This window comes from Mauremys mutica, chromosome 21 (assembly GCF_020497125.1).
Source record: "Mauremys mutica isolate MM-2020 ecotype Southern chromosome 21, ASM2049712v1, whole genome shotgun sequence".
NCBI classification, from domain to species: Eukaryota; Metazoa; Chordata; order Testudines; family Geoemydidae; genus Mauremys; species Mauremys mutica.
In genome coordinates this window covers 12370839-12634439 of record NC_059092.1, presented here as the reverse complement: position 1 = coordinate 12634439, position 263601 = coordinate 12370839, and the positions used below count along the sequence as shown (strand labels likewise).

Below are 263601 nucleotides of genomic sequence, written 5' to 3'. Positions count from 1 at the left end.
CTGCCCTCCTCCTCCTCTCCCCGTCTAATCCTGTGTGTTTTCTCATTAGCCATGATCAGGCATGCCAGCCTTGCAGCTGTAAGAACAAACAGAATTGGTGGTAGGGGGCTTCCCTGCTGGGTGTCTACCCTTAAATTAAAACTTTGTTTTGAGGGTCCATTCATTAGTAACATGCCCATTCAAAGATGAGGTAAAAGAGGCATTCCCACAGACTATACCGAACCCCCCATCCCTGCCAGTCCATGGACCTGCTCCTTCCCTGCACACTCAGTGCTGTCTGTTTCTTTCTAATGGCTATGAACAAGTCAAATGCCACCCGAGACTCACCCTTCCCCTCCCCGCACACACACCCACACACCCCTCCCCTCAGGGTCTCTGAGCGGACAGCAGGTCAAATAGCAGTCACAGTGGGGGAGAGGTATGCAGCAAACAGAACATAACAAGGAAAACATTGGCGCTTCGCTTTAGAATTCGAGTTGGACAAGATCCCTCCCTCTGGTGCTAAGAGAAGGAATGTTTTGCGCCTTTATGAACTCGTTTCTTGTTTGGCTGGATACATTCTGAAGACTTTGTTTCACTGAGAGACGCCTCTGGAATGCTTGGTGAGGTCTGTCCCCTCAGACATAAGGTTGACATCGGGTACGCTGGAGGCACGGCTCATGCAGGCATGCTTTGTAGAAGCCTTAAGGCTTTTGCAAAAGAATTTCCGCCCTTCCACTTATTTTAATTTTGGTTTTCCCTGCTCTCTCCACCCTTTTTTTTTTTTTAATCCCTATATCATTATTACACATTTCAGTGCCACCATCTTGTAGCCAGATGTCAAACAGAGGGTCTGGAATAAATCTAAGACAGAGGTATATATTTATTAGCCTGTCGGAGAAGGAGTCGAGATGAGGCTGCGGGAACAGGCCGTCGAGGTCTCCTGTGACATTAGCAAAGCTTTTCAGGTTTTTCTCTGCTTGGTCCAACTTGTGACCCAATAGAAAAGTACCCAGAGTGCATTTTTTTTTGCCCTGTGCAGGAGGCGGCTGCTGCCCCTGTTAGAACTAGATTGGTAGGAAAACTTTACAGGTTGTCGGACTTGTTCTGTCCTGCCTTAAAGCCTGCAGAGTGCCTGGGGTTTAAGTGGGGGCACATGGCAATGCTGTGTGTTGTCAGAGGCTGGTATTTGCACGGGATGATTTGCAGGGCGGGTGGATGGGGGATGGGTCCCCCCCACTTCACATTGTTTAATGAAAAGCCATGCCACTTAGTGCAACCTGGGGCACTTAGAAGCAAAAACAATAAAAATAAAAATTGCCCTCTTCAGCTGTATCCTTTATGCTGAGTTGGTTTAGAAGAATCCAGAGAAGCGAACGAGCTCCCCTCGATGCACTGACGTCCTGCACCCCCATTTCTTTCTTCAAGTTAAGCATTGATGGAGACTATCCACATCGGCCTCCTGGGACTGTAGCGTCTGCCTGGGAGAGTGACTGCAGCATTTGCAAAGAAAATCTTTTACACATTTCTGTCCTGTGTTAATCCGTGTGGGTGGGAGTGATTAGATCTAGGTTTACAAGCCTTTCGGACTGCTCCCACTACCCCCCTGCGTTCAGATACTAACAGCTGGTGCTACACTTGCTAAATCTCAAAAAGCAACAGGCCAAATTCAGACTCAGCATAGGCGGGTGCTTCGTCTTTAGTGGGGCCACACCTGTGGGCATTTGGGCCAAGGTTATTTTTCTTTCATTGAAATCAAGCTGCTTTTCTGCCTGAAAAAAGGATAACAGGGCAGCCGTGGATCAGCCACTTTGTATTTTCTGGTTTCCTTGCACGCCAGCACTGGCTTTAATAAACTGATTCAAGGTCATAAATATTGTCGCTCTTTGGCTGAGCCTGTCGTAAGCTTTTGGCGTCTGGCAAGATGCCGATGAGGGTAACCTCCTGCACTTTCGGCTGCCAGCGTCACCACGCAAACAGCAGTGTCGAAAGTGGTCTCTTTACAGCCACGATCTCCATTGTGCTAAGACCCACAGATGTGGATATTTCACGTTCGAGCCAGCACTGTAAGTCACTGGCTGCAGGAAATGCTCTGCCCCCCTGAATTTCCCCCCAGTTTTATCTGCCTCCCCAGCGTTGAGCTGTTCCCCAGGCCCTCCCTGCTGCAGGGACGCTCTCTCCACTTTATCAAATTCCTGACTCATAATTCAGCGCTATAATGTGTCCGTCTAACTCCCAGCTGTGTCCCAGAGCTGCCTGTGCCTTTTGAGGCGATTGTCCCCTCAGCGCCACATAGGGTTGTCACCTCTGAGGTACAAAATCCCAGGACAGCTGAACCGTTTCATCTGGGAGAGCTACTTCAAGAAAGGGATGATCCTGGGAAAACCTGGACAGGTGGCAACCCGAGCTCTGCTTCCCCTTTGACTGGTGCCCCTGTAGGCTTCAGGGAGCGAGGTAGGCCAAGAAAGGCACAAGGAAAGATCTGTGTCTCCTGTCTAGACACGGCCCAGATGCCGTCAATACCAGACAGTGCAGGAAGGGGCCTTCGGGCTCTGCTCCCGCCTCCTGCTTCCCCCTCTATAACAAGCCCCTCCCAACACAATCCCTATTCATAGCCCGGCCTGCGACCTCCAGGTAGGGTGACCAGATGTCCCGATTTTATAGGGACAGTCCTGATAATGGGGTCTTTTTCTTATATAGGCTCCTATTCCCCCCCCCCCCTCCTGATTTTTCACATTTGCTGTCTGGTCACCCTTCCTCCAGGGAAAACACAGCTCCATCTGCCCCATGTGGATACAATACAATACAATAGAAAGGGATAGAGCCTGAGGCACAGCCTTTCTTGAACCTCACAGTCGTTCCGAGAGATGAAGACAGGGCCCCTCTTGGGAAGACAAGTCAGTAAGCCCAGCCTCTTCTGAGGCCAAAGAGCTCCCTAGCCGGTTGGCAGTATCTTTGGAGCAATGGCTGAGTTCCCAATGAGCCCCCAGCATGGAAGCAGGATCAGAGGGACAAACTCCCAAAGGAGAGTTAAATAAAGAAAATCATCGCTGGTTTCCCCTATTCCCCTTCACTGAGTGCAGCATGATCTGTGCTGATTTCTCTCACACACACAAAGGGAATCCCACCTCCGGGGAGGAAGGCCAGCTGTCCGAATTAGAGTTAGGGGATCACATAATATGTATAATTTAAAAAACAGACCTAACCGATGATGTACTCTTTCAGGCAGATTAGTCAGTACTGTAAAACTAGGCTTACACGGTCTGCTGCAGCCCTAGATAAGCTATAATTATTTATCCGCCTTCACGTTCCCTGGGATGACATCAGGAGAAAAGATCTCCCACCACACCTAAAGACCAGGAAAGTCTTCGCTGTCATCCTCGTCCACTGCTGTGGTCACCTTCCCCTAAAGAGCAGCCTGTTACCTCCGACGACCACTGTGGGCCACCATGTTCTAATGGTCAGTTTACTGTTCCCAGCTGCAGGTTGCTCCACCTCCTTCCTGCATCAGATGCCTGTGGTGTGATGTGGAAGAACAAACAGGAAGTAGGGGGCTTCTTGATCTACCGTCTACTTTACTAGCCTCCCTGGTCTCCATTTCATAAGGCCGTAGGGTGCCTCAGTAAACTAGTCCAAATTCAACCTGGCATCACTCCCAAAGATGAACCTGGCTATCTTCCGTGATCATCAGGGACTCCACATTTCTAACTGGGAGAACTACTTTACCTGAAAGATTGTCCTCCTCACTGTACAGACCCTTTTCAGGCAGCCAGGGCAGGAAAGCTCTCAATCAGCATAGCCTAACACCAGAAATTAATAAAAATAAAAGCATTACATGTCACTGGACACCCTCCATATGCTTTCACATGCACTGCTCATATAGATGGATGGTATTGCCAGTAGGATCCTCTCAGTCTAAAAAACCCACATAGACTAGTTTTCCCTGAAAAAGCTATTGGGACACAAATTTGTTTCATGCAGGTACATGGAGCCTTTGTTATTGAGACCAGATGCTCAGGCAAATGTGTTCCCAGTTCTTTTAGTGCTACAGTGGGAAACTTTATGGAAAGCTGAGGCTATTCAGAGGCTCATTGGAAAAGTAGATTTACAATCTTGGCTCCTGCCAGACACTGCAGAAAAGAATAAAGATCACATCACAAGTCCCTGAAGTACAACAAGAGAGATTACCACTTCGCAAGTGGTAGCTGGAACAAATCCAGAATGCTGAGGCAAGGTGAGTAGTTGCCCTCAGATGCCCCAGAGCTTTCTGTATGACTCCCAACCAGCCCTATGCGGAGCTCGACCCCCCAGTTAGTTCCAGGTTCTTTCAGCCTGGGGGAAAACGGCTACCAACCGCTCTGGCCATTGTCCAGAAGAGAGTACCCTACGGAGCCGTGCAAAGACTCACAGACACAATTTTGTCCCATTGCCAAATTCAAGAAGCCCATGGAAATGCCAAGACATGAATGAAACCATATCTCATCTCCTTCAGATCAGCATGATCTTGCCCATTCCTCATCAAGGACTCTTCAGTCTTATTTCTAGCCTCAGATAATCAGAAACAAAGATAGTAGTGCTGTCTGAAACATATGAACAAGTTCCTAGAGGCAGCTCATCTTCATGTCCCCATTCTCACACTTTCTGTATGGATGGTAGGTGGGGTTTTTTCTTCAACTTCGATCATTACCATTTGACCTGACCAGTGCCCCCAGGGTCTCTTCCGGGATCATGGAGGTATTAATATTGGCTTTACAAAAGAGGGAAATTCAATTCTCTGTCTTGAAATGTTCTGTGGCTCAGGGCTCTGTACAGAGAGCGAGCTGAAGCAAACACACTGGAGTATCTTGGATTCATGATAAACACAGACATATGGCACCAGGGAAGACACTCATAAGCCATGTCTGAGGTTAAATCAAGGTCTCAAGGTACCAAGCTCAGAAGAATGTTAATAGCGCATGAAGATGTGCATAATGGAAAACAAGCAATGTCACAGACACAAAACTCCAATTCTTATTGCAGCCTGTTGGGAATGCTGCTCTCATGCACAGACATGCATTCCTACTAGATTTCATGTAAACCCAACATAGTAATTTCTGTTAGCCCCTCCACATCCCAGCCTAGCACATCTGTTGGGAGCAGTCAAAATCCCGTTGCCTATTCTCTGCTCCCACAACTGTTGAATGCAGAGAATCAGATTTTTCTAAGACCAATCTTTATGTCACATGCTAGATGAGGCAAATGGAGAGGTTGCAAAAAGGAGTACAGCATTCCCTCACTGGAGCACAGTGCTTTACTGAGGTCTCGGAGCACTCTTGCTTCCATGGATAATAGACTTGGTCTGGTAATGACAGTCAAGGATAAGCTGAACACCAAGACTCATATGGCAGAAGCTGGGTTGAGCAGAGTGGAACCTACACCCAGACGTATCCTCACTCATTGTAAGTCAATATGATGGACTGGTGATTATCTCTTTGCATCTGGAAACAGCAGCCCATGTCTCGGGACCTGGGATGTGAGGTGATAGATAATTCTCAGAAATCTGGGCAGGGTCCCTGCTGTATCCCTTCCTACCTTTTTCCCTGCTCCCCAAGACCATACAAAATCTAGGAAGGAGAAAGTGGCAGTGATACTTTTTATGATTTTCTGGCTGAAGAGGCTATGGTTATCAGGCACAATTAGCCTAGCCCTGGCCCATGACTCAACCTCAGGAGACTGCTATTGCAAAAAACAATCATCCCTCCAACAGCAGACATTCAAAATGGCTGCTTGGACAAAATAATTGTTACTCACATGAAGCCTAGAAAGAAGTCAACCTAGCATTGATTCTATTGGCTGAAAGAAAGTCCATGGTTTATCAACCACATCAAAGAAGTGACACAGCCTTGAATGCCTCTAATGTGGGTTTGTGAGAGCATCCAAGTCTTTGTACTACAATGTTTTTGGTATGTTCAAGAACACGACATTTTGTGCAGACCCCCAACATTAAAGGCTTCTTTAGACCAACGGCCAACCGTGTGGTGGAGCACAACCCTGACCCCTCATTCTGGTCTGTATAGCACTACCAGAGATTGGCAGGTCTGGTTCTGCCCCCAAGCTGCAAGCAGCCTGAAGTACTTCCTGTCATGGCTCTGTGGGCCACGTTCCTCGAAGAAAGGAAATCGTTCAGGTAAGCAGGGTAAACTTCCCTAGAGTTAAAGCCCCTAAAACACCTTGCCATTTAGAGCGACGTGGTCTGTTAATTTTATTTTTTGCTTAGGCCTGAGAATATTCAAAACACTGAACTCAAGGTTCTGCTCCTATCTCGCTCCCAGTCTGGCTGTGTGAGTGAGGCTGGATTCCCTTCCCCGCTTTGTACGTCAGTTTCCCTCTCCACACACAATACCTACCTACGCCACGTGGGCAGAGTGCAACTTTGCCTAGGCACCAGCATGGCACTAACTTTTTGGCCGACTCCCTATCGGCTACCAGAATGCGCCCGCGCTGTGTATTTCTCCTGCAGTGGCTTGATCTATAGACAAGTGAAGCCAAACAGGAACCTTGCTTTGACTAAGCTGATAAGAGCCAGGTTGAGTTTATATTAGCTGGGCCTCCAGCTTTGCAGGTTTGGCAGCAGCACCGTAGGATTTTGTGAAGCCCTGGGTATTTCCCCGCCACGCCTATTTTCATAATTTTTCCCCCTTCCATTTTTTTTGCCTTGAGAAGGGCTGTAATTTGAGTGCCTCTGAATCAGTGTGCAGTGTAAGCAGATTATCCTTCACCTCACCTTCCCCAGAGGCGGTCTCTCACCTGTGCACACACCTTAGCATGTGCTAATTTTGCTTAATTTAAATATCTTTGAGTTTAGGCTCCTTTAAAGCACAGAGCGCAAGGAACCAGGCACAAAAGCATGAAGAGCTAGTGCTGGGTGCCACCCAGTGGTCAGGCGCTACTGTTCTCTGCCACCAGCCATAGGACTTGGACCTGGCCCTGGAAAGATTGTTACTCAGAAGAACATGAACTAAACTGGCAAAAGGAAAACATTCAAAGGGAAATCATGCCGCTGGAAGAGATCGAGCCAGTGGCAGTGATGGAGCGAGAGTGGGCTCAGCAGCCACGGCCCTTCATAGCTCAGCTCAGCACTGAAGACGTGGAGAGGTACAAGCAGTCAACATACAAATCCTCTCAACACCATTGGAAATGTGGTGATAGGACATGCCTTGCAGAATAACCAGGGGTATTACGTGATTTACTGACCACACCCTGATGTGAGAGCTCTTTTGCTAATTTTGTAATAAGAGACTTAGGGCAGGTCTACACTAGGGGGGTAATCGATCTAAGATACGTAACTTCAGCTACGTGAATAGTGTAGCTGAAGTCAAAGTATCTTAGATCGATTTACCTCAGGTCCTCACGGCGGGGGATCTACGTCCGTGGCTCCCCCTGTCGACTCCGCTACCGCCGCTCGCTCCGGTGGAGTTCCGGAGTCAACGGGAGCACGCTCGGGGATTGATATATCGCGTCTAGATGAGACATGATATATCGAGCCCTGAAAAATCGATCGCTAACCGCCGATACGGCGGGTTGTCTGGACATACCCTCGGGCATGAAAATTAATTACCTGATGCCTGAAAGTGGGTAGAGCAAACTGGAACATAAAAGACCCCTTTCCCAGCAAAAGATGCTGCTGCTGCTGTGTCTAACCCAAAGCTGGTGGACAAAGCCTGCCCTGGAGAACCTCACTAGAGCTGGGGGAACTGTTGGAAGTAGGGTGACCAGACAGCAAGTGTGAAAAATCGGGATGGAGGTGAGGGGGTAATAGGAGCCTATATAAGAAAAAGACCCCAAAATCAGGACTGTCCCTATAAAATTGGGCCATCTGGTCACCCTAGTTGGAAGTGAGCAATTCAAGTTACACAGTTAGCCCCTGTCTCGCTTTATTAATTATCCTTAAACAGATGTCAGGGTTTTTTTTTAAATTTGTTTGACACTTTCTGTAGTGCATGTGTTTCAGGAAATGAGTTGTTTTTGAACTGTTCACCATGACTATTGGTATTGGTAATGGTTTGGGTGTCTGTGATCCAGGAATTAATATTCATCCTGTCGGACTGGCCCTCTAAGTCACATGGGGGTGTTTCTGTTCCCTGGTGCTGATTGTGGAACAGAATTCAGTTTTGTTGAGGCTCTCTCTCTCTCTCACACACACACACACACACACACACACACACACACACACACACACACACACACACACACACACACACACACACACACACACACACACACACACACACACACACACACACACACACACACACACACACACACACCCTCCCTTCCTTCCTTCCTTCTGTGGCCAAGCTGCAATCATAACAATGCTTTCACATATATTTCACTGTCCAGCCTCAGATCAGAAAGCACTCTACAAAGAGAATCGAGTGTTTATAGATGGGGAAACTGAGGCACGGAACCCTTTAGAGACTTGCCCATTGTGGGAGCAGCACCTTGGCTTTCTTGACTCCCAGCCCTGTGTTCAATCCCCTAAACTACAGTCGCCAGCTCAATGCCATAATGCAGCAGATCCACACTTTTTATTTTTGTTAGTTAACACAGAGAAGAGACTTTAGAAATCCTGGCCCTATTACATGTCCCTTCTAGCTCATTGATATGGAGCGCTTTGTGCAGGGGGGAGGAGAGAGAGAGAGACTAGCTGCTGTGCTAAGCTGACCCAGAAATGCAAAGACTCAGGATTTTGGTATGGAAATGTTTGCTTTGGCGCTCAGGATGCTTCTCTTGTGAACTTTTGTTTTGCATTTTTCCTTAGTATGTGTTTGCTGTTCATTTGTGCTGCACTTGCTGTGAGAAATTAAGCCATCACGTTGGTATTTTCTTTTTCTTTAAAATCCTTACAATTCCTTTCAGTATTGCATGTTAACAGGGCAAAGGAAATGAACGAAGTTACAAGCTGTGTTTCTGTTTTACTTGGGTGCTGCTGTGGTAACTGAACACCAGTCGGCAAGGTCAAAATAAGAACCTGCCAGAAAATCCCAGCTCTCAAACCAGAGGTCGGGTTGCCTATCATTAAGCAATTTTCAGCCTACCTGCCTAAAGATCGTAACAGTTACTCTGTAAATCTCTGAGTGTTTCATATAGTTGCCTTGTCATGAGGTCATTAAGTTTTATAACCTTTATATTTCAAATGAAACAATGAATGTGAATTCCTTCTAAATGTCTTAATAGATTCCACATGTTAACGATTTTTAATATTTTGGTTGCTCAGTAGGTAGCAAACTTGCCTGCGGGACGGTTAGTGTTGGCCAAGAACCTGCGGTGGGATCCCTCAAGGACCGTAGGGATTGCAACACTGAGCATCACAGCAGCCAACTTTTAGGCCTGTAGATTATCACAGGCCCACCCTGCCATCCACAGAGCAGCGTTAGGTGTCACCAATGGGGTGAGAAGGGCACCTTAGCGTGTGATGCACATAAGCCAGCGAGCTAGGTGGTGTGCCATGGAAGCTAGCCAGTGGGAGAAACTGATGATGGGATGTGTGCTAAGACCTGCCCCTCTCTGAGATAGGCACCTAAGTCCAGCCTGCAGGGAGGCACCTAGGTCTGCTTAGTGATGCACGAATTAGCACTTGCCACCCGGATTCAAACCTTCTAAGACGCCTAGAACTATTTCTTGAGGGACATGAGCTAGGCACCTTTCTTGCTTCATCCAGAATGTATGGAAGGGGAGGTGCTGGTGCCTCACCTTGTAACTTTTAGCCCAGGGATGTGGGAAATTTGGGTTCACTTGCCCCCTCTCTGCCAGAGGCAAGAGAAGGAATTTAAACTAAGGCTCCTACTTCTCAGGCGCAGGCTCGAACCACTGAAGTATGGGATAGTCTGCTGTGGACCGCCCGCAATCTCTCATATTGAAGCTGTTGCATAAATAATGACAGTGTGTGGCGCATGGGTCTCTCTCTCTACGTGTCTATCCACAGGGAAACAGTCCCACCCTATCGACAGTCCCCTTACTAAACCACCACCCACACGCTGTCCAGTGCTATCCTGGGCAGCTGCCTGGTGGGGTCTGTCCATCTCCAACAGATGCCTGAGCTTGCTGTCAAATAAACTTTGGCACAATTTGTTAAGCCAATCAAATATTTCTGAGTGGATCTGAACCTGTAGAGGATAAGGCTTAAGGGTGTGAAGCTCCCTGCAGTGATTCAAGAGCAAATCCAAGAGTGATCCTACCTCAGGGCAAACGGTTCACAACCAGAGCACAAACCCCAATCTAAACTTAGATTTCACCAACCCATTGCACCAAGTGCAAACTTCTCAGGCACATTAGCAGCCTTAATACAGCGCCACAGTCCCCTGGGGTACTCTGGGCTGTCCCAGGTGAGTGACTCTCTGTGGTAGATGTTCCCTTACATCAAGAATCACAACACAAAGTGGGTATTCACCCACAAAAGCTCATGCTCCAATACATCTGTTAGTCTATAAGGTGCCATAGGACTTTTTTGTTGCTTTTAACAATATTCAGTTTACTCCTAATCCCAAGGGACCAGTCACTTATCCCACGCAAGGAGCACTTTAGGTCTCACACCAAAGACAAGGCTTGTAGCCAATCTGATGGTTAAACTATATGAAGATTTATTGAATAAAAAGGGAAATGAGACAGTTATTTACAAGGTAAAAGCAAGCAAACATATACACACAAATGAGTTACAGTGTTAGGTTTCAAAAGGTATTACAGGGCTCTATAATCAGAAAGTGCTGTGTCTCCTTGTTAAGGCTGAAGCCACACTCTGGCACTTCGAGTGCAGAAGGTGGGGGCCTGCAAGGATTCCAAAAATTAATACTGGCCACTCCAGGCTGGTATTAAACTCCCAAGGTTACAGCTTTTCTCTGACCTTGGCTAGGTAAATGCTGCCACTGCCCAAATGCATAAAAACCCAACCCTTGGACCGAGGAAGGCGCACTTGGGAATTCCTCCCTGTGGGGTACCCTCAAGCCCTTTCACACACACCCCCTCTGGGGAAGAGCTGAGAAGAAAACAAAGGAAATTAGTGGTTGCCACCAGCTAATTAAAGAACATATGCATAAACCTCTTAGGACACAAAAAAGCCAACCCTGTTCTTAAAAAAAAGTAAATTTTATTAAGCACAAAAAAGAAAGAAAATACTGTTGTATGAGCACTAGTGATCTGTATGCTATGTATAATCTGTATGCTGAAAAGGTCTGTTTTTCTCTCTCTCTCTCACACACACACACACACTCTCGCTCTCTCTCCTCGCCCTCTTCGAATATCTGTGACGTGACTTTCCCCCCACCCCCTCCCTCCTGGAATGCTTGAGGGATGAATGGGCTGCTTGAACAGCTGGCAGATCAGAAGCGCTCCCAGGTAGACAAGGAGTCTGGGACTCTCATTAGGCAGCACCCACACACCCAGTGCATGGACACTGCATAGACACTGCCCGAGGTGCAATGTGACCAACCAGGCGTGGACACCTCATCGCTAGTTGCAGGCCATGAGGAGGCAGGGCCTTACAAGGGGAAGGGGCCATGAGCTCAGGAGTGCACTCACAAGATTGTACCTCCCATGAAGTCCCTTCTTGGGGTTCAGTTTAAAGGTTACAAGCAAACAAAAGCATCTGGGCTTAGCACAGAGGAGATCCACAAGCCAAAATAAAGACATAACCTGATCGCATCTACCTAAACATTCCCTATTCCAGTGAGTCCTGCTAGGCACAGAAAACCATTTTTCATACCTGGTTCAACCCTTACACAGCATTGCTGCTCCGTGTCCCTGCAGCCCAGCGAGCCCAACAGACAAAGGGAACGGTTCTTTCCCCCATTTTAAAATGTTCCAGCCTTCCCCGTGGCTCTTTTGGTCAGGTGCCCACTTTTTTTTCTTTACCTGGGGGACTTTTTAACCCTTTACAGGCAAAGCATGTCAAGAACAGCTATCAAGAGGGATTTTACAGCTAACTGGCTGGCTGGGTGTCCATCAAAGGGAGCTGCCCCTCTCCCTTTATTTATCACAGTCCTGTAGGGCTAATCCAGGCTAAGCAGCTGGGGATCTCTTGCTTATGCCCAGGCACATCGTTCTCTCTCCCCCCACCTCCCCACCACAGGGTCCAGGCAGCGCAGAGATCCTTAGCTCCTTTGGTATGGAGTTTTTAATTCACCCTCCTGCTATGCGCTCTGAGCTGCAAACTCAGCTGATGGGAGGTGTCCACTTGACAGATTCTGCTTCATGGGGAGAGAGCAGAACAAGAGGGCATAGTCTTTTGGGCCATATTCATCTGTTAGTTGACTGAAATGACACTTTCCCCTAATATCTGGGGGGGCGGGGTGAGTCTGTTTCAACAGACTATGTGTGAGAGAGTTATGCAGAGCTCATCATCCCATCACTTTTGTATTGCTGCAAAAGTGAAATCCCCTAACTTGGCCGGGCCGTGAATGAGCTGTCTGGCTCGTTTAGAGCCTGACCTATCTGTGACCTTCCTCCATGCTGCCTTTGCTAGCTCGCTGAAAGTGCAGGCAGGGGCGTCTGGCATGCGCCAGGCAGGGAGCCTTCTCCTCTGAGCATTAGCCCTCTAGAAACTATTTCCTGTCAGTGCCTCGTGCTGGAGCGATGGTGTGGTGGAGCAGGTTTACGTCACAGCTAAAGCGCTTTGGGGTGGGGGTGGGGCATTTTTAAAGCCCGCTCTGTCAGTTGGTACCTTGCATTCCCGTTCAACCTGCTTTTAATTTTTCAAGGGGTATCTTCCAAGGCAACACTTGCTATTGCAGAAGTCGTGGTGTAGTCGTTGACGCAGAGAACTGCGCAGCAAGACTCGGGTTCTGCCATTGGTTTGATCACTATCCTTGACAGGCCCTTAAGCTTCCCCAGGCCTCACTTGACAACCCCCCCATCTGTAAAATGGCTCTAATAATGCCCAGTTCAAAGAGGTGTTAGCAAGATTAACTAATATGCATTGAGCTACTGGATACGAGCTACAGTAAGTAGAAATTATAACTATTATTAAAGTACCCTGACAGGATGGAGCCATCAGCTGCTGCCCACATGCTACGTGGTACTGATATGTGGGAAAAATGTATCTTGATATATATAGAGAGAGAGTGAGAGAGGCTACAATTTTTAGTCAGTGTCCTCTGATCTCATTGTAATCTTGCATTGTTAACTTTTGCCTTTCGGCGCAACCATACTCAACTCATCGTTGCCGTTTCCCTGCCCTGAAGCTATGCAACGGGTTAGGTGGGAGGTGCACAGGCTTGTTCGCTGATATTTGCCCAGGCTTCCATGAATAGAGGGGAATCTGTTATTATAAAACAGGCCTGTTGTGGCTTCTGTGCGTAGGTGGCGTGATGGGGCTTGAAATGGATGGTGTCACCAACACGAGTGACCACATCAGAGCTACTTCAGTCTGCCCTTGCAGACACGCTCAGCCCTGTGAGATGGCCAGGGCATGGGGTGATCCTGAGAAGCCAGTTAAACAGTCTTCTTAGCCCACAAGGAATTTCCATTTACTGTAAAGCTGTCACCCCTAGGTCTGACTTTTCTTTCTTTCAAGAAAATTGATTGTAAAGACCCTGCAGTCGCTCTCCTTCGGTGTCTGTTAGTTGCCATTGGCGCTAAAGCCGCCAGCGTGAATCAAGAAGCGGTGAAGAACTTAGAAAGCCCTTTGTCAGGAGAGCAGACTGTAGTGTGCTGGAACGCTGACAGCTGAGTTCGGCCTATGTGAATCATCTGCATTCCCCCAGACCAGTGTTTCTCAATGACCGGTCCGTGGACCAGCGCCAGTCCCTGACACCATTGAGGAAGGCAGCAAGCCAGTCCCTAGTATCAAAAAAAAAAAAGATTGAGAAACACTGCCCCAGGCTGCCTGAATATGTGGATTTGGGATAACAATCACTTTTAATTTGGGGCCAGGGCTAATGCCGAGGCAGTGAGCGCAATACTTTCAAAACCCACACAATCGCAGCAGGATTGCCTTCTGCTGGCACTACGCTAGGGCTGGCTTCTGGCCACAGATGCACATTTAGGTCAGGGGGTGAGAGGACGTGTCAGATTGCTACCAGGTGGCAGTAAAAACAAGAAATATGTTGACTCTAACAGGAAGGACTATAACAGGGTTTAAAAGAGAGATGGATAAATTCATGGAGGTTAAGTCCATTAATGGCTATTAGCCAGGCTGGGTAAGGAAGGGTGTCCCTAGCCTCTGTTTGTCAGAGGGTGGAGATGGACGGCAGGAGAGAGAGATCACTTGATCATTGCCTGTTAGGTTCACTCCCTCTGGGGCACCTGGCATTGGCCACTGTCGGCAGACAGGATACTGGGCTGGATGGACCTTTGCTTTGACCCAGTATGGCCGTTCTTATGAATCCTTTAAAATCCAAGTTCCAGTGTAGCCCAGACCATCTGTCCTCAGCAGAGCAGTGTGAACAGGGCAGTTCTGTGCTTGTACCTTTTCCACCCGTGTGTCTGGTGCCCAGGCAGGCTCCCAGGAACATGCTCTCTTGCACAAAGGGAGCTGGTGGCAGTGCTGAGCGCAGTACGGAGCTTACTGATGATAACAAAGCTGAATGGTCTTGGACAGTGTTTCTGATGGCTTGTGCCAGTTGGCTGGAAAGGCTCCGACTTGGGCGGGGGGGAAGGGAGCATCACTTGTGTTTGCCCAGAAAGCGAGAGTCACGCTCTGTGGCTGCGTCCAGGGTGGGTGGCGATATTGGGATGTCACCTACATGTTGCAAGGGACCAGCCACTCCCCTTTGAAGGGGAACTGCTCAGCCTACAGAGATGAGCAAATTCTTTCCCTGATGTTCCCTGCTCAGCGCCTGCCCAGCCCAGCCACAAGGTGTGGGCGCTGGTTTGCTGCGGCGCGAACCGCAGTGACCCCAGGGAGCCCCCCCCCAATGCATGATGCGCTGCTGCTGCCAGGGCCGGCTCTACGCTTTTGCCACTGGAATCAAAAAAAGAAAAGAAAAAAAGGCCGGAATGCCGCCCCTGAAAATGTGCCACCCCAAGCACGTGCTCGGTTTGCTGGTGCCTAGAGCCGGCCCTGGCAGAGTGACACCTTCCTGGAAGAGGGACAGGGCAGAGAGAGGACAGGACGGGGGATGGGTGCCGTCCAGCCTAGGGCAGGCTGTTTCTTGACCATGGTAACAAGGCAAGTGTGGCTGACGGTGGAGCTTTTATTTTTGTTCCTGAGGATGAGGCTGTCAAAGTGCAGCCCATAAATAATTCTCTCTCCCGTGCAACAAGGTCTTCCTCCAATGCCTGGCCTTCTGTCCCAAGCCCCGCTCTCTTCAGCAGGGCCAGAGAGAAGGGGAGGAGGGGGTCTTTGGCTGACATGAGCCTGATAGGGAAGGGGAGGGGAAGGGGGTCTCGGGGGCTGGGTTCAGAGCGAGGTTAGCCAAATATCAGCTAAATTAAGCAAGGGAAACAGACAGCTCAGCTCGCAGTGAACTTTTCACCCAGCTAACCTGTTCCTCACCCGACCCCGCACAGGTGGAGAGCAACTCCAGTGGAGCAGAGGGCTCACTCCCCCTGCCTTCCGCTACCCGAGCATCAGGCATGGGCCTGGGACGAGGCCAGCGGAGCCAGCGCTGAAAGGGGCTTGAGCTGCTCTTTGAAATATAGGAAACATTACAGGCACACGGCGAGGCGAGCCCCACTAATTTCAAAGGAGGAACTGCTGCGTCTCACCAGTGCATGGCCAGAGAGGAGAACGAGGTTGTGTTGCTTCTGGCCATATCTCACTAGAACTTGGAAGACATTCCATGCTGGAGAGGGCAACGAAATGGGGGGACAGTGATTAAACAAGGGCTATTGGGGATCCCTTCTGGGAAGAGTCCAGGCTCTGATGGGAATCCAATGAATTCTGATGTTTCTTCTTCACTGACCTTTATTTGCCATTGTCAGGGCTAATATACAAATAATTGCTGACAGATGCGGAGAGAACATTACATGTATGTTAGCCATTAAATTTAATTTTCTTTTAGTTTAAACTATATATATAGGGCCTACCTCTGATCTCATTTAAATCAGTGTAAATTGTCTTGATGAAAGCTTAGAACGAGAGAGCCCGCTTAGAGATGTGATGCTCCCCACTTCGTATCCGACACCCGATTATGCAGTTGCCATCCTTCCCTCTGAGCACGGGTCCATTCCTAAAATGTTACTCCCTTGCCTGCCTGAGAAACCAGGACCGTAGGCTGGACACGGAAACCTGGCGTTTCTAGTGACTGCAACCTGAAAAGAAACATGCTTCAGCATTCAAAGAGCGGGTGAACTGCAGACACCCCCTAGTAACTTGGTAGGCGAGCGAATAAGAATCTGGCTGCAGCTCAGTTTCCCAGCCTGCTGGCACAGCTACTAATAACAGCAACTGCTTATTGGAATAGCACTTCTTACTTAGGCTTGTCCAAAGACGAAATTTGTTTGGCAAATTGACCAATTAGGACCTGTGGCCTACATAAGAATTCCTCCATCTTGGACACTTCAGTGAGAGTACCCAGGCTCTAGGAGTAAGGGCTGGAGAAGCCCTATTGGGTTATCTGCCTGCACAGGACTGTTCTCGATATCCTATTCCCCTCTAGCTCCTTGAGGTTGCTGTTAAGTGACTCGCTCAAATAATGGGATTTTGGGAGATGATTCACACTGGAGAAGAGCTAATACTTACTGGGATGCAGCTCAATTTGTACTGATTTCCAGCTTCCTTCCACTGATACCCCTAGACTCTGCCATGCACTTCCAGCCACAGACACAGTCCATGCCTCCTGGTTGCACACTTGCTAGCTCCTGCCGTTTTGCTGCAGGCAAGTTGTCTATATGTAGCACTCTCAAGAGTGAGATTTATGCCTTTCGGCACGGCGCCTGTGTAACCGGCCTCTCTAAGGGGGACGCTGAATTTATCCTGTACCCACCAGCAAAGCCGTGGGGCACTAGAGAACCCTGGGCGGCCACGATGCCAGCTTGTAGGAACAACAGTTGCTGTCCCTTCACAAATACTGTTGGTCTATTTTTCTAGCACCACATGGCTCCTGGGGCCCATACTGAAAAGATGAAAACAGGTGCTGCTGAGGGCAGCCACTTCTTTTTAAAGCCACTTCTCCCGCTTCCTTTGGGACCATCTGCCTTTTCTCCAGCGTGCATCTTCTTGCTCTGCCGCCTTCCTATGCTCCCTCAAGATCCTCTCCTGTCTCCATCATCCCCATTGCCTTCTCCACACTCTTGTCCTCTTCTCCTCTATCTCCCCTTTCCAGGACTCCTGCCCTGTCTCCGGCCTCTCTCCCTCATAGCACTTTACTGCACAGGCTTGGAGCACGGCTTGAGGTCAGCCATGACTAGACAGAGCTGGATACCCCCACATGTAGGTCTGGCTCAGTTCAGGAGTTCTGGTTCATGCCCCTGACAGGGTATTTTACAGCAAGTTAAGTATCAATACCCTTGCTTAGATCTTGCACAAGCTAGGATTAAGGAGGTAGGAAACCATATAAACAGCTACTTAGGTGTCAGAAGAGTGATGAGGTTGGGTCTCATTGCAGAGAAGGGAGATCTCCACACCCGTTGGTTGTTACAGAGCCCGGGGTTTGGGTTGTTTTTCTGGTTTTATATAAAATCATTTTGTTCCAGTTTCTCTTGTTGAAATCTTTGCTCTCCAGAATTCTCATCCTTGGGGAGGAAACCGGCTCTCTGAAAGCTCTCCCTTTGATTGTGGAGCCAGCTGATTCACCCCACCAGCTTGCAGGTCCCACCCTGGAATTATGCTGGTGATGGCAAAAGCTGAACATCAGCAATTGCCTCGAGTGCTCAGGGTCAGGGCTCGGTTTCACATGGAAAGAATGCTTTCACTTTCGGGAGCCGCTAAGACTTGCCGGGAACGCCAGCAAGGCCTTGGCTCGCAGAGGGGATGGAGAACCTGGTCAGATGACTAATAAAAAAATACCAGTTCTTCCCCTTCACGCTGAACTTTCAGCCCAAACCTTTTTTAGGCAATGACCAGCCCCTTTTTTGGCTCTCAGGATATTTGATGGAGGGAGGGCATGTGGCGTAATGTTTAGGAAAGGAATCTGAGGCCAGATCAGTCCCTGGTGTAACACCACTTATTTATCCCAATCAGACTTGGGTTCTATTCCTACTCTTGCCAGTGACTCACCGATTGGAGGCAGGTCACGTAACTTCACAGGGCCTGTTTTCCCCACCAGGGATGCGCTTACTGGTGGGGCAGAGGGAGGAACAGTGATACCTTAGAGAGGTTGTGATTCTCCGCGACCCTTCGCTGAAACACAGCGCCGAGTAGTTTTACTTTAAGCCGTGCAGATATGTGGCGTAGCCGCACGGGATAGAGTTTGCTCACTGCATGACTTCACTTTATAAACTCTAGCTGAGGTTAACAGCGCAGCGAGTCTATATTCTCACATTTTAAATAGACCAGAGCAACCCAGCTGCTTAGGTCTGCACCGGCTGATAACACTTATTTCGGGGTGAAGAGCCATACGTTGGCCCAGCAGAATGCGCACACAGGAAAAGCGCTGGCGTGGCTGCCTCCTTTAGTCTTTGAACTTTAAGCAGCGCTGGAAAAGCAGGCAACAGGAATTTATGGCGCCTTTTGTGTGGGGAGTGAAGTTGGCACCGCAACACCTACTTCATCAGCCGCAGGGCAGTTGAGGCGAAGAAAAGCCTGAGGTAACCTTTGGAACATTTTTTTTTTTAAATCACATTGCAGCCCCCTGGAAAATGAACGTTAGCAACTCCTGAGCCGACGGCAACAGAGAATGCCGAGAAAACCCGGGACTCAGCAAATCCATTGTGTTGTGCTGACAGAAAGATACTGTTACAACACACTTCAGCTGCCAACTTGCCGCAGTCACTCAATCCATCATGGTGGGCTGTTGGATCACAAGGCAGTGAAACGCAGCCTGGCGTGTTATTTTAGTCTTACATGGACTGTGAGATAAACGGGGCATGAACCAGCCCCCTGGCAGGGGGTCGACCCCTAGCGCCCTCATTAAAGTGCCAATCAAAAAGAGTAATGGAACAGGGGGATGGAAAGCTGGCTTTTCCAGCGTGTTATTGCTCGCAGCCTGAGCAAGGTTCACAAGCCAAGGGAAACAGGTCGCGTCTGGGGACGTCCCAGATTTTCCAAAACCACCTTCCCTCGCCTTGTCTCCCCAAAAACAAGGGTCACGTCGCGTCCGTGTACCTTGCTTGTGCTGGAAACCTCTTTGCTTGCCACTAGCTGCTGCAGTATGTGAAAGTATTCAGTTTGCGAAGAGACACTGCTGAATGACGTCCAAACAAGGGCTCAAACAGGCAGGCCTTGGCTCCTTGGAAGATACAGACACTGCATTGCACAGCCTGGAACACGTAGAATTTATCGAGAGCAAAAATCAGGGCAGGCAATGTTTTCCCAGTGCTTTTTGCCCTGGCTCCAGGGCCTTAGTACAGTTCTGGAATGACTGCTCTGTGAAAAGCAGGTCCAGTACGCTCGGCCTGGCCGCTTTCGACTTCCACTAAACCCTGCAGCAAATGCCAGACCTTTCCGATATTACTGCATTCTGTAACCAGTGGTATGTCTACAGCCCTGCCCCGCTCCCAGGCCTGAACTTCTCGCTGGTAGCTGCAGCCGTAACCGCCCCCATAACCGGACAGCCGCCACCTGAGACGTGCCTGGCTGGCTGTGAACGGACACTGCTGAAAAATTACATCTGCTGCTCGCTGAGACTGTGGATGGAGAACCTAGTGGGACCCCATCATCTGTGGTGCCTCACAGGGCTCCAGTGAGCTGGGCATAGCTCAACTTTACCGCCTTGTGCTCAGGGGAAGGGCTCTAAGAGGCTGTTTGAGACACAAGAGAGGGAAAATGCCTTTGGGTTGCTTAGGGTCAGTACTCACGGGCCACACCATCCCAAGCAGGGGAGTTTTCTGTTTAACCTCTTAGTTATAAGCATTCACCCTTGAGAATGAGCCCTTGCTCACTGCAAATGTGAGTTGTGGCTTTTCCCGCTGTGTCATTATGGACAATTCATGGCTCCCTACCACCACAGGTTTACGTGTCAAAAAGGGATTTGATGGTTTGAGGACTAAGATTAGTGCCTGCAGGGGGCAAAACGGTACAAGGGGTAACAATCTCCATTCCTCAGGACATAAACTGATCAGCAATTGCAGTGAGCAATGGCTTCCTCCCTCTCGCCCGAGGGGTAGCAGTGAGGTGGCCAAATTTGAAGTGTGCTGCTGAGCTTGGAGGCATTCTGCTCTTCCCCAGCTTCACGTATAGAGGCCTGGGGTACTAGCCTGGTGCTAGTGTCTTTTAACTCTAACCAGTTAAGCTGCTTCCTGGGCAAGCCCAAACCTGGCAAGGCCTCGGAAACCTGAGGTTGGCCAAAAGAATGGAAGTGCTGAGTGATAAAACTCAGAATAGAAGCGCCCACAGACTTTTGCGGCCAGATGACGTTCTTTGACTCTCTTATCGTATGGCAAGGAAGAGCAGCAGCTTGTAGAGCTCAGTCTGAAGGATGTGATTTCAGGGAATATGGGGTGAAAATGGGAACACGCCTTCTTTGTATGAATTTGGCCTGCTTGACCCAGAGAGTAAGACCGAGTCTACACTATGGGTGCCTTGCCACCCACTTCCTTCTACCTTTTTTCCTCCAGTGGCCCCCTGATCTCCAACACTCTGATCTTCACTTGTGCAGGAGGAACCTGGCTGACTTTCCGCTGGAGTGTCTGAGCCCATGAGGCAAAGTCAGGAAGTTCTCAGCCCTTTGTAGGACAGTGTCTTGTATTGCCAATGCTGTCAGTCCTCTGTGCCCGTGAGGCTTTTTATTCATCTCCTCCGCTAGGGACATTTGAAGAGGGGAGAGAATAAACCTTTGATCAGGTTTGCCTGGGGCATGTCAGCAATCCGAGGTGGGACCTGAGAGAGGAAATTCGGAAACTTGGTTTTATTGTAACTTTTTCTAGAATACCACCCTGAATTTTGTATAATTTGAAGTGAATTAATATAAGGGGGTGAGGGGGAAAGGAATAGGAAAAGGTTGTTACGTCAAATGCTCCACAATCTGGAAGACTGAAGTCAAAAGTAAGGACCAGACGGCTATGAAATATCACCACCCAACCAAGTGGAAGTGGCCTGGTTTTAAGTCCGTGTTCAAGTGTTTAGCTAAGATCCTGTTCCCTGTAGAGGGGGAGGGATAGCTCAGTAGCTTGCACATTGGCCTGCTAAACCCAGCGTTGTGAGCTCAATCCTTGAGGGGGCCACTGAGGGATCTGGGGCAAAAATCAGTACTTGGTCCTGCTAGTGAAGGCAGGGGGCTGGACTCAATGACCTTTCAAGGCCCCTTCCAGTTCTAGGAGATAGGTATATCTCCTATTATTATAGTTTGCAAGCCATATAATGAGCCACAAGCCTCAGCAGGAGACTGAGAAGAGATTCCATGAATACAAATTTGGGCTATGAAGCAAGCTAGTGATAAGGGCGGAATGATTTCTTTATCACCAGCTCTCAAGAACAAAACACCATCTCGTATGGCTTCCCAAGAAACTGCTCAACGAGCCGAGGTTCCTATATTGGAACTACAAACCAAACCAGGTCTTACAGGGAAAAATTGTGGAGAACAGCTTTAAAAAAAAAACAGTTTCCAGGGACTAAGTGAATGAGAGGTTTTTATAGCTCATGGGAAGGCTGGGGGGAGGGGGTGTCTGAATAAATGATGCAGGGAATTAAATTAAGACCTATATAATGGCTGAGATAACACAGGCCAGAGGAGTTGAGTATGTGGGAGATCAGACTAGACGATCACGTCTGGCTTTATAATCTGTGACTAAGAAAAATAAAAGAAATCTGGACAATTGGAAAGAGAGAGAGACACAAACTGATGAAAAAAATTGAGCAAGGGAATGAAAATTTGAACATACTCCAGGCAGATCAGGCAGCCTGGATGGTGGGTATCGTAGGATGTTAAGAGCACTAGCAAATGTAGCTCATTAAGAATTTTTTTGAGTCATGGGGCAATCAAAAGGTACTAGAAGATTAGAGACAAGCAAACTAGGTATTAATCTTAAAAAAAAATAAACAAACAGGAGTGATCCTGACAACTATGTCCAGTAAGGCTCTCTTGTAGCCCAAGAAAACAAACTGAACAAATAGGAGAATTACTAGACAGTCAGAGGATTTTGTAACCATTCACACACCTAAGGAATAAATCTTGCAAGAGACTCGATTGTTTTCTAGATTAGCGGATGAAGGGGAAGCGAGAGACCTAAATTTTCATAAAACAGTTCATGGTCAATCACACAAACATACTGTGGAAACTAGTTCAAATTGGCTTGAACAGGTGACTGCAAAGTGAAGAACCTTAAACGAAGAGGAGTAATTTGGGTCATCCCCATCATAGGTAGCCAGTTGAGAAATTTGGATCAAGGTTCACATTTTTGTAGCTCATCCAACCCTACTCTAAAGTTCAGGGTTGTTTTTTTTTCTTAAATCAATGTACTTCAAACTTCTGTTTTTCTTTGTTAATAAAGATTATGTGGTCCTTGTATAATAAAACTCAGCTGAGTCCTTTTCCTACCTCAGTCTATTGATTCTACCAGCTTTAGTTCTGAAATGCCGCATCTCTCTTCCCTATCAATCATCAAGGATGGGTTTCAGTTGCAAAACACTCAGAATGAAACTATTTCTTTAGCAACAAATGCAGCTTGTGCTGATTCAGCAAAGCCATTGAAAAATGCACTCGCTTTCAGAAAAAGCTTTTTTTCCCCTTCCTTTTCAAGAAGAACTCCGTAAATTTAAAGCATTTGTCTTTCCCCCTATTTCCTTAGAAAAGTAAGAGGAGCGGATAACATTATTTCAGGAGGAAAACACTGCAGCCAGTGTATTCTGTTCCTTCATCCTCTTTCGTGGAAGAGGGAGTGAGGGAGGGGGTGAGTGTTGTGGGCAGCAGAAGTTGGCAAAAACTAAACTTTCTAGTGAATACACTGACTTGTGATCCCAGAGGAAAGACAGAAACCCTCTTGTTCTAACTCTAGCTGCCAATACACATACATCACACACTGGGTCATCCCGGCTGCTTTCACTTCGTCCTCCCTCGCTGCTGCTGTTTAAGGCTCTGTAGATAAAACTGAGGAAGTCTAGTGGCCAGAAACAGAAAAGGGAGAAGGAGCCTGGTTTCTGGTGCTGCCCTTGATTCTATAAGCTCTTGACCAAGACACTGAACCATCTTCTGTTTCTCAGTTTACCCATCTGAAAATGGGCATAATGATACTGGTTTACGCGGAAGGGATGTTACGGTGCTTTCTTAATGTTTAGAAATTGCTCCTACTGCACATATTCTAGAGATACAATAATGGATTTGTCAGAGCTGGGCTGGGCAGCCAGGATATTTACAGCTATGCCTCCATAGGTTCATAGCCATGCAGACGGGTGTCTGCCCACATAGCTGCATTAAAAAGTGTGATTTCTGGGCTGAAGGAAATTGACTATTTTAATGTGGCTGGTTACAAATGCTCCTGGAAGGCACAAGCCCTTTGATTGCTAAATAAACTAGAAGTGCATTGCATGCTGGAAGCCATAGTCACCAGCTGGGGATAGACAGTCAGCCACAGCCAGGTTAGGTTTCTGCCCCTTTCGTCGGGGCTCTATTCGCTTCGCAAAGAAAGAAAACTCTTCAGGAAGTAATACAAACAACAGTCTGGTTAGGGAAATCAGTCTGGGGTCCTCTGGCCTCCAGGAGCTACTGGGAAGGGCCCTTTCCGGCCCCAGGGGGCTCCACAGCATCTGCTCTCTGGTGAGCAGAAAGTATCTCCCCTCTCCCCCACCCATCATGGGGGTGAGTTCTCCTGTATATTGTCCAGCTGAGAGCGCAGGCCAATCATGAGGTGCTGAGCGGCTGCTTCCCAGCAGCCGTCTGCTGGATTTTCTCCAGGGCAGGGTTGGCTGCTGCCTCTCCACCCACCAAGCCTATAAAAAGGGGCAGATCGCCTTGGTACACCCGTCTATTCCCCTGGCAAGTATGAGAGCCCATAGGAATGAATAAGTCACCCATAGCTTGCTCTCCAAGGCCTCTTTAAAAGTGTCAGTGGGGCCTCACTGCTCAGGAGCAAAGTCTAAGCCTGTTTGGTTAGGGTTGGTAGGCGAAGCAAACAGAACTGTGGGTTTTCTGCCCCCCACCCCCTCAGGACTCCAGGGCCAGGGCAGTGCCCGCAATGTCATTAACCTACCACCTGTAGCTTGGAACCACTGGGAAACGAGCGTTCAGGGAGAGCCTGGACATAACCGACGGTCTCTGGTGCGTGACTCTCCATGGTCAAAGCAAACGTTTGTGCCTGAGCTTTTTGGGAGAGGCTTGCACAGCAGCTGCCAGCCATGTGCATAAAAGGGATCAATTAAAGATCCGACATTAGACTCCGGTAGCCTCCGCCTTCCAGGGACAGCAGGGAAGGGGTTTTCCACAAATAGTTGTCTTGGTTTTCTTTTTGGGGGGGCTAAAAAGCATTCAGGGGGCCATTTTTGCTGCGTGCTCAGCCTCTGGAAACAATCCTTGTCCTTTGGGTGACCCATCCATTTACCCAAAGGATAAACGCACATGAAAGCTGTTTACTTCTCTCATGGCCTTTTAGTGCTTTTGAATCAGACCAGAAAAAGCACGAGGTGCAAGGTTATTCTTATCCTCTCTGAGAACTATTTGTGCTGGGCACACGGCTTGGGCCGTAGTGTGTGAGTTTCCAAAAGGGGCCATCTGATACCAGAGTCATAGCGCACTAGGTAAGGACACAACTGTATAACAGGCCATTAATAGAATTTATATAATGGAATAGGCATTTCTTATGTAAGCACAGCTAGTTCCAAGATTATTTTTACTTCTATACTAATGAGTGGGCTGTAATTCCACCGAGGAAAATGGCTACATTATTATTCAGTGCTCGGCCATTGTTAATGAGTTACTTACTCAAATGTTTTTGCCAAGCCTCCTCTCTGATAACTAATGGCTACACTGTGTCGCTATCCACCAGAATGCAAAGCCAGTCGTGGTGCAGAGAACAACCATGGTTCATTACAGATCTGCTGTTTGTTTGTTTTTTTAATTTTATCGTAAGCTGTGTCTACACTACCAAGTTTGGTTGCTGTAAATTACATTGGCTTAAGTTGCTGATTTTGTCAACCGCTAGGGCACATACACCCTGGACTGCTCATCACAAGTGGCTGGGGCGATGGAAAGACGTGATGCACCATGGTAGGTATCCCAAACTGCCCTGCACTGCCATTCAGTGCAATCCCTTGTGGGACGTTTTCATGATGCTTTGTGGGATGCCGGCAATTCACCCAAGGATTTCTGGGAACTAGGGGAGGGGTCAAATTATCACAATGCCATTTTCTCCATTCCATTACACTTAGGCCATCGCACAGTTTTCATGCTGTTTAAAAAATTCCCACCATCCTATGCGCTGCTTCTTGGTCTCTGCCTTCTCGCTGGCAGAAGCATGGACCCTACAGAGCTCAGTGCAATTCTGATGACCATTGCTAAAACAGAGTATAGGATTCTCCTGTAGGTGCAGAACTTCAATGAGAACTGCTGCAACCAGTGGTGTGCTGTGGAAGAGGAAATGTTCGAGGACAATGACTGGATGATGATGGATACAGTGAATAAAAATGCCAGGTTGCTGCTGACATTTATTGAGCAACCACATGTTCAGGCTCAGCACTGCCAAGCCAGTGAATTGAGCGCTGACTTGTGGAATCACATTGTAATGTGAGTTTGGGACAATGAGCAGCGGCTTCAGAACTTCCAGATGTGAAAGGCCATGTTCCTGGATCTTTGTACAGAGCTTAAAAAAATTAATTGTGATTAATCGCACTGTTAAACAATAATAGAATACCATTTATTTAAATATTTTTGTGTTTTTTACATTTTCAAATATATTGTTTTCAATTACAACCCCAAATACTAAATGTACTCTGTTCATTTTATATTTTTATTACAAATATTTGCACTGTAAAAAAGAAAAAAAATAGTATTTTTCAATTCACCTAATACAAGTACTGTAGTGCAATCTCTTTATCATGAAAGTTGAACTTACAAATGCAGAATTATGTACAAAAAATAACTAAATTCAAAATAAAACAATGTAAAATTTACAGCCTACAAGTCCACTCAGTCCTACTTCTTGTTCAGCCAATCGCTCAGACAAACAAGTTTGTTTACATTTGCAGGAGATAATGCTGACTCTTTTTTTTATATCACCTGAAAGTGAGAACAGGAGTTCACATGGCACTCTTGTAGCCGACATTGCAAGATATTTATGTGCCAGATGTACTAAAGATTTATATGTTCCTTCATGCTTCAAATACCATTCCAGAAGACATGTGCCCAAGCTGATAACGGGTTCTACTCGATAACCATCCAAAGCAGAGCAGACTGAAGCAAGTTCATTTTCATCATCTGAGTCAGATGCCACCAGCAGAAGGTTGATTTTCTTTTGTGGTGGTTCGGGTTCTGTAGTTTCCGCAACAGAGTGTTACTCTTTTAAGACTTCTGGAGGCACGCTCCACACCTCGCCCCTCTCAGATTCTGTAAGGCAGATAACATTTCTAATCCATAGGCGGGAGGAATAGTTCAATAGGAGTAAAATAATAAAGGGCAAGATAGTGCCTTAAAAGGTTTAGGATCACATTGTTTACAGCGTAGAACCAAATATTTTAGATCCTCAGAATCATTTTGAAATAACTTTAGTCTTTCCCAGTTGGTATTATAAATGTTCTCCGACTGCTGAAGCATTAGCTGCTCAAACTAGAATGAAAACGAAGCAGTTCTAGATGGGCAGAGAACATGCTGTACGATTTTCAACTGAAGAGAAAATAGAAACACCAAGAACCAGAGCATCTTTAGTGGTATAAAAGCAACTTTCCTTCTCTTGGTATTGACACCTCCTCATCAGTTATTGGGAGCGGACTACATCCACCCTGATTGAATTGGCCCTGTCAACACTTGGTTCTCCACTTGTAAGGTAATTCCCTTCTCTTCATGTATAATAACGCCTGCATCTGTAATTTTCACTCCAGCATCTGAAGAAGTGGGTTTTTTTACCCACGAAAGCTTATGCCCAAATAAATCTTAGTCTTTAAGGTGCCACCAGGCTCCTCGTTGTTTTTGTGGATACAGACTAACATGGCTACCCCGATACCTGTTGGCTTATTGTTTTTATACAACTGTTAAAGCCAACATGGCGTTTGCATCTTTGTTAAATGTGCTATTTTTATTTTCAAATAAAGGTGGATGGATTCTCAAGGCAGTTATAAACAATTTCATGTTAACCATGAAGCAATTGTTAGTTTGCTCATCAAACTTGTATGTATCATGTTTTCTGAGGATAATAGAGTGAACGGAAGAAAAACCCAGTGTCACCCTTACTGTATTCTTCACAAGCTAATTTTAGAGTTTCTCACAGGTTAGAGTCTCTAGCGATTAGATTTATTTACAATAGTAAGGGTCTGGGGTGGGGGAGGTGGGCGTTAAACTACATTTATTGGCAAAGCCCATCATTTAAAGCCTGAACCTGCTCTCACTGTCGTAGGCTGCAGTACCCCTACTGCCATCACTAGCAGCAGGATGGGGCTGCTAAGCTATTTGCTCTGTAGTTGATAAATATTCATATTCAATTGTCATAAGGTGGAATGCAAGATTTTCCTCTTGGTGCTCAAGCTCTGGTGATAGCATTTACTAACTGTATCATTAAAGGAATGCAGCAACTGGTCCTCCTTGTTTGCTTACAGCTTGTTTGAATTGTTATGAACCTTCTCAGGAGGGCGAAGAAGAAAACGCCACTTATTCTCCTCCTCTGCAGAACATTATTTTTGAATATGGCTCTTGGAATTTGAAAGCTATGTTAGCAATAGGTTAGGAGTGCCGGTAACAATAGGAAGCACACAGCAAGAGTTCTCACTGAAATAATACAAAAATGGTTGGGTTCTGGTAACAAAACTTCCTGTCACTCACACACTGTCTTTTAAAGCCATCTAAGATACATATTTAACGTTCAAATCCACTGAGCACAAGATTGGTAAGTGAGGTAAATTACTGCCTTCAGTTATGCGTGGGTCACTCCCTTTGCAAACAGTAGGGTGGATGCTCCCATAAGGACACAATTTGACCTAGTAAAGAACTTTCTTCACTGTTTCAAGGGCGTGGGGCTACAGGTGTTAGAATTGTTTAAAGCCACATACAATGCACTGTATTCATGTCCAGTTGGTGGGTTACAGTTTCCTGAGATCTAAACGATGGACATTGCTTACTGGATGGTCATTACCACGTAAACAGGGAAATACTTTCCGAAACTAAAACAGAAACTGTTATTTGAGCCTAGGGACCCACTATGGCTAACATGTATATGCAGGGTACATAACCAACCTTTTTAGCTGTCGGTGTCTCTTGCTTTTTAAATTACCAATACATATCTGCTCAACAATATACGACTCCTCAGGTAACAACTTGATTCTTGCCACTGGATTGGCAAGACGATGGGCACTGTCTCAACATTTATTTCTCATTTTAGACGGTGTCTGATCCAATATGATTAGATGCTTCCCCCCAAAAAACCTTCCAGCTTGAATAGCTAGATGTTTACTGCAACAAGTATGAATTTTATATGGGACAGCTGCAGCGAGCCTAAGGCAATATTGAGCCAATGCACAGGCTGAACTGCTAAAACTTACTTTAAAAATACAATAGGCAGAGACATGTATTCCAAAAGTGAAGCATTCAATTAAGTTTGTGTCATGGACCTTTATGGATTTTAAATTGTAACCACTTAGATCACACACATCATCACAGCTTGTCCGTACACACGGAACCTCTGCATTTCACATACTACAAATTGTTTTACTCTAGCCTTAAATTTAAAAATATTCTTACCATGTGCCTTTATTTCAGAACTTGACAAATAAGTGAATTCAAGAGTAAAACTTTAATGGACTGCTTATTTCTAATCAAAAGTTTACAAAAAGTATGCATGTTGGGAAAACCTGCTGAAATCAGCAACATGTTACTCGGTAATTTTGTGGCAATAGCATATCCCATGATGAAACTTGCACAGCAGATGCCATGTTGCAGGCAGGAATTCATTGCAATTGTAAACCACGTTCAGAGAGACAAAGAGCGGACACCATTAAAAAAAAAGGAAACAGCAAGATATTCCTTATATATTTTTTAATTGAAAAAACTTACAAAATAAGACTTAACTCCATTACAGATAAAGTCAATTTTCCTAGTTTCTTTGAGTTACGGGACAAGCCACCATCTTTCCTCCAAGTCTATGTCTATGAGATCACACTCTGCTTTTGGTAAGGGAACACTGTCAAGGTTAATGAGTCCAATATTTGATGTAAGGTACCTCTGTCTCTCAATACTGTATTTATTCAAAAAGTTTAATTAGGAGGTGCATTTTTTAAGATTCCCAAACAAATGATGCAGTGATTTTTCAAATCAACCCAAATCTGTGCCAGCAGCCTAACACTTATCAGCAACCCTACAATAATAAACAAACTTATTAAATCACACTTATTAAATCAAAGGGTGGTGGAGGAAGCGTGTGTGAAACCCGAAAATTAAGATTTCAAGTTTTGTCCTTTTAAAATATCTTGCCAATGTCCCCGGCAACTGGATTATATCTGTCTACAATACAGCTTTGAACAGGGTGTGGTTATTTTTCTGAAAACTAAGCAATCATTTTGCAAAATGTTTTTAATACTGAAGAGTGCCGTTAAACTACGTGAATCAGTAAGCCCCATCACTCTATTCCAGTAAACAGATTCACAAAAGCATTATGAATCTGGTGTAAAAAATGAAGTGAACTTCTGGCAGAGCAGAAGGGTCCTGAAATTCAAAAAAAAAAAAAAGTGCACCCTTATGATAAGATTCTTTAACCACTCCACTTTCTACAATTCCACAGAAGACAAATGAATGTCTTTATATTACAGCTACATTCCTTAACTCTTAAGAATAGCTTTCTAGAGAGAATGTACAGTTTCAATTAGTGCAATATGACTCAATAGAACTTTTCTTAAATGTTTTTTGTTTTTTTACAGTAAACAGACCTTTATACAGACCCACAAACTATTTTGTACTTCCTTATTTACATCAAACACAGTTGTACATATATACATGTTATCAAAATACGGAACTTCCCCCATAACATTTCAAACATCTTATTTAATAAACACTATAAAAAAATTGTTCTTTCATAAACTAAATAATTCCATACAGCACATACTCTAATTGCATTCATTTGTTTCCAGTGCACTGTGTTCTCCAATTACAGAATATACTTTCCACCAATCAATTTTTGTTCTTTCATTTTAATTTTGGAGAAAGAATACCCTTATCCCCTGGATTAGTACTTGTGATGGTGTTAGGGAAATTCGGTCTGGCAGTAAGTTGGATGGTTTCAGGAGTCCAGCTCCAATTCTTCTTGGTTTTCACTGAGTTTTAGCATAAGTTGTTGCTCATAATAAAGGCTCTTTGCATAGTTTATTTCTTGAGATAACTTTACTGCTAAAACTTCAGACTTCACATGGACCTGCACAAATAAAAGTTTATTATACATACAGCAGTGTTTAAAGTAGTGAGAAATTTTATTACCCCTGTGAAGATAAAAAAAAATCCACTTAAAGTAACTATCTGCAGTTATCAAATCGGTCATCTAACTGCAATGACCAGGCTGGTTACTTTAAGAGGTAGTCCTATCTAGTGTTAAACTAGAAACTGGGACTCCGTTTCTGTTGCCAGGTGAACCACTTACTCATCATTTTCCTTATCTCTAAAGTAGAGATGTCCTTACCTAGCTCAGTGTTGAAGTTGAGTGAATTAATGTTTGTAAAAGGGTTTGAGATACTCTGATCAACAGTATTTTAATTATTTACATGGAACTTGGCTCAAAGAGACAGCTAACTAGAGACATTAGGTATGCTATTTGCACTGGAGGGAGAGAGATGGGCCGTACAAGTACTTTGGGGCCAGTCATTTTACCCCTCCTATCTTTACTGTCTCTTTTCTATTTAGAATGTAAGTGCTTTGGGGCAGGGTCAATCTCTTACGGGGCACTGATCTCTGCTCACCTCTCTAGGTGCTACCGTAATACTTACATCAGTAAATGTACAAACTCTAGTTAGATTAGAACTGCGAGTTCTGCTATTTTTGATCTGTCTACATTACAAAGATTAATTTTTACTATACACATGGAATAAATATCATGAGATTGGAGAGAATATTTTGCTACTACAAGGTGAGGAAGAGCAGACACTGTAAAACAGCCTGATGGATATTCCATTAAACAAAGGAATTCTGGGTCAGGCTTCTGAATTGGTTTTTGTTTTTTTTTTTAAATTAGATTCCGCCCCTAGTAATATCATTCTGGGCAATGCCTCGCCTATCATTCTGATTGGATTTCTTGTCCTCAGGAAGCGGAACAGTCTCCATATCTGTCAGTGATACCTTCTCTTATTCAGGGAGCTGCTGGATTTGCCTTGATCTTAAAGAGCAAAACTACCACGATCACTTCTGCACCCAGGTATCCCTCACAGAAACAACATAAAAAAAAAAAAAGAGACGTCAGTGTCTACTTTCACTGACGGTTGAATGACGTTTCATAATTCCATGGCATAGAAGATGATATACCAATGATGACAAAGTATTTGACTATTGCAATATAGAAAGCAAAAAAACGTAATATGGACAGAAGAGTAAGTGTTGGGTCCTCACCATCGGTTTCTGTTGTGATGGGCCTGGTATTGCTACACCGCTACTTGTATTCCCAGCTTTCTTTGTCAGCTGTACATAGACCTTCCCGTGGTCCTTTGAAATGAGGCAGTGGTAGAGATGATCGTATTTGACTTCCAAGAAGATGGCCTCTCTGTCTACATAATCCCCACTCTTCAGGAAATAAACAGCTTTGGATGAAATAAGAACACAATAGCTGTCTGTGTTCTCCACGGCTATGAAACTGCAAAAACCAGAAAGATAAGTCAGTGTTGTTTTACCTCACTGAGCTGGGAGGGAGACTATTCTGTTCTTGTACTTGCTACTCCCTGGGTGACCTCTGAAAACCTACCAAGAAAATGAACCGCAGCAGAGATAGTGCTGTGACCTTAGGATTCAAATGTTTTTTATTAGTTCATCAAAAAGAAACATGCCCCAAAGGGTCACCCTGGCACAATAAGCGTAATATTAATATTAAAGTGCCTGTTTTGTAGTCTTTCTAGCTTTGGAGACGAGGGCTACAAAATAGGCAGAGTTACAGCATTAACTCTAGATCAAACAAAATATCAGGTATACGACAGTCTCACTCAAAAACCAAAGAAAGCAGAGTTAGAAGTGATAGGGAACAGAAGGATAAGAAAGCCAGGCAGTGAGACTGGGTGAGCACATAGCATTCCAAGTTTTATTGCCGTCACTTTGTCGGTTAGGGGTGTGATTTTTTTTATATTTATGTCAATAGGAAAGGAATCAGAGAAGAGACGAAAGGGTAGAGATGCAATCACCCCATGACATAGGTGGCTGGGAGCATTCTGTTAATAAATATCGTTCAATGTGGGGTTCGACTGAGTCAAACCACACAAGAAATTTCCCCAGCATAGAGAGGTGGTGGTTTGTTTGTTTAAAGCCAATTTTATTGCTGACAAATTCTTTAAATTGAAACTGTTTGTAAATCTACTCTGATGAAAGGTGTGTTGGAATGTATTAATGAAACCGCACGACTGTCTCTCATGATACATTACAAACTATAGTGCTTCACTTTCCTTTCTTCAAAAAAAACAAACAAAAAAACAAAAACAATGTTAACCTGCTGCCTGACCAGTAGCTAGAGAAGAGAAATTAGCTGTTTAACATTGGGGGTGAAAGGTTAAGCAGCAAGCAGGAGGGTTTCCCAGAGAGATTAGTTAGTCTGAGTGATGAATATGGGAGGGAGTATAGGGGGAATGAAGGAGATTTAGAGAATTATACTGTCTGGAAAGATCAATGTAAAAACAATGACAATTCAAAAGTGAAATATTTTATATATACACAACATTTTGAGTCACCAAACAAGCCTGAACACTAATGGGATATTTTACAAATTTAAATATGTATTGCGTTTCTCTATTCACACTATTAAATGAGAGTGCTAAACGGAATTTTTAGTGTTATTCCTGCACTGTCGGTAATTCACTAGTGTATGAAACATGCCTGCAGGAAGGAGATTCTACTCCCTTAGATCAATTATTAGGCAGTTTTAAACTTATTGTGCATAGCAACAATTAACATTCTCACTCCCTTATTTTTAAATCTCCCTCTTCCAAATGGTTACAGCTTGAGAGGCCTATTGCAATTTTTCAGAGATGATGTTGCTATTCAAATGAAACTGACAACTTTCTGTTACCTGTCCTATTCTCCTTACCAACTAAGTGTTCTCTGCAGGCACTGTTTCTGCAGATCCACACTGTGTGCGCCAACATGTGACAACCACAGCATAAGCCTGCTGATGTGATGTCTCAAAGATGAGCAGATAAGAACATAAGAACGGCCATACTAAAGGTCTATCCAGACCCGTATCCTGTCTGCCGACAGTGGCCAATGCCAGGTGCCCCAGAGGGAGTGAAACTAACAGGTAATGATCAAGTGATCTCTCTCCTGCCATCCATCTCCACCCTCTGACAAACAGAGGCTAGGAACACCATTCCTTACCCATCCTGGCTAGTAGCCATTAATGGACTTAACATCCACAATTTTATCTAGTTCTCTTTTAAATTCTGTTCTAGTCCTAGCCTTCACAACCTCCTCAGGCAAGGAGTTCCACAGGTTGACTGTGCGCTGTGTGAAGAACTTCTTCCTTTTATTTGTTTTAAACCTGCTGCCCGTTAATTTCATTTGGTGTCCCCTAGTTCTTATATTATGGGAACAAGTAAATAACTTCTCCTTATTCACTTTCTCCACACCATTCATGATTTTATATACCTCTATCCTATCCCCCCTTAGTCTTCTCTTTTCCAAGCTAAAAAGTCCTAGCCTCTTTAATCTCTCCTCATATGGGATCCATTCCAAACCCCTAATAATTTTCGTTGCCCTTCTCTGAACCTTTTCTAATGCCAGTACATCTTTTTTGAGACAAGGAGACCTCATCTGTATGCAGTATTCAAGATGTGGGCGTACCATGGATTTATATAAGGGCAATAAGATATTCCCTGTCTTATTCTCTATCCCTTTTTGAATGATTCCTAACATCCTGTTTGCTTTTCTGACTGCTGCTGCACACTGCGTGGACCTCTTCAGAGAACTATCCACGATGACTCAGAGCTCTTTCCTGATTAGTTGTAGCTAAATTATCTACCATCATATTGTATGTATAGTTGGAGTTATTTTTTCCAATGTGTGTTACTTTACATTTATCCACATTAAATTTCATTTGCCATTTTGTTGCCCAATCAATCACTTAGTTTTGTGAGATCTTTTTGAAGTTCTTCACAGTCTGCTTTGGTCTTAACTATCTTAAGCAGTTTACTATCGTCTGCAAACTTTGCTACCTCACTGTTTACCCCTTTCTCCAGATCATTTAGGAATAAGTTGAATAGGATTGGTCCTAGGACTGGCCACTGGGGAACACCACTAGTTACCCCTCTCCATTCTGAAAATTCACCATTTATTCCTACCCTTTGTTCCCTGTCTTTTAACCAGGTCTCAATTCATTGCAGGACAGTATCCAGCAAATAAGCACCTCTTGCCATTACTGGCAGCGGCAGGAAGATGCAGAGAAACTCACTGTCACATATTCTTGGAAGTTTTTCTTTTACAGATTGTTCAGTGTAAGGAGAGAAATACCAAAGGGGTTGTAGGGCACAGCCAGTGGAAGGAGTTCCTGAATTTCTGATAAATGTTATCGGTAGAACTGGGTGGAAATTTTTGTACGGAAAATGCCAATTCACTGGAATTGAAGCGTTCTGCAGGAACATGTCGATTTTGATGACATTCCAGTAGAAACCAGACAAGTTTCTCATGGAACCCCGCCTGCTACTCAGGTTTTGAAACCTGGTTGCTGGTACCTCAGCAGCCTGCTGGGGAACCAGAACTCCCAGTTCCTTGTCAACTTGGACTGACAAGGAGCTAAGAGCCTGGAAGTCCTTGGCACTCAAGCTTGCTGGCAGCCCGAGCTCCCAGGGCTTCCATGGTCCCTGGCTCTGGGATAGGCTGCTGGGCAAACTCTGGCTCCTTAGCTGCCACAGACAGCCAGGTGGCTGATTCCCAGCCTGGCTGCTCCCCCAGCAATGCCCTCCTGGTGTCCAAGGAGTCAGGCAGCTGTTCCGGAAAAAATTTTGAGAATTTTTTTTCCCCTACTATGAAGTGAAAAACATTTCAAAATTTCAAAATCTTTCATGGAACAGAAAATCCAGTTACTAATCAGCTTTAGTCATTGGCTGAGAAACTTTCATCAGCTCCACCATTTGAGAAGCATTTTGCACAATATACCAATCTATATCTGACTGAACCACTGGTTATCAAAGAAGATTTTAATACCAAAACATCCAGCAGGGTCAGTTAATCAGATTTCTCCTCGCCCCTCAATAAAATGGCTAGGGCTCCAAACACAAATACCACCACTATTGGTTTCTGACTGAAAGAATCATGCCAATAATCTTCAACAAATCCTTTCTATTACTAGCTTACTCCAGGAGGGTTCTTCTGTATTGCACACTCATGCCTTTGTGTCTCCTAGTCATGACAATTCATAGAGCCTCTTGTCATTGTAAACCCAGATGATATGATTAAGGAGAAGTGTCACCACACCTTGTCTTTAGGGTTTTTTTTTTTTTTTTTTTATGATTTAAAAGCTGTTAATGTTTCAAACACTAAGTGCATTAATCATCATATGTATCTATTCTACTCTTTAGACTACAGGCGTGCCATTTAGCAGATAGGTAAAGACCTTTGAAGTTAGTCTGATTAATAAAAGATTGTCACATTAAATCCATCTTGTTTTAGTTCTATGTAATATATACACAGGCCACTGTATTCCCAACACTCTTTGTCTGACAAACTTTTTTTTTTTTTAAATTCAACCAGCTCCCTTGTTCTAGTGCCTCTCAATTCAGTTATGAAATAAAATGAACAAACAATTAAGTTATATGTTGCTGTTCCCAATTATATGTTGCTTGTTTAACTTACAATTTCTAGTTAACAATCCCAATTTTCATTTATCTGCTATACTACTATACCAGTGGTGGGTGCCTGCGGATGGTCAATGTAAACAAACTGTCTCACGGTCCGCCAGCAGATTACGCTCGTGGGCCTATACTGTTCAACAGCAGTAGCTCTCACAGCCTTAGATGTTTAAATCTTTACCATATATCATTTTTAAGAAGACATCACAGCTAAGACAGTAGAGTTGTTACATAATTTTCTGAGGAGTGTGATGGGAATTTTAATTTTAAATTGATACTAGAGACTGGCAGAATACTAATTTCTCCTCACAACACACCACTGTGACAAATCAGGCACTGTGTTTTATACCCATTTTAGAGATAGGCAAACTGAGGCACTGTGAGGTGTTCTGGCTTCAGTCAGACATTTCCAAAATGTGGTTCATAGACCAATGGTGGTCCACACAGAATTTACTAGCCAAATGGTTCTGGTTTTCCTTGTTCCCAGCTGCTAAACTGCATTAAAAGAAGCTAATAAACACAAAAAATCATACTATTATTATTCTATGTAAGAAATTGCCACAGGGAAGTTATGAAATTTCAGATGGGAAAGGAGGTGGTCTGTGTAATCGCAAAGGCATGGGGAGATAATCATGAGACAACCTCTGTTAAAATGCGGCCCATCCAATGAGAAACTATTATATCATTGTTTCTACTATATAAAGAAAGCTACACAATTACACAGAATGCTAATACCATATTCTGACTGACATGGATTTACTTCATTTTTCTCTTGATCAATTAAAGTCACATTCCATAAATCAAATTATTTTAAAGAGGGAAAAAAATCCCACCAAATGGCAAGATTATTGTCTAAACTAAAGCAAACAGACAATAAAAGGAAATTATTTTTTCTTACTCTAGGTTACTGAATATTTAAGCCCCGATCTTCAGATGTGCTCAGCATAAGGCGCTCCCTTGAGTTCACTGATGTTCTCAGGCCCAGCACTTTAGAAAATCGGACGATTAATTTCTATGATGCTTTTTAGAACAGGCCAGATTTAATCTTTATAGACTTTTCTACAAGGTGTCAGGGATGTATTTTGAGGAACAGAGGTATGAAAACCCAGGGCAGTGATTTCCTAGTGAAGCACTGACATTTTAGCAAATTGGTAGTTAAACCTTACATTTCATTCTAAGTTTGAGTCACACATCATTACTCATTTTTCTTTTGCCAACAACATACATCCTCTCCTCTGTGCTTAAAGTTTCGACAGAAGAGCTGAACACTAAGACATTAGTTTTGTTTTTTTTCTATCTTCCTACATTTCTGTGATTTAAAAAAATCAAATTAATAAAAGAAAATGAAAAATTAAATGAAACATGATCCAGTAGAACAAAGTAGAAGCAACCAGATCTCTGGAGAATTTGTGGGGCTTTAAGTACATCAGGAAGTAATTACACAATATTTTCCAGAAGTGAAACAGTGAGCCTAACTGGAAAAAAATGTGGAAACATTTAGTTAGAACAGTAGAGCAAGGTATTATACCCCCCTCCTTTTATGGATTAAACTTCGAAGGAAAATATGCAAATAATCAGGTCTTTAAATCTGTTTTTAATTACAACACTAGAATAAAAGTCAGAGGCACAATTTTGTTCTGGTTTTCCATGACAAGAGATACCATTTTCTTGTTGAGTGATATTCCTGTTGGTGAAAGTCACAGTGAATGAACAATACAACAGCTGAAATTGTGTTAGACATTTTTGTTAATTTCACTAATGTACTTACTCATTTAGTAGCAAGTGCGGCCCCCCCCCAGTCCCCCTTACTCATCCAAGTCTTATTTGGAAAATCTAAATCTATCTCAATTTTCCCCCAGCAGAAGCCAGATTATGGCCCGACAGTGAAAAATCTGTCCACGCACTCCGTGTGTGTTTCAGAGCCACTGAAACAACAGAACTTCCCACGAGAGACAAAGTGATCACTAGTGCACAACCGACAAGAAAACCCTGGTGTGCGCACAGCTGCTGGAGAGCAGCTGTCAAATCTCTTAGACCACCAACTTGAATAGTAGTAGGGAGAATGCAAAAATGGAGAGGGCAGGGAAAGTCATGGTGCCACCAAATTAGATCCACTGAGGCACAAGGCTAGATGTCAGGTGATATAATTTCTCTGTAACCTCGCCTTCTTGGAAAATGTTACTGTTTTATTCTTTCCAAGCAAAATGAGAGTAATGAGACTGATAACATGCAGTTAAAGAAGACTGCTACATCATTTAGAAACCTAACTGCTCAGATTCCTTCTTTCGTAAATGTGGGGAGAGAGACTGACCATGTAATTCAGACTGGGCATCAAGAGACATGGGTTCTAATCTTGGCTCTGCAATAGCCTGTGAGACACACCTTGGACTAATTACTTAATATCTTATTGCCTCAATTTTTCTTATCTGTGAATCAGAGATGATGACAATGAGCTAACTTATAAGGGTTTTGTGAGGCTAAATCAAATTATATTTGTAAAACCTGTGAACACACTTGGAAGGGAGGGGATGATGGAAGTTCTCAAGCACCAAAAATATCCTCCAGTACATCAAAAACAAGAGAAAGAGATGACATGGATAAGAAAAGCTTTTAGTGGCTATCACAATCATTATCTTGCAACACAGCAGTTGCTGGGTTAATACTTACAACTCATCTTGGATGTTGTCTGTCAGCTTGAATAGCTGCTCCTGTCCTTCTGCCTGGCTTTCTGAATACCGGGGCAATAGTCCTTGAGGGCCTCTACAACAGCGTGGCTTCCTCACTCTCTCTGCCTGCGTCCTACATACAAAACACACATTAACTGATTTAATGCGACTTTTAAGTTTCCCTTGGAAACTTTACTCAATATAAGAAGTCATATTATAAGCAAGGTTTGGCATGAAAAAGCCATTAAGTTTTTAGATCTCTGTTGGTATCTGCTTCATAGAAATACAATAATATTTTATCTGGGGGTCTCGCAAGTTGACACAGATCTTTATGCTTCTTTTTTGCTATTTTCCATTGAAATCTGGTCTGAAATTGAAAAGAAAGCAGGTGAAATTGATGTGGAAAAGCACTGTGAAGCACAATGGCCTGCAAATTTTTAATAAAAAGATGTATTAATACATAAAGGTTTTTAACCCCTTTTTCCAGAAACAGGAATCCATAGGTGGTGTATCCAGACAGTTATTGTATTTGTTGGAGAAGGCTGCATGTTGATGGACAAGATGGCAATAGGCTGAAAAGTAACATACCCACAAGTACTCTGCACATGTTAATGCTCTACCCACTGGTATCTGCATCAGCACTATAGTGTATCTTTACTTTAAAAAAAATCCTGAATGCTTTTAAAACTTGGGACACTACCAACATGTGCAGAATTGTGCTGCAGGATACCCACCCCTGCCTCAGTCTTTGCCTCGTCCCAATCCCAGCACTTTGAGATTCCTGCCTGCTGTTGAGATCTCTCTTTCAAGTTAGTACTATTAATTTTTCAAGAGGGTACTTATAGCTGAATGCAATATTTTTGATTATTGAACCCTACTTCCCCTCTTAATGTTCTCTACAGACACTGCAGAATGAACTGCTGTTGTCCTTTTGATCTAACGAGGGGGAAAATCTCACATAACAATTAGTTTACTTCTTAAGCTGCTTGGCAACAGCACACAAGAGTCCTTGCCCTCTACGTTTTGCTTGTTGCAGATGTTTTCTCTGGAGTCTTGTTACTTCTTTAGTGCTTTTTCTTTTCATCAACCCTATCCCTATATACACATACACAAACACACTTTTCAACTCTGCTTTCCTCTGAGTTTTTGGCATCCCTGCCTACTAACTCTAATCATGGCAAACTATATTTTTACCGCCTCTACTCTTCTTGGCTACAGCTACTAGTAAAAGTCACCTTCTATATGTCCCTCATGTGCTGCCTTTAACTTGAGTCACGGATTTATTTGCCATAACTGTTTACTTATTGAGTCACTTATTGTGACTAAAGTCACTTTAAGCACTTTGACTATTGCTGTTTCCTGGGGCTTTATTTTCTTATAGCCTCTGTGGCGTGGTATCATGCAGCTGGCTCAGTGGAAGAAAGAAATGGAAACCTCCCTTTCCCAATCCCTTGGAAAGCAGAGAACAGGCTACTATCATAAATGCCATTGGCTCTTTTAGAAGGCTTTGTTTATATATTTTTACCTCTGATCTATTCATTTAAGTTTACACCTGAAATGCAGGAATAAGATAAATAAAGAGAGGATAGATGTCAGATTTGTAGGATGTACTATTCCAGGGGTCGGCAACCTTTCAGAAGTGGTGTGCCGAGTCTTCATTTATTCACTCTCATTTAAGGTTTCGCGTGCCAGTAATACATTTTAACATTTTTAGAAGGTCTCTTTCTATAAGTCTATAATAACATACAACAATAGCTTAGTTATGTAAGTAAATAAGGTTTTAAAAATGTTTAAGAAGCTTCATTTAAAATTAAATTAAAATGCAGAGCCCCCCGGACCAGTGGTCTGGACCCAGGCAGTGTGAGTGCCACTGAAAATCAGCTTGCGTGCCGCCTTCGGCACCCGTGCCATAGGTTGCCTACCCCTGTACTAATCTAACATCTGAATTAGTATACAAAATGGCAACCTGAAATGCCTCAAATGTGTAATGTAACCACAACCATCATTCTTAAAAATTTCCAGTGTTGCCTCTACAGCTAGCTGACATTTCCACAGTTTTGTTATTAGTAGCTGCCTAAAAACATTGCTATATCTATCTAATTTACCTAGGAACTGCTGAGCTGTATGTGGTTTAGAAACCTGTAGATAACTATTGCCCAGCAGTGGTCTTTCTTGCACTGGAGAAAAAAATAAAATATCTCCGCTTGTGCAGCTGTTGGAGGTGGTGCAGGGATGAATTACAAAGGTGTAAAGTAATAAAACAGCATTTCATAAGGGATAGACAGGTATTTAGAAGTAAAACTGGACAGCACTTTAATCCATTTATCAAAATTCTTGCATGCTCCTATTTCCAGGCAGCTGGAATATACTGTGAAGAAGGCTAGTTTGTAACCAAAGAACTTAAATAAATAAAAGGTTAAAGCAGAAATTACGACATATCCATCGTTTCTCAGAACATTTTACTGGTGAACCTTCCTTCTCTCCATGCACTACGTTCTCGACAGCTTTAAAGGCCCAACTCGTCCACCCTGCAGCCACACACTTACAGCAGTTTTCACAACTTTACAAAACAAAATGAATTGCTGAATATGAAAGAAGGGATTCAAGATTACAAAACAGGTACAAACTGGTTATTGTCTTCTTATTTTATCTGATTCCCAAGTTTGTGCAACCTCTCTCATCCTTCCAGGGACTTACAACTGCAAAAATTCAGATCAAAAAAAGAATCCACAGCCCTAAAAGAAGTAGTTAAGCCAACCTAAGCCAGACAGCACTAAGCAGACAGCACTAGGTTGAGAGAAGAATTCTTCCATTGCTGTCGTAAGGGCTTGGTCTACACTTGAAACGGTACAGCTGCATTGCTGTAGCACTTCAGTGTAGAGACACGACCAACACTGATGGGGGGAGTTCTCCTGTTAGCGAAGGTAATCTACCTCCCTAAGAGTTTGGTTGCTAGGTTGACAGGAGAATTCTTCCATCGCCTAGCACTGTCTATATTGGGGGGGGGGGGGTTGATCAGTGTAACTACACTGCTCAGCGGAGAGGATTTTTCACACCCTTGAGTGATGTAGCTAGGTCAACCTAACTTTTTAGTGTAGACCAGGCAGAAGTCTACACTGAACTGCTGCCATTGTGCTGCTGTAGCGTTTCTAGTGTAGACATACCCTCTACCAACAACATTTGATTTTTCAGCCTCTCCTGCCATGTTGCCACACAGCTTTTGATTTTGGCGAATGAAAAATCACTTGTCTAGATAAAAAAAACTAAGAAGCAGTATCACCAAGTGGACTGAGTAGGGACCTAGGAGACAACACCTAAGATTTAATCTTGGCTCTGCCACAAACTCACTGTGTGATCTTGGACCAAGCACACTGTAGACACTCTTCCATGTCTTAGGGACGTCTACACTACCTGCCAGATTGGCGGGCAGCGATCGATCTATCAGGGATCGATTTTTCACATGTAGTGTAGACGCGATAAATTGATCCCCGATCGCTCTCCCGTTGACTGCTGAACTCCAGCTCGATGAGAGGCAGAAGCAAAGTCGACGGGGGGAGCTGTGACGCGCTGCGAGGATACGAAGTAAGTAATTTAAATTCAATCTAAGATACAGCGACTTCAGCTACGCTATTCTCGTAGCTGAAGTTGCATATCTTAGATTGATTCCTCCCTGCCCCCCGTGTAGACCAGGCCTTAGTTTCCCCATCTGAGAACACGCGATACTTCTACCTGTACATACTTATCTTACATAACTTTCAGAGGGCTGATTGTAGAGCATTTTTAAGATGTAAATGCTATATAAGAGCTAATTATTCCAACCATCCCTCTGTTTGCCAGAAACTGGGAATTAATGACAGGGGATGGATCACTTGATGATTCCCTGTTCTGTTCATTTCCTCTGGGGCACCTGGCACTGGCCACTGTCGGAAGAGAGGACACTGGGCTAGATGGACCCTGGGTCTGATCCAGTAGGGCCGTTCTTATGTTCTTCTGAATTTGAAAAGTAGTATATGACAGAGTGACGACCTTTATTTCACCCTGAACCTATAGAAAAAACCTTTTTGCCAGTTTAAGTTCATATAGATCTCCACTAAAAATGATATTAATATGCACATTTCAATCAGAAATGGTCTGTGAGGATTTAGGGCTGCACGGCACAAGATATTTACTGCAGGTCTGACCACGTATTTATTTATATAAATTTACAGAAAACTAAGAGGAGTGAAATAAAATGTTTGAAGCAAACAGTAATTTTTCATCAATAGCATCTGTCTGAGTTGGAGTAGCCTGAGTATTAAATGATCATATTGAATTCACAACCTAAACTGCTTAAACAAAGATTTTAATTTACTGAAGAATTACTTAAAAAGCCTAGTATGAGAGGGTGGAGAATTTCAAAAGTGTCTCATATGTGGACAGTTAAGACAATGTAGAAGGAAGTGAAAGGGGAAGAACTGTCATCAAGTGGTTAGAACAGAAGTCTAGGAATCCTGGGTTCTATTCCCACCTCTGCTACTGACTCTGTGATCTTGGCCATGTCACTTAACTTCTGTCCCTCAGTTTTCCCATAGGTAGAACAGAAATAATAAAACTTCATAGGGGTATAGTTGGCTTAATTGTTAAGTACTTCTAGTTCTGTGGATGAAGTCTGTGAGAGAGATGTGCAAATCACTACCAATTTCTACAATTACAATGCAATACTAAATAAAATGTGTGTTTTTCTTAATGAAAATGCAAAATGTTTGAAGGCTATAGAACATACTTCCACAATAGGAAGCAGAGTCCCACCCTCACTATCTTTCCATCTTGCTGTTTGTCCCACCTCTCTGTCACACACACTCCGCAAAGAAAAAGCAGGGTGCCTGAATATCCCACATTTAAAAGAGCAGAACAACAGAGAAATTATTGTTTCTTGGCAGCCCTCACTGGCTCTTAAATCTTTCTGTAGCACCTAGAGACTGAAGCGACAAGTGATTCAGAAATGCTTATGTAGTGACAGATTTAAGGAGTGACTGGGCTTACTCTTAACAAAAGGTTTAAACTTAAGTTACAGGTCAATAATTAACTTTTCAATGAAAGACTGTTCCATTATGCATTCAGGAAAGTGAAATGAATAATGGATCATTAATCCACCTGCCCTGGAATGAGCAACAAAGTGTCCAATAATTTTCAATATAAAATATTCTTCCAGCAACACTCGATCGTGTCATTTTTACTCATATTTTGTCAACTCCTCTTCTGCAGCACAGCGTTTGGAGGCATCTGAAAGGTAGCATGTGAGAATGCTATGGGAAGTGGAAAGAATAGGGCCTTCTAATCATAACTATTCTGCAGAAATCAGGACATCAGAGAGTGCTGGCTTCCAATAGCTGGCCTAGGAGCAGGTCGGAGAAACAGAAGAAAACTGCTAGGCATTGCAATGTGTTTCTGAAAGACTCTTGGCAATTTATGAGTTAGTCTGGAAGAAATTAGGAGTACAGTGTGTCTACTAAGCTGATTTATTTACTGTTCCTCATTGCTTTTTTGGTGCTAAGATGTTCAACCTGGTGATAAAAGGTAATTCTCCTCTTGGTGATAAGAAGGTCAGCTGCCTTTTAATTAAGTGCCACTAATATTAACACCAATTGTGTTGACTGTCTTAGTCCATCAGCCCTGGGCAAACTAGTTTGCTTGGTCTGGACAGCTAAAAACATTCCTCACTACTTGAGTTGGGTTTTTTTTAAATCTACAATTTGTTCTGCTGTCTCAAGTTACGTTCCGTAAATAAAAAGCACCAATGATGAAATACAAAAAACTGAAAATCTATAGAGCAGAATGAACAGTGGTGTGCCCACATCTGTGTTACATTAAACATGCACTCAACAGATTTGCTGATTCTTTTTTAATAAGCACACAAAGGCAATACAAGAGAGAAATGCCCTTATGTCTACTAGTCACAGCAGGAAAGAGCGCTGCTCAATGGAGACACAAAGAGATTGTGAATGGTGTCAGAAGGTTGAGGCACACAGTACAGTGCTTCACTGTTCAGACAAAGCACGACACTTGAGATTCTTATTTCAATTTGTTCTACGCATGTTTAAAAACCGTAAGGCTTGTATTATTGTAGCTGTGTTAACTGGTTGTCTTCTGCTATACAATCTGCATTGTTTTTGTGAGTCAGCCAAAATGGCTTCACTTTTTAAAAAAGGGTTTAGTGAGCAAATAGATCAGTGACTGTAGCAAGGCACTCACATATCTCACTCCGGAGGGCTATTTAAGAACTTGGTGATAAACAGCATAGCTTGGTTTACAGCATATCTAATGGGTTGCACCTTTCCATTTCCTCATCACCCAATCAAGAGTTGTTATTCAAAGTATCATAGTAGTTGTAAGAAAATCAAATCCCAATCTCTTTCCATTGTAAGAAGGAAACAGAACACTGCATTGTAAATTGTGGTCTTGCTAAGAAACAAAAGCTCGTGAGATTTTCTAAAACTGTCTTCCTGGTAAGAAAGCCGCCACTCTTGTCACGTATTGTCCCATTTAAAAGCAGTTAAACACATTTTTAAATCAACAGATCATAAGCTTTTCCTTGGTATACAGAAATATCTTGATCTGTTCAATAGTTTGTTTGTTTTAAAGGATTTCAGTGAACAACCCAGGAACTAAGTTTATTTGCAGGATTTAAAGAGATCCAAAAAATGTTCTCAGATTACTAGTTTCACTGATCTTAACATTTGTGACTTAGTGTCTGCAATGACACAAATTCTGCATATTTAAGCACCGTGTACAGTACTTAAGATGCTATTGCATCAAGTCCTTTGCAAGAAGACAAATCTTCTTTTCAAGACAACAGTTCCTCTTGGAGGACATATCAGTTTTGCACATTTCCAGAGGACTTCACTGCAATTCTCAAATGAATGCATTAAAATCGTTAAGGTGAAAATCAGTTAGCTCAACAGATAAATGGATAAACCAATATGGTTGCTTACAAAGACTATATGTTTCAGAGTAGCAGCCGTGTGAAGATTAAATTCGCTAGGATTGTTTCTGTTTTGGGAGGTTGCCTCCACCAATTTATATCGGAAAGGGATAAGATAAGAGGCAGATTATCTTGTTTTCAATCTTACCAGTCAGATTTCCAGACACACTTTCTCTTTCTCTTCATCATAAAGCGGCTTGAAGCTCAGATACCTCTGTGCTGGGCTCTACTTGTGCCTTACCTGCCAGGCCCTTGATGGAATTGTGCACGCAATAGTACGTAATGCAGCTTGGAGCCCTCCAAATCCCAAACATGATCTGAGACACTCTAGGACTTGGAACATGCTGCTGTATGCAGAATTTGATCCACAGTCAGAAGAGGATGGCACACCACCAAACCCAGCACATAGGGGCAGTTAGCCATAAACTCATCTAGATAAATTGCTCTCCAAGTTACAGAAAGTTAGGAATGGACATACCACTAAACCTATTCAGCCCTACCCATCCTCCCTATTACCAAACCCTTCCCCTCAACACCTAGAACAAGACCCTGGCTCCCTTCCATCTGACAAACAGTCCTACATAAATCAGAGACAAACACCGAAAAACACATCTCTTTGAAGCCATCAAGTTCTTCAACGCTCCCACCAGTAATAAATTTCCTCAGCCAGATCTATTCCTTGCTGCCAAAACACAACTGCAAGCAACTGTCACCAATGTCAGTGTTAAGAAAGGTGTTTCAGGTTTCCAATTTAACAGCCTAGTCACCGTACCCTATTAAAACAGTAACTTACTGGTGCTGGTAGAGTTAAAGCCCTGTCAATGTTTCCATTGTAAATCCTGTTTTCCACATTTGTATAAAATTCATCTGTAAGAAGTCTGCTCCAGGCTGTAACTTGGCATGAAAAGTTTCAGCCTGGGAACAATTCTTTTTTCCCTTTAAATAATTATGAAACAACATCAGTTTAAACAAAGGAAATTTGGCAGGTAATCTGTCCATGAAACAATTCAATCACTGCTGGTATTTTGAAGAAAGAGAACACTAAATTTGTTGATCTACTTAACTGTGGAAAGAGTTTGGTTCACGTAACATATTAAGTACTTTTTCTAAAGATGTTTTACTGTGTTTAAAAAACAGAGGAGGCAGAATCTCTGAGGATAAGAGGAGGAAGACTATTGCAACTTTTCTCTTAAAATATGCAGTGATTAGAGGCACACTACACAGTGGTCTGAGCACCAGGGTTGGCTTTACGCCAATTCCCCCGAATTGGGCCCCGCTCCGGGGGTCTTCGATGGCATTTCGGCAGCGGGGGGTCTGCTCCGGGGATCTTTGGCAGCATTTTGGCGGCGAGGGGTCCTTCGGTGCCGCAGAAGACACGGAGCGGACCCCCCTGCCGCCGAAGTGCTGCCGAAGCCCTGGATCTCCGCCGAGTATTCCAATCGGGCCCGGCCCTGCTGAGCACCAGACTGAAAGCTGTGATGCTAACGCCATCAGTAGCCTTGGGCAAGTCACTTTACCGCCATGTCTCTTATTTTCACGATACATAAAATGGGGATAATTTCTTACTTACATCACAGATGGGTGTTGGATGAATGAAGTGTATAAAACACCCTGAAAAGTGCTGAACTGATGGAGGCTAGAATTGTTTGGCTGCTAAAAAAAAAAAACTTATATAGGCAGTAACAACTTGTTAAAATGTTCGTCAGGGCTTAATTCAGATGTGAGGTGATGAGAAGTTGGACAAGAGTTTTAGCTGTGTGGATGGATAAGAAAAGCTGTATTTTAGGGCACATCTAAATGACAAGTTAGCGCATGGCAAGCTGGGGTGTAAATCTACTGTGCTCCAACATGCCACACACACACGGCTGCTGTGCACCCAAAGTTCCCTAGTGTGCGCTGACCTACTGCAGTTTGAAACAGCAGTACGCAAAGTGCACTAGGAATCTTTTGCTGTGCAGCAATAGGGTCTACATGGGCTGGCAGCGTGCAGCACGCTGGAGTGCTGTAGATTGACACTCGCGCGCACACACACACACACACAGCTTGCTGTGCACTAACTTATCATCTAGACAAGAACTGGCAACATTTAGACGTAGCCTGGATGTGCGGGCCTAGAGAGACGTTCCAGCTAAAGGTAACACCCAGGTTACAGGTCGGAGTGACAGGCAGGATGGTGGTGTTACCCACAGTGAATAAGAAAGGAGGTATTGCGGAGGGCTTGGGCTTGATTAGGAGCACTGAATTTGTGTCTGTGAATGAGATTACTCAGAAACGAGGGACGGAGGGAGAAGAGAAAGGGACCAAGGACAAAGCCCTGTGGCACCCTCCCAGAAAGTTTGAAAAGGATTCCCTGAAGGACATACTGAAGAAGGGATTAGAGAGGTAGGAAAAGAACCAGGAGAGGGCAGAGTCATGGAAGCCAAGGAAGAGCATGGTTGATGGTATCGCAGACGGCTGACTGGTTAATGAGATTGAAGATGGTATACAGGTTCTGAGCTTTTAGCTAGTAAAAGGTCATTAAAGACCTTTGCAAGCGAGGTTCCAGTGAAGTGCAATAGGTGCATGTTGGACTGGAGGGGGTCTGGAGAAGAGAAACTCAGAGAGAGAGAGAAAGAATCAATATCTTGTCAACTGTGGCCAATTTCACGCAGGCCTACTCTACTTTAACGCTCCTGGCTGGATGCGACTGTTCTGATGAAGTTTGTGTTAAATGTTTAAAGGTCGGTTACAGCTGCCTCCTGTCCAATTTTGGCATCAGCAGGTGCAAACCTCAAACAAGGAGGACGGAAGATGATTATATGAACTCCTGCAAACAAACTGATGAGTTGTCACAGCTCTACAATGTAACTCATTCACCAGTTCAGGGTCACAGATGCCTTCAAAGTGTGTTACAAATGCACATAAAATCCAATGTTGGATTTGGCATTAGAATATGTGAGTGAACTGAAAAAACGTGTAAAATCACATGCAGTCAGACAGCTCTCTACTGACTACACAGTGAAGGAGATTCATGTGTGTTGTTTATTCCAGCAAATGCATGGAATGCATTGCACTTGTGAAATGTGCTCCCAATGTGCTAGTTTAAGGCAAAAACATGCCAGGTAAACAGCACCTAGGACTAAAACCTCCCACTTACTGTCAAATCACTTCTCCTCTGGGGACTCTACTAGCTCAGATGAGGAAGACCTTTATCTGATTCAATATGTCCTGGGGAAGCACCTGTTTATTATGGAGGCTGCTCTTGCCAGCTCCTCAAAGATGTTGCCATTCCACCACTTATTTTTTATGTGAGATCAGATCAGAAACGAGCCCTGTGTGTTTTAATACAGGGACCAGGTAAAACCTCCTGACTTTGATCATCAAAATAGACTGAATAAGGGTCAGGTGAATGCGCTTAAATTTTGCCTTTATAAATTTAAGGCAGAGCCTGAGGGCCAAATTTTCAAAATAGGAAAGCAACAGGTCTGCCCACTGGAATGGAGGTACCTGTGGCACCCACACCAGAACTGATATTTGTACAGTCGAACTAAAACTTGCATTTGCAAATTGGATAACTGTGTGCCTAACCGCCTGGATGCAGTTGCAATTACCTAATTCATACACTATTCATGTACGTGCATACACACCCTGTTTGAATATTTAGTTCCATCGTATTAGTATAATAATGTCATTTTAAACCGATCTGAAATTTTAAAAAATGTAATAAATGGAAAATATACTATAGCCTTTATTAGCTTCCAGTTTCAGCCTGGATAGCTGATGTCACAGTAGTTGTTTCATTAGGATATTTTTTAAGATGCTGAAAAACTCTTTCACTCACCCCCATTTAAAAAAAGTCAGATAGACTTTGACAATTACCTCGTTCAAATACATCACTGATTTCTGCTGCCCGAGAAAAATACTCCTCTCCCACCTTTGACTGCAAAGAGTTGCAGTCTCACTCTTAAATGTTGTTTAAAGCAAATCACACATAGCCCTAATTCTTAATAGGATGAGTCACTAATGTCAGATAACTCATTGCTATCTTGTATGCAAGTATAAGGCTTTACCTTTAACTCCAAACATTCAAAAAAGGATTAAAACTTATTTGAATAAAATGTGCTGCAGCTGCCTTAGCTAAGATAAATATCACAAGGCCTGTGCTTCAGGGCACAAGCTGATAACCTGAAGCCAGAGAAATCCCACTCCATAGCATAGTATTGCACAATTAGGTACAATGTGGGAATACTGCACCTTACTCCTGAAGCTTCTAGAATTGACTGCTTCAGAGGTGGGATGCAGGACTAGATGGAGAATTAGTCTTCTGTAGTATGACAATTGTTACCGTGCTCCTCATTAAAAAGTTAGCATATACCAAGAATTGCCACTTTGTAATGACAGCTACCCTGTGATCACTCAATGACATTAAATAAGAAAACGATTTTGTTGTACAGCTTCATACTTTGGGCAAGCAGAACCTGTTGAGAAAGTAAGCTAACCACCAGGCATAGAACCAGAACACAGGGCTAAATACTAAATTGTATAGAACTAAAAGGCCATACAAAATGGATTTCCTCGATAAAGCTGTAACGGTATTTTTCTCCAGACCCTGGTGTACATATTTTTAAATCTGCTACAGATGATACAGCAATGAGTGCTATACAAAACTCTAAGATACACAAACAGAAAAGGGCAAAGATGTTAAATAGGTTGATTGGGACTTTTAAAATTTACAGTTGCAAGGAACACTTTAAATCAACTGGCAGAACATGCAATACAGTAAGGGGCCTTCTACGTGTTAACAGCAGTATCAGGTGGAAAAATTACCTATAAAATATACCAACACTTATACTAGACGAGGTTAGATCAGGGTAAGAAATAGCTCTGTCTGTACAAAATAGCCTGCATGGCAACCTAGAAAACAGGAAATATCTCTAAACAAAAACTCTCAAAGTTACTTTGGATGAAGAATGACTGAAAAAGGAGAGTAGGTTGGGAATTTTTTGAAGGATCAGTTTTACATATATTTTTTCAAATCACTTTATAAATCTGCTGCGTATTAGAGATCAGACACCTTTTTTTTAAAAAAAGAAAAAATTGAGGGTTTACATTTTTAATAGCAATATGACTACTTTGAATGGCAGCAGTATATATTACAAGCAGTGTGAGAGGGTTAAATAGGACAGCCTCAACTCTTTATAAACTTTTGCCCTCTGGATATGTACTCATTGGCTGCCGTACAAGACTTGAGCTGTATTACACGCCTTAACGATATGGTTCAACTGTCGGTCAGGCTCGGGGCCTGGCAATGGGCCAGACCGCAATCAATGGGACACAAAACTCCCCCTTTCAGATCATCACGAAGGCTCATATTATCTCCTTTTTGTCGTGCTGGTTAAATTTATGGAGCAGAACCCCAAAGCCGCATTCCTTGGCTTGGGCCGGCCCACGCGGGCCTCCCTTTGTTTGGTACTGTAAGCAAGGCGTGCTTTGGAGGATTGCAGGGTTGTTAGTTCAGGCACTGACTGTTTGCTCATGACTGAAATGAAAAGAGTTCAATGGAAGGGCAAAAGGACAGCACAAGTGTAAAACCCTATCCCAGCAGGCTCTGGGATCCCATATACAGACTCTGGACTAGTATTGAGCATAAAAACGTGCTGTTAATGACAAAAGGAAAAAAAATCTCATTCTAGTAACTGCTAAACAGACTAACCAGTAAGTTAGCACACTATCTTGCCAAACTGTCACTTAACTTTAACCAAAGCTATATCACTGCACACAAATGAATTTGAATAATTCAGCATAATGTACTAATTAGCATGAAAATGATCTTTGAAGCATGGCTCTCATTTCTTTTTTTAAGCATGAACATGAAACCTATGAAGTGCAAATATTGTCACCTGGCTAACACCACATGTAATAGTTTTTAAATGGCCAGTTTTAAAGCTATGGAAGAGCTCCAGAGAACCTGATGTGATGATCTTTATGCCTATCTCTGCAGAGATAATACTATTTCACATGCCTGGCAAATAGAGGGCACCTACTCTCTTTATTCATTTGAAATAATAAAATAAATATGAAATTGCCACATGGCACAGGGGAGTTACTTGGGAATTTTTTCCTAATGTGGGGAACTCGGGCTCTGTTCAGTTGCATTTACTCCATTTATCTTAATTTCATGATCAATACAAAAAACTAAGAGTTTTATCAAGAGTTAAACTTGAAAGATTGTTTTAGAGGACTCCAGCTAACACCTCAAAACCAATAATACATCTTCTTTAAAAAAAACCTAACCCATAAACTGCCCCAAGCTGGTACAATATCTGCAAATGAACAGTTTAAAGGATCCAACAAGGTCTCCACTGCCATAAAATCCTTTGTTATTTATATTATGTTAGAATGCCAAGTTTCCAAGCAAGATCTGTGTCCCTTTGTGCTAGGGGCTGTACATACATTGGCAGAGACGGTTCCCGGTCTGCATGTTCCCTAACCCCATCCCTGTCCTCTTTCTGCTCCGTAGTGCTGTGCACCTCCTTCCATGCTCCCCCAGGTACACTCCACTTCTGATTCCCTGCGCACACACCCATTACACGCCACACACTAGTTCCCTGGACCTGCTCTATGTCCATGCTCCCATACATGTGCCCTGGCACCTCTTTCATTCCCCTCCATACCCTGCCATTGTCTTGCTCACCTGACATGTGCTTCCTCCTCTTACCACCTCATTCGGAGACCAGGGAGCATTGCTGCATGCCATCCTTCCACATACTCCAGTCCTGCACTTCCCAAACTCCATGTCCCTTCCCGGTCCTATTCCCCTCTCCATGTATCATATTGGACTCTTGCTCATCACATTTCCCTTGGGTTCTTAGCCCTCAATCTCTGGCCCAGGCCAGGAGCTGCTGCAGCAAAGCCTGGAGTTGGATGATGGTCAGTTTGTATTATGAAAGTCCATGTACACCTATTGTAGTATTGGCTTAAACACTGCTCTTTATACACAAACACAACTCTGCCTTCCTTCTCTTCACCCCCAAAGAAAAACAAAGTGAAGACACACCTCCTTTCAGCAAGTCCAATTAAACACACACACACACACACACACACACACACGGAAATTCTGGGCCAAGACATTTTGGAGATATGTGCAGCTACAGAAATACCAGGAAAACTTTCAAATCAACATAACATTAAAACCTTTTCTGATTTTTGCAAACCTTACCAGAGAAATCTCTGCCCAGTGCTTAAAGTCAATTTTAAAATACCCTTTTATATATTTTCAAGCTTCATGTTGAAAATAGCAGAGCTAAAACAACAGCAAAACACTATAAAATAAAATCAGGTTATACAAAACATATGCCACTCAGTTCTATGGACAGTGTATCTAAATCGATAGCTATAATCTTTCTACGTACACTGAACATGAAGGCTAAAAAGTAAACATAAGGGCTTACTATACTGATTACAAGAGGATAATGGGGCTTGGCTTTGCTGTATGCTAAATATTTCCAGAGCTCCAACAGATTTATAGTGGTCTTCTGGTCACTGAGCAGGGGAGAACAAAAAAGAAAGGAAAAGCGTGCCTGGATACTCTCAGATGCTTTTTCAAGTAAAAGCTTTATTATTGCTGGAGTTAAAAGCTGATAAGGGACATGAGGTGGAGGGTATGTAGAAGCCTCTAAGATGCTCACAACTAACCTCAAGCAAAATAATTCACGTGGAAGTAAATGGAAAAGAAAAGTGGAAGCTGTAGCTCCAAATACTCACACAGAAGCAAAAATGTAAAAGAAAGAAAAACAGAAGGACTAAAAACTATTAGACATCTGACTATCCCTTTTTATGGCTTATGGAGACACTTACAGTTCAAAGTGGCTTGTGTCCCCCCCACATACTTTACCTATCTCTATCAGAGTCTATAATCTACATAGTTAAGTTATATGCAATAAATCTGAAAGCTACTCGCATATTTTCTACAATTTTTTTAAACATTTATTGGTACAAGATTAGTAAAGCTAACTTCAAGAAGTTACCCTAGACATACTGTACCAGACTTGAACCCCTTGGCACAGAAAGACGATATTTCTGGATATTACGTCATAAAGCCACTGCATTGGCAAGTGGTTGATTGCCTTTATGCTTTCTTTTACCTTTTTTTTTTTAATTGTTTTCCTGTTGCATTAAACACTAGTTTAATCTTTTCAACTATTTTTATAAACTGAAAATACTATATAGGGGGGCAAAAGTTATAAAAACCGCTGGATATGCAGTAAATGTTTTCACTTCTGGAGATCCAGTCCGACTGGTTTAATGCAGTCCGATGATTTTTCCTGGTACATTCCAACAGATGTCTGTTTTGAATAAAGCTTTTGTTCATTCCTGGGGTGTAGACGCTTTAAGTTATTCAGTCTAATTCTAAGTACGGTAATAAATAGATTTGTGAATGGAAATTGTGAATACTTTATTCCATGATCCTTGTTGACTTTTCAGTTTATTCTGCTGATGTTAATGTATGAGCTAACATAGCTTCCATTCCAAACTATCTACAGTACCTTTCTGAGAAAAATTCTCCCTCCTTATTTGTATCCCCTTGGACTACTTAAATCTATATCCTTTTGTAAATATTTTTGTAACAAGATTATTATTTTGATACACAATAAGAGTGACATCATGAAGCTAAAGGACTTCCATGGGAAAACGGATAAAAAAGGAATTGTAATGTTTAGATAAACACCAGGAGAGAGATGCATAAGGTATTAGTTTTCTAAGACTTTCTAGTGTCTAAAAACATTTGATAAAAAATGAGGACAAAACATGCAAGATTTTGGAAATGTGCAAACCTATCTTTAGTCTCTTGTAACTGTATTTCATTCAGTAACTTTAGGGTAACTAATACATATCTAAATGAATAAAATAAAAAGGGGATTCAGTTCACAGAATACACTGAACTGGGCAGCCCATATATGGGTTTCATTTGGGGAATGAACTTGGTTCTTCTTGTGGTAGGCCTGCCACTTAGGAATGTAATGTGTGTCAGATGGAATAAAGCCACGTGTCAAAGCCTTGCTACGTGTACGTCCCATGTAATGTTGCATAGATAAGAACAGTTCTGTGAAGATTTTTAAACAGTGTATATACAGTTCTGTGAAGACTGATTTTTGACCAATTATGGTCCAAGACCATGAGAAATTTTAAATGGCAAAACCCAGCTTTGGTTATAATGCTCTCTGCCCCCAAATGCTCACTCTCTCAATCAAATTGGGGAACAAACAAGAGAATTTTTGGATACTTTATACATGTCCACCTAAACAACCGCAACGCTGCCCTATACTGACACCATGAGGAGGGAAAACAATCAAGTTTGTGTCTTTAAAAAACATTTTAAGTTCATCCAATACCACATATACCAAAACATCTAGTCACAATCATATAATTATTACATGGCATCACTACAGGGCAGAGTTAAGGTTGCTTGGATACCCTAACTCTGCATTTCCATAGCTTAACAAATTTGGAATTCTGTTAAATTAAACCTTAACTCTGAGTTAAAGACTTGTGGGGGTTTTGTGGATAATTACAACAACCTGTAATCTTTTCTTACCCTAAATTATTGATATATATTCTTAGCAGTAGCTCCACAGTTTTTATCTGAGACTATAGACAGAGATAGCAATGCATAGAACTTTATTCTGTAACAGTGACCCTGCAGTTTTTCATTGGCTAGATGAACTCTAACATCAATGTCATATGAGGTATGTCTAAAAGGAATAAATTTTTCTGTTATGAGGCATAGTGTATTATCCACTTCCCTAGGCATTATGTATATATCCATATGTCTTCCAAGGGTTTTAAAATGTACGTCATGTCCACCTAATTGCGGAAATAAGTTTTCTAGCACTCTGTTGGCAATGCCTTGATTCTACCAGTTTGAAACTGCAGTTAATTATGTGTCATGCTAAAACTTGCCTTAGAATTATCTCCACCATGTTAACATTAATTTCACATTAAACATTACAGAATTTCAGGGGTACTGGTTACAGTACCAAATAGTGAGATTAGCCATCCTTTATACTGAACGCAAAAGTCATCTGTGAGAGGCCTGGTCTACACATAAAGTTGTAGTGGTTTAAATAAAGGTGTAATTTTATACCAAATTAGTTAAACCAGCACAACTTTGTGTGTGGACACTTATCAGTTTAAACCTGGTTTATAGCTGTTGGTAAATTTACAGATATCAACTAAACCAATATAACCAGTTTCAAATCAATATGACTCCACACATAAAAGTTGCACCAGTTTAACTAAACTGAAACAAATTAAACTGGTGCAACTTATATGTAGACAAGTCCTTAGTTACAGAGTGATGCAAAAGATTCAGCACGTAAAGTGAAGCCATTGTTTTTAGGTCCACATTAAATACTTTTTGTCAATTGTGAACTATTTTTGTTAATTTCACCATAAAAAATAATTGCAAGGAAAAGCAGAAACTTTGCTCAGGCCTAATCATTAGTTCCCTCTTCTTATTAAGAGAACTTGTTTGGCATAGTGATATTAAATGTATATATTCTATATAAAATCGGTTTATTGTGTTAATACATTGAGAGCTAATGAGCTCAGATCCTGATATAGGTTAAACACAAATAGGACTCTACTATATACACTGGGCATCTGAACTGTAGTTGAGACAATTAATTATGCATACCATTTCTAAATTTGAAAGTTCAATTAATTATTTTTTATTAACAGTTCATTTGGTGATCTTAAATTACACAGTTTGAATTATGAAGAATTCACACAACAACAACTGGTTGAGTTGATGAGGTAATGGGCTGCATAAAAACTGATAAGGGATGTGCTGACTCTTTTTCAAAACTGTTTAGGTAATTGGTTAACTTTTTCTGATAGACAGTATCAGGCCTATGAGATAGTATTACTAATAATGTATTAATATGAATGGATTAAAATTTTGGTTACTATGTCTCAATGAATCTTGTTCCACTATTCCCAATTCTTGCATGTCAAAAGAACAATTAACGGTCACGCTTCTTGAAAATATAACAATTTTTAATAAACGTTTTCAGCAAAGATGCTGCCTCTAAAAGCTGTTTATTCAGAGACAGATGGTTTAGCTACAGAACTAGGGCAGCTCCAGTCACTGAATGGTCGTTTGTTTAATCCCCACTGCCCCTGCATACTGTAGATGCTGACCCCTAAAGGCATTTGCCACATAACTTTTACCAGCAAACCTTGGTTCAAGGGCAGGTTTCAATATGATGCGGGACCCCTGGCTGAACTCTGCTTGAACCCAGAGGCATATCACTTACAACAGACACTAACAATAATGCTCTGATCACCTGCTTAAGACAAGAGAGTTCAAAGTGAGTTCATGTCCCCACACACCTTTTTCAATTCAGTTCTTGTACACAATGATATTAAGCTTAATCTAGTTCCTGTTCAGAACCCAGGAGTGGCCTGGGTACCTTCTTGTGTAACGTGGGAATTTTAGGAGTTTTGTTTGATGTCATTTCATCCAGTCAATGATACTTTAAATTAAACCTTGAGATATCAACATTTTACTTTTGCAGGGACAATCATAGTAAGAATTATATATTGTATTGCTTAATCTTTTCCAAACTAATTGCAGCTATACTAAAAATAGGGGGAACTGAATTATAGAGAATGACTGCAAATTTCACATCCCAAACCCCTTCCAGTGTTTTTAATTTTTTCTATTTATATTCAACCATTCTCGTTTCTTATTTTTTTCCAGGACTGGTAAAGGATCTAAGATTATCAGTACTAAGAATTTCAAGGCTCCCTTGAAATCTCTTTTACTCATAAACAAGTGGTAGTAGCGACGGCACCTCGTCATTAATGGTTTGTATGCTCCCTTTTCATGTTGCAGTCTTGGATTGACAAGAGCCATCTACAAAAAGCTTCTTTAAACTATACAAAGAGGTGAGATCAGAGGTGACATATGGGTGGTTTACTGGTGGAACTGAAACTAATTTTTTAAACAAAACAAAAACAAAAACAAAAATCTGGCTTCACTGTGAATTTCCCCTCAGAATTTTTAACTGTTCTCCATAAATAAATGTTTCCATCTTCACTGCTATTTGAAACTTTCTAATGGTGAGTTCTATCCGAATATGGAATAGTCTTTCCAGGGTAAGTGCTGGAAGCCCTGACTTGTTATGTAAAATTAGACTGGACAAGCAGTAGAAAACAAGACCACAAGGAACAAACTTGCATTGATGGAAGGAGGTAGAAGAACTACATGATTTCTGTTTTCAAAACAAATATATTTTCCATACAAAGCATAAGAGATGCTTATTGGCATTTTGATGTTTCTCAAGTACAGAAGTGAAATTCCAACAACAATGGATGTGGCCTAAAAACTGAGGCCTCTAAAAAAGCAAGTTCCTAAGCCATACAGGATTCAAATTCTGGTTAGTACCGATAAGTTTCCTATTCTACACTCCCGGAAGGTAAACAGAGCATGAACAATAGGATTTTATTAGCAGTATGTTGCCAGGGAAGGAAACTAACTACAGAAAAATTATCTACTTGATAAGAGGAAACAACTTGCAGCATTCTTATTCAGAAGAAAATCTCCACTGGTGTTTGCACATACACATCAGAAGATCAAAGAATCCAGGGTCATATCCACTGAAAAGACACAAGTGCTATTTCACGTGCTACCAAAGCTGCCTTGAGTACTTAATGCTCTGCAAAAATGTATAGGCGCAAATTGCAGTTATGGGCTCTAGATGCCCCTTAAACCTCACTCTGGTCTCTCTGAGCACGCTGCCCACAGATATGGGGACTTGTGCCTTTACCTTTCCTGGAGTGGAATCCTGGGAATCTCCCGCTGAGAAGAGGCTGAAGTACACTGTCTACTGACCATGCTTATCTAGCAATTCTTCCTGGGTTTGTTCCAGCAGTTCTTCCCTTTGAAACGCTATGGCATGCGGTGAATACAGTGCCCAAACAGCCTTCTTAAACCAATAGGAACAAAGCACAACAGAAGAGAAAGAGGGTTTTAGAAGAACAAAGGGACTACATGAATGTCTGTCTTACCACTCCCCTGATGAAGCGTAGGAAAGCCAAACTTTAGACACATCGGTGGGTGTCTGTCAGTCTGCTTCCCCGAACTGTCTCCCCACTGCTTGAGGCACCGTCCTTTTAAATTAGCTGGGGTCTTTGTTCTCCTCAGCCTCCTCAGCTTGTTGAGTTCCACAAGGGGTTGGAGGCAGTACGTCAAAGCAAAAGGCTCTTGCATCACCCCCTAAGTTCTGTCCGATAGAGGGGATCTCAAGTCATTCCTAGGTAATAGATTAACATTTTCTTGCTTCCCTCCCATAGCCTGCTATTAAACAGCTAAACCAACATATTAATACCATATACTCCCTAATAACCAGATTACCATACAGCATTCAGAGCTTATCACAGAGCAGCATCAGGTCCATCACAAAGCAAAACACAATCCCCCCTTCTTCCTCCACATGATTAAAACTGACATCAGTCACCAAATGAAAGTAAATTCCCAATGAAATCACAAAGCCACCATCAATTGTAATGGTTATTGTGACTTTTCACAACTATTCCCTTTAGAGTGCATTCAAATAGCTAGTAAACACCCTCTTGGGCATACATTACTGGCAGCACTGGAGAAATGCATAAAAAGATAGTGGTTTAGATTTTGCTAATTCACGAGTCGTCCGAATTAATGAGCCTCTTCATTCACACCTTCAAAGTGGAAAATAAGATGGATACCTTATATAGGTTTTAGTCCATCTCTGAACTGTTTAGGCTTTGTTTAGTGTCCAATCAGGGAACGGGACAATATCAGTATGAATGATACTTTTTTTTTAAATTGCATTTTTCTTCTCTGGACATGAAGTGGATCTACACATGGGGCTGCAAAATTTTAGACATCACAATCAAATAAAATAGAAGCGACTGGCATTTTTACAAGCTTCATCTTTTTACTGTCTACTGTATCCTAGGGAAGAAAGACAAGTCAGAGAAACTGCATGTGTCAAGCTTTTCCTCTGCAACCAGAAATAGCCAACGCTGTTTTATTGTAAGGACTTACACAGATTGAGCTTTTGAGTAATCATGCCACAGCTGTTTGTCTTAAAAAAGAAGAAACTGTGGGATGTCCAGTCTGTCACAGCTGGCATGAAAAAAGTAGAACTTAGTGTAATTTGCCTCTCTTCCAGTTGCTAATAATAAATAATAATAATAATAATAATAATAATAATTGGAGATATACCAATCTCCTAGAACTGGAAGGGACCTCGAAAGGTCATCGAGTCCAGCCCCCTGCCTTCACTAGCAGGCCCAAGTACTGATTTTTGCCCCAGATCCCTAAGTGGCCTCCTCAAGGATTGAACTCACAACCCTGGGATTAGAAGGCCAATGCTCAAACCACTGAGCTATCCCTCCCCTGTGTGTTAATGCTGTGTTATAGCCAATGTGTTTCATGAAGAAAACATTCTATAGCTAAAATCCATCCACATCTATTATCTGCTGCAGGATCTCAAAGGGAACAAAATCCCAGGAGAGGATCCAGTTACTTCTATACAATATTCAATTTGCATTTCACATGCAAGTCATGAAATACGAAGGTTACTGCTGAGTAACTGAATTTCTTTGAAATGCGTCTCTGCACATTCACACACCTGGAAGATGTGCCCAGGGATCAGGAGTACGGCAAAACCTTCTGGAAGCAGTGTCCAGTGGGGCTACTGTGCAGCCCTGTCATGGCGCTGGGCATGCCAGTGGTGAAAGTCTCAAAGGAATGCTGGCGTAGAGCCGGGCATGAAACGTGAGAGATGCCTCAACTGCCTCAGTCCTACCGACCAGAGCCTCGGAGATCTGCTGGACAACAGTTCTCTGAGCTAGCGAGGAAGGTGTGCGTGGCGGGGTTCTTCAGGGAGTGCAACTGAACTCTGGCTTACTTAACTTCATTTTAAGGATCTGGTCAAAAAGGCACAGAAAGTACACTGGTAGATGACATTCAACTATGAGGTGTTTAAAACACCAGTGAGAAGAGGAAACACTAAGGAACCTAAAGAGGTTAGAAATATGGCAGGAAATGAAATGAGAATCAACCTGGAAAATTGCAACCCAATATATCTAGGGAAAAATAACGCACAACACAGATATTTATTGACAAGGAGACATTTGTAAAGCAGTCAAGCCAATCTCCCACCCCAACCCTCGGGATAAGAGTGAACAGAAAATTGGATACGAGTTTGCAATGAAATATGGTAGCAAAACTAGACAATACAATTTTGGATTGCTTGCATAGACAATGCATGATGTCACAGAACAGGGAGATGATGGTCCGTTTTCACACAGTACTGATGCTCCTTACAATTCAGGGAGAGGTTATTCAGGAAGAGGAAATTCAAAGATAAGCACTAAAAATGATGAGGGAGTTTGGATAGCTGAGCGCAGGAGAGGAGTTTAAACCTGCAAAATCTGGCCTAACAATGACGGAAGGCAGGGGAGACATGAACATGAGTGAGGAACAGCAATTGTTTTGAGCAGCCCAACAGGGTTTCACAAGAAGTAACAGGAACAAACTTGCACAAAGGAAAAGTTGGCTGACTGGGCAAAGGCCCTACACTGAACTTGATGACATTTCTGTGTTTGTCTGTCTGTCTCTAACGGATTAACTTTTGAATGATGTCTCTGATCAAGCACGTCAACTCTCTGCAACTATCAATTTGGTTATGGCACCCATTAATGCAGTGGTCCCCACACATTTTTGGTCACGCACCCCTGAGCCGTGGTCAGGAGCCGGGACTGGAAGAGGGGCCATGGTCAGGGCCCCGGCCAGAAGTGGAGCTGGAAGCTGAGGCCAGGGCCAGAGCGGTGGCTGGGTGGCACTCCCCTCTTCCACCAGGGGGGAGGGAAGGGGCTAGCCTGGGCCCCACTGTGCCCCCTTGAATACTCCTCTGTGGTCCCCCAGACATGCCCCATAGTTTGGGGACCACTGCATTAATGCATTCCAGCATAACAAGATACTTGACCATCCTCCCAACAGAGTTTAACATGTTAATACCCTGAATGATTTACTTCCCACATAGATAATGCGGGGGGGGGGGGGGGGGAATATGGAGGCATGGGAAGAAGGGACACTGGAGGCATGCACACAGCCCCTAACAATGGGGGTGTGGGGGGAGAATGGCAGATCCTGATATGGGGAGGAGGACCCATAATGCCCTTGACACAGGGGAAGAGGGGAATGATGGTGCACACGGAGCCTCTGCCACGTGCAGGAAGAGTGGAAGATTGTGAAGCGGGGGGGGGGGGGAAAGAAGGAGGATTGGGCTGGGGGCAGAACCCTAGTAGGTGAGAGACTGGAGGAATCTGGTATTGGGGCAGGAGGGCACACAGGGCCCTTGCCATGAGGGGAATGCGACTGGTGAGCACACAGAATCCCTGGCAGTGGGGCGATTGGGGGAAGATATACAAAGTCCCTAAACTATAGTGAGATGGGAGGGTGCCACAGATTGGGGCTTGTGGGGGATGGAATGTGGGAATGCCCAGAGACCCGGTGTGTGCAATGTGCTTGGCCTACAGAAGCGATGAAGTGTGTGTCCCTCTAGTTAGATTGATTATGAGAAAATATATCATAACAAAGGCCTATTAACCTGAAGGGAACGCAAAGGAAGGAAACCCCATTGCCCATCACACTGATAAAGCAGTCAGGAATACACTGTAAGCAACTGTTCCTCATTGGCACGAGACTGGGTAGTAGCTGATAAATCTGTTTCACCTCTAGTTTCTAGGTGAATTTTTGGGAGGGGGTTAAAAGAGCTGAGGACAGATAAAGTCTCATAAAGGGACCTGATCCAAAGCCCACTGAAATCAATGGAAAAACTGTTGTTGATTTCAATGGGCTTTGAATCAGGCAGGCCGCCCGGGTTAGGGAAGGATTTCCAAGCATAAAAGGTCAACATAAAAGAAATCATGAAGAGGGAGCGAGTTAGATAGGTGTATCGGTAAACAAGTTTATCCCCTGCTCAGTCAGGACACAGGCAGAATGCCAGACAAAATGACTTGTTTCAGGGACAAGTGCCCTGGTAAGGGAGTACTCTGAATATTAATTATTAACTTGCAAGATGGGTAAATGGTGAAAACAAGCATTACAACTTTAGATTAAAACAAGGGGCACGTAGGGACACTCCTGATAGAATCTTAAATGAGCTCTCCCCTTCCCACAGACTTTATACACTATGTGGTGGTATGTGCCTACTCTTCCTCTTTCCTTCTATTTCTACTCCCAGGCACTCTTAGTTCTGCTGCTGTTGCATTATGAAGAATTCCAGGGCTGAACAATGAAATTGACGCCTCGGAGAGAATTACTCCCTCTTCTCTTCCTATGCCTCTTTAGCCTCAGTTTGAATGCGACAATCCTATTCGCTGATACGAAAAGGGGAAGCAGAGGAGGCAGAGACATACAATTTTTTTTTTATTTTAAAAGCCATTTGGTCACTCACTGACACTGTCCAAGAACCAAGATCTTACTGCACAGCTACAGGGCCTCTCTTCTGGGACAGAAGTACATTTTTAAGAACCCAATACATATGCATAGGAGAATTTTCTACTACACATTAAGGCTAGCCCTAAATAAAGTGCTCCTAACTGAACACGGTCCAACAAACCCGTTAGAACTGGGTAACCCCATGAAGTAATCCTTTGCTTCTACTGACATTTCAGAGAGTGAATTCTTGATTTTCAGTCTCATGCTGCTGATATTAAAAAACCAACATAAGTTCAATAATAACTAAGGAAACGTTTCTGGTCAGAGTGAAGCTGCTTTGGCAGAAGTCTGAGTGAAAGCCATAATGGCAATTTCCTGTATTGAATGTGATTGTGGTATAAAAAGGGATTTCAAATAAGGCTCTCCAAAAGCCCACAGGCATGTATCCAAGATTACTAAAGGGTAATATCAGAAAATTCCTTTTACTACCTTGTGAATTACAGGAAAAAGTTTTAATGCGTGTTTTCTTAACAAAAGTACTGTAGCATGCATTAAAGCAGATTTTTAGAAGACAGCTTTCTGAATATATCTATTCAATGACAGGATAGTTTTCTGGTTTTGGACTGAGCTTTTTGGCAGTATGCAACACAAATGTGGAAATAATCAGAACCGCTGTATGTGACACTGCAGTACTTAGAAGAAAATATAAAACTCACTCAAAATAAAATATCAAATCATACACATTAGTTGCTAATAAATTAAATGTATGCTGCACTGTCAAGATAGATTTTCTTTTAATATCTTACCAGTGCCCTGACATTTAAAAAAATTAAGCCAGCTGTCCTTTCTTGTTTCATAAAGAACAGAATTAATGTTAAGTTTATCTCCAACAAAACAATATTAAGTTTGTTTTTCTTCACAAATTAAATGAGTTTATGCTTCAGAAGTTCAGACAGCTTATGCAATTATAGGATTTCTTTCTTCTGAAGAAGTTCATCAGGAGGTCAGGCTTTTTAAATACAACCTGCTAAAAGTACATGAAACGTTTTTAAACTGGCACCATATGCTATAAAACCACCACTTATCCCAGCCTCCATGGTTTGGCTCCATGCTCCAACCACAGTTTGTGCTAGCTGGGTGTGTCGCAACATAGATTAATGGATTTTAAAGCCAGAAGGGACCCATTATGATCAGTTAAGTCTGACCACCTGCATAACACAACCATAGAAATTTATCCAGTAATTTCTGCTTGGAACTCAGTAACTTGTGCTGGAACTAGAGTTTGTGTTTTTGAGAGGCCTGCAATTTTGATTAAAGACTTTGAGTGATGAATCTACCACATCCAGTGGTAAACTGTTCTAATGGCTAATTATCTACTCTATTAAAAATGTGCACCTTATTTCCAGTTTGAATATTTTAGCTTCAACTTCTAGCTATTGGATTTTATATGCTAGATTAAAGAGCCCTTCTAGTACATCATCCCTCTATGGTGCATGCTATGGTGTCAGAGAGGAACAGAAAAAGCCAGCATTACTTTAGGGCAGTGATCCTCAGACCTCAGTGATTCAGGAGTCAAATTAGCAATCAGCATAACTCAAAAGAGCCACAGTAGTGTGAATTCATTGTTTTATTTACTATATAATTCTCACAGCAAAAATGACTGACCAAGTATTATTATTTTTATCAACTACAATTGGTGATAACATAGCAAAAGCATCCCGACTGCTTAATAATTAAATCACACAGTGTTTTAATATTGTGTGCTGCAAAGAGGCACACATTAAAGAGTCTGAGTATCACTGCTTAGGGATTCTGAAATGGAATGTCTTCCCATCCTTAATATTTGGTAGATTTAACACTTAACTTTACAGTTCTCATTTTGCACAGATCTTTTGCAAGGGAACTTTTAGTGATTTATTGTAATGTATCATGTGTCACTTTTAAGAGAAGAGGAAATGTAATGCCTGACCCACTCAACTCACTCCCAACACCCAACTGACTTAGAGGTATGTTGGGATGACATTAAGATCACTCCAGGAAATTCCAGCCTTAAAAGTGATACTTCTCGCAACTGATGTACTGTGACCGTGCAGGCCAATAAATATGTTGTTCAAAACTACACTTCTTAAAGTTAATTCATTCATTACACTTGTCTCCATCCAGATTAGCTAGCATTGCTATACTTTGTTAGCATCCATGATTTTATGATTCTCCCAAAGACACTTGCAACTAGTAAAAAAACGGACTCCCGTAGCTTCCAAGTTTTGTATAGCTCCGTGTGTGATATTTTATGCAAAAATATTTAATGAGCTAATTGGCATATAACCTTAATAAACGGTAGGGATTTAGTGTTGGTGAAGGTGGTCTATTTGACAGCACTGGTGAATGGAACAATGTGTTTTTCTATAGGCCAGCAGCAGGGCAAACTTGGTGCACATACTGCTCTCCCAACATGGCACCCCTGACCTTGGGATGGGGAGAAAGGAGGCAACTTCTAGGCACAGAGGGGTAGTGGGAGCCTGGGAGTTAATGAGGATTTGAAATGAGACAACATCCCCCGTTTTCTCCTACACTCCCCATCAGCCATCCCCATTCTACCCTCATCCCTTTCCAGCCTCCATTCCTGCCCCATCCTCTTCAGCCAATCCAAAGATTCACTTTCCTCAGATACCCTGCAGCCTTGGGAACTAAATTTCTTTATTACTCCTCCTCTCTGGGGCTCTGGTGCCACATTCTTTAGTGGCTATAAGGTAAACTGCAACTCCTGCCCACAGTTCTGCCAAATATGTGAGATTCAGGCTGGCCTATGAAGCAGGCATGACAGGGCTTCTAAATGTGTCTGCATGACACTTGTCAGCCCCAGGCTATAATGAGTGTATTTATTATTCTTAATGCTGACAAAAAGAAAAATAGTAATTAAAGCATGCAACAGCCGCCTATGCAACTGGAAATCTAAAAGAATAGATCAGATGCGCCCCAGGACAGGAACCTAGTTCTTTTGAGAAAAGTGTAAATACTTAACCACAAAATAATGATTAAAAAAACCTCAAAGTTCCAACTTGTGGTTGCACTCAACAATCTAAAAGTCTATAAATACTACACTGCTTTCCATTTTCTAATCCTCACCACATCTAGGTATTGTACTCCAATTCTGCATATGAGGAAACCGAGACAGTAGTTTAAGTAACATGCCCAAGACCACAGGGGTGTGAAAGGTCAGAACTCCAGATTTCTGGGTCTGCATGTGCTCGGAACAGCTCAAACAGCATAAAAATTACTTACGACATGAAAAGGAACATTAAAATGTTATAGAAATTTCTGACCACAGAAGTTTATAATAAAGCAGTAAGTTTTGGTGAATTCAGCTATGCAAGTACGCTTCTCGGCTCTCTAATCTACTAGAGTCTTGCATCATTAAATTGTACTGAAAAGGGTAGAAATTTCCAACCCTGGGGCAAGGTGAGTAATTTTTTAGAAGAAAATATTTTATACTAGAGTATAATGCAGACCTAAAAATGTTAAATATATTCCCTAATACAACCATCTAAACATTTAAATGCATCCATATGGAAAAAGAATTGGCTCCTTATTCTCTAACAAGTGGAATAAACATTCTGCTTTTGACCAAAATGTGGAATGTTTCACGTAACGTGGAACTTGAAAAATAAGCATACAACTCAGTTGGAAGCGTGACTGTCCGACAAAATTGAATCAGGCCCTGTTTACCTAGGGGTCTTTTATATCACTGTGTTTGAGGATGAATGAATTCTAAGGCTATTAATTTTGATCTCTACTTTTATTTTTAAAACTTATATTAAGCACACAAATGTACACATTTAAAAAAGTCAGATTTGCAATAGTTCTATCCAAAAATGGCAGAACTGGAAATGTAAAATAAGTGCCTTCAAAATACTCGGTTCGTTTCCAAGCCTTCTATTTTTCCCAAGGTATGCACCTGATATCTAGCAGTTTCCATTAAACCAGTCATGGTAACTTAGAACCAAAATGGTAAAAGGAAAAAGTATGTCTCATTTCTAGCAATGATATTAAACTACCATGACCAAGAAATGAATATTTTGTTCCATCAGTCTAACAGAAAACGAATCTTGCACTTTCACAACTTTATTCAAAGAATTTTTTTTTAAAAACAATTTCTCAGGAACTGGTAAGAGCCTTACATAAGCTGCATTATAATGAGCAATGTTTTGTTTTAGGCTGCTGAGTATTAGGGACTATTTAGAGTTCAGCCAAACAGAAGGAAAAAAGACATCACTTGGAAGACAATTTTGGTGCTTTGGTGGAGACAGCTATACTTAAGAGGGAGGCAGTGATGTTTCAGTTGCTTTTCAGAATATTTTGTGACCATACGCAGCAATCATAAACCAGCCATTTAGTACCCACTTTGTGTAGGAGGTGACTGAATTTTCATTATAAGTTTTATTTTGGCTCCTTCTCTTAAATCTGCAGACAAAGGAACATCTACCTTGAAACTGGGGGGGTTAAGTTTGTAGCTTAGTTAGATTTTTCTGCCAAATTGGAGTTCAGTTGGACAAAGCGTTGATGAATGACACCCAAAGAAGAGAGGCATGAAGAGTCTCTTGTGGCCTCAAATGTGTCTGGGGTGGAAGGCAGTTGCACCTCCTCCTCCACCACCTGACATGGTGAGTCCAATTGCACCGGACTCAACGGACCCCCTTGCAGGACCAAAGTCAACGGTGCAGGCTCCAAAGTTTTCGGCACTGGGGACTCCTCCCTGGGACGCACCCATTGGGCTGTTCTGAGGAGGTGGGCCCCAAAGTCGGGGAACAACTCCTCTTGTTTCCAGTGCCACTTCTGCCCCGAGGAATGGGACTGGTGCCCAGTTATCTCTGACTGTTTCCGCACGGCAAAGTCATCTCCGTTACCACTGCCGGGGCACTAAGCACCAATGCACTCCTGCCAATGCTGTTTGTGGTCTAAGTGCTGGCTCCATAAGGAGCTGCTTCTGTCTAAAGTCCCGCTCATTTTTCGTTATTGGGCTAAACCCTTCACAAATCTGCATGTATCCACCTGATGCGTTTCCCCCAGACACTTTAAGCAAGCGTCATGGGGGTTGCCCATTGGCATAGGCTTGTTGCAGGATTTGCAGGGTTCGAACCCCTGGGACTTAGGCAGTCCCCAGGGAGAGTGCAGTCAGGTTGGAGAGGAACTCCCCATTCCCAACAGTGAATTAACAACACTACACTAATTAATAACTAACTAAGGAAGACAAACACTAAAGCAGATAGAAGCTAGGGAAACTTGGAGAGCTTGCTGAGCAAGACACCACTGTTCCAATGACTGTCACTGGTGGTAAGAAGGAACTGAGGAGGCGCCGGGTCAGCAGGATCATATATAGAGCACTATGGAGGCGCCACTCCAGGGGGACTCCACGGTCAACCCGACGGGTGCTGCTAGGGGAAAAACTTTCTGATGACTGTGCACGGGGCATGCACACACCTAATTGGAATCGATATGAGCAATCACTTGAAGAAGAGCAAACAATTCCAACTTTGCTGGGACCGGGACCTGCTGCGTGACGGCATTCAACGCCTTGAACGGGAGTGCTGGCAGGAGAAATGCTTGAGAATGCTTGATTCTGGATCACGCACGGCTTGTACCAACTACAACCTCATTTACTGTCCGAGATACTTGACAGAAAATTCCCCATTGCACTAATAGCATACTGAAGACATAACTCCCCACTCCTACATTATAAAAACTACAACAGATGGAGGGTCTAAAAAATGTTTCTTTACCCATAACAACATTTTGCCTTATATACTTAAAATCAGCTATTGAAATTCTACAGCGGATTTTTCTAGGTATCTGGCCATGTGTGCCCCCCTGCATCTGAGATCAGAATGGGATCTCAGCACTGGAATAGTGTCAACCACAGGCTTTGAGTCCATCCATGACAGTAAACTTACTTTACTTCATACTTTGCAAGGTTATGCAACACTAATCAGATCAGCTTGAGCATTTTTATTTCTGTATACTACTTAACTCGGAACAGTCATGGCCCAGCACACGTAGAGCAGAAAGTGCAACCTGAGCCAGTGATTCAGTTTGGAACAGCATTTTATTTTGATTCCAAACCACACATAGCTGAACAGTTAACAAATGCAACAGGGGGCTATTGGTACACAACAGTCAAAACAAGTCCAAATCCTTTGTTGTTGTTCTCCCTGTCGTCCAAAGAACAATTTAGTGGCTTGATTATATAAGAGAATCAGAGAGAAAAGAGGGCATGGGATTGTTTTATGAACTTTTGCAACATATAAGTGTAGTTGAGTGTATTTTAATTTATAAGGTCTATACATCTGCGATTAAAATCTTTTTGTGAAAAACAAATGCAGTCACACCTGTGTAAAGAGGCTTCCTAAATTAATTACTAGAATTCTTTTTCTTTAAGAAAGGTTTATGGGTCAATGGATTTTCAAAGAACAGTTGCAACAATACAAGATTTCTGTGTACTGGACATTTTTGTCCTCCACTCATTATATTTAGATGTCTTGTATGGTTTCTGATATTCATTTACCATCCAACTAAATTGGGAATTTTTTAATTTGCAAAGGATTGAAAATTGCATGATGATGAACTTCACCTCATGCTGCTGTAGGTCCATGACAAACAAAAGTTATTCCAAATTCAGTGGAAGCTCAGCTCTGGTTCAACTCATAGAAATTTCCTAATCTGTACTCAGTCAGCCGCCATCAGGCGGGCACTATGCTACAAAGGCAGATGGCAGGTGGACAAAGCTAGCTCTTGCCTGCAGTCTAGTTTCTCATCTGTCATGCAACCTCATCACTAGTAATATTGCAAATAGGTTGGAAATTCATGAATGCAGATATTTCCATGTAATACACACATTGTATGCATGTGCACATCATGATATACGCATTGTAATAGAACATAGTGCAACCTTCATAATCATTTATTTTAAAAAAAAGAGTATAACTGTTTTTTTTAAATGAACTCTGAGACTGCTTAGGTTAACACATTAGTTATTTTGTTTGAATGTGTCCCAACCTTCTACTTGTCTGAGATATAACATTTCTAATCATACTCTATATGGGTTTTTTCTTTAAATCCCTATTTACTTATCCAAACTATGATCCCTGGCATTTCAATTCTACAAATTAAACTAAGTCCCAAGTGCATATAATTATATGCTAGCTGCTCCTATTCCCTTCTCAGCCCCCAACATGCTCATTTAGTCGTTGCTCAAATTTACTCTCACGTTTGATGCAGGTAAAGTGTGGGGCCCTATTATACAAAAATTCATCATTACCAACAGCAGATGGGCTAATTGAACCTTATGAATCTTAACATTCATTCTTTTTACATGTATTACATTCATCGGCAGTTAAAAAGGCTGGTGCATTTGGAACACTTCCTACTTCCACAACAAAGCATGTCTAGGTTTGCATTCTTATGAGTTTCCTGCACCTCACTCACACTTCATCAAGCTTATTGTTCCTTACTGAAATAGTGATGGCAGACACATCAGGATTCTGAGTGTGGCATAATAAAATGCAGGAAATGGAAAAACCAAATGGAAAGACTTAAAAAAAAAATACCACCATTCTGAAAATCACAAAATAAATATACCTGGATTTTTTAACCCCCCTGTTGTGCAGGATCTTGTACAACAGACAGAGTTCCTAAGGCATGCAGTAACACAGCACAGCATCAACATACAGGAACTGAATGCCACTTAACCACTGGAAATACAACGTTTATTCTCGTAGATCCAACTCTCTGGAACTCTCCCCTTTTCCTCATTTACTTTGCCATTATTATTTGTATCAGTTTTGTACAATATTTATCTTAAACATGTTTAATATAATTAAATATTATTTATTTCTGGTAGTGCCCACAACATGCAAGCCACTGAACACACAGAGAATGGCATAGTGTCTGCCCAACAGAAGGCATACAGAGCCCCTGCCAAAGGAGTAAAAGGTGGATCCTGGGGGGGGGGGGGGAAAGAGAGGGGGCACACAGAAACATAGAGCCCTTGCTATGGCAGGAAGGTAAAAAGGAGGGGGGACAGAGAACTCTTGGTTTGGGGGGAGGTGGGAATCAGGGAGCACACTGAGTCCCTGGCTTAGGGAGCAAGGGAGGAATGGAGGGCATGAGGAAGGGCAGACAGAACTGCTGGCACATGGGGAGAATGGAGGATCCTGATATGGGAAGAGAAATAAATGGGGGGTACATGCAGCTGGGTTAGAGTATCTGGGCTGGGGGTTGCCCCACAGCTGGGCTCTGGGGTTAGGGGCTGTGGGTGTCTGGGCTGGTGGGATGCCCCATGGCTGGGCTCAGGGGTGAAGGGCAGGTGTCTGAGACCAGAGGGGCAGAGTTTTCCCCACTGTATGCCCAGCCGGCACGTGTAACATACCTAAACTGAGGCGCCCAGTAAAAGCATAACAGAAAAACAGGAACTGGCTTGTCGTAGAGGTTTCTTTAACTCTCTACTCCTGGGGGAATCTTTATTGCCGTCTGTATTGCTACAGACATACTTGCTGACAGGTATTTTGGAATAAATTACCAAAATAACTGAAATTAGCTTGATTATATTGTGTTATTTTAACAAATAAAATATACATAATTTTGCAGAACAGTAAAATATTGTGCACAGAATTTTTAATTTTTTTGGCACAGAATTCCCCCAGGAGTAATGTGTGCACATGCACAATCACACATATAGACATATTCTTAGTAAAAACTGATTTTGCAAAAGAAAAATAGAAGGGATGTCGCTACTACATTATCTTCAGAACTCTTCAACTTCTTTAAAACAACTGTTTTCCTATGAATTCTTAATGGAAGCCTAAAGAAGAACATTTTTAGTTCAATTCTGCATCAGGATGCCAAGATGGCAATTTCTTTATTATATTTAAGCTCTTCAGACTTTTTCCTGATTTATTATAATATGATGTAGTAATACTGCGTGCAGATGTGGTCGCCCCATCTCAAAAAAGATATATTGGAATTGGAAAAGGTTTAGAAAAGGGCCACAAAAATTATTAGGGGTATGGTACAACTTCCTTTTGGGAGAGATTAATAAGACTGGGACTTTTCAGCTTGGAAAAGAGACGACTAAAGGGGGATATGATAGAGGTCTATAAAATCATGAGTGGTGTGCAGAAAATAAATAAGGAAGTGTTATTTACTCCTTCTCATAACACAAGAAGTAGGGGTCTCCAAATGAAATTAATAGGCAGCAGGTTAAAAACAAACAAAAGGAAGTATTTTTTCACAAAACGCAGTCAGTCAGTCTGTGGAACTCCTTGTCAGAGGATGTTGTGAAGGTCAAGACTATAGCAGGGTTCAAAAAAGAACTAGATAAGTTCATGGAGGATAGGTCTATCAGTGGCTATTAACCAGGATGGACAGGGATGGTGTCTCTAGCCTTTGTCTGCCAGAAGTTGGGAATGGACGACGGGGGATGGATCACTTGATGATTTCCTGTTCTGTTCATTCCCTCTGAGGCACCTGGGATTGGCCACTGTCGGAAGACAGGATACTGGGCTAGATGGACCTTTGGTCTGACCCCGTATGGCCGTTCTTATGTTCTTAGTAATGAGAATCTCCTATATTACACTGTAGCTTTTCTGTACCAATTTTACTAGTACACAAGGCCATATTAGTAAGTCTACAAATGCAGTATTTTAAAAAGGAGGTCATTAAATAAACTAGAGGCAAAACTAATAATACAAAATAAGAATTACAAAATTACAGTTCCTTTGGGCTAGGAAACAAAACCCATTACAAAATTGCAGAAGGTATTGCAATATGGTTTTGTAGACACTTTATTATGATTAGAAATGATAAGTGTTCACTGACCTGGGGCCACTAAGAGTTGCAGTGTCTCTCACTGCCTGCGCTGTTTCAGAGGCAAAATCCAGGGCACCAGCCATCGGTTTGGTTACTGTGCCAACCAGCCCTTTCCCAAGGCCTGATATGAAACCACTGACTCCTCCTTCGGTTTTGACACCTTCTACTGTTGAGGTTATTACACTTGTTAATCCACCAATGATACCTAGCAAAGACAACAAAAACTGTAAGTAGACCAACTGCTTTGCCACTAAAAATAAAAAAACAGGATGTTATTACAGCTGACAATGTTAAATGATTTACTTTTTTGAAAGTTCTTGGTAGTGGAAAAGCATGCTACCCACTTAATGCAGCACATGAAAAGTTTGAATTATGAATGGATTTTTTAAATTAATCTAACAACATAGTCTTATATTTGTATAGGGCATTTTATCCTGAAGCTATACATACATAAAAGTATTTTGTCTACTGCTGAAGTGAAGCCACCTCCAATAGTGTGACAAGGATTTAACAGAACACAAAATATTACACAACAGCTTAGGACAGGAAATAAAAAATATGGTGCTCAGTTGGAAATACAAAGAGAAATTTAAGCAGGTGAAGTGGAATTTTGACCAAGACACTGGGGATCATTCTTGCAAAATGTTAATGTCCATGAGAACTTGAGGGCTCACAAGGGATTAGGAACTTAAAAGGCAGATCCTCAGCTGGTATCAACTGACCTAGCTTCACTGACTTCTTTGACTGCACTAAAGATTTTACATCACAGCCAAAAGACAGTAAACACTGTGATGCTGGCGGTACGAACAGTACTGTTGGTAAACAAGTTCTGGAGTTGAGAAGCATATAGCATATGCTATGTTTAATTGTTTCATTTGGGTAACTTTGCCATACAGTGGAGTATTTGGGAAAACTACAGTTCAACAGACAGAATTTAACAGTCAACTACTTCTTTGAAGAAATGGAAATCGGAAACATTAAAAAAAACAAAAAAAAACCAAAAATTCAAGTCAAAGAAGCTAATCGGCTAATGACTGTTTCTAATTGACTCTTCATTAAACAATCATATTTCAGATTTCACATGTTGCTAGCAACATAATTTATACCTGATTTTAGAATACACCTAATGTTCTGTAACTGGAACAACCAAAATGCTTTGAATTCAAAGGGAAGTCTAATGTGATCCATTTAGAACTTCACTGCTATCTTTTTCATAGAAAATTTTTTATCCCTGCACTTAAGTGAACTACAAGAGTTAGATATGGAAACAACTTACAGAAATGAATCTTTTCCATTTTTGGGCCATCACCTATCTCAAGTGATGAGAATTCAACTACCTAGAAAACTATTTCAGTCTAATACCGGAGACTGAATAAACAAAATTTCCCCTAATTTTACATTTCTTAAGTACAAGACTTTTTGATAATCATACAGACTGCATTTGAAATTTCACCAGTTTAACTAAAGGCGCAATTTTAAACAAATTTAATGAAACTGATACAAAATACAGTGTGAACATTCAAATGATTTAAATCTGGCTTATATTGATTTAGCTTAATTCAGCAGAGGATCAACTCAAGCTAAATTGACATAAGCCTGTCTTCAATCAAATTAAGAGTGTCCACACTGTCTTTTGCACCAGTTTAAATAAACTTTTGGTTTTTTTTTAAGACAGCTGAAAGTTAAACAGGTGCAACTTGGAATACAGACAGGCTAAGGGCCGGGTTGTGCAAGAAAACTGGAATCTGTGGTAACTGAGTGAAAGCAGGGGAAGCTAAGCACAATACACTTATTCATTCATTTGTACCACTGGCTGAATATTACCGGTATCTTATTATTGTCACTTACAAAGAGATTGTATGCATATTTATGAACCTATACGGAAATTAGAAATTTTGGCTGATCTCTTTCCTAAATTTAGTTTTGATATCCAACAGTACACTTAAATAGGACCTATTCTCAAATCTAGGTGCCTTTGCCAAAATTAAAAACACAATTAAATTAAAAGGAAAGCCAGCAACAGCTCCATTACCTTAAGCCACATGTAACCAACCAGTGTGGAATAGTTTAAATTGAACTGCATTGTTTTTCTGAATCCTATCACTTTGAAACCACAGTGACAGAGATAAAGCAACTGATATTACAATAGTATAATCTATTGATGCACAAATTACCATGAGCAAGTCCATGGATCCCAGCTATGAGATGTTCTCCACTGGTTGCCCCATGGTATCGAATGTACTCTCGTTCAGTTTGATGTCGGTTATCCATCGTCTTTCCCAAACCATCTGATAAAGTCCCAGCAAACTACAGTAAGAGAAACAATGGGAAAATTTAAAAAAAAAAAGACTTCTAAATTATCAAGATTTGTTGAAATAAGCTCTGTGTTTAATTTTTAAACACTGATTTATGCAATTCTCCTTTTTATTGCTTTACTTTAAATATTACTATAGTGCTAAAGACCAGAATTTGTGCAGTTCTCAATATCTGCATGTCACACTTACATGGCAGCATGAAAAGAGAATTTTTCGTCATTTGAAGGTATGCATCTACAGTCTAATCCCATAATCACTATGTCTTATATTCAGAAAGGCCTTGTCTGCATTGGTATTTTCCTTAAGATTGCCCCACAGCTATCATTCTACTGGAAGCAGCATCAGTATTCGGCCAGCCACTTGTATCTTAACAGTGTAATTTAGCCCACGTTGGTTAAAACATCATTGGCTAGTCTACACCAGAGTTTCACTCATTGCAACCATCTGTGGATCTGCACCAATGGCAGCATAATGGTGGGAAGTTTTAAGAAAAGTGTCTGGTCCGGAATTAGAGGACATTTTTTAAGTAGAACAATGATAACTTGCATCAACTATACACATTTCTACAAATATTTGATTTTGTTAAGTGTTTCAGTGTCTAGGCACTTTTAAAAAATAAATATTTGCAGAAGTCATGCAGTTTTTCTCCTTTGGAATGCTAAATGATTTAGGGTCCAATCTTGCTCGTGTCAAAGTCAACACAGTTTTGCCACTGACTTCAGCAGGAGCAGGGTTGAATCCAATGGCTATGTTTACACTACTTTTTTACATAGGCAGCAAAATAGGTCAACCTATTTTTCCCTGCCAAAGATACTAACTCAACTTGGCTTTATATATACCAAACTGAGCTGTATAGCACATAAAGTAAATTAATCATTTCAATCAAAAAAACATTCAACAATACATAGCCAATTTATATTCTGATCAAATGAAGTTAAAGTATGTTTAATGGCACAAATCAGGAGAGGATCTTATTGATAAGCATGAACTCTCTCTGTAGATGTTTTATCAGAAAAGGATTGAGAAAAAACATTTACCTGCGTTCTATCATTATACAAAGTTCAAGAGTGACAGTAAATAAGAAATCACATCTATGCCGAACTATAGTAGTCAAGTGAACAAATGAAACAAATGAAAACTGCTAAATATAATTAACTTTCTAGTGAAACCTCTCCCAAAACAAGTAGGTAAATGCCAGTGACCCTAGTTTAACCTTTCAGAAAACTCACTGGAATGTTATTTAGACATACAGCTATCCTTTTGCAGAGATATGTGAAAACCTACAAGGCAAAGACTCCCAGAAACATGCTTGTGCTAGTGTACTTTACATTTTGTAGCAAGTTAAGAAGCTATTTAAATACATTTCAGTAACGGGGTTTTAAAGTGGATGTATTTTACAGCTGGCGGTGTAGCAACGCCGTGTTTAGGGAAAGGTGCAGGATGATCCAGAGGTAAATGGCTATGTTGACAGACACGTGTGCTGCAGCACAAGACAAAGATTTGAATTAGTGTAAGGGAAATCTCAATGACCGTAATGAAGGCATGTGCAGAACCATTATAAAAGTATTGACCTCTTTCCTAATTGTGTACCTTTTATGATATAGGGGAAAGATTAAGACATATATAATCTGAGCAGGAGTTATGAGAACACTGGCCATTACTGAATGAAGATACTGAAAAAACACCAGCTAGAGCGAAGGGTAGGTCAGTCCCGGTGCTCCATTAATTCTTTAGCCACTTAGGTGAGATCACATCCCAAAGTTAAGACAAACACAAAACAACCCAACCCAGCACCCTTACCTCTAATTGAGCACAGTTATCAGTACTGAAAAGGATGCCTAATAAGACCCTGGCATTCATAGAGCAGCTGCAGATGGTGTAGCGCCACTCTGGGCCAGAGAAATGAGCACTGGCTGGTGGGACTGCATCCTAATGCAGGTGTGGGATAACTAGCAGTGCCGGCAGAACTTTCAGATGAGCAAGGCCATATTCCTGGATCTGTGCACAGAGCAAACCCCTGCCTTCCAGTGCAGGGACCCCAAAATGAGAGCTGCACCGACAGTGGAGAAGAGCATGGTGATCGCTGCGTGGAAGTGCGTAATGCCGGACTACCACCAGTCAATGGGAAATCATTTTGGAAATTCAGCATGGGGACCATTGTCATGCAGGTGTGCAGGGCCTTTAATCATGTCCTGCAATGCAGGACTGACTCTGGGCACTGTACAGGACATGGTGGATGGATTTGCAGCAATGGGTTCCTGAACTGCAGTGGCGTGATAGCACACATATCCTTATTTTGGCACCAGATCACCTGGCCACAGAGTACATCAACAGAAAGGGTGACTTTTCTATGGTTATGCAAGCATTGGTGAATCACCAAAATCAGTGCCGGCTGGTCAGTGAAGGTGGTGCATGACGCATGCATCTGTAAGAACACAAGAGTGTTCAAAAAGCTACCAGCTGGGACTTTCCCTTCCGACCGGCAGATTACCACTGGTGATGTTGGAATGCCAGTAATGATTGTGGGGGACCCAGCTTACCCCTTGCTCATGAAGCCACACACTGGCCACCTCGAAAGCACCAAGGCAAGATTCAATTATCAGAGCGGCAGATGCAGAATGACAGTTGTTTGCGTTTTTGGTCTGTAGTTGTGCTTGCACAGCCTCTTCTCCCCACAGGCCCAGGAGATCCAATATCTCCCATCCACTCCAAGCTGGAGTGAAACTGGAGCCGGCACGGTCAGCTGGGCAGTTGCACACAACAGTGCAGAGCCGTTAGGTGTGCTTGACGAACTGGACAATCAGGAAAAGGCATTTCAAAAATTTGCGGGGCTTTAAAGAGGAAGGAGGTCTTGTAGTTTCCGTGATCCCTGGGCACTGGAGTTCACAATTGTGACCAGAGCTGTCAGCGTCAGGCACTGTGGGACAGCAGCTGGACAACTGTTAAGGTGGACATAAGTAAGGCAGTGCCTGCATTTGTGCTGCACCGACCTCAGTACACCCACCATGGCTCAACCCCATTCAGGAAGGCGGCGTTACTGCATCACTGTAATGGGGCACTTACATCAGTGGGAGACAAATTTAAGAGTAGACACTTGTACAACTAGGTTGCCACAAGGCAGGTAGTCATCTTTACTTTGTAGTGTAGACTAGGCCTTTGTAAAACGCCTAGAGATGCTTCATGAAACCTTGCACTGATGAGGAGAAACAAGAGAGCCTAAAAATTCTCTTTCTTGAATAGTTTAGAATTCTCATCTGTCCTGCATGTGCCATGAATGGTGCCCTGCCAGTGTAACAAGATTCTAGGTTTGAATTCCCTCTTGGTAATTCCTTCATTGGTAATTCTTCCATGGAAATTTCCTTTGATGCCTTTGCTCCATCCTATAACTCAGAAAGGTAGTAACTTCAACACCCTGTTGTGCCTTAGACACAGAAAACTGATGTGGAGCAAAGTGTGTACGTATTAGAAAGAATAATCGTACATATCCTTAATTTATAAAGTCAGGCTCTAGTCTATGTGCCCTTGCCACAAAAGCCATCTATACAAGGATAAACCTAATGTAAGGATTATTCATTGTAACGGATTGGGCCTTTGCACAGATGCAAATACGGTACAACAATCCTCATTTAGATGAACATTTTCATGTTATAACCAGATCATTCAGAATAGCCAGATATTCCAAAATTATCCACTGACTATATTAAAAAGGAAATCTGTACCAAGTTTAGCAGAGAAGTGAAAGTATAACAATATTAAATCACGCTGATGGATGACAAAGATGTCAAAAGTTTATTCTTTTTCAAAAATGACCTTTCCTCAAGGTGTTTGGATCAGCAGCCATCAATGGGGGAAAGCATCAATTCCATGTCTCCCTCAGCCCCCCAATTCTAGTAATTAAATAGCATCTATGTATACATAATTTGCATCAATATAAATAGTGACCAAAGAGCATGTCAATATTTTGTAAATTGTAGCTTGGAAATATGCCTGAGATTCTTGTTATAATAAGGTAAAAACTCAAAAGAAGAAACAAAACTTAGTTATATGATGTGTCTGACGCAATTTTTTCTTTTACTTACATCTGCAATGTTTTTAAAGGCTGTGCAATTTTTTGCTAGCTGTATGATTACTGGGCCGTAGCTCCTCCTTTCTTGCTGAGAAATGCAAACTATTCAAAGCATGTTCCATTATCTTAACAAGCAGATTTTAATCATATGAATGAAAATTAAATCCCATGACTGTTCTTGTGACTTAATCATATGGACACAAAACAGAGCACACAGTTCATTGGCTGAATTATTTTTAACCCCTTTCTGAACTTAATGTAGATGCTATTTTTGATTAGTCTAGAAATACAAATTGAATTGAAATTATCCCATAACCGGGTGTTGTTCTCGCTAAAGGGTAATAACTCGTTTTTACAGGGATTAGAAGCGGTACCATAAGGATTAAATGCTCACACATTAAATATGTATATAGGTAAGAGTAGGCAGATTTTCTGCTGGCTCTAGATTTTTAGCCCACACCGAAAAAAATGCCATGTCCTGAAACAGTTGTCAAGAACTGACCTCGAATACCAAATTAGTTAACTTGGTTGTGATGGTTGGTGCCAGCCAGTGTGAATAGGACAAATTATAAATTATTATTAATGAAATGACTGGGCTTTCATAACAGCTGTCTGGAGAAAGGTTTTTGCCCAGTCCAGACTGGCCAGCACATCAAATTTTCCTGAATAAATAAGGCTTGTGTGTTCTCTCCTCACATTTTCCTCCTCTGATAAAAGGAGTCCACCATCTGTGTTAGTCAATCGCAATTCCTGTTTTAATGCCTCGATATGAGAATTGTTTTCTTAGTAAAGCCGAAAGAGGAGAAATTCATAAATGTACCGGTTAAAAGTTCATCTTGTCATCACATGGCAATTTTAATAGTCTGTCCATGAAGAAGAAAAAAACCAAGGTTAAACAGGGACACTTTGGTTTGCATGTTGTTGCAAAGAGCACCAAGTGCCCAAAGACAGACATTTGTTTCATAGTTAGACCATAAGGATTTTAATGCACTAAGAAATGTTTTTTCCCTGATGTCCTACCTCAAGTGACGTAATCCAAATTCTTCACCAGATTTTTAACCACAAAGCACTAAATTTTAATGCTGAATGTCTTTACCAGTATTTGCTTTATTGTATTATTTAACCATGTTACAATCCACAAGAGGTTACTGGAAAAGAATAGGTTATCACAGAAAAGATGTGGTAGGCATCCATTTTTCCTAGTGAAGAAATAAATGGCACCTTCCTATTTTTGGTAACATATCTGTCTTTTTGGGCTTTTATACAGCATCCATCACCATGTTATTTGAGCACTTAGGTGGATGGGCCACCAAAAATGGTTGCAAGCTGACAGCTGATCTATGTAAACTGAGTTGACAATGTCAGTCCAGTTCCCAGTGTCTCTAGGCCACAATGATTCAGAGGTGCCCTGGACTAGCTGAGTATGGAAGCTGAATGCCCGTTATCACTAGAACAGATTAGAGTTGAGGGCACATGAGTAGTGCAGTACTGTTACTCAAAGATGTAGTCAGTTTTCCAGATACATAGAGGAATTTGATTTTCATGTCTGCCAATCCAACACCTCTCTTATGACTACATTCCCCAATGCCTTTTGGCAGACAGATGCTAAAATGATCTGCAACAGCAGCGTCACCACTTACACAAACACCAGCATATATTATTTGTGGTATGCATTTCCAGTCACCTGTTTTTTTCCCACTGGTATGTAAATTTCCTTGATATGTTTTGTAAAAACAAATGTATGGGAAAACAAAGTGAATATTTAGATAAGGCACAAAATGTATTTCTCTTCTGAAGATCTCTTAGGGCATGTCTACACCAACAGTTCATTGCAAGATGGGGTGTAAATCTACCCCATGCTAACCTGCTGCACACTTACTGTGGACTCTGCTGCCAAGCACTAATGATTCCCTAGTGTGCTGTGATCTACTTCTGTTTCAAAGCACACTAAGGAAGTGTTAGTGTATGTCTGCAGGGCTCACACAGCTAGTGTGCAGCAGGCTAGTGCAGGGTGAATTCCAACTCGCACTTGCCACAAGCTAAGTGCTTGTGTAGAAAAAACCTAAAGCTTTGAAAACTATTTCAGTTTATGGGGAGTAGGGAAAAGTCTTCAAATAAGGTTCTGCTTGTGGGTGGGAATGGTGGGGTGTAACAGACTGGGTGTGGCAAATATTAATCTGAGTGAAGAAGAGCAGACCAGAGAACTGTACTCCTTTATTTTGAAGCATACCAATCTTAAACTGTTCTTATGATGACAGTATTCTTAATATGAACTGAAACATTTCATAGTGAAATTGGTGCACATCTTTTCAACCTGCACATCACAATAGCCATATACTACAGTATAACTGTAACCAAACCAGGAGATTCAGTGACAGCATAGTCAAACCCAAACTTATCTGTTGCCTTCACTAGGAAAAAAAGTGTGTTGTTCACTGGAGTTAGCTAACTTGAGGTAAAATCCTAGTGAAGACAAGGCAGTTTGTCATTTTCACATGAGTTGGCAGTTTGAGTTAAAGCCTAAACTCCCTCATAGGCTTTTTACAGGACCAGCTAACTTGTGTGAAACCTACAAACTGCCTTGTCTTCACTAGGATTTTACCTCAAGTTAGCAACACTCCTCTTTTTTTGCAACAAAGATAAGGCCTTAATTACAAAATGCTTAGAAGGTGTAGTATAGACCTAACCGTGTCCATAACCTGATTAATATCTTGAACAGTCCAGCTGATTAATTTGGTTATATGGACACCATGAGCCAATGAGATCCCCTGGTTCTCAGGGATGTAGGGTAGATAAGGCCTAATAACAAAATGAAATAAGGTCAGGATCACAGGTACTTTAACTCCTTTTCCCTCCAACCTTCTTCCATACAACCGCCAAATAACCAACTCTGAAATGGTTTTCAATTGTTTCAGGTAACACGGTGTGCCTGCCCCATGAGCAAAAAACAACAGAAAACAAAATAAAAAGGCTTCCACTAAACCACACTATGCCCCATCCACTCAGACCAGTACAACCATGTTACCTGAAATGGTTTTTTGAGAACAGATCTTTAAAATCATTTCAGCACCAGAGAGACCATGTCCTGGTCTGCACCCTCACTTGAAACTGGGGGGTTTCAAAGTGAGGACCAGCATGTATTCCCCCACCCTAAAATCCTAGGGTAGGTCTCCTTCGCTGCCACCAGTCAGGTTAAAGTGTCTGACACACTGCCTGTCCCCCAAGCTTCCCCTGGGGAACCCAGATTCAAACCCCTTGAATCTCTACACACAGGGAAGCAGCCCACTTCCCCCCTCTCTCTCTCCTAGCCACTTTGGAGAGATATACACCGAGTCAAATCCTTGATTCAACACAAAGAGGGACTCACTTCCCCCCTCCCCTTCCCTAGTCCTGGAAAGAGATACCTGATTCAAACTGCTTGAATCAAACCCAGGAGGAACTGTCTCTTCCCCCCTCCCCTTCCCCTGAATTTCCACAAGAGAAGGAATTAACCAAGTCCAAAGAAAAGAAAAGAATTTATTAAGAGAACAAAAAGAAAATACAGAATCTCTATGAGCCCAAGCTGGACACTCATAGGGGATAACCTTAATCACAGAGGGAGAAAGATTCCTTTCACTTCCCTCTCCCTTTTTCTGAGTAGACAGGAGCCCACAAGAAATTCACCCACATTTGTGCGTGGCTTAAGAAGAGTATGGCAAAGGGAATGCCAAGGAAATCACACAAAGAGAAAACTTGGGTGTCTCACTTTTTAAAGTGACGGTATCTGGCCCTTTCGCTGTGAAACAGCAGTCACAACATAATCGATGGCTTATTGCACTGTTTATCTAGTCATGCAGAAAACAGCCTACAGCTAAACAACAATGGCAACAAAAGCATGATCCCCTTATTTTCCTCAATGAGGTGTTAACTTCAAAGCGTAGTTAGGACCATTTAAATGCTAATGTTGCTAAGTACGGAAATCTACGGAATAAACAAACATGCAGCTTGAATCAAGGCACTTCTTAGAACAAAACCTGATCCCTTCCATCCTTAAATTTTCCAGAATAGTTCTTTGCCTACACCTGACCAAAAAGGAAGTATTACTCCGTCCTTTTATCCTTGATATGTTCTTTACATTTCCCAAACTTCCCTTTTGCTACAGTGACTTGTAACATGGCACCTCAACTCAAGCTCAGAGTGCTCACATGCCTTCTTTAGCAACTAATAATTAATGAGTATCAGAGGGGCAGCTGTGTTAGTCTGGATCTGTAAAAAGCAACAAAGAGTCCTGCGGCACCTTATCCACGAATACGTCTGTTAGTCTATACGGTGCCACAGGACTCTGTTGCTTGATAATTAACAGGCATGCTGTTGAATGAAGAAGGCTGCACCTTACCGTACAGACTCAAAATGCCTAGCTTCGCATAGATCTAAGAACTGGAAGCCCAAATCCAGATAAAGCTTGGATCTCCCAGATTGCTAATTAGATGTCATAGAATCATAGGACTGGAAGGGGCCTCGAGAGGTCATCTAGTCCAGTCCCCTGCACTCAAGACAGGACTAAGTATTATCTAGACCATTCCTGACGGGTAATTGTCTAACCTGATCTTAAAAATCTCCAGTGACAGAGATTCTACAACCTCTGTAGGCAATTTAGGGCTAGTCTACACTGGCAATGCTAAAGCGCTGCGGCGGCAGTTCTTTAACGTGCCTTGAATGGTTGCGGCCAGTGCTGGGAGAGAGCTCTCCCAGGGCTCTAAGAAACCCACCTCCACGAGGGGCGTAGCTCCCAGCGCCGGGGCAGTGTTTACACACTGACACTTTACAGTGCTGCAACTTGCTGCGTTCAGGGGGGTGTTTTTTCGCATCCCCTGAGCGAGAATGTTGCAGTGCTGTTAATTGCCAGTGTGGAGAAGCCCTTATTCCAGTGCATATCCTGACAGTTAGAAAGTTTTTCCTAATGTCCAATCTAAACCTCCCTTGCTGCAATTTAAGCCCATTGCTTTTTGTCAGATCCTCAGAGGTTAATGAGAATAATTTTTCTCCCTCCTCCTTGTAACAACCTTTTATGCACTAAAAACTTATGTCCCCTCCACAGTCTTCTCTTCTCCAGACTAAACAAAACAAATTTTCCAATCTTTCCTCATAGGTCATGTTTTCTAGATCTTTAATAATTTTTGTTGCTCTCCTCTGGACTTGCTCCAATTTGTCCACATCTTTCCTGAAATGTGGTGCCCAGAACTGGACACAATACGCCAGCGGCGTATAGCGCGGAGTACAGCAGAAGAATTACTTTTCATGTCTTGGTTACAACACTCCTGCTAATACATCCCAAAATGATGTCTGGATTTTTTTGTAACAGTGTTACACTGTTAACTCATATTTAACTTGCAAAATCCACTATAACCTCTGGATCCCTTTCTGCAATACTCCTTCCTAGGTAGTCATTTCCCATTTTATATATGTGTGTAACTGATTATTCCTTCCAAAGTGGAGTACTTTGCCTTTGTCCTTTTTTATTTTAATCCTATTTACTTCAGACCATTTCTCCAGTTTGTCCAGATCATTTTGAATTTTAAACTCTGTCCTCCAAAGCACTTGCAACCTCTCCCAGCTTGGTATTGTCTGCATACTTTATAAGTAGACTCTATATGCCATTATCTAAATCACTGATGAAGATACTGAACAGAAATGGATCCACGGACATCATTCAAATGACTGAAAAAAATGTTCAAGCATATTTGAGAATATAACATCTGATTCTTTGCCTTATCCCCATGCCTGGACAGAAGAAGCATGAATTAAATATTTTGGAAGCTCTGGGGAAAAAAAAACAACAACAAAAAAACGTCCTTCACATTCTTCCTCCCAATTGTCACCTATGTTCTTTGATCTTCCTTCCAAATGGACTATACCTTCCAATTCCCTTCTCCGTGAATGGGCAATGAACTTCTCTCTGATCCTCCACTCCAGAGCCCAGATTCTGACCTCATATACACCGTCATAAACAAATGAAGTGATTCACTGAAATCAATGGAGTTACATTGGTAAAGTGGTGTGAAAACAAAATCTGGCCCATGATTCCTCACCAGCTCTCTGACATGAGGCCTCCTCCCTGAGGCAAGCAGAAAAATAGGGTGCGTTCTTAACATACATTTTTTTCCTAGTGAAGACACAGCCTAGGTCGGTATCCCATGAATCACGTCTTAAAACCTCCTTTGAGTTTAGCAATCAGTTAATTAATATCTCTAAAAACTAAACTGTTCTGCATTTTCCTTTATCAGCTGAAATCAGCATCTAACTTGCTGTACTCTGACTGTCCACTTTGGAGATTTTAAATCAGTGGCTTGCACACTTCCCTTTGAATCGGATTCAATGTTAATGAGCACTGTGTTGCCAGAGATGCCATCTTTTAGATGAGATGTAAAAGTACTCTGAGCACTTGTGATCCTTAAAGATTTCATGGCAATTTTTTTTGCAAGACTAGGTGTGTGTTGGCTGCTGTGTCATAGCCGAACTCCCATTTGGGTAATTACACTATCTACATTTTCTAGAGTTTCATGTAGAGTATTAGTACTTTTCCATCTTAAATGTATGCATTGTTGCCGTGCATTGTTAAATATAAACCGTTTACATTGCAGAAGTGACTGATACAACAGCTGTATAATTTGTGAGAGGTTTCAGAGTGGTACCCATGTTAGTCTGTATCAGCACACACAAGGAGTCCTTGTGGCACCTTGCATCTCATGAAGTGGGTTTTAGCCCATGAAAGCTTATGCCCAAATAAATTTGTTAGTCTCTAAGGTGCCACAAGGACTCCTCATTGTTTTTGTATAATTTGTAAATTTCTTCAGGATTTTTTGGGAAGGCACTATGCTTATTTAAGACATTAACTTGGTTATCCCACAGAAACTATGCATTCAGAGCAACTCCAGTCCTGTAAAAATCAAAATCAAACACAGTTTCTTTGTAAATCAAAGCTCATGCCAAATAATAAGCTTATCTGACACGGAAGGAACTGCAAAGCAAATGAAAATGGAGTTAAGCCCAAATTTCTGTACTGAATGTTCCCACTAATCAGACTATGTGAGGCATTCAGCATAGGAATCAGTTTTAACTAACTTTTAAAAATATGTCTTTTTATCCTCTGTAAATCCTTTTGGCACTTCCTGGTTCACTGAAGATGTCACAGACAGACATCACATACCTAAAACTCATTGTAATCCACCCACTGCATGGAATGTTACAGAATATTACATTCAGGAGTATCCTTTAGGAAACCAAGACATGACAAGATGGATTTTGGAGGGGGGGTGGGGGTCAGTTATAACTTATTCTTTGTGAATGCTCCCTCACCTTCAACACGTACATAGATCCCAGCTGGTGAGAATGTTTCATATGGCTACACGACGGTGCTTTTAGTGACACGGCTGTGCTGCTACAACCGTGCCGCTAAAAGCTGCGCAGTGTAGCTGCTGTTTGTCGGCAGGAGAGAGTTCTCCTGCTGACAAAAAAATTCCACCCTCCACGGGCGGCAGCAGCTTTGTCAGCAAGAAAGTGCTCCTGACGACAAAGCGCTGTTCCCACCAGCGCTTGTTGTCGATAAAACTTCTGCCATTCGGAGGCGTTTTTTTCTTTTTTTAACACCCCTGAACGACAAAAGTTTTGCTGATGAAGTGCCAGTGTAGACAAAGCCTCAGTGTAACTCACTTTTTAAATTTGTTTTGCGGTGCACCTTTGAAAGACATTAGGTTCTCCCATCATGTTTGGCAACAAACACCGTTATATAAACCAAAATTAAACCCGAGATCTGGAAAAATTTTGTTTTTCACTAATCTAGGCTTTATCCACTGCTTTGGTAGAAGCGAGCCTGGGCAGGGATTTCTTTCCCAAAAAATACAATACAGAATATCTGATACTGACAAGCTTCCCAGCCAATCTATATCAATATTTAATTTTTTTTTAAATTAATCTCTATCCACACTGGCTACAGACACTATGTTAGAAACAACTGTGTTTAAGCTGGGTGCTATTATTATAAACATGATGTTTCAAGCCTAGTGAGGATACTGCAAACCCAAAGCAGTCTTGCAACCAAGAGGATTTACAGGCTCCCCAACACTGTATGTTGTTGGTCATGCATAGTGCTCTAAATTGCTGCCCTTGCAACTTTTTCTTCTCAAACTCTTATCACCACCTCTGTGATGTTCAGAATTTTGTCTCAGATTTAAAAAGTAGGGTCTTAAGGACTAGAAGGGAGAGAACTTATAAGCATGCAAATTCAATGACATAGCCAGGAATAATTTAAGTGCCAACTGAACAAAGTTAAGAGTTGGACAAATCTAGTGTGAACTAAGTCTCTCATGTTATCTCCGACTCCCTCATACTTCTGGATTTTGCAACAGGAAAATCCCAGGTCACGATGTCTAGAGAGTCATTCTGACATCACAACAGCAAATCCTAAACAGAATCCTTCGTATCTCGACGCAGAAGGACAGCTGTTCATTACAGGAAGCAAGGCCTCCATGAGCAGCAAACAGAGGGATAGGAAAGCCATGCACAGGCACAGTTAGTGTTAAGATTTCCAGAGCTTTTGTCAAATGCACCCGTTCCTTATCATAGAAGCAAAGAAGGCTGTCCTAAGCAGGAATGCAGGGTTTGAAAACTCTCTTTTTTTCTGCTACTATCTTAACGTTTACTTCCTCCTTTAAGTGTTATTGACAAAGTTAAATCTCTCATCCACACAAAGCTTGGGCTTGAAATGACCTAGTACCTCAGCTGTGTTTGTCATGGGAACCAAAGGGTGTGTGTGTGTGTGTGTGTGTGTATAAAAATAATTTGAGAAACTTAGAAAAATGTTACTGAGAACATTCTTTTAGCCTGTGTAGTACAAAATCTGATCAAGTTATCCTTTATCATAGCCCAAATGTATCTTAAACTTCTTCATACAAATGAGAAAAGTTTCTTTACCACTTTCATGAAAGCTACAGAAGACTAAAGAATTAGAAAAAAAGTACTATGAGTCATAGGTGCCGACTTCGTGACTGGGAGCACCCACTGGGGGAAAATGGTAGGTGCTGAGCACCCACCAGCAGGCCCCCATCCACTCTCCCTATCCTCCCCCGCGTGGATCAGTGCTTCTCGCCTGACACGAACAGCTGTTTCGCTGCATGCAGGAGGCTGGGGGGAAGGGCGGAGGGGCGAGGACGTGGCGTGCTTGGGGAAGGGGGCGGAACAGGGCAGGAAGTGGGGGTTGGGGGTGGAAAGAGGCAGGGCGGGGACTTGGAGGAAAAAGGGGAAGTGGGGGTGGGGCCTGGGGTGGAGCCGGAGTCGGGCACCCCCCAGCACTTTGAAAAGTCAGCACCTGTGCTATGAGTTCCTGTTTGTAAGAACCATGTCCATAAGATTTGTATTTATAATATATACTGTACTAAAAGAGTCACATTAATAACACTTTGAATCAGTTTTTACAAGTTTACCATTGAATATATACGTTGTAACAATATTGTTTGGACAAGTCTCTAATAGTGATTAATGTAATGGATAATGCGATAGGTTTCCATTAGCAGAAGTCAATATGTTTTAGTCCTCTCAAGTTATTTGCCTTGTTTTTATCAAGCTATTTCCACAGTCAGTTCGTTGAGCCTTTTCACTGGTCAGTTATAGGATTCACTACAAAAGAAAATCTACAGTTTAGTTGGTTAAAAAAAGGACTTTACACTAATTAAACCTCTCGCATCAAAATGCAAAGTAAAAGCATCATTCATTTATTTTGCTGTGTGTAGCTGTTCCCTAAACTTCAACACACTCCATGATCTTGCTTAATGAACATGCTGCTATAGCTAAGCACAATGACATGCATCAAGGACAGACTGTCAGTGAAAAGCAAGGAAACTCGGAGTTAACACTGGCAATCTATCCTCAACTCATGCTCTTGTACTAAGCTATTACAAGCACATACAACAAGGAAGATCATGCAGAGTTATGAGATATCTACATAAGACCTAGGCACAATGAGCGAATTAAGAATGCGTGGCCAACCCTTTACTATAGATTTCCTTGCTTTTGTTGTGGTGTCACCGGTTAATGTTTAATGTATTTCTGTGTCTCTTGTTAAAGAATAAAAACTCTCTAATGGAAATGTACTAGAAATTACTCACACAACAGACCAACTTCTTTACTGTGGAAATGTCCATTTACCTTGCTTTTTAAAAAAATATGCATTGTTGTTAGATGGATTGTATAAATACTACATATTTCAAGAATTTTAAAAAAACATACATTATTTAACAGAAAGGCAAGAAGCCATTTCCCCCACTTATAAATACACATTTGTCAACCGCGTATTATCCTGGGCCTGAAATATGAATAATAAAAATACATGTGGTCTTTGAAAACTTATTGTGCACATGTGGCAGGAGCTCCTTCTCCAAATTAAAAGCCGTAGTCATTTAAAATTGATTCGCCAAGTATCTGAAGTGACAAGATCATATCACTGGTCATTAACCCCCCCCAAAAAAACCCACTATAGCTCCCTTGTTCAAGCATAAGAGAGTTTCTAACAATCTGTTCATATATATTCTCTTAGAAAGCATAAAATATAAGACGTTGGTTTTTTAAAAAAATCAACAAGTGGGCCCAGCAGAGAAAACGTATGAGACAGTTTAAGCCAAGAACAAAATGTTTATGACCAAGTTACAATCCTCTGAAGACAGCGATTTATAATGGAAATACTGACAGAACATTAAATATAGTGACCGAATTGATTTAAGCTTGAATTAGGTAGGACTATACTGAATTTCTACAAATGCGGACATCATGGTGGTGTCATATACAAAATGCATATGGACTCTGACTCCTTTCTGCCCTTAGTTATCGATCAACAGAAGAACAAAAAAGAAGCCAGCTGCACTCAACACTGAACGCACATGATACCTTTTTGGAGATTCCGGAGACATTTCCCCCACCCCCACTTATATCGCAGAATCAAAGTAAAGGACCTTTAATTAGCTCACATCCCATCCTTAACTAAGCTTCGTAATACATTCTGACAACGGCATGTTGGCTGGGTAATCTGTGAAGCCCCCTGATGAGTTGTCTGTATGGATGCCTGATTAGCTGGGTATCCCAGGGGAGCCCCCGCTGTTTTTATCTCCACAGATGCCTGATGAGTTGGGTAGCTTCCCCCAAGGACCTCCTGTGAAGCTGCACCAGCAGGTGCCCATTGGCAATAGTTTTGTGTTACAGGGCTGAATGAGTGATCCCTGCAGGAACTGCCAGCTGTTTTCACATACACAGAAGGCAGTCAAAAGTCCACAGCATGAACTTGGAATGACCCCAACTGCAGAGTCACTGGCGGGTTCATCTGGAGGGCAGCTATGCTTTATTAAACAACTAATACTCTTAACAGATAACTTTCAGAAGGAAAAATTATTAACTCTTTCAAATCTTCTCTACTTTTTTTTACATAGTGTAATGGCATGTATTATAGACTCTATAGTCCTTTTAAAGACCCTTTCTAGTTCTTTGAGTTAACATGTAATAAAAATATCTTGGTACAATTAGATTTTTTTTTTTAAAATAATCTGACAGCTCTATTTTAAAACATTTTTCAGTGTTCATTGATTTACTTTTTCACAATTGAAGGAATTAAAGGGAGGGGGTCAGACAATTATTGTATGACAGTAGACTCAGATTCAAAAAGTGAAAGCTTTATAACCATTAAAATCCAAATTGTCAACACCTCATGTTAAAATACACAAAGTAAATATCCTTAAATCAAACTAAGAAGTTCTCAAGCAGCATTTTTCCTACTTTGACTATCTGTAAATATCTATTACTATCCATAGATTTTTTTTGTTGTGGATTTGTGTGTGTATGGTGAAATTTACGCTTACCGACATTTAGTGATCGAAAGCTAATCCTGCCAAGCCTAAATTTACTTAAATAACTTTGTCAGCTTAAAAGTCTTCTTAAAAATAAAATGTCTTTATCGTATGTTAATACCTTAGATGAGCAAAACAATTATTATTTCATTTGACCATTTGGGCTATTTGTTTACATTCTGAACTTCATTCTGCTTGGGAAAACAGACTAGTCACTTTCACTTTCCGTTTCCAGTCAGTTTCACCTTCTGTGGCTGATACCCTGCTATCAAGTTCATTTTGTAATAAAGTGCTGGAGAATGTTTAAAATAAAGAATTTTCTTTTTCATTCTTGTTTTTGTTTTAATGAACGAAGACACTTGTACTTTCTGTAGTGCTTTAAAGTTTAAAATGAAACCTAAATGTGTGGCCAAAACTATCTTGTAGTGTTTCTTTAAAAACAAATAAATCCGTGTATTCACCTTATCTTCAAAAATAAAACACATTTTATTAGCCAACAGATTTCATTCTCATTAATGCTTTGTATATATCTATTTTAAATTTTCCACAAAGCTTTCTATATTGTCTGTATCCAAATTATAGTTGGGAGGCCTGTTTAGGCTGACACGAAATCACTAAAAACTGACTAATCCCAATTCACAAACAATTGAGACTCTACCCTTTTCACCTATCAAAGACTAAAAATGAGAACTCTGAACACAGATCACTGTTTGCTTAAAAAGAACACCAGCAACTGACACATCATACTTTTGCCTACCACATAATTTTGCTTGGAAAAAGCTGCCAAATACATGTCAGTTTGCTTCTGAATGCGTACTTATTAAAAGAGACACCAAGTCCAGATCAAACAGTTCTTTCAACGGAGCACATCAATTTCATTTGGACTCACAGGCAAGGTAAAACAGGATACCGTTTTTTATGTAGCTGTTTAACAAAACACACACTCTTGTGTAATGCTATTTCCCCTCAGCTATGATTGTGGCCACAACAGAATCATAGGGACTGCAAGGGACTATTTATTTATCTATTAATTTTCTTTAATAAAAACATGAGATTACGGTGGTGCGGGTAGGGAATATGGGAAGAAACAAAGATTCAATGATCCTTTAAAACTCATAGACTTGCCTTATCTTTGCACAGATTAATACCAATCTCTCTCAAGATACAGTGGTCATGGATGCCAGATCTTTCTGAACATATGAAGGAGGGGTGACATTTTTCATGGCTTGTGATTATCACCCCATTAGTCAGTGGATCACTGTCTGCTAAAAGGAGGCACTTCCCTTTAACGCTGCCCCCAAGGATCTGAGTGGTCTGCTTCTATAGCCTTTCCCCACCCAGCTGGGGGAGCAAGAGATTGAAAACTAAACCCAGGTTTCCTGCATATTCTGTATCTCTGTCTCTCTAGATTCGTATACTGCATTCATCACCATTGTATCTGACCGCCTTTCCTAGCGCATAAAGCAACCTGACTATACATCTTGTTTGTCTGCACAGTACTAAACAGTACTACATCACCAATTCTGATTAATAATTTGGCCAGACAGTTGGTCTATAATTTTCAATTTGTCCTTACAGTAAGTGGAATATCTCCTATCATTGTCCTCAGTTCCAACTTCTGTTGATTTCTGATGCAGCAAAAGCAGATGTGCTGTCACATCCCTTTTATGCTAAAATGCAAACTCAACTGACAAGAGGCAGCCACGGTCAGCTGGATCTACTATTTAATCCAGTTTAACAGATGTCATAAACCATGTTTATATGGAAAACCTTCAAAAGCTCAATCACTGAAACTAAGAGGAGATTACTACTTAAAGGCAGAGAATGATTACAGCACAGAAGGCCACATTGGCTCCATTGTGGGCACACAGTTAAGAATACAGAAGGCTTCTTGCATATAAGCCTGTACCAACATAATGTTAAAATTGTGGAAATGAAAAAACCCACTCGAGGTAATGAATGTTGAAACCTGCACTTCCATATTCAGCTCACTATCTAAAAGGACACCTAACAATTTGCCTGGCCAAAACTCAAACTCAATCAATCAATTAGGTGTCCGCAGCCTTTTCTCATTTTGCCTAGTTCGAACCTAAACCAGCTGTCACATCCACTCATCAGTCTTGGTCAGACAACAGAGTGGTTCCAAGATGAAAGTACCACAACCTAGACACAACAATATAATGAACTGATGACAATGAAGATCATACCACATCATCAGTTGTCTAGTTGGCTTCACATATACACAAAAGACGACTGGTGAGAAAAGTTACCTCTTCTAAACTTCATGTGTGAAGATCCTTGATGACGAGCAACTTCCCAGCACTACTGAATGAAATTTACCGGAGGATGACTCATTTCAGCTATTTACAATTCCATTCTGTCAAAATGATCCTGGAGTTGCTCAGACAAAACATTTCCAATGATGGACGTGCATTACCTGTCTTAGCTTCTGAATAGAAGTATCTTAAATGAGAATGGCTGACTGTATAAGTCAAGGGATGCAAAAATTTAACTTGCTGTTTATTTTACAGACAGCTAACCACACCTTGGTAGTAATTTGCTTAGATTATGGCAACCACCTTCTTTCTGGAGTACATGACTCCCTTCTTACATCCCTCCAGCCTGACTAAAATGGCACTGACAAACTCATCTTCCTCTGCCAATACTTGTCCACATTACACCCTTTCTGCAGCCTCCATTACTCCCAATCATTTTCCACTTCAAATTTATATCCCTTTATAGCACTGCCACTGCCTACCATCTCATCTCTTGTTTCCTGTTAGTCTCCTATTAGGATCGTGTGCTCTGCAAATTCTACTGCCTTTGTTGTCTTTGCTTCCCCTTCCCACAAATGCCTGCATGTCCTCCAAATTCCTGGAATATCCTTCCCATACCTGTATTATAATGCAGCCTCCTTACCTGGGTTCAAAATCCCACCTCTTTCCACATCTGTAACAATGACTCACACTCCTACAGCAACATTTAAGTTTTAAAAGTTGGAACTAACATTATGCATACCTTATGAAAACTAGAAACACACTATCCTTATTTGAATTAACCTCCTTCCATCTGCCTTGCCTGATGTCAATTTTCTTTGCATGCTATTGTATCGTATCTAACACAGCTAGTAATATCCTCAAGACAGTATTTATTCTCTCTAAAAAGGTCCATGCAAACCTCTGGTGCTCTAAAACTTTATGTACAATTATGATGAGCTCTGAAACATTGGGCTGAGCCTCTGGCTCAATGAAGGTATCTTGTGCAGTATGAATATATCCCACTGAATGTTTCCAGACATCTGCCCCAAAAGAATGATTTAAAGCATCAGAAACAACAAAGGAAGTTCTAATATATACATGGAAAAAACACGTCTTGCCTTTGTTGGCTGTGCAGCCAGTGTTCTTCTGTAATACCATCAAACAAGATTCATGGAGTGGCACAAGACTAACAAAACTGTCAACCAACTAGCAGTATTGCTCAACCACAATGGGGATGAGAAACATCAAGGATCAGAGAAGCTAGTTTCTTCCATGGTGGAAAACCACAAGTCAAAACAATGGATATATATAGAGATATAGATATAGATATATAAAATAAAAAAGAGGATCCTCTCTTCAACAATGCAGACTTACTATATTAGTGAAGTAGGAATGTCAGAAAATTTGAAAACTAAAAAAAACAGTACACTGAAAATAAAATACTTATTCATGCACTGAAATGCCATATTAAAGATTCTTTTAAATGTTTATTTAAATCAGTAATACTCAGACCTCCGTGGTTCAGGAGCCAAATTAGCAATCAACATTACCCAAAAGAGCCATAGCAGTGTGAAATCATTGTTTCATTTACTATATATATATATAGTAAAGAGCATCCTGACTGGTTAATAATTAATCACAGTGGTTTAATATCTTGTGCTGCAAAGAGCTGCAGAACACATTAAAGAGCCACTTGCAGCTCTGGAGCTTCAGTCTAAGGATCACTGATTTAAACCCTACCAAGACCTATTTGACAAATCTAAAAATGTTGCATTGACAATTCAGTAAGAAAAGCAAATCCGGTAAAAATGTAGAGATAAGAACTCTCTTGCGCAGAACAAAGGACGGGTGACGCGTCATAAGGGATCAAAGATATATGACAGAATCCATCCTAATGTTATGTTAATGTGTTTTTTAAAATATGCATCTCCCAGCTGTGCTCTGTGCTGAAAACCAAATATTATTTAAAAAGTGACATCCTGATTGGTTATAGATTCTTTAAGTAGCAAAGTTCAGGAAGTAAATTGCCTTTTTATATATACATTTAAAGGAAGAAAGCTATTAGCAAATAGTTCATAAGTAATCACTGTCAACTGTTCACACAATGAAATGTTCTACAGCTTTAATCTGCTTCATAGACATTGCATAAATGATAGGTCGAATGCCACTAATCAAATTTTGTTTATATTTAGTTTGCACAGGAAACAACTAAAAGTCTGTCAATTTATAAACTGCTTTGTCACACCTCTGAAATCTCCCTGATTTTATATGAAACAGATTCTCCTTTACCTGGATTTTGTGTTTCTCTTTTACTCCAGCATTGGGAAACTAAGAGCCAGTGCAAAAAGTTCACCTACAAAAAGCCAGCCACCAGCTGGCAACTGCTTAAGGAAGCAAAATAAAACCTTCAGAAAACATCAAACTTTACTAGAAAAATCTGAGCTCTCTTACAATGAGGGTTATCCCTTTATGTCACTTATATTTATAGCTTTCAGAATCTTTATTATCCCTTTGCAAAAACTTACAATTTTCTTTTTTTGATTTAAATATTTTTAGTATTATATTGACAGATAGTTACAAAAAAAGAGACTTTTTTCTGCTACAAAAGGAATCGTGTCAACGGACCTAGTTCTCATTTGAAGTAAAGCTAAGATCTTAACCTCATGCCATAAGCGGACTAAAGCCTGCGACATGACCAGGTCTTTAGGCAGGTTACAGAACACATTAAAACTTTGTCTGTTCTACAGATTTGTAGTTGGCTAAGGAGCAGTCCTGTTATAATTGGGACCCATCATGGTTGTATTTGTAATGCAGACAGTCCCGGACAGGCCTTTTTTTGGTTTGGCTGAATGTAAGGCACAGTAGACTCAGGACTCAAGCCTTTCACCTCCTTATTTAACTGAAGTAAAAATGGCTATAATGGATTCATACTAGTTCCTGTCTGTTCATGTCCGCAAGTAATTTGTTACAATTGGCATTCATGGTTCAAGAGAGACCTAGAATTTGAAAACCAGGGAAATTGCAAGTCAGGACTGAGGAGCGCTGGCAAAGCTATCTGGTGGAATTTTCAAGGTCAGAAAGCTTTATAATATTGTTTTGTTTCCAGTGTTGCTTTTATTTAAAAAAAAAAACATTTTTCCATCAAAAATTTATATGCAGAAATGGAGTGTAGCTTTTCCATCACATACTAATGATTTAGGATACATTACACTGAAGCCAGGCATATAAATGGATGAATGGCAGCCCGGGTAGATGTACTGGCACTAGCTGTACTGTAGCTAGCTTGCCATAAAGAAAAGTAAGGAGAGGGGTACGGACTTCAGCATCGGCTGCACAAGCGAGAAAGTATATAGGGTGATCAGGGCTCGTGCTGCTCACATCTACATGAGCTGCTATTCACACCAGTGGCTGTAATGTATATATACCCATAGGATGGATTCCTATAGGGACTGCAAATCTTAGACAAATCACGTACAGTATCTGAAAAGTTGATTCTCACATAACACAGCACAAAGCAATTATAAAGTATATTAAACTTTTAAATCATTCTGTACCAGGAGTTGCATTATCTCGGCACAATATCTATTTACTAGTACTGGGTACAATGAAACAAAGACTTCAAGTCAGAAGAGAGTAAAGAGTCAATACAGGGCTTTAATTTATTTTGGTATTTAGCTAAGCATCTAACATGCATTTCTGACTGAGAAGTCTCTGAAAGAGCAATAATTTTAGGTTTTAGTGATATCATGCCTAAGGCGGAAAACAAAAAAGAAAAAAGTTTGCCTGCCAAGAATGAGAGTCATTTCTGTACATATGGCCACTGTAGGAGCCTCCACGCAGAGGGAATCAAATTCCCTCAGGTGCCTATATTTAGGATCAAAGTACTTTTAAAAATACAAAACTTGTAGCCTCCAAGGGATAAAAACTACAAAACTGTCTGAAATGAACTTTATTTAACCTAAGGTTTTGTGCCAACTTAAATACACTGACGTTCTCCCACTTGAAAGAAGGCATATACCCACTGCGTGTTCTGAGATGCATGGAGAAGTCATTACAGGAATAATCAACAGCACTGTAAAGCAGAAAAGCCATAAAATGACAAAAACAGATACAACTTATAAACAACTTACTTTTCAGTTCGTGCAGGCACTCTGTATATATTTCTTCTAAAGTGATGATTAAAGTTTAGCCTGACACGGTTGTATGAACAGAACAGAACAGATCTAGTCCTATTTACAGCTCCAACTCACCTTAAAATCTAATATAAATTTTATTAAAGGATCTTATAAGACACCAGGAAACTGAAAAACAAATAAGATTTGTGAAAGATTTTCCAGCCTGTGGCTGGTAATTACTAGATATGGAGAACAGTTCAAGTTTTGGCTGCATTGCCAGCTCCACAGAATTGGTTACATTGATGAAAAGGGACAATTTCTGGCACCGCTGAATCAGGTGAAACCCTTTGTAGCAAGAGCAGACACTAATTAATCATACTGTCTCTATGGACAGCACCAGTGGAGCAACATGAACATGATCTATTGGCCAGGTTATGTTTTCTGTTGCAGTTATGGTCAGATTTGAGTTTTTCCTTCTTATACTTCAAAAATTAAAATGGTACCTATGCGACATACAGTTTTATATATATATAAAAAATAAAAGAGAAAGCAGGTTTTAATTAATTTTACTCACTGCAGCAGTTATTTCAAATATAACTTGTGAAATGCCATATCAGTTTTGAGTTATATTGGCATTCCAGCGTTAAATCTAGTTGTCCAAAAGCAGTACGATTAGTTGGGAAGGAGCCTTCACCTCCATCACAAGTGTCTTGCTCACCCCCGCCCCATAAGCAGGGGGATTATCACTCTGCTGAGAGAAGCCCTTTTTGAGAAGGAGACTGGTGGTTGCTCAACTTGCATTCAGTTTCAATGGGAGTTTGGCATCTAACTGGCCTCTGTGTCTCTAAAAATCTCACGAACAGAAACCTTAGTTACAAATGACTCTGAAGTTCAAAGAATGACCTTGCCCGTGTGGAAAATGCAGTAAGGCTTGTGCCTTTAAAGGCAGAGATTTATGAGAGACTTACTGCAGATGTGATTGCAACCAAGAAACAAATCTGTATGGAAAGGAAATACAAAAGAAATAGATCTCAATGGTTGGAACAGATGGATCATGAGAGCATGCAGCACTGTAATCCCCATGTTCTGGGCTAAGTGTTCGTTTGGACAAATGTACAGATCTAAGGAAGCTCCATATCATTAAGTGATCTACCACCACCACCAATGTCACAAATACAGGGATATCCTGTATTAGGCCTGTATTTGTGACATTGGTAGTGCTTAGACATAGATGATAAGATGGGAGATCTCAGTTGCAGGTTTAGATTGCCTGTAAGAAATCTAAAGGAGATGGAACACTGCGTATACTGGTGCTAATACTCCCATCTTGACGCCAGTATGAGATCTGGCTCGTACTTTTGCATAGGCCCAAATGGTGGAAAGCTTGCTGGGAGCAAGTGGGGTATTTATGACTTTTGAGAAGCATCATGTGATCTTGGTTAAGACTTGCTGCTGCTCGGCAGACAAGGTGTTTAAGACTCCAATAACTTGGGTTAGGATATAGCTGCGAACTTTGAAGATTCTGTTTACTGGGGAGACTATTGAAGAACTTTGTGGCAGATCTGCTAGGTATGAAAACCCTGGTTTTGGCTTATCTGGGGTTATGAGAATGCTCAATACTACTAAATTTCTGACCTTTTGAATTGCTCTTCCTATTAGTGGGAGAAAGGGAAAAGTGTCTAAAAGTAGATTTGGCTATGTTTGGGTCACAGCCTCCACTCCTATTGACCTCGTCTGTTTCCCTAGTGAAGAACAGCCTTCTTTTAAATTTTCTTCTGGATGGGAACATCTGCACCTGGGGATAACATAGATCCTGGATAGCAGCTGCAATATTCCTTGGTTCAGAGATAGCACAGCATTGTCTATCTGCTTTTGCATTCAGTGTGCTTCCTTTTACATGGAGCACCCTGATTGAAACTAAGTGATTTTCTGTCCAGAACAGCAGCCATAATGCTCCTGTATTTAGATCAACTTTTTGAGTTTCATTTTCTGGTTTATATGCTGCACTTGTCTGGTTGCCCAACTGGCTCAGGAGGTGTTCTGTGAAGTTTTGAAGGGCCAACCTGACCACTTATCTCTAGCAAAAGTTGACACCGTGAAGCCTTTCATACCTTGACCATGTTCCCTGTGAATCCTGAATGTGCTTCCCATATATAAAGGTGGGTGTCTGTGGCCAGGGGTTTGTGGACCAGATTGTGAAAGGAGAATCCTTACATAAGACAGTGGATCCCTCTTGAATGATATTTTCACTTTCCTTTACATTTCCTGTTGGGAATTACTCTATGCCAGTTTAACCATCTCTGAAACTCTCACATGTGTTGTCTTACCATTGGAGTAATCTCCATGCAGGAGACTAGAAGAGACAGAAGCTGCAGGCAAAGGATTGATATCACCCAGTTCCATGACACTTTGGAAATTAGAAACTGGATCATGTTGACTCCTTTCCTGTATCAGAAAGAATATTGCCCTTCTCTTGTCTACCCCAATTCTAGGTGAATGATCTTCCAGAACGGAATTCGGTTTATTAGAAATCTTTGTGCTTGAAACATGGACTGTGTCCTCATATCAACTGACACTGGACATTTGACGTGCCTTATAACTAACCCTGATCTGTTTGATCTCATACACATTGTGACTGAGAAGTTGACAACCAGTTAGTTTTTGTACTTCACATAGGTCATTTTTATAAGGAAGATATCTATATAGCCTTATTGCCCTGGTGATCGCTCTCCTTACGTCTTTGCTGCCACTCTAAGTTATCCTCCTATCACAGAAGGCCCATGTTTGGGATTTTCCCAAGGAAAAAAACAATTCTGGGAGTATAGTCCCCTCAGGAAGATGCTCTGTCCATATATGCTCCATGAAGCTGGGCTGTGACAGTAACCACAGCCTCTCCAGCAGGGGGAGTCCATTTTTTTTTTTGGTCAAGTCAAGTCCAAATTTCTTGCTCAAGGTATAGTCAAGGTCCAGACTCCAGAGGAAATAATAGAAATAATAACAATCATGATAATAAGTAAATACAAATATTTCAGGGTCTGTTCAAAAGCAGCTGGTAGTCCAGATTTGACCTGCAGTCCGCCTATTGACTACCCTTGCTCTCCAGTGTAAACCGATTGCCTAACTTCTGCATGCCTCCAATCAAGAAAGCAAGCTTCCAGAACCAGAGGACAAGGTGCAAGCCCCAATCTACCAGAGATTACCAATATGAGAATACTTTCTTTCCCACAAACAGAAGCGTATTACTTGTCTAATCTCTCTCTCGCCTCACCTCCCCAACGCAAAAACAATCTGTTCCAGAAATCTTAAACCTTGAACAAATAACTGCTCTTCACCATGGGCTTTACGACTCTTTTACGACTGGGTTTTGTTCATCTGTAGATACCTTAACTGCATTCACCCACAAGGATGAAAGAGCAACATTATGGAACTCCCAAAAGCACTGATATTCAGACTGTTAAAACCATTATGTATATTACTTTATCATCTAAATTCCCATGTAACTATCATGGACTTTCAGTTCTATTTCAGCCTCTCTTGTTCCAAAGTTGATATAACACATCTTTAGGATCCACCATGATCTAGGATGGAAATATGTTTTCATAATAATATACTAAGTTCTTAAATAGAGCTCCCCTTCTCCATCAAAAAGTCCTCATGTGAGGAAGGTATTATTCCAACTTTACATATAAAGAACCTGAGGAAGAGAGGTTAAGTAATTTGCCCAAGACCTCAAAGGGAGTCAGTGCCAAAACCAAGATGTGTTTGTACAGTGCTTAGTACAACGGGCTATTGGTTTATGATTGGGGTTCTGAGGAGCTACCGCAATACAAATAATAAATAAAATAATTCAAGGAGTTCCTAGCTCTAAGTCCTGTGCTCAAACCAGGCCTTTTTCTCAGGCAGAAAATAATTAATGAGATTTTAGAAACAGTTACAGTACTAGTGCACTTACCTTCGCTTTCCTCAGAAGGACAAAAGCGTTTTCACCATAGCATAGAATAATTTATTAGCTGAATTCAAATCAAACACTCTTGTTTTGTAAGTGTATCAAAAAGGCACAAAACTGGAAAGCTGTACACAGATAGTATCAAAGACTTTTTTTTTGAATAAATGACATTTTCAAAACAAGCAAAACAACTTTAAAACCTGGTAAAATAAAACTTGCTACTATGTGGCACAGAAAAGGTAGCATCCAGGGCAGTGCTGGCAAATCCTTCAACTCCAGGATCACAATAATCTTTACAGTCACATCATATTAACTGATTAAATTCCAAGTGAAGAATTAAACCTGAACAGCCAAAAGCCTTAGGATTTCAGCAGGATTCAATAACAGAGTTAATATACAGTTCTGTTCATGTACACAGGAAGACTCATGTTTTAACCATGGAGAATTATTACTTTACTAACCGGGGCCCTGAACCTGCAAACACTTATGCAAATGACTAACTCTAAGCACTTGAGTAATTCCATTGACTTTGGTGGGGGTTCTCACATACCTAAAGTTAACTGTGCATAAGTGTTTGGTAGGCCTGCACCCCAAACACAGTTTTTATTCCGCAAGCAAGACCTATAGAAATTAAATTCAAGGACAATCTGTTTATAATTATATCTTAGTTATTAACTAATTAGTTCTAATGTATCTATAAATATGCAACTTGTCTTTTTAATGGCTTAACTTGCACGTTATCTACAGATTATTTCATGTAACAATTACCTTTGCAGCAGAGTTTGATACTCCATGTGTGACATTTCTTATAAGGCCACCAACATTTCCATATTTTATTAGCCCTGACACACCTTCTGAAACATCATTCAGGAGACCCATAGGGTTGCCCAGGAAATCCACCGAGCCCAAAATCCTTGCTGCCTGACTAAGCAGCTCCTATAAAACACAGTTAAATGAAAAACATTATCTACACATCAGATTTCATGGTCAGCAGGGCTAATAGTATTTTAAAAACTACAACATGTTAACATTTGACTCCTGGAAAGAACAAAAAGATGTGAAAGTCAAAACATTATCGTAAGAGCAGAGACATGGTATGTTCTGATTGGTAAAACTATCTAATATGATATCTGCCTACCAGTCTGTCTCTGTTGATCAATTTGAAAAATGGGAACATAGTTTAACTATTTAGCTCTGGAGAAACTAATTCCCGTCAAAGTAAAAAGTATACCAGAACATTAAAGATGGAGGAGCCAGAAGTTAATGATTTCAGCAGAGCTACATTGATAGACTCCAGCTGATTATCTGGCCCCTAACATTCAGTATGATTAAAGAGTATTTATCTTTAAAATGATTAAGCGTTACATATTTATTCATTAAAACAAGGAAAGGAATTTAATATTTGATAAAGAGCTACTAAAACAGAAAAGTTTTAGACTTTTAGTGGATGTCACAATATGATTTATCTGACACTCACCTCTTGAAAGTGCTTAAGGATGTCATTAATGATAAACTCCTTTGTCTCATATGGGTGGACCCTAGTGAATGGATCCAGGTTAATCACTGCATCTTCAAATCGGATTAGAGGAAATCCCAGTGTGCTTTTCAGTGCCTAATTAAATAAAAACTGGAATTACGACTTTTAAGTTCATCTGTACTTCTCCATGATATCTGAATTAACTGATTTCTAAGTAGGCAACAAACAAAATTTATCTAGCAGCTATAACAACTTTTTCCTGATACAGTATATTCGCATTTATCCAAAACCCTATTATCTGAACCTCCGCATTATCTGAATCCCTTTGTTGCTGGGGGACCAAGAAGGGACTTGGATAATGAGAAGGTTTGGATAATAAAGCAGAGATCCCCAATCACAGCTGTGAGAAAGAGGATGACGACAAGTCCCCTACCGGGGAGGCCACCCTGCTACTGAATGGCTCATGCAGCAGTGCAGGGAGCCCTCCGCAGCCCTGCTGTCAAAGGAGTCAGCGAGCTAGTGGGGCATGACAGGGGAGCTGCAGAGGGCTGGTGACACCAGATCTCTGCAGGAATCCCGGCAGGGCAGAGTAGAGCACTGGCCAGGAGTCCCTGCTCTGCCCCACCAGGACTGCAGCCTCACTCCAGCACCTTGCATTTGCAGGGATCGGGTGTCTGCGACCCTAGGGGCAGTGCAAGGAGCCCTCTGCAACCCTGGAGTTAACAGGGCAGAGCAGAGACTTCCTCCTCTTTGCAGTCCGGGGTAGGGAAGGATGAGCCCCCCGGTGTGCGGGTGGGGACTTGGGGAGGCACCCTGCTGTTGAATGACTCCTGCACTCTCAGCTATCCAAATTCCTGATTATTCAGATAAAATCTGAATCCCCCACCTTATTTGGATAATTGGGAGCATACATTAATCACTCTGTAATTATGGCAATAATTTTAGACATCGCCAATATACCGACAACCGATAAATTGTTTGAACCCTATTTGTCCACTGGATAGAGAGTAATTAAGTACACCTCCTGAAATAACAAATCTTCCAACAACTTGACAGGATTTTAGTTTTAAAATAACACGTTTTATAAACTTATTTCTAAGATCCTGTGCTTAATTTTGTATCAGTTGCTTAATTATTCTGATACTTGTTCAAATACACAGAATTAAACAGAACCCGAAGTTTGGGAATTTTCCCTCCATACATATTGGACGGCAGATTAGAGGTTTTCCACTCTTCTGGATGTGTTTGGATGAAGTGATATTTTACCTACACAAACAATTTCCTGGAGGCCACAGGCATTAATATACCTCAGTCTCATCTCTCAACATTATCTGTGTTCAGTGTGATTCACTTACAACTGCCTTCAAATTAACACTGTGAAGGAAATGAGGTGGGTGAGGTAATCTCTTTTATTGGCCCAACTTCTGTTGGAGGAAGAGACAAGCTTTTGAGCTTCAAAGCTCTTCTTCAGGTCCAGAAAAGGTAACCAGAGTGTCATAGTTAAATACCAGGTGGGGCAGATTGTTAAGTGTAAGACATTAACACATGTTGCAAGAAACCACTTAAAATTAAGTAGGCAATTATCACCTTTACAGTCATATGATAAAGGAGGCTTAGATGATTATAAATTGTTGTAATGAGCCATAAAATCAGCATCTCTGTTGAGACCATGATTTCTAGCGTCTAGCAGAGTTATTAATTTAAGTTCCCAAGCTCCTCTTTTGAAGGTGGTTAGCCGGTTCCCTTGAGGAAGAGGACTCATAGGTCAGATATGGGACAATTGCTTTGTGGAAAGTGTTTGCCCATAGGAGACAGGGTGTTTTTTGTCTCTTATTTTTCTGTGTGAGTTCATTCAACAATAGAGAGAGTGTCTGGTTTTACCCAGACAACTATTATTGGGACACTGCAATCAACATTGTGAAGGAAAGGAATTGTGCCAGCAATGAGAATACAGGCCCCATCTTGGTATGTATGTTAAAAGGATATTTAAGGTAGACATGCTGTATCTAAGGCTAAATCTACACTAGAGACTTTACCGCGACACAGCTGTACCGATGCAGCTGTGCCACTGTAAGATCTCTCATGGAGTTGCTCTATGCTGATGGGAGAAGCACTCCTGCCGACACAGTGTGCACACTACTGCTTATGCTGGTGAAATTTAGTGTTTTTTTCACACCCGAGTGGCATACATTTTGCACACATAAGTGATAGTGTAGACATGGCCTAAGCTCATATTTAAAAAATAAAATATAGTCTAATGGTCTATCCATTCACAGGTTGGCTGGGAAGCTGAGGAGCCCTCAGACTAACTAGATGTTTTTATTTGCTGCAAGTTTTTTTTTTTTAATTTGTAGTTCTAGCATTACAAAATTATGCCTAAAACCAATTACAACTCTAATAAAACATTTTAGTCAGAGTTTGCCTTTGCCTTCCTCCAGTAGTTTTAATACATTTTTGATCCTACAACAGCCTGCCCCATATAACTCATCTTCCATAAACTCATTTTCAGAGCTTGTTTTAAGGATACAATAAAAGTAAGGATGTTTGTGTTTTCCCCTCTGCAACCAAACTGATGGGGGTGGGAGCAGTAGAAGCAAGTTTTTATTTTTTAAATAGGATGAAGATAGAAGAGGTCTAAATGGAGGGAGCTTTATGGGGGAAGTCTGAGCACTGGAAGGAAGATGACTGAAGACAGTATTAAAATATATCGGAAAAGTGATATACCTGAAATATTTTTCTCACCTTCGAACTAACACCAAATTTCTGTTTGATTCATAGCACTGATTCTGAAACTTACTCTTAGATGAAGACAAGCTGTAGCAGAACCTTTCCTACCTGTGAACAGAAACCATCTTTGGCAGAACTTTTTCTATTCATGAACTGCAACTCTAGATGATTTATGACTGAAATGAGCGATGGTATCCGTGATGTTACTGCTATCAGTGTCACTACATCTTATATCTAGAAAAGAGTGGGGTTCCATGAAGCCAGTGTCACTTGTCTCCAAAAGTGAATGCTGCCCAAGAGACAAGCATGTTATGGTCTCCTGTCTTACCTTATTTAATGTAAGCACAATAATTTTGGACAAGTGAATTCAGGAAAAGAAATGAAAAGAAAAAAAATGAAGAAACGGCGATGATAACATTGAGATTGAAAAACCTTAGTTGTATATTTGAAAACTTAGTATTTTCGATCTTTTGGAGGTGGGGATTTTTTAAATTAAAAAATCACAGAACTGAGGTATGATGTCAAATACAACAGAAAATGAGATGAAAAGCATCTGAGGAACTGTTTACCTTTTATTTCCTTTTAACAAGAAATTGTAGAAAGGAAATGAAGATTAAAATTAACTTTCATTTCAGTTCCTAGGTGGCATTAGCTGTTGAAACATTTACTAACTTCAAAATTCACACCAAAAACCTAATCCATTGAGACTCTAAGGTATCAAGAAATCTTTGGCATTTGTGTTATATTTTTCTACATTAATCATTGTTACACCCATGTTAAAATGTAAAGTTAAATTAGGTAAAGTGAGTTATTCTGCCATCTGCAGGCCACTAAATTATGTTACACAGCTGGCATAGGTGTGTGTGTTGGGGGCAGGATAAACTAGGAACTAGTCATGTAGCAACTGAATAACTAAACAAATGCAATAGTGTACAAATCTGTCACTTATTTGCACAAGTAGCAAGCAGTTTCCTGCCCATGATCGTTAGATGGTCCATAAAGCAGGTCTGTTGATACAGGTAACTAATAAAAATAATAATCCGTCTGCATTGACTTTGACAAAAATTAGTGCCCAAGGCTTAAAAACATTTGAGGAGGTAGGGAAAATATCTATCAATAGTTTAAAAAATAACTTAGATATAAACCTGTACAGTAAATTCTCTCATTTTCTCCCAAACTATTCTGTACCACACAGGACTGGAACTCCCTTCTCTGAAAATTTCATACATGTTACATAGCCACTGACTGTTTTTATAAGAAAAAAAGTTTATATGCCCAGTTTTCTCTTGAGACAATGCTGGCAGCTGCTGGGACGTATCTTTTTTCACAGTTAACAATACCAGTTTCTTTCTTTAAAGGAAAAGAAAAAAAGGCAAGAGAGACTGTAGTAGGGTCAAAAAAATTCCAGCAAAAGTATTTAAGATCTGTGAAAATACCTTTAGTGTTCTTGCTAAATGCTGCCATTGTTTGATAAGTGCATGTCTCTAAAACAACTTGTCTTACAAAACTGCCTGGCCGGCCAGGCAGTCCTACACACACTACCACTTCCCTCCTCTTCCTCACCCTCAAGAAGATCTGGATGAAGAGCATTCTCTTGTGCCAATACAAAATAAAACAAAACCATCTTACACATTTTACATCCCGTGTTAAACCACAAAGAGTGCCGATAACCTGTTCTTGACTTGCCATTGTTCACAGAACCACTGTTAAAAACAGCCCGTGTGTGGGGATGAATCTCATTTTATTTCCCATGGCTGAGTTTTCCACAGGATTCCAGAGTAACACCTCACATGCCACATTTTTAAAATGTGTCGTTTTTAGCAGTGTTTGTATTAGTGGGGAGAAAACAGTAAATGATCTAAACAGGTTTTCCCATCTTTTATTTTTATTATTTAATTTTACTTTGTGTCCATTTAAAAACAAAGTCAATTTTGACTTCATTTGTTATTGATATTATTTTCAAAGCACTATTAATTTATTTTCTGCACACTGTTGGCATTTCTACCAGAAATGGTGTCAGGTTTTTTTGGTTTAATCAGATGGTCTGAACTCCCTTCCCCTTGCTTTAATTTTATGGTGATGTACACAAAAAGGGTTAACGGTGGAAAGGTCAGCCTTCCCCATCATTTCAGGTGGCCAGTAAAGCTGGTCAGGGAACGACACTTCTATTTCATGACAATTTTCAAGGTTTGGAAATTTGTTTTCATTGTGCACTGGTTTTTGCAAAATGAAACTGTGATAAAATGTCTGTTTTCAGAGCAAAAAGTTGGGTTTTCAATCTCTCTCATCCATCCTGAACCTGTGAAATCTTCCCATCAACATCTTTTTTTTGACAAAATGGCAGTTTTTGACACACACACACACACACGGCAAAAAGTGTATGACCAGCACTAGCAACCAGTTCTCTAACATCTCTCTGAATTCTCATATTACAGTCACTCTTCTGTGGTCCCCTCCTCTTCTTATCCACGTGCTGCTCCCTACAGTTGAGGAGCTTGCCTTGTTCATTCTATATTCCTCATTCCCTCCAGACACAGACTATTCCTTTCTTGCCATCTCTTTAGAGTCTGACATTAGCTTGACATTCTCTATACATCATTAAGAGGCCATTCTGAATTAAAGAAGCCTTCAGTTAGTTAGATGCTATGTTACCACATTTAACTCTGATTCTATAATTAAAGACAATGGGGTCCCTCCCATCAGTGTAACAGAGCAGAATTCAGCTGAGAATCAAGCAGCTCAGAGACACGGTTGAGCTCCTGCGGGTTTACTTTCCCTTCTGCTGGAAATTTTCTGCTTTCTGTGCTAGCAAAAGTTATACAAGTCTCTTGAAGCAGACACTGCAAAATATGTAGCAGGAAAAAGGCACAACTGGTGGTAACTTTTTTTTTTTTCTTCCAGTTCAAGATACCTCCAGAGCAATATGAGCCAGATGACCCTGGGGCCTGCCTCATACTGGGGCTGCTACCTGACTCTGAATTAAAGAAGCTCACAGATCTAATCACTGCAGTAAGCAAAAGATGAGCTACAAGAAACTATTGCAGAGCTTCTTACAACTCTCAGTTTTAGGTACAGACATTTTATATAGACGGTAAAATGGAAGCACTAATAGCTACCCAAAGATCCACTGCTCATTTAATGATTTTCCTCAGGCCTTTAAAGAATTTAAGGGCAGACTGTATGGCAAGAACTTCAGAGTGGTGAGATTACTATGTAAGTGGATTCCTAAAACTCTGACACTACAACTTCTCTTGAATTCAATTAGCTGGATTTGGTAAGTTCTATGCTAATGAAGAACTGCATGAAAAGAAAACCTGAGCAAAATCCATCACTTGTTCTCCTTTATACCTGCGTAAAGTGTGTGGGGGAAGAGCCTGAAAGAGAAGAGAACTATCTGAAATCCCATTCATTGGTGAATTCTTATTCCTATTGGTGAACTGGCATTTCCTAGTGACATTCCAAAAACGTATTAAAGCATCGTGACTCATACAGATGTTAAACTAGTTAGTACTAAAATCTTTTTGTGTCGGACTGCATATTACTTGCATTGGTTGTACATCTTATCTCTAGAAGAATCCAATGGTTTTATGGACCAGCATGTCAGAGGCATCCAGGAAAGACAGAGGAAACTGCTTCAAAATCCTCTGAGATGCGATTGTGCTATTTATTGCAATTGAATGTACTTTTATAAATCAACTTCTGTGAAATAAAGGCACTAGCTTTAAATTACAGCGTATGCTGGTCTTACTTGTGTTAGTGTTCAATCTAAGGCTAGGATTTATCCATTTTTAGTTACCCTGTATTATTGCTTTTTAGTTTTTGAGCGTGTGTGTGTGAGAGAGAGTGTGAGTGTGAAAGAATTTCATGGATAACACACGCTCCTGCTGATATTAATATTACAAAGCATTTCACTAAGCAGACGTTATTCATTCAACCCCAGTTGCATCAGTTGCTACCACTTGATCCCTATGTACATATATCTTGTTTTAACTACTGATGACAACAACGCATTTAAATTTGTGCAATAGGTATTTTTCTATTGATAATATAGTGAAGGCACGCCTATGCTCCTTACTATAACCAGTGAGCTTTAAACCTCCAGGCTTTAGGCTGTTGCATCAAGAAGTTAATATGCGGTGTTGGAACAATGAGCCTCTGAGTCTACTGCTCTAAGAAAGCTTGTACAAGATGTTCCAATCTAGGAAGATGCTGCATAAGCAGAAACAGAGAGCAGCAAGTTAAAATGTACACATTTTTCTCCCAAAGTAAATCTATCTAGTTAGAAAGATAGTAGATCTAATGAGGTGGTGTGTGCACTGGCTTACCTTGAGGTCTAGAGGTAGTTTGTTGGAAGTGAAGACACTCAACTTTATCTGTGGCACGTTGATTTTAAGATTTTCAAAGTAGTATCGCTTCTGAGCCCCACCTTGATCAGCGGTCTTTTCGTGGAGGTTTTCGTCATACTTTTCAACCTCTGCTATCAAAGCATAACATAGGAATAAAAATCAGGTAATTATGAAAGTATACAAAACTATGAATGTGTATTTTATAAATAGTTATGAGCTTTCTTAGCTGAAGATTACAAACGGATTCAGCTTGTAATGTATGAATCAAGACTTCCCCATGCTTGTTGGCATTTCAGCCTAGAGCTTTCATTTGGACTCATCTCTACTCAATACATCTGCCTCTGATGTGAGAGAAACCTCACAGTTTAGTGCTTTCACCTCAAACCTTGACTCCTCACTTGTAGCTAGTTAATACAAATGATGGCACCCAGACACCTAACTTGTGTTAGGTCTTCAGACCTTAGTCTTCAGACTAAGGTCTTAAGACCTTAGTCTTCAATCAGTAGTTTGCTTTCACTTCTGGTTTGTGTGTACTGAGGCAGACAGACAAAGTAGTACACAAATATTTTATAACTACACAACCTTCCCTGGTTTTGAGAGACAGTCTCTTAAGGGAGCTACATTTAGGAAAGTAAATATGAAGTTTGGCAAATAAATCTGTTCTCTTTTTGCTTCCTTCAGACTTTCTTATATATCGAGGTTTTGAAATAATGTATTAAGTACTTGACATTGATATTGACTTTAGACTTCTTGCCCCAACTAGAATGGAAATTGAGAAAATCTCTATGAAAAGAATTAAAACCTGTTACAAATAGCATCTTGTGTGGTTCTGTCAAAAGAACAGCTATTACCAGAGTATGGTGAGGGGGCAAAGAAATAGTTTGCTATTTAAAAAGCCCTTTATGTGAAAATACTGGGGAATAGACAGTGGTAGCTACAGGCTGAGGGGGGGACCCTGACATCAGCCCCCGCCTCCCTCCCTGGGCTCTCTGCACAGCAGTCACACACACACACACACACCTGCCTCTGTGTTCAACAGCACAAGCATTCCACATTAATGGTTTGCACTGTGTCCCAGAGCAGATCAACCCAGCACGCAAAGGCTGTCAGAAACACCGCTTTGAAAGGGGAGGGGCGTGTGTCTTCAGGGCAGCCGAGTTCAAAACAATAAGCAGAGCAGTCACTTGAGGCATTATGGGACAGCTCCGGAGGCTAATTACAGCACAGAAAGCAATCAAGTGCCTACACCGGCAATAAAGTCCTGGAGCCTCTGCACAAACAGCCTTACGACTCTTGTCAAGGTGGGTTTTTTTTTTTGCAGCTCTGCAACTGAGGAGTTTCTGCGCTCAAAGTGGCTTGGCAGTACGTACACATCTGCAGTTTAAGCACAAAAAGCTGCTTTACCGCGCAGAAACTTGCCCGTGTAGATAAGCCCTCAGGCAGAGATGTGTTAAATGGATCATGTGGGAAAATGAAAATGAATCAAAACCCCGGAGAATATATGCCAACTAATTCAAATGATTAGTAAAGTCAGTGAGACTCATTGAGCTTCCACAAATATTACACACCTTGTTTAAAGCATCATATAAGAAAAAGATTCCCAAAATAACAAAAGACAGACTACTAGAACTAAAGATAAATTATTAGTCTGCCAACCAACAAAAATAATTTAACTAATCTCCAGCAAGAAATAGATTTCTTTGCCATAGTTGAGAATCTTGCTCCTGATCTCAGTTACACTGATTGTCTAAATGGGGAATTCTGGGACAGATTGCTGTGAAATTTTGTTACTTTGGAAAGAGAATCTCCTTTTTGCTCTGGAAGAAATTTCTACAGCACGTTGACAAATGCAATATGTAAATACCAAGCAGGCTGAAAAACGAAGTGTTCCCCTTTATGGATTCCTTACAATGAATCAAGATGACCTCAAAGATTTTTGTTTTTACCAACAGAAATAGTACTTCACCTCTGGAGTAAAAGGTTCTCTTTTCCCTCTTATTTCTGAAGAGCACAAACAAGCTGTGGTATAAAATGAGGCAGTAACCTTAGCTTCAATCCTCTTTTTCCTACCCTCAAACTGAAGAGGGAAAGGATACAATATCCTCCTTCGCCTCCCTCACTTCAGTTTGGGGAAGACAAGAGGTGAAAAACAGCTCAGGTTACCGCCTCATGTGACTATTAAACTTCTAAAGATCTTGTTGGGGCCTCCAGAAAAGAGAACAATTTCCAGTATTTCAAATACAAATGATACAAGCTGCTTCTTTCTTTCTAGAGTTAATGAGACCATCTTTATAAATCATAAAGCATTTCTAATTGTTTTGTCATATACATTTAAGCACTTACTAAGTTTAGCCATATTTTTGTCTGCACTGTTGATGACATGTGAGAGTCTTTTAAGCAAGGTCTAGTTTGTACACACAGTGTGATCTCTTTACAGCAAAGAACCAATGAGAACAAAGAAACAAGAGAGCAAAAGCAATGCAGTAAACTGAGAGGAAGGATAGTCCGATTGCAAGGGTACTAGCTTGAGAGCTAGTAGACCAAGTTTTAAAACTCTGCTCTACCAGAGGCTTCCCATATGACAAGGCAAATTCACTCACTCTTTTTGTGCCTCAGTTCCCCATCTTTAAACAGGGGATAACAGCACTGCCCTACCTCACAGGTAGAACTACATTCAAGATTGTGAGGCACTTAGCTACTAGAATGGGCTTGTCTACACTTGGAAATTTACAGAAATAGCTACTCAGGAATAGTTGTTTTGATATGTTTGTATAAGAGTATCCACACAGGGATTTATGCCAAATTAATTATTTCAGAATAATTACACCAAAATAAGTATTCCAGAACTGCTATTTCAGCAAATTTCCAAATGTTGATAAGCCTCCAAATAGATAGATGCCTCTCTAATCCTCCTATGAGATTAAAACATTCCAAGGTCTGTTTTGCTTCAACTAAGAGCAAGAAACCTTTTTATTACACTTAAAGCCAAGGGTATGGATGTCACAAGTTAAGAGGTCAGGGACAGCCAAAAAGTCTTCTGAATTAACCAAGAGGAAGTGTCCCAGCAACAAATGAATAAAGATCCAATCTCTAGCCTTGAGTTTGTTTAATAAACAAAATTGCTGAACAAAGTGGTTGGCTAAATAACAACATTTCTTTCATCCTAGTTCAGCTGAATCCAGATACAGGAACTGAAGAGGAATATTAAACTTCTTCCCCTAGGGACTCAGCTCAACTGTGCACTGGACAATAAAATGTTCTATGAGTCATTCCCCAAATCTTGGAACGAACACTGTACAGTATGTAAGCTGCTATTGACACATCTTAGCTTTCCAGCTTTTTACAATGGAAGTTTCCAGGCTGTCAAAGGCTTTCAAGTTAACAGTGGAAATTGCCAGGCATTTTGAACTAATTCTGTATGCAGACAGCAGGGATACAATAAAATCTGCATACTGTGGAACTGACCTTGTAACTTTATACTGTACCTGATTCTGACTGATCATAGCCAAAGAAACTCAATAGTTTCAGGAGTAGTTTCTCCTCAATTTGGATTGTGAACCTCCGAGCTGTGACCATCAGATGCTACAGAGACAAATATATCTCAATTGACATTGTGAACAACAAATATTCTCCATCTACCCTCATTAACAATGAAAATCTATTGTAACTTGACACAGTTCTTTTATTCATAGGGTTTCATAATAAGATTCCCACTTTTTCCCTCTACAGTTACAAGAAATCTGCAGTGAACTGTATTTGGTTAGTTCTTATAACTATCTGTGCTTAATTACTAAATGTTAAAATTGCAAAGTTATTACCGTCCAAGGGACTCTGACATTGCAATCAGCTATTTTTGAAATATGTCAAAATTAATGCAGGCTTACTTTGAAGGTTTAAGTTTCATAGTAGGCCTTAAGAACCAACCTAGTTTTGTTACTGCTGTGTAGGCTAGGATTAGTAAATAATGTTATATATAAACTATTAACATTTGTAATTATGCTTTTAAATGAGGGCTGATGCTACAAGGTGGCACCTGTTCATCGCAAGGACCAGGGAAAAAAATTTCCCATTATATACATTATGTAAAGAATAGCACAGTTGATCCTGCCCATTCATTATGGTAGGTGTGTGTGTGGGGGGGGGGGGGGGGTGTCTCAGTTCTCTGGGGCATCAGCTAGTGGCTTGAAGGCTAGATTCTAGACTTGAAGCACTAAAGGTCTGGTCTAATTTGGCAACTTCTGCAATTCCATGTACTGTTATATGTAATAGTCTTCAGATGACTAATTAAACTCAGGACCTTATTGTCATTCTTGATGGTGCTGGGGTGGAATTTAAAGATATTAACTTTTTTTTTTGGAGAAGAGCAGAAGATGACCCTAGGGTCCTGGCCAATATTCTCTCCCTTAATAAACCAGGTTCTAAAATTTAAGGGAGAGCTATTAAAGAAAGTTAAATGGCTCCCACATTTGCCCACAAAGTCACTGCACTGTTATCAACTCATCAACCGCAATGTACTTTAGGATACTTAGAGCATTAAAGGTATGAATGAGAAAGGTCCTTTCAGCCACAAAAAACTAGTACATCTGCACATTTGATTGAATTTAGACTACTTACAGTTTAAAAACTAGGAATAGGTAAACACACTCTTAATAAACACGATGTCACTTGAAGGCTACAATCAAACTGGATTACCTTGTATATATCAGTTAGTGCATTCTTACTGGGAAATTTCATTGCATTTAATTGCACTGCGGGGCCTGTCTCAATTGCTTCATTTTCATTGATTTGGGGTGTCAGAAAGAGCATGAAAGGCTGCGTGGTGCCAATGAGCTGATTATCCACCTGCAGAAGTAACAAGAAAGCAGAAGACTGTGACAGCTCCTCAGCATACACAATGAAATCTAAGCTCTCTTTTTAAATTGAAAGATAAACGTTTGCAAAAGGGGTGGGGTTGTTTGTCTCGCGAACAGCAGACACACAGAACACACTATGCACATTTCATTTTTCTTATTCATCATTAAAATCCTTCCGCAAGTGTTCAGAAAATACCTCTCCTTTGCCAATGTTGTTACAACTAGCAACATATACAAATGTGCATGAGTATCTTGAAATGCTAGACACCATTAGGTAGTAGAAAATAGATCCTTAATAAGCTCAGCAGGTTGGATCTGAATTTTTAAAGGCATAAATCATAAAGCATTTTTTGACAAAAGATACACAGAATTAAACTGCTTCCCAGTTTTAAGTCTGCTTATGATACCCACCCTTTTTCAATTTACACACGGTATTCTATAAACACACACAGCTGTCATTAACAGAACTTAAATATTACAAATGGGCTTAGAAATACTTGGAAGTGTTTTATTTTCTCAAAAATGAGGCCAAATTGGACAAATTGGTTCCTGAGCCGTGAATATGAAACACTACAATGGAAGAAGAGTAAAGTGGCACCCCCTAAAGGCCAAGACCTAAATTCTCCCCTCTCAGACAAAACACCATCTGAATAAAAACTGCAAGAATGTCTCTTAAGCTTCTGTCCTACTTTGACCTATGTATGGTACTATACGTACCACTGCTACCACCTTCAGTGGTTGAGTTCTCATTTTTTAGCTATAGCACCTGATGATTTTTGTATAATAGAGAACAGAATGGGGAGAAAGTTTTTTGCAAAGTTTATGCACGTTACAAAGATTCTGACTCATACAACAACTACAAATAAAAAGGAATGGAAAGACTAAAGCAATAACTAGATTAGTGTCTCAACTACTAGTATATGACAGAGGACAATGAAAAAGCACAGGTGCAAAACATTACCACTGGATCTGTGAGCAAACAAAAAGAGGAAAGAATAGACTGAATCCTAATGTTTTACCTGATTGATTTAGGGTAGTGAACAGACATTTTGACCAGGATAGTAGAGCAAAATTCTGCTCTTATAAGAAGGTGACTATGACACCTTTAATGTTGATATGCTGCAGACCAGACCTGGGTTTTTATTGTTTCATCTGAAACACATCACCTGTCCCTAAGCATTGTAAACTGCACAACAAATCACTACTTTATTACATATGGACACACAAACATCCATTGCATCCTTACATAAATTATGAAAATAAATGCACAAATTTGTTCCAAAAATAAGTTACCTGTACATCCTGTATACTGAGCTCAAGCACCTGACTGGTTGATAACTGTGTGTAGTGAACATTAATTCCAGTGAGGCTTGCAAACACCAGCTCTTCAGGGACTTTGTTAACTAAAGATAATCCTATTCCACCTTCTAATTTCACTAGCACCTGAAAACACAAAAACAATTAAAAAAAATTCTAGATGTCATGCGCGCGCACACACACGCACACACACGGCCAGTGCATTTATTTAACTGTTTTAAAAATATACTCATTGCTAGCCAAGTCTTCAAATACATATAGAGGTCCTAAACTATACAACAAGCTTGTGTGACAAGCTGAATGACCTGCTACTTTCACTGCTGAAATTCAGTTTAGAGTTTGGGGTTGTGACATGGAAAAACAACAGAGTAAGAGGTCTGAATAGTGATGAAGATTTATAAAGGACAATATTGTACACACCCCTCCTTCGTGGTAAAAAATAAAGCCCTATCAGTTTTATCATCTTACTTCTAATTCCTGATCTGTGTCTGGATTTTTTAACTTGCGCAGATCTTGTTCCGTAACTGGAAGTTCACCTCCTTCACACGATAAACGATCATTTCTACGTTGGTTAAAATCTGTTATCTAAAACAAAATGAACTACTAAGAACTTTTCCTTATTTATGACAAGAAGAGAAATCAAGTATATGCTATCTATATATGGTAGGACATAAGCTTTACACTAAAAAATACAATGGCAACATTTCTGATCAAATCTGAAACAAATTTTATATTACATGAGATTTTTCCCCTTCATGTTATTACAAATTAATACTATGCTCTTCTACCTTTCTTTGCATAAGAATTTACAGCTGCATTGTTATATCATCAAAAATATTCCATACATTAGTGAAACAGCAGAATAAAAATTAATGACGACACTGTGTCCAGAATTTATGAATAACTTTCACCTGAAGAACTCGAGTCGGCCCATCTGGGACAACTCTGACTGCCAGTACTCCTGACCCAGGCCTCATCTTCTGGTTTATAAACTGCTGTTCAGGTGGAACGGGCCCCAAAAGCTCTAGAGACATATCAGGACCAAGAACCACTTCAGCCCCATCAAACAGACCTGATATTCCTCCTTTTGCCTAGAAAAAAAAATTAAAAGCATAAAGTAGAAACACTGAAATGGTACAGAAGGGCACAGATAATGGTGTGTGAATAATTTTAAAATGTATTTCAAAATCACTTCTCTTTTATAGCACAAGCTATTTCAAGCAACTGAAAATGTATTTTTTTCTCTCTTTATTTATGCAGCTGGAGAAAAGAATCCACAACTGATTTGAGCAGATTGGCAGTTAGGCCAACCGTACTATTCAGACAGCACAGGTGTAAGAGATGAAGGCTGCAACAGACGTTGTATTTTATGTTACTAAAGTTTCTGGTAAGTGAACTTAAGCAATTTGCAAGGTTAAAAAACAAAAATAGTCTGGGTCCATGATTAAACATTCCCCTTGCATCTTCAGAACTGAGAATGGGATCAAAGCCCTGCTGAAAGTGAATGAAAGTTCTTCTTAAAAGGTACAGAAAATTTCTTGCATCTGTTTTCTAATCTTTTATAACAGATCCAGAGTTAACTCAAATACACTGTGGCCTTCACTTATTAAAAAGAGACTGACAACACTATGAGTTAAGTCCTTAATAGTGGAACCTCTATTTTTTTGGTTGCTTCAAACTGACAGAGGAACACGCTACCACCACCAATATGCAGCTAAGGTTCGACTGTCCACTATAAGAGGAATGCCCTAGCTTCTCAGTTTCCACAGTATACACAGATGTTACATCAAAGCAATTCCAATGTACTGCATAAATACACCACACGTAGGATGTATACAACTTGCATGTATATATTACAAGCATGCCATAGTGCACATGGAAAGCCAATATAACATTGTGGAAATTACAGTTTGCAATTTAGTATCTTGACAGATTGTATGTATTTTTTCCCCTCAAGAAGCCAAAAAAGTAATTAGACCGTACTGAGGATTAACTGCTCGCTAAATTTTTTTTTTTTGTTATTAAACAAAGTCAGTGGAGTCATAAAAACAAGAAAGTCCAGAAACCTGCAAACACAGGGTTAATTCATATGGTTTTAAAAAAAGATTTCTCCTGTTTAAAAAATGGTTTTGAATATGTGCTCTTGGATTGCAAACTTGCACAAGTTTCAACACAATGAAAATTTTGCTACCCAAGTTTTGTTCATAAGGAAAGTGCCGGGAAAATGGATGGCAAAGGGGGCTAACTATGGTCTGTAGAGCCTTCCTATGAAAGATAAATTCCAGCCACTATTAATCTATCAGAAACTGCTTGATGGCCAAAGTGAAATCAATTTGATGCTCTCAGTCTAGTTCCCAAAGGACACACATCCACATCATAAATACATCAGATTGACACAGACTGGCATTCTTGTTGGTGGTCTCAGCCGAGAGGCTAAGAAGTGAATGAACACCGAGACTGAATTACACTTTCATCTCAAGAAAAATCTCTTAAGATCAGGATTTAAACACATTGGCAGGAGCAATGTGGGAGTGTTTCACCGCTGCTGTCCTTTTTCTCTCTCTTTCCTAGAGATTGAAGTCCTCTATCTTCAAGATTCTCAATCTTGCACCTTTGACGAGCATAGTATTCACATAAGCTGCATCAGACCCAGAACTGCAGACAGATAGTCTTAAAAGGCCATTGTGAAACACAATAATATTTTCCATAATTTTTATCCTCTCTGCTTGTAACAAAAAGATTTGTCTCAAGTTTGAAACTGGATCTTGACGGAATATTTCCTCCTCCATTGCATGCACATGCTGTTTTGTTATTATAGGATTAGTCATCAGCATGGCAGAGATGCTGGTGTTTTGTTTTGAATGAATAAACATAACTGAAGCAATTGTTTTGGAAAAAACAGCACATAAAATTACATGGAATTTAGAAACAAGAAAAAAAAAGTCAGGTCAAATATAGGGCTCACAAATCTTGACAGTGTCCCTTTAACCACGGAATTCTGAATAGTGATGCTATTATCCTGTAATTTACAAATCCATTCCAGATGCATAATATAACAGTCAGTCTTTGATCAAAGGGCTCACATAGCAAATATCATACTCCCTCTTTACACTAAGTCAGGGTTGATTTCTATTGGTATAGCTTGCACAACACATTGTCTTTGAACATCATTTTATTATAAAATATCAACTTAGCACAATCATATTTATCACAAAAATCAAACTCTGTTTTCTACTGCAAGAGGTAGTATACGTACACAGAATATACCTTCTAAAAACTTTGTAAACAAGATACAGATAAATATGAGTAAAACAAAGATACAAAACACATAGTAACAGCTACAACAGATCATAAATTTCAACATTCTTTACCTTTCAGGGCCAGAATTTCAAAACAACGTCTCACATTTCTGAGCATGTACCCTGCATGCAGGTATCAGAATTTATCAGATGCAAATGTATGTGTTAGTTATTTGAAAAGTACATGTATAAATGCCATACAGAACTTAATAAAGCATGCATGACTGGAAACAAGGTTGAGGTATGAAAGTCGCACACAACTCCAACTGACATCAGTGAGTTGTAGGTGCTCTGCATCTCTGAAAATCAGGCCCTTAGGCCAAAATTTTCAGATTTGGGTGCCTTAAGTTAGACATCTAAAACCCTATTTTAGCAGTGATGCGCAATTCTGGCTTATATTAACTTTTAGTGGATTTAAGTGCCTAACTGTGGTACCCAAGACTGAAAACTCTGGTTCCAGTTTTCCAATTTGTTATTTGCAAATCCACAAAGATAGGTTGCTTCATGTTTAATATCAGGGGGGTAGCCATGTTAGTCTGGATCTGTAAAAAGCAACAAAGAGTCCTGTGGCATCTTATAGACTAACCGATGTATTGGAGCATAAGCTTTCGTGAGTGAATACCCACTTCGTCAGACGCATGGCATGCATCTGACAACGTGGGTATTCACCCACGAAAGCTTATGCTCCAATACGTCTGTTAGTCTATAAGGTGCCACAGGACACTTTGTTGCTGTTCTCATGTTTAATGAATTTTTACCAATAACAATATGTGAAGACAATTAAAAGTGTTTCTTAAATTTACATCATGTGATTTGCAACTGGAATCTTTGGGTTTTTTCCCCACCTCTTTCAAAGTTTGGTCTTTTAAACAAAGCTTGTAATACCACTGCCCATCTGATTTGGACACCAATCACCTCAGCCAGCAGTCAAAAGAAGTTAGATGTAGAATAATTAATACTGACCTGTACAACGAGGCCATGCATACCACAGGTTAACTTGCCATCTCGAAAACTCCACGTCTGAGTAGTACTGCGCCTTCGATCTGGCTTTCTCAGCATCAGGGGCTCATACCTGGAAAAAAACAACAAGTGACAGACCAAAAATTTCTACTTTCAGATTCCATTGTTGGGGAGTTTTTAATTAGTCATGCATCCCCATTTTGTTCTATTCTGGCTTCCTCACCCTTAGCTCTTGAAAGTATTATTTCAATTTGCTCCTGCTGCATTGCATGAACTGTCCATTTATTTAAGGGCAAAGGCAACCAATAATATGCGTGAAACACAAAAGAGATACAATACACATATGAAGACAAATAGTATTTAGTGCGTCAGTAAGGCTCACAGTCTAAGAATGAAGTACTCTATTTATCCAAAGGGACAGACAGCCCAAGCAATGTTAGGTGTATCTCCATCATGGCCGGAAAAGAGCAATTTTGGGAGTGGGGTGGAATAATTCAATCCATGTGCCCTTTTAATATTTAGCCTTTGCTGCTCAAGGGCAGCCAGTCAGTACCACTTGTGGTGGTGGTAGTTTTGGTGATGTGGAGACTCATTCTCAAGGAATTGTTCTGTGACAAAACACTTATGAGATGGTAATTTCTGGGTTTTACCAGCTCTGGCTGGATTCAAACTGGTAGTATAGCAGTGAGAGGCTATGAATACAATTACTGATCCCTCAAGTCATCCAATAATCTAATGTGGGTATTTTAAACATCTTAGACTATAGAAGCAGCAAAGAATCCTGTGGCACCTTATAGACTAACAGACGTTTTGCAGCATGAGCTTTCGTGGGTGAATACCCACTTCTTCGGATGCAAGAATGATGATGATATCTTAGACTATTTAACTTTTGTAACTTTTTACAGTTGTACTCTTTTATTTTTTAAATTTATAACAATTAAATAGAAATCCTATCCAGAGAACCTGTTATCTGTGACTGCAGCCAGGCCGGCAATATCTAAAATCATGGAGGACTCAACAGATCGAGGAGAAGAAGGCTTATTGGGGTTATGAGGAACTGAGGAACCTTCATGGCAAAGCATGCCAGTGCCAGTCATTCTCCAAAGTTGGGATCGCTTCCCTGGCTCCTGTAGCATATGCATAAAAGATTAAGTTGATCATAAATAATGCAGAGCAAATAATATATATTTATATTTAATTACTGAATTCGTTAAGTGATGGTATTTGGAATGACTTTTACATATCCATGTTCACAGCCCTGATTTAAAATTAGGTGCTAATAGTACATATTGAAGTCTACTGCAAGTATCAAAACATTGATATCAAATGTGCATAAACCCCACACATATTGGTAAATCTGAAATGCTGTTCAATAATGCTTCTATTTTCAAAACATGTGCTTTATTTACATACATTTCTTAAAAGTTTTGTTAAGAAATAATTGGCTTACTGACATTGCCATCTTCTTTTACAACAAAAGGACTTCTCATCTGCAACTTCATCACCACCTCTAACTTCTCTCTTGGTCCTTTACACTTCACTATAAGCCAAGAGGCATCTCATCTCTAAATTTAATGTTTCTTACTACTTTTATTCTGATTACTCCCTTCTCTTTCTCTATCTTTGACCTTCATATCTCTCCCTCATCAGTGCATGAAGGTACTTGAACTTTCTTCAACAGAAGATTTCTAGTTTCTTTTCCTCAAATACTCTCACCATTTTTTCTCTCCTGTCGACTCCCTTAATTTCCATACCTGGCTTCCCAGAAATCTCTGCTCTTCTATGCTTTTCTCAGAGCAGAAATATCTGCAAGACCCATTTCCAAATCTGTTACTATACACTTCATTCTTCTTTTGATCTATCAGTCTACCATCTTTTCCCTTAAACTCCTCATTGGACCATTGCAACTACAGTATTGTTGGCATCCAACCACCTCCTCTCCAGACTATCATTCCTACAGTGTATAAGCATGCTCACTTCACTTAGTGATCTTTGTTGACCTGTATCAATTCCCTTCTCCCAATGAATACAAACTTCATGTCAACCAACTATTTTCAAATCTTTCAACAGCTTTGGCTCCACTCACTCTCTGGACCTCCCACACACTACATCCCCCTCCAGCCCCTCAGTGGTACCTTTTATTCTGCTAGGTCTGACCTACTCTGATCTCTTCCTTCTTCACTATTAAATAATTAATAAGTGCTATAAAAGTGTTAAGTATTATTATGATCATAATGAAAGGATCTTTAATGGCTTATTTTGCCTATAACAGATTCTCTCTGTTCTCCATCTTACAGAGGCTACTAACCTTTACAAATCCAAACCTAAAACACCACATTTCCTCTGTTTCCTTTTCCCAACTCCCTTCAGCACCTACCCCATCTCACTCTTTTATAGTCAGTCTATTGTATTATGGACGTTGCATTCTTTTTTAACAGAATATAAAATATCTTGCAATACTAAATACACAACTAAAACAAACTATAATTGGGTAATATTTAGAGCAGGGTTCTAAAGTGTCTGTGCTACTAGGATCATACAGCAACAACATCCTTAGCGAAATACTGTTTTCTGAATCTCATACCTTTTTCTTTAGTATGACTCTCTGTGTCTTTGGAGAAACATCCAGGACAAGTTCTGCACAAGCAACATCTTTATTTGAAGCAACTGGCCTTCCAGTTCCCTCTTGCAAACTAGAATTGCGAGAAAATCCAACATGCATTCAGATACATTCCTATACAAATACATTCCTATACATTCTGTCTCTTCTGAATACTGAGTCAGAAGCATACCTAACTATTAACAGGACAACTTATGCTTATCCTTCACTACACATTATGCAAATTTAAGTCAGGTTACCCATTACACTATTTCCCCTCATTTTTGGAATCATTAGGGTAAACCATAAACATATGGTATTTACATTATTAAAAGTGTTGAGTCTGGAATTAGTAATGGGAGCTAAATGTCCAACTCAGAGTTCAATTTGACAGACAGATTAATGTTTTCATTGCTTACATCAATATTGGTAAGGCAGAATCAATATTTTCATCAAAAGCGATCTTCAGTGTTCTATAACTCAGTTACACAAGTGTATCTGGACTGAAACGCAACTAGTAAGTTACAAGCAATAGTTGCCCTGTGGCAGTGCTCTGAACCACCACGGGTAACATCAAGTTTTGGATACATGTCCTGATCGTTCATTCCCTTGGATGGCAGATATTGGGGTAACTGTGGATGCAGTAAGTTAAATCCTCAAGGGGACACTACAGGAAATGAATAATGCTAAGCTCTTCATCCTTCAACAATTAGACAGAGAGAGGAGATACTGATCAAAAGAAATCATATCCAGAAGAACTGGTGGACAATGTGCTTTGTACCTGTGAACATCTTGAAGTCCATTTAATATTTAGTTCACATTTTAACTAATCTTGGCTCAGTCATGATAATAAGCAACATATACATGTAGTGACATCTTCCACTGTAATCTATAGTAACAAGGATGTTATAAGAAGGCCTCACTCAAAGATCAATTCCCCTCTATTTGAGATATTCAGTGATACTCAGTTCAACTGGAGACATCACAAAGAGCAGATATCCCAGCTCAAGACACCAGGTCCTAATCTCACTTTTCTCAGAAATCAGTTCCCCACCTCCATCTTCCAATGGATACCATTACTAACCTACCTCCCACCCACGTTTTCCACCATGATCTAATCTGGTATGGAACCAGATCTTTCTTTCTTCCACTGCTGCTTCCGTGGCTGACAGTACTACAATTCTGTCTTTGCAATACCAGAAAAGACTCAATGCTCTAATATTAATGACAGCTTGAAGTTAAAAGAACTGAAAGACCAGTACTAATTAAAAGTAGAGATTTATTCCGCAAGAAAAAATTAATCATGTAAGCAGCATACTTCATGCAGTACACCAGCTACTCTTTAAATGTATGTGCCGTGAGTATTAATTTGTTTGGCAATACATAAAAAAGTTACGTATCACAAGACCATGTGAGATAAGCATCATATTACCAAATTTAGAACAAGAAATACAACACTGGAATCCTGACTCCCAGCCTTCTTTTCTAACTAATAGGCTCCTCTTGCTGATCTTCTGGCCAGCATAAGTTTATCAATATGTGAAATCTTACACAGATAAGCACTGTATAACAGCAACAGTTTTTAAAAAGAATAGCTTTAATTGATGGCTGAATAGTCACCATTTGCTTTTAAAGGCTAGTTTCAATATAATATGAAAAAGAGTTACCCTGAGAAAGTATACGTAGCAGCAATATAAATGAAATTTTCATAATAAAGCTGTTTGCTGTCTTGAAAGTCATTCATGCTGCAGGTAATTTCTGAGGAGCCTGCCCCTTTAACTGTTAGCATGATAAAAGGTGGTAGGGTGGGTTCATCCCATGCATAATCCAAAGAAGTCATTGGCTTCACTTCTGTGCAGAGTCTGGGCTCTGCAACACCATGTTGAGTAAAAACAACTGGGACCTATAATAATGAGAGAAGACTTTAGAAAATGGTATGTGTAAGTGATTTAGGAGTCAGCCGCTATTGCCAGTGTAGTTCAGGGTTGTGATTTTGTAGTTTTTCAGCACTTCAGTTGCATTCTATATGTCATATGTTATTTCCCTGAATTGACTAAAATTTATTCCACACCATTTCAATTTTTGCTTCCTTCTTATGGTTTAAGAAATTTTATTTCTTCATACAAGTCTCAACATTAATGTTTGTCTGATAATGAATGTTAATATACTTTGCACTTATAGAATATCTTTCATCCAAAGCTCCCAATGCCTTTGATCCTCTGGGAGATATTATTTTATATATAAGCAAGCTGAGGTCTAGCTAAGCTAGATGATTTGCCCAGGGTCATACAACAATTCAGCATCAAAGCCTGAAATAGAACTGGGTCGCCCTGAATCTCAGTCTCCTATTCTAAACACAAGACATACTTCCTTGTAGGATAAAAATAAGAAAGAACTTGCTTTTACAATTGCTGGCATGGAACTTAGATAATGCCTCACTTTAGGCATCTCCAGTGGATAGGGTGTAGGACTGAGAATCAGAAGGCATGGACTCTATTCCCAGTTATGCTATTAATGTGCTGTATGACAGAACAAGTTATAAATCATCTACACCTCAGTTTCCCCATCTGTGAGGGTAACAATACCGACCCCCCTTTGTAAAAGAGCTTTGAGATCTATACATAGAATCATAGAATATCAGGGTTGGAAGGAACCTCAGGAGGTATCTAGTCCAACCCTCTGCTCAAAGCAGGACCAATCCCCAGATTTTTACCCCAGTTCCCCAAATGGCCCCCTCAAGGATTGAACTCACAAACCTGGGTTTAGCAGGCAAATGCTCAAACCACTGAGCTATCCCTCGTGTGTGTTTTTCATGTATAGATTATAATAATAAATGATTAATAATAATTCAGTAAGATGATGTTTTCTAGTAAGAAGCTCAGTAACACGAACTTGTTCTGAAAACTTAAAAGATTTGAATGCTAAAATATACAAATGCTTCACACTATGTGAACTTTCCGATCACTTCACTGGACAAACTGGTGCAGTTCTTTTACAGAATAGCTGAGAACACATCAAGTACACACAATCAAAACTGTTCTTACTTTTCAATGGTTCTATAGCTCTTTACCTTGGAAAAATTGTCTATGCGAAAAGGAGGAGGTAACTGATCGGTGTCACCAAATGAGATGCGGTACGTGGCTCCTCGAAGGGTAATTTCAACTCGTAAAAAGTAACATTTTCCAAGAGTGTCTCTGCAGAACATTAACAAAACACCATAATACATTTAAAGCATTCATAAACTGGAGCTATAAACTAGTATGTAGGTCAGCATTGTGTAACCAATGTTGCATCAATTAGTCAAACAATTTCTGCAACAGTTTAGGCATATATTTAAAAAAGGTACAGTAGAAAAATAACGTAATCTAATCCTCCAGCTAAACAACTTGCTTGGGCAGGACTTCCCCCAAGGTAAGTGCAATCATTCATTATTTCTTTTATGCAATTCTGTTTGGATTATTAAATTGTGCTCGTCACCATGATACGTGTAAGCTGAATCATCTCCATGCTGATAAAATCCTTGGACTTTAACACTGTAGTACATTTCTCTCTCTCTCACACACACACCACGTAGACTATTTCACAGCAAATAGCAAACATACACAAGCATTCACAGCTCTTTTAATTAAGATACTTAACAGTCCAACAGTCAGAAAGTACCTGCTTTTCACATTAAACCATCAAAAAACAGGTCAAACACAAGAGAAGCAGACATCTGAATTGTTATTGTAGTCTCAAGTTTAGCCATTTGCTTCTTTATCAGACACAGAAGACAACTTTAAATATATATCATCCATGTACAGTAATTACCTCATATTGATATGGAAAGAGCTATTTTTATTGACTTCAAAACCCCCAGACCAAACACAGTTTGGAATTTCCATTAGCCGTACGCATAATAATTGATCATAATCATTACGTGGCCAGTGAAACACAACGCTGGAACCAGGAAGAGTGGAGATATAGCCATCAGGATTTGAGGTACCCTAATAACAGAAAGACAGGCAGTAACATCACCACCACCTTAAAAACAATACACTGCAAACAATCTATACAGACCTTGAAATTTGAATGAAGCAATTTTTTCATGAAATGAATGGTAGCAATTGGATACACAGGAAAATATATTCTCATAACTAAGTATTAATAGTAGTTTTTCACACCAACTTTCATCCTGAAGCATCTCCAAATAATTTACCATTATATATATCTCAACACTGCAATGGCATCACTTCTTGAATGGAGGGGATTAGAACCTAATGTCACAGAATGTGTTGCACAATGGTAGGGGGAAGGGATATTCTGGGAAAGGGCACACGTACAAACCCCTATTTCTTTAAAAAGAATCACAGGATCTTTAATGTGCGTACAAATTATATAGGAGCTCATTTTTCAAGGTCTGATCCAACAGCCTGACAAGAAACTCAGATATGTCTAATTCAGAATGGCAGAATCAACACTATTGGGATTTTACCTTGTGATAATTAACTTCCCCTCCTTTAAAGATAATCTTCTATGAAATATGTTTACGCTATTAAAAAATATGAAATATTTGCTAGTAGAAAGGTAGTCTTACCTGACCTCTGGCAAATTCCCGTTGAGCAAAGGCAAGTTTGTGTGATGATTTATTATCTAATAGGTAACGGGGTGCAAATGTTACCATGCAAGTGTCAATATAACGACCTCTGCCCTTCTTAACATCAATACCTAATAAGAAGAAATAGTCTGTTAAAAATAAAAATATCTACTGTCTGAAAAAAAATTTAGTATAAGAAATGTAAACTTTTAAAATAATGTTTCTCCGACGCAATGCATATGTTCTACAGCTTGCACATATTTTAAAACAGAAATAGTAAACAAAATCTGGTTTATATAATGCCATCTGCTATACTTTTTATGGTCTACAAAGTGGAATGTAGTAGTTTAGTCTTGTCAGCATTATAGATGGCACAAGACTAATTTGGGGTCCTTTTCAGAAGTTATGTTTATTTTCCTCTTCAAAAGAAGGGTCCAAACTATCTTCAGTTGGAGTCTTAGGGGTGTGAAGTAAGTCACCATGAGCTCCTCAAATCATGAAAACCAGGTACATGAACACTGATAGGCAAATACCAATACTACTGAACACCCCCGAAGTTCCTCAAAACACTTTGGGGAAAAGCACTTCATTGTGAAAATTCAGCCTGAGGTTTCACCGAATGGTGGAGTTCTGAAGAAGGAGGAATAATTATGTCCTTGGGGCACTGACAGAGAAGTGAGTAAGTCATGCTCTCCCAGACCTTTTACTGGCTTACCTAGGTTGCTGTGCAGCAACAGAGATGGGTAAAATGGGACTACACTGCAGTTCAAACTCGGTGAGCCAGAATCATGTTTAAACAAGGCATTAAAGGATATGAGTGAAGGACAGTGAGTCAAGGCAGAGCCTAACAACAAATTGCCAAAATAAATTTTTCATCCCATAAAATTCAGTGGGTTGCTTGGCCCTTAGGCACCAAAAACATGAAGCATTAATTATATCCAAATTCCTTATTACTGAGTTCTAACACCCTTTGGGCCTCCCTGTCTTTAGTGAATTATCTGTGTCCCCCACTCCCACCCAATGAACTTTCAAACAGCTGCTTTAGTGGCTCTTCTCTTCCATCCAATATTCCTCCCCCCTGATTCCAGAAAGTAAAAATGCGTTTAGGAAAAAGCGAAAAATTATATGAACACCACGAGAAAGGAGAAACACCCTGGAAACAGACATGGAGTAAAAAACAAAAAAGGGGGGGACGACAAAAGAGGTCTGGAAACAAAAGCACCTATAAATACCCAACATGAAAAACACCCAGGCAGTACATGGCGTAGAAGCTACAGTAGAGACATTCAAAAGAAATTCAGGAAGTATGCAACAGTGCCTGTAGGGAGAGTCAAAATGGTGCTTTGAAAGCTACTACATAAGTGTAAATATGTAAACATAGGAAGCATGAAAGGACAGTCTGCAAACAGAGTTCACAGAAACTCAGAGCACTGAGGAAATACAAAATTAAAAATAGCTCAGATAACTCACACTGTCAGTGCTTGGAGAACACATTTTAATTACTATAGTTGCTATTCCAAATAACAGAGGGGTAGCCGTGTTAGTCTGGATCTGTAAAAGCAGCAAAGAATCCTGTGGCACCTTATAGACTAACAGACGTTTTGCAGCATGAGCTTTCGTGGGTGAATACCCACTTTGTCGGATGCAAGTGCAAGTGTATTCACCCACGAAAGCTCATGCTGCAAAATGTCTGTTAGTCTATAAGGTGCCAAAGGATTCTTTGCTGCTATTCCAAATAAGTCAAGTATTCCTATTGAACTTCTTTTCAATACTACTTTATTCAGTTCTTTTCCGCTACACCCCAAGAAACTAAGAACTTTTGCTTCCTTTATTTTCCTTAGGATTTCAGCTTCCATCACTATCAATAGCAGCATGTGCTAACATGCTTCTCTGAAAATCCTTCAAGTACACTGAACCAGAAAACCTAGCCAGTGGTGCAGTTCCTTAGGCTAAAATCAACAAACCTGATGCAAGCAAATAATGTACTTAAATTAGTCCATATTTCAAATTTTTATCTATATTCTCTCACTCAATTTGACAGCACACATATATAAGGTTAACTACAACATTCATATGAAAGTTCCAAGTTACTTTAACACACTAGCGAAAAACCTACATACTGGCAAAGTCTGTTTTTGTATTAAGGACCCAAAAGTCCAATGAAGCCAAAATTTTAGCTATTTACTTTTCCCCTCTGTTTATTAGACTAAATGTGTAAAATTGGCTGTGGTAAATTTACACCATCAATTATAATTTGTGACGACTTGTTTTGACACCAAGGAACGGGTAATTTGTCTCATACCTTAATGGTCAACATTGCAGCAAGATTCCTACAATGCATCAAGAGAAAAGGCCCAAGTAACATAAGATTTATACTTCAAAGATATGTTATTTGCAATGCAAAACTACCACCACAGTTTTGCGCGATGATCTTTTAAAGACAACTGCTTTGGGAAATGTACCAGCCTGTTATGTTTTCCATTAGCTGAAATAATATTCCTGCACAGCCCCACCTTGTTAATATATGACCTGTGCTGTCTTGCTTCATAACAAATGGAGTTCTGAACCTGGCCTCGGAAAGAAAAACCTCTCTAGTCAGAGGGTGGGGCAAATATCTTTTAATGAAAAGGAAAAACTGACACACCCCCAATTTTAGGGTCAGATCAAGATGGATTACTTTCTATTACACACACAGTGTCAACAAGGTTTATGCGGCCACTCAGATTGCATTTCAGTAGTACTGATGTTTGTTCATACTAGAAACCTTGAAGTGTTAATGGAGATTTCTGTCTCATATGCCACAGGGGCCGAGGATCAGACCCAGAAGACGTTACTCTAGTTCTACATTCTTAACAAAAGGTCAGAAGCTGAGCTTTCTTTGGTAGGATTTGGCATGTTCCCATGCAACATCTATTAACAGAAATGAATACAATGAAGTTGCTGGGACCATGATGTTTAGAAAGAGGCTAGTCAGAAATGATATTTACAGAAAAATCAAGAAAAACAAAAATTTCCACTAAGATTAAAATAGTGGAGCAGGCGCCTTAGACCTAGAGAAAGAGAGAAATCAAATTTCTCTTCAGTCCTCTGAAAGCATCCCTAGACTGCTGAAGGAAAGGAGAGATGGATGCATTTCCTTCAGGGTTTTTTTAAAACTGTTTTTTTTAAAATTGGTATTTCAATTAATATATCTATAAAATTCATTTATTCCTCTGACAAATGTAAGCAGTTTAAATTCTGTTCAGAACTTGGAGTGGATTACCTGGCCATTCATGTTTACAAATTAACTAACGAAGCACATACTTATATGTTTTAAGACATACATGGATGTTTTTTAGATAGGTTAGCTCAGAAGTAATCAGAAAAGAGACTATTAAGAAAAATGGAAGCTGCTGGGTTTGGGTGCTGAGTTTTTTTGAAAATCTGAGCTTGGTAATTTATAAGTAACACCACATAAATTACAAAGCACTTTACCCTCTTTATTCTTACAATCCTCTTGAGGGGTAAGTACAGTAGGTATTAGCATTTTACGGATAGGGAAACTCAGGTAAAGTTAAAGCTATTGCTCAAGGCCACAAAAGATATCCATGTCGCAGTTAGGATTAGAACACAGGAATTCCAGATCCCTGGGCCCTGTGTTCAGATTATACCACCTTCTTATTGCATTAACCTTTCCCAGATAGAGACTTGTTTTTAATATCCCATTAGGCCATGGGTATAATGAGTTTAGTAGCCTAAATCTGTCTCCATCACAAGAGCACTGCATAATTCAATGGAAAAAAATCTTGACATAATTCACATTAGAAGTCCCTTTGCACTGAATAATGAAGTTATAGATGAAGTTAAGGGCAGGGAAGCTTGTTCCCCAAAACTCTTTATAGTCACTGCAGTATTTGAGAGACCAAGACTATGTATGTGTGGTTTGTTCGGAGAGGTAGAGGAAGAAAATTTATGTCTTACTGTTATATGGAGGTAAATGGTGGCTGCACCATTTCTGTAATATTTAACAAATTGATCCACGATTACATACCAATGTTATAAATCAGGCCAGGTCGGTTTCCCTGCTGGATCACTTTAAGGGCTCGGACACCGCTGCCTCCATCCAGTGAGAATCCCTGACACCAGCCAGGCATACCTTTGGGATGGATTCCTTTCCCAATTCGCATTGTACAACTATGGGTAATGAAAGAACATGCTGATTTACTCATCTAAATAAAGGGTTAAGTATCAGAACAATACTTTGGTGGTTTTTCTACTGAACCTAGATGTATTCAGACTGTATATACTAACAAAACTATTACAACCTACAAGCAAAATCTCTTGCCTAGTAATAATACATTACATATTTTAGCATGTTTTATCTAAAATTCTTTAAGCATCTAGCAAATATTAATGAAAACTCAACGGCCATAGGAGATAGGCATTATTAACACTATTTTTCAGGTGGGTAAACTGAGGCAAGGAGAGTCTCAGTGATTTGAATACTTTTTTTTAAAGAAGTAAAATATCTATGTGACTAAACAAATTTCAAAATCACATTTTCCTAAACTTAGCAACCAACTTCGTATTTTTACCTTCTGTTTTTAATTTTTTTTTCATGGCAGACCAGTTAAACCTCTTAATAATCAACAAATCTATGTTTCCTTTCAATAATAATCACCACCACAAATACCAAGGTCTTATATAGCACTATTCATTAGCAGAACTCAAAGCACTTGAAGAAACTGTGATGTGCTCAATAAAATGTTGCAAATTTTTCTTCCTCAGATTAGGTTCAACTTAATATTAAAGTCCTATTTCTCAGACCACATCACAAAAATCACCATCACAATTGGCAGTATCCATTATCTTTCTGACAATCTCAACAGAAGAGCCTAGGAATTAAAATAGTCTTGGAGAGAATTTTTCATTTACTAAACTGGAAAAAAAAATTTATGTCTTGATTTTTTTCAATATACATTTTCACCAATGATTAAGAATGGTCATTAAAGAGTGAATCATATTTCCAGAGGGCAATCCATTAAGAAATCTCCTGACAGACTGCTGCAACTATACATGGGGATCGATGATCAACGGATCCATGTAGTAGCAAACTCTCCCTAAGAACAACTGCGTATAGCTAGGCAGGAAGCCTGTGCTGAGATTAACCCTGATGCGTCATGAAGTTTAACAGCTCCAAAATCCTGCCATTCCCTTGTGCAGCAGAAACATAGCAGTTCTGCTGCAGGTAGTAGCTAACTCATATATGAAATGGGTAGTTTGGGGCAGTTTTTGAGGCTGATGGATATGTTCACAATAATATGTCAAAATAGGTGGGGAAAAATCAGCAAAGAACTGAACTATAAGTCATTGAAGCAGTAACAAGCCACTACAAATTACAAAGACTCCTCAATTTTCCTTTTTTGCTGTTAAATATTTTCAATATATTTAAATTTGTATTTTTATAAAAATATATATGTGTGTACACATATGTATGTAATTTAAAACTGTCCCTGGTTTTTAACAAATTCAGTCAATTAATTTGTTAAATTCAAATACAAAAGGTAGACTTTTTTAAACACACTTTTTGAGTAATTGTTTGATATTTATAAACGTGCCTATTATTTTATGTCTTTTTATGCTAGTCAAATTATTTTAGTTGTAGTAAGGACATTATCAGAGTGAGCAGTCTGGTAAATTTCCTCAGGGAAAAGAGACTTTGATTTTCTGCTTTACCAAGTTATGAAAAGAAGCATGATTTCCATACATGTAAAATAAAACTAGCCAACCAAATGGTTAGTTTTCAGTATCAAATGTCTAAATAGTGAGTAAGCTCATTTCAATATCTCAAACTAAACACCTTACCACATCATCCTGCCAATGAAGGATTTTTCCTACAGGATATTCATACTTAAGTATCAGTACCAGATCCTTTCACTAATTATTTTCATTCTTTGTAAGCATTTTTCCTTCCCATCAACATTACTTACAAGTTTGCCTGTTCTTTGTCAGCATAACAGAAGAGAAGCGGGCTCAGGCTTCTAGCAAGCTCATGTTCTTCAAACTGACCTGCAGCATCTGTCTTTGCATTGTCCTGTCTGAAGATCAGTGGTAACCCTGTAAGCAAAAATAATCGTAAATTAAACTTTAATTTACACTCAAATTTAAAACAAAAATATACTTCATTCAGGAGCAGGTATTATATTATTAGTTGTGAAAATTGAACAATCATAGCCATTTTAAAGTTTAAGAACAATTTAAATTTTTTATGTAATATGTAACCCACTGGTCAACATATTCCACTCTGTGTGAGAGCCACACAGGATATGAGATTTTTACAACTCCAAGCTACACAACCTTTCTTTTTAGTTCAAGCTGCAGAGTCTGATGCTTTCAGCTCTAGAGTTCTCTGCTTCATAACCCCTGTATATCGGCCAAGATGGCACTATCACAATACAATTATTGCTTTAGACTTCTGTTACTTGATGATGGTTCTTCAATGTTTGAAAAACAAATTCTATCAGTTTATTTTGATGTATACAGAGCCTAACCAAGGCTCTAACTTAGGCACCTTATTACATTTAAAAATACATAAGTACCAAGTTTTAAAATGTTCACTGCAACAACTCAGTTATTTAATTGTTTACAAGACCTTCACAATGAGAATGAATATTTGCTTTTGATGCAGCCTATTTTCTGCAACTTCATTTCCTTTAATCCATTTTCAAAAGTCGTACCTGGCTGCACAGCAAATCAATACTAAATATCATCCTCATTTCTAGGTGAGTGACTGTCAGTAGTAGTTATGAACGGCTAAGTTAAACATACCTGTTTTGTTAATGAGCCAATATGGAGCAGAAATGAATATTTTGAGAGACCCTTCAGCTCGACATACAATCCTTATCGTTAGGTTTAGTTGTCGCTTGTTGACATCATACAATCGCATTCGGACCATATAGTTTTGTGTCCCAGGAGGAATCAACAACTCCTTGCACAGTGGAAAATTTTCCAAGGACACTCCTAAAAAACAAACACACATACAAAAAACATGTTCTACTGACTGTTCTGAGAAAGAGTCAAGGTTTCCTGCAATATTTTGTACAGCTTTCTCTGATTTTACTTCCTTTTAAAACTACCTGTTTAACTTTCAAACATGAGCTAAAAATTTACTGTGATCACAGTCCTCAAACTAAATCTCAAATGATATATATGCCTTGTGCAGGCCCTCTGCACAATGGCAAATTTCATCTGAGAATATTCTCACAGCTCAGCCAGTATTGAAAAAAACAATTCTGTTATATCTATATCTATCTTCCTTCAATACCAGTATTTCTAATGCACTCTTTCCAGTAGTATATGGGCACAGAATATTTTAATTGCAAACAAACTAGAATTTTTTTGATAGTTATTTTTAAAAATAAGGCAATTTCTTGTGGCAATAAAATTAGCTGATGAGAAATTTCACATCAACATGTGCACCTGATGTGCAGCACTCACACGGACGCTACTCAGAGAAGAACTACTTCATACTAGCCTGATGCACATTAACTATCTGTGTGGATGCTGCAGCTACGCACTGAGAATTCCCTAGTGCACTTTGATCAAAGCACACTACTGAACCTTTTAATGCACAGGCATGAGGTCCACCCAGATAGTTAAGGTGCAGCAGGCTAGCATGAGGTAGATAGTTCACAGCAAGCTGGGGTATATAAGTTTTTGTACAGCCAAGCCCTCTCAGTAGTCTAAAATCTGAAACTGGCCTCACTTGGAAATTTAACATATTACGAATACAGTGTTGCCATCTTGTGATTTTACTGCGAGTTTTGCAACATTAGGTATTTTTCTTTAAGACCTAACTCCTGAAATTAAGTGATTTTGTGAAACTCTTGGCTTTAATTAAGGGAGGAAGCGGGAAGGTGGGAGAAATAAGCTTCCAAACCTGATGGTTGCATTGAAAAAAAAGTCTTGAAAACGTGACTCGAGTGTACCATAAAGGCTCAGAAACCAGAAAGAAAAGAAAAAGAACCCCAAAATAATTACTACTTTTTTAAAAAAAATCATGATTTTAAAGCCAATTTCCTGATTTTGAGTGGGCCTGGCTCATGATTTTGAACGTTTAGGGTTGCCAATACTGCAAATATCAGAAACAGAATGGTTGGGGTATGTATGTATGTACATATTGCACTTCACATTGCTGGTCTTTCACAGCATTTCATGGTTAGCCATGACAAGGCCCCTTCCTGACTGAATTCTGTATAGGATATCTAATAAGAGAGATGCATTTTTCTTTTCAGTTTAGAGTTCAATAAGACAGGTTAAAACTTGAGTGTAGAGAAGGACAATCATATTTTTCTGCAAACACTGGACAAGGAGAAGCTGACTCATATTAAAGACACACCATTTCTTTCAACTGTAGTATCTCAAGATCAGAGCTGAGCTTATAGATACATCAAATGAAGTCTACACTGCACCTCTGAAAATTTCAGCATCAGTTTCCTCCTACTCCCAGTATTTCTCCAAGACCTCCACAGTGTGTTGGCCTGAAACAATTACTTCCGCCTTGCAAGACTAATGTGGGAGCAGATGACTCTCTACTAATGCCTCCCTTGCTCTGAAAGTCTTCCAACCCCTACCAGTGAGAGGCACACTAATCATCCCAGCTACTCAAACCCTGTTAAACCCCCCTGGTAACAAGTGCCCACAAACTGACATCACCCACTCATTTGACAGAGCCTTTAAGGATATGTCTACACAGCAACTAGACACCAGTGGCTGGCCTGTGCGGGCTGAGGCTGCAGGGGTGTTTCACTGCTGTGCAGCCTTCCAGACTTGGGCTGGAGCCCAGGCTTTGGGACCCTCCCACCTCACAGGGTGCTAGAGCCCAGGCTCCCGCCCGATCCTGTAAGACTACACAGCAATGAAACAGCCCTGCACCCTGAGCCCAAGTCGTCTGGCACAGGCCAGCTGTGGGTGTCTAACTGCTGTGTAGACATACCCTAACACTCCAAGATGTTGCATGGAGGCGACAAGAAAGCCCACAGATGTTTTACACTGTGCTTGATAACACCTAGGCTTGTCCATGACAAGATACCATTTTGAATCTCTGACTGAAATTAAACTACACCAAACCCAAGCCACTAGAGACTCTTGATTGGCTTTTTTTTGGCATTATTTTCTCTGTGTATGGGGAACAAAGGGGAAGGGGAGCAACTCAGATTTCTATCAGATTTTCAGATTATTCGCTTTTTTTTCCTTGGTGGTTGGGTGTGTGTGTATGAGATCAACAATTTCATATGAAATGCTGCAACCCAATGAAAACATCAGATCGTATTAAAAAGCTTATTTTTCTTTTTGGTGCCATAGTTGTATGTATAACAAAACATGCAGTCATTCTGAGCTGCTCTTGTAGTAACAGCAAATAACAAGACCTCTGTAATACCTTACCAAGCTCAATGTTCTGAGATGTATCTGCTGTATGCAATGCTGCCTCTTTGCCAGGTTTTAGTGTCCCATTAATTGGCATCCCTTTAACATAAAATTCAAGTTCACAAGGTAGCAAGTTACAGATTACCACAGTTGGCAGGAGATAAATGGTATGCCCAGGCTGTCTGAAAATCTGTTTAGCACTGTCAGAAAATATGTTTGAGGGCATGTAATCTGGATAATTCTCCTTCTTTATAGCCACACAAAACCTATGAAGAAAGACAGATGCGTGTGAAAAAAGAGCAATAGACTGAATGGAATAGTTGTACTTTGGCTTCGCAAGCACTAGATTGAATCTCGCGCCACAGTGCAATTTACATGATTCAAAACCCGTACAGCATTTAGAATTAATTCTCCATAATAAACATTTTAAACTTAATTGTTAAATACTCCAAATATTTTGCACTTATACTGACTCATCTGATACTCTCAACACAGTTTACAAACAATTACACCTCATAACAAGTCTGTGAACCACCGCACATAATTATAGTCCTTAATCTACAGACTGATTATCCCCACAAAAAAGTCCTATTGCACGTCTTAACATATACTTAATAGCAAAGTGGTCTCAGAATACTAAACTTTTACTTTTATAAAATATATTACAGTACATTTATTGGTACACTGCAAAGTATTGAGTATTTAAAACTAAATTATACTTGCCAAAATAAATTAAAATTACATTCTATAATGCAACTGTAGGATTTTTTGTCCTCCCTGCTCTAACCACTAGACAATACCGTCTTTTGGGATTTAAATTAGACAATCAAATGAAGTAGTAAAACAACAACACTTCTTCAGGTAACATGTTCATTTTATAAAAATTGTTTAGCATCCTACAGAAATGACCTCAAAACAGCATATAGTTTTTTTAAAATCTCAACTATAAAGTGTTGGCTTTATGAAATAACTATTCACTAAGCAAAGGTCATTTCCCTCAACTCTTTTTAAGAATGTCATATATAAAGCCTCAAGAGACAAGGTGGGTGATATAGTATCTTTTAGTGGACCAACTTCTGATGATATGAGCGAGCAGCTTTTGAGCCACACAGAGCTCTTCTTTGGGTCCGGGAAAGGCCAAACAATCCATATCTGTATCAAACTAAGGAATTATGAGATACCATGTAGTGTTCATTAAGTGTTGACATTATGGGGATTAAAACAGAGTACTTAATATTTTGGACAATGCTCTCGGACCGTAAACAACAATCCTGCATTGGCAGAAAGACAGACGAGGTAACCTAATTCCCATCTCTAATTTCTATTATTTGATTTTATTACATTAAAGGTTAATAGAGTGGTGGTTTTGTAATTTTACACTTTTACTATAGGTATGGTCAAGAATGGGTATAAGAACCATTTTTGTCTTATGACAGAAATTTTTAAAAAGCCTCTAATGCTTTACTAACTGTTTTCTGGTTCCTAAGAAGATTCTGAACATTTCTTATTTCAGCAAAGAACAAAGTGTCACAGCCAAGCTACTGCCAATTTCTGCTTCCTGCCCCTGTAGTGGCTGTTTATCAAAGGAAGTTGGGAGAGTGATTTGTGGTTCCCTACCCTTGTACATCCAGCCACAGCTTGTGGGATTGGGATGGAGACATAATGTTCTTCCTTCCAGCTATCATAGCAGGGCCCATTTTCTATTTTAAATACCCTGATGGATATGACCTCATATCCCATCTAATCTTCCTTGTGTAATTACAGTGTTGTCACACTTAAACACCTCATATTATACTTAAGGTGTCAAACAAAAACAAAACTCTACAAAGATTTATCTCTGAACAATCTCTTTCCCATTCCACTTTAGCTTTTTCTAGTACTACTTACTTTCACATTAATTCACCTATCAATAACTGGTAAGTTATAACAAAATATTTACCCTTATTAGGTCAGAATTACCTGAAAAATCGGCTGTTTTCAGACTCCATCGAATGACACTCTCGTTTGCTGCTACATACCTCTGCTGCCTTCTGCACATTAGTCCAATGAATAGGAGTCTTACAGAAAAAGACTCCCATTCCTTTTGGCCTGGCCTGCAATCGCCAAGATGTAAGATGTAATGGAATAGCAAAGGAATCCCCTGGCATTACTGCTGGAAGGAGTACAGGTTCTGAAACCAAATCAGAAAGAAAAAACAAATGCTTCAGGTTGCGTCCTTTGGTCAAACTATAAATAATTTCTTCAGTTATAAACTTTGGACAACGCTTTTAATGAAAGAAGCAGTACATTTCCCATTATACGTAGTTCATCCGGTCCAAATGCCAAACTGTTGTTTAAAGTGCCCCTAATATTGAGTCAAACAGCAAGAAAGTCCTGCTTATAGAACCAGTGGGCTGATTCCCAATAAATTGGGAATAGATTAAAAAAATTAGCTGGAGTTCTAACTTTGTTTCTCTGGTTGCTTTGGTTAAAAGTACCATTTTAAGTAGGTGTGGAAAGAAAAGTTGCTCATCTATTACTAGAGTTCAAATAAATTGCCAAAATAGATCCACCCTCTTGAATTATGTCTGCACACAGCGCCAAAGACCAAAAACCTCTGCCAAATTCTGACTGTTGGAGAACACAAGGACTTCATCTCATCTGTGGCATGTTCTAGACATGGACTCCTAAGGAGGTGTGGCCCTCTTGCATCCTCATCTCCTTCAATTCAGCTTGTTGACCATTTCCCCCTGAGTTAGGGCTATTTTTTGTCAACACAAGTATAGTGTTGAAATCTGTAAGGTTCCCACCTTCCCTCCTACCTCTTCTCCTCAGTCCCCCCGCCCCCTCCAAGAAAAAACAAATTCAGGTGTTTTTCAGAACTTTGGTTCCAGGAATCAAACTTCATTGGGGTAATTGGTTCTTCTGCCATTATGGTGGATACACAAGATAATTTGGGTTAAAAACTGTTCAAGAGTGTGGATGCGAGACCACTATATCCCAGTGCCTCAGATCTGCACTGAAATACTCCAACGTACAGAATTCATTTCTTTGCCAGTACTAGCGTTTTCCTTGCTCAGGTGAAAGATGACTGTCACATAGCTTCAGTTAAAGAAAAAGAAGCAAGCCCTCTCGCATATGACACACATATACTGTAAAGTCTTTCAAATGCACTTGTTTATAGAGCTCTTAAGCTGTTTGAGTAAGATGATGAAAATCCTAGACATTGGGTAAAGAATCTATTGTTGAAAACAAGCTTATGTAACTTTGACTTAAGGCAAAGAAATAAAAGAAGTCTGACTCTTCTAAACTGAAGACCAGTAAACAAAGCACAATACTTTAAGCATTCCTTTCTTCTGTTTTGAAAGAAGCTGGGGACAGGAATGTCATACTAACTTGACAATAGCATAACACAAAATTCTTGTTGTTGCTTGAGATTTCGTACTTTATCCACAGGAAAAATCTCTACATAAGATTTTTAGGGAAGTCTTATGTGCTTTTATACTTTGAACCTTTTGATGGCCTCTTCTAGACATTCATTTTTACTAGAGAACAGGACAAGAAAAATTTTGAGACAACCAGAACTGGGGCCATCATAAATGGTTCTGACGGCAAGGTTTTCCTCACCGATATGTAGCAGGGCAGTGTAGCGATAGCATTCTGAGACTTACTGTCAGGAGCTGAAGGGCTATCCAGCCTTAATTCCATTGGTGTTTCCAGCCTGTTTTTCACAATCAACGCAGAGCGCACTGTAATCACCTTCCGAGCGCTACCTTCCATGGTAATTTCAAATACCACACGAACCGGAGGCAATGAAGAAAACTGCAAAGCCATTTTAAAAGTTTAGGTATAAGAAAATGCAATGATGATATCTAGCAAAGGAACACGCAATCTTTGCAGTAACTGCAGCTTGTCAGTAACCCAAGGGCCACACCTAATTTACACATTTCATATATTTTTTTTTAAATACCCATAGCTTTTACTTGTGCTTATATCATGTTTGATAAACACGAGCTCATTATTTGGGCTTGTCAACCTACAGGAAAAAAGGAATGAAAATAAAAACACAACGAACCCACTAGAAAGGAAGAGCAGATTTGGCCTGCTACAATCATTGCTCTTTATGAACTGCAACTCTCCATATATGGTACCAAACAGGAAAGTGGCTGTATCTTGGGCATTCCTGAGCTAGAATGTTAAGAGCATTATTTATCTAAACATTTTTATTAGTATGTTTCATGTTTTCAAAAAATTTCAAAACAGCCTGTGATAAATCAAGGTTCTGTTCGTTCTCATTTTCAGTCACTGCCCCCCTTCTGCATACACAGTCAGAAAAATATCCTCAGATATCTAGATTAACAAATAGTTTATACACACACAATGCATCACCACAAAATCCTTAGTGACATTATAAACTTTAAAACAATTCATCTTTCCCTTCACACTACAGGAACATAAAAAAATCCATACTGTATATGGACCCAAAGAAAAATTGCTACAGTAACTATTGTTTTAAGAGACGGTGCCCAGAACATGCTGACAATGTTCTTGTATTTGAAAAAGAACGGACAGTCGGTCCAGGATTCTGAACTGCCAAAAACTTTATTAAAACAATGTAAAAAAACACAAATATAATACAATGAAATGTACATAGTTTTGCTGACACTTGCCAGCAGCACATTCAGCAAGTCTAAGATCATAAGGAAAAACACAGAAGTATTTTATTTTTTTAAACACAGCCCCAGTTCTGGGTACAAAGTTCACAAGAAGATTTTAAATAAAACAACTGAGACACCTCAACTAAACTCACCATCCAATGAAAGCAACTCACAATACTAACCTTAGTTATGGGGTTAGTAATTTACTTGAGATTTTCTATTTCAAAATATTATGTCCTTAAAGAAGAATTCTAAAGATTCTGAAGAGAAGTATTAACAAATATAATCTTGCTATCATGTTATGCTATAGTATATTTTATTTAATTCTTCAAGTTTTGCTCTTAAATATTTCTGGTGAACTCTGAATCCAGTTCAGGTGGAAGACAAATAGTTCTGCATTTAACCTTGCGCTCCGAGCACTGCGGATGACAACAGCAGCAGGAGAAGATGAGCAGTGCCAAGATCTCTTAGCTTCATCATTTAGGATTGTTGTTTTAAAACTGATTCAATAATAAACAAAAATTCTGGCAGGGAGAAACTAACACTTCTTTTTCCTGGAATTAGTGACTCTGTCCAAGAGTCATTCAATGATGGTGTTTGAGGAGACAGTACTGTTCTATCAAAAATAGAGCTGGTCATTCTGCTATTTGTGCAGATTGATTTTTTGATAATCTGGCCAGTGTGGGTCTTTTGTGGTTATGGCGCTTGCTTTTACCAATGTTCCCTTCTGTTGCCGGTAGCTCCTATTACTACAATACTGAACACTTTTTGTAATATTTAAATCACAGGTTTATGTAATATAGGAGAAGCCTTACTGTTCCTTTCCTAAAATGTCATATTTAAGCCCCACAGGATACAATCCTCAAAAGGAATTAAGGACATGCTCCAAAACTCATTGTAAAGCAACAGAGAATTTCCACTAATTTCAACGGGCTTTGCATCAGGCTCTATACAGGTAAACATATGAACTGGAATTTCCATTCAGTTTGCTTATGTCTCAGTCTTCCCCCATACTTAATTGTGAGCACTAAATATATCAGCTTTTAAAAAGAGTTTTATAGTGTGAAGATGTGCCCAGAACCAGTGTTCTACTTAGACAGTAAGCTTGTGGGTCAGAGACCTTTTTGTTATGTGTATGCAGTACCTAGAACAATCCAAGGTTGGGGCCTTTAGGTGGTACCACAATACACATAAATAAATAAAACAAACAAATAGGTTACAGGTAGAGTAAGAGAGTGACGTGCCATAGCAAGAAACCTTTTCTTCTTATGCTTCTTTTGCATAGGGGTTAACATGTCAAGCAGTGCCAGCTTGGAAAAGATGTATTTTCCTTTTTAGTTTGCTGCAGATTAGGGTGTCAAAGTAGATAAGAATAGAGAAAACAGACAGCAATGCTTCATAACGCCTTTTTGTGATTAGTGGCAGTTCTGGAACAGCCTTCCAAGGGGAGTGGTGGCGGCAAAAACCCTAACTGGCTTCAAGACTGAGCTTGATAAGTTTATGGAGGGGATGATATGATGAGACTGTGTACAATGGCATGTAGCCGATCAGTGACTGCTAGCAACAAATATCTTCAATGGCTGATGATGGGACACTAGATGGGGAGGGCTCAGAGAATTCTTTCCCATGTGTCTAACTGGTGGGTCTTGCACACCTGCTCAGGGTCTAACTGATTGCCATATTTGAGGTTGGGAAGGAATTTTCTCCCAGGTCAGATTGTCAAAGACCCTGGGAAGTTTTTGCCTTCTTCTGCAGCATGGGGCATAGGTCACTTGCAAGTTTAAACTAGCGTAAACTGTGGATTCTCTGTAACATGAAGTCTTTAAATCATGATTTGAGAACTTCACTAACTTAGCCAGAGGCTAGGGGTCTATTACATGAGTGGGTGAATGAGGTTCTGTGGCCTGCAATGTGCAAGAGGTCAGACTAGATGATCATGATGGTCCCTTCTGACCTTAAACTCTGAGTGGTCAGTTCTCAAAAAGGTTCACATTAAAACGTACAGAAATTTAAATAACTACCCACTCACCTATCCCTTCTACCTTTTCAGGTACCATATCAATGCCTATAAATCTATTCCAAGAAAACTCTACCAGATGCTCCCATTATTCTTTTTTTCTCTTAGCTGACCTGAAAGTCTGCAGATCCTCTTCCACATTTAACGAAGTCAGTGCCAGAGTGAACTAGTTACAGTTCTGGACAGTCACATTTAACAAGTGCTCAGTCATCCTGGAAACTTTTCTCCAAAAGCCTTGCACCTTATGTAATCATTTACGTCTGAGGTAGAATGACTAGTGGTGTTAAGTGTTAACATTCTGATTTGGTAGGGTTTTATATTCACCTCACAAATATGTAACTGATGACCTAAGGCACTAGAGAGTGCACATCCTTACGAAATAACATCTGGAGGATGAGTTAGCATTCATAGAATCATAGATTATTAGGGTTGGAAGGGACCTCAGTAGATCATCTAGTCCAACCCCCTGCTCAAAGCAGGACCAATCCCCTGACAGATTTTTGCCCCAGATCCCTAAATGGCCCCCCTCAAGGATTGAACTCACAACCCTGGGTTTAGCAGGCCAATGCTCAAACCACTGAGCTATACATGAAAGGGTTAGTACTGTTATACAAGGCACCGATGAGACCTCATCTGAAATACACCTCTACCTTCTGCCCTTAAAGTCTGTGAGTCTATAAGCTGTGCTTTGTGTTGCACAGACACTGATGGAGATCAGGGCCCCATCGTGCAGTTGAGCATAGTCAGAACAAAGCAGCAAACAAGAGGACCCGGGGATATCTGCATTGAAAGAAAGGAGAATATTTCTGGGTCAAAAAGGAAAGTGAAAGAGGAAGAAGGCTGAAAGGAACAGGATCAACAGGATATGAAACCAGAATCAAAAAAGGTGAAAACCTAGACAAGAGCTCCCAACGAAGTCTGGACTCATTTCACATATACACGAAGGTGTATATTGTCTGGGTTTCTTGAGAACTGTTTGAAATATTGGAGCGATGTTCAAGATGCTCCCTAATCACAAAAATGCTATTTTACTAGTTTAGTGGACTCTATCAGCATGAGAAAGGACATAAGTTAAAGTTATACAAACAACTATCCACACTCGTGGTATGTGGGAGAGCTGATGTTGGTGACTCTCCATTTGAATGATGAACAGTTTTGTTTGGTCTCCTGAATTATTACTACATAACTATTACTGCTGTGTAGAACCCCATGTCCTTCAGAAATTAGATTATTTATAAATAATCTAGCGTGCAAACAGATCAGTTCCACCCAGTGTTGCTTGAGATGATAGAGAAGCAGCAACGTGTCATGCTGTTGCAAAATTAGTATGAAATGAGGTACGTCACACAGAAGAGTAAGCGTTGTTGGTGTTATGAAGGGTGTCCTGGCAAGGACGAAATAAATTGTTATTCCTTGGGGATGTCTTATTTTTTTCCCATTCTGCCTCAAAAAATAACAACTTTCCTTGCAAAGGAAATAATGGAAGTAACCACACAACAGGTTCAAGGAAATAGGAGTGATTAAATCAGATGTCAAATAAATACATTGTACTGCTGGGGGAATTCTGTGTCACTACATGCACACAGAATTCATGTCCCACACAGACATCTTTGCTTCCCTGCAGAAAATGATGGGGAAGCAAAGGAAGCCGCAAGAGTGGTCATGCGCCAGAGCTGTCCGGGTGAGTGATGGTGCCACTCAGGCTAGCTGACTCTGCAGCTGGACACTGCCTCTTGGGTCCTAGTGCCAGTTGTCCTCCCCTTCTGTGTGTGCTGGGAGCCATCCTGTTTTCTGTACAATGGTGAGTGCCTGGGGTGGGGCAGGGCAAAGGGGTCGGGGTGGTGGAGTGGGGGAAAAGGCAGTGGGGAAGGACAGGGGATGGGACTGGGCAGTGGTATCATAGAATAGTAGATTATTAGGGTTGGAAGGGACCTCAGGAGGTCATCTAGTCCAATCCCCTGCTCAAAGCAGGACCAACACCAACTAAATCATCCCAGCCAAGGCTTTGTCAAGCCGGGCCTTACAAACACACTAAGTTCCTCCATACTTGGATCCTGCTGGGCTGAGCCTGCCTGCCCACATTTGGTGCAAAGGGGAAGGGCCCCGAGTGTTTCTGGAGCAGGCTCAGCCCTTGTGCTGTGTCAGGGTCGGGTGCAGCCTCACCATCGAGGGAAGAATAGAGGGAGGGGGTGGGCTTCAGGGTCATCTCCCACCTCCATACAGCCAGTGGCCTATGCTCTCCATTGCCATGCTGGAGCCTCCACATGTATTTACTGACAAATAAAATTTGCTGAATTTTAAAATATTGAGCACAGAATTTTTATTTTTTTGGAACAGAATTCCCGCAGGAGTAACAATTATCTGATTGTGGAAGTCACAGTATCATTGCATGGGTACAATCTGTACCAAGTCTGTCAAACTGTTTATAAAGAGAGAATAATAATCACTCCATTCATAGAATTATTCTACTTTAATTAACACATGTCTAAAGGAATAATGAAAAAATGTACTCACATAGACGTGGGGATGTATTATATTTGTTCTACTGATGGGGCTCCCAACCTAGACAAGAATAAAGTAAAACTTACGAATCAGAGCACACTGTAAACTGCTAATGTCCCTTCTAAAGTACCTAATTGCTTTGTGAGAAGCAAAGCTAAACTATAGTCCATAGTCTTCCTGATGCTCTCCATGGCTCTGGAGAGGTGTCAGGAAGATTAGTTCCAAAAAGTAAAATGTTATTGTTTCCTGTACTTTGTAGTTCTGTTGTTCTGTAACAATGAAGAGAGGGGAGTTGCTGGAAAATGTGTCAGTACTAGAGATATATGCAGAGTAATTTCAACCACAGAGTAGTTCTTTACCACATCATCTTGCTGACATAAGCAAAAACAGATCTTAAATATATATATATGGCAAGGCAATTGAGATGATACTATGCTTTCTATAATATGCAACTGTCAAGATTACTGAAAATATTAAACAGGTCCTCCACACCCAAAACTCCTGCTGAATAGTGATTGGCCCTTTGAATAATTTTATAAAATTAGAGCCAAGTCCTGCCTGATGCGAAGAGACCATCAACTTTAAATTTCCCTGGGGATTCAGCAACTTGCAGCCTGTCGCCCTTCAGTTTCATTATCTATTCCTTATGCCTACAGGACTGCTTTGTCGTTAGGCTCAACCACGAATGCAAACCTGTGGACTGGCCCAATTACATTTTTTCATTCACAAAACAGATTTTTGTCAAAGCAACAACACCCCAACACAACAATCCCAGAATTACACAAAATTGTCAAGATCGTTTATTTCCAATCAATTAACCATGGAAGGTAGACCTAATAAGCCTGCAATAGAGGAACAGGACATCGGAGCAATGTTGGTGGGATTCATAATTTTAATCAATGGATCCATGACACCTTCACTAATGCAATATTTCTGTCAATCTAAGCCTCGATGCTCTGTTGAGCACAGACTAACTGATGACTACCGAATGTAGGTTATTTTTTGCAATGTGTAAAACTGTCAGCTGGTAACTGACCCAAGATCACTAAACACTCATTTTGAGCTGACTGAAGAGAAAGAAGGGTCCTATCAGTGAACAGTCACTGCTTTGGAAATAAAATTTTGAAGAGAAGATTACTCCCAAAGTAAACTTTGTGAAAAGGTATCATTGAAATATACTCAGAATCAGAACTTACAGTAGAAGATGATGTGTTCTTGTCAGGTGCTGCATATCGGAAAAAGGTTCCAACTTTGTCTACTGACACCGGACTGACTTGTTCCCAGCCATTTACTCTCACTTGCAATTGATGAATTCTTAGATCATGTGTGTGCCTGTCAGTTCAGATAAAATCAAATTATGACTAAAGCATTATCTCACAAAGGAAAGCCAAGACAATAATTAGAACCAATATATGTCTGGATTTATCTGTTGTATTAAGAGAAGATTAATTCTTGACTATTCAAATGTAAAAATATAGTTTTCTATTCCAAGGATTTAAAAATGTGCTTTTTTCCCAAGGTCAGCTAATACAAATTATACAAATAAAACTAGAGTCCGTATGTACTACATGCAAAACAAAAAATAAACTTGTTAAATATTTGTTAGTATCCTCTGGTTTTAAATTCAACTACTAACCAACACGTATTCTTCACAGAGCGTGAAGACATTCAGTTAAGCAAACGAACAATTTTTTTCCCACCAGTTTCTCTAAAAATACAGGAAATACCACTTTTACAAAATTAAAATGAGAAAAATCATTTATACACAACTCCCATTGACATCAGTGTGAATAGGTTGCTTGTCTAATGGCAGAATTTAGCCACAGATATTATATATTTTCAAGTATGTAAAAATTAAGGAAAGATTACGTAATTGCCAAATATTAAAAAAAATCTACTGGACAGCATTCTAAAAAGTATATTCCCATGAATGGGTATATAAATGTGTGTTCCTGTCAATGTGTGAACAAATTCCAAAGGAAAACTGATGGTTTTCTCCTTCACCTGTGTCTTAGTTTCCCTCTGGCTTCAAATTCGAATGGAATCTCCTCACTAGTGAGAACTTCTCGCCACTCACTGACATTGTGTGCATCATCAAGAAATGTTCCATTTTCCTCAGGGACGACACCTGGACTCCCACTGTGAGATAGCGCTGCACTGTAATCAGAATAACACCAGACTAAAACTTCTGTGGTATAAAAGTAGTTGTTCTTAATTTGTACATATTCCTGAACAAAAAGGCAACTTAGCATCACAATATGGTAAAACCTGTCTTATGAGAGAAAACAGCTCTGCAAAAAAAAGAGCTGTCTATCGGAGATGGTCTTTAAAAGGTTTAAAAAGAAAATCAAACATTGTACTGGCAACTTTGGGAATGCTTCAAAGTGATTGAAGGGTCATCATGATTAGAGATTTTAGCTTGTGTTAAAAAATTTAGATCCAATATGAATGAAAGTGATTTTTTTTTAATTTATTGCAAATGTCACTATGCTTTCTCTTGGCTTTATTTTAAAAAATTTTGAATAATAAAAAAAAAAAGTTGCCAGGAAGGGCAAGATACATCAACAGAAAACAAATCTACTGTCTTATCCTTTCCCACAGCACCTGCATCATAGAAAGGCATGACAAATATTGTTACAATGATACCATAACAGTTCTTTACCGAGTAGGGGTAGTAGTTAGGGTAGCAAACCATAGAGTGCATCCGGTGTGATTCCGCAACGCAAATGGTACAAAGGGCTGTCTGCGTTTTGGGGTCTTCATTTCAGCTATAAAAGAATAAAAGAGGGTTTTATTAAATGTATCTCACAGAAACATGTTAGGTACTGACAAAACTTGGTGGAGATTTCACAGTTATAATAAATCAGAAAGTCTAGAGAACCAAAACTGGAACAAAGTGAAAGAGAAAAAAATAGAAATATATAGCATAATAGAAATATAAAAGCATTTTTACACACACACACACACACACACACACACACACACCCCTTGTGTCAAACTGTCATCACTGAAAACTGAAGTCCTATATTCACAGAATAGGTATACAGTGAGCAAAGAAAACTTTCTCCGCACAGTTTCACCAATCTGCATCAGCCCCAGATCAGAGGCTCTCTCATTAGGAATGAAAAGTCAGTTCATTCGCCGTGTTCATTCATTCTTGGTGCCTCTACCAAGCCTGGCAAACAAGTATCTCCACAGTGGCAGTGATTATGATGTTGACAGCTGTCCAACTAGGAACTGGACTGAGATCTCCAACACATTTCATATATGCCCAAACACTCATGAGATGGTAACCACATACAGTTACTACTAACCTGGGTTGGATTTAAGCCATCAACTAAAGAAGAAAAGCTCTGCATTACTCACTACTGATCACTGGGCCATCCAGTATCCACTTAAAAGTTATTTTTAATCATTAACAATGACAGCAAGGCAGAAATATGTTGTCTGTACAGCTTAAGGTCATTTTAGATCATAAAGTAAACAAAAACAAAATCAACCTGAATGCATCCAAAGAAAAGATTAGAACTGTTAAAATGTAGAACAAAACGCTACACAAACTTTGAATAATGAAGTTCATCTATCATAGCTGACCTTTTTCATGTAATAAAGAGTGTGTATGTTAAGACTGTTTTATTAACAAGAGCAGATACTACCCTGCTATTTCTTATTACATTGCATTCTGTCAACTAAGGCTATTGTCCTAACGGGATATTGGTTCTGACTGACAAAAACAAATGGTCAACTTTTCTTTAAAAAAAAAAAAAAAAGTGGCTGCTCACTAGATTTAATCATTAGGAAAACATCACTAGAACAAAATGATTTTAAAAAAATATAAAGGAATGAAGCCTAATATATTGCTCAGCATACATTTTTCTGAAAGTCAGAAAAAGAGCACAATATTTTAACTACTGCCTTTCACTGCCCTCCGGCGGTGAATGGGATTCATGAAAAGGCAGCACAGAAATTCAATATTATAATAATTGACAATCATTTATCTATTTTCAAATATAAATTATTGTTTCTAATGCTTAATCATTGCCTTTATTTTAAGATGAAAATCCATATAAATAAAGGTACTTCCATAATTCAGTATTTCTCATATTCTGAGGATTTCTACTTCCACCACGACATACTGTTGTTACTGAGTTCAGCAGGAAGCAGGTCTCTAGTTTTCTATATCTACTGGGGCAGACTCAGCAGGTGTAAGTTGTCATAGCTCCTATGACTTTAATGAAGCTATGACAATTTATAGCTACTGAGAATCTGTCCCACGAAATACAGGAATTTATTAGTGGATAACACATATATACAATCGCTGCCGAGGGTTTAGTCTTGCATAGTTTGTTCAACTGCTTACTCACACAAATAAAATACATGTTCATTATCTTATTTATTTTGACACTTTTATATGGTTCTTATGGCAATATAAATTTTGAAAGTACGTAGAATTAGCAGTAAAAGCACTTAAAAAGTGCAAAGTTAAGGAATAATTATGAAGCTTCTGAACAAAGTGGTCAGGAGTGCCTATTAACAGTAAAAACTGTACAGCAGTCTAGGTCTACAAAACATAATACGACACCTTAATATGTCTTTCTTCATACACATACCGACAAGTTGCCAAAAAAGTCCATTCTTTAATATGTTACTGAACATCAGAGATTCAACAGTGAATGAAAAAGGATGTCTATAAACAAGATTAGTTACGACTTAATAGTGATTCCACTGAAATTGATGGCAAAATTTCTAGTAATTTCAAAAAACAGGAAGATCAAGTTCTTCCAGATCAAAATTTTGTCTTCTGCCACTAACAGATTCACAATCATCTTTCTGACAATGGGCTAGATTAAGTAACATATAGCTGCCTCCAGTTATATAGGATTACAGAGCAGAAAAAAAACCCACTTTTAATCTGGCTCTTAATCAATTGTTGATTTATATTTTCAAGAGCAATTATAAAAGAATTTTTTGGATTGTGTCAATAATTTTATGGTATGATGATTTTCGAAATAAAACATGCTGTACAGATTGCAGCTTCTCAAACTGCTGATTCAAAAATATAAGAAATAAGAACTAAGAAGGATTTTTTTGTACAAGTTATTTTCTTTTGTTTCAACTCTCATTAAAGTCAATTGTAAAAGTGTAAAATACTGTAATTTAGCCTTCCAGTAATCAAATTTTGGATGAACACAGGACTTCTTACTTAGGCAAGGTTTTTACTTTTTACACACAATATTCTGAATGTATCTCTGTTTGTATTATTTTAGTACAAAAACTCATTAAGGGGTGTAAGCAAAATACATTACTCCTCAAAAAATTAAATCTAAGAGCATATAGCTCTTAGAATCAAAACCAAGTTTAAAATATATGAATTATCTGTGCACCAAGAGTAAAACATTTATGAAGAGTGATATAAAAAGACTTCAACTGTAGTTTACTTCAGGCTTTCCCCCCAACCATTTGTTAACCTTTTTACATGGGAAATGACTTGTGTCAAACTTGTTATTTACTTTCCCATAATGACTCAAATTGAAAATAACCTGTTATTTTAAATAGGAAAACTTTGTTAAAAAGACAGTAGAAGTTAAACATACAGCACATAAATTAACATTTCATTTATTTAAAATGTTTTACTTTCTGATGCTCATTGAAAACAGATAAATGTGTTTTTCAAATAATCCTAATTTTTAATACACTGAATACAGCAGGGGTATTCAACAGATTATCAGAGCTTGGCATTTAAGTAAGTATTTACAGCACTTGTCTATATACTGAGGAATTTCTACCAAACTTCTACCCTATTGCCTAGGAAATGGACTCAGAGCAGGATATGATTCCGCTTTCATTCCCTCAAGGAGATAGCTGCTCAACTTTCCTCCCTGCCGACAGACCCAGAAAATACACGGAGAGATAGACAGGGTGTACAACAGGGATGAACAACTCATATATATGGTACTTGTTACCTTTTATATATAGGAATTAGAGGCTTGATTTATAGGCAAGTCACTTATACAGTGCAGTATTTGTTGAACAAGACATTTCTTAGAAAAAACAAAGCATTCGCTCTCTCTCTGAAGTACGGTACCTCTAGTATAGATCTGATGTTCTAGGTTAGTCAGACTGGCTGTACTCCTAGTTCTAAGGTAGACAAGGGGAAGGCCTGGCAGACAGGAAAGACAACGTTAGCAGGTAAGGAAAAATGCGGATATACAAGCAGATGCTTCTCTATTATGCATACAAGTATAAGGAGAGTCACACAGACTGTTGGCATCATGCAATCAGTAAATGGGCACTATCTATTTCTATTCCTTCTGGAAAAAAGTTCCAACTGCCACATGGGGGAGAAGAGCAAGTCAAGAACATCCACATGCAATGCTCTCTTAGAATTAAGGTGAGTATTCCAAGCAAAATGTTTAGCCAGATTTAATATAGTTTCATTCAAATTCAGTTGTCAAACTGGTTAACCTTAATATCTCCTGGCTGATCTGAGAGACATGGAATTAAATCAGGGAAAGCTTCAATGTTTATTTCTCAACTGATTTAAAAAAAAACAAAAAACAGATCATGAGGATCACATTTTCTCTTTGATGGGGATATTTTATTATTCATGTTCAATGCGTACTATTAAGTAAAACTAATACAGTCAGGCCAAATTACAGTTAGTGTACAATACTGCAAACCCTGCTGGGATATTAAATTCATTGGCTCGTCATGCTGGGAAGACCATTGCTATTACAGTTTCACTGTGAAAGCTGACACTGATACAGAAAAAGTCCCAGGATTAAATTTGCTACCATACCAAGAAAAATGTCAATAAAACAAGAGAGGCCTGTATTTCCTTTATTATACCAGGAGAAGTATTGTTTTGAAAAGTCATGTTTCTGCAGGAGCTGACTGTATAGCAATTAAGTGGCATTTGGATTGCCAAACTAACCATTTGCCTTGCAGGACTGCAACTCAGAACTGACATCATCCAAGGATTTCAGAACTTTCAGAAACTTTATGGTCTGTTCACTGAGGAGGGGAACTTATCTTCTGTATTATTGGGCAAAAGATACCTCATAGGTGAATTAGTGCAGCCCAGTGAGAGTGGGACAGACCAGCGTTTTTCTTTTTAAAACTGACTCCTAAAATAATCTCATAATGCTATGGAAGAGGAGCCAAAAAAAATACAAAATAGATGCTTTTTGTTGTTTCTTCTTATTTCCCTATTCTCTTTTTTAGCTGTAAATGCCAAATGAACAGAGTAACTTTGTGCACTAGGAGGAGAGAAATTTTAGGTGTAAAGAGCTTTTATTTGGCAGTGAAATGTTTACTGAATGGAGGAGACATTTCTGAAGCTCAAGACAACACCTGAATTCTCCAAAGAAACTAGAAAAACTGCTAAGACTCCTAGAACTTCAGAAAAATCACATTAAGTCATGTGACAACTTGAAGCAAGTCAGCTGTCCAGCAAAGAGTTCTCCAGTTCTCAATGGCCTCAGAGAAATAAGCCTTGCTACAAAGAAGACTGAAGAGATCTTATTTTGGAGATCATTAACACTACCCCATAGCAAGCAAAAGAGCACTGAGCAACATGAGGCACAAAACCTCTCCAGGGTTGAATGTACTACCACCATTATACTCAGCTTATTTGTTCTTTTATATGATAGTGTTATAAGATAGTTTAGCAAAGAATCCTGTGGCACCTTATAGACTAACAGACGTTTTGCATCATGAGCTTTCGTGGGTGAATACCCACTTCTTCGGATGCAAGTCTTGAAGAAGAAGAAGTGGGTATTCACCCACGAAAGCTCATGCTGCAAAACGTCTGTTAGTCTATAAGGTGCCTCAGGATTCTTTGCTGCTTCTACAGAACCAGACTAACACGTCTACCCCTCTGATATAAGATAGTTTGCCATTCACTGAGAGCATCTGACAGATATAAGGATGTAAAATTAGCAGTGTATAGTCTTAATTCAAAGCCAAGCATCCTAAAACAGAAAATGCTCTTAGAGGGATTATTGCAGTACAACAGAAACTAACTTCTTCTTGCCCTGAATTCCTTAAAATGCACTGTGTGCTGATAAATACCAAACTTTCAACTTGCAATGTTATGAGTGAAACGGTTGCATATGTCAGGACTTCCAGATAAAGAAATACATGATTAACGAAAGTCATACTCTGTCCGAAGGATGGTGGGTCCACAGAAGATCCCATCCAATCCTCTGATTTGACTGTCTCCACTTTTTCCTGTTTACAGTAATCTGCCATCCATGACTGCTTGGTACTCGTGTACTGTTCTAGAGGGATATAAACAAAAAGCTCGTAAGAATAAGGACAAATGCTAAATGTCAGTTGAGATGACAGTTGAATAAAGTACCAGCTAACTACATGAAATGGATGTTAAAGTCATAGGACTAAAATTACTCTTCCATATTTAAGTGACTCATAATTTATCTCAAAGTTATTTTAGCTGCTAGTTGCACTAGGCCACTTTTATAGGTTAATTTCAAGTCACAGCAGTTTGCTCAAAACAACCACCCTCAGCTACACTCATGTACTGAGCTTATTTATATTATCTTCCTATAATTGTTGTTGTGATACTTTGATAACATTCCTACCATTTATTTTCTTTAAATGTTCTTGGGGGGTAATCTCACAATTTAAAGGGGAAATTCATCTTATTTACTACATCAGCTTCAGACACAGTTTGTAATGGTTTTGAAAGTACTACACAAGATTATGCCACTCTTTCATATTATATAAACATGCCCAGGGAAGAATAATCAAAGTAACATTAATCAGTTTGCTGGCACTCACAAGTTTTAATAGAGTGCCCAGAAAAAAAAGAAAGTGTGGACTAAGATGATTCCACTCCTCCACCCCAGCTCCCACGTTGGCTCCCTCTGCTCTGCCAGCACCACTTGGAGCAGGACAATTTAAGAAATACTTGAATCCCTGAGGTGACATTTGAAGGAGACAATAAGCCTTCTTCTTCATTGCAATCAAGCGTAGAGTAAACCAAAGATCCTTAGCTGGCTCAATAAACTCATGAATAAGGACAGCTAAATGCAAACTGTTGAGGTTTTGTTCTTTGTAGTTTACTCTTGTACGGCTGTACCATGGATACCTGGAACTTCGATCAGAACAGGAAATGTGTATAATAGCCACCTCTCCACTATCGATGCAGAAAAAGACTAAGACAAACATTCTGTTTGGCTAGGAGAACCCATATCTCAAGTGTCAGGCGATGGTGAAACGGGACACTTTTTATTACATAAGCCAAGAGTCACTGTGAGATTTTAAAGTGGAATCAAAAGTGAGATCTTCGTGACTCAGTCTTCCCATAACAATATTGATACATATCATTACTGTACTAAATGAGTAGTCATTATATATCAGCTTGCTGAAAATTGATAAGCGTACTAAAATATTTTTAAATTCTTGAAATGTGGGAAGTTTTTAATGAAAGCCTGCTTTTCATTAAAGATAAATTACTGCTAGCATCTGAATTGAGATAATTCAGATGACCAAAATAAGAATGCCTACTATGCTGTAAAAGATGTAGTTAAATTCTTCACACTTTTACCAACTCTGATAAAATATGGAATGTCTGAACCAGCACTTGCCTACAACAACCGCCTGAAGAATCTAAAGAAACTTATACCAAGGCTTATGTCAGGGGACACTGATGGGACTCAGTTAATGTCTAATGTCAGTATCCTGTGCTATACTGGATAATATTCTACGAGTGTTCTCATACACACCAGTTAACACAGAGGTAATATTGATATCCAGACGATGTTTAGCCTTTGCTTCCAGCTTCAGACGGGAAGGATGGAGGCGGCTGGCTGCCTGTTGTTGCCAGGATACCGAGCATGGCCACGGCTCAATAAATGGCTCCCAGCCTGAGAGAACACAGGAAATATTACCTCCATTAGACAAACATCTTAAGTTCATGTTGGAAAGCTGTTTACATACGTAAGTGTTCAGTAAAGACAAACCATGGTGAAAAGGCCTCCTACTTTCAAACACTGTTCAAGATTAACTTTTATATTCAACGGTCAAGCAAATTACCAGATCGTATGAAGTTGTTCAAATAGGAACCATGCCAAATATACCCTGATATTCTTATCTAGTTATGGCAGGTTTTAGAAGAAACTACAGCCTCAAATGAATACTAATTAGTGGTATGACTGAGTACCAAATTCTCTCCTTGTATAAATAAGCAGAATTTCACACAATTGCAGAGAATTTGGCTGTGAACTGATGTCTACTACATGATATCATGAAACACATCCCAAAACCAGGAAAGAAATTACTCATTCTGTCTAGCTAGTGTAGCTAATTACTTCATCATTGACAGATTATTCCTGAAGATGTCTTCATTGTCAACACTTAATAATCCTGGAGTTTTTTATATAAAAATTGTAGAAACATTGTGAACTAGCATAAAATGTAGTTGTTCCTCCCTCGCTTAGTGTTTGATTTAGACCCTGAGCTATGAGAGTTGTACACTTTTTCAAAAATCATATCTAAAGGAATTGTGATGTTCTCATTGTCCATATAAATGTCTAATCCTATTTGCCTTTTATCAGCTCTAAATATGTTCGATTTAAAATTTAATTGGATGTTTTTACAGTTCTTGTATTATAAGAAAGGTTAAGTAGGCTGGAACAAGAGAATGAAATACCAAAAAGGAAAGTGAGTATAAAATAACAAGAAATGTGATTAATAATACAAGTAAGGATTTTAAAAATATATTAGATTTTAATGTTGACAGTGTGTCTATAAATTTATTTTTCATCATGGTGTATTTAAGGAAACCCCTTTGTTCCATTTGCAGACAACTTGCTGACACAGCAGCCCACCCCACCCCTTCCGTAAAATTTATGTTGAGTGAACTCCAGACTGCTAAAGCATGCAAGATTGCTTTCCAACTCCTACAACAATGTATGCATTTTATATTTACCCGAAAGCTCACGGTTATAGTAATCTCCAGAGAGTGTAAAATGAGCATAGCCTTCAGGGCTGGCTCTCACATGTTGGAGAAAATTCAAACCTGTAACAAAAGTAAACATTGTACTAATACAAGAAAAAATATGACTAAGTCCTTAATTTAAAGTTGCCTTAAGCAATGAAGAATTTTATAAAAAATACTAAACAGTACAAATAAAGCAACACACTTGACAATTTTCTTTAAATCAAACAATGTGATGTACAGATCATTAAGGATTATAGTGTTACCGCACCTAAGGACCCACATCAGGACAGGGGCCCTATTGTGCTAGGTGCTGTACAAACTGAGGTGGACACAGTCCCAGCCCTACAGCTTGTAATCTGCCTCTAACACCACCGCCTTCCATCTCAGTACCAAAATGAAATCCTCATGATTGTCATAGTTTCTCAGATATATTTAATCTACTCTAACACAGCAGGCTGCTCCGCTGAATATTATTAAGAGACTCCTCAAATTTTCACAGATTGGCAATTTTTTTTTTTGGTCAGATTAAACAAAAAGTACAATGGTCACTTCTCCAAATATAATATGGCAGAAGGCACCAAAACAAAACCCACTACAGTATTGTAACACAGGTTCCGAATCAATGCCAAACAGCACAGCTAACTCTGAGGGCTTAACGGATGGTCCTAAAGTTTAGTATCTTGAGAACTAACAAGACAAGAAATAAATGCCGCATACAACTGGTAAACTGTGAAAGTGCACCGATTGGTAGCATTCACAAATTGCCCAAAAAAACCAATCCTAGTTTTTAAAAAAATAGTGTACATCTGATTACCATCTTTTTGCTTCACATTTCAGTTAACATGAAGTTAGCAGCTGGTATCTTGATAGTTATTAAAACTAAACACCATTACTAAATACTATCTGCAAGTATCTAGGAATACAAGATTTAAAGTAGCGTAAACCATTCATCTCTATCTTTGGCAACCTGTGAGATAGTTGGTGCTGGAATCCTGTTGCAACTGAGGTGGGGGAAACAGCAAAATTTAGTCAGCATGATAGAATTTTGAGGTCCAAGAGCTAGACAGAAACACTCCAAGAGACTAGTACAAATACCACCAGGACCAATAAACTTCCCAAGCTTTGTCCTGGACCAGCGATCCAAAAAAAAAAAAAGTAAATGTTATGAGCCCTGCAAGGTAATCTGCCAAAAGACATAATTATAGGTTACTTTAATAGAGGAAATGTTCCTTTCTTTTCCTGTGTGATATATCTATGCAAAAAACACTTTGAGTCACTTTTGCCAGAGGTCAAGACAGACAGTTATTTAGCTTCCTTCCTTAATAAAAGGCTTAATTATCTACTTCTTAATGGAACACAGTCTCCCACAACCTTCAGTCAGATTTTACAGCCAAGGGTACACAGTAAAATAAAATGAAAAATAGCAAGGATGCAAGAGAAAACTCCATACTTAAGCCATTCTGATTACTTTTGATAAAAGAAAAGTAGGCTCTCTTTAGTGAAAAAAGAATCTATTCCATCACAAAGAAGGCATTTTGAAATCAGAAGTCAGAGACTAAAGCCAGAAGGCTACATTGGTTCATCTAGTCTGATCTTCTCTATATCACAGGCCGCTACCACTACCCCCAAGAACCCACACACTAAACCCAACCACTGAAATTAGACCAAAGCACTGGCAAAGAATAGGACAGACTGATGGGCACCAGTGCCTGAGGCCACAGCAGCAGTAGGAAAATGATTAAGTGAGATATATCCAGTTAATCCTGGCAAGTGATCAGCGCCCCTATGCTGCAAAGGCAGGCAGGCAGATTATATATATTATATATATAATAAAAAACAAAGGTCATCGCCAATCTGACCTGGGGGGAAATTCTTTCCCAACCCCACATACGGCAATCAGTTAGACCCTGAGAATGTGAGCAAGAACCAGCCAGCCAAGAACCTGTCAGAGAAAACGCTCAGTGCCATCTCAGAGCCCTGACCCACCCCATTCATTATCCCATCTCCAGACATGGCCATCTCTGATGCTTCAGAGGGACAGAGATTTACAAAACAACAGAGGGACAGAGATTTACAGAACCTATAGCGGGGAGGGGAATCCCGTCCTGAGATCTGCAGCTGGCTAGCTGATACCCTGAAGCATGAGCTTTTCAGAACATGTGACATAAACTGGAAGTGAGCCCCAGGGCTGCTGAGGGCCCTGCCCACTACCATCCATCACAAGTAACTCTGTCATACAATCCCACTCAAATTTATCCATCTCTTTCTTAAAACAAATTAAGTTGATTAGCCCCACACAACTCCTATTGGACTTAATTTATTCATGGCCACTTTATCCCCATTTGTTCTTCTGCCAATATTGTCCTTTAACTTAAATAGCCCCTCACCATTGCTGGTATTTAATTACCCCCACGTATTTCTAGAGAACAATCACATCCCCTCTCAGCCTTCTTTCGGCTAAACGAGCCAAGCTCTTCCAGTGTCTTCTCATAAGAGAGGCCCTCCATTCCCCTGATCATCCTAGTAGCTCTTCTCTGCACCTGTTCCAGTTTAAGTTCATCTTACGTGAACATGAGCGATCAGAACTGCATGCAGTATTCCAAACGAGGTTCTACTGGTGCCTTGTACAAAGGCATTAACACGTCTATATCGCAACTGAAAATGCTTCGCCTCATACATCCTAGGATTGCATTTGCTTTTTCCATAGCCACATCACATTGGTAACTCATCAATCACAGGACAATTACCAACACACCGAGTTCTCCTCTTCTCTCGCTGCCAAATTATGAGTCCACAGCTTGTAACAGAAATTCTTATTATTAGACTCTAAGTGCATGACCTTGCACTCTGTACAATTGAATTTAATCCAATTTATGTCACTTGGTCTTCAAAGTCATCCAGATCTTCCCGTATAATATTCTGATCCTCCTCTGTTTTGACGATGCCTCCAAACTTTGTATCAGAAGCAAAATTCATTAACATGCCTACTTTTTGTGCCAAGGTCATTAATAAAAATATTTAATAAGAATGATCTCAAGACCGATCCTTGAGAAACTTACTAGTAACCACCCTCCAGTCTGATAGTTTATCCTTCAGCACAAACCACTGCCTTCTCCCTGTTAGCCAAGTCCTTATCCATCTTACAGCTTTTGTACTGATACGTAATTGAACTAATAATTTCCCACGTGGTACCTTTTCAAATTCTTTACTCAAGTCCAAATATATTAAATCACTGAACTTCCCTTATCTAAAATAAAATCAGTTATTTTCTCAAAGAAGGAAATCAGGTTAGATTACAATCTACCTTTGGTAAACCCATTTTGCATTAAATACCCCTTACCATTTAATTATCCTTTCCTTCACAATTTGTCCTAAAGCCTTGTGTACTACTGAGGTCAGACTGACAAGTTTGAAATTGCCAAGATCACTTTTTCCCCTTTCTAAAACATAGGTACAACATTCACTATTCTCCAAACATATGATACTACCTTGCTACCAGACTAGCAATCTCATGAGCCAGTTCTTTCAGTATTCTTAGATGGAAATCAACCGGTCCACCTGATCTGAGTGCACTAAGCTCTTTAAATTTTTCTTCCACCTCAGATGTGGTAATTTCCATTTCTAGACACTCATTTCTATCAGCTCTCCTGCCTTCATGCACCTGTTCCATATTATCATGCCTACTGAAAACTGAAACAAAGTGTTCATTTAGTTTTGAGGTCATACCTAGATTATCTTTAATCTCTTTTCCATCCACACTGCAGAGTGGCTCCACCTCATCCTTCCTTATTCTCTTTTTATTTATAGAACTAAAAAACCTCATTTTATTTTAATTTCCTTGACAAGACCTAATTCAGCTTGACTTTATAAAAGTCTCTTTATTCCTACATTTTCTCACCTTTATGATGTAGCTTTCTTTGCTGATCAACCCCTTTTTTCCATTCCCTATAGGCTCTCTGCTTACTTCCAAGTAAGGGGATGGGTGCAGCATCTTCCTATGATTTTGTTCAGTACTTAAAGCAGAGCACTGATCTAAATTAGTGCTTTTAAGCACTACCACAATACAAATAAATAACACCACCACCGCTATGCAATTTTAAAATAATTTAATCAATAACACCTTATTTTTGTGCGGTGCACTGACACACATTTGCTCACACATATTGCTTTGTGGAAATCATATACACAAACAGTTTCAAAAATCTTATCTGGCCCTAACAAAGGGAAACCCAAGCTATGGACATAAATAGTAGGTAGGCCAGAGGAATTCTTCAAATTAGGGAAGTGATTAGAGGACAATTAAGAAAAATACTCACGTGAAAAGGTCAACTCAGCTAGGGGAACATCACAGTCCATGCAGTCATCAATGAAACAAATGCATATGCTTTCTGCTTTAATCTCCACCCCAGAGATCAATTGAATCGGCACAGACCCCTGGCTATCTCGACGTCCAGAGGCTAGCGAAAGGGATTTCAAAGGTTCGGCATTCTTAAACAACCAACTTGCTGCTTTTTTCAACTGGCCTTAAAAGAAATAAGCAAACAATCAAGCCATTTGCTACGCACACTATTTCAATAAAACATTCATACAAAATTACCCTGAAAAGGAATCAAATGAATTCCCAACAAAACCAAAAAGTTATAGGAAAATGTAGAAGTCATATATTGTTTGTTTCATTTAAGAAAACAAGGGAGATTAAGGTTACGAAATATAATGGCATTCTTTTTTTATCAATACAAAGTGATCTTTTAAGGTGTCATACTGAGAAGCAACAAAATGTGACTGATTATAAATGAGAAGGAGAATGACAATCTTGAAGAAACAAACCAAAAGAGAATTTTGTGCCTTAAGCTTTAATTTCTTTTCCAGGTTTTGTGTGTAAAAATAAGTAAAGAAAGCAAACCATTTAACAAGAAGAAATGAAGAGCATGAAGATCAGTGTGTGTAACGGGGAAGTAGTAGGTGCAAGTGAGAAAAACGTGCAATGTAGAAACTGATGAGAATTTCTAGATTAAAAAAAGAATTTTAGGATGTGGTGGGAGAAAATATGCTTGGATTCATGTAACAGCTACAGGGAAATTGCAATCATGCTAAGTGGTAACTTGAATAAAAGACACTATGGTAATATATTTAAAGTAACATATGTCATTCAGAGACAAACTCAAAAGAGAAGAATATTTAGGAGACAGGGAAGAACTAGCAGTAAGAGAATGAGAATATTTAAAGGATCTAGTTAAGAAGACTAATTTTTTGATGACTGCAGGATGGAAGATAGCTACTTTCTATTTTGTCTATATATCAAGTGACTGCTAATTTGTCTGTTTTGATGTATTAAGAACCAGGCTCTAGTTTACCAAAACTATAATTGCAAGTAATAGAAAAATTATTTGGAATTACCTTGGCAAATCAAAAGAGCTTTACGACAATCATCCATACCAAATCCAAGTTCCTGAAGTCGAGCCAGCTGTACCTCTGTAATTAAAGAAACATCTAGCCAAACATTTGTCCCCAATATGAATTAGTTGCTTTTCTTATTTTTTTTTTATTAAAATGAAATGCATTATTGTTCAAAAATTAGTTTCCCTCTACCAGTGGATCAATTCTGAAAATATCAAAAATTTCTACTTAAACAATAACAAAGCATTAGAATTCAGGGATGTTTTTAGGCCAAACATATTTTGTTTAATGTTTGTATGTTAGACCACAAGCTAGATCTCAATTCCAGTAGGATAATTTTAGCGTATGCACTTAATTTTTATGCTGTACTAACGATTCTTTAGTCCATACATCTAATCCTTCTATGCTGTGGGGCATTCCTCATCTACTTCCACATCTCCCCCATAATGCCTAAGTACTGTAGTAGAGAAGACAGAGCTTATTTCACTCTTGTGTATTTCCTTGTTTGTGTTGAGTTATACTTCTAACTACACTCACATTTTAGAAACAAACTTTAACAAAGCTTAACAATAGTGAAATGTTGCTAGCGGGGAAGGAGAAGCTGGTTATGATTATTTTTAATTCTCAATACAAACAATTTTAAAAGAGAGTATTCCCCTGCAGTGATTGCAACCTAAGCATTATTGCATTCTGCTGAAGTAGGAAGGCAAATACTGATTAAAATTGACTGAAGACTAACATTGACTATTCTATTTTCACATTACAAGCAGAAAGAAAGTTTCATCACTACTTGATGGCATCCATCACCATATCAAATTTTCTATAATCAAGCTACAACCATCTGTTTTGTTAAAAATTACATCTGGCTTTACTCTGCAGAAGCCTCCTTAAGGCATGGAAAATGGCTTTAGTCTAATAGTTGAATGCATACCAAGAACAGGATCCAATACATGTTTAGATATGTCTCTGTTTTCAGATGTTGATGATGAGCTCTCATTTTCCCAAGATGAATTGGAAAGATTAGCAGCAGCAGTGTCGGTATCCAAGACACAGGACTCAGGCACAGCAGCACTGGTCTGCCCAGGGATGGACTTTGCAATGGCCAAAAACAGCTGAACATCATTATAGGATAGTCTGATGTCCAGTGCTTGTAACTGAATCTAAATGAAATTTAAAAATCCAATATGATTAAACCTTTTAAACTGACATTTCCCCTTTGCATGTTATATATTGTAGCAACACACTGCCAGGATGAAGGTAAGAATAACCATATCAAAATCAGATGTTTATACTGGTTTCAAAGCCTTCATACTAAAAATGCCAAGTTTCTGTCATTAACCAATAATGAAGTAATTTTAAATATCCAACTACAGGATAAACCACCTGAACATGCTGAAGAACCCTAGATATTAGTATGTTCCTGTCTAGAAAGGGATTAATCAAAATCCCCAAATCAGGAGAGGTATTTTTGTTTGGATTTAAAGGGGGTGAGGGGAACTCTAAATGTATTTCCTACAAGCAAATGTTAATAAAGAACATCTACAGAAAAATAAAGTTCTTCTTTTACTAAACATATGGCCAAAACCCAGGAGCTACATTGGGACATCTCTTGCTATTTGTCACAAGTTATTTTTTCCCTACTGATCTCTGAAATTAATGTATCTAATACCCCTAAAAATACCACCAGAAATCACTATCCTTACCACTAAAAATATGTTTCCGGGTTGTCTGCCTCCTCATTTTATTTTGAAAAACGATTTTGTCTTATTCTTTTCTTATGTATATGACAAAGCATTATTCTGAATTCCCAAATGTGACATACCAGTATAAAAGTATTCTATGTTATGACAATGCACATAAAAATGTTTCAGTCACTTTCTTTGATCTTACCTCTAGAATGGGTGGGAAATCTTCACTATTGAATGCATCCAACAGTCCTGAGCCACTAGGGTAGGACGAATTCCCTACAAGTTCCATTTGAATATGTACAGGATCAATGATGGACAGTGCTGTGTCCTGCTCATTTCCCAGTCGGCATGAAAAAACCTAAATGATTGAAATGAGTGCAAATCAAAATGAAGGTCTCTCAACTTCCCTTTTTAAGGGTTATGGTATCTGTGGAGAGGGAGCAAATAGGTTTTATCAAATCTATTTTTAAATGAAGTCTTTCCCTTTTACTTTAATTCTTAAATTCATTGACACCATTTCATACAGAAACTATGTAAACTAAGAGCTCAAGATGGTTATTATTTTAAAGATTTTTGTCTGAATTTAGGGCTTATGAAAGGGGGCTGAATTAAGGTCCTCTAGACATGGAAATAATCTATGTCACCCTCAAAACATGACAAAGACAATGGCAAGGCAAGCGTCTCCCCCAATACCCCACCAAAATGCCGGATCTATAGGAACCACTTTGGGTAAGTATGGGGTAGGCAAGAAACTGGCTCAGTCTTCATGCCCATTCAATTCTTGGTCTCTGTTGAAAATATCAACAAAGTGGCCAATTAGTGTCAATTGTAGGGGTGATTTTTTTTCACATGGACTTTTACCTACTGCAAAGTAGACTGAAACCAAACAAATTTCAAGTATGCCACCAATAGCCATCAGATAACTAACCAACAAGGAGTCCGGTGGCACCTTAAAGACTAACAGATTTATTTGGGCATAAGTTTTCGTGGGTAAAATACCTCACTTCTTCAGAACTAACCGTCACTCCTCACGTGACCTGGATTTGAACTGGTGACCTAGCTCTTATATCCACCCAACAGCTTAGTAAAAGTGTTTCAATTACAGTATCATTATGACAAAAGAAACTATTAGATTGGCAAAAAACTTTCCAAATCCCAAATCTGAAAGGAATCTCAAATATTTTATCAGCTAGCATTTCTAGGTCTTATATACAGGAATTTTATATATAATATTTTTAAAGAGGAATCACAAATCTATAACCCTCATGTATCTGGGAAAGCAGCAAAGAATCCTGTGGCACCTTATAGACTAACAGACGTTTTGCAGCATGAGCTTTCGTGGATGAATACCCACTTCTTCAGATGCAAGTGGTGGAAATATCCAGGGGCAGGTTTATATATGCAAGCAAGAAGCAAGCTAGAGATAACGAGGTTAGTTCAATCAGGGAGGATGAGGCCCTGTTCTAGCAGTTGAGTGAAAACCAAGAGAGGAGAAACTGGTTCTATAGTTGGCAAGCCATTCACAGTCTTTGTTTAATCCTGAGCTGATGGTGTCAAATTTGCAGATGAACTGGAGCTTAGCAGTTTCTCTTTGAAGTCTGGTCCTGAAGTTTTTTTGCTGCAGGACGGCCACCTTAAGATCTGCTATTGTGTGGCCAGGGAGGTTGAAGTGTTCTCCTACAGGTTTTTGTATATTGCCATTCCTAATATCTGATTTGTGTCCATTTATCCTTTTCCTTAGAGACTGTCCAGTTTGGCCGATGTACATAGAGGGGCATTGCTGGCATATATTACATTGGTGGACGTGCAGGTGAATGAACCGGTGATGGTGTGGCTGATCTGGTTAGGTCCTGTGATGGTGTCGCTGGTGTAGATATGTGGGCAGAGTTGGCATCGAGGTTTGTTGCATGGATTGGTTCCTGAGCTAGAGTTACTATGGTGCAGTATAAGGTGCCACAGGATTCTTTGCTGCTTTTACAGATCCAGACTAAAAACGGCTATCCCTCTGATACTTGACACCATGTATCTGGGGAATCAAAACTCAGATCAACTAGCTTCAAACCCAAAGGTTATATTTTATTCCGTGATAAACAGTTGGAATCAGTGCTATGCAAGGTTAGCAACATCCCCCAACCTCTCCAAAGCTAGTATGCAAACTACATATACCGTGATAAACAGTTGGAATCAGTGCTATGCAAGGTTAGCAACATCCCCCAACCTCTCCAAAGCTAGTATGCAAACTACATATATACAAATTAAAGATCCAAGAGTTCTCTACTTCATACTATATATAGGTGTTCAGAAGTGAAATTTCCACAGGTATATATTAACAAAGCTTAACATAAAAATCAAAGACATACATAATCACTGAACACCTGAAAAAAAAAAATGTGAGAAATACCATTGCAGACAACAGTCCTTTGCAAATTCAAGTTTAAAGGTTAGCCCATTGACAAGATGTACCTGACTGACAGTTTGGTGAGTTTCCAGCCAAGTACTATAACACTGTGGCAGGAGCAGTGCAGAAATGGCCTTTATACTGCAACAGGTTGAGAATATTTGATAAGGAAATTAACAGGCTATGGTAACAAAGCACTTCAGAGACAGTTTTTAATATATTCTGTTTGTCACTGCATTTCAATCAAAGGTTTAATAGTAGAGCATTTTACTCGGTTAATCCAACATTAGAATAAATGCTTAGAAAATCCAAGAAGTTTCACCTTACCTCAATGCCAAACAAACTACCGGAGAAAGGACGATCCACCAATTTGGGCTTGTATGTGAGGACAGTGGTTCCTTTCAGAATAATTGCACTGGTATCAAAACAAGACATATCTTCAACTACCACAAATTCAGTACCTGACCAAAATAAATGAAAAATACTTAATTGTGAAACTTGAAAACTTCATTTACACCGTTTTTAAGAATCCTCTAAATTTTAACTATCCATCCACCAGGCACCTGACTTTACTCTGCTTCAGCATTATTCTGAGGAATGTAAATTTGACAGCTCCTAAAGGCAAACAGTCTATTCTCATGTGTGTAAGCATAAAACAGTATGTATTTACCCGTTACATTAATCTTGACTTCCAGTTGTTTTTCAGTAGTCACCTGGAGAGAAGAACGTTTTGTAACTACTCCACTCTTCACTGTTTTCGGAACTACAGTTGTTTCACAGCTAGAACTGCGTTGTCGGGAAGAAGTCAGATTATCTTGCTTTTTAACATCACTGGGAGTACGTAGAAAGTCATGAACAAGCAGCAGCCAGTCAAATATTAAAAATACACGAAGGTTGTTCAGAACAACTGTGAAACAGGAGGAATCCTTAGTAGATCTAAAAAAAAAAATGAAGAGCTTGTATCATATCAATTTCACATGCAGTAAAATCTGTTCTTTAGTTCTAACATATGACTTTCCACCTTGGAATTAATTTTGATATTAAGGATCTATGTATCGGGTGCCCACATGCTCAGGGTTTAACTGATCGCCATATTTGGGGTCGGGAAGGAATTTTCCTCCAGGACAGATTGGCAGAGGCCCTGGAGGTTTTTCACCTTCCTCTGCAACATGGGTCACTTGCTGGAGGATTCTCTGCAGCTTGAGGTCTTCAAACCACGATTTGGTTGGTCTTCCAACAACTCAGACATAGGTTAGGGGTTTGCTACAGGAGTTGGTGGGTGAGATTCTGTGGCCTGCATTGTTCAGAGGTCAGACTAGATGATCATAATGGTCCCTTCTGACTTTAAAGTCTATAAGGCTATGAGTCTAACAGGTAATATAGTGGATTTTATGTGAATGTAACCTGCTTACATGTAGTTTTCTGGAATCTATTAGAGATTTTTAAAAAGTCTGTTCTGTGTCACTTCTGATGTAGTGTGTGTGAAATTTAAACCTGGCTCAATGCCTCTTAGAAAAATTAGAAATATAATGTGTCTCCTTTTTGTAGCACCGGCAGCTTCTTTGTCATTCAAAAAAAAATGCTACCCTAACTGAACTTTTTAGCACCACATTCTGGAGGGACAAAAAAATTGACTTAATTATCTGGAATGTCAATTATGTCTGGTCATGTTAAATGGAAAATATTTCAAGTATTTCAATACCCATGAATCTATTTTCTGACACACTCTGAACTGTACAGTCCCTAAGGAACCATAATTCTTTTGTGAGAAGTGACATACATTCCCAGCCTTTAACAGTAAAATCCTTTCACCCTCACTGGTTCTTTGGGTTATTTTCTAAAGCAAGAGCCAGGGTAAGACTATCACTTAACCCTGCAAAATCTTGTATCTAGTGCCAAGAAGATACTCAGCAATAAAAAAGTATAAAATAGATCGTTACTAATCATTTGCACTATATTTCATATGATGTGATCTCAACAAAGCTCAAACTAACTCCCCTTTTACACAAATACTAGGGTCAGCCACAACCATTTCATAGGATTATATGAAGCACTACATTTGAAAATCTCCAGTATAACCATAATAATTGTTCTTCCTAAACATCTGTAGCTATTCTAAGTTAGTTCAAATAGACCAGTGTACCCCTAGGAGAAGCAGAGGTGTACCGGGGGTACATTAAAGCAGAGGTGTACCGGGGGTACAAACATCTAGATATTTGACTAATTTTACAACAAGCTACAGAAAAAGCACTAGTGAAGTCAGTACAAACTAAAATTTAGTACAATGACTTGTTTATAATGCTCTGTATACTATACACTGAAATGTAAGTACAATATTTATATTCCAATTGATTTATTTTAGAATTCCATGGTAAAAACAAGTAAGCAAGCAATTTTTCAGTAAAAAAAAAAAAGTGTGCTGGGACACTTGTATTTTTATGTCTCATTTTGTAAGCAAGTAGTTTTTAAGTAAGGTGAAACTTGGGGGTACGCAAGACAAATTAGACTCCTGAAAGGGGTACAGTCATCTGGAAAGATTGAGAGCCACTGAAATAGATAAAGCCATCACATGTTCCTGATCCACTTTATTCTACACAGTTACAGTACAATATATTCCTAGAACCTATGTATCAAATATTGATATTTACACAGGTACCTGTTACAGTCTTATAAGATACAAGCCTTCAAAAAGCTTATGCATCATGAACTGTTAATGCAACATATTACAAAAACTGGTATCAGTCTGCGTTCTCTAGTGACTTTCATAAGAAGAGCTCAAAGCATTTTACAAACATTAATTGAGCTGCACAAGACCACTATGAGGTATCACACTAATTTTATGAAGTGTGAAAGAGTTAGAGATCAGATGACTCGTCTCAGTTCAGTCAGTGAGTCTGTGCCAGGATTCGGAATACATCAACAGTCTTACTTCCCTTTCCCTTCCTTTAACCAATGAGACAACACACCCACTAAAAAAATAATAAAAAGATGTTACATTTAGAACTCTAAATGTTGCCATGTACAAAATACATGCATTTTTCTTACATGGTTACATCATCATGAGGTACCTTCCATTTCAAACAACATATAATTAGAACTGGACAAAACTCAAACTTCTAAATGCCCACTTACATGAGGGAGCATGGGTATTTATTGTTGAAATATGTTATGTAGATGAGGCGCCATTTCTGGATTTATTTAACTCTCCAAAAGAGGAAAGAGCGACATCTATTGGAAAATTATTTTAACTGCAGGTGCATAATCCCTTTGAATAAAAATTCAATAATTTAAATACATATCATATGTATGTATATGATAAAAACTTCATTTGTAGGCAGGTAATTTTTTAGAAAATTACAAAATGTAAGGGTAAAGAAGAGTTTATGATAAAGAAGAAATACTGATGTTCTCTGATTATAAAAGCCACTTCACCTTGAATTGTCCGTTGAAATGTGTTAACTACTTACACTAAAGAATCTGTTCCATCTTGTCTTCAGCTGTGACACTCTGAGTAAGTTTCCCAGACTTGAAGTAGAGTTTGGTGCAAGCTCAAAAGCTTGTCTCTCTCACCAACAGAAGTTGGTCCAATAAAAGATATTACTTCACCCACCTTGTCTCTCTTGTTGACTGACATCACTACAATAACACTGAATACTTTTTTGTATATATGCATTCATACGCCAATATGATATAAAGAAAAGAGCTCCTGGATTCACCTACCTGAAATGCAACTCAATCTGTATTGCTCCTTTATTACTACTGTTCTTTGATGACTGAAAGATGCAGTTGAACACATTGGGCATGCCTAGGGTGGTCTTCTGCCCAGCATAACGAGTGTCAAATGCCATCATAGAATGTGAAACCAAGTTAACAGATTTTGTTTGATTTGAGAAACTCTCAAAAAGCAACTTGGATTTCTTAAAGTCAAATCTGGCAGATTTAAATGAAAAGAAAAATAATTAATTGTTAAGACTCTTTCTACATATACTCCTACAAAAAAGAAGAGCCATGGAATCTCAAGTGTCTATGAAATGCAGACGGGACTTTTGTTTTTAAGGATTAACCGGAAAGTCTTTCAACTCCCAAACTGCATGGAATCCCATCTGTCTTGGAAGGATAAAGGGCTGAGTCAACCCATCTGGAATTTGAACCCTTGGGTTTTTCTCGCAAAGCTCAACTATTAGGTGACTGTTCTTATTCCAAAATACAACTTGGGAGAGGCGAGGAAATTAAGAGGTTTAGAGTAATACAATACTTTCCCATCAAACCATCTAATTCAGACTCCGTCTAGCTTATGCATTCTGTACAAATATTTAAGTATCAATTTGTATAATCAGCATACTTTATTTCCTTCATATCACAATGTTAAGAAAATTATTACACTTAATAAGCATTAATTCAGACTAAAAGCAGCAATCAAAGCCATACCTGGCTAATGAGCTGAGTCCATCCTTTCCTTTAGGTTCAACCAGTTCCAGACTCACATTAACCATGTCAATAAGGAAAGACATACAGGTATATACTTCTCCACTCAACACAGTCTGAAAACGGAAAACACCAACATTCCCTATAAAACACCTTGGTTATTTCAGATCCTTGATTTAAGAATTTTCTAATGAGCAAAATAAGCAAACATTTATGAGGCCATATATAGTGTTTTCTCAACTAAACTTGATTAACATACTTCAGAAAAATTAAAGCTTAGAACTGTAACCACAAACTAGAACAAATGTAATTCAGTTCCACAGTAATGTCAACTAACCTGTTCCATTGGTTTTATAAAAAAGAATAGTTTTAAATTCCTTCTATAATGAACATAAATAATTTTGTTGCCTGTGAAACAATTTCATTTATTTATTTTAAATAAAGTACTCTACGTGCCAGGCTTTTCACCAAAAAGCTAAAAGGAAACAGCAACCCAACTACATTTTCAATTCCAATTAATTCCCTTCCCTGGAAGCTTTAAATTTAATCTCAAGTACTAATCAAATGATTAACTAGTTAAGGATGTGCTTTTTAAAAATAAACACTTATATGGTGCACATATTAGTACCACGAAGGATTCACGCAGCCTTGTCTAAAATCTTTGGGGAACCCTGCGTGGTTTTGGTAAATTTTCAAAAATGTAAATTTGCCTTCATGGTAGATAAGGGATCGGTGTGCTGTGAAGACAGTACTAGAGATCCCCAGAAGGTACAAAGATTAAATTTGATATTCAGCTCCTCCTTCCATCAGCTAACGACAAACACTGATTTGTTCCAGATGGTGTGCTGTCCGGTCTTTCTGGAAGGATGGTATTTGATGCTGTGTCTAATGAGTAGGGGACATTCAGGACTCTGCTACAAGGCATCTAAGAAAACCCACACTAGAGTTTTCACTAAAACTCACAGTTTTCATGTTTGTTTATAATATTGAACACTTTGTTTTTCTTTTAAATCAGCAAGCCTGTTTAAATGCCACTACTATCCATGGACAATTACTACTGTTCATAATCTCTTTTCAAAACATCTCTGAAACAAGCAGTGACAATAGCAGGTTATGATAGAAATGACACACATTCTCCTCTTTATTTCTCTAATTGCTCCTGAGACAGAGAATTCCCAAACACATTCAAACAGAGAACTTCACAACCACCATTGTTCTTCCACTAAAACTTTTACCTACCAGTGAAACAGTGTCTTTTAACAAACTCTAGACAGGATTTTTTTGCACGTTTTTAACCTAATAGAACTCAAAGTTCTAAGCTCAGAACTCAAAGTTTCTCTTACATGAATTCTTGGATCCTGCAGATCATATGGTCGCATAAACTCTTCTACAGGTTCCCCAAGGTTATTCTCCAATAGTCCTCGAATCAGTTTATATTTACTCAGATCCAGAGAGCAATGGACTGATGACAGATTGCCATGAATTGATATGTCTGGAACTGCATGACTCATCTCCCTACAAAAGAAAAAGAATCTATATCATAAAACCTTGAATTGCAATGCCTACTGCCCGGGAAAACAAACAACAAATTATCTAACAGAAAACAGTTCCACAGAAAGAGTTCCACCTCCCTGACTGAACTGCAGCATCTCTCACCCAGATATGGGTTTCAATGGTATAGGAGAAAATGGCAGATTTTCTTCCATCCAAGACATCACCAATTTAAGTGACAAATCATAGACTCATTATTGTGTTTAAGTGTTTTAAGGTAAAATTTTCAAAAGCACCTAAAGGACTTAAGTGCTGAAGTCTCATTGAAAGTCAGTGGGTCTGACTGAAGCACCTAAGTCACTTAAGAGCTTTTGAAAATTTTACTTTAAGCCTAAAAATTACCCAAGTTCTTGACTACTTATTAGATAAATATAAAATCATTGTAAGAATTATAGACGTTCAAGAAAATGCCTAAAGCTTTTTTTAAAAACACTTCTTAAAAAATGCAAAATACTAACGCTTAATACTACCCCCGCTTCAAGTGTTTAGTACTTTGCACATTGCTCCCACTTCCATGGTTTGGGGGGTGGGATTTGCTAAGGGCCTTGTGCCTGTATGAATGGGTTTCTGACCATCAGATGATTGGGGCTGAATGAGGATTCTTGTTTGGAATAATTCCTAATTGGCCCTGCCTCTGCACTGCTGGGAGCTTTCTTGAAATACCCTCTAACTCCTTCCACTCAGGCTTAGAACCAGCTGATGGAAAGCAGAGTGCATTGGAAGAACAGGCCAGGAAAAACAAATAGGAGGTCAGGGTGGAACCAGTGGAGAGAAAGGGTAATTAAAACAACTTCTGCAGTAGGAAGGAAAGTTAGTTGAAAGGGTAAGAGTAAGAGAGAAGTGGGGTTTCTGCTGATGGGAAAAGAGGGGTGGGGGGAAACAGGAGAGGATTGGTAGAAGGGTTTATTGGGCAAGTTAGAAACTTCAGTGAAAGACAGCATACTCAGCCTCAGAGCTCTTAAGTGGAGTATGGAGGCTTTTGTGATAAGTGGCCTGTTTTTCAGAGATGCTAAGCATTCAGTCATTCCAACTGAAGTCAATGCCAAATGCAGGTACTCCGCACCTCTGAAAATCAAGGAACATACTTAGGTGCCTCAATATGGATTTAAGTATTTAATCCTAGGCACCTAAATTTGATTTTTTTTTGGTCCTTATTTTCAAATACATATAAAAAACTATAGTGTGAAGTGCTCCTTATCATATTTACTTACAAACTGCTGGGCTGTGTAACATGGGTAACAATATTTCAAAATATCAGTAAAAATAAGGTGGGAATCTAAACTGTATAATCTGTTGTGGAGTTAACAATATACATTAAACCATAGTATAGAGTATGAAATTATCCAGATAACTAAAACTCACTTGTCTAAGTTTCTCTCTACTTGCAGCTTCAATCCAAAAGGTTCTGTTAAGAGACTTCCTCCTGTCTGCCTGACAAAGTAGGAAGGGAAGGTCAGATCTGCACTGGTGTCCTCCATAGCCTTAGAATACTCTCTAGAGTATCTCTCTGCAGCAAAGATGTCCATGTTCTGCAGATCAACCACAATGCAGTCTAACAGGCAGATATGATCCTCTGTAAGAATACACAAGATCCATATATCAAGCAAGATTAAACATTCTGAACTAATGAAACCACCGACTTTATTGCAGAAGAAAGTTGACTTTATTATGGAAATAATTCTGTTCTGTTTATGTTCTTATGCTGCTGCATCCAACACTGTGGCATTTGATGCACATAAGCATTAACTCATAGGTATTATACCATGAATTCCTTAATTATGTGGGTGCAGAATGTGTCATGGAATCCACCTCATGCAGCAAAATTGTGCACCAGAATTAAACTTTCATGTTTAGGCAAAAGTTATGTTTCTAATCCTTGTGATTGCAAACATAACCTTAAAAACACGAATCGTGTAGTAACATCTTTCTGGAGTTTCCAGACAAAGTGTGTGTGGGGGTGGGGGAGAGCCACCTTGTAAACTTCCCCATTCTTCTCAATGAGTTGTTAATTCTGAAACCTAAAAATAAATGTACAAATCACAACATTGTTAATTATATCACTGCTGATCATTTAAAGCTCAACCTAATTCCCACTGAAGACAACAGAAATACTTCCAGTGACTTCAATGGGAGTTGGATTGAACACCATTAACTAACTCATGCCCTCAAATCTAAACTGCTTATTACTCATTCCCAGAAATCAAAATCCCAAATGTCCGCTACTCTGCCCCCCAAACCTTCAGCTTCCTCTTTCCTCTATTATGCAGTTATGTCCTGCCAATACGAAAACCTGTGACCTGAAAATATGGGAGAGCATACAATAAATTGACTATCAAAACAAACAACATAGGACCTAATGTACTGGACACATTTTTAGTTTTCATATTTCATTAAAATCTCTTTTAAAAACTTAAATGAAACCTTAGATTTTGAAGTACAACTCTGTGGGCAAGCAGTGGATAGGGAAATCTATCTAGGTTTTTTCCACCATTGCACTCAAATGCCTTTCTGTTCCTAGGCTTCTGTTATCAATGTTATTATGGTACAGTGAAATTAAATTTAACTACAAACTGTACAAAAAGGAAGGACGGACATTCCTACACTCTTCACATGAACAGTAACAGACAAAGGTCAACCCTAAAACCATGAAGTAACCATGCCATATAAGGTATCTCCTAGACTAAAATGAATAATTGACATTAAAAAGAAGAAAAGTTAAGTAGGCTGTTCTATTATCTCTCATGTACCTGGACTGTCAGAGATTTGTGCAACAGGTGATTTTGGTGGTTGTCCTTGCTGCTTAGTCAATGTACTCAATCCAGACTCACTTTTCAGATTCGTAATATTTGTTCCAGAAGATGATTTCATGAATAACCCTTCTTTCAGGCTCATGACCCCCTTAGATTCATCTGCACTTGTTATTTTCTTTGTGCTGTGTTTTGGGGTTCCCAGTGGTGAAGAAAAAGGAACAGAATCCTGCTAAGGAAAGGAATACACAGTCATTTACAATAGAGATTGGACTTCTAATTTTAAAATAGATTAATACACAGAATATTCATGAAGTAATTTTCTAAAAAGTATAAAGGGTAGGAGCTGTGATATAACCACGAACCATAAACAAAGTCATCTATTTGGAAAAAAAAATGTCACTCAAAATTGTGGCCCACCTTAAATATTATAACAGTTCCAAAATGAAGTCATATGATCACACATGAGCTCTTTGCCCTCACTTGTAAAAAAATCTCTTAATTTTTCACTACAATAAGATTTACAGTACAATACATTTAGAAAAATAGGAGTGAAAAATCTACACGGATATTAATTTTTTTTAAGGTTTCAGAAAAAAAATTTTTTTTTAATTATTATTTTTAAGGGGGTTGTATTTTGGATATTTCTGATATAGCTGGAAGTGTCAGACTGCATACATTTTATGATCAATTTTGTGCTAATTATTTTCAGGCCTTTGCTCACTTGGGTAAAATGACGACTGCTATAGATTAAAAAAAATTTTTTTTGAAAGCATAGTAACTACTCTTCATAATCATATTCCTCAGATGAGGAATACTGTGAACAGCAAATTACTACAAAAATCATAATGTATTCATTCATTTATAGAAATGTTAAAAATGGTGCCTTTCTATATGCTCTAGGCACCTTTGACATGACATAAAAATGCATCCTAAGTGCAGTAAAACAATTTAAGATAACTCCCCACTAGTATCAGAGGGGTAGCCATGTTAGTCTGGATCTGTAAAAGCAGCAAACAACGAAGTGGGTATTCACTCACGAAAGCTCATGCTCCAAAACTTCTGTTAGTCTATAAGGTGCCACAGGACTCTTTGCTGTTTTCCCCCCACTAGTAAACACCTTAAAAACCCAAATCTCTTTGCCTCAGACTAATTTATCATCTTTACCATTACAATTCCCCAGAACGAAGAGGAGCTTTGTTTATGTTTGTGTTTAGTATTATACCTTTTCTTCACTCAGATTGTAAAAGTTTCATGCACTAAAGTTTTCCATCTTCAAAAGACAGCATCTAACATCCGAGGGTTGCAAGGGACCTACTAGTTCAAACCTACATGAAAGGTTGGTGGTTTGTTTTTTAATTTGTCTGGGTTTTCTGAACAGTGGGAAATGAACTAAAAACTTGTTACTGTTATAGGGTCTATTTCCCCACTTTAATGCTTGTATACTTCTCACTGAACGCTACTGGGGTTACACACCTTCTGTATACCCCAAATCCAATTCAAAGTTATCTTTGTGGGCTTGGGGATTTGTTGTTTTTTCTTTTAAACACACCCCTTAGATTTAACATTTCACCTGCCTGAGCTAATTACCACCTATTTTCCCCAGTTGCTTCAGTAGTCTTGGATTTCTCACTTTCCTGCCCCTACAGTGCTACTACTAGAATTTGCTCTTTCACTTTCACTCTTTCATCTTACTGTATTTGAGATGTTACAGAATGCCACCCCCTCTCATAAGCCATTAAGTAATTTCCATATCTTTAAGTTTTCCCTCAAGACCTTCCTTTTAGCTTTAAATTAGGAATTTTTCTAGCTGTAAAGTTTAAGGCATTTTTGGACAGGATTCTTTATATGCAACTTTCATCATATTCCTAATTAATAAAAAAAAGTTAAAGAAAGAACATGCAACCCAAAAATCGTATCACAACATCCATGAATCCACAAAGTTATGTAAAAATCCAAACATGGTCATCTTCAGGCATGTGTGAAAAACTTAAAGGAGAAATAAGTGTAAGAACACTGCAAAATAAACCCAAATCCAATCCTTGTGGAATTCTACAAAATCACTGCAACCAAAAAAAAAAATGCACCTTTTTTTAATACATAAACTATTTTTTTATATTATGTGAAAAAGTGCTGAATTCCACAATGATCTTTTTTCTTTAAATGAGCACCTAATACTCTGCAAAGATGTATTAATACCTCACATAAAATGGGATCCTCGTATGCATTGCTTTGCAAAATCAAATCCTCAAAAACAAAGGATGAGCAGGGGAAAAAAAATTCAATTAAAGGCCCCAAATGATACACATCTTCTATTATTCAACATTTATTAATACAACGGCTTATGCAAAAAGTTAGTGATTGACATTCACACAGCTTCTCCCTAATCCCCAAATATTAATGTAAATCCCATTTTAATCTGTTCATGCAGCAACATTGCAGCGTGTCAATTCTCCATTAGAATTTCATTATCACCTTGTAGTAGACACATCTCACATTCCCTGATGGCCATCTCAGCCACAGTTTGGGGAAGAAATGAGGATAAAGGATCAGAGGCATCAAGCATCCCGAAAGCAAGGGATCGATCTCAGTTTGCTACTAGTCCACTGTCCACACCAGTGGAACAACATTTCTGAACATCAGCAGAAGGGGGAACAGCGTTTGACACCAGTTCATTTTTGAGCTACAATCTCAGTCTGTCAGCCCTTTTCCATTTCTCCTGCCAAATGCTGCTTCCTTATAAGTAACTGATCCCAAACAACCTACTTCGGAGGTGGAGACGGAATAGGAGGGTTCCACATACATTCCCTTACACAAATTACATTGCTGCCCTTCTCAATATCAGTCTCGCTTAATTTTGCTCCCCACCAAAGAACATATGCTTGGCTTTGTTAAAGGGTCGGGGAGGAAGGAGAAAATACATCACACCACTTCTGCTCTCGAACTCCTGGCTTATCAAGGATGTTCTAGTTATTCTTGGAGATCTAGCCCAACTTGTCTCTACTGACCCAATGGGAATTTTGTCTGACTTATGACAGCTGGTTCAGATCCTGACATTAATGACTAGTTATTGGAAGAGGATGGCAGCTGCACAAAGGAATTGAAGGACTTCTACATTTTATTCAATATTCTGACACAATTTTATTAGCAGCAAAACAATATACACAACATCAATAGGAGATATTATTTCAATTCAGAAAGATAAGATACAAAATTGTTCTTACCTTGTCTTTTAATGAGAAGGTACCTGGGGTGCCTGCAAAGAGAAACCTGTTCTTGACCTTTAGTTTACCAAGATTAGCCACAATAAGATTGTTAGACTTGGAGCTTTCAGGGATAAGCAGGACAGGAGCACCAGCTTCAATGTCAAGAAAAACTCGGGAGGTTCGCTGTGCCTGATCTCTCACCTGGTGGAATAAACATAACAATTTAAAAGATACTTTGAAGTGCCACAGAATAATTTACCAGGATGTAACCATTTCTGGTAATCCTATAATACCACTGGTCATTTCTGTAATCTCTCTTTATATACATTTTTAAAGGTAAGATTTATTTCTACTGCTTCTAACATCTAATATGAAATAGCTTCCTCCTATTATGGCTCTTGACCATTGTATTATTAAAATACATTCAGAGGCATTCCAATTAAAAATTGGCTAATTTACTGACAAATGCTGATGATAGCTGATATTTATATTAATTTAAATCCAAATAACTAAATCTAGATGGACAGAAATCTGAGAAATTCTAAATTTTCTCCCAACCTACAATAGTGAATTCTTGTTTAAACTATAGAGAAACACATGACTGGTTTGGAAAGAAAGGGCTGCGACAAACACTGTGAAAACAAGCCAGAAGTCATGTGGAAGACAAGAAGAGTAAAGCATAAAACATTTTACTGTCCCAGCCAAACTCAAGTATGTATTAATATGGTACACTGAAGTAAAATTGAACTATATAAAAAAAAAATCTAAACTTCAGTTTACCTACAAATTGTTGTTTACAGTCATCCCAGATTGAAAGGAAGTAAATAATCACATCTGTAAATCATTACAGCTGACAACACTTTTCATCAGCTCTTTATTAGTGAAAACAGATTAGGCTGAAATTTGATCAGCAAATGAAAGAGAGTTTTTACATCTACTTCAAATCAGCCTAATTAAACCAACTAGGATTAAGGATTCCAGAAAGAATAAGGCATTCTTTGCAACACAGAGAAGTACCAATCTAAATTCAGAAAACAGGGAATTTGAGCCAGCATTTAATGTTTCACCTTCAGAGCTTACCCTTACAGTCAGACAAAAGCGACAATATAAATCAATTCCCTTCCTCCCAGAGGCCAGTGAAAAACAAATTAACCATATGTAATCTCTCTTCATTTCCTGACACAAATAAGCTCCACAAATACATGTATAAATGTGCCAAATAAGAAGCCATGAGAAATTCTTTATACAAAATCCAAAATTCTCATGTATTTGTCATAATCAAAAGAAGATGTGCTATGAAAATGGCTGTTTCTTCCAATAGAATTCCAAGATGTTTGTATATTTTCAGAGTATTAGTCCATTACATTTCTGAAAAAATATGTATATTGCTAAAATAATATTCAGTTACCTAGTAAATAAGACCCAGATAGAGTAAGGATTAACTTTCATTGTCAGAGTGAGAACAATTTAGGATTTCATATGTTACAAACTAAAAAGATCAATTAGACCATCAAATCCATTCCCCTGAAAAGCTGGGATACATCTTCCTGATAAATTCACCAATTAGAACTTCCACATGAGATCGATGATTTTATTTATCATAATCACAGAATATTAGGGTTGGAAGGGACCTCAGGAGGTCATCTAGTCCAACCCCCTGCTCAAAGCAGGACCAATCCCCAGATTTTTACCCCAGTTCCCCAAACGGCCCCCTGAAAAATTGAAGTCACAACCCTGGGTTTAGCAGGCCAATGCTCAAACCACTGAGCTATCCCTCCCTGGAGTATACAGGTGTGACCCACAGGATAGCTGGTAGCAGACTGACTGATCTTCATTTCTTGGCCCCAGTCATATAACATGGGTCAAGATTTCAAAAGGTTATATGCCATCATATCACAGGGATTAGTATACACTGACATGCCTGACTAATGTACACTGTGACATGCCCATTTAAAATGTAATTTTGAGGGGAAAAAAAATCAGAAATGGTTTCCAGTAAATAAGATCCTTCATCACATTTAATGTTAACAGTGTTATGCATCTCCTGCAATACTGGGAAATCAAACCTCATTACAGCCTAATACTTCTCAAGATACTATGAGATAATGTGGTAAAACAAAGTGCATGCCGTATTTCAACGGTCAGGAATGTCTACACTGTAGAAAGAAATGTTAAAAAAAAAAAAAACCACAACAACATACCGTTTGTCCTTCAATTGCTGCTCTCTGGCGCCCTAGGACATCCTGAAGCTGAGTGAAATGTTGGATGAAAGACACCACCTCCGCCTGAAAGCGCTGAGTATGCACATACTGAACTGATGCCATCCGCAAGCTGACACGAATATCACATTCTCTTTGTAGCAAAGGGTCAGGTCGCCCATATCTGTGATAAAAAAATAAAATATTGAAGATAATAAAAAAAAATTTAAAAACAACTACATTTTTAAATTCACTCACAATTGAGCAGCAACATTTGCAAATTCTGTTTCATTGAAAAGTGACAATTTTAACTTTAACAGTACCTTACACTTGCACAATTAAAAACTGAACTTAGAGCACAATTTGAAAGAACAAATTCTTAATTAAATCCACGCATGTATAAATACCACTGTGATTAAATTAAGCTAGCAGAAAAAAAATGAAATTCTGAGTTTTGACTGCTACTTTATCTTTAACTTAGTAGGTCATATATCCAGATATCCAGAACCGTGATATTTTATCTCTCAACTACTGTACTATGTATTACAATACTTAGGTCATAAGTGATGGTAAAAAAAAGAGAAGAACATTCAACTCTGAATTTCAATGTGTACTGTTGATTTAAGTTAATCTGAATGCTGTCTGAACAATTTTTAAATCTACTCATTTTCTAATGACAGAATATGAAGAAAAGATAGCACAAAATGGCATTTACACTGAGCACAAAAAGCTTTAGGAAGTACATAATGTTGAAAAAGCCTAAGTCTAAAATGTAAGTGAGATCAGTTGCAGTTCACAAATGGTACCAGAGGTATAATTTATAATGAATGGGAAGTTTTGAGGACACACAAAAACCCAAATGTGATTAGAATAGTTCAGATTTTTATCATAACACTAGTTGATCCCCCTGAAGGGTCAAGGGCTGCTGGAATTGTGACACTGAAGGAGGTCCCCTCACCGCTCCCACATATCTTCCCTTCTCACTTCTTCATTTATATATGCTCTGTAGCCTGCCACTACAAAAATATTCCATCCTTTAGAGGACACCACATACACAGCTCTAGGCTAAACCTAAAGAGGACCATAGGGTTGCCTGTATATACTTTTCATGGGTCTGATGAGAGCTCCTTAAAATGAGAATTTTGCCCAATATGTCAATGGGAGCTTTGTCTTTGTAAAGAACTCATGATGGGGTCTAGTGTGTTTATCTACACAACATGCTGCTTTCTAAAGTTTAAAAGTTAACTTTTGCTCTAATAATAATAAAATCTTTGTTTAACATTAGCTGTATCAAATGACATAAAACTGTTCAGTTTAAAAAAACAAGTGCTATTTTATTTAGGGAAAGGTCAAACTTTTTTGTTTTTCAAATCACTCTTGACAGAACCATAAGCAACATTTTAAAATAATTTCTTCCCTGCTGTGTGTTGACAGATACCCAACATCAATTAAAATTACCAGTCAAACCCCTAAAAAGAGTTTATAACAAATACAAGAGTAAATTTTTAACATCACAGGCTTTCAAGATAGAGCACTTTATAAGCTGAACATTCTAATGCTTTCTGATATTTTGTTTTAATAACCTGCTAAACATTGTGCAACAAGAAAATGTTCCATTTCATACTTGTAAGTTTGGAAAATGAGTGCCTCTTCACCACTTGTCGTGAAACGTTCTCTGTAAAGCTCTCCATGAGAGGTAAGATCACTTAGGGACAGGCTTCCAATACTTCCCTGTAGGGCTAAATCTCCATCTACAAAACAAAAGAAAGACTATTTATTATCCACCTTTGAGAATATTAATATTAAATAACTTTCTGTAGTAAATCCCTTGTTACTGTACAACGGGCTTACCTAGGATAACCTAGACCTTTAACAGACTATTGAACAAGAGATGGGAAAACACAAAAATCTCACATTCCAAAAATCAAAGCAAATCACTCCTACAAGTAAAATAAAAAGGTTGTACTAATCTAAACAATTTATGTTGCCAAAAATAAGGTTTGCATATGTAGTCTAATCATTAAATTTCAACCCCATGCCTAAAAATTGAGATGTATACATTCTGAAAACTAAACAAAAATCAGTGTCACTTTTTATAAAACAGAACAAAAAAGGTTTCAAAAACTAAACAGATTTAGATCCTAGCTGATCTCAGCACCAAGAATTAAGCGTTCAGCATGCTACAAGTGATGCAAAAGTTCCAAAAAGAGGTTGCTGTGAGATTAATCCTCCAAACCTAGCACCCTATTATGCACAACATGCTGGAAATTAACTTTAAAATATGACAACACACATGTCTGGATGAGGTTAATTTAGAAGACTGGAAAAGAATGGCCGCAAGACTGTTTAAACAGAATAGTTGTGCACAACCATCTTTCATTTATAAAAACTAGACTGGCAGGATATAAATTGTCATTTACAGGAAATGAACTGGTTCTATACACTTCTGGAACCTCCAACTACGGGGAGTTACTTAATCTCTAAAGCCCTTGATTTGAAACAGTAAGCCCTGTAGTTTTCACTCTTAAGAAGGTATTCCTATTTCAGTGTTTGCAGGGAACACCCTGTGACACAGGTCAAGTCATGTGTGAAAACACACTGCGAGCTACCTGATGCAGTGATTTAATCAATACCAGTTAACCACTAAAGTCTGCATTAAAATTTGCCTGATCTGAGAAGCAAAAACAAGCTCCCAGTAAAGGAAAACCAGTACAAGACACTATTCCAATGCAGTGATTTCTCTCATTCTAAATTGTATGCATTTTTTTAAAATGTTAACTACCACCTATACTCACCAATCATTTCCAGATATGTGACAAGTTTTGACACATTAGCTTTAGCTAGCTCACTGGTCGTCTGATTCAACACTAAGGATAGGGAATGAACCTGGTCAAGCAAAAAGAAACAGATTAGTAGTATGTAATATGATCACATAACTGGAACCAACTTTGAACTGATCTAAAGAAGGGGGAGGCAAAGGCCCTCTTTCTCTCTGTTATTGAAAACAAAAACTCAATTTTAAGAGTGAGAACATTTCCCTTTAACACCCATATCATCCCCTTCACAGTCTCCACACAACGAGACTATCTTCCTTGCCTGCCTTTCTGATGATCTGAGCCCCCTTTCTGGAATCCCTCATCGTCATTCATTTCTCCATTGCATAAAGTTCAAGGTTTTTGTCCTTACTCTCAAGGTTCTTCACAACTCTGCCCATCCTTCCACATCTGCTAGTCTCTTGCTGCATTGTCCACTCTTCCAATAACAGTCTGAACCACCCATTTTTCCATTTCTCCCACAGCTGCCTTTGCACTTTCCTCCAAGTACCCAATATATGTGGAACGTCCAACTGAACTAGTCTCTAAGTCCACTACCCTATCCTGCTCCATATGCCTTTTCAAGACACATTTCTACTATAACTCCTAAATGAAATCAAACCACTAACAATGGGTAGGTTGGAACGTGGGTGTCATCTTTTTTAGTAGACATTTATTTACATTAAAAAAACAAACATTCAAATGATTTGGAACTCCTCAAGTTGTACACTCAGTTATCCTATGTAACCACAAGAATATATTATGATTACCTTCGTCCTCCTTCCCCTTCTCTCTTAATGTTTGTGCCTTGTCACAATTAGACTGCAAGAACCCTGGAGAAAGAACTGTATTCCTATGTGTCCTATACAGTACCTAGCATAATGAAGCCCCAATTTTGACAGGGGCCTTTGGGACCTAGATGGGTGCAACCACCACCTGATTAGTCTTATGAGAATCATTGGGGGCCTCAACTCCCATTGAGTGCAAGTCTTAGGGAGCTGGTTGAGCACCTGCTGCACCTTAGGGATCTTAAGATTTTCAATCAACCACCCACATTAGCTCTAGGATTGTAGGCGCCACTAAGCCTTGAGGACCATTGCTTAACCCCCAATCTTCCTTAGGAGGATTCTTCAGAGGTGTCCCAAACACTCATCCTTCACACATTTTTAGGAGACTCATTGGGGCCTTCTTAATTCGTAACCCAGGCAAGCGTCCTGAGGCTTGGCAGGGGCCCTCAAACCTGCCCACTTGAGTGGAACATACAAGCCTCAAGGGGGTCATGGTGCCATCAGTGACTCTCGAGATGCTCTTTGGGGACCCAACAAAGCCAACCTCTCCCCAGAGGCCTTATGAGGCTTGTTCATCCGTGACACGGGCGGATGACCCTATTTAGGTGTTCATCAAATTCTGCTGAGCATAAGCAGCTATCTGGGATGGCTGGGGGTGATGAGTTATTGGGGGTCCAGTCAGCCAGATAAGGTTAGCAGGGAGTAGGAAGCCTTCCTGATGTGTCCCATAAGGCTTGCAGAGGTGAGAGTAGGATTGGGGCTCTGACTACTCTCCTACTACAGAGTAGTTGGCAGTCTCTCTTACTCCGATTACCACAGAACAGGCAAACTCCAGTGTTCCAAACACTGGATATCCAAAACTCTTTTCTCTAACAATCAAATCTGTTCCCTTACCCTAAAATTGACATAAAATGCAAATTCATTATGATTAATCCCCTATTTTGCAAAGATTTTGTATTTCCTTCCAAAGACTTTTGTATAATTGGGAGTTACCACATAAGTTTTATATATATTGTGCGTAGGATACATATGAATGATCTCCGCTGTAAATATAAAATGTTAACTTGAATTAAAATACAACTAAAATTTGCATAAAGCAATGTGTTATGGAGACAAACGTGGTCAACGTCCAGCATCTGTATTTCTAGTACCTTAAGGTTCAGCTTGGTGTTTACAGGATCCTGAACTTCAGAAGTTGATAAGATACTTGCTTCCGACTTCACCATCTGCTGAATATCCTCAGGCTGCAGCTTCATAGCATGGTTATCAGCAGTGGATCCAATCCCAAAAAAATCCAATATCACCACCCAGGTTTGCAAAGTTATTAAAACGTCTAGACAGTTGAAGTCAACATCCACACTACGGTTAATTTTGTTATAGCGAGAAGAAAATTCAGAATGTTTCTTGTCCACTAGGAATATATTGATATGAACCAATGAATCATCAAAGTTATTTTTTCCAGAAGGCACCTTGGATTTGTTTAATGTCGGAGAAGGTGGGGGAGTCAAAGGATACTCAGAGTCAGCATCTTCTGTGTGTGCTTTACGGGAGGCACAAGTTGGTCTTTGGTACAACTGAAAGACATTTGGTGCTTCTTCCATGTGGGAGGGGAGGGAACGTGGCATGTCTGGATACTCCACATGGGATATTGAAGGGCAAGATTGGGAAAGATATTCCTTGTGCGCTAAACTGGATGGTTTGGGTGCTCCACGGGACACCATGAGGTTCTTATGCATAGAGTCTGGACTTTTTTCCAACAGGTCTTCCATCAGCAAAGAACGCAAGGTAATCTGAACGGATAAAGTATGCGGATGATCCTTAGTGAATTCAACATCAAAATCCTGAAACTTCAAGCTGACCAGACCTTGTGCTCCAAGTGTAAGATCTCCACATAATTGAACCTGGAGTTCTGAAATACGAAAGTTTGCTTGAATCTGGGTAAAAGATTTTGTTTCCCTAACAGGCATTGACTTGTTTGGAACAGCAGAAAAGCTGGAATGGCTGAACAATCCATTCTCCTTCCGTTCATTCGAGAACTCTGAGCCCACACTGCGAAGCGATACAGAAGGAGAACTAGGACAAGTTGAAGATGTAGAACTGGATGCAAATTTATTCAAATCTTCATTGTAAATTAAATTGTCGAGGGTTTGCAAAACTTGCTCATATACATGTTTTGCTAACACCACCTGCATTTAAAAACAAACAGTCATAAGTCTAGTATCTATTAATATTTTCCAAGCTCAGCAAATGTGTAAAAAACATCTCCACATTTTCTTAATGTTAAAATATCATTGTTTCAACAATCAACTTGCATTAAAGTTCTGAAAACATCATGTAGCAAATCTTGAAAAACATTCTACTCAGAATCAATACTGCTTAGGTGTATCTACTTTGCTTCCCTCCATTCACCACCTCCACCACCGTTACTTGATTTTTAAGAACATTCACATGAAAAAGGCATTTAAATTCTTAACATTTCATCTGTTCTACAGCTCTTTCTTCACATGAAGTCATAATCCTCCGTGTCACACCATCATAATTTCCACAACAACTAATCAATGTCACAGGCAGAAACTGGTACACAAATTGAACAGTTCCACAAATTCAAGATTTCAACATCTCCAGTAGCATAAAGCTTGTGTTGGGAACATCAAACTCAAAATCAGGGGATTCAATCCCAAAGAGAAAAATACAATTTTTTGATCAATGATAACTTTGTGTTCAATTACAGAAACAATTTGATCTTCTAAATGCCACTTCATGCCATAGTTTTTGCAGGAATTGGATTTTCTTAAATTAATGCTTGTGAAAGTTACCAGAATGATAGCGCTGAAGAGTTAATTCTTCTGCTTATCGACAGAACAAGTACAGCATGGGCAGAAACAGTATAAGCTTCCCAACACCAGCCCAAACAACTTGACCTTGAGGAAACACTTCTGGGATGAGAGGAAAGCCAACTTTCTATTGTTGTCTGTAGCAGAGTGCTGATGCAAAAGCACCTAATTAGCCCCTGCCCAGTCAGCTCCAATCAGGAGAAACAGATTGGGGCTGATGGAAAAGGCCTGATGCCGGCCTGAGGATTGGCAACAACTGCTGGCCTGACAAGCCAAGGGCTATAGAGGCTGGGAGGGAGCCAGAAGGCAGGGGGGCAGCCAGGGAGAAGTCAGTCAGGGAGGGAACTGGAGGCCTCCTAGCTGAAGGCTGACTCTGCCAGTAAAGGATGTGACTAATCCTGTAAAGCTTGTAGATAGTTATCCCACCACCAGTGTCTGTCTAAGTAAATAGTATCAGAGGGGTAGCCGTGTTAGTCTGGTTCTGTAGAAGCAGCAAAGAATCCTGTGGCACCTAATAGACTAACAGACGTTTTGCAGCATGAGCTTTCGTGGGTGAATACCCACTTCTTCAGATAAGTAAATAAAGACACAGGTGTTGCACAACCCTGAAGCCTCTCTGAGGCTTATTGGGGGTAGCAAGCAGGCCCCAGGAAGAGAGGCAGGACATGAACCCTGTTACATTATTGAATCCTTGATCTTTGTTGAGATTCCTAACAAGCATGCCAATTAGGATAATGGTAGTGCGGGTTCTTGGTGCTGTGGACAGAGGATGACTAGGAATGAAAGACCATCAACTCATTTCAAGCAGACTACCAAAATGTCTTATGGTACTAACTTCTGGACAACATGGCCCTGGGTTAGATTTGAACTGGCAATAGAGGTAGAATTCTATATTCCATTTTCCAGTTCCCTAAACAAACCTGTCCCTGACATTATTCTTCTAGATTGTCAAAAAAGGCTTTTTAATTAAAAAAAATGGCTATATTCAACTGTGAAGTAAAACATCTATATTAATACAGGTAAATATTAAATTATTATACCTGAAGAGGGTTGACAAATTTCCCCTCGATTCTCATAATGCTTGATATTCCAACGTCTTCATCACTCAAAGGGAACGTCAAATCTAAATCTCTGTTTATTGGGATCTTTTCCAATTTAAACTGGATAGTGGTGTTGTTCAGAATGTGGAAAGCTGTTATTAAAAGATATACATACTTACATTTTTATTCCCAACATCTACAGTATTAAATACTAAATCACATCATACTGAAACGTAACTGTCAAATTAAAATAAAGGCAAAAATTACATCACCATGGAATATATTATTACCTGGAGACTGAAACTGGCTCTTTTTTGATATGGGACTGAATAAGTACAGCCCAGAAAGGACATCGTAAGTCTGCTTTTGCTGATCTAATTCTGAATCTTTCGGTTGCTCTAAAAACTTTTTTCTTTTTAAATTGTAGTTCTGATCATATTTTAGCAAAGCTGTGCATGGAGGCAACTATTCAGTTTTCAGATTAGGAGTGCAAAACCTGGATACAAATAAATGTGAATTTGTCCACATTGTAGTTAAATTCCCAAGCAGCACATTTTATGAAGAGCCTCTTTTTAAACAGATATTTATTTAAATACACTCAGGTTTTAAACGCTACTTGCTAGTCAAAAGAAAGAAGCCAGAGTTTTTCATGTTACTTACCATGACCTTTATGTAATGATTCAAAAAAATCATGACGAGTAAAGTTGGCTTCCTCCTGGCTAGTAACACTGGGAGTACTTGAAGGAGGGTGTAACCCCTGAGTCATCTCACTTGCAGACTCTCTCCTGACCATAAACTGGTTGCTATTTAAAGAATACATTTTAATATCTTTAATTTCAACTTGCAGTCTGTCACTTCTAGACTCATCTTCTCCTGGCACAAAATTCTGAATAGATATTTGTCCTAGATGTCCTACAAGCAGTTCAGGGCTACCTGGCTTGCGAGGTATTGATACAATTGGTGACTCAACATTTACATTTAAGATAAGCTTAATGGTATCAGTTTTGAGAGTTGATGGTCCAAACCCATCTTCTTCATTATCTTCTAAATTGAAAGGGTCTCTTGATCGTGGTGTTGTATCAAACAGAGAAACCATTTCACTGTATTCAGCAGTTTTAGTTGCCAGGACAGAGGTAACTTTTGTTGCTGCTGTCTTCAGCATGCTGCAGAAATTCTCTTCCAATTCATCCATGGATAAAGTTAGTTCTTTCAGAAATTTAGCTGAGTGGTTATAATGTAAAGAAGCCATTTTGAGGTTCAGGGAGCATTCTTCTCTTGACTGCTCTACAAAATTGAAGCTTAAAGCATCGGGGAGGCTACTTTCCTCATGAAGCCTGACAAATAGAGATTCAAAGTAGCCAATATCATTGATGAGATTTTCATACCTTACTGTATTCCCTATGCTGACAACATACTGGTTCTTAACGTTATCTTGTGTCAGATCCATAAGGTGCAAGCAGCCAAGAGAGCCATTTACATCCAACTTGTTACACATGGAGACATTAACTTTGGTGCCACCAATGCTCGCTGTTGCAATTTTTCTGCCATATTTTTCTCCATTTGCCATTCCAACTGTCCTAAGGAGGAGTATATTTAACCAGTGAATGTCCACTGCTACTTCTATATTTCGTGCATGAGTAGACTGAAAGGTTTCCTGCTCCCTGAAATTTCTTTCCAAGTCAGTCATTAAAGGTTGAGGGCTAGACTCTTCTTTTTCCTTTGGGAAGGATTTCTGGAGAAACCCGATCAGCTCAACAATTGTCTCTGGGTTAAGAATGATATCCAAGTTGTTCACCTGCACAGATATCACTTGGAGCGTGCTGTCCAAATTCATTGATGGGCATTCTGCACTCACAAATTGATATTCCAGTTTAATTAAAGATTCTTGATCTTTTGCATAATTACCAGATGAAATATTTGAGGCTGCTGCACATTTCTTTGTCAAACTGGCCACATCAATTGGACAGGCTTCATTTGGTCCATAAATAGGAGACTGTGCCCTACTATCTTGAAGTCTTCCTGTCGGAACATCAAAACTAAGATTCTTGTGAGAAGCCATCAAAAGATCAAAATCAGAGCCATATGTTTGCATAGTGTCAACCAGTAATAAGCCATGAACAGTTAGTGACACTTCTGCATCATAAGGCCTCTTCACAAAATGGGCATTGGTGCCAAAAACCTTGAGTACAGAGATATATCGCCCATTGCTTTCAACACCCAGCTGCATACAGTTAACTTTAAATTCAGCTAGAAGAAGTTGAGACTCTACAAGAACCTCTCTAGTATGTTGTTCAACCATCATAACACTCTGTGTTAAATTCATTACAGAATCATGCAAACTTCCACGCTGATCGACTTCTGTGAAAATCTTCTCTTTCCCTATGTGTAAAGCATCTGGGGACTTAGTTTCAGATGTACTCAGCCTTGCAAAACAATTCTTCAGAGCTGATATTTTATCCTCATTGATATGTATTTTCAAGTCTGGTAAATTCCCAGATAGGACAGCTCCTGGGTATTTTGGATCAGATGTGTATACCAATCTGCGCTCCAACTGCAAATGAACATTGAATTTTTCTACCACGTGAGTTGGACCCACATCGCTATCCTGAACATGTTTCCAGTTATCTTTCACTCGTCCAACCATGATCTGAAGATCCATAAATGACAACGTGTATCTCTCATACATTTTTTTACTCATTAAGTGTGCCTGTAGTTGTTCTTCACTGATTTCTCCTCCAGTCAATTCAGATGTTTTGATTCCACTACTTGTGCTGGCCTCAGAAGGTGGGGTATTGGGAGGAGTTGCAAGAGGTGTTTTATATTCATCATCACTCAGTTCATTGGCCTCTGATGACAAACCACCTGCACTCTTCTTTTTAGACTCATCTGTAGATTAAAAAGGAGGGACTCATCAAAATCATACATTCTTTTCCTTTGGATACTTCTAAAATATTGACCTTGTTGTATGTTTTGATTTTACACAATGGTCAAGAAATTGTCACGTGCAATACTCATGTAGTCCCCAATCTCTTATCACTAGATTTGATAACAGTAAGAACGCAAAAAGAAAAGTAACCACTATATTTCTTGCACGTGGTACAAAAGTGACAGACATATTTTTAAAAAACAATTTTAAAAATTACACTTGTGAATTTTTGTTAATCTATTATTAAAATATATTATTACTATTACTGAAGGAGATTAGAGGAAAATATTTTTTCCTATGTTGATGTGATGCATTTGACAACACTTTGGGCCTGATTCAAAGGCCACTGAAGTGAGATTATTCAGACTAAATTGACTTCAATGGGATCAACCCTTGTGTCTAATCAACTTTACTGCCAATAGAAGAGAATCAGTAAAAGACTAATCTTGCAATTTCCACTTTTGTTTCTGTGTGATTTAAACACAGCATGAGAGGAGAGAAAAATCATGCCACTCAAAAGAATCGAATTCCTCTTTAAACCTTACTAGGGACCCAAATGGATGTTGTGAAAATAGTTTACTCAGAGTTTGCCCAGTTCAATCCATAACGTAGCAGTTACTAAAAAAAGCTGTGAAGACCTTGCAGAAATTGGTTTTTCGATATGCTAGAAAGAGGTAGAATGGTATGTCTAAGGACCTTGAGGGTGAAATCCTGGCAAAACTCCCAATGACTTCAGTGGGATCAGGATTTTACCCTGGACTGTAGAGTTTATCAGCATCATACTATTTTCCACTGAGGAGACATTAAGGGTACGTCCAGACTACCCGCCGTATCGGGTATCGATGAGACGCGATATATCGATCCCCGAACGCGTTCCCCGTCGACTCCGGAACTCAGGTTACAGATGTAAATTGCCACAGGCAGACTTCAGATTTCATACTAGGTCCTATAGAGGTAAGGCCAGCCCTGGACTAAAGTTTACCCTCTCCCAACCTTCCCCAATAAATATGGTGTTAATACTACTAAAACTGTATGTGTGCCCAGGCAAATAGAAGAATGCTAGAGTAGAAAAAAGTGTGTTTCTACCTTATACATATAAACAGCTACAATTTATTTCCAGGTCATACCTTGAGAATTGGTAAGTAATATTCTTCCCAAGTCCAATACTACTAACACCGGGTCCACAAATTTGAAGTCATCAGGAAAGATCACCTGAGGGGCGGAAATATCGAGGCAGACTGTCCAACGTTTGCTGTTTTCCTGAAAATAAAATAATATTTTTCTCCCATTCGCAAAACAAATGCAAGAGTCAATCCTATCCAAATTATGAAGTTCAAATAGCAAATCTCCACTGATACTAAGTTATCTGTATAAGTATAACATGCATTTGACACTGTTTTATGAAAAAGTATCAGAGCGCAAATATTTTCTTCTCAAAGAAAAGATCTTTTAATTTTTTCTCGTTATAATAGCTACTTATGACATATACATTACTAATACAGTTACCCTTCAATTTTCAGGAAGGGCAAAGTAGTTTCCGAGAGCAGCTGAGAGATGATTACTACATACTTGGAGAGAATTTAAAAAAAAAAAAAAAACCAACACCCAACAGCTTCTATTGATTTCAAAGGGAACTTGAAATTTGGGGAACTTTGGGGATCCCTTCCATGTTTCAGAACTAATATAAAAGGGCAAGGAAACAAAAACACATTTCTGAGAAAAAACTTACAATGAAATCTCCCACTAGTAAACGATCAATCGTTTGCCTGATTTCAGCTTTTGTCTGCATTTTTAGTTTGTTATACTGTCTTCTAGCTGCTTCAGCCACTCTCAGCTCTAGCTCAGACTGATATCCAAAACCTGTATGAAAGATACAAATCTAACTATGTATAATTTTGTTCACATATTGCTGAATCAGGAAGAAGTGAGAATTTATTTACTGTGATTTATAAAAATGTTAAAAATGTAAACTAAGTTGTTATTTTTTCCAGGAAAGTACGTAACAACAGACAGCCAAAAATTGCATCTATAGCCTGGAGTGACCATTCCCAATAACACTAACTGTATTACAAAAGATTATTTGGCAAAAACAGAGCTTTTAAGCAAACAAAGGATTTTTTTAAATCCTTGTCTGATCATCATGGCGGGTCACACCTTCCATTTTAATTCCTGAACAAAATCTGACTAAATATACTCACGGGAATTTAAGGAAGGGCTATGAGGCAGCCAAAATCCTTCCTAATTGTATCCATGTCCCTTGAGGAACATTCTGATCTTGTGAAAAGGAAGGAAAACTATTTCTATACTAGGCCTGTCCCATATCTTGCTGCTATCAAACTATTAGTATTCAAACACTAAGGACTCAAAAAGAATCATTCACTGCTCCTTATTCTCACCCTTTCTGCCCTCAGAAGCAAACATACAGAGCTGAAGTTCTAATAGCAGCTGACAAAGTTCAAGCTCAGGTCTTAAGCCCCCAGGACAAGCAAGGATTAGTTCAGGGAAGCTCTATCCTTACGGAAGAGACACAGCAACTGTAAAAAGGAAGAGATTCCCTCTGATCAAATCCAAGAGTGGCAACGATAGACTTGAGAGAGGGACAGATTGCTACAATAGTAGCAAATTAAAGGTGGAAGTGTAGGGAGATATCCTGAAGGCATATCCTTTCTACTTCAGAAATCAAGAGAAGCCCTGCACTATTTCTTGATTTGAATTTACAATAGAAACTCTTATTGCTTCTTTACCATAGTAAATATGAGAAATCAATCAAATTTGAGAAAATAAATAGGACATGAAAAAAGTATAAAACAAAAAAGGTTAACCTGAGGTATGAACCCTTCCCTTGTAGAAGAAATCGGCTACTTTCTTAATGGCTTGTGGATTGTAAATAATATTTAGAGGTCTGGTACTGACTTCCAGGCGTCTCTCAAAATTGCTGTGGGCTGGGTTTCTCTCATACAGCATCTCAAATACTGGTGCATCGGGGTCTGCATCTGAATCAAGATAACAAAAGAATCTAAAAGAAATTCTGTCTAAAATAGCAGTATGGAGGGTATAAAAATTTTTTAGTTTGCATGGGGGTGGTTAATATCTGATGATCACTCATACTTTAGTATTTAAAATTTTTAAATTACAATGGATATGCCCATGTTGGTACAACCAAAGCAGCTCAATTTAAAAATAAACATTTGTAGACTTTAAAGGTCAAAAGAGACCACCGTGATCATCTTTTCTGACCTCCTGGATACCGCAGGCCCCAGAACCTCACCCGCCCACTCCTGTAATATACCCCTAACCTCTGGCTGAGTTAGTGAAGTCCTCAAATCGTGATTTAAAGACTTCAAGTTACAGACAATCCACTCTAGTTGAAACCAGCACGTGACCCATTCCCTGTGCTGCAGAGGAAGGCGAAAACCCCCTAAGGTCTCTGCCAATCTGACATAGGGGGAAATTCCTTCCTGACCCCAAATATGGCAATTAGTATTTGTCTATAATTAAACAAGTAAAATTTTCAAAACTGGGTACCTAAAGTTAGGTTCCTAACTCAAGCAGCAACCTCATTTTCAAAGATGCTGAGTATCTGCAGTTCCTACTGAGTTCAATTTATCAAAATCAGGCCATTTATTTAGGTGCATAACAACCCAATCTTGCAAATTTGCTTTGCAAAGGTGGATCTCTGAGCCCATGCAAAGCCCCATTGACTCCAGCGTGGAAGATACCCTGCAAGTTTCTCTATGCAAGTTCAGAGCCTAAATATGGAAACAGGAGCCTAACGTTAGGCATCAATGTTTGAAATTTTTTAGCCTAAGTATTTCACTAATATGTTTTTCAAATGCATAATCTGGTTGCATGCTCAGATCAGATATAAAAATGAAAATATTACCAGTGCTCTGATTAGTCATTTCTGCAGATGAAGTTTGGAGACCAAAGGAGGAGACGCAGCCAACCTCTTTTTGCTAATTAGAACAAAAAAAAATTGAAGACCATAAAACTGAACATAAAAATAAGCCATTTAATGTACACACCCCAAATTTAAGTTGTGTTTTTCCTTATTATATTTGTTGCCAATTTTACAATGCAATGTGATTTATAATTATTATTATAATGCCATTATACCATGTATTTTTTCTTCATATAACCAATAATGAAAGAAAGGAAAACAATTTGCATGTCAGCATATAAGAAGGAAAAGCTATCCTTCTTAGTCAACAAGCTGATGTCTGAATAAAAATTGCAAGTGGAAATCACATTTCTACTAATTATAGTTAATAGACTTCAAGTCTTCAAGGCTAAAGCAAAATCAAATCTTTCATCCACCTCTGGTAGAAACACTTCAATTCTTCAGTGACAATACTAGAAGAAAAGTTCCTGGATCCTAGGTTTGTGGTCTAGAACTAAATGAAACTGAAGCAAGTTTTCCATGGGAACCAAGGTTTTTCGAGGGGGCAGCGGGGGAGAGAGTTGGTAAATAAAGCAAGAACAAACAACTCTCTAGCTAACTAAGCAGCAGTTCAATAACTGGCTCTGAATAATAATATCCAGAACAACAGTCCCAAAGATTAAAAAATGGGAAGAGCTCTATGGGGTATCCTTGCAGAGAAAAAAAGTCAAACATCATTCAGACATTTTCCAGTTTATAGATTTTCTTCTGTGCTTATGATGTTAATGCTTCATACTAAGATACATATGAAGATTAACATCAGTATTTCTATATTCATGTTTTGCTACTTTTTTTTAATTTAAATATCAATCCTATAATGGCAACAGTACTATGTCAAGATGTAATTGCATTCTCCTACATACAGGATTCGGGAAGACAAGAACAGGAAATATGGTTCCTTCTGTTGCTAAATCTCGCAGAAAAAGGCCACCCAGTTGAACTGTGAGAAGGGAAGAATTTCTGCGGGGAAGGGATTCTGCTAAGATCTTTACACCTGGAAAATAAAGACATAAGTGGCTATATTGCATTCTAGGGAAAATAAATGTATTTATGCATGAGAGATACAAGTGTCATCTGACATTCATAAGCAAGCTAAGAAACAAGACAAGAGCTAAGACTGGACAGTTATGTTTCACTGACAGCCTTTTAAACCATCAGTTTCTCATTGCTAAGCGTTTCTTCAAATTTAAGAATTAAAGCTGTTGTAATATAAGGGGATTTATTTATTTATTGCAAGTAATGTGATTAGAAGTGTCTGCAAATATTTGCCTCAAAATGTTGAAAAATGCATTTTGGAATAGATTACTAACAGCATTTGTTGCATATTTATTTCTACAAATGTATTATCTCAACTCAGGACTAAATACCAGAAAAAAAATTCAAGTTATAAAATTTCATTACTGTGAAACTGTTCAAATGTCAAAGTAAAAAGATTTATTACCACGCTCTACATAATAAAACTTAAATGAAAGTTCAATAAGTTACATTCGTATTCACACTCTCAATTACCTACTTCAATCCTAAAATATTTAAAGCGGTAAATGTATAAACTAACAAAACACAGGCTTACCAAGGGAAGTGAGATCTGAACTTGAATTGTTTCAGTACTGTTCCATGACATTAGCTCAGTCATGAGTGGCTGCATTGTTTATAAAGCAGGAGAAGCTCTTGTCCTATTTTAGGTATGACAACTATCAAAATTTGAAATATGTTACCTGAAAATTCCAGCTGCATGAAAGCACTTTCATCTATACAGGGAGCCCTCTTCTCTTTATGCAACAAGGTGACAGTGCCACCGTGCAACTGGAGATTTAATTTCGCAAACACATGATCTCTCTTTGTAAATGTGTTCATACTGGAGGCATCTGCAGCTGGATCAAAAAATTCATCAGCACCTAATTTAAAAAGGAGAACAAGGTGAGTTTAACAAACAAGCTACAATGACGGCTAGTGAGCAAAAACTTGAGACTTCATTTTTGATGAAAGACAAAGATGGCCTAACTACGGGGGTGGGAGGAATGAACAAGTAGACAACAGCTTATTACTTGCTCAATCAGAGCTCAGCAGTCTATACTGCTTCTGCAATAGTTATCACTATGAACAATTAAAACAGTGCAGACAGCCGCAATCTTTATGCTGCTTTAGAAATAAGCCATCTCATCAACTCTAACAAAAAACCCACAGAACTTTTAATTTAGTTTTAGTTGATGATTAAGAAAATTATATTTTTAAATGTTTCTCCTTTATACATATTTATTTAGAAATTTTAAGTCTACATCTCTCTCCTTTTAATGATATGAATTTTAAAAATCATTTCAGTTCATCTTTAACAAGTATTTAACTGAGGGCACATCTACAGTGGAAAAAAAAAAAAAAAAGAAGAAGCCTCAGAGCCTGGGTCAACTGACTTTGGCAGCTTGCACTACAGGGCTAAAAATAGCAATATAGATGTTCCCATTTGGGTTGGATCCCAGCCTCTGAGACCCATGCCCCTCATTGGGCTTTAGAGTCCAGAATCCAACTCAAGCAGTTTACACTACTGTTTATAACCCCATAGCACAAGCCCAAGTTAGTGGACTCGGGCTCTGAAACTCACTGACACTTTTCTTTTTTTTCCTCCAGTATACACATTCCCTAAGGTGATAATTTGGATATAAAATATTATCATACCCAGTATGTCTTCTGGATTCCACTGTTCTTGTGTTTCTGGTAGCAGTCCCTCAAAAGGTTCACCTTCGTATGTTTGCTGAGCGTATCCATACCAGCCCCCCCACCCAGGAAACCAAGACTGAAGATACTGCAGCATCCCTCTGCTACTGCTGCATTCAGAGTCTGCAGTAGGAGAAACTCCAGGGGACTCAGACAAAGACTCTTTAACACTCTGTTCCAAATAAACAAAATCAAACACACATTAGGATAAATAAATGAAAAGAAACTTTGTCTTAAAAATACAGAATACTATTTCCTGCTATGATTCCATCTACTATTTACTGAACATTCCTAAGCATAAATGCCATACAATGCTGTTTCACTTGTCAAATACATTGCTGTGTTGTCTAAACGAACTATCATCAGAATCTTGTTTTATACACCGTAAACATATCATTACCATCGTTAGCTACTGCGTATTTACAGGCATATGCATGAGTTAACATTTCTGGATTTATCCATATCGGTTTCTTAATTTTTCTTAGTGACTCAATCAACTTAACAGTTGCCAAAATCATTTGTAATGCACCCTAACCATAGCTCAATCAATAAGCATTTACTTTGAATAGAACTCTCACTCAGGGTTACAATCAGTAGTCAACATTACATCTTATGAAATGGGCCTTAAAGGGTCAATGTTTGTACATTTATAAAAGGACCAACTCTGCACTATTTATTCCAGGAAAATTCCATTATAGGTTTCAGTCTTAGTTCTCTCTTTTAATATTAAAGAGCAAGAGAGTTGCTAGTATGGAGCTCAATGTTATCGTCACCGACAGTCAGCATATGGCTAGGGGAGGGGGCTTGCTGCCCAAGCACCCTAATAATAGCACTCAGCATATCACAACTGAAGAATCGGAGCATGATTGTGGTTTTAGCACTGGCATCACACTGCTCTGCATGATTATACCGTACATGCTACAATACCTTTTACAATGAGGAAAATACAATTTCTTGTAATACTGCACCTTTAGGTTCTCAATATTATCCAGTGTACAGAAAGTCACTCACCTCTGCTACGTCATGGAATTTGTCATAAACAATCTCATGTAAAATCTTCAACTCCTCAAATGTCTGCTCTTCTTCAATACGATGCATTTCTTCCTGCAGGGCAAAAAGGTATGTTTGTGCTGGTTCACAGGCAATTCAAGTTTTATACTCTTCAAAAAAATACACTCTGAAAGGGAGATTCTTTCAAGCATCTAAGGGATTTAGTAGCACAAGTGCACAGATTTTCATTGGGACATGTGCTCCTAAATCCCATAGGTGAATCTGAAAATCTCCACAGAAGATACTGGAACACAGACATATAATGGGAATCAAAGCCAATTCGTTCATTTGATATACAATTAAACTGAGTGCATCTATGCTGCAGGCACGTAAGAGCCAAAATTGGAACTGAATTAACGAAAATGGACAAGGAAAGCTATGAAACTACTTTCTGTGAAGAGAATTCATTCCTTGAGGCCAGATGCATCAGAGACAGTGTACTTGGTAGTCTTGTTCCAACTCTTGCATGATAAGTGAGGAGTTGGATTGTCTACAACACCAAGTGTGTATGTGATGGTGGGAGGTGACTTGCAACCCTAGAACAACCATTTCTTGGATGCTTGAGGGATCTTACTAACAGCAAAAATATATATATAAAACCAAAGATTGTTTTCAGTGCCAAAAAAAGACTTGCCTATTAAGTACTGTTTCCAAAATTTATGACTGGGTATATAGATGCTCAAATCCAATTTCAAAAGAAAACAATGTGATGATATACTAAGTAAAAATTTACAAAATTAATGAAATATACATTTTAAAAAACTACATTAAAAAGTTATTTAGGTTACAAAGTGAAGCCCTATCTATGCACTGAATGAGGTAGTGGTCTACAGAAACAATGTTATAATGGAATTAAGAGAGTATCAAACTGCATAGGCTGCATCAGTTGGCAACCATCTATCTGACATTCATTAACTTCTAAGTGTTTTATTTTGCAATCTAAATAACGTTCCTTTAACATGGTTTTTTGTATGAAAGTTTCTAGGTGTGTAGTTTTTTAAAGAATTTTTAAAAAATGACAGACACTCTTATGTACAGCTAACAACCCACCTATCATGCATCATCAGCAAGGTTTCAGCCCTGAACCTTCAGCCCTGCAGCAAAGCTTGAGCTAAGGCCAAACAACATTAGCTGGCTATAGGAGGATATAATCCTGGGGATGACCAGAAGGGAGGAGGAGGGAATGGAGTGGAGATGAACTACTGGGGCACGTGCTGGGTCTGATCAGGTGGGTGGGGAGAGCACAACCAGGTCTCTCCCCATCTCCCAGAAGCTAGGGGAATCCGTGCCTCATGGGGGAAGATGGGCCACTGGAGCCCCGTGCCAGGTGGTGGTCAAAGGGGAGCCCAGGTCAGCTCTCTCACTCTGCTCCTGTCACCTCAACAGCTCTGGAAGTTCCGAAGTGTTTCCAATACAGTGTGTGCTGCTGCTGTTTTGGCAGCAGCATGGGCCTGGCTCTTTAAAATGTTTGTGTTCAGTTACTTTGACACGCTGCAAATGAAAAGGCAAATGGCAATTTCCCAAAGTTTATAGCTCAGCTAAATCTGAATGAAATACAGATGCAAATTGAAGGAATGAAACAACACTGCAAATTGCAGGAAAACTAAATAGCAATTCTGTCTTCCATTTGAAAACCCAATCTTGAAAGAACTACCTTAAAACATAGAAATTTACTTTTCCTATGCTTCCCACACCCCAGTATGGAAGGTTTGGAACACTATCTAGTTTTTCATTTTGAAAGACTTCAAGTAGAAGTTTTCTTCTTCATCTACAAAAAGACCAGCATGAGTAATTAGTGAAGAAGCACCATTGATAATTGCAAGAAACAAGTAACAGCTAAAGGAAAAATTATCTTTTACAATACAAAGAGATTCTGTACGTGCTAAAAACAATTTGCTGCCATACAACATATTGTTTAACAAATTTAAAATAACTCTACAGTTAAATTTGAGGTAAATTTTAAAACAAGAACATAAACAAAACACATTTAGTTTCATTTAAAAAAGATGCTAGGGTCACCTATTGAGATGTTATCTATACTGTACAGTACTTGCAAATTTCAATACCTGTTCCGCAACAGACAGCGGGATGCCTTTTAACTGATTGTAATACATATCTGTGTAAGATACTGCATCTTGGGCCCGATGTAATGCGAAGTCCCAGGTAGAATGTTGCCTCTGTTCTCTGATTTCTGAAAGATTAGCGTTCAAAGCAAAGATCCACCATTCTCGGCAGCTAAAACATGTCAAATGAATACATTTCCAGTTAGTTTGATTCTCAATCCAGAGGAAAGGCTGGGTGAGAAAAATCGAGGGTCACTACCCAGGAAATAAATAGGCACCACAGCCTCAATGGCACATCAACCCAGCATATCCTACTACTACAGTAAGAAGCGCTACCTTCATTTCATCAGCTCCTGTGGCCTTTACTCTTAATACAGATCCGTGAACTGAGCGTGTGGGATTCCCCACCTTCTTCAACGAAAAAAAAAGCCAACTCATTCCAAAGGGAAAGGGGGCAAAACTCCTATGCAATTTTCATTGCTTCATCATTTCATTCTTATAACTTATGACAGAAGCACTTAAGAGCTTTGGATAAGTGCAACTTTTATTTTAGGTATAAATGCAAATTAAATTAAATAAATATAAAAGCAATACTTCACCTGGTAGAGCACAGAATATTAGAACTATAATTTCAATATATTCTAAATTCTGTGCACCATATAATCACTAGCTACCACCTTTGTGACTTTTGCCCTAACTTTAGACTACAACAGTGTTGTTCAGATAAGTGTAAAATAAACATAAGACTGCATAAAAGGGTAATTTACATCATTACATAAAAATATCAGTAGTATAAAAAAAAGAAAAACCACTTACTTGTCAGCTATCGTAACCTTTGGTTTCCATTTCCTAAATTTTTGCTGTCGCTCTTTTCGATCCAATTCCTTTAAGAACCCCATGATTTGTTGATACTGCATCTTTTAATAAAACAGCATTATAGATCAATTTGCCAGTGTTAAAGTATTCTGTAAAATTATAAGCCACTCTGATAATTCATCTGCACAACGATTAAATCTCAATTTTAGGTTTTGTGGGTCAACTGAAAACAAACAACATCTAAAGCATGATCTGGAGAAGTGATTCACTGAGAAATCATTTTACCTGTGAAAGTTTTAATGGTATTGTCTCAAGCTGGATATCACATTCAAGCCGTGGCGTATGTCGGGATCTTAAAGGCTCCTTAGAACAGTTTCTCTTGAGGATAGCTGAAGTACATACAGGCTCCATGATGTAATTATGATCACGGCTCTCCATACTTTTGTCCATTGCTTCCTGTGGGTTACAACCAAATCTATCTGTCACTGCATAGAACACACATACGCAATTTATTTAAATGATGATTTGCTAATAAGGATTCTACTAGGTGTATTACACTGCTGGAATTCCATCTCCTTTAACCAGGTTTTACCTCCTCATGAAATTGTTCTTATCAAGAAGGTAATCTTGTTTAAATATTTGGGGAAATTATTTATAGAGTGCCATAGCTGTGCAAGGTACTTCACAAATTATAATACTTTGCATTTCTATACTGTCTTCAGAGGTTCTCAAGGCACTTTATAAAAATGAACGAATTTAGTCTAACACCACTCCTATGGAGGTAAGAAAATAATATCCCCATTGCATAGATAAATACACTGGGGCATAAAAAGATTAAATCATTTATCAAAGATCATACAGAAGTTGGGGGAAATGCTCGTGCCATTTTTAGCCACAAAACCATATTTTGCATAGTAACTGAAAAGAAAAACCCAGCCTCTGTGCTTTGGCACCCACAATCTAAAGCAGTACAATCCACGCACGTACACTCTTGAATCCTGAATGGACTCCCATTGAATTCAGTGCAACTCGAGACAGATATAAGATCCAATAGCTACACTGAGGCCTAAATTAGACCAAGAACACGTCATTACAAATCAAGAGGTGGAACAAAGAGACCAGTAAATACAAAGAGAGGGAAAACTGCTCTTAGGAGAAGGTAATCATGTTGATACCATATAGAATATCAGGGTTTAATATTTATAGGCTGAATTACTATTTTACAGTCTGTATTTGCAGTACCATTGACAGGTCTCGTGGAAGCAGTATGTTTTAAGGAGAGCTTTTAAAAAAGATAATTTAAATAGGCAATGTCATGTAGTTCATAGTTCAGTTTTTACTTGGTCCCATACTAATCTTTCCATTACATCATGAATCCACATAGCTTCCAAATATTCCTAGACCTAAATCCACTATAAAATGTATTTTACATTATATTACAACCCAGTGGAAGAACGTGAAAGTCTTGATTTCTCCCTTCACAAGCAAGTAAACATTATTCCTTCCAAATGTTCATCTCATACCTGTAGCTCACCAAGAGGCAGGTCTCCCAATAAAGTGCAACAAGTATCCCAATAAATACTGAAGTCAGCAACATCCAACTGCTTTTTCCGCATCAACTTCTCTACCTTAAGTGAAAAATTTGAACTCGGTCACAATGCATCAAACGAAATGTGACAAATTATTTTAAATCTAACTGTATTGTGATCACCATTAAATATTCAGTATGTAACATGCAGCTGTTTTTTGACTTTATCATGGTATCCACAATAATTCTTAAGGATAAGATTGTTATATTATAAAACAATATTTGCAGTAATTATTTAATAGCAACCATTGTACTGCATTTTAAAAACAGGAAAAATTTATATCATTCTCATACAAAAGTGACACATCACATCTTAGCGGGTATCGTTTCTTCATGCAGTGTTAACTTTGACCTATACTCACAGGCTCATTTACAGCATTTTGCATTGATACATTTTTGATGCACACTCCAAAGGCAAATGGCTGTGAAGGATTTGTGATGCCATCCTCAAACCGCAAATGGACATCTTGAATTTTTAACTGAGGAGAGAGAAAGAAGTGGCACAGAGCAAAAAGACTGTGTTATGCTTGAAACAGATTTAGTGTACCTCCAAGAAACAAACAAGATTTATTTAAATGGTTATTCTGTGATGGGACCCTCCTGCCATTTCCTGACTGCACCCCCACAGGCTCCATTCCATATTTCTTCCTCTGTTCTCTCTGGTCTACCCATCTCCCCAGATGTTAAACACACCAGCTACAGCATTTGCCATTTTCACAAAACAGGCTATTTTTCTCTGCTGTTTTACTACCCTTGCTTGCTGGCCACAGATGCTATAGTCGTACAGAAATTCATGTTGCTCAAATAAAGACTATAATAAAAACTAGTGCTCATTAGCAGAACATAAAGTGGTGACCTGAATTAATTTTACATGTGGCAAAATCTCATAATGGTCATGGAACTAATTGAATTTTGCTGTTTCATGCTTTACTGTACGATGTCATACTCGGCCCAAGCTTTCACATCCAGAATATCTGACTTGTGTCATCACTACACACTATATCATCTCTGGAAGGCCCCAATTATTTCTAGTTATTGTTAATGACAGCCGTTTACAACTGACGGTTACCTCAGTTTTCTGTTATGAGATATGCATCAGTACATGGAAGCAATCTCTCAATAAAGAGTTAGCACAGACTATATCCTCTACATATAGGTGAAGTAAGAGGACAAATTCATTACATGGCAGCTAGCATGAATAGATTTTAGAAGATATTACAGGGAGGGTTTCATCAGCTCAGGATTAAACAAAAACTGTGAATGGCTAGCCAACTACAAAAGCAGTTCCTCCCCACTTGGTGTTCACACCTCAATTGCTAGAAGAGGGCCTCACTCTCCCTGAGTGAACTAACCTCATGATCTCTAGACTGATTCTGGCCTGCATATTTATACCTGCCTCTGGAAATTTCCATTACATGCATCTGACGAAGTGGGTATTCACCCCTGAAAGCTTATGCTCCAATACATCTGTTAGTCTTTAAGATGCCATAGGACTCTTTGTTGCTTTTTACAAATCCAGACTAACAAGGCTACCCCTCTGATACTTGTTTTTTTTTTTTGGTTTCTTTAGACAAGTTTTTTGATAATGTAGATGTCCTTATAGATTTTAATTAGCAAATGTATAGCTAAGAATAAATAAATGTGAAAATATCATTAGTTTTATTATGGCTTTAAAAGGGAAAAGTAAAAGCCCAGGCTCTAGAATTTTCAGCTTGCAACTAAGGAGAAAAGGGTTTTGCTGAGTGCCTAGCCAATATTGCTAGATGAAGATTGCATATACATTTTATTTGTGTATGTTAAACAATCTTTCAGGCAGCATCAAGCTTCATGCACCAGAAATAAGCAGAATTAAGCAAAGGTCAAAGTACCAGAATCTCAGAAGTGAATTTACATTTTCTTCTTTATATACTTTAATGCTACTCTCACATCCTAGGACTCACACAGCAACACCAACACTGCAAGCAACAATGGAAGATAATGAATTTTGCCATTTAAAATGGAAACTTCACAACATTAAGACAAAAGTCAAACTTAACAGCGACATCTACTTCCCAAGCAGATGTGAAGAACAAAACACAGAAGTTGGTCCAGTGCAAGATATTACCTCACCAAACTTGTCATGCTCAAAACATTATACATAAGCCTGTGTGTAATCCAATTTTAAAAGTTATAATATAAGTATTAACTTGGGAGGCACTCCAATATTATAGTAAGGAGAGCCATAAAGCTAGACAGCTTTTATATGGATCTATTGTCCATCGACCCCTACAAAGCAAGGAAGAATGACACTTCTCAAAGGCTCGGGAGGGTGAAAGATTCCTTCCTTCCCATAAACCCCTCACTTTGCCAATTCTAGCTTGGTTCAGAGTTCAGAGGAAAAAGGATTCTAGCACTGAAAGGGGTCTCTCTCTACTAAGTATCCACCTCCATTTTACACACATTGAGTCTCCTGAAAATAAACAAGAAGCATGTTATATACAAACTAAGTATTCTTTAGTAAATAGAATGAAAGATTGTGGGTCCCATTAGACTTACTTCAATGTTCTCTACGATTCTTGTGACTGCAGATGCAGTAACTGAATACCAGTAAGATTCTCCTTTCTGCTGTCGTTCTTTCTGAAAGCGACAGAGATCAGCTATTTTATTAAATAACGTATTTTCTTTAAATATAAGGTCTGGAAAATAAAATTTTAATGTTTACAAAGCCAGAGGAAAAAAATCTAAATAATGCAGGAGATTGCTAGTCGGACACTATATTAGAAAGGAATTGTCATCTTAAAACTCCTATTTAATAAACAATGACTTATTTGTTTTACCAAAAGTTTAGATTATAAAAGAATTTTTAAATGCCACTTTACTTTTTTTTTTTTAAACCATTTATGCCTTTTATTTTCAAAGGCTATGTTAAATGAAGCACACACAGGAAGCTAGTTAGCTTCACGTTCCGGTTCTGTTCCATTAGCACTATGTTTGCACTGCAAACACTGGTAGGGAATGTTTACTTCTACACAAAAGACTATTTTCATTGAAATAGACATTTTAAAACTATTACTTTGGTAAATAGCTTTGGTAAATAGCTTTGGTAATATTTTTTAAAAACCACATTTTGGGGCACGAACTACTCGACAATCTCTTGGAAGGTGGAAGAGCATTAGAAGAAGTATTGCAAGTCAAAAATCTATTCAATATGAGGTAATTTGTTAATGTTATAGAACGTGTGTATTAAGACAAAATTATAATATAATTTACACATCACACAAGGATGAGGATAGGTAACAGATGCTTTTCTGTACCAGGACAATTACAAATTGTCTACTAGTTACACTACTTCTGAGTATAAGGTTAGAAACTGTACTTAATATCAAACTATCAGTAGTAATGATATCAAGCTAAAATATGGTTAGCAAGAAATGTATTAGAAAATATTTATAGTTAGCTACTGTTTATATGATTTACTATTATTCTGGGGTTAAAGTGGCAGAGGGGGGTTAATCCCTATTTTGATATTCTGAAATATCCCCCTACACAGACCGCTTGCCAACTACTAAGAAGATAGGATTTTAGTAGAAATGTAAAGCAAATAATCCCCAGCAAGTTCTTTCCTCTATTTTGTTTTATTAAAATCTCTCTTTTCATAACATATTGTCTTCCTTTAGTCTCTTGTCTTTTCTACTGCTGTACATATATATCTTACTTCAGACTGGAGTCATCTATTGTATTTTATAAATGTGTGTGGGGGTGTGGGGGGGAATCTATTCAGCAGCCCATAGTAGGCTCCAAAGCATCTGTAATGACAGCGTCAATCACCAACATAGTACAAGATCTTAGAAACAACAGCATCTGTGGTTATAGTTCAGATCAACATAAGCATGGGTTAATGGAACTCTATCAGTAATTCACAATAATTAACGTGTTTTGGTCAAAGGGCCCCGAGTTCCTAACATTACGTATGAAAATAAATACACATTGAAAAGGTGGAATTTTCAAAAGTGCTATAAAAAGTACATCCCCACACTCAAAATTACAACATGGGCAGCAATAATCAGAGTGTGATTTCATAACACCCACATCATCTTCCTACCAAATAAAACTAGAAAAAAATGTTTGAGCTACACATTTATTCTTTCCTGTATCTAGAAAGAGAGCATTCCAGAGTTGCAGGCTCTCAGTGGAGCACAGCCTGCCTCCCATCTCCTTGAGAATATGCCAATCACAGGAAACTGGACAGCAGTCAGTTCCTCCAGTAGATTGGTCCTATATTTAAGATTTTGCATCTTAGCAGTCATCTCTCAAAGCACATTTGTGGAATAACAGGCAATCAGCACAGTTCCTAAAGCATGGAAGTAATTAACACATGTAGATAAGGGCTCTTGAAGTTGTGCAGCTATATACAGGTTGCAACTACCAAAAGTGGCTCTCCATGGAAATTCCAAACAAAAAGCATATTTGTAACTTAGTCAAAGTATGGATCATTGTGGAGCAGTAAGGGTCCAAAAGAAAAGGAAACTTGTGAATATCTTGGAGGGAGGGGAAAAAAACCCAAAACCATACGCTACCACGTACAGCTCAAAATAAAATATATATATATATTTTTTTTTAAATGTACACCTAAGTTGCTACGCTTACCAAACTTCCTAGGGTAAACCACATTAAATGATCACAGAAGATTCTCCAGATATCCCCAGTCCACCACCAATACTTCATCTGATCTGGGTTGAGCTTTAACCGGTATCTTTAATCAACTCAAACACTGGCCAGGTAGCAGTACAGTGCTACAGTGAAATTGCTGTGATCTGAAGTGATGATAAAATAGATCGGGTCTCCTCAGCCTACTGAGGAAGCCAAAGACCAGGCTGCCTTATCACTTGCAGATCAAATCATAACTTGGTTTCCTGGATATTGACTCAAAAAGAGACTTATATTTGGTAGAAGATTTAAATGTGATCAATCTTCTGTAACAGCAAAACAAAATCAACTCCTTTATTTTTAAAGATATGTCCTATGTTACTCACTTTCCATTTTTCTTCCAGTGCTAAAAGAAGAGCTTTCTTGTGTTCTCTTTCCAGCAACTTCTCCCTTTCTTCATCAAAATCTTCTTGTTTTTCTGGTGCACCAATTAAGTGGAGCTTTGAGATAGATATCACCCAGGGATCCACATGTGGGCGATAAAAAGGTATCTGGAGCGTTATTTTGCCAATGAAACCTAGAATCACCAAGATGAAACATTGTTAGAATCCTATAGAGTTACATTGTTATACTCTACATAAAGTGAGAAAGGAAAAAGACGTAATCATTGCAGTGTTAAAACAGAATTTGATCTACATAAATTCAGATTCCATTATTTGTTCAAGAATTTGACACTTAGCTGCTAACTCTTATTTTAAGGTCAGTTCCAGCTATGACTTATTACTAAAGGATCTCTTAAAAGAATCACCAGTGTATGAAATGCTTCATACTTGTAGCAGGAACTAACAAAATGAATAATTCCTGTAGAGAACACCTGTCACACACAAATACAAACCTGCTTTTACTTCAAATGGCAACTCCAGTTCCTTCAAGGCATCTTTCTTTAATGGTAGGTTTTCCAATTCAACAGCACCTGCAGGAGGAAGAGAAATAGCAATCTGTTGAGCAAAATAAAGTTAAAGACTGCTTGGCTAAGGATTATGAACTTAATACCAATAAGAAGTTTCTTCTTTAAAACTAATAAAAATAAATGAAGTGGGATAAAAATTCTATTTCATGAGCAAAGCAAATCTATCATTTTAAAGAATGAGGCAGTTAGATGTGATATTTAATATTTTGTAATATTTTCAAATGCCATCTGCCAGAGTTATTTGATATGATCACACCATATATTTCAAGGTGCTTAATCTGAACTTCTCCATCAACAGCAAAGCATCTGGAAGGCAATTTTTTTTTTTGACAGCCAAAATTCCATCCTAGAATTATTTCTTTAAGTAACCAACAGTCAAAACTGGCTCCTTGCAGTGTAAAAAAATTTCTTCTCAAAACAAGTGAAGATGAGGGACTACATTACGTAACTCAGTCAAGACTTTTTTTTTAAAAAAATCATGAGTTATTACCCCACCTTTCATGAGTGAGTCAGTGAGTATTCAAATAAGTTCTCACCATTATCTGTTATGTACATTCTATAATGCGAGAAGAAATTTCACAAGCATGCACACACAAACTATCATTGCAACTACATATTGAAAACTAAAGCAACTGTTAAGCTGCCTATTTTCCATACAAGCTTCTCTCCAAATCTCTCCCCTCGTTCACCGTAAATACGCTATCAAAAGCATCTGTATCTGCTTGATACAACTTTCCAATTAACATTTGCTAAGCACTATTTCTCACCTTCAAAATTCTCCTGAAATCCCTGTTCCATAGAGCACTCTAGATAGAGATGACATGACACTGTTTGCTTTACTGGTTTTCAAAAATTACATGAATAACCCGTATCATCAGCTGGACTCATGTGTGCTATTTGATATATGTTCTGTAAAAATACTTTAAATATTGTACTAAATATCTTGAGAATACAATGATTTCCAGAAACACTCGCTATTGTCATTTGATATTTAAAGGAACTCCAGTTTAAAAAAAAAAAACAGATTTCCATTAGAAGATGTTGAATCTAGTACTGTTGCAAGCAACCCCTATGATTACTGTATCAAATAGATTAAAAAAATATTATTTCCTTCTATTTTGTCAATTTCTTTACTTGACACAGAGGCACAGTGGTCAAGTGCATAGTCACTTTCACTGTTCATGGATGGTGCATAACATTTGCAAGGCTCTGAAAGAGGTTCCTTACTAATAACAGCAGCAGCAAAACTGAAAATGAAACAAAAGAGGCAACAGACAAGTGTGTGTGTGTGTGTGCGCGCACAGAAAAGGGTATGCCTGAGCACATTTGGAGTTGTTGCTCTTGGGTGTTCCCAGAAGACCCTTCAAAACATCAAGAGTAGAGTAGAACAGAAAACCCATATAGATTTTGTTACAGATTTCAAAAACAAACCCTCAGTACACCCTAATAGTGTGTGTTATCAGAAAATCATTTTTTTCATTAGTCTATTTAAAAAAAAAAATAAAGCTGGCACTCTGGGAAAGCAGGAAGACTTACTATACAATTTAAAAAAAATGAGTCTTATTTATGTCAATTTATTACTACAATATAAGAACAAGGACGTAAGTGCTAATTAGTAAGACAAACGTAAAATATAGTCAATATATGTTTTCCAGCTTTCAGTGAATACAAAATCATTCTATCAATATAATTCTTAAAATATAAAACAGAGATACATCAAACAATGCTAATAACCCTTACCTTTCAGAAGAGCTACTGAGAGTTGGTCTGTGTTCAGGTTATTGACATATTTGCCCAAATAGGTGTTGAGGACCCAGGCTACCAGTCCCTCCAACATGATTGTAACCTGGGAGGGGTGGCTAAGATTCTGTTGTCATGCTCTGTTCCATAGTTCAGTTGTATTCTGTTTTAAATGCAAAAGGGAAACACGTCTAAGAGATATACTATGTGCTCTCAAACCATTTCTCACCCTCCAACATAGAGAAATTGTGACACAATTGCAAACAATTTTCACTTTAATAATCCCATCCCAAAGGCACTTGGAAATGAATATTAAGTACAAGATGTTTTCCTAGAGCAGCTGCTTAAAAAAAAGTAAGAATTTTTCTATGCACAGCTACTTTTAATTACCCTGTTAATTCTAGGTCAGAGCATAGTGCAATGAAGTTACTATTTGCACTGATTTTATTTATACAATATTAGACTGTATGAACTCCCATAATACCACCTCACCTGCTGCAATCTTTATTGTGGTAGACTGCACTAAGTTTTTTAAACCTTTTCCACACTGAGATTTGTAGTGCTTTAGTGATTAAAAACACCAAGCAGAGTGACCTAGTGAATAGAGCACTGGACCACAACTCAGGAGATCTGGGTTCTATTCCGATCTCTGCCGCTGGCCTGCTGGGTGACCTTGAGCAAATCACTTCACTTCTCTGTGCCTTAGCTTTCCCATCTGTGAAATGGGGATAATGATACTGACCTGTCTCATAAAGCATAGAATCATCATACAAAAAATAATCTTTGCATCCTTCATATTGCAGCACTGTCCTATTTTGAAGCAATAAAAGACAAGGTACCACAATGTCCTCTCTGTCTTCAGGAAGGAAACCAAAAATAAGCAGTTCTGGATGCTGGTTAATGTGCTGTCTCAGTAGCCTTGTACCTGTCCCTCAAATCCCATAGGAAACCCCTCTACTGGTACTCCATAAGGACTGGGCTCTCCAACTTTGGAAATTATGGTCTGGAGTGGAGGGTGGCCACATTCTGTGACAGTGTTCTCTCCCCAATTTTTATGTCTATCACTGCTATCTGAGTGCACATGCACATACCCACCCCAAAACTTATTTTAGTTCACATTAATGCTGATCTGGTCAATATTATTTGCTATCCCCGCTCCATTCTGTGTAAAACCCCCTGAACAAGATTCCCAGGAGCAGCAGCCAGCAGGGGGAAGTCCTTGCAGCACTGCTCTGGAAATGACTGAGAGGAGCCAATGCCCATGTTCTGTGGATCTCAGAGACTCTACAGATCAGGTTTTCTGAGAAAATAAGTGAGCCCAACTTCCAGCCCTTTCCATTATAGGAAGAGTGAAACCCGAATTCCGTGAAAGAAGAGTGCACCGAAAACTCCATAAATGAAAATTGATGAATTTCCTGTCCCCTAAAAAGCAGTTACTTTTGTAGAAGGCAATCTGGCCCTAGAACAGGAAAAAGTGGGCAATTTCATCCTAACTTTTACTTAGGTCTGTGCACGAGATGCAAATAAGCATGTGCTTTCTTTCAGCACACTTCTATACACTACATATTTATACCTCAAGTGATACACTATACACCTTTAGTAGTTTCAGTCTGAAATATTTATGTTGTATTTATTCGGTTAGTCTTTTAAGCTCTCTGACCAACATGTAATCATGTTCATAAGAAGAAGAAGCCACTTGACCGTGCTGGGATGCCAGCACCCATTGCTGAAAAGAATCTAGTGCCATTAATCTTGCCTCAGTGGACGTGAATTGAAAGAGTAGTGTGTATGCATGGAAAGCTCAACTCAACTTTTGCTAACAAAGATGCCAATTCTACAAGTTGATTCATCTCAGAGGATCTTCACTCCCAGTGAAGTCAATGGGTACAATGAACCAGTAGAGAGCTACCTGTGTGGACCAGCTTCCAGTACAGGGCCTTTAATTCTATTTCTTTGTGGCACTCTTATAAATACTTGCAAAACAAGTTACTTAGCTCAGGTTCAATAAACTCAGATAATACTGACAGCTATCATGATCTTACCATTTTTAAAGGGATACTGTCAAGATTCTAAAGATAAAATACACATACTTTGACAATGGTCACACTTCCAATTTTTTACCCTCACAATCTTTACCAAACATTTCTATTTCAACCCCTGCTGTTGCGAGAAAATAAAAAGGCACAGTGTAATTTATGCCTCACAGTGCTGTCATCGAAGTCAACTGTAGAACTATCATTAACGTCAAAGGGAGCAGGACCAAGCACTTACCTAAACATTGGTAAACAAAGGGTGAATACACGGTATGATGTGGAAAAATTTTCAACTAGCAATAATCACACCTCAGATAACTTCATTAGTTATGATACTGCCACTGCGCAAAGCCCTGCTTTATTAACTGAGTGTCTGGGGGTATATCATTTTCCCCAAGGCAACATGAATCAATTTTTTAAAACATGGAGTTGCAGCTGGTGGAAAGTGAAAAAGATACTTTATATAAAAAAGCAGGACACTAAAGGGAAATGATTAATTTGAGGACCATATTTTAATTTTTATATTAAAATTCAGGGTTTTTCCATAGCTAATGAGTTTTACTTGACTGATGGTTGCAACATGAATGTTCACATTTTTTAAAATATCAATGAAACCTTTCTTCTATTAAACCCCGCCCCCAAACATTCAATTTCTCTTCAGCATTAAAAACCCAAACACAGAGTTGTGCTAAGGCTGAAAAGTGAAACTGACTAGAACTAAAAGTTAAACACAAAACAGCTTAAAATAATGCAAAGTAACTTAAACAATTAAAACCAAAAATATTAAAAGTCAAGAAGTTCATTATTTAAAATTATCAGATCTTTTGATTTAAAGTGCCTTTAATAGTTTCCATAGGCAATGCTAGCTACACTCCACAAACTAAAGTCTTGTCTTTCACACAGCCGATATTGCCATCCACCTTTCATTTTTAGTTGAGATTAAAATTGCAGCTATGACTAACAAAGTAAAAGTTTTAACCAACTTGTAAGCAATATCCCTATCCTTCCCACTCCACCCTTCAGATAGAACTGTAGATGCAAAATCAAGATGAAAACCTTGAGACAGTGTTAGGATAGACTGGATGTTATCAAAAAACAAACAAACAGGATCACATGAAAAGGATGACACATTTCTGCAAGTCATCATACTTGAGTTAAACTCCAGTAAATTCTGACCTTAGTTTAAATTAACCATGGGATATACACAATCTTACTTGGAAAATACTAAACAAAAGTGAGTAAACATTTATCAGGAAGGGCTGGAGGAGTGGGGACTGTATTAAGAAAGGACAAGAGGATGCGTCAAGAAATCTCAGAAACCTCATGATGACTCTTTGGAGGGAAGGGGACTTTTAAACCAGTGGCACAGGCCCTGCGGGATATGATTAGTGGGGTGAGTGGGCTGGCAGAGCTTGCCCCCTGGTAAAGGCAGGCCCACGGGAAGGGCGGTCTTAGTGCCGGGTCAGTGTAAGGGGTTACTAGGGGCTGATACCCTGCTGGACTGTGGCTATACAGTCCGGGGTGGGGTCATTGTTTGGGGATCAGACAGCAGTAAACCCCTCGGAAAAGGTGGGTGCTACTGGCAGGAGGCAGGGAAAGGTCACCTTGCTAAGAGCGCAGCAGGGGCTGCCCCAGGAGGCGGGGGTGACAGGGTCCCTATGAGGGCACTGGGGGGGGGCTGCTAGAGCCGGGCAGATGGAGGGAGGGTGTAACGGGGGGCGGGGGCAGTGGTGCCAGGGCCCTAGCAAGGGAGCCAGAGAATCACAGCCAGGGCCAGGCCCCCGGGGAGCTGGGGGGGCACTGTCCGCGGGGCCAGGCCCCCGGGGGGGGCAGCTAAGGGGGGGCCACTGTCCGCGGGGCCAGGCCCCCGGGGGGGGCAGCTAAGGGGGGACCACTGTCCGCGGGGCCAGGCCCCCGGGGAGCTGGGGGGGCACTGTCCGCGGGGCCAGGCCCCCGGAGGGGGAGCTAAGGGGGGGCCACTGTCTGCGGGGCCAGGCCCCCGGGGGGGGAGCTGGGGGGGGGCACTGTCCGCGGGGCCAGGCCCCCGGGGGGGAGCTAAGGGGGGGGCACTGTCCGCGGGGCCAGGCCCCCGGGGGGGAGCTAAGGGGGGGGCACTGTCCGCGGGGCCAGGCCCCCGGGGGGGGAGCTAAGGGGGGGGGCACTGTCCGCGGGGCCAGGCCCCCGGGGGGGAGCGAGGGGGGGGGCACTGTCCGCGGGGCCAGGCCCCCGGGGGGGGAGGTAGGGGGGGGGGCACTGTCCGCGGGGCCAGGCCCCCGGGGGGGGAGCAGCGGGGGGTCCTGTCCGCGGGGACATGACCCCGGGGGTGGTGCTAAGGGGGGGCTCACTGTCCGCGGGGCCAGGCCCCCGGGGGGGGAGCTAAGGGGGGGGCACTGTCCGCGGGGCCAGGCCCCCGGGGGGGGAGCTAAGGGGGGGGCACTGTCCGCAGGGCCAGGCCCCCGGGGGGGAGTTAAGGGGGGGCACTGTCCGCAGGGCCAGGCCCCCGGGGGGGAGTTAAGGGGGGGCACTGTCCGCGGGGCCAGGCCCCCGGGGGGGAGCTAGGGGGGGCCCGGGGTGTGGGGGGTCACTCTGAGGGCGGGGCTCTGGGGTGGGGGAGAGTCACTCTCTGAAGACCAGGCGCCGGGGGGGGTCACTCACAGGGACAGGAGCCCAGGCCGCCTCCCCCGCGGCCCGCCCCCCGAAGCCGTTAGCGGCGCCTCCCCCCCCGCAGGTACCTGCCTCGCTCCTCAATGGCGCTCTCGGAGCAGGGCCTGCGAGTGAGTGAGCTGGAGCCTGCGCCAATCGAGCCGGAGCTAACGGATGGGGCCGCCTGCCGGTAGAGCGCCGAGCAATCGCTCGTCGTCCCCGCCCCCCCACCGGGCCTGGTAGAACTTTGAGCCCAGCTGGGCCCAGGTAAGGAAAGACCTGCCCCGCTGCAGCGCTTTGGAGCCGGGCGGCTTTCCAGTGAGTGAGCGAGAGGCGCCGTGCGGTGCCCTCAGCATCAGCAATCGCCCTGGAGCTACAGCCTCGTGCCTCGCCCTGGCCGTACACCGCCATGCATTGCAGCAAGGGGGGGGGTGCACCCACTACAGTGCCACCGGCACCACCAAGCATGCAGCCATCATAGAGTCAACATACCCCCCCCCCCCCAACCCCAGCATCACCACGCTGGCTTAAATAGAATGAGATGTTAAAACACAATAGCATGGGTTGTTGATTTATTTTCTCTCTGGTTTTTGAGCCCTACTGTTTCCCATTTTCAAGCTTGTCTCCCAACCATAAGGGTAACAATACTCTTCTTTTTCACTGAAAGCTCAAGATTCTGATGTGATCACATGAAAATGGGAAACGGCTGCTTAGGAAGGAGTATGGCGAAAAGGGAATCGGGGGGTCATAGTGAATCACAAGCTACATATGAGTCAGTAGTGTGAGGCTGTTGCAAAACATCATTCTGAGATGTATTAGCAGGCGTATTGTAAGCAAGACACAAGAAGTAATTCTTCCGCTCTGCTCCATGCTGGTTAGGCCTGAACTGGAGTTTGGGTTTGTTTAGTCTGAAGAAGAGAAGACAAAGGGAACATGATAACAGTTTTCTAATACATAAAAGGTTGTTACGAGGAGGAGAGAGAAAAACTGTACTTAACCTCTGAGGATAGGACAAGAAGCAACAGGCTTAAATTGCTGCCAGGGTGGTTTAGGCTGGACCTTAGGAAAAACTTCCGAATTGTCAGGGTGGTTAAACACTGGAATAAATTGCCTAGGAAGGTTGTGGAATCTCCATCACTGGGGATTTTTAAGAGCAGGTGGGGCAAACACCTGTCAGGGATGGTCTAGATAATACTTAGTCCTGCCTTGAGTGCAGGAGACTGGACTAGATGACCTCTCAAGGTCTCTTCCAGTTCTATGATTCTATGACTCCAGCAGCTGGCACATTAGTGAAAATTAATAAATATTGCAAGACGGGTGATTAAATCACAAGAGGCAGCAACTCTGCCAGTAGGTGCGCATCCACACAGGAACTCATCCAGTGCAACCACCAAGTGTGTACTAGAGGCTACCCATGTCACATGAGTTGTATACAATTGTGTGTGTGTAATAGAGAAGTTCATCAATCAGTATACCAATGGAACCATCTACATTTCAAGGACAAAGGATAGCTATGGAAAATGCAGGGAAAATTGTATTTGTAAGGGAGGCCACCACACAATGTGATACAGTTTAAAAAGTGTGAGAAACTGTTTTTTGCTTCAAAACATTTTCAGTATGATCAAATGTTCCTTACTAGCACTTGATTTGAGAATGGTCATGAGACAGTAGAGGCCACATAAGGCACATGTTTTAGACACAATAAATGTTTCCTCAAGGAAACAAGTGAAACAAAAAGTTAGTATCTGATAATATTTGAAACCCTACTTTAGCATGGCTTCATGTTGAAAGGATATTTCCTCCATCATCCCCCAAACAGACACTAAGGGCATTATTCAATGCCTGCTGAAGACAACAGAGACTGCTCATGAGCCTATAGTTAAACATGTACTTTACTGAATCAGGCCATATTGCTCAGCACTTTGCAGGACTGAATCTTAAAAAAGTAACCCATAGCACAACTGGTAACTCCCGTAAATAAATTTCAGATAAAATACAGTAAGTCCCTCTTTATGACACTCCTAAGTAACTTACATGTAAAATCAGTTTTACAGGGGCAGTGACCTTTTGTAACAATTTGTTGTGGCCATATACATAGGGACAACTTTCTGTATATCAGCATTGTGAGAAGCAGGAAATAGAATTCTGGTTCTTCAACCTGTAAAAGCATAGACCTCTCCAACAGGAGATAAAAGGAGATTCTCCACCAGGTGGCAGTAGAATACCGGTTTGCAGCCTCTTTGTAGGTCAATCATCAAGGGTTGGCTGTAATAAATATTTATGTAGGCCTGTTTACATACAGTACAGGACTTTGGGATTTTTGTGCACCGTTCTGTACACTGTATCTTTTGATATAATCACTAAGGCTCCTCATCCTGCAATGAGTTCCACACAGCTACACACATTCACCACTGAAGTCAATGGGAGTTTGGGTGGGACTAGGGCACAGAACAGACTGCAGGATCGCAGCTTCACTCATCTTCTCTGAAATTCAAGATGAATGGCTTTTTACTACAGTTAAACCCTGTTATCTCGACGGCCTAGGGGTTTGCCAAAAGCCATCGAGATAACCAATGATCGAGATAAACCCCTATCCACCCCCCCACCCCCTCCCTGCCCCCTTACCGCGCTGCCTGCACGTGGCTGGATCCGGCAAAGCGGAGCCGGGCGGACGGACGGGCGGGCGGGGAAGCGGAGCCGGCGGGCGGGCGGCAGGCGAAGCCGGGACCAGGTATGTGGGGCGGGGCCGGGCAGGGACCAGGTATGCGGGCCAGGCGGGCGGGCGGGCGGGGCCGGGCAGGGACCAGGTATGCGGGGGCGGGGAAGCGGGGACCGGCGGGCGGGGAAGCGGAGCCGGCGGGCGGGCGGCAAGAGAAGCCGGGACCAGGTATGTGGGGCGGGGACGGGCGGGGACGGGCAGGGACCAGGTATGCGGGCCGGGCCGGGCAGGGACCAGGTATGCGGGCCGGGCGGGCGGGGACAGGCAGGGACCGGGTATGCGGGGGCGGGGAAGCGGGGACCGGCGGGCGGGGAAGCGGAGCCGGCGGGCGGGCGGCAGGAGAAGCCGGGACCAGGTATGTGGGGCGGGGACGGGCAGGGACCAGGTATGCGGGGCCAGGCGGGCGGGGACAGGCAGGGACCGGGTATACGGGGGCGGGCGGGGAAGCGGAGCCGGGCGGACGGCCGGGCGGTGAAGCGGGGAACCGCGGGGCTGGGGAGCCGGGGAGCGGGCGGCTGGGGACACGGTGGGTCGGGGACGCGGGGAGCCGGGCGGCTGGGGACGCGGGCGGCTGGGGAACCGCGCGGCTGGGGAACCGGGGAGCCGGCGGCTGGGGACGCGGGAAGCGAGCGGCTGGGGAACCGCGCGGCTGGAGAGCCGGGGAGCCGGCGGCTGGGGACACGGTGGGTCGGGGACGGGCTCGAGATATTAGGGTTCGGCAAATCGACATAACGGATGAGAAACTCATAAGCCAAAGAGGGAGTCTGGCGGTTCCACCCTTAAACCGTCGACTTAACAGGATTGGCAAGTTAACCGAGGTCGACATAAATGGGTTCGACTGTACATCCTACTTAACTTCAAACTAGTACCAACATTTAGAAAGTGGTAGATGAAACTGAACTTGATCAAACCTTTAATTAGGCAATAATGATAAAAAGAGCCAAAAGTAATGTTTTGGATACAAATGAAATCAACAAATAGTAGTTTTAATTTTTTAAAAACAAAAGAAAACAAAGGCATTTTGTTTACTAGAAAGAACAGGACAGGAGAGTTCAAGTCATACATAAATTATAAAAATAAAAACAGATTTTTACTTTTTTATACATAGCTAATGACCAAGTTAAAAAATTTCTTTGATAATATTTACATGAATACATAGGATTTTTATGCCACCATGCAGCTGCATAATATAAAATTAACTGCCATGGCTGAACCCCTGATTTTTCCTTTGGGCTGATGTTTCACTATGGACCCAGTTCTTGGAAGTGATGAGCAACAGATACAGATATTCAGCACATTGCTGGAAACAGCCAGCTGTGCAATCAAGTCGTATGTAAGCATAAATTCTGTGGTTTTGGATTAAATTCAATGTTTCCATATGCTAAGTCATTTCAGAGCATACTCTCAAATGCAAGTTAAAATATAGTTCAGCATGTTTCACCTCTAACCTCCACAGCCACAGAGGATAATCCTGAAAGTGTAGGTGAAAGTGTAAAGCATACTTGCTCTTCAGCAGCTGTTGAATGAAAGCTGCATAAAGGCATTCTTCTTCAGCCTAAAGCCTCTGGAATAAATACTGCATTCTGTTACTCTTGAGCAGCTCCAATAGGGTTTGCAGGTGTTTTAATAAAGGACAGAATTCAGACCCCAGTTTGATTTAGCCTGAATCTGACTCAGCCGGAATCTGACTCACGCACTTTGTAACAAATTTATGTTTGAATGCAGACATCACAGTTGCTGGTTAACCCACCCATGTGCAAAATGATTATGGGAAGTACAATCCCAGAACTTGAGCTTCAAAAGCGCAGACTTCTGCCACCGGCGCTAAAGAAAAGTCTCCATTAGTTGTCAGTAGGGAGTACAATCTCCTTGCAGATCAGCTACTAGAGGACGATATAATCACAAACAGCTGATTTTGTGGTTCTGAGGTTCCATTCAGCCTTTCACCGTTTCCTGGGGTCAACCAGGATGAGTTGTATGAAATACGTATTTGCCTGGGTCTTCACCATTAATTGAAATGCAGAGGAAAACATTTGGCACACACCATTCTCTCTGATAGACCTCAAGAGTCAGCCAGCTAACAGCATGAAATCAACCATGGCACAAACATGACAGTCCTTAGACTGACAATTACCTACTTTGATGTTACAAGTTCTACTTAATATATATTCTTTTTTTTAAAAATATATTAAATATGTACAGCTGACACAAAAATAAGTGCATTTTTGCTATTGTTGAATAGAGTAGTTGTAGTCTAGTATAAAAGCTCATGCAGAAGATTTTACCCTCCAATACACACAAATCTTAGAGAACAGATATGCCTCCACCGTATGAGAGAGAAAGAGAAAACAGCAGCAAAAAGTATCAAGGACAGAAGGAAAGATCTGAAGCATACATCCCTTAAAAAAAAAAGTGAATATTTTGAGAGGTGGGTAGATCAGATGGGAAATGGTATAATCTGATGCCATAAAAACATGTGACTAAATCAACAGCATTGGACAGCTGGTCACCAACTCATTTCTCATGGAATGCTGGTCTTAGTCCTGTTCTTAGCCAATGGGATGCGTGAATGAAAAATCCCATCATTATCCCTAAATGGCATCCTGGAGGCAGACTCAGCAGATAGGTCAATGACTGAACAAGCACAAGACTGAATACACTTCCTTTTCAGCTGCAAAGGAGATCCCTCTAGGCCAGGATCAAGACACGTGGTAAAGGCATGACAGAAGGAAGCTTGCACGTGACAATTTGATGGATAAACAAACTACTAAATTGAAAAGAAAAAGACCGCTTTTAAAAATAACACTGACTTCTGCACCGATCTTCCTTCAACTTTTAAAGCCATTACATATCAAAAGGTTAAAACATTTTTAAAAGGCTCTGCCTCCCTCCATATCTTTATACATTTTAGATTTTAAGTCTCCATAAGAATACTATTCTTAACGCATTGTTTATTTTAGCAGATCAGAAGCTGCTTAGAGTTTTATTGATCAATATCTGATCTGTCATCTTCTTTAGCTATTTTTCATCCCTGCATCTTGAACACTCAGAGGAAATGGCTTTACTTCTGGAAACGATAAGCTTGGAGGTAAACTATCTGCAGCTTCCACTGAGATTTGAATTTCAGATTCTCTTTTCAAGGGGTTTTCTTCTTTAGAAAGGGGAATTTCTTCCTCTGTTGGAGTGCAGTAGGAAACATTTTCATAATCCGTGGTGGTTGAAGTGGTCGGTTCTGGAAATTGTGGGCTGTGGTTTGAATTACACAAGTTAACAATACAAGTTACGTTCACCTGCGTTCCTCCACTAGCAGAATGCTCTGTGAAACAAACAGAAAACAATACAAATTAAAAAGTGGAAGAGTGAAACCTACAGCAGGATAAGATTCTTTATCCAGTTTAATGACTTAGGAAAAAATTATAAAAGTTTTAAAACAGACTATGTAGATTGAATCTCCTTCCTTCTCTTACTGTAGGCAGAGTTGGTAGCACCACCTATGGTACGTCTACACTGCAATTAAATACCTGAGGCTGCCCCAAGCCAGCTGAATTAGACTTGTGGGGCTCAGGTGAACAGTCTGCTTAACTGCAGTGTAGATGTTCAGGCTCAATCGGACCTCTGGGACCTTCCCACCTTGCAGGGTCCAAGAGCCCGGGCTGCAGCCCCAGCCTGTACAACTACATAGCAACTGAACAGTTCCCAAGCCCAAGTCAGCTAGCACAGATCAGCAACGGGTGTTTGTTTGCTGTGTAGACACACCCCCAGAGTTAAGGTTACCAAAACACTTTCCATTACAAGGTCCTGTTTTCAGTGGCTTATAGCTTTGCCAACCTGTAACTGTTTGGACTAAAACTTTCATGCCTGGTGTCTGCCCCAGGCTGAATTTTTGGGGAAAATTTCAGCTAAAATAGTTCAGCTGTTTTCAATAATTAGCTTAGGGAACCCTTAATTCTGCACAAGCAACCTTAATTCTGGAATTTCCTAATTGCTGAGTGCTTGCCCTTGCAACCTTAATGTTCTTTTAACAGGTTTCAGAGTAGCAGTCGTGTTAGTCTGTATCCGCAAAAAGAACAGGCGTACTTGTGGCACCTTAACTGATCATTCTCGTTAGTGTGTGTATGGTAACACCCATTGTTTCATGTTGAGTGTGTGTGTGTGTGTGTGTGTGTGTGTGTGTGTGTGTGTGTGTGTGTGTGTGTGTGTGTGTATTCCACACACACACACACACACACACACACACAAGATTTTATTTATATATATTTCTGTATTTTCCACTGCATGCATCCGATGAAGTGGGCTGTAGCCCACGAAAGCTTATGCTCAAATAAATTTGTTAGTCTCTAAGGTGCCACAAGTCCTCCTGTTCTTTTAACACTGATTCTTTGGATATAACCCGTAAAAATATTGGGGCAACAAAAAACATTCAGAGTCACTGGATCATTTTTGACTCCCTGGATATTTGTTGAATTTTTTTCCCTACTCCCCACCTCATTCCCTACCCTCTTCCCCGTCTTCTTGCTTTACTGCCCCCTTGTCTCCTTTTCCCACTCTCAGTTTAATACCTACAGTTATGCTGCCCCCTTGGCCTGTGTTTTTCCTGGAAGATGTTAACAGCTGCCAACAAGCCGTACTTCGATATATACACAACCAAGGACATGGTTAAAAGCCAATAGGCCCCCTTCTTTCAGGTTAAATGGAAGGAGCAATTAAATGTCCCTTTATGTAGCGATAGCTGGAAACAATAGGAGGCTACCACCCAAGGCACTAGGCCACATGGCGAAGCCTGATTAGCTAAGCCATGTGATCTGAGGGGTTCCCTACTAGAATATTGATTGAAGGTGGGTGGGGGTGGGGGTGGGTGTTTTTAGGAGAAAGCCAGCAGACAGTGAGGGAGGGCGGCTGTGAGCATGGCCCTGAGAGGGAACAGGGACAGAACTTGTTAGGCACGGAAATGGCTGAAGGGGCAGACTTGAAAATGGTGAACAAGGAAACTGCCTATCGTTTGATCCTAGTGCGTTCAGGGAGACAGGACTTGGTGTACATTCTTCCTCAAACAGGACTGCATCCAAGAAAACGCTGACTCATATAATCAATGTATCTTCCTACCAAAAACAAACCTGCAAGGGCCCCAGATATTGGCTAACTGCTCAGGCCAAAGGAGCAACAGCCTACAACCCCCATGTTCACCCCCGTCCAGCGTCTCTAGTCTCCCAATCCTATTTCTTCAAGCAGTCACTCCTCCCTCCTTCTCATCAACCGTCTCCATACACTCCCACCTCTTGTCTTGTATCTTAAAATTCTATTTCCATTTGTGGCACTCGCTATGTTAAAAAATAATGATAATAAAATACCGGAGGGCTCTGGTTCACCTTTCGATAGACTCTTACCTGAGCTTGCAGAGCCGGGTCTGGCTCCGCTGTGATGATTACAACCTTCTGAGGTCATACGTCTCTGCTGAGTTCTCTCGGTTTCTTTCTTTTCTGTGTTAATACTTATTATGCTGATTCCGGAAGCTGTGTTGTCCAAAGAGCTGCTGCTTGAGCCAGGAGTTTCTAAGAGATGCTGCTCCTCCTGCTTAGGACCACTGGTGCTCTGTGCTCCTGTATCTCGTGGCCTTTTCTCAGGCTGCTTTGGAGGACACAAGAAGGGCTGGGACGGTTACAGAAAATGGCAAAAGGTGAAATTTTGTGAAACGTTTAACAAGAAAAGAAGATAGTAGGTTGAAATAAAGTACGAGGCTTTATTTCACTGCTTGGGTCAGATCCTTAGCTGATGTTGATTGACGTCAATGGAGCACAACAACTTACACCAGGTGATGGTCTGACCCCTTATGTCCTAGGTCTGTTCTTAGGGGCCTGAAGAAACCTTTAGTGATCCCCTGGTGATCCCACTGCACACTGACCACCACAAGGCCACTGCAAACTGATGCATCTGAGGCTCTGACTTGTTCAGGGGGCAACCCACTCCCCTCATCTTTCCAGCAATATTTTTCAGCTATTCATTTTTATTATATATTTTAACAGATATTGATCTTGCATGAATTTATAAAACATGAATTAATGAAAAGGGGCAGCAAGGAAGAAGGAATGAACTGATACTCACCAAATCTGGAGCTTCAATTCGACAAGAACCAAATCAGGTTGCAAGTGAGAAAAGAAAGTTAAAATTAAAAACAAAGCACCAAGTACTATCAATTACAAAACAGCTGCACTTTAACTAAACGGGGATATGGTGCCTGCAAGAGGTCTGCATTTTATTTTGTTCTTGTATCATCTGTGGGTGGAGCAGACCTGGTTGTGGACCCTGTTTTAAAATGTTATCAAACATTTGCTTTATATTCACTCTGCAATGTGCCTAGAGTCTGGGACAGGTGCAGTAGACAAAGGGGATTCTCAAAAAAATCAGTTGAATTAAATAATCAGCACTCTCCAGCGGAAAGGACAAAGAGTGCTGATCACAGTCAAAATCATGGCCATAATAATTAAGTAAAAACAACCATTAATAATGTCGTGTAATTATATCATGCAGCACAAAATACTTCACAAACTGCAGTGGCGGTTTTTGTTGCACAGGTGCTTGATTTCACGGGAACACTGGAGGCTTACAGGCCTGTGTCCCAGATACGAGGGATTATATGAGGCTTCAGCAGTGCACAGGTCTCATGCCAGCCTTCCATGCAGGGAAGAATTTCACCCCAAATACATATTGAATATTGTGGATAGGAGACTAGCATTTGTATATCTAAGCTTACAGATGCTGCCAAGTGAGGGATAGCTCAGTGGTTTGAGCATTGGCCTGCTAAACCCAGGGTTGTGAGCTCAATCCTTGAGGGAGCGATCTGGGGCAAAAACCAGTACTTGGTCCTGCTAGTGAAGGCAGGGGGCTGGACTCAATGACCCTTCGGGGTCCCTTCCAGTTCTAGGAGATAGGTATATCTCCAAATTTTTTTTCACTCCATGAATCTTACCTCTTTTTCTAGAAACAATGCAACAGGCAACCCCTGCAACTACGATGAGTACTAGAGACGTCAATCCTACTATTATACCTACAGAAAACAAGAGAAGTAATTTGGCGGACAGATCTAAGCAGTACTGGTAAAAACTGGTGATTTTTATTTATTTTTTTGGTTCTCCTTTACTATAAAAGTTAAATATCACACACATCAGTTGTGCCTCTAAGTTTAACAGAGAGCGATGGTTTTGGCTGATAGATACAAAATATCTTATTTTGATCTCACTTGCCTCATTAAATTTGGACTGTCTCATAATCTTGAAAAGTGAGGGATGGGTTCTGGCCCACACACCACCCATCAGGGAGCCACAATGGGCTAGGAGAATTCCCCAGGTGCAGTAGAAGCATAGGGCTGACATAAGCAACCCTACGTTGGGCCTTATACACACAGAGGCCTCAGCGTAAAAGGTATGCCAGGAGGAGAGAGCATCTCCACCGTGTTCAATACTACGGAGATTCTGAGCTGCTCACAGGCAGCTGGGTAAGACTGCCATACATCAGAATGACTCCCAGGCGGCTTGTTAAGCCAGAGATGATTTTGGCCCCTATAGCAGCCCAGACTCTAGGCATTACACCTTTGCACTTGCTCCTCCTGGGCTGCATCTCTCAGGAGACACAGCACATAACCTGACACTGGGCCCCGGAGGAAATCTGCCAAGTCACAAGAGAGCTGCAGTGTACTACAGCTGGGTAAATATTCTGGAAAAAAAAAAAATGTACAAACCAGTCTAAGCAAGCCCTTTTGAACTCCTCCAACGGAATGCAGGCATTGCGAGTTTGCATTTGCAAATGATTTCATAAGCGATCAGCAAAGAAACACCTATGCATCACCTCACTTCCTGAACCGAAAAAACATGAACTTAAATCAATAGCTCACCAATGGTCTGAGAGACATCAGGAGAAAGCTGGACGGCATTGGTTTTTATGGAGCTTGCTGCTATAGGCTGGCCAGTGCTGGGTGTGGTAGTATGAGGAGATGTGGCTGTGACAGAAACATCCTCCTTGGAGTCACTGCAGACTGTGTCACTTGTGTTGCTTCCTGCAACAGACACTGACTGACAGCTGCAAGAAACAAGAGAAGGGTTTAAAAACAAAAACCACCCCTGGACACAATTACAGGCTGATGTCTCGCTAAATCAGAAAGGGCAAATCTGGGACTTACACGCTGTGCGGTTTGCAGGAGGCAGTTGAGGATTCTTCATCTGAAAAAGTGCCGGGACGGCAGGGGGAACACTCTGTATTCGTAACGTTCGTTCCTTTAAACAAATATTTCCAAAAGTTGCCAGTTAGTCACTTGCTGAGAAACACCAAGTGAATCATAAAGTTTTAGGTGGGTCATACAGATCCTGGAAATGTTATGGAGACAAACGAAAGCGCTAGCTTTGACAGCCAAGCATCCCACATGCTGCCCAGTTACAGACGGAAAGATTAATTGGGCTGTTATCTCTCTGCCCTTGAGGGCTACGGTATTTTTCAAAGGGTTACTTGGAATCAACTGGAACAGTTAAAACATGGCATTAAAGGCCAAACCCTGCAGTCTTTGCCAATCCTTAATCAGGCAAAACTCCTAATCCAGTCAATGGAGTTTTAGTTGAGTAAGGACTGCAACGGTTGGCAACCATAAAAAATTAGTCCCCATTCCCCAGCAGCCTCTGGGTATGATGCTTTTTCTTCACATCAGTATATTCACCACCATTCTGGGGCCAATCAAGGTAGGCACAACATTTAAAATACCATCTAAACCTTGAGGCAATCCAAATAATGTTCCTGTGAGCAGGAACGACCGAAACGGAGGACGCATATTTCGCAAGTAGAGGCAGGATCCTAACAACAAGCCCTTGCCGCTGCCTGGCATGAGGAAGGAAGATTGCAGAATGAAACGAAAGCTCTGCAATACGAAGCTGCTGGGAAACGTACAGTTTAAGAGTCATGTACTACATCCCACAGTCACACTTCAGTGCCACTTAAAACAATACAGCTCACAACAATATGCAGCAGACAGGGAAGGCACTACAGTGCAAGTCACTATTAAAAATAATGACTCTCTCCATTCTAGAAACATTAACATTTCAATCGCTAAGAATGAAATTTCTTCCCTGTGCAGAGACAGCACAAGGCTCACATATCACTTAATCATTCAAAACAGGGCTTAAGTAATTCATAGGCCTTGAGCTGGCCCTCTGCACAGGGGATGAATTTTGCCCTAAAAGAATATTAGAATATTCAATATGGTTTTAGGGGCCCTGTGCTGCTGGATGTGCCATCTCTCAGGTTGGGTTCATTAAAGATCCCACGGAAGCTTTGACAAGATAAGTGTGTTAGCCCCAGAGTCCTGGCCACATGACTTCCCCTTAGTAATTACAGTTGACTCATCTAAAAATTTCCCCTGAATGTTTTATCATGTTAGGTATTCTTCACTTTTTGTCCTGAATCACAGGATAGTGTTGCTTTGCAGATGCATTGATTTATAAAGTGCATATTGCTATGGGTAACAACAGTTGTGACTGCCATCTTCCACCCAAGATGTGGCTACGTTTTACTGATGGGTGACAGGATACCTGTGTGGAAACTACAATATTGTCATTTTTACTCCCTCCTGACTCAGGAAGAACGCCCACTGAAAACAGGATTGCAGAAATAAATCCACCTGTTCTGAGATTCTTAAGCCATCTTGAGACAGCTACACTGTCATAGGCTCCTAGGAAAATGCAGAACCATCTACAGCAGGGTGAAATTCACTCGTGTACACTGTGCAGTGGGCCACCACAAAGTTTATTCTTCACCTAAATCAACCCTACGCCCTGTTTTGAGATCATAAGTGGGATATGAGCAGCATACAGGCCTAATGCTAACAGGCAGACTTTAGCAAACTCAGGGAGCTGGTAGATAAGGTCCCATGGGAAGCAAGTCTAAGGGGAAAAACAATAGAAGCGAGTTGGCAGTTTTTCAAGGAGATATTATTAAAGGCACAACAGCAAACTATCCCACTGCGTAGGAAAGACAGGAAGTCTGGCAAGAGACCAGCCTGGCTTAACCAGGAGATCTTCAATGATCTAAACATGGTAAATCTTGACTTTAGTAAAACTTCTGATACTGTCTCGCATGACCTTCTCATAAACAAACTAGGGAAATGCAACCTAGATGGAGCTACTATAAGGTGGTACTGGTTGGAAAACCAGTTGCAAAACTGGTTGGAAAACTATTCCCAGAGAGTAATTATCAGCGATTCACAGTCATGCTGGAAGGGCATAACGAGTGGGGGATCAGTTCTGGGGCAGGTTCTGTTCAATATCTTCATCAGTGACTTAGAGAGTACACTTACAAAGTCTGCAGATCATATTAAGCTGGGACGGGTTGCAAATGCTTTGGAGGATAGGATTAAAATGCAAAATGATCTTGACAAACTGGAGAAATGGTCTGAACTAAACAGGATGAAATCCAATAAGGACAAATGCAAAGTGCTGCACTTCGGAAGGAACAATCAGTTGCACACATACACAATGGGAAATGACTGCCTAGGAAGGAGCACTGCGAAAAGGGATCTGGGGGTCAGAGTGGATCACAAGCTAAATATGAGTCAACAGTGTACGCTGTTGCAAAAAAAGCCAACGTCATTCTGGGAGGTATTAGCAGGAGTGTTGTAAGCAAGACACGAGAAGTAATTCTTCCGCTCTACTCCGGAAGTATTGTGTCCAGTTCTGGGTGCCACATTTCAGGGAGGATGTGGACAAATTGGCGAAAGTCCAGAGAAGAGCAACAAAAATGATTAAAGGTCTAGAAAACATGACCTACGAGGGAAGACAGAAAAAATTGGGCGTGTTTTGTATGGAAAAGAAGACTGAGAGGGGACATGATAAAAGGGTGTTACAAGGAGGAGGGAGAAAAATTGTTCTTAATCTCTGAGGATAGGACAAGAAGCAGTAGGCTTAAATTGCAGCAAGGGAGGTTTAGGTTGGACATTAGGAAAAACTTCCTAACTGTCAGGGTGGTTAAGCACTGGAATAAATTGCCTATGGAAGTTGTGGAATCTCCATCATTGGAGATTTTTAAGAGCAGGTTAGACAAACACCTGTGAGGGATGTTCTAGATAATACATAGTCCTGCCTTGAGTGCAGGGGACTGGGCTAGATGACCTCTCAAGGTCCCTTCCAGTTCTATGGTTCTCTGAGTCACACACATGGAGCAAATCACAAAACGGAGCAATATAATCAAGCAACGAGTGGAGAGAGACAGGGAGAGCTTTACTGAAACATGCAGCTGTGAGAAGAGGGGAACATATATCCTTCCCCTGCCCAGACACCACTATTGTGATTCCTAATGCTGTATTTGGTGCATAGATACTGTTATGATGGGTGCACTAGAAATACCTAAGGAAGTAATTTAGGCGATCGGAGGGAAATATTTCTCTAATGTACAGTGTTCAGGGTGGATCAGCAATTATTTTTATGGGTAGACAAGTAGCAAAAATACTCATGCTTCATCCACTAATTCTTTGTACGTGGAAACTGCTCACTCAAACTTAATTTACCTGGTTTGGAAACGCCAAAGCCTTCTTTACATGTCTTGTGTGCTTTACAAAGCAGGCAGCGACCGTGACTTTGTTTTGAAGCACAGTAGGCGTTAGCCAGGCAGCTGCAGATTCTGTCATGGGTCCTTGTGCATTCTTGAGTCTGCACTAATCCTAATTCCAAAAACAATAACGGAAGTTGTGAGGATATAAGGAAGAATTAAAGGGACAGTCCTCACTATCTGTTAGTACATAATGGACGTGAAGGTCAATTATTTTGCAGCAGGTGACTAGCAGGCTTAGATTCCTCCTCAAAGGAGGATTTTTGCAATGAGTTTTGCCGTTGTGTGCACATTTTCTAAAGAGTGATCTCTCTTGTAGGGGCGCAATTTGCATTTGCAAAATGTGCACTTAGATGTGGATCCCCACAGTTGAACTGCAGCCATAAATCTAAGCTCTTGTGCCTCTGATTACCCAGTTTTCAATACAAAGAGAGGACAGGACCCAGAACAGCTGAAAATATACCTCCCAGTGAGAGGAAAACATTTCATTTAATGTGGTGCTTTGAAGGGGCCGCCCAGACATTTTTCACATAGTACACACAGCTGGACCCCCTCTTGTCCTCCCCGCACCCTCGTCAGGGCTCCCCACCACCTCTCTCCTGGCTGGCTCCCCTGCACGGGACCTCACCACGGCTCCCCATAGTTGCAGCAGTCTTGAGGTTGTCATTGAGCGAGTCCTGAGGGCTCAGCAGTTGCGGGAAGTGGGATGAGGTTGGGCAGGCCTCTGGGGAGGAGCTCGGGTGCAGGAGCTGGCCTCACATCAGCGGCAAGGAGGGGAAGCGCCAGCTGCCCCATGGCCCACTCAGGTTGGGAGCAGGCACGCGGCCCCACAGTCCCTCCTGATCAGCACTGCGACCCCTGTGCGCCAGGCGGCAATGCCACTCACTCTGTTTTGGCCCCGCCCACCATGATGAAGGGGTCATGGAGCCAAACCTGAGTAGACAGTGCTGCTGCTCCTCAGCACTGCCGTTGGGCAGCCGGGACAGGAGTGTGGGGGGGCAAAACTGAGTGAGGGGCCTTGCAACCTGTGGCATTGGGGGGGGGTCACAGTGCTGTTCAGGGGGGAGCCCGAGGCGCCGCTCAGATGACCCTAGTGCAGCATCGGGGCTTTCCCTCGGAGACCAGACCGGCCTCGCCATACTTCCAGCAGCCCGAGCCCTGGGCACCCCTGCCAATGGTGCTTTGGCCCTATGGACGCTGGATCAGGCCAGGGGCTGCCCACACTTTGCCCAAGGGTCACGTTGGCCACTTGCCAGGGATCAAAGGGCTGCACCTCATTCGCATAATATGGAGCAAAATGCAAATGCCCTCATTTTTTATTATGGAGATGAGGCCTATGCAGGCTGTAGCTCCTAAAACACAATGCTTCATCCGCATCCAGGGGGATCGCAAAGCAGCGCAGCATCCCGTCTGTCTCTATCTACCTGCCCATCACTACGGTATCCGAGAGCCATGCCGGGACATGGAGCCTCGCCGGACAATCCCTCTATACTGAACATCAACCTGATCACAGAGCACACTGTAGACATCTGCAATTAGCCAGTTTTGTCACATGTGCCTGCTCCCTTTAGGCCTAACCCAAAGCTCACGGACATCAATGACTCCCATTGCCACAACAAGATTTGCACCAGGCCCCTTAGTCTTTATGCTGCTTCCCCTCCTTCCTAATTGCTAGTGAAGTGAATGAGAGCATTACTTCCCCCCCACTACCCCCACTAGGAGTCACATGCAATGGGAGAACAGACTACAGTCACCAGCGATTACATTGTGTTACACTGTGCACCCTGTGATGGATTGAGCCAGTATCCTTCTGCCGCCTGAACTGCAGAGCAAATGAAAAACAAAAACATCACAAGTCACCCTCACAGCTGGTGCTAATTACTGGAGGCCAAGAAATGAAGAGACCATGGGACCTATATCATACATACAAGATTAGGATTGGAAGGGACCTCAGGAAGTCATCTAGTCCAACCCCCTGCTCAAAGCAGGACCAATCCCCAGACACATTTTTACACCTGTTCCCTAAATGGCCCCCTCAAGGATTGAACTCACAACCCTGGGTTTAGCAGGCCAATGCTCAAACCACTGAGCTATCCCTCCCCCCTGAAGTATCCCCTCACCTGCTCAGGCAGCCCCTTCAAGTCAGGGTTCTAGCAATATTGGCTGAGGAGTGTAAGGAGAAACTGAACATGTGGTACCAATTTTGTGGCTAACAGAGAAGTTCAGTCTCCAGGAATATCAGTCTGATGCCAAATTATTCAGAATAAAAAAAAATCTGTGACGGGGATGGATAAGTGACCTCGAAATCTTTTCCCTCATTGATTTCTAGGATACCATTTACATTTAAATTGTTGTATAATGAAAATTCGCACTGGGAATAGCCAGGTGACAGAAAGACAACCCCCCCACCAAATTATTTAGAAGATAGAAAATCAGGTTAAACCAAACCAAACCTAGAAGCAGACCACTCGTACCATTTCCGGGCAATAAATTCCTTCTGGATTGTGCTATTCATCTAGAATGAACTTCACCTCTCAGCAGATGCCCAGTGCAAAGCCTACGCGTCACTGCTGCCTTCAACACAGAGCTGAAGTGAGACTTAGACGGTGCACAGGCATCTTTGTGTAGGCTCTCAACACCGAAGTGAGTTTCACCTCTAGAGTATCATTTAGATCTATCTTTTCATTCTCAGCATCCCTAAAACAAAACAGAGCTGGCAAAGGGATAAGCATCCCAGGCAATGGCTTCAGCATACCGCTATTGCAGGGGGATGAGCAGCCCAGGCAGCGCCGAGCTCTGTTCCAGAGCCTTGTATACGTGTTTTCATCACACGGTGCACATTGTGTGTCAGCACTGCTATTGCAGCTTTGAAGCATCCGGTAACCTGCAAAATAAACAATGAAAATGTCTGCTTGGAATGACTCAGTAGGAATTACATCTGGTAAGTTTCGTTCATAGCTGTGGCACCGATTTCCCTTCATCATCATCCTGTTTGCTCGTTGATTAAAAGAAACATGAAATTTTGATAACCACAACATAGATGTTAAAATAATGGTGAGACTGAGACATTAAAGGATACAAGCGAAGAAATGCCACAGCAACCTCAACTCGTCATCCTCTTGTTCCTAAATATTGCAATATATATTGTACCAAATTCTGACCTAAGATACTTCTTGTTTTTGTATGGCACCTGGATACCAAGCTGATAGGTATCTTAGAATTACCACAGATATATATATACATATATACACACACACACACTCACATCCCATTGATTTAAGCAGGAGTTGCAAACATTTACAACTTTTACATTTACAGAGGTTGATGATCTGTGCCATCTAATACAAATATCTGGTACCTTTCAAGGATCTCAAAGCACCTTACAAATATGAAGGCACTGATTTAGCAAAGAATTTAAGCCAAGACAAAAGCTTTGCATTCAGAGCACGTGTGATCAAAAGGATCACAGACCAACCGCCGTCTCAGCCACAGCATGGCAGTCATGTGAGAGAGGTGGAAGAACTTGATGGAATATTTGGTGATACTGGACTTCTGAAAAGAGATTCAGTTCAAATAACCTTAAAAGACAATGCTGAACCATACAGCGTACATACACCTCACAGGATTCCTAGCCCATTGCTTCCTAAAGTGGAAAGTGAGTTAACGAGAATGCAGCAGATTGTCTCCATTATGCCAATCTCTCTGAGCCAACAGCCAGGTGTGTCCCAGTGGTACCAGTTATAAAGAAAAATGGGAGAATACAAATCTGTGTGGAACTTAAAAGACTTAATGAAGCAGTTGTGAGAGAACATATCCTTGCAACGCTGGATGCCTTCCTCTCCAAAGTGAAAGGAGCTACAATATTCTCCAAGCTGGATGCCTTGAGTGGATTCTGGCAAATCCCTTTAGCCAGAGAAAGTGCTAAACCAACTACATTTATCATACCCTTTGGGAAATTTTGCTTTCAAAAGATTACCTTTTGGGATTACCAGTGCACCTGAAATTTTCTAAAGAAAGATGGCAGAACTGTTAATGAACACAAATGCAGTTGTAGTTTTCATGGATGATATTTCAATCTATGGCTCTTTGATGGAAGAATATAACAAAACCATCAACAAAGTCCTGAGGGCTAATAAGTCATTCTGGACACAAATGAAACATGGCAAAGTGCATTTTCCACCTACCCTAAATGGAGTTTCTGGGACAGGCAATAAACAGAGATGGAATCAGTCCCAGCCCTGAGAAAGTAAAAGCAATTCAAGAACTGAATGCACCAGTGAACATACCAGAACAGAAACATGTACTGGGCGCGGTAAATTACCTTCGTCGAAACCTGCAAGACCTTTCTACAGTGGCAAAACCACGGAATAAACTGTTAAAGTCCAACGTATCCTGGTGCCGAGGGGGGAAAAGGGAAATCAAGATATTTCCTTCAGCAAGGTAAGAGAAACGATCTCAACAGTTCCAGTTCTCAAGTACAACAAGGGTACAAACCCACAATGGGAGTCAGTGCCAATGCATGCAGCAATGGCCTACATGCAGCACAGTTGCGACAACATGGCTCTGAGTGGAAGCCATTCGCATTTCACTTTTGCACACTTACAGAAGCAAAAAAGAAGATGCACCGATTGAAAAGGAGTGCCAGGCAAGGAGTGCCTGGTGTGGACATGGGAGAACTTTTACAGCTCTCTGTGTGGATTGGATTCGTTTACACTGACAACACACCACAAACTGCTGGTACCCTCATCGGTGGAAAAGTCCTGGATCAAGCATCATTAAGACAGTAACGGCTATCGAGAAGGTTAATGAGATTTAACCCAATTGCTAATAAATTCTGGGGGAAAAACTGGTCATTGCAGAACTCTGTCTCGGAGCGCAGCTCTGCACTCAACTACCCGTGAGTTCAAAGATGCTGTAACGGCATACATGGAAGCTGTGGACGCATACAGACCCAGTGTCAGAAAAGAGACTACACCAGCTACAAAAATCAACCTTGGCAGACATGCAAGTTTAGGAAGTTCTAAGTTACATTAGAGCTGGCTCACCCAAGTATCTAAAGGATTCTAAGGAAATGACAAGAGACTACTTTGCAGTGCGTAGACCAGGGGTCGGCAACCTTTCAGAAGTGGTGTGCCAAGTCTTCATTTATTCACTCTAATTTAAGGTTTCGCGTGCCGGGAATACATTTTAACATTTTTAGAAGGTCTCTTTCTGTAAGTCTATAATGTATAACTAAACTATTGTTGTATATAAAGTAAATAAGGTTTTTAAAATGTTTAAGAAGCTTCATTTAAAATTAAATTAAAATGCAGAGCCTCCCGGACTGGTGACCAGGACCTGGGCAGTGAGAGTGCCACTGAAAATCAGCTCGTGTGTCGCCTTCGGCACGCGTGCCATAGGTTGCCTACCCCTGGCGTAGACAATTAAGCAAGTCAAATGGACACATGAATAAAGACAACTGCATCATAATTCTAAACAAAATGAAAGAAGAAATCCTAAATCTCATCCACGAAGGTCATTAAGGATTAACTAAATACTGTGAACAGCCAACCAGACGGTACGGTGGCTGGGCATCAGCAAGGACAAAAGTATAAAATAGTTCTGCAACGTTTGCATGCACATAACACACCAACACAACACAAAGAACCTTTAATCACACCACCTCTACCAGAGAGACCTTGGAAGAGACTAGCCACAGATTTATGTGAATTCAGAGGACATTACCACCTAGTCGTCGTGGATAATTTTTCCAACAGAAATAACATACTTGAAAGACATAACATGTTGCAGTGTTGCTGAGAAAACTAACGTGCACTTTTGCTCACTTCAGTATTCCAGAACAACTCGTCATGGGAAACGGATCACAATTCACTGCAGCAGAATGTGAGTCGTTCCAAACAAAATAGGATTTTGATCATAGCAGCCCACATTACCCACAAGCAAACGGAGAGGCTGAGAGAGCTGTAAAGACAGCCAATAAAATCCTACAGCGGGAAGATTCATTCTTTGTTTTTCTGAGCGACAGATCAACACCTAGAGCTGCTCCTCGATATAGTCCAGCACAACTCCTGATGGGAAGACAGCTCAAAACTACTGTTCCAACTTTGGGAAAAGAATCGATCTCCAAAGTGACCAGACATGAAGAGGCGGCGAAATTGGATACAAAAGGCTAAGAGAGCTTGCAAACACTTTTACAACAGATGTCACTCATTAGAGAACTGCCAAGTCTAGAACCTGGTGACCGCGTTCCTCTCAATCTGGGGGGGAAGGAGGAGGGGCGGGGGAAATGGATAACTCCAGCTGTTTGGGGGAGGGGGGAGAAATCAGGTCAGATCATATGTAATTAAGACCTTCCAACAGCGGAGAGTTCAATGGAAACTGTTGACATCTACAGTCTGTTCCTCTGAAAGAACAATCAACAGAGCCAACTCTACAGATGGCAGATGCAGAACAAGACGACACAGATTCGAAACAGACCACAGCCAGTCATTGCAGCTAATGAATCTCCTTATGACGAAGTTGCTATGCATTCAGGACATTTAATTAGAAAACCAAAACTACTCAGAGACACTTAACAGATTGTTCCATATTGAACTTCAAAAACAGTGGGATAGCGTAAATTTTGTAAAATGGTAGGAATGTAGAAGTTTAAGGGAGATGAAATGAAATGCTAAATTGTATTATATTAGTTAGCCACTAGGTGGCGTTGTGTGTGGCATACAGTAGAACCTCAGCCTTACTAGCAGCTCAGGAATGGAGGTGGTGAGACTCAGCATTGACTTAATACAGCTTTGAAACTTGATTTTTCACTCCATGCATCTGATGAAGTGGGTTCTAGCCCACGAAAGCTTATGCCTAAATAAATGTGTTAGTCTCTAAGGTGCCACACGGACTCCTCGTTGTTTATGCAGAAGAAAAATGCTGCTTTTAACCATCTTAATTTAACTGAAACAAGCACGGAAAGTTCCCTTACCTTGTCAAATCTCTCTTTTAAACTTTCCTTTTTTTAGTAATTTACATTTAACACTGTACTGAGCTGCATTTGCTTTGTTGTCTCTGTTGCTGCCCGATGGCGTACTGCTGGTTCCATGTGAGGGGTGTGGTTGACGGGTCAGTTTGAGGCTCTACTGTACCTTATTTCAGCTAAACTCAGGTGAGCACTGAAGGATTTTACACTGACCACATCTGGTGTGTATCGCTCTGTAGCCAGTCCGTATCTGGTATAGGAGCACAGCATACAGGAACACGCTGGAGGACATGCTTGCTCAATGAGAGGAACAACAAGGCCCCGCCAAGAAAGCCTTCGTAGCCAGTTTTGGCCCCTCCTTTGAGAATCTCCATTTTAGGGATTAGTGATGTGGAATCTCCATCCTTAGAGGTTTTTAAAGGTCAGGCTTGACAAAGCCCTGGCTGGGATGATTTAGTTGGGGTTGGTCCTGCTTTGAGCAGGGGGTTGGACTAGATACCTCCTGAGGTCCCTTCCAACCCTGATATTCTATGATTCTATGATGTACTGGAGTCACAGGGAACCATGAAACCAGGCTCTGGCAGTTCAGTAACACAGGAAATGATTTCCAAATACTTGGTTTTCAAATATATTTTATCTACAATTTCTAATTTGGCTCCATGTATCCTGTTAATGATTTAGGTTCTTAGGCCCAGATTTTTAAAAGGCATTTAGAGGCAGCACTGTGCTCAGCATTGTAACATCTTACTGATTTAGGAGCCTAAATCTCATTGACAAGTCATAGGATTTAGGCTCCAAAGTGCCTAAGTCCCTTGTTAAAAATGTGACCTAGGCTCCTAAATCATGTAGGCTTTGCAATGCTGATGGCAAAAATGAGTAAATACCTTTAAAAGTCTGGGCTTTTTTTTTTTTAAATATAAAATCAACATGAAAAATCCTTCTGTTCAACTTCACAAATATCGACAACTACAGAGACTTTCAGTTTTCTATGCACTGCCCCCAAATCCTGGGCTTGTTATTGTGAAATATTATAATAAAGGGGAGAGGGTGCCACCGGAGCGTGATCGCTATTTACTGCCAGAGTGTGAAGGTTTAATTATGAATCATGACATTTTCCTCCATTGCATTTCTAACACAGGAAACCCAGACGTTAGTTCTTGACATTTTTGGTCAATTCGAGCCACTTCGGCTGCTTCAGCACATGCTTGTTTCCTGCTTAATCATCCAAATCTCTGCGACAGGAACTTTGCACTTACAGAGACAAAGAACATTTGCTCAGCATGTTGTGAGGTAAATGCCAGGGGAGTAAGAATAACTCTGATGGCTCATCTCTGTAACGACAACATACCCACCAAAGTTCTGAGCTCTCCCTAGGCTTTATACCCATATGATCAAAATACATGATGGGAATTACAACCAGCAACTAAAATGTCTTCACCAGCAACCAAAAGAAAGCTTTCTATGCTGAATAAATACTTACCAAGATGATGTCACTACTAAATATCATTGGAGTATAGGTGGAGGCCTGGCTTGACATTAGTCACTTGCCTCATTTCTTAGTAGGCGTAAGTGGGAACAATAGGAAAAGCCACGGCAAATCAGATCAGTGGTCCCTGTGGTCTGTCTTTGAAAGTGGTCAGCACTAGATGCTTCATAGGAAAAAGGCACCTAACTCCATAATGAACAATTATAGAATAACTGAATCTACCCAGAGCTAGATTGTACCTAATAATATTGTACAAATACGAAATCGTACCCCACACAGGGCTTAACAGTGTTTTGGCTATTACTGTACTCGGGCTGACATTGGCAAATAATACTAAATTGGGGGTGAGGATTCAGTGCCACTGATTTAATTAGTTTTATATGTTATTTTCCTTGTATGAAAATACATTTTTACAAATATTTTAATAAAAAGATTAATTCTCAAAAAATTGGCAGGGGAAACGGCATCTGTTCACTTATAAGAACCTAGCAAATTCCCAAGAAACCCCACGCCTCACCACGAAACAGCTGAATCTGCCACATTGCAGCTGGCATGGGATCCAAATCATGCAAGATAACACTTTGGCGCCAGACTCATTCAAAGGTTCAGCCAACCGGATGAGCCCTTTGGTAAACCCTGGCCAGAAGTAATTCAGGCAACTGGCTCCAGGCCCTGCAGTAAAATGTTTCTTACGGTCTCAGGATCAACAATACAAGGTCTTATGGCTGGGAGTATATTAAAGCAGCAAAAATCAGCAGCTCCTCTGGCTCTCTCTGCAGGCACACCACATTTATCCAGAAATCAGATGAATTTAGCCTTGCACAGTAATAGTCATAAATAACCTAAATCCATTACCTGGAGAGCATTTGCTGCAACATTTATTAATGTTTTCTTCATAGTATTCAGAGTCTGGGTCTTTGCACTCCGGGGTCTTCCATGTATAAGGCAACAAATAATTCTAGGAAAAAGAAAGGAAAAGTTGTCAGATGCAAGCATATTATGACCCTTCATGTTGTTGGTGTGTTTTGGGGTTTTTAATAAAGGAAAACTGAAAGGTTAACAGCCGTTTGAGACAGGGAATGTCGTTTCATTGTATGTGTGTACAGACCCCTAACTGGGGCTTCTAGCTGCAAGCTCAATACAAATAAACAACAAAGCAGAAATTGAAGATACAGCGCTAGAGAATCAATGTATTTGCAGCCAGCTTTTTTTTCAATCTGCTGTTGAGTACATGACCCAGCAGATAGAGGAAGCTGAGGCCAGCTCTGTTTGTGGAGCAGCACGGGCCAGACTTTGTCCTAACTTACACCCCACTGAGTTGCAGCCAGGGCAGAAGCTTGTCCTATGTTCTAGCAGATGCATGTTATAGTTCTTGAAGAGAAGTTAAATCCAGTCATTTCAGGCATGTTTATGTATTTATCTCTGTATCCTCATTAACCCTTATCCTTGTGTATATTAATAACTTGCTTTCTCTTATGGGTTGATAAAAAGTAATATTACAGTAGAGGCTATTTTTTAAAAGAGAGAGATTTTTCCCCCCCAATAAACCTCAAAACCTTTGCAAGCGAGACTCCAAATGCCACTAAAATTTCCTGGTGAAATCCTGACCCCATTAACATCAATGTTTTCACCCTCCATGTTACGGCAAAAGGCTGCAAACATCCACACCTCCCATCCTAGATTTCGGGAAAGTTCAGATTCAGGGAATCCAAACATCACAAGTCAGGACTATCTCGGTAATGCCCCCAAATCGGGAACAAAAATATTAAACTACCACAAACACTGGGAAAGTTTGAGATCTGACCTGAATCCAGTTCCAGATTTTACAGTTTGACCCCATCTCTTCTGTTTAACAATCCGTATTACCAATTGCAAGCATTCAAAAAATCAGGAGTCGGGCACCAAAAAAAATCATAAGATAAAAATCTCTTGATTTGTTACAAAATATAATTTTGGGAGTTCTTTTCAATTGCCTTCTGATTTCTAAGCCGTTAGGCTGCACTTGCTTCGTATTATCGAACTACCTCCGTATCTAAGGCTAGAAACGTAATTCTTAAAAAAAAAAATGAGCTCTGAGATTCACATGCAGTCTCTTGCGTCCAGTACATGAGGTTTCAACAAAACACACCAAATATTGCAAGACTGGCAATAAAAATCATAAGCGTTGGCAACGCTGCATAATCAAAAGGAGAATGTGTTTTGCATCATGTTACAGTTCTAACTTTTTCAACACCACTCTGGTGATGAAAATGTTAGGACGCACAACAAAACCACAGTACATTTATAGATGGAAGGAACTGGGCCTTCTTCCTTCATTTTCATGATGACTTTGCATTTAACTAGACCTGCAGTTTGTGGACTGTTTACTTTCTAGTGACAAATCACTACGCACAAAAATAAATTGTGCAGCTTGTAAACCACTGCTCGGCAATTTTTTCCTTGTAATTTCATAGCACAAACAAATAAAACAAAACAAACAATCTGATCATCAACACTCCTGGTCAAAAATCCACAGTCCATCAAAATCAGCTGTGATCAAAATAAAATCCAGCCCCAAGCAGCAGGCCCTAGGCACCGCTTGACACGTGGTTCTAGTGTTTAAAAGTGAATACATGACAATGGCACCTTCTTACTCCGCAGTTCTGCTCCCTGTGTGCATTCAGAGTCGTACCTCCCAACTTCATTTTTTTAAAATAAAGGTACAATTTTACAACTTTTTACTCCTCTCAGGCTTTGTGAGCCATCACTGCGGGGGGAGAGTGAGATGGAGTATGTTCTCGCCCATACATCAACAGAATTAACTGTGGAACTGCTCCAGCACCACTGAAATGGACTGAAATCTTTCCATTGATTTCAACAGACATTGGAGGAGACCCTAAATTCCTCTCCTCTGCAGCCCTTAATTACATCCAAGCAACACCAGTGCAGGCAAGAGACTCTGTCCCTACCGGCAAAGAACCAGTGCCATCAAACCCAGGCCACCAGATGAAAGCGGGAAGTGGTTTTATCATTGTCAGTACTTTCTGATACCACTGCAGACTTCAGAAACCTCTTTGTTTAAAACCCGATCAAAAGAAAATTCAGGAATGATGCCTCTGACAACAGTGATGCCTCTAAAGTGGCTGGCTGAGAGTCTCCTTTTTTAAAACCTATATATTTTATTTATATATATATGGCAGGTCAGATGAATACAGAACAATCATAAAACACTCTGGACCAGATCTTCAGCTGGTATAAATTGGCACAGTTTCAGTTACTTCAATGGACAAATGTCTGAAAATCTGGCCCTTTATTCTCAAAGCAACCACAAAAAGTTCACTGTGTCTTTAAAAATAATAATCAAGGAAAGCTTTTTGTTGGGCAGCAAAAGTGTAGGCGTTTCCTGATACATTAAAAGGGCACAGCTCGGAAAGCACTTAATAGTCATTAATTCAATGAAGAGTAAGAAGACCACTCCGTCAGACTCAGAAATCTCATTAACCCAATTGTTATTGTAAGATTTAGATAAACTTGGAGACGTGCCTTAAAACATGGATAAAAAGAGAAATCAAAGCAGGAACAAGCCTGTTTGGAGACCGGCAATAAGAATATCCTTCCTCCTTGCCAAAAAAAAAAAAAAAAAAAACCGCGTTCATATTCCATTGTGTCTCTTCTTCGGGGTCTGACAGAGATATCCACTTCCCACTTTCATTTAAAGGGAACCCCACTATTTTTCTTCTAGCTGGTAGAAATGCTTTGCCCTTATTTTTAGCAGTGTTTGAGAACAGGGCTCAGAAAATCCACTCAGCCCGTGGCAATCACCAGCAAGACTGGCTTCTTGGACCTTGGCTCCAGCCTGTGCCCAGAACCGGGTGGATTTAGCCTCAAGGACCTCTCTTAAGGAGAAGCACCTGCAATCCGTTCTGCCTCTCCTCGGGAGCTCTGGGCGTGAAAGTCCAGCAGATAGAACATCCGGAAGGAGAGTGGCCTTATCCCAAGCACTTCAGACACCTAACGTACATAAAGCACATCTCTCCGCTTCTTCTTTTTCTTCACCGACACCATAACATGGAACCGAGTTAACTACCTGTACAGATCCCTCAACTGTAACTACACTAAACCATTATCAAGACATTAAGGGCTTGTCTACGTGGGGCTTTTGAACCATATAAATAGAGTTAATCCGCTTCTAAAACACGAGCCCTACCAATGATGCAGTGCATCACAGCGCATTAACTCTGCACTTCACCTGAAATCTGGACTCCTCTTGTGAAGTGGACTAAGTTTGTGGAGAACTGAATTAATTTGCACTATTGTTAGTGTGCAAGCAACAGCTGGCATCCCTGCGTGCCTCCAATAGCTATCCCACATTACTGACCTGCTCACATCCTGTGCCCTCCCCTGCCCTGGTCTCAAGTTCCCAAGACAAACCCTTCCCCCCATTTAAAAGCTGGCACGGAGCCAGATTTTGGCCATTTGCTCCTGGAGTCAAGTGTATCAGCATTCTTGTGACACTACAGCAATCCTACTCCACAACCCACACGACACACCTGGTGCTGCTGCTTGGAGCCGTGCTAAGATCCTGGAGCTCATTGCCATCAGGGAAGAAGTAATCGGTGTAGTAAGCTCTTGTGGCCTGCCACCAGCTTAAAGACCTGTTTGTAGACACTGCAAAGCAGATGTCCACTATGTGACGTCCCTGGTCTTGAACCCAGGCTTAGGAGTCTCGAGATAGCCGCTACATCCTGGCCAACACCCAAAGCCTACTGATATCTGGTGGGCCGAGAAACCACTAGGACGATAGCCCCAGTCAAGGCACCACTCACGGGAGCTCTGATTGGAGGATCGCCCGGCTCTACCAATTGGTCCAACCACGCTGTTTAAGCCAGGAGAAGACACAGGAAGTTTGTCCCAGCAACCAGATGTTATCCTGCTGTGGCTGCTTCCTGCATCCAAACCTGTTCCTGATTCCTGCTCCGCCGCTGGCTCCTGCCTCACCCCGGCCTTTGTTCCTCTTCCCACCATGATCTTTGCCCCTCCTCCTGCCCTTACACTTTGCCTCCAATCCTCAGTGGCCAGACCTTTCTCTGGCCCCAGCCTCCAACTTACGACCCTGACTCTGGCTTGGCCTTTGGCCTCTGCCCTCAGCTCTGACCCTTCATTTCAATTCTTGGTTCTGACTCTGGCTTGACCCCTGGCTCTGCTAACTGGCAGGTGACTCTCCACCCCAGAAGCCCTGCAGACAAGAGGAGGAAAAGCGAAGGCATATACCCGCCTCGGACTCTAACCCCCCTTAGCCGTTCTGCCATACCCTGCACATTCAGTTTTGGCTGCACTATTTTTAATGTTTTTTCCACAGTTCACAGCTGGTAGCTTGGCTTGTTAAATGTATGTTCAAGTAACAGTTGTTTTAATACTGGTTCAATTAAAAACTTTATTTTGATTTGTTACATTAATGTTGGTTGGCTCTTAATGAAACTAGTTTAAAATTCATCCATTATAACTCACCGCCGCTCTGAAGCCAAAAGCCCCTTCACACGAAGGGGGAAAGTCACAGGCAGGGTCAGACTTCCAACTCCCGTAATCTACACCACCCAGCTCACCGTCAACCCAAACACCTCCCTCCACGGGCCGACAGCTGGATGCAAAGCTGCACATTTTCAGGCATCCCTAATAACATCCCCTGGGTGTTTCCATTTTCTATTTTCGGTGGCTGCTCAAAGTGCCGAGCAAGTGTCTGCACCTCGGACTCCCACTCGTCTTGCAGGGTTTCTCCCTTAGTCCAACAAATATCACACAGAACGCAATGTGCTGCTATAAATGGGCAGCACAGGTTTTTTTCAGCGGCTTTTGAACCTATTCCACAAACTGCGCCATCTCCCTTCCCACGGGCCAACGGCACTCTCCACTTCCGTTCTGCAGATTCCTTCCTCTCGTCCAAGAGGCCTATGAATGGCGTCGTTAACCAGGGAAGCAGAGGATAAGCCAAGGTATAACCAAAGAAACCTCTCCACCATTAATGCCCATAGGGTTCCTGTGGATAAATAGAGCTCAGCTGTATCACCACAGCCCCTTCCTGGCCACCCTACATTTATGTTTGTAAACCTGCCACGGCGGCCAGCCGGCCCTTGGAACACCATTGCGGAAATTCCCCTTTCTGTGCCCTAGTACGGGGAGCAACTGATGGAACCCGTGTGCCTAATATAGTTTGGGAACCCCACTGGTGCAAAACCTCAATAATTTTCTGAGCATTACCCAGCTTTATAACCTGGTGCGACAGTATCTTTTCCAAGGCATGACACATCCCTATAACAGTTGCCTCAACAGTCGATCTCCCCACACCAAATTGGTTGGCCACATACTGGTGGCACTCTGGAGTGGCTAGCTTCCAAATGACAGTGGTGACCCAGGTATGGGGGAGCACAGATTGGTATGCTGCCTCTGCAGTCAGCTCAACACATCACTTACACCCACAAAAAAATCCCATCCTGAAATTCTCTCGCCAGTGCTGGTCATCCCAGGTCCGCAGAACAATCCTTCCGCACCAATCCACACTGGTTTCCAGAGCCCAGAAATGGCACTGCATAGTGTGTAGCTGATCCAGGACCCGGTCCTCTAGTACCAGCTGCTTGGTGTTCTCTTCCTCCGCGCTCCCATCCTGCTTCCACCGCTGCTCAATCTCCCACTGCTGCCGCCACATCATTTGTTTGGCGACGTGACAGGTGGTCTCCGAAGTCAAATTGGTCCAGCTTTGAGTGCTTAAAAATACACCCCAAGCAGACTCCGTGTGATCACAGCTACCACCACAGCAGAGCAGAGCATTGCCAGGTCCATGCTGGCCGACAACAATTAAAAAATGGTGCTAGTCGGCACAGGATGGTGGAGACATGGGATTTCTCAAAAAGTTGAAGCCCCCTGGCTTCCCACAATTCATAGCAAAAACAATCCCAGGAGGGCCAGTGCTGTGCAGTAAAGCAAAGGACCGCGCCCTCTGAGAAGGCAACACCTTTGGTTCACAACAAGCCACCACTGTGCATACACATGACGCAAACTGAGAAACAGGAGTTCCACGTGCATGCTATTGGTGCAGCTCGCCTCCAGTGCTTTACCAGACACAGCGCAACAAGCTTTGCATTCACACACACACAAACCCCAGGAATGGAGCACACCCCGGATCCGAACAGACTGGAGTGGTTGGCTTCCATCTGGCACAGCAGCTGGAAGGAACTGAGATGGTAGAGGGCACTTGCGCCCCCTCATATCGCTCCATCCTCAGACGCTGCTTGGAGACAGTTCAGCACCATTAGACAGTGCAATCTCCCTCAGTGGGACTATGCGAGTCCTGTCAAGTGAAGGTGAGGCTGAGCCCTTCCTTTCTGTCAAAGGTAAGTTTTCACTTCCAGAAAAAAGGGTTTCTAATACTTATGGTTAGGGCTCCGTGTCAGTCACGGATTCTGTGCCTTTCCGTGACCGCCACAACTTCTGCAGCAGCCGGTGTGGCTGACCCCAGGGCCGCCCAAGCAGCTGCCACAGGGCTGATGGAGCAGCTCCACAACCAGCCGCACCGGCTGCTGCTTGGGCGGCCCCGGGTAGCTGGCCTCGGGGACCACCGGAGCAGCCGCTGGTGTAGCTGGCCCTGGGACCACCTGAGCAGCAGTCCTGGGGGCGGCGGGAGCAACAGCGGGTGGACGGCCCTGGGGGGCTCCTGGCAGCTGGTCTCGATGGCCCCTGGCAGCTGATGCTGCAGGCCTCCCCGCGAGCATGTGCCCCTGCCCTGCCCCCCAGCTAAGATTTAGTCAGAGGTAAATAGTACAAGTCACGGACAGGTCACGGGCCGTGAATTTTTGGTTACTGCTCAGGATCTGTCCATGACTTTTACAAAAAATACCCATGATTAAATCGTAGCCTTCCTTACGGTGGTTGTGAAGAAAATCTAGTGAATGTAAAGCAATAGTAGGCTGCCTTCCTGCATCTGTCGCAAAGCGACATTGACAGGACTCTGGTCAGTTTCACAACGGCTCTTCAAAATACTGTAGACCTTCTGGGTGGCTGAGAAACTGACCTGAATCAGGACACTTTCAATCTGCAGCTACTTGAGACATCTTTGAACCAATGTGCACATTCACTGGGAGCAGGAGGGATCCCAAACCAGAGGTTGAAGGACGAATAGAGAAGCAGAGTCCCCAGCCCCATACCAGCACCCAACCACGCACAAATACAGTTTACAGCAGACAGGCTTCTCGGGGAAAGGGTAGAATAGCACAGACCCCTCAACATCCACGAGGCTCCAGGACGGGGTGGAGCAGACAGGAAGCCCCTTCTCCCTTTCAGTAGCCACAGAAGGTCTTCAAATGTATTAGATCCCTACACCCCAGAGGCTGATAGAAAAGGGGAGTTGCTGAGCGGCACCTTGGTAGGTATCCCACCTTCCCGACAGCTGAGTTTTTCACTAGGATATTGGCCCCACGCTTCATCTCTCATAGTTCCTGGACGATAGGTTTGGTCAGGCCTGAGGCACAAAACATTTTTCAAGTTTTGTAGCGTAAGAACAAAGCCAGTTTTAAAGGAGTCACATTCCTGCTATAATAGGCTCCAAAAGCCGTGAGCACGTTCCCTTTCCTGAGCTACAGTCAAGGGCTGGGGACTCTGAGGCAGACAATGCAGCCCCTTTTCACCACCAGGCGGCTTGATTCATTCTTATTATTCTCATTTATATAAAAAGGAAAAAAATATTTTCAAAAACGTCTCGGTTCAGCGCTCATCGTTAATGCTGGGCTTGCTATAGCAGTCTCACAGGAAGAGTAACGAGTAATAGAGAAACCACACCATTTGCAAATGTGAGCTGACAGCACTTCTGCTGCAAAAGCTAGCAAAGGAAAATAGTTTCTGAAGGCTTCGCTGCTGGCCACAGTATTTTTAGTTGAAACTCTTCCCTTGTTTAATAAGAGGCGGCCAATTGAGTGCAGGAGCTGCAGTTCTCTGGTCAGGTCATGGTGAACAGTATTAAGTCAAACACACCTAAGGAACTTTTTAAATCTTAAACCTTCACTTCAAAAACAGAGAGTGAGAGAGAGAGAAATAAAACAAACCACATCATAAATTATCCTGCTGGTGAGGCTTCCCAGCAAGACACGGTCTTGTCTCATTTTCTGCACTGTCTTTTAGATGTTGCAATACTGCCCTGGAAGCGGTGGAGAGACAGAAAAACCTGTTGCTCAATGGGTTCACATCCGCCTTTCAGAAATTTTGCTTGACACGGTGCATCTATTGACTGATACGATCACACAAAGTTTATCTGATTAGTGGTGGCTGTTGCTGACTAACTGTTAAGAAATTGTCAATTAATCCCGAACTAAACTAAAAAGAATCTTATCACTTTGGACTTGACTTCTCGGCAGAATACAATGGGCTGGGTTCTAATCTCACTGTTAAAACTTCTGTGGAATTAATTCTTATTTACTCTGGCGTAAGCAAGGGCACAGTTAAGAACACTCAGTCAGATCTGCTGTGCAAGGACAAAATTAGGCCTCTCATTTGATGTTTAGCTGTCCTAAAGCTATGTTACCTGGCCACAGGATGATTCCCCTTTTCCCACCCTTGCCCCCTATGCCAGGGACCAGAAAAGGATGAGTGTAGAAGCTGTTATGCCAGGCAAATCCTCAGATCCACTGGCTTTATGGCAGCTCTCCACTGGGATAGTGACAGAACACAGGTGCAGCAGTGGCCAGGGTCTGGCCTAAAATTTTTCAGTTCCACCCAATTTTTGTGCAAGTCATCTCTCCCTCTGCTTTAATTTGTACCTCTAATTACAGCACCTAACTTGTATTATGAAAATAAACTCTTCACTTGAAAAAGAATGCTGTAAATCTGAAACCCTTTCATGGGCTGATGTGACTCATACCATCACTCAGGAATAAAATCTGATCCCAGATTCAAGTTAATCATAACCCAGAGTAACAATTTGGCACGAGACAAGTTTGAGAAGAACCTTGCACTGAATACTTAGGGTCAACTTTAGAGTTGCTCAGACTAGACAGTAGCATGTGAGGAGGAAAGACTTTTCAGAGATTCGTACGAACAGAATGGAAACATCTGAATGTCGTCAGTGGAAGCAAAACTCATTTCCCAAGAGCAGGCAGAGACACTTACACCAGAGATTTTGATTCGCCCTTTCATAACTGTTTTCTACTGCCACCTCTGTACATTAGCTGAACAAACGTTGGCATGTTGCTACAGTGCTGGAATATCAGCAGGACAAACGGGGACAAGCCGAGTACACAGGGAGGGGAAGTACGGTACAGTAGGCAATGCCCAGGACATTAGGCAGAGCACAAGAGGTTACATGCAAGAAGTCAGAGACCCAGGACTCTGTCCCTATGGAGTTAAAAACACAAATGCTTACAGCGCATTCCACTCTGCAGGGTGTATTACAGACTCCCAGCAATCTGATGGTCTAACCCAGGGGTGGCCAACCTGCGGCTCTTCAGAGGTTAATATGCGGCTCCTTGCATAGGCACTGACTCCGGGGCTGGAGCTACAGGCGCCAACTTTCCAATGTGCCGGGGGGGTGCTCACTGCTCAACCCCTGCTCTGCCCCAGGCCCTGCCCCCACATCACCCCTTCCCCCGAGCCGGCCGTGCCCTCGCTCTCCCCCCCTCCCCACCAGAGCCTCCTGCACACCACGTAACAGCTGGTCGCGGCGGGCGGGAGGTGTGGGGAGGGAGGGAGGGGGAGGTGCTGATTGGCGGAGCTGCCAGTGGGTGGGAGGCACTGGGACGGGGCAGGGGAGCTGATGGGGGGCTGCTGACGTATTACTGTGGCTCTTTGGCAATGTACATTGATACGTTCTGGCTCCTTCTCAGACTCAAGTTGGCCGCCTCTGCTCTAACCTACCACAGGCTTATGAGGGACCTAGCAGCAGCTTCTGTAACAACCAGGGCCACAGCGGGTAGCTCATCAAAACACATATTTACAAACACACCTGAGCTCAAAGACTCCCAGAATGGAGCTGAGCCATCTCCTCCCTGCCCCCCTTTGGGGGATTGGCACCCCAGGGACTGCAACGGTGCCTGGCCTCTCTGCTGGGCCTGATGGGAGGAGGCTCACCCTCCTCACACACCCAACCACAATCCAGGCCCTAACGTTCGTATTAGAGGTGGACCTGGGTCGTAAAGTTCAAATCCAGATTGGGAGTCACCCTTCCCCAAAGCGTGAGGGGCTTGGGACGGAAGCACTGAGTAGGCTCCATGTAACAGGGAGGACTGACCAGCTCAGAAGTTCAGAGAAGGGTCCTCCCCAACATTCAGGGAGATTTGCCCCCAGGCCACTCCCAGGCTCGCACCTCGCTGACACAACGTGAAGCACTTCGCAGGTGCTAGGTATTAGTCTGATGCTGACTTTCTCTAAACCCTGGACCTAGCCAGAAACGTCTCCATTTCAGCCCTGGGCGTCACTACACAGCACTAACGGGTAACACTCCACTAAAACGCGTCTCCAAATTCAAGGAGTCAAGTGGAGGATTTTAAACAGGAACTGCCGCCTGTAGGTAAACCACAATGAAGTCATCTAACACTCTAACATCAGAACCTGTTGCTATGGAAAAGACTGTGGTTCAGAGACGCAGTCTGTTCAGCAGCAAGAGGGGAAAATATAGAGCTTGATTTAAAATAACTGAGCTGGTAATTTGGAGGACAAATACTGTCAGGGCCAAATCCTGCCTTCAGATGGTGGCAACTCTCACTGAAGTCAAGGGGTGCTGCGCCCGTGTAACTGAGATCGGAACCAGGCCCAAAGACCTACACTCAAAGCAGTGAGCTCTTCAAAATCACGTAGTGCCATCACTGCTCTAAGACAGGGGTGGGCAAACGTTTTGGCCCGAGGGCCACATCTGGGTATGGAAATTGTATGGCGGGACAGGAATCCTCATGAAATTGGCGTTGGGGGTGGGCCTCTCAGGTAGGGCCAGAAATGAGGCGTTCAGGGTGCGGGAGGGGGCTCTGGGCTGGGACCAAGGGGTCTGGAGGGTGGGAGGGGCATCAAGGGTGGGGCAGGGGTTGTGGCGCGGAAGGGGGTCATGGAGCAGGCTCCGGGTGGCACTTAGCTCAAGCAGCTCCCAGAAGCACTGGCATGTTCCCACTCTGGCTCCTACGTGGAAGCACAACCAGGCAGCTCTGCACGCTGCCCCGTATGCAGGTGCCACCGCTGCAGCTCCCCCTGGCCGTGGCTCCCAGCCAATGGGAGCTGCAGGGGCAGTGCTTGGGGTGATGGCAGCACGCAGAGTCCCCTTGCTGCCCCTATGTGCAGGAGCCGGAGGGGGGACATGCTGCTTCCAGGAGCTGTGCAGAGCCACAGCATACACGGAGTGGGGCAAGCCCCCGACCCCGCTCCCTGGCTGGAGTGCCACAGCAGGGCAAGCCCCCAACCCCGCTCACCAACGGAAGCTCGAGGGACAGATTAAAGCATCTAAAGGGTTGGATATGGCCCAGGGCCGTAGTTTGCCCACCCCTGCTCTAAGACAAGTTTTTGGGTCCACTGTATGAATAGTTCACCCATCCTGTACTCTCTAGGAGTAAAGAGGGCCAGAACAAGGCCTCTGAACTATTTAATGTGGGGTCTTCTGCACAAGGGTGAATTTCACCCTATAAACTAGGAGCTTGGCATATTCTGATAGCAATGGACAGTACAACTCTCCTTCCCTGACCATCAGCCCCCAAAACCCCAAAAACGGCTCTATTTTCTTTCTTACGACTATGGATTTTCTTTTTCTAGCTTCTCTTATCACTATAGTATCCAAGCACATTTTTCCCCATCATAAACTAGGAAAGCAGGAAACTTTATTATGCACGGAACTCATTTATAATCCACAAAAACAACGTAAGTGTCCAAAAATATCTGGCCCACAGTCTGGCTTGAAGATGCAGGGCCAGAATCTGATCGCTGTCATACCGATGTAAACCTGGTGTAACCCCAAGGGGCAGAGCTAGTCTGACATAGACAAAATCAGAATCCAATCAACAATACTTAATAAATCCTACAAGCCACCTGATTTTCTTTACTGGTCCTTGTCTATAATACTGTATCTTGATCTAGTCTGTAATATCAGATCCAGAGACAGATGCTTAAGAGACCACAGCTGTCAGTGGCTTTCTGATTTGTTGCCGATAGCTAACTTTGGTTTACTTTTGATGATACATCTTCTAATACCAACATTCAACAATATGTTGAAGGTGAGAATCATACTTTTGAGATTTTAGTCACATATCCTGTTCGTTTTCTATGATCTTGCTCTACTAACCATCATTGGTGTATATTAACTAAGACTTATACTGCTCTGGGGCATACATATACAAAAACTTTGTACATGCAGGCTCACAGTAAATGTTAACAACACCTATGTGGAATTTTATAAGAACAGTTATGAAATTGTATTATTTTTTCTCTAATTCTGATACTGGCGAGCACCTTAAAGTTTCACTACTCTCCGATGGGACTATATCTGTGCATGTGCTGATACAACACTCAATTTCACTGACTAGGCCCTGGTCTACACTACAAACTCATGCTGCTATAACTATGGAAAATCCACACCCCTGAATGACGCAGTTATGCCAACCGAACTCCCGGTGTAGACGACGCTGTGTCAACAGGAGGGCTTCTCCTGCGACATAGCTACCACCTCTCGCGTTGGCAGAGCACCTATGCCAATGGGAGAAGCTCTCTCGTTGGCATAGGTAGCGTCTTCACTAAGCGCTACAGCAGCACTCTAAGTGTGGACAAGTCCCGAGCGTCCAGAGGCCCGTATCAAGATCTGGAACCCGAGATGACAGGAGCTGGACAAACAAATATGAAGACATGGTCCCTAATCCTAAAATCTTACAATGTAAGATGAGAAGGGTCATGAGAAAGAGGGTAGATATTACACGCAGTTGCCATTTTGTGCAGAGTAAGGGAGAGGGAGGAATCAGAGATGACCACCAGATCAAAAGGCCCGAAGCACATGGAGAATGCTGGTGTCAACACTGGCAGAGAAGAGGGTCGGAGAAAGTTGCAGAGGAAAAAAAAGAAGGAAGCAGATTTGCCCATATTAAGTATAAACTGATGGTGAGACATCCAGGAAGAGGTATCTGAGACAGGCGGAGATGTAAGATTGGATGGCGAGGGGAAGAGTGGGAGTGAAGAAGACAACAAGCAAGTCACCAGCGTGAAGATAGCAGACGAAATCATGTGAGGAGACGAGATCACCCAGAGAGAGGGCGTAAAAGGAGAAGTTCTGGTTATACAAAATTAAGGGGAAACATTCATAAAGGCTTCTTGTAATGTGGCATTTGGGGGATTTTTAATATAGAATTTCCTGGCTCTGCAGCGTTTGTGTATTTTAAACTACAGTGTCCTATTTAGATTTTCTCCCTTACAACCTTAACTCCTGCTTAATATAATTTGAACTGTGAATCATACAAAGGGCGTTAGCGCATTATTCTGGTCTCCTTCCTCTTGCATATAATGCACTGTGCTCCTTCTGAGACTCCAATTTCTCTGCATAATACCCACACCCCTGATGTCAACCAGGGAAACAAAGAGGAAATAATACAAGAAGAGATGGGCCAACGGTAAAACCCAGATCTTAATAGTCCCGTCCTTGGGAGAAAACGGGATCTGGATCTGAATTTTGCAGCTGGTTCTCTCCAAGGGTACGTCTATACTGCAATTAGACAACCTCAGCTGGCCTGTGCCAGTTGCTCGAGCTAAGGGGCTGTTTAATTGTGGCATAGAGATTTGGGCTCAGGCTCAGGCCACACACCTAAAAAATGGGAAAGCTCCTGGCAAGGATAACTTGAATGCAGAATTGTTCAAGGTAAATCCTAAATTAGCAGCCAGCATCTATCCTGGCTGCTCTATTTACATCAGTCTGGGAAAGGGGAAAAGTGCCAGATGAGTGGACCAGTGGGGATATAGTGAAGAAACCAAAGAAAGGAACTCTCAGTGATTGTAATAACTGGCATGGTATCACACTTTTCTCTGTGCCAGGTAAAGTACGGTGTAAGATCATAGTCCAGCGTATACCAGAGGCAGTTGATAGCGTTCTTGGAAAAGAGCAAGCTGGTTTTCGGAAAGGGAGTGGATGCACAGACCAGATCATCACTCTGTGAAACATAATAGAACGGTGCTCAGATTGGCAATGGCAACTCTACATGAATTTCATAGACTTTAAGAAGGCTTTTGATAGCATTCAGAGGACCAGCCCATGGCGCATTCTGCAGCCATATGGAATTCCTTTCCGTATAATCAACATCATCAAAAGCTTCTATTTCAACTTTACATGCAGTATTGATCACAGAAAGCTCAGTTTTGAAGTCAAAACAGGAGTACGTTGGGGTGTCTCATGTCTGCAATTCTCTTCAACATCATCATCAACTGGGTAATGCAGAGTACAACAGAAGTCATGCCAAGAGGTTTTAAATGGACACTCTTCTCATCCCTTGAAGACCTGGACTTTGCAGATGATGTCGTTCTCCTATCACATACCCAACACCATATACAAGAAAAAACAACTCAACTCAATGCATTCAGCCAGCAAATTGAACTGAAAATCAACCTCAATAAGACAGATATCATGACCTTTAATATTGCCTCATCATCACCAGTACGGATAGAGGATTATGTTCTCACCAATGTAGAAACATTCTCATACTTGGGCAGCACCATCATCCAGGACGGTGGAACAAGCCAGGACGTCCAGAACAGAATCAGTAAAGCCAGGAACACCTTCAGGACCTTAAATACAGTCTGGAAATCATCAAAATACAACACCAAAACCAAACTCAAGATTTATCAGAGCTGCGTAATTTTAACACTACATTATAGTGCAGAATGCTGGGGAATGAGAAAGTATGACATGTCCAAACTGTCTTCATACCATACAACCTCAGAAAAATCCTCCGTATCTTTTGGTCCAGAACAATCTCAAACCAAGATCTATTGACACAGTGCAGCCAAGAGGATCTGAGCACCATCACTGCCAGGAGGCATTGGAGATGGATCAGTCATGTGCTTCGGATGGAAGCTGATTCCAAAGTAGCAATAAGATGGACACCTGAAGGCACGTGAAAACGAGGCTGCCTGAAAAGAACATGATGAAGAGCTGTGGCAGCCGAGCTGAAAAACGTGGGGCTCAGCTGGGGAGCCATTGAAAGACTTGACAGAAAGAGACAGGAGTGGAGGAGCTTCGTCACTGCCCTAAATGTCAGAGGCGTAATAGGAATATCATGATGATGATTAGCCCAAGCCTCATAAGCCTGAGTCAGCTGGCATGGGGCAGCCACAGGTTTTTAATTGTAATCTAGACATAACCGTCCCGGCCAAACCCAAACCCTGTATCCATGGCACTTGGGAAAATTCACAGATGGCTCCAAACTTGGCAACTTGGGCCCATCTCTAGATACAAGGAATTCCGAAAATGATGCTGTACGAAGAACCTAACTAACAGCAGGCCTGGTAGTCTCAACATTCCCATACCTGTCACTGGAAAAAATGACTATGGATCAAACAAACTGCAAACATTAGAGTGACATTTTTTGCCAGTATGTTGAACACAGAATCACAGGGTTAGAAGAGACCACAAAGGTCAGTCTAACCCCTTGCCAAGATGCAGGATTTGTTGTGGCTAAACCATCCAAGGCAGATGGCTCTCCAGCCTCCTTTTGAAAACCTCCAGTGAAGCAACTTCCACGACCTCCCTCGGTGTCTGTTCCATTCTCCTGCTGTTCTTACAGTAAGGAGGCTTTTCCTGAGATTCAATCTAAATTCGATATGCTGCAGTTTGAACCCATTGCCTCGTCCTGCCCTCTAGCACGATCCTCCTGTTTTCCCTGTGACACTAATGGCTTTGCACAGCTCTGTTTACAGTCTCTTAGCCACAGAACTCCTTCATCGTTGCAGCACAAATGAAAATGTGTGCAACCACCAGCTAGCAGTGGCACATAGCCCCTAGACCTAATGGTGAGACAAGCTGGGGAAATCAGCACGGTTATCCTGAGCCTCTTGCTTTGGGTTTTTAACAACCTCCCCCTCCATTCCCATCTCTCAGCTGCCCAGGCCTTGTATCATGGTCATCACTCATCCTGCCAAGATCTAAATGGAAATTCCTCAGAAACCGGTTATCACTTACAGGATGGGTCACCGGGGAGAGACCAGAAACACTCAGCTTGCCAGTGAAAGGCATGTGCCCTTGTGGGCTGCTGAAACCACTTCTATTAAAAACACTGGTTGACTGAAATGTTCTAAACGGCAAGATTTAGGCTCAGTTCCTGTGGGTAAGTGCAGACTTTGACAAGAATCTTTCAAGTATCTCAGACTGAATGAGGAAAACAAACCAAGAAAAAGTGTGTCATTCAAGAGCTATTTGCTTTGCTGACTTCCCCTGACTGAACCCTCTTGCCAGCAAATAAAATGCTGAGCTTTCATTAGCCCCACTATGCATCGGTTCTTTGAACTGATCACATTTTGCAATAATGGGCAGAAGATCTCTTTTTTCCACATCATTATGGTGGCTGCAATGTTTCTGAAATGACCTTTTTTTTTTTCCAGATCTGCATGCAATTTATTGATTTTATTTTTTTGCTGATGAAAGGTGCAAGATTCACAGCCCCAAAAAGACCAAATACCCCTATATGACAACAAAATGGGTACAGCATGGGCAGTGATGGTGAAAGCTTCCCCAGTTCTCTGCCACCAGTGTGGGACCATGTGTAGGAGTGAAAAAGGAGTTCACTATCCATTACCCAGTCAATCTTGGGCCTCGCTGAAGCTGCCAGCAAGGGGCACAAGCAGGGCTAATTGTGAGGATTTTGGTGATGAGACACACCACAAGACTAAGACACAAAGCAGGCAAACTGGCAACCAAATGCTAACTGCTTTCAGTCACTACTTACCTGGGCTAGATTCAAACTGGAAGACGACAGCTGAAAAGCTTGCTAAACTGTTACCAATCCACCAAGGTATCCAGTCCCTCTAAAATACCACTGTATAACTGCAGGTGTAATATATATAAAATACCATTGTGTAACTCCGTGTGTGTACATGTGTATATACACACACACACACCCTGATTGTCTGGTCACTTTAGCTTTTCATCCTATAAACCCTAAATTAATATAAAGAAATACAGAAATAAATTGCACAACCCATCAAAGCTTCCCCTACATGGGAAATATTTTAGATCTTGAAATAACTAAGACAAACGTACATATCAGCATGATGGAGGGAAATTATGAACGTCCAATTCTGTACCTATTCAGAGAACATCAGCCAAGATGCCTTAGCCTATATAAAGTGTTCGCTATACTGTATAGATATTTTAAACATGTGAACCAGAGGTCACTAAAACTATTACAAAATCACTTCTTCCTAAATATCAGAAAGGCAAATGACACCTCAGATCCCTCATTACTGTACTGTGCATGCAGATCAGTGTCAAGGTCCTGCAGCTCACCCCTATCTCACCTTCACTGTGGTCCTGTCATCCAGGTCCCTCCCCTACTACCTACATTTGCTTGGATCAGCTCTTTGAATATCTCAGTTTTTCTGGTGCTCTTTTCTCCAGATTCCTAGTCCTGTTCACTAACATCAGTCTGGTCTCCAGACTGCTACATTTGCTATAAATAAACATCAGAGAGCCAAATCTTGGCTTTTCTGCGCATCCCAGACTATGGGAGATTGGGGTGTGCAAGGAACACGAGACCAGGTCCATACAAAGCTTCACGGAAACTCTCTCTCTGAAGCAGTGATGCTCAGACTGAAGCCCAAGAGCCACAAGTGGTTCTTTAATGTTTCTCCTGAGGCTCTTGCAGTGCCTGTATTTAATTAAATCAGAAACCCATCAGGATGCTTTTAGTATGTTATTAACCAATTAAAGTTAAATTAACAACTTATTTGCTGCGAGAATTGTGTGTGTATATACATAAAAATAAAAACAGGAGTATTTCCCCTGTCATACTGTTTGACTATGAATAGTACTACAGTAAATGAAACAAGGAATTCACACTACTACAGCTCTTTCGGGTAATGTTGATTGCTAATTTCACTCCTGAACCACTGAGATCTGAGTATCCCAGATCTCAAGTATTTATATGGTCTCCCTTGCACAGTATCTGAGTACACCACCACCGTCATTGTATTTATCCTTGCTAAAAGTCCACCGCCAGGAATAAATCAATATAGCGTGTAAACACAACGTTCAAAGTCAAAATGGCCTTTCCAAGGTTTCTTACTTGAAAAGTTATGTGCTCTGTTAGACAGAAGCATAACAGAAAGTGGAAGGGTCCCAGCTGCAGCTCCAAATCAGGCTGTGGATCGAAATCAAAGGACTTTTCTATGTATATCAGGGCAGATTTTAAAGTCTTATCAAGTACAACCAAAGGTTCCTGTTTAATGCACACAGTAAATAATGTGCAGATTTTTATTCTGCACCTGCCAGGGCGCACTTCGTCGGTGCAAAATAAGCAAACAGCCTAAGGAAGCGGATACAGTGCTAAAGCGGATTCCCCAAACAGGGAACCCACCGAGGGTAACAATGTTTTTTTAAAAAAGCAGTGACATTTGCAACGCTGCACAGTGTTAACACTTGGCTGGGATCTGAGGGGCTGCAGAGCTCGAAGGGCACAAGCCGCGGCCGTTTGAGGCCTGCACGTAGTCATACCAGTAAAGCAATGAGCAATCTCTCGTCTCTCTCTCTGGTGCAGAGCAGACGCGCCAGCCCCCAGATGTGCTCATCTCTCGGGGGCAGGAGACTGGCTCTGCACAGCACGCAACCTCGGAGGGGCCCTTCGAGCCGCGCCGCGATGCGCAGAAGAAGAATGAGCAGGATGCACCCAAAGCTCGGTGCACTGGAAAGGGGGGACGGGGGGGCGCTTTGGCACCACGGGTTGGGGCACCCAGCTGCGGAAGCTGGGACGGTCCCCCCCACGTCTGGCCGCTGGGCTCGCGGGGGGAGGGAGGGGAGGGGAGGGGGCGGTGGAATGACTGCAGCCCTACGGCGAGGAGTAACCAAGCAATCGGGGGAGAGGGGCCTGGCCCACACAGGGGGGTGCGGGAGGCCTCAGGACTCGGCGGGCGGCGCTGAGCCGAGCGCGGGCGCCCGGCCCGCTCCCCACCCCCCCAGCTCCGGGTTCCCAGCAGCCGCCCGCTCTGAGTCAATGGGCGCCGTGACGGGAAAGGGCCGGAGCCCCGGGCGGGCTCCCGGGCCGCGCTCACCCACCTTGCCGGGCTGCGAGCCCCCCACGTGCAGGTGCAGCAGCGGCAGCAGCAGCGCGCCCACCAGCCAGCCGGGCCCCATCCTGCAGCCCCGCCGCGCCGCGACTGAAACCCGCCGCCGGGAGCCAGCCGAGGGGCGGGGCGGGGCCGGCTCCGGGGCAGCGCCCCCGCGGCAGGGCTGAGCGGAAGCCTCGGCCCCTCCCTCCGCGGCTCAGCGGTGGGGGCTGCTAGGAAAAGTCCCCCCCCGTGACCAGATGCCCTGATCTGATAGGGACAGACCCGATATTTGGGGCTTTTTCTTATCTAGGTGCCTATTACCCCCCCCCACACACACACACACCCTATCCTGATTTTTCACACCTGCTGTCTGGTCAGCCTACCCCCCCCCTTCGCCTGGAGCGGGGGCAGCTGTGGCCCTGCAGGGTGGGAAGTACTTGGGGGGGGGGGTCCACACATATCCGAGGGGGCTTCTGGGATCCAAGGGAATAAGGCAGGTTGCAGGAGGCTGATCCGGTCACCCCCCCCAAAGTCAGTCCCGTCTCTGCATGGCACAGGGTGGATCGCAGGTGCCTTGGGCTTGGGGCAGGGCAAATGGGGCTCGCCCAAGGCTTGGGCCAGCGCTAGCCTGAAGCAAGAATATTTTTGCTGGCCGCTAAGGGCTACTGCTTGCCTTGCATTGTTTCCACGAACCAAAAATATCCCACCCCAAGCTGCACTAATACAGAGGGTAAAGAGTCCTCATTAAATGGGATGAAAGGGATTGGGGGGAGGCCATTTCCACCTGCTGGAGCCCCTAAGAAATGGCTTACAAGCCCTGTCTACACTACAGACGTGTGGGTGTAACTCCGGTTTGCTCAGCGACGCAGTTATCCCGGGGGGACCAAGCTCCTAGTGTAGACAGAGCGGTGTCGACAAGAAGCCTTCTCCCATTGATATAGCTACCACCTCTCAGGGAGATGGATTAACTATGCCAGTGGGTCTCAGACTTTTGTCCTGGTGACCCCTTTCACATAGCAAGCCTCTGAGTGCAACCCCCAACCCTCCCTTATAAATTAAAAATACTTAAATATATTTAACACCATTATACATGCAGGAGGCAAAGCGGGGTTTGAAGTGGAGGCTGACCCCCCCCATGTAATAACCTTGCAACCCCCTGAGGGGTCCCAACCCCCAGTTTGAGAACCCCTGAACCACGCTAATGGGAGAAGCTCCCCCATGGGAGTAGGTAGGATCTTCACTAAGCACTACAGTGGTGCAGCTGCTGTGCGATAAGTGTAGCCAAGCCCTTCGTCACTAGCATCACTACTGCTCAGCGGGGCGGATCACCCACGTGTGATGGATTAGACAGATTCCTCCAGGGCAGATGACACATTTTTCCCTTCTGGCGCTCCACCCATGAACTGCAGTACAATCAGCTGCACCTGTCTGATTGGAATCTAATCCCTGAGGCCTTGTGTACACTGGGGAAGTGACTCATGATAGAAAACATGTTACCTAGCAACCAAGCACGATTTTGTCTTTAGTGCAGACAAAGAGAATTGTGTTTAAGAACAGGTCTGCTACTTGTGATTAACCCTAGGGTACCTTTCCAAGGTTAACTATGACCAGCTAATTGGCTTTAAAACATGATATTAAACATGGCTTAGCACCTAGTGTAGACAGGAACACAGCCTGTTTAAAAACATGTTAGCTGATTGTGGTTAATGCCCCGGTCCTCTTCAGAGTTAACCGTGACTGAGTAACACGATCCCTGGGTGGGAGTGGGGAAAACCATGACCAGCTAATACGTTTTTACACATGCTTTGTCCTGCTCTACACTAGCCACTGTCATATTTAACATCAAGCTACATTTTCCCATTGTAGACACAGCCGATGAGTATAATAAACGTTTCCTTGTCTGAATTTACTCTGTAGCAAAGACGGTCATGTTTTATGGACCAAACACCACTCCCCTTACTCATGGGAATATTCCCACCGGCTTCAAGTCACCTCTTGGGAAGGGAGAGAAGGTGGGGCTCAGATTAGGGGGAGGGGGGGAAGACAGGAACTATACAGCAGGGTGGAGTGGGGATGGGAAGTGAAGTCTCAGCGGGAATTTTTCCAGCTCACTGGTCCCTTTTCTGTTTCCCCTTCATTATTTATTTCTCTGATCTGCTATTTTGCCTCTCTTAACACTCCAGCTTTTTTCCAATCCCTTCTACAGCTCCATCCTCCACCAAATACGCTTTCTAAACTTGTGATGGTGGGGGGATGGGCAGCACACTCTAAGCAACCCACACGGTCACTGTACAAACATCTGTGAAATTGCTCCAGTCGTTGCCTGCAGAGTAATAAATCAGCTATTAGTCAGCCCTGTCCTCCAAACATTCCAGTGGAGTCAAGGTGCAGACTGAACATCTTAACCTATGATGTAATCTCATACTCCAGGCTTCAGCTGCAGCTCTTCAATCCAGTACTCCTATCTCAGGGCAGGGGTGGGGGGTGCACAGCCACTGACAAGGAGGTATATTGGGGGCTCCCCATATGGGGGGAAAGGGGACTGCTGGCTTGGTGGACAAGGGGGAAAATGAAGCACCTGCCATGGAGCTAGAACGGAGGACCCTACTCTAGGGGAAGGAGAGAACAGATGTTATATAAACGCCTGCCACAGGGAAGGGGGAAGAAGGAATGGGTGTGCCCAAAGAGCCACTAGCAGGTGGAGATTGTGGGGAGTTTCAGGGTGTCCCTGAAATAGAGGGGAATGGGAGAGTGGTGCCGAGGGAACTTATTGGAGGGAATGGAGGGAGGCCTTGGTGTATGTGAATCACTCGGCCTATCAAAGCAAATAAGTGTGCAAACCCCTCCCAAGATCAATTAAGACAGGACTTAAACCAATTTTGTTGGGCCTTATCCAAAGCTGAGTGCAGCCAATAGAAAGACTCCCAGTGACTGCAGTGGCCTTTGTCCTTTCTCCATCTTGCCCTAATTAAAATAACCCACAGCATTAACCCGGGGCCAGCCTCACTCTCTTTGTCCTGCTCCGCAGTCTTGCTCCATTTTTTCTTAGGCGCACACGCAGCTTTGAACTTGGGGGAGGAAATAAGCAATTTCCCTCACTCTAATATCCTCAGCCCTTGTGAAGAAGATGATTGTGACGTCCGAACTTGACCTTTACCCCCTCCAGTCACAACGCTGTCACTATATTTTATACATCACCTCGGGAGCAAGCAATACATTTTAGCACAGGTATGATCTCTATCGATAAATCCGCTCTTCTGGGGAACTTTCTGTTCTGAGCCTGAATTTAATTTACACTGAAGTTTATTGACATCCAGATGAAGGCTTCTTTCCACGTTGCCCAAATAGTGTAAATAAGCCTTAATGGCAGAGGTGAAAGTAAGCCGGTACGCCATGCCAGACCATACCAGCTTCCCCAGGCCAGCGATTTAAAGGGCCTGAGGCTCCCAGCAGCGGCCCTGGGTGTCGGAGGCAGCGATTTAAAGGGCCCTTTAAATCACCACCAGAGCCTTGGGCCGCTGCCATTACCCCAGGGGCTCCAGCAGCGGGGCTCAGGCAGTGATTTAAAGGGCCTTGGGCTCTGCTGCGTCAGGCCCTTTAAATCGCCCCCTAGCCCCAGGGCTGCCAGCTGCCTCTGCAGCTGGTAGCTCCAGGGGTGATTTAAAGGGCCTGGGGCTCTCTGCTGCTACCACAGCTGGAGCCCCGGGCCCTTTAAGATTTAAAGGGCCTGGGGATTTAAAGGCCCTGCCTCTTCCAATTGAGCCCCCCCGCTTAGGACTTCAGAGTACCAGTAAGTCTTTTAAGTTACTTTCACCCCTGCTTAATTGGAATGAGAATCCGACCCTTTGGATTGTGAATTGCATTCCCTGGTGACGAGGGAACCTGCAGCTGCCAAACTGCTTTCTTAAAGGTTAAAATTGTTTGGTCTTTGAAATGGGGGTGGGGTGGGGTGGAAACCACCTTTTCATTTTCCTGGGACCCATTTTATTCTTTAACACTTACATAATTACAGGGCCCTTTAGACAAAGTTTCATCAAGAATATCAAAAGCAAAGTGTGCCCACAGGCTAAATCGCATTTAATTTTTTTCATTACAAAAGTTAGCAAAATTGTCGTTTTAACCCACTACACTAGATCTACCAAGAAAATGCATTTGATCCCCCTAGAAAAAACTGTTGTATTAACAAGATTAACATAGGCACAGGGCACACACCTCTATAACTATTTCCATTATTGTGGAAAACCCTTACAATCACAGTCACATGAGCACTGTTATTCAGAACCGCGTCGGTGTTCATAGCTGAAAAAAGAGTCATTTCTCCATAACCCATGCTGAGCCCTGGGAAACAATGAGGCACCCGTGGTTAAAATGAAGAAAGTCTGGGCAAATTTGTCCTCTGTGGTTTCACTTCCTTCTTGCCTCTTAGTTTAACGACAATATTTGGTGCGCTGACCTTCTGCTGCACAATATCAAGAAGTTTTAGCGAGAAATGTTATTTCAATTTGCTTCCGTCTTCACCACCACGTGCAGCTTCCACTGAAGACGAGCACTGAGAACAATAGAGACCCAGACTGTTGCCTTTTGGTTTTAGGAGCAGCATGTCTTTTGCATGTAACAAACAAGTACGACAGAGAAGGCACACACCAGAGGTTTCTTTAACTCTGCAGAGGAGCTGAAGACAGGTGCAGCAGCAATAGAAACTGGCACTGAGCAGCTCAGAAGCTTTATGGAGAGGAATGGAGAATTCAAGAAGGAATGAGTGAAGGAGCTGCCCATGCTGGGACCTAGCGCCATTTTGCAAATGAATTAGAGGCAGCGAGTCAGGATGCTGGGATTCTCCAGCTTGCTCTGCCTTACTGCGTCCACAGAAAGTCACACTCTGTCCCTCTGGTCCCAACCATAACAGTTCTTCCCTCCATTACATGGGTCTCGCGAGGCTTAACCAATGTTTGTAAAGTGCTCTGAGTCTCAGATAAAAGGCAGGCTGAAAATTAACATAAGCACAGTGCTTAATTTGTAATGAAAGAAGTAACTGACATGCCAAGTCCAGAGATGTCGGGGCTCTGAACTGCCAAGCCCAGAGGTGTCGGGG

The 263601-nt window shown here is 40.9% G+C and overlaps 2 protein-coding genes and 1 pseudogene across 5 annotated transcripts; all 3 read right to left on the bottom strand.

Moving 5' to 3' along the window:
• Positions 1-29825: 29825 nt before the first annotated feature.
• On the bottom strand, positions 29826-215644 carry VPS13D (vacuolar protein sorting 13 homolog D). Its single transcript, XM_044995998.1, has 70 exons — positions 215627-215644; positions 210862-211024; positions 209047-209124; positions 208538-208728; positions 206061-206141; positions 203888-204004; positions 203461-203565; positions 202223-202393; positions 201938-202038; positions 201125-201293; positions 199020-199112; positions 197970-198180; positions 197015-197194; positions 196163-196293; positions 195243-195315; positions 194182-194352; positions 193089-193219; positions 192487-192619; positions 189094-191319; positions 188434-188585; positions 185711-186745; positions 183754-183844; positions 182583-182709; positions 180962-181142; positions 178779-178961; positions 175555-175786; positions 174170-174380; positions 172600-172771; positions 171260-171372; positions 170552-170761; positions 167502-167767; positions 167159-167292; positions 164636-164791; positions 163677-163905; positions 162746-162820; positions 161665-161871; positions 157337-157426; positions 156132-156272; positions 154545-154664; positions 152468-152542; positions 149045-149150; positions 148387-148539; positions 147579-147714; positions 146395-146442; positions 140877-141027; positions 139186-139396; positions 137245-137492; positions 134629-134820; positions 133791-133917; positions 131852-131994; positions 127822-127952; positions 127056-127231; positions 126316-126439; positions 124913-125148; positions 123231-123339; positions 121610-121773; positions 120650-120758; positions 117299-117478; positions 116856-116972; positions 116364-116513; positions 114910-115059; positions 113703-113799; positions 110197-110348; positions 103145-103279; positions 102436-102603; positions 75278-75410; positions 73113-73308; positions 38807-38938; positions 31710-31950; positions 29826-30528 (listed from the first exon to the last, which is right to left on the bottom strand). The coding sequence occupies exons 2-70, from the start codon at positions 210956-210958 to the stop codon at positions 30397-30399; spliced, it is 13206 nt and encodes a 4401-aa protein (XP_044851933.1). The 5' UTR covers positions 210959-211024; positions 215627-215644; the 3' UTR covers positions 29826-30396.
• On the bottom strand, positions 213132-213247 carry LOC123354546 (annotated as a pseudogene).
• Positions 215645-221077: 5433 nt separating the features above from the next.
• TNFRSF1B (TNF receptor superfamily member 1B) lies at positions 221078-258735 on the bottom strand. 4 transcript variants are annotated; one of them, XM_044996001.1, is made up of 10 exons: positions 258517-258735; positions 239142-239244; positions 232589-232717; positions 229793-229945; positions 226427-226520; positions 226142-226326; positions 225221-225298; positions 224356-224366; positions 223641-223881; positions 221078-221572 (listed from the first exon to the last, which is right to left on the bottom strand). In XM_044996001.1, exons 1-10 carry the CDS (start codon positions 258592-258594, stop codon positions 221271-221273), a joined length of 1374 nt encoding a protein of 457 aa, XP_044851936.1. In that variant the 5' UTR covers positions 258595-258735; the 3' UTR covers positions 221078-221270. The 4 variants fall into 4 exon arrangements, with proteins under 4 accessions (XP_044851936.1, XP_044851937.1, XP_044851934.1 ...); XM_044996002.1 differs by having other exon boundaries at positions 223641-223878; positions 258517-258734; XM_044995999.1 differs by having other exon boundaries at positions 223641-223902; positions 258517-258733.
• Positions 258736-263601: the final 4866 nt, after the last annotated feature.

What these genes read in the sequence shown, in the direction of transcription:
- VPS13D (XM_044995998.1), bottom strand. Translation starts at nt 210,958, where the DNA reads ATGTTGGAGGGACTGGTAGCCTGGGTCCTCAACACCTATTTGGGCAAA. An exon ending in AAAATGCTGTAAATGAGCCT is followed by an intron (nt 203,566 to 203,887) that starts GTGAGTATAGGT and finishes TTTTCACTTAAG; the next exon opens with GTAGAGAAGTTGATGCGGAA. An exon ending in CATGCAGCTGGAATTTTCAG is followed by an intron (nt 196,294 to 197,014) that starts GTAACATATTTC and finishes TTTATTTTCCAG; the next exon opens with GTGTAAAGATCTTAGCAGAA.
- TNFRSF1B (XM_044995999.1), bottom strand. Translation starts at nt 258,594, where the DNA reads ATGGGGCCCGGCTGGCTGGTGGGCGCGCTGCTGCTGCCGCTGCTGCAC. An exon ending in CTCATCCCCCTGCAATAGCG is followed by an intron (nt 229,946 to 232,588) that starts GTATGCTGAAGC and finishes TTTTGGAATTAG; the next exon opens with GATTAGTGCAGACTCAAGAA. An exon ending in TGATGTCTCTCAGACCATTG is followed by an intron (nt 225,299 to 226,141) that starts GTGAGCTATTGA and finishes TGTTTTCTGTAG; the next exon opens with GTATAATAGTAGGATTGACG.